The sequence below is a fragment of the Neltuma alba genome, unplaced genomic scaffold (assembly GCF_004799145.2).
Source record: "Neltuma alba isolate B1F8T4 unplaced genomic scaffold, ASM479914v2 tig00013108_pilon, whole genome shotgun sequence".
NCBI classification, from domain to species: Eukaryota; Viridiplantae; Streptophyta; class Magnoliopsida; order Fabales; family Fabaceae; genus Neltuma; species Neltuma alba.
In genome coordinates, this window is record NW_021637432.1 from 2,427 (window position 1) to 290,784 (window position 288,358).

General features: G+C 32.8%; 22 protein-coding genes and 2 pseudogenes across 23 annotated transcripts; 12 read left to right on the plus strand and 12 right to left on the minus strand.

Moving 5' to 3' along the window:
* Window positions 1–8,000: 8,000 nt before the first annotated feature.
* On the minus strand, window positions 8,001–17,182 carry LOC114734534 (very-long-chain aldehyde decarbonylase CER1-like). The gene is made up of 11 exons (XM_028922147.1): window positions 17,158–17,182; window positions 16,215–16,276; window positions 15,012–15,232; window positions 13,251–13,486; window positions 12,178–12,397; window positions 10,993–11,368; window positions 10,063–10,167; window positions 9,782–9,982; window positions 9,192–9,284; window positions 8,379–8,552; window positions 8,001–8,171 (listed from the first exon to the last, which is right to left on the minus strand). Exons 1-11 carry the CDS (start codon window positions 17,180–17,182, stop codon window positions 8,001–8,003), a joined length of 1,884 nt encoding a protein of 627 aa, XP_028777980.1.
* Window positions 17,183–22,742: 5,560 nt separating this feature from the next.
* Window positions 22,743–30,098, minus strand: LOC114734535 (dynamin-related protein 1E). The gene is made up of 15 exons (XM_028922149.1): window positions 29,830–30,098; window positions 29,569–29,632; window positions 29,363–29,470; window positions 28,024–28,125; window positions 26,273–26,323; window positions 26,108–26,169; window positions 25,506–25,596; window positions 25,357–25,421; window positions 25,040–25,234; window positions 24,817–24,936; window positions 24,653–24,723; window positions 24,062–24,287; window positions 23,940–23,990; window positions 23,467–23,844; window positions 22,743–22,935 (listed from the first exon to the last, which is right to left on the minus strand). The coding sequence occupies exons 1-15, from the start codon at window positions 29,968–29,970 to the stop codon at window positions 22,807–22,809; spliced, it is 1,854 nt and encodes a 617-aa protein (XP_028777982.1). The 5' UTR covers window positions 29,971–30,098; the 3' UTR covers window positions 22,743–22,806.
* Window positions 30,099–35,974: 5,876 nt separating this feature from the next.
* On the plus strand, window positions 35,975–36,571 carry LOC114734525 (uncharacterized). Its single transcript, XM_028922139.1, has one exon. It carries the CDS (start codon window positions 35,975–35,977, stop codon window positions 36,569–36,571), a length of 597 nt encoding a protein of 198 aa, XP_028777972.1.
* A 14,009-nt stretch (window positions 36,572–50,580) lies between these two features.
* Window positions 50,581–52,380, plus strand: LOC114734523 (protein ELC-like). The gene has a single exon (XM_028922137.1). It carries the CDS (start codon window positions 50,782–50,784, stop codon window positions 52,018–52,020), a length of 1,239 nt encoding a protein of 412 aa, XP_028777970.1. The 5' UTR covers window positions 50,581–50,781; the 3' UTR covers window positions 52,021–52,380.
* A 7,776-nt stretch (window positions 52,381–60,156) lies between these two features.
* Window positions 60,157–60,842, plus strand: LOC114734526 (putative invertase inhibitor). The gene has a single exon (XM_028922140.1). It carries the CDS (start codon window positions 60,157–60,159, stop codon window positions 60,736–60,738), a length of 582 nt encoding a protein of 193 aa, XP_028777973.1. The 3' UTR covers window positions 60,739–60,842.
* A 21,393-nt stretch (window positions 60,843–82,235) lies between these two features.
* On the plus strand, window positions 82,236–85,155 carry LOC114734519 (endoglucanase 3-like; annotated as a pseudogene).
* A 9,341-nt stretch (window positions 85,156–94,496) lies between these two features.
* LOC114734544 (E3 ubiquitin-protein ligase ATL4) lies at window positions 94,497–95,927 on the minus strand. Its single transcript, XM_028922160.1, has one exon. The coding sequence runs from the start codon at window positions 95,846–95,848 to the stop codon at window positions 94,721–94,723; it is 1,128 nt and encodes a 375-aa protein (XP_028777993.1). The 5' UTR covers window positions 95,849–95,927; the 3' UTR covers window positions 94,497–94,720.
* Window positions 95,928–114,628: 18,701 nt separating this feature from the next.
* Window positions 114,629–119,080, plus strand: LOC114734521 (ATP synthase subunit delta', mitochondrial). Its single transcript, XM_028922136.1, has 2 exons — window positions 114,629–115,010; window positions 118,427–119,080. Exons 1-2 carry the CDS (start codon window positions 114,753–114,755, stop codon window positions 118,769–118,771), a joined length of 603 nt encoding a protein of 200 aa, XP_028777969.1. The 5' UTR covers window positions 114,629–114,752; the 3' UTR covers window positions 118,772–119,080.
* Window positions 119,081–129,523: 10,443 nt separating this feature from the next.
* LOC114734529 (FCS-Like Zinc finger 3) lies at window positions 129,524–130,656 on the plus strand. Its single transcript, XM_028922143.1, has 2 exons — window positions 129,524–129,721; window positions 129,999–130,656. The coding sequence occupies exons 1-2, from the start codon at window positions 129,564–129,566 to the stop codon at window positions 130,168–130,170; spliced, it is 330 nt and encodes a 109-aa protein (XP_028777976.1). The 5' UTR covers window positions 129,524–129,563; the 3' UTR covers window positions 130,171–130,656.
* A 2,773-nt stretch (window positions 130,657–133,429) lies between these two features.
* LOC114734541 (probable glutathione S-transferase) lies at window positions 133,430–134,710 on the minus strand. The gene is made up of 2 exons (XM_028922157.1): window positions 134,294–134,710; window positions 133,430–133,956 (listed from the first exon to the last, which is right to left on the minus strand). The coding sequence occupies exons 1-2, from the start codon at window positions 134,615–134,617 to the stop codon at window positions 133,603–133,605; spliced, it is 678 nt and encodes a 225-aa protein (XP_028777990.1). The 5' UTR covers window positions 134,618–134,710; the 3' UTR covers window positions 133,430–133,602.
* Window positions 134,711–136,038: 1,328 nt separating this feature from the next.
* LOC114734538 (probable serine/threonine-protein kinase PBL19) lies at window positions 136,039–139,642 on the minus strand. The gene is made up of 5 exons (XM_028922153.1): window positions 139,400–139,642; window positions 138,818–139,196; window positions 137,394–137,654; window positions 136,996–137,118; window positions 136,039–136,794 (listed from the first exon to the last, which is right to left on the minus strand). Exons 2-5 carry the CDS (start codon window positions 139,163–139,165, stop codon window positions 136,237–136,239), a joined length of 1,290 nt encoding a protein of 429 aa, XP_028777986.1. The 5' UTR covers window positions 139,166–139,196; window positions 139,400–139,642; the 3' UTR covers window positions 136,039–136,236.
* Window positions 139,643–154,701: 15,059 nt separating this feature from the next.
* LOC114734536 (eukaryotic translation initiation factor 4G-like) lies at window positions 154,702–163,485 on the plus strand (annotated as a pseudogene).
* Window positions 163,486–167,610: 4,125 nt separating this feature from the next.
* Window positions 167,611–176,191, plus strand: LOC114734537 (eukaryotic translation initiation factor 4G). Of its 2 annotated transcripts, none has more exons than XM_028922152.1 (10): window positions 167,611–167,826; window positions 167,954–168,232; window positions 168,488–168,579; window positions 168,810–168,959; window positions 169,140–169,213; window positions 169,322–169,378; window positions 169,549–170,904; window positions 171,005–174,021; window positions 175,273–175,467; window positions 175,555–175,888. In XM_028922152.1, exons 2-10 carry the CDS (start codon window positions 168,057–168,059, stop codon window positions 175,886–175,888), a joined length of 5,451 nt encoding a protein of 1,816 aa, XP_028777985.1. In that variant the 5' UTR covers window positions 167,611–167,826; window positions 167,954–168,056. The 2 variants fall into 2 exon arrangements, with proteins under 2 accessions (XP_028777985.1, XP_028777983.1); XM_028922150.1 differs by having other exon boundaries at window positions 167,612–167,826; window positions 168,449–168,579; window positions 175,555–176,191.
* Window positions 176,192–179,083: 2,892 nt separating this feature from the next.
* LOC114734540 (salicylic acid-binding protein 2) lies at window positions 179,084–182,360 on the plus strand. Its single transcript, XM_028922155.1, has 5 exons — window positions 179,084–179,245; window positions 179,337–179,395; window positions 180,293–180,669; window positions 181,416–181,547; window positions 181,987–182,360. The coding sequence occupies exons 2-5, from the start codon at window positions 179,389–179,391 to the stop codon at window positions 182,272–182,274; spliced, it is 804 nt and encodes a 267-aa protein (XP_028777988.1). The 5' UTR covers window positions 179,084–179,245; window positions 179,337–179,388; the 3' UTR covers window positions 182,275–182,360.
* A 3,584-nt stretch (window positions 182,361–185,944) lies between these two features.
* Window positions 185,945–188,700, plus strand: LOC114734539 (probable esterase PIR7A). Its single transcript, XM_028922154.1, has 3 exons — window positions 185,945–186,584; window positions 187,132–187,263; window positions 188,124–188,700. The coding sequence occupies exons 1-3, from the start codon at window positions 186,117–186,119 to the stop codon at window positions 188,409–188,411; spliced, it is 888 nt and encodes a 295-aa protein (XP_028777987.1). The 5' UTR covers window positions 185,945–186,116; the 3' UTR covers window positions 188,412–188,700.
* Window positions 188,701–201,962: 13,262 nt separating this feature from the next.
* Window positions 201,963–204,656, plus strand: LOC114734524 (salicylate carboxymethyltransferase). Its single transcript, XM_028922138.1, has 4 exons — window positions 201,963–202,037; window positions 202,889–203,308; window positions 203,415–203,669; window positions 204,264–204,656. Exons 1-4 carry the CDS (start codon window positions 201,963–201,965, stop codon window positions 204,654–204,656), a joined length of 1,143 nt encoding a protein of 380 aa, XP_028777971.1.
* Window positions 204,657–207,978: 3,322 nt separating this feature from the next.
* On the plus strand, window positions 207,979–210,387 carry LOC114734542 (60S ribosomal protein L37a-1). The gene is made up of 5 exons (XM_028922158.1): window positions 207,979–208,036; window positions 208,740–208,779; window positions 209,375–209,463; window positions 209,559–209,641; window positions 210,076–210,387. Exons 1-5 carry the CDS (start codon window positions 208,034–208,036, stop codon window positions 210,137–210,139), a joined length of 279 nt encoding a protein of 92 aa, XP_028777991.1. The 5' UTR covers window positions 207,979–208,033; the 3' UTR covers window positions 210,140–210,387.
* Window positions 210,388–211,576: 1,189 nt separating this feature from the next.
* On the minus strand, window positions 211,577–216,967 carry LOC114734543 (uncharacterized). Its single transcript, XM_028922159.1, has 3 exons — window positions 215,730–216,967; window positions 212,469–212,730; window positions 211,577–212,093 (listed from the first exon to the last, which is right to left on the minus strand). The coding sequence occupies exons 1-3, from the start codon at window positions 216,725–216,727 to the stop codon at window positions 211,914–211,916; spliced, it is 1,440 nt and encodes a 479-aa protein (XP_028777992.1). The 5' UTR covers window positions 216,728–216,967; the 3' UTR covers window positions 211,577–211,913.
* A 29,908-nt stretch (window positions 216,968–246,875) lies between these two features.
* Window positions 246,876–247,548, minus strand: LOC114734520 (factor Xa inhibitor BuXI-like). Its single transcript, XM_028922135.1, has one exon. It carries the CDS (start codon window positions 247,546–247,548, stop codon window positions 246,976–246,978), a length of 573 nt encoding a protein of 190 aa, XP_028777968.1. The 3' UTR covers window positions 246,876–246,975.
* A 2,980-nt stretch (window positions 247,549–250,528) lies between these two features.
* On the minus strand, window positions 250,529–251,385 carry LOC114734545 (factor Xa inhibitor BuXI). Its single transcript, XM_028922161.1, has one exon. The coding sequence runs from the start codon at window positions 251,359–251,361 to the stop codon at window positions 250,783–250,785; it is 579 nt and encodes a 192-aa protein (XP_028777994.1). The 5' UTR covers window positions 251,362–251,385; the 3' UTR covers window positions 250,529–250,782.
* An 11,473-nt stretch (window positions 251,386–262,858) lies between these two features.
* On the minus strand, window positions 262,859–263,614 carry LOC114734530 (trypsin inhibitor DE5 alpha chain-like). Its single transcript, XM_028922144.1, has one exon. The coding sequence runs from the start codon at window positions 263,612–263,614 to the stop codon at window positions 263,030–263,032; it is 585 nt and encodes a 194-aa protein (XP_028777977.1). The 3' UTR covers window positions 262,859–263,029.
* Window positions 263,615–268,904: 5,290 nt separating this feature from the next.
* Window positions 268,905–269,708, minus strand: LOC114734532 (trypsin inhibitor DE5 alpha chain-like). Its single transcript, XM_028922145.1, has one exon. The coding sequence runs from the start codon at window positions 269,655–269,657 to the stop codon at window positions 269,076–269,078; it is 582 nt and encodes a 193-aa protein (XP_028777978.1). The 5' UTR covers window positions 269,658–269,708; the 3' UTR covers window positions 268,905–269,075.
* Window positions 269,709–274,271: 4,563 nt separating this feature from the next.
* On the minus strand, window positions 274,272–275,006 carry LOC114734533 (trypsin inhibitor DE5 alpha chain-like). The gene has a single exon (XM_028922146.1). The coding sequence runs from the start codon at window positions 274,959–274,961 to the stop codon at window positions 274,383–274,385; it is 579 nt and encodes a 192-aa protein (XP_028777979.1). The 5' UTR covers window positions 274,962–275,006; the 3' UTR covers window positions 274,272–274,382.
* A 4,642-nt stretch (window positions 275,007–279,648) lies between these two features.
* On the minus strand, window positions 279,649–280,227 carry LOC114734527 (trypsin inhibitor DE5 alpha chain-like). The gene has a single exon (XM_028922141.1). The coding sequence runs from the start codon at window positions 280,225–280,227 to the stop codon at window positions 279,649–279,651; it is 579 nt and encodes a 192-aa protein (XP_028777974.1).
* Window positions 280,228–288,358: the final 8,131 nt, after the last annotated feature.

A 288,358-nucleotide genomic window follows, 5' to 3' on the forward strand; every position in this document is an offset into this window, starting at 1 on the left:
TTATTTCATTATTTGATTTTCTTAATTTCATACTCTTTTTTTACTGTCCATAGTTTTGTTGTTGGGTTTTCCAATAACATTCTTCCGAGCGACTAAAGAAGAAGTCGAAATTCTTCCCATGAATTCAACATGTGACTGCCAGAAATTTTTCTTAGTTGATTTTGGTATTATATTTTTTTAATGTAATAGTAGTCGTAGTAGTAGTAATAATAATGATGAAGATGAGATAGAAAAATAGTCGTCATAATCGCTTGAAAGAGTGTGGAGAGTAATTAACTAGCTATAAATCAACAACAATGCCAACTTATCTGGAAAAGTAAACTTTTTAAACAATTTGATCAAACAAAAACTTTTTAAACTGATTGTAGAACTGACTTAGGGTGTGTTTGGACTAACAGTAGTAAAACTGACTTTTATTCTGTCACATTCCAAAAAAATTTCACCTGGTTATAGGGGATTAAAAATTGGAATGAGGATCAATATAAGAACTAGACGGAGAGATGAAACAACTTTTGATATAAAACCTTGATAAGGGCCGGGCTGATATTTTTGTAATTATAAGTCTAGGAAGGGCAAAACGGGAAAATTTGAGAAAAATTCTAGAAAATTTCTGAAAAATAGAAAAATTATAAATTAAAGGTTTTGAAAATTCAGTCAAGGTCCAAAAGGTGAAATTACGGTGAAAACAAATTGTCATGAAATTTCCTGTAAATAGAGATTTTTCGGAAAAATATTAGAAAATCAGAGGAAATAATTCTTTTAGTTAGTTAGAGGCTTCAATAAACTTGGGGAGAAGATGGATAAAGCATCTAAATATTTTATTGAATTTAAAAAATTGATTTGAGGCTTTGGAAGCTCAGAAATTAATTTTAAAGAATTTATTTTCCTTCAGATTTACTGATAGAGGCCTAATCGAAGAAAATTCAAAATAAATACTTAGAGGTGGCCAAAAATTCTAAAAATTTTCAGATCATATTTTCATATTAAAAGGTGAATTATCATGGAGAGAAATGAATTTTTGGAGGCTTGAAAAATTATAGAATGTTACTGGTGAATAATAACTGATAAAGTCTCAAATTGGTTTGGGATTTTAATTTGGATTGTGGGCAATCTTTCTAGACTAGCCCAAGCCATTTGTGAGGCCCCCATTGAGTCCAATAAGGGTCCAATTTCGTGTAGCTTCCAGGTCCCTCTAATTTTATTAAATAAAATGCAAAATTAAGGGATAATTGTGTGGAAAAATCTAGAGAAAAGCCACTTGGGATGATCTGATTATTTTGACACCTGATGACTGCCACATAACCCTCATGAGGTGTCCTAGCTCGGCCAAATCAGGAGGGAGAAGGGCTGATTGATTTTCTCTATATATATATCCCTTGGAAAATACAAATAAATGTTAGAAAATTGGAAAAACAAGGGGAGAATCTATCATTGTAGCTCCAGTATTATTTGTTCAAAATTTTCAAGTGTTTTAGGCAAGGAATCATACAACTTACACTAAGAAAACATTAAGATATGTCTAAGCATCATTATCTCTAAGTTTTATATTAATTGGATTAGGATTTTAGCTTGGAAAATCATGGGAAAATGCTGTCCAATTTTGATGAATCATGTGGCACTTAGGGAAGGATAGAAACCTTAATACACAAGTGTAATAAGCAAGATTAAATGGTATATAGATTGATTTTTGGAAGAAAATCAAAGTTAGGATTCTCGGGGGGGAGGTTCAACAAGCACTGTTCATGCAGAAGCAAATTGTTTTGCTTGATTTGATGATTCCAATGGCTTTAAAACATGTTTTTGTGTAGTGATCAGTGTTGGAAAGTGTTTAAAATCATTAGCATTAAAAATAGAATTTTTGGAAGTTATAACCTCCTATTCGGCCAAACCAAGTTCATGGGGAAAGAGTGTGAATTTCAAAAATCTGATTGAATATTTGAATTCCTCATGAAAAATTGTGTAAAAATGAGTCATGATGAGTTATGGATTATAAAGGAGGAATTACTTTGTTAAAAATCAAAGAAAAAGAGGAAATTGTTAAGATAAAGTTCAAGAATTGTAATTAAGTTGTTTAGTGATTAATGTGACATATGTTTATACTTGGTTTGATAGGCATTGTGAGGAGGAACCAAGGAGAAGCTTTGTTCCTTGAAGCAATCTAGTGGACAAGTGTTAAAAAGGTAACTTTGAATTATAATTTAATTATTTATCTTGCTTGTTTATTGTGATATGTTGTTTGCTTGGATCAAGAGACTTGTGTTGTGATATTGGTTGGTTGAATGACCTTGGTTTATGCTTTGGCCAAATGCATTGTATTGTGTTAATGTGAAAGTATTGATGTTCCTTTCCTAGCATGAGAATAAGTATGATTTTATGTGACTTGAGGATGTCTTGGAGTTCTATAATATGTCACATTATAACTTGTTTGATTTGCATGATAATTGTAATTCAAATGCTACTGAGATTTCTTTGAAATCTCACTCCTCCTATGTTAATTTATGCACCAAATAGGGGACGGTTCATCTAATGGCAAAGGCAAAGAAATAGTTTTGGGATAAAGGAGCACTATGGCACCCTTGATATTTTGAAATTTTATGTAAATGTTAAACAAACTTGATATTGAATTGCAATGGAATATGAATGATAATATGCTGTAAATCATATTTGTGTAACTTGTTCAAGTGCTAAAATATGGAATGGTGCAATGCCAAAAGGATGTGGAAGAAGGTAGAAAGGAAATAAATTCAAGAAAAATGGGATTAGGGAATAAAAATATCCTAACAGAGGCAAATCTTGTGACACATAAAATAATAAGCAAATGATGGAATTTGGGCCTGATATTGCATAGGTAAATAGATTTCATTTTTATCTTTAAATCAAGTGGTAAACTATTAAATTTGGAGTTGTGTGCTAAGAATTATGCCCTTACAAAGTTGGGCTAAAATACTGAAAATTCAAAAATTTATCATATGAACAATCCGTCTTGTCGAATTTTCTAGTACTGTTCTGGATGGAATTGAGTCTATAAATATTTTTCCTCTATAGAACTCTTAGCAACCTTCATGTGAAAATTGAAATCACCTCGTTTCAATTTTTCTAGAATTAGTTATAAATTTTCAAAGTTGGTCTAAATTCGAGCAAACAGTATACGGACAGAATTAAAGGTGAAATTTTGAAACTAAAATTTTTCATCCGGAAACATTGCAAAACACATTCTAATGGTTCCAATTGACTTATAATGGGGTAATAAATGAGATGTAACATATTCTAACTGACTTTGCAAACTCGAGTTAGGGTAAAAGTCAGTTAATATAACGTGATTTATGTTTAGATTGACGTTTGAAGTTAACTGCCCTTAATTTGTCATTTTGGGGTTACTCCAAAAATTAACCGAATTATTGCAATATAGTGCACAATCTAGGTCGTATTCACTTTGAGGAGCCGAAAACGAAATTAAATCCTAGTAAATAAATACAAGTAACCTAAACTATAAAAAGGATTTTTGATTTTGAAAAACTGCTAATTAAATACTATGAATCAAATTGAAATTAAAATACTTTTTTTGTTTTTATATAAAAATGATTAAAATGAATGGAGATTAAAGAAATAAAAATGAAATATACAAATAACAATGATAACAATCAATCCTCCAATTCAACAACACAGGCAATCCTCACTCCAAAAGATACGAGAGTTAAAACAATGAATTTAGAATTATAATTAAGCTTTTAATCCAACAACTAAGCCACCTAGAATTGCCACAAAATATTTTCCTAAAATCCCAATTTACGAACTGCAACCAGAATAATAAAATGGGATTAAGGATACTAAAAACCAATGCTTAATTAGAACTCTTAAATCCAAAACAACAGAATTAAAGCTAGCTAAAGACAACATGATCCAAAATTCTAAGCCACCTTAAAAAATCACAATATATTAACTCCAAAATCAATACAAATGTCATAACCACAACATTATAATTGAAATTAAAGTTATAAATAGTCCAATGTCAAATGCTAAGCAATAATCCAGTCACAATAATCTCTAAATATAATCAGATTAAGCAATACAATTATTCCAACAATCAGAAAAACTATCCAAAGACTTAGGAATTGTTAAACAATTATTGAGTAAGAGATTAAAGCAACTAAAACTCCCTTTTAAAGATCCAAGCTCCTGCCATTGTTGTTGAATTGGAAGATCATGAAACTCTAGCCACGGTTTGCCATCAAAATTGCTGTAATCAAAGCTCTGTTGCGGTCTGCCATGGAGGAGATGACGGAATAGTGGTCCTCACTGGTTCTGTGCGCCGGCAAGGAGAAGACGGTGGTGATGGTGTATATGGATTGGGTTGATAGAAGAGGAGATGGATGATTTCGAGTTGATGGAAGTGAAGAAATGGAGTCGGACGAATGGGATTGAAGAACACAGTGACTTCTGTTGAGCTCACGCTGTCAACACCTCCGGTCCTCACTCTCTCACTCCTCCCGTCGCTCTACGCTGCCACCAGCAAGAAGATGACGATGATGGTGGTGGTGAACGGAGAGAATGTCGGACTGTGATTCCGCTCGCTCCTCTGTTTCTCCAGCCGCCCAGCTCTGTTCTGTCTTTTATTTCGCCGTCGCGTGCCTCTCTTCGCGTTGCTCCCTGTTCGCCCTTCTTTTTTTCGCCGCCAGCATGTGTGTGTCCGCCTCCTCCTCTTTGGTGACAATAATAGGTTATTAGTTTTTTTAATTATTTTTTTATTATATTTTTTCTTTCTTCTTTTTTTTAATTTTAATTTTAATTTTTTTAAATCTTTTAAAAACCTGCAAACAAAATTCAAGAATAAGGTAGTATTAATTGTCCTCAAAAATTAATTAGTCACAATTAAACCAAAATATGACAATTTTGCCCTTATAAAATAATAATTCAAAATAAAATAAATTAAATCAAAGAACAATCAATTAAGGCAAAAAGAGACCAATTAAGTTGACAAAACCCATATAAAAGATACCAAAATATATAAAAATAATTAAGTTTGTCAACGTTTATAAAATGTCATTTTGAAAAGGTGAAACTTATTTGGATGGATAATAAAAAAGTAAGTTTAGATGTAAAATGACTAAAAATGGCATGAGTTTTTATATAAAACTCAGTTAATTAATTTGAAAAAATTAAGGATATACATAAGTATTTTAAAAAGATCATGTAACATATAATATAATTAAGTAATTTATTTAATTTATTTAATTTGTTTAAATTAGTCTATTGGGGTCTTATATTTAGAAGCAAAGGAAATATATCATATATATACAATTTGATAAACCATAGAAAAATAATTAATTAAATTAATTAAATTTTATTAGTTAATTTTGTTCTTAAAAAAAAAAATCAAATTATTGGGTCCAGATAGGACCCACTTAAATTTTCTTATCTTTCTTCTCATCTTCATTATGAGATTTATTGGAGTAATTTGCTCTTTTTCTGTTGTTATTTTTTTTTTCTATCTGCGTTTTCACCCTTACAAGTTACTCTGATTGGCTTTTGCCTCGGATGAACTTTTTCCCCAAAAGTCAATTGGACAAAAAGTTAACCCAAATAATTGTTCAAGCCCACACTAGCCACGAAAGCACGTTTGCCCTTTTTTAATGCACATTCTCCGTTCCAAACGCGCTGTCAAATTCACGCTCAGAATTTCATCAGTACCATGCTTGCACTATGGGTCAGTAATTTTAACTTAGTCAGTGGTCTTGAGCTCCTGGATATGCAGCCATGATAATTACTCGATGGTAACGAAGTTGCTCTCATTGCGGGCTTGCATTGCCACCAACCGACCTAGCCAGTCAGTTTCTGTTAGCATTCGATATCGATTGAGAAATTCAAAAAATAAACTTTTTTTCACTAGTGTGTTCTTGTTTCACGAGTGTCTTTTTTAAAAAAATAATGTCTCTCGTGTTGAAGCTCCACTTCTATTTACTGAAGTTAATGTTCGATTTGGCCAAAACGGTAACATAGTTTTGGATCCTAAAATTATGATCAGCTTTAGTCAGCTTTTATTACTACCTCCGGTCTTAAATATAAAAGCTAATTTGCAGTTACAAATTAGCTCTTATATTTAAAATAAGAGGTTATGCATCTCATTTCAAACTTTTATTTTATTACCTTGTTGCTGTGTTCTATCAATATTTTATCTGCATGTTTTTGGGACGTGGTCATAGTTTTTTTTTTTTGTCCTCGTCTATCACAAAATGCGAAACAATTTTAGATGTGATCTTGATAATGATGGTTTCTATATCTTATGAGAAGGACGAAGAAACTTCATCGCATCCTTAATTATCACCTTTAATTCCCACCTGATCGTGAAATATCATAATAATAAAGAACAATACTCCCCGGGCTTCTTAACATAGGGGCTAGTTGAGGTGTTAAATTTGACGTCTCAAATCACTTTATCTACTGTATTTGTTATTTTTAATTTTTCAAACTAATTTACCTAACTTAATTATAAAATGATATGTTTCAATACATTGGATTGTTTTTATATATATTATACATTGGTTTCAATAAATTAGTTAATTATAAACTAATTAACTAATTTATCTAATTTTATTAATCTAGTCAGATTAATTAAGTGGTTTTTATATATACATTAAAAATTGGTGTGAGTATATCACATTAGAATCAGCAGCGGCTTCCTATCTAAAAAAAGAATCAGCAGCGGCTGTAAGGAGTGGAACGGATTCCACTTTTCGTGAGTTCAGAGAGTTAGACACTAATTAGACTTCATTATATACGCCTAAATCTAATCTAATATTACCAGATTTTGAATAATTATATATAAAAAACAAATAATCATAATAGAAAGCGTGAACATCTGTAACCAAAATTACTCGACAAATATTGCAATACGCATGACTGTATATTTATACTATCATTTATGCCATCAGTTATGCAACCAGATAAATTAGTTTGAAGGCATGTACATGTTCCTAATATATTAATATTTATAGCAATATAAATTCCAACATTTATTGAATTTTGGATTAAAAACATTAATCTAGTAATTCGAGTGATATCACCTTTCGAATGTCAAAGTTGCGGACGTTGACTATCAACTCCACATATTAAAGAGCATTTTTACATCTAACATATTCATAAATTATATATTCACCACATTTATCCATCTTTATATATGTAGAAGAAGAGAATAATATGAAAAATGTAATCATACTCATGAGGTTCACATCCTTAAAAAGGTTAAGGTATAAATTTGTCTTAAAATTTTTTATTAAGAAACACTGAGCACTGGCAAGTTTTTTGGAGTGCAAATTTGCATTGGAAGTGTAAAAAAATCATAAAAATATTGCCTTTTATTATTAAAAACATTAATAGTTAATGTCACTATTTTAGCATCAATGTTAAATTTCTAACCGTAAAGAGCAATATTAGTACGATTTTAAACTTTCGGGGTAAATTTGTATAAAAAAATTTATGAGTTCTTAATACTCCTGAGTAAAAATTTACAGGACAAATTTGCATATTAACCTTATCCTTAAAATTAGAAAACAAATTAAGAACGCAGACAATGACGTGTGTCCGTGTATAAAAGGGGAGGGAGAGACCAGCCCCTTTTTTTTTTTTTTAATCTTTTAGCCAAAAGAAAGCTGGTTTTATTAAAACAAGAAAGCAGATAGATGAACCCCTACAAATCGACATGACATAGTCAACACAAACAAATCCAACCCATAACAAAAACCCTAAAACCCGAAATGGGGATCCAATTAAATAATAAATAATAGAAAAAAACAAAACCCACAGATTGTCATGGACATCACATACTACTGCCATTTGCCACACCACTAGCAACCAAAGCAATAGTTCATTATACAACTGCATTACATATATGTTAATTAGTACAAGCTTCATAGCTAAGAAACTCATCAAGGTCCTTATAACAATATAAAGCAACTTCAAATTTATTTAATTCATGCATATCTAGATTCATGGGAATGATCAAATTAAAAGGGAATGTCGAATTCCAAAGGTTGGAAACCATGACGAATGGTTGCATGCCATATTTGAGTGATATTGAAAGTGGTAGAACCACACTCATGTACGTTCCATCCTTCCAAGGCATGCACTATTCCTGCTATTCGCCAAGCACTCATTGCTCTCCTGGGCAGCCAGTTCTGTGATTTGGAAGTGAAAGATTAAAGCAATTTGAAATTAAATGATGGCTTTCATGAATGGAATACAATACATTATTTGGGCTTATTTAAATTTTTGCTAACATTATATAGACCTTCCATCTATTTTTAGAACATCCATTCTATTTCAATTTATATTGATCTAATTAAAAATTTGAAAAACCTATGGTAACTATATGTAGTACTAACCTCACAAGAATGCGTATTGGTGAATGAGGAAGGAGCTATCATGGCAGGAGTATAGTGGTAGAAGCAATCTTTTCGCATTTTCTTTGGAGGAAATTGAGAAAATGGTATGAAAATTGATCCTTTTGCTGCTCTCATCTGTTCATTTTCATCCCATCCATCTCCTACCAACCATATCTTCAAAAGACAAAAGTATATATTTAAACACTTAATTGTACACTAAGCTTCAATTCAATCGTTTAATTTTATTAAGGCGGAAGGTCTAATTTTACCTTTATATTTTCACTCAAAAGCAAAGTTGCCCCAAAAGTTTTTTTTTAGATTCAATGTTATCCAAAAAATTGAAAAACATAGCAATATTACTCTAACCCGTTAACAAAGTTAATTTTAACCATTTGTTGTCTTATTTATATTGAGGTGGCCTGCTTAGGTAATTTTAGTGATCAAAAATAACTTTGTTAACGAGTTGAGACAACATTGTCACGTTTTTCAACACAACTATTTCATTAGCTTGCTGCTTTCGCTGCTCCCACCATAATGTTTTTCTGGCAAGGCTTATAAATCGTTTGATGGAACAAAATGAGCTTTTTAAACATGTTTATAGATTGTTAATGGCCTTATATAGCCTAGTGATCTAAAAACTCCTTTAAGAAGCCATAGATTTGATCCTACCTGTAACTTCAAGTTAGCATCACTCATCTCTCTAATAAATAAGTAAAACAAATTCACGGATTTATACAATATAACTGAACAAACGGTCCATTATGAGAGAAATATGGGGATAAAGAAAGTCATTTGATTCTTAACAATATTTACCTTGGCATCAAAGGTAGCGGTGAGAGTAAGATCTACTTTGGCCTTGAGTCTTGAATGTAGCTTCGTCATCTCATCCTTGTTTAATATAGCTACCTGCTTGTAGTTACAAGCAACTTGAAAAAGTAAGTTTTCTTGAAAATTCTATTACTTTCACACACAAAAAATTAAGAAAATTGTTAACTTAAATTTTCCCAGACACTTTTCTCTGTGCTTACAGAATTCTTCCCAAAATTTAAACAGAATCAAACTTGTACCACCCCCGAAATTTGGGTTTGTGACTCAAATTTTGAGTGCTAGTTTAATTTAAAACAGCGGCAGGATTTTTCTTCAAAAACAGCATTTTAATTGTGATTAACGTAATATAAGATAAGCATTAGGGTGTTAGACACACCATAAGTTTAGGATGCTACATGCACCTAGAAAGGAATATCAGGGTGCTAGATGCTACCTCACCCTTTATTATAAAAATGTAGTTTTACAGTAAGCTAAGTATAAATAAAAAGAACAAGATTTTATAAAATCAGTGCATTGAAAACCTTATTTATGCAATTGCATTGCCTTATTCTGCAAAAGTGCATAAAACTAATTACCTGAACATTTCTTTTGGTGAGAGCAATGGATATAGCCAGAGAAACCTTATTAAACTTGCCTCGCAGAAGCACTTGACTTGTGCTCTCGGGAATGCTGTTCACTGCAATTGCTGCAGCTAAACTACTTCCATCTATAACTTTTATCTTCAACTCTGGAAACTTATGGATGTAGAGTTGCCCATTTCCATTCAATTCTTCTTGCTGCCAATTTATATATGTTTTTGCATTATAAAAGACCTATATATGTGAAGGTTTCTGTAATATTTTTTATTTCTAATTACCTGATTAAGAAGCCCAAGACTCAAAACTTTAGCTGCAGATGATTCAGCCTCTAATATTGCCTCTTCAATTAATTTGTTCACTGATGTGCTTTGTCCTTTCAAATACTGCATAACACACAATTAGAACACCAATGATAGGTCCTGGATTCCACATATTATATTCCTTCTTATCCTAAATGTAAGAGTTAAATAGAGAACAAATATGGAAAGATTAAGAAATTATTTAGTTATTTGTAAAAAAATATTTATTGGCTTTTCTAAAGCGCACCTTTTAATCAATTGCATTAGATTTTTTTTTTAATTAATGATTGAAAACTTCTTTACTCACTATGTGAAATCAATAGAGAGAATTTTGAGAAAAAATTATAGATTTGGAAGACAAGATAAATTTAAATCTTATATTTAAAACCAAAACAAATATTTGCATTGGCTTTTATATTTAATATTGGGGGGACTAAAAAATTTCAATTTGTCTAAGATCTTAGTCATCATTTTCATGTAAGTGTGATTGCCTCATTACTTTAGATTCTTTAGAGTTTCTTGAACAAAAGACAATTCTTTCCTTTTTGATAAAAAGTCACAATGCATTCAAAAACAAGGAGTTCAAGTTACAAGGTCAGAAAGTAAAGGACAGGCATTCAGAAAATAAAGATTCCCATAGTCTATTCTAGGAGTTAAGAAAATAAAGAACAGATGGAAGACAATTCAGAACCGCTCAGACTAGATAAATTCTGCAACCCACAGCTATCATAGCTAAATCTATAGTTCTTTAAAATAATAAAAATACCTTTATAATCTGAACCATTCCTAGATTGAGCTACAATTAAGCAATAGATCATAATTAACATGGAAAAGGAAAAATTTAGGGACCTGATTCAAAACTGAAGTAAACTATATGAAAAATTAGTTTTCCATATGAAAAATTCTTACTTGTTTTGTGAATCGTGGAACGACCCATGACTGCAAATTAAGCTTGCTGAAAGTGTTCCTTTCTGAAACAAATGTTCGACCAAAGATCCAACCCGTTGCTATAAAACCAAAAGTGAAGGGCCACATGAAACGAAGATACCATTTTGCCGTTTGAGGGTTGGAGGCTAAGGAAGCGAAGCCTAAAGGAAGATGATAGATAGAGTATGGTGTTGTTAGGTGGGTTAAGTGAACCACATCGGGTGAATCCTTTGGTCTCTTCAAAGACATTTCATAAGTTTCATCTGTGGAGTCATCCACGGTTCCATAAATGTAGTCATATATTGGCATGAAAAGAGAGTAATTTGTCCTGAATTTGGTGTGATGCAGTGAGTGAAACCTGTAGTCCACAAATCGGCCTTGAGTTTCTTATCGTTGATTGAATGACTATTCAATTCTTGATTCACTATGATAATCGCATAATCATAAGTGCCAGTTAAGAAAATTAAATAGTAGAAAAAGGTTCTAAAAAATTCAAATTTATTAGCCAAACCCTTGTATTTACAAGTCAAATTCAACTACTTATGTTTGCAAGTCAAACTTTCATATTTTACTTGGCGGGATACATCATTTTACAAGTTGTACTTATAAGAGTTACTCATCTAATCCTATCTGTAAGGGTTGGTTGGACAGTTGGTTTTGGTCCTAGAATCTTAATCAATTTTATCTCTCATATTTGTTATTTTTTTAAATTAATTTATCTAACTTATAAACTAATGTATAATTTGACTTTATGCGAGAATATTCTAAGAAATCATGCAATATTTACTAGAATTAAATAATTTATTTAGCTTCTCTAATCTACTCATATTAAATAAATAGCTCTTAATTACATTAAGAAATTGGAAGTAATATAACAAATTGAATTCCTTGAGATCTCTTTGTGTTTAATTTTCTCATAGACTTAAAGTATTGAATTGAAGCGCAGTTCCTATTCTTGGTAGGTTGTAGTGATAGTGGGAACGATGATAAATTGTAATTGTAATATTCCCAAAAGAATAGCCCTTCAGGAATTGGGGAAACTGTGGAGGATCCACTGAAAGCCCCATTAAGGAATGTCTACCTCGAACTATATATCATACCTTATGTTTTAATTAGTAGATGTGGGACTTAACATGCTCTAATAATGAACGAATTGAAAAGACTTACGATGGAGTGTAGGCGAGATACTTCAGAAAGGGGAAGAGAGAGAAGAGCTTCTTTGGAAACAACTCAAAGTTGCAGTGACCCAAATTGTTCATGAAATCGATATAAAACAAGTAACCATAAACAGAAGCAATGGAGGCAGTCTTTGTGAACAATGTTGCAAATTGTGGTATTGCGAATAGAGCAACATATGCTAAGACCTCAGCGAATGGATGAGCAACAGCTGTAAAATAATCACAGTAATAACATCAAGGGTATGTAAAAGATGTAAGAAATAAGAAATAAGAAATAAGAAATACAGCGAATGTACACTTATGTCCCGGAAAATTAATTTGATGATGGCAGAGATCTAAGAAAAACTTGTGGAAAGATGAATTGCAAGTATCAATTCATACAACTTTAGATAAACTCAGGTGAAAATAATTAGGAGTGACTTAAGAAAATTAATCATTTGATTTGCAAATGAGACATTTATAATTGTAACTATCTACATATTTGAATATTTTTTCCAGTATTTAATACAGGAGCTACATAACTAATTTATAAGAATTAAGAAAATTAAGCTCATTATTTGTTAAAAAAAAACATGTTGGTTTCTCTAAAGTACTCCTTTTAATTATTTGTATTAAAAATTATTCACAAATAAAAACCCTCTTCATATGTGCAATCAATGAGAGTTGAGGAAAAGGTTATAATTTTTAAAGACAAACTGGATTGGGGTCTTACACTTAGAACTAAAGTAAACTCCTCTACTAACTCTTACGTTTAGGTTAGAGGGAGTGTCATCCTTCAGCAAACTTCTTCAGACTTAACTATTTTTCATTATGTACAATTGAATACATACGCATAAACAAACATGTCAATACTATGCTCAAATTGATGACCTTATTCAAGCATAGCGAGTGGGACTGCCACTAGAGCAACTTGGCATTGACTTAATTATCATTAAATTGATCTTTTGAAATCAATTGTCATTCCCCTGATAAATTGATCAATCTAGAGCAGATATCAGCTCTGCCAACAACACAACATAAATGAAAAAGAAAGAGGAAAACTATGAATGAAGAGTATGATACCAGTAATAGGCTGGGTGACTATGGAAGAATGATGGTGAGAATGGTAGCGAGAATAAAGAAAGTGGTGATGAAGGGCTCTGTGAAACCAATAATAAAGAAACTCCACTGGACCAGCATGTAATAAAGCTACGAGAACCACGCCATCTGCTCTCCATACGGGTAAGTGACTAGCAACCTCGGGAAGCATCGTATATGCTAGGCACATGATATGTCCAGTCAGCAAAATATAGTCATCCCTGCATATATCATACATTGCAAACCAAGGCAAGATCAATATTTTTAACTTGACTATTTGTGGTTTTAGAGATATTATTGGTCCTTAATTCTTAATTATACGGATCCTATTCACACATGAATGCAGAGGGTGCATTTAAAACGGATTAAAAAAAGAGAAAAAAATAATGAATAAATATAACTGCAAAAGCATACTTTTTGTCTTTTGATTTTGTATAAGATTTTAATTTGGTTAATTTTATGATGTGACTTTTCACTCTTTAGACCCTAATACCATTCGTCTCAAATGATGATTTTTTGTGCCCATTATTGTTATTTTTAAATTAAAATTAACACATCAAGATTTGAAAATGTTTTGTCAATATTTAAAGGTTTAATGTCAGTATCTTTTGTTAACAGTGTTAAGGTTATATGACTAAAAAACATTTTATAAAATTAAGGGACCAAAATGAAATATGGTACATGTGAAGTTAAAAAAATAAATGTACACTTTGACCATATAATTACTATAAGTAGATGAATGCACAGCTAAGTTCTTTTTTACATCAGAATTTGGTCATAAATTTGAATCTCACCTCCAATATATAGTTTCAAATATGGAAATCGTTTAAGAGTAGGGGATGATATATACGTGTTAAGTGAATTGGAGATTTGGATTTAAAATTATGGCTCAATATAAAATATAGGTATAATAATTAAATTGTAATGTATGCTCTTCTTAGCTTTGTTAAAACCTAAAATTAAGTGGACCTTTTTATTTATTTATTTATAAACATACGTATGTAGAGCTTTTTCATCTCTTCAGCTTTGGTAAATGACATAAGCTTACCTTTTTAAGAAAAAACACAAGCATTCCTTAAAAATAATAAATTACACAGATCTCTAATAAGTTGTTCTAAAACAACATGGACTTTTTCCCCCCTAAGCTACTTCAAGGGAGAATCGTGTGGTTTAAACTTATGGTAGGTTTGTGGGGTTCAACAGCAGAGGTTTCTGCATGTTTTTGGGGGACCCCCGGGGGGGCGGGGGGTTAGATATGTATAATTCTGAAAAAAATTATGTAATTCTCGAAAAATTAAGGAAGTTATGTTTAAGAATCTCCACAACCAACAAAATAAAATATTAATGTATATAGCAAGATGATGCACTAATTCAAAAATCACAACACAGCTAATTTTATTTTCTAAAACTAGATAAAATGTATTAGAATATATTAGCTCTGGTCTTTAATATAAGAGTTAATTAGAGATTAGATATAGTCATAAATGTAAAACTTCAATCCTCTTTATCTCTCATATTTTTCTAAAATATTCCTATTAATTGCAAGGGTTCCTATTAAGGGATAATTCTAATAACCCAATGTACATAATTGGAGAGGATGGTTTAGGGAGATTAACGTATATTTGTGACAAATTAAATAATTAACTTAACTAATTTTTTTAATATTTATAAATTAGTTTTTTTAGCTCTTATATTAATGACCGAAACAGTATGTCAACTTTATGAGCAGTTTTGAAAGGAACGAACCAGTTGCTTTCTCTGTCAACTTGTGAGAATTCAAGGCCTCTATCAATGATCCTGCTTTTGCCTTGAGCTGATCGATGGCGAGAAACAGATATCCAGATCTGGTTGTGAACCAACCTCGCCATTAACATTGGAAGTATGAGACAGTAAGCGAGGTCTCTCTCATGCGACGCTGTCACACAGTAAATGATGGTCTGAACCACCCATGGGGCCATTAACACGTACTGCAATAATTTCCATCATCGTCCGTCGTCGTCATTATGATGAAACAAGAAAAGGGCAAACTTGTCAGCATATTTTTCATTGTCATTTAACATACTACCTGCTCTAGTTCTCAGTATAAGAGCTAAATAAATAATTTGAGAAGGTTACGTAAATTAATTAAGTTAGTTAATTATAACGACTATGTGTTACCCTTTCTAATCTTGTGCGTTGAAACTATCATTTGGTAAGAACTCCTTATAGGGATGTTTTAGAGAAAATATTATAAATTCCAAAGACAAAATTGATTAAGATTTTATATTTAGAATCAAATTTAATCTCTAACTATTACTTATATTAAAGACTAGAATTAGTATGTTAATTAGCTAGAAGTTTCTTATAATAAGGAGCTGAGAGAGTACATCACGATGGAAAATTTTAGCAAGCTAGGGGGGAAGAAAGAGTTACAGTATCATCAATGCAAAAAGTCGCAACATTGCCAAAAAAAAAAAAAAAGAGCAGCAACAACAACCACAGCGAATACATTCACGTAATTGAAAAGAATGGAGCAACTTTTTCCTTTTTTGAACGCAAATCAAGGCTAAGTGATCAAGTATATTAAGAAAATTAAATACAACTGAAAGGACGAGAAAAAAGGAATAGGCTGAGAAAAAAGAAAGAAAGAAAGAAAGAAACTGCCGAAAATATTCCCATTGCAAAGTTCATTTTTCAAACGCATCTAAAATTTATTTAAAAGCTCAAGTGCAATCTCTATCCTTGGCAGGTATAATTCTTTTTCAATTACGTATAACATAACTTTAACTATGTATACATTTGCACACACATGAAGATTTATTGCACATAAGTGACATAACAAAAGTTATACTCGCTTAAACACCCAAATTTTTGGGCATCTTTGGGTAATGAATTTTGCGGTGAGAGATTTTTCAGCAATTTTTCTGGGGAAAAAACAAAGTTAATAGGAGAGGCATAAGAAAGCAAAACCTTAAAGCTCCCAAGAGGCTTCCATGGCCAATCTGTAAGTATGCCTGGTTGCGAAGCCATATCTTTCAAATCACAATCTCTTATGGCATAGCATGGCCTCCTATATAGCGCTTTAGTCGTCTGCAGATTAACCCTATCATTTAATGCACACAGGTACGGTCAAATTATAGTCCTTATAATTTATTATAATTTTAATTCATTTTTTAAAGAGTTATGTATCATATCCTATGTATATTATCCATTGATTCTACCAACTCATATACTACTTTTGGTCCTCATTATAAAACCTCTCATATGCACACATATTAAGAAAAGAAGTTAAGGTGGCTGCTTGTATTTAATCTATCAAAAATTTGTTATCCTCCTTAAAATACCCCTCTCACTATTGACATTTAAAGGTTGAAACTTTTCAATACACAATGGTAGTTTGGGAAAAAAGAATTACTAATTTTGGTAATAAATATAAGAATTAGATAAGATATTTACTTTGATCTTAAATATAAGATCTTAATCTATTTTATCCACCAAATTTACGAACTTTTATTTGAAGTATACCTATTGATTGTACATATTAAGGGGTTTTTTCCATGAGGTAATTCTAATACACATGATTAGATAGAATATTGAAGGAAAAACAACACACATTTATTATCAATAATTTACTTAACTAATTTTTTTAATATTCTAAAATTAGTTATGTGGCTCTGATATTAAAAATAAGAGGTAATAATATATAAATAAGATATGGATAAAAGAGAACGATGTCTTAATCTTATAAATAGAATTAAAGCAAACTCAATAACTAGTTTCTACAATCAGCGGTAAGTGGAGTAATAATTCTTATAATTTTTCATGTGAAAATTGTATAGCTCTTTATCTAATTGTCAATATAAAATTTAATGTCGATATCTATGGCAAGCTGTGTAGGTCACAGATGAAAAACAATATGTTTCATTACTACAAATCATCACCATGTAGTTAAAAAATATTTTCCTAAATCTTTTTTAACTTTTGTAAATTGGGTTTTCAGCCTTGACTGGTTATCTGGTGTCATGTTGATATTTGGATTAGGATCTCATATGATAAAACTTTAGCACGTAAAATATAGAAATAAACTGACATAGATTTCAACTTATGTTAGAATTTTATGCGTACATAATGATTACACGTTGGTAGACTTAAAGTTCAGGAGGCATACCTCCAAATACATTTGGCAGCACTAGAATATAATACTTCCTTCAATTTTTAATAAAAGAGCTAGATGGTAGTTAGATTTTGTCTTAAATATGAGACTTCAATCCACTTTGTCTCCTTTCTTTTTCCAAATATCCATATTAATAGCAAGCGGTTCTTATCAAGAGATAATTCTAATAATCCAATGTATATGATTGAAGAGGATATTTGTGACAGATAACCAACTTAACTAATTTTCTTAATATTTTTAAATTATTTATTTAACTCTTATACTAAGAGCAAGAGCTAGTATAATAATATTGGTCTTTGGATGTTTAAATGGCTAACGTAATTTCACACTAAACAATTTTTCTTTCTTAGATGTTACTCCCTCCCTCCCTAGCCCCTACCTTTTTTTTTCCTGCCATAACTAGTCCCGACCTATTTATAACAGCCTTTTCAAAGCTTCGGGAAGAACTTAAACATGTTCTTAGACATGCCTCTAATATATTATTATAAAAAGCGTTTAAAGTGCAAGACAAGCATTTTAGGTAATTAAATCTCTTCCTTAAACTCAATAGTAATTCCTCCAAGTTTTAAAGTACAAAAAAGGAAACAAGGCAAACACTGAAAGAAACAAAACGATGAAAGACAGAAGGGTGCATAATTTCAAAATGAATGCTGAAGAAAGCCGTTATTAGAAATAAAGTCAAACTGTGTTTTGCATCATTGTATTTGTAGCTCTCAACATCCTCCATAAATAAAGAAGATGAAAGCGTACCAAACGCCTGACAAAAAATCGGCTGAAATAGGGACTTCCCACCATACACGTTCAGGTGATTGCTCTTATTGGTTGCACAATTTAATGAATGTACTCCTCCCGCCCTATTTATGAGACTGAAAGAGATTTCTTTTTAATCTTATCTACTATTTTGTCATTCATTTATTATAGTATACTCAACTGATCCTATTTATAAGGCACTTCAATTTTTAATATGAGTGTACTATTTAGTCTTTTATTTATTATAGCCAAGATAGTTATTTTCTTGAAGATGTATATATTAAATAAAGATAAATTTGAAAATTTATATTTTAATGAAAAATTAATATGGTTTAAAGTTTTTTTAGTATATGTGAAACATATCAGAAGTGCCTTATAAATAGAAATAAAGGAATAGATATTATAGTTTTTTCAAAAATGTATATATTAAATAGGGATAAAATTAAAAAGTTGTTATATTTTAATAAAAAGTTAATGTAGTTTAAGATTTTTTTTTTAGTTTATGTAAAACATGTTGGAAATGCCTTAACTTATAAATAGAACCTAAAGGGTAGATATGTAGTTTTTTTTTTTTAAGGCATATATATAGTTTTAGGTAGGCATAGGTATCCTTCTATTAGAAACAATCCCATTTGAGGTACTGTCAGACACTGAATGTTGGCATAAAAGTGTATATATATATATTAAATAAAGATAAAATTGAAGAGTTGTATATTTTAATGAAAAGTTAATGTAAGATTTTTCTTAATTTACTTAAAACATGTTGGAAGTGACTAGTAAATAGGAAAAAAAGGAATAATAATTTTTCTATTATTAACCAAAATCAAAAAGATATTTTTTATTTTATGAATTAGTAGTCCCTAGCTAGTTATATATGACCTTCCTTTTTTTTATGGACCAAAGTAAATATGCCCTTCCTATAAATGGGAGCGTTAGTAGCTAGGACGTGGATATATAGTTAGTGTATGGCTCATGAGGCTCTCACTTAATTCTGTCGGTACATTTTGGTATGTTGTCATCTTCGTTATTTATTGAGGATTATATATATTTACAATTGGCTGCCACAGAAATATGAAGCACGTTTTAATCGAAGATTGGCTGAGACATATGCTGCAGAAAACCAAATTGATGAGGCAATAATCTGATAATAAAGAGGGGGGATTGATTAACAAAAATATCTATTCCCTTTTTTTTTTTAATAAGATACAATTAATCAAATCATGTTGTTTGAAATATTGGTTAAAATGAGTTGAACACTATAAATGTAACATCTCTTTTTTTTTTTAATTTAAAGAGTTAATTGTGATATAAGGTATATGTTTAAAGAGTATGTAATAAATTTGTTCTACATATCAATAAGATATTAGAAAGGTTGTAAACGAATATCTAATAAAATAACTCATTGAAATGATTATTTTCAGCTAAAAAAAATGATTATTTTAGAGATATATATATATATATATATATGTGGGTGGATATTATCTTCAGATTGGTTCAAGGAATATTAGGTAAATAATACTTAGAAAAGCTTTTAAGATTTGCAAAGATTGGGAAAAAAATTATTTAGATAATATTTGAATGTAATCAGATTTTTAATATTTGGATGCCTTAAAATAAATACAATTCAATTTTATTTTTAGAAAGTAAATAGGATATGTTTAAAATAAAATAAAACAATTATTTTGAACGATTTAAAGCAAACCTAGAGATATGTGCAAATACATATGCTACCTAAGGTCATGATATAAAAGTTTGTTGACTAATTTGATAATATTAAGAAAGTTTATTAAATTAGTTATTTGTAGCAAATAGATATTGTCCTTCCTAAAATACCCTTGCTAATAATATGTATTGAATAGAACTACCATTTAATAAAATATTTAACATGTGCAACTATTATAAGGATTACTTTGGAAAATATGGATAAATATAAGAAACAAGATGAATTGAGGTCTTACATTTAGGACCAGATTGAAAGTCAAACTAACTCTTATATTAATAACTAAACTAGTATATATCTTTTTCACTTTCCCGCATCAGTACCCCAGCCTTTCCTCTCATTTCCATCTTTGCTTTCTCTCTCTCCTTTTTTCCATCTCCTCTGCTGCTTCTTCTTCCCATCTTCTTCCCATCAACACATGCTCACCCATTAATTTTCCTCTCATCCATTTTCTCCCTCCATCTCCATCAAATAAATATATATAATGCCTTGTCAACCTCAATGAACCAAATCCCTGAGGGCACGTTGTCACATAGGCCATTGGCTGACACGCACAATACATATATTTGTGTGTCACCTGCTTGCACCTTCTTATGCCCTGCCGCATCACTGTCAACGGACATACAGATATATTAAAGTCCTCCTCTTCATCTTTGAACATATATACATAATGTAATTTCTCTGTTCAATTATAATACGATGTCCAAATATATACATAAATTACCACACACAAATATATGTATATATCTTTATATAAGGCCAAATTTTGGAGAATAGCTTTAAAGTTATAAGTAGTTTGGAGTGGTTTTAGGGTAACTCTAGAATAATTTTTGGGATATATATTAATATATGTTATGTGTACGATTTTGGAGTAACTTTGTTGTAATTATTTACAAGAGTAACAAGTAATTTTGGAATTTTTTTTTTTTATATACATGTGAACTGCATGTGATTCTATTATGGTCCTCTTAATTTAATACTCAATAATTATATAAATATATCTTTATATGCATAATCTAATTTAATGCTTGTTTTATTTTATTCACGATTTATAATGTGGATAAACATATTAATTCATATTAACAATAGTTAATGTTCTTAGTAATTATAATAATTAGATCATAATACTATTATAATCGTTTATACTATTAGTTTTGAATTTCTCTACATATGTGAGCTGCATTAAAAAATGTGTGTATGTTAGTTAGAACTCTTTTATGCCTTGGTTTTAAACTTTTCAAACATGCTTTTGTGTAATTTAAATCGTTTATAATTTTCTTGAAGCTTTAATTTGCTGTCAAATATATTTTTAAGAACTCGATCAATTGGTATTCTGGGTAAGTTTGGTTGGTGTTTTTTTTAAATAAAAAAAAAAGGCAGAAGTCTCATGAAAGATGATACTCCCTCCGTTCCTTATTATAAGAGATATTTGATGTTTATGACATGTTCCTATATATAAGAGACACTTACAAGTTGTCTCTACTTTTTTGTGTTGATTTACTATTTTACCCATATTTATTATCTCCAACTCACACTCTCTCTCCCTCTCACTTTTCTTTCTTTTAATAATTTAATTGTTCTCTCTCATGCTCTCTCTCCTTATTAATGAGGGCATTTTTGGAAAAAAATTATACTTTTTACACATTAATTGTTCTTAACTAATTTTAACTATTTTTTTTATCAATGTACTTCGGTTATTTGTTTCTTATAATAAGTAACGGAGGAAGTATACAGTAAAAAAAATAATAATAAACACGTCCCTTCAAACTTGCTAATTGCACTGGAGAGTCCCAAAAGGACTTGAGTGCATTAATGAAAAAGATGAGTTGACACATATGCCCCTGTTAAAATACACACAACACTTGCAGAATTGATTTCTCATGTCTTCTCTCCTGAGTTCCTTCAAGAGAAAGAGAAGCTTGCTGCAAAGGAAGCAAAGTTGCGGAGTATCCTCCCTATCATAATTAGTCAAGTCAAAGCACATTCTTTGTTAAATTTTTGCAACCACAACTCTTTCTTAAATATTTTCAAAACAAAAATTACCCGTTAAACCTGTTATAAATTAAAGATTAGATTTTAAGGGAGTCAAATATATATAAAAAAATGACCTTTACCCCGCTTGTCAAATCACGTGTGATGGATTGGACCTCAAGCAAGTTAAAACTATTAAAACTTAAAAAAAATTTCACAATCATAAATTTAAAAGACAAAAGTGAAATGAAATTGGGAGAATCCATAAAAAAATACTTTTAAATTTCAAAATTCTAAATTAGTCTTGTTCAGTGTACTTTAATAGCAATCTACAACATTTGAAAATCAAATAACAACATATTTTCCGTAATCATTCTTGATTTGAGATTTTAAAAATTTAGAAGTATTTTTTTAGAATTTTTTTCACTAAAATTTTACCTTTGGAATAAAAAATAACTCCTTAATTAGCTCACTTTGGATTAGATTAGCGGAAGTATGACCCTCCCTCCAATACTGCTTATTCTCATTCAGTTAATGTCATTCATCAGGACATTGTTCACCTACTTAGAAGTTTCTCCTTTTATTTCGTCAAAGTTTCTCCTTCCATTGATTTAGTTCTTTAGGTTTTTAAATTCCTGTCCTATTTCCTTTTCCTATGTAACGTTTTAAACTCCACTTTCATTAATGAATTTTGATCACTTATCACTATAGCCTTGTTTATTCATTTAAAAAAATGTATAAAAAAAATCATATACTAAAATCAGAGAAGGTTGAGAGTTTGCATAGATGTACATCCGCCTCCAAACAAACAAGTGATTAATAGTATCCTATGATCAACAGTATAAAAACAAAAATCACTAAATTATCCCAAAAACGCAGAATATGAAGTAATCCTAATCAATCTCTATTAGCTATATAATACAAGGTGATTGAGACAGACACCAAGATCATCGTGCCCATGAGACCGAGTCAATTTCATCTCTAGCTGCTTTGTACAGTTCAAGTCTTTTAGAACATTGGTGTCTCCTCTCCATTAATGCTGGGTCTTCATCTAACAATTGTGAAAGCTGCTTACCCTGGAAAAGAAGAGCGGGGAAAAAAAGAGTAAAAACGGTGAATCCCCGACAAGCATAAAAACCAACTGAATCACATCAATGAAATGCCTTAAATAATTAACAGAGACAGTTAACCAATACAATGCACAGAAGACAGCAAGGAAAATGTCAATCTCATACTTGTAATTCAATCTTCAAGAGTATTTTGCCTATCCATTGGGTTATAAACTTTCATTAATTTTATAAAAAAAATGATAAATCAAAATTTGCGATGGCAACTGGAAATAAGATAGTCAGTGGTTTTAGAGTACTCACTTAACAGCAAGAATCAACGTGTGTGTGTGTGTGTGTTTTTTGCTACCAAGAATCAATATCTCTAAATAATGTTCTGCTCTTGCTCAACCTACTCAACCCTTATTTAGAAATTTCCCACAAGTTCAGCTTTGTATCTTAGTTTCCAATGACGTTAAACAGCACGCAAGATTGACAGACAGGTAAATAAATAGGGTTATAGGGGGGCACGTATGTGTCTGAGAGAGAGAGAGAGAGTACCTCTTTCTTCCCTATTTGTATGTAGAAATGGTTTAGCAAGGAATGTTTCGCTTCTCTGACCTGACAATAAACAACAGCCTTCGGAATGGTGTTCCTGAGGGTATCTGCCACCAAACCTATGTAGGATGACACGTTTGATGCAATCCTCCGGAAGTGGCCCTCTGAGTAACGATCCACAGTTGTTGCAGCAGGAGTATTTCCGCTTCCAGTTTTCTCAATTTCTTGTGGAAGTCTCCGGAAGAAATCTGCAGTCAGGTAAGACGCTTCCATGTCAACAAGCCGAATTGTACACTTCTTACTCTCTTCACGGAATCTTTCTAAAGCCTCATTTGCAGCTGCAGCTATTTCAGCTTGAACAGTTGGAAAACGCTTCAGTTCCTGTTTAGATTATCACAAGTATTAGTATTATTCTAGACTAGATTGCTCTAGCTTGGTAAGAAAAGTAACAAGTAAAAAACATCCCTAATATTTACCTGAGTTTCAGCTATTGATTTTCTCACAAGTTCTTTCAAGACAAAGTGAACCTGCATCAAAGAGAAAGAGTCAATCTTCTATGAATGGTAATGAGAAAAAGATTACAACCAGGAGTACCTACAGCATCAACTGAAGCCTCAGCTGGGCCTCTAAAGTAATTGAGAGACCCCTCAATCAAGCGCCGATAACCTTGCTCCGGGGCAATTAAGTGAGGCTGATAACCATCAGCCTCTGATACCACCCTCCTTACATTCTGAATAGAAAGATGCCGGTCAAATGGGAGCTTCCGTAAAGCAGCAGGCAGCTGATTGTCGAAGACATTATATATCCTATCTCCTCCTGGTCGCCTATGACGATTAAAAGGAGAGGCACATATGATGATTAAAAGGAGAGGCACATCGAGTAACCAATGAGACTGATTAGCTAATTTTCAGTAATAACTACTTGACTTCTAAACATTCGTTTCAGATTGATTAACCACCGGGAAGTACATTACTGTGTGGCATTATACAGTAGTTTTCTAGAATAGAACTATTTCAATGCTAGCCTGCTTATCCCTCAACTAACATGCTCAAATGATTTTACTTGTTAAGGGGACAAAAAATAGGGGTAGAAATGGTTAAATTGCAATCTTCAGATGCTACCCAAAAATTCAAACAATATTAAGGAAGCAATATGAAAGTGTAGTAGAAAATGAAAGTTCATATATTACCCGCCATCTAAATGCTCCTTGAATATCCGGTCAAATGCTCGGCAAAGTTCCAGTATGGTGTATAATTGAGCCTAAAACAGAAGTCATACTTCAACAAAAATTCAAAAGACATCTTTAAAAAGGAATGATACACTTTTCAATCATAATAAAAGAAAACTACTCACCCCAGCATCAAGCGCAATAGGTCTCCCAAGATGATCCATCTCTGACTCAAGTTCGTCAATGCTTTTGTTTATCAGAGATGTTATACTAGGTATCCGTGCCCTGATTGCTGACTCCAATTGCTGCAGAGGAGCTCATGTTAAAATCATACTCCCTTAAAAAAAAAAAAAAAAAGGGAAAGAAACAAGACGAAGAAGAAGAAGAATATTTTCCAGAGAGACCAACCTGTGATAGAAGTTTTGCAAGGTACTCTGAACCCATTTTACTGGCCAAGTGCCCATAGTCAGGACTGGTGGCAAAGTACTCACGCTCCTTGCGTCTAGCAGCAATCATATCAACATTTTTATTGATATCTGCTTGGGATCGATTCACAATACCAACCCAAGGATGTTGCAATCGGTAAGATCTTCCTTCTAGGACCTTGAAGAAATAAATGCAATATAGGAATAAGCAACTATATGACCACATAGGCATGCTTCAAACTAAAACATGTACAGGATATCAATCATAAAGAGAGGAAAGCATCAAGAAAGAGAGATTACTTCCAATGCATTTGTTCCTTTATCCATCAGATCCAATTTTGTCAAGACCCCAAATGTCCGTTCACCTACCAGAGTACCATAAAATTTTCAGCGACAGACAGTGACTCTAGTAAGGCCAGGCCATATATGAACAAGACAAGGAAAAATACCTGTGGGATCCACTTCCCTGGAAAGTTTAATAGCATCAGAAGTTGCTATGTCTTGATTGGCTGGAGATATTGCTAGTATAATGCAATTAGGCTGCCAAAAGCATAAAATTATAATGCAGATGTGAAAAGTTGAAAATCAAGAGTAATACTACCAAACCAATTTATTATTAAAAGATCATCGAACAAAGTAAACATCAACCAGAGGAACATAAAGGGATGTCGTATTATAATTGATAGCATACAATGCTAACCACAACAGGCAACGCGAAATACCGGTAAAAGCTATCAGGCCATCACAAGTAAGCTTCTCCCAAAGTCTTTTGAACAAAAACAAACACGAAAATAAAAAAGTATGCGTTATTATTCAATTAATTAATTAAGTTGCATACATTAGTCGTTCATGTTAACTGTAAAACACTTTGTTCTTTATCTAATTGCTTGAAAGAAGAAAAAAAATTAATTGGAATGGGCTAACTGTAGAAGATCCTATCATGCAAAGTTCTATAATTTATTTGATCCCAATGAGGCAAAGAGAATGCAATTATGGTGTTGTTATCAGATAGGTCATTAATGTTCACAGCATAGGGATATTGTCCTTTTACCTTCTCAACATAAGATCTAACCATCATTTCAATGTCTTCAACAATAGTATCTGGCTGTCCTTCTGAAAATGACAATACAATTGCTAAATACAATGCAAGATAACAAATATCTTTCGTCCAAACAATTAATGTATCATTAGAAATTAAATTAAATTCATAACATACCTACAGCAACTTTGGTCAAACCCGGTAAATCAATCAAGGTTAGGTTGACAACTGTTCAAGTAAATAGGAGAAAGACAAGACATTAGAAGTTTACACTAATAATGCATCGATATATAAATAACATAGAACGACTACTCTTATTTTAAGCCATAAGATATACTTTAAGGAATATAAATTGCCACACGCTTAGAAAATTAGTAAAACGAAAAAAGTTTACATAAAAAAATTAAATTAAAATCATAAACAAAATAAAACCACAGACAACTGCTGTTCTTATAACCTGAAATATAGTGAATTTATAGGGGAAATTACTGTAGATGTGAGTTCAGCTGCAACGAAGATACATGGTGCACCAACCTAAAAAATAGAGGACAACGTCCTAGGGTTGCAAATGCTAATCGATTGAAAAGCAAGCAAACTGCTAGTGAACTAGCATTTGCGTAAGCCGACAAAGGCTTCTAGAGGAAGAGGCAAGAGAACAGAAGCAGAAAAGAAAAGAAACATCAAGGAACATTTGGAAAACTAGTATTGAAACTGGACAAATAATTCTGAGCCAAGTAACAACCAGACCAGGCGTTATGCATTCAGAATAATCATTATATTCATCAATTTAGTTAGGAACTCAGGAATAGGATTCTAAACAAGCAATTAGTTCCACTCACTCTAGTAATAGATAACCCATGAGGGTTTGAATGAGGATCAGTAAACACCTCATGAGTCTGGATATAAAATATTGTGGACTAGTGAAATTTGTTAGTGGAGGCTTTCCCATATTATATTGCATTTACTCTCCGAATTATTCCCCAATCCACAGGTTTTACATTTGTGATGAATTTTGCATATTTCAGGAGTAATATTTATATGAAAAATCAGATTTTTGTGTTGCTTTTGTTTTAACTAGATTCTACTCACTTTACTTTAGATGCAGATCAGAAGATCCACGTAACTGATTATTCTAATTCTTCAAAATGCCTTTCATGATACAAATGATTTGTCATCAGTTATGAATGCCAGGAACTCATAATGCCTTAGCTCCTCATGAGCATCAAATGTCTCGTAAGCTTGGAATCTACTATCTAGCAGGCATTTCTATGTCAGGTAGCTAGATTCATGCGGAGTAGGCCCTTGGGAATTTTCTAAAATCCTAGGGTTTGTTTGAGCAGATTAGGAGGATTTCTTTCAGCACAATGCACAAGGACTCGGCAGAGGAAAGCAGGATAAATGATGTCTTAAGACGGAATGCAATGCCATAATTTTCCCCCCAATTCTCATGCAGAGAATTTGTATCTTTAACTTTGCAAAATGCAAATGTGGGCTTCCATATGAAGTTCAGCAAAAAGTTGCTTTAAGGGCCTTCCAGCTTAGACTGGCAAGAGGATATGTCATAGACTGTACTGAGAAGTTTTTCTAATGATTCTTCCTCCATTTTATTTTGGTCGCGTATAATCTCTGTATTCTGTTGTCACTCCATTTAATAATCATTTTCCTTAGGCCAAAAAAGTCATTTAAAGAAAAAGAGAACATGCATACTAAAATGATGATAAGGTTCTCCTTTATAAAATACTACAACATTGGACACATCAGACAACAACTAGTTGCCTGCCAAGAGAACATGCATACTAAAATGATAATAAGGTTCTCCTTTTTAAAATACTACAACATTGGACACATCAGATAACAACTAGTTGTCTGCAAGAAAATGATAAATATTTATAATCTAGCATTAAGGACCTCAAAGAACCGAAGCTCACCATTTGGAGAATAGATGCTAAGATGAATCGGAATAGGAGATATTTGTTTGTTCTTTCCAGTGACTCTGTCAGTTTCATCCTGAATTTCCTTGCGAACCAGGGCTGCACCAGACCGTAGAATATGCATCAGTATTAGCAACATTTGTATCTTCAGCTACGAGAAAATATGAAAATCAACTGCATAAAATCAACTAAACCAATCAACATCAGATATAATCAATAGTCACCAAAATATATATATAATATAATCAATAGAGACCCACACTATTTAAAAGCTATGAACAAAACAACTTTGCTCAAGTTCCATGCAACCTTTCTTATTCTTTCAATTTTTCTGTACACATTTCCCGAGTATAATCTTTGATAAGCATTGAAGTCGATATTGCTCATGTGCATTGCACAGAAAGCTATCTAGGTACAGGGGAAACATGATGCTCCAGTAAAAATAGTCGGCAGAGTCAATACACGCACATTGTCCAATACACAAGCATAAAAATTTGCAACCAACTAAACGGACATGCAGCTTCATCAGAACCAGAAAGAGGCAGAGGCAGAGGCAGATAATGCAGGTATATAGCTCATTAAAAAACTCAAGAAGGCCAAGCAAGGTAAGGGTGGCCCTCATGTAGAAATCTGATAACCCCAACCGCACATTTCTTTCTTCTTTTTTTTTTTTTTGGGGGGGGGGGGGGACGTGGGGAGTTCCTTGCGAACAATAATCAAATCATAGGAATAAAATGCTTGAGGTCTCTAGATTGCTATTTATCAGCACAAAAAATAAAAATAAACATGTTTAATAAATAAATTTATTAAAATTTTGAACCAGCATACGTGGTCAACCACACCGGCCCAACCTTTATAAGCTCCTAAAAATTTGTTGTTATGAAATACAATGCAATCTGTGACATGATAGAAAGCAAAGGTTCACAAACAAAGTTGCTTAGTGAATTTATGAACAACCTAAGATTGGGATGGACATCCCCAAATTGAAATTTTATAGCAAAGTTCGATTTCACAAAAGCATTGGTATCATAATCATAATCATAAATCATAAATATAATAAAAAAAATAAGGGCATTACGTGTAGCAGTACAGTTAACAGTTAAGTATACGACTACGCTTATTACTAACTGTAAAATCTTCTTACAAAAGAGACGAGATACAATCAAATATATTGTCTGCAGACCCAGAAACACGAACAGGATTACAACTCTGTTAATAGAAACCAAACATTCCCCCCCCCCCCCCAATAAGTTGTGAATATGCATGCACATTACAATACTCCTCATAATTATCATGAATGCGGAAGTGAAAAGAACACAGTATCAAAAACACGTACAAAAGTCGGAGAACTTTCTCCTTGGCAGGTGAAGGAATTCGGCATATTCTTGCGATCCTTCGTCCGTCTTATGAAGCTGCAGCACCAAAGGACGTCTCGTCACAATCCCTGCAATTAACATACAAGCATCGTAAGAAAGAAACGAATTTCCATCAAATTGAGACCAAGAAATGAGGGCTTAAAAGAAAAGAGAGGGAAAACCGAACCTGACCCTCTGGGAAGGAAGTCACGACCAACAATACTCTCCAAAACGGAAGACTTCCCGGAACTCTGTTCGGCGTTTCGAAGAAAACAAAAGAAAAATTAAGAACAAAGCTAGCCAGAAGCAAAATCGGAGGGGAGGGGGACAACAACGGAAATAAAAACAACACATCTTCGATGACTTTGATCATCCTTTTTTCCGACCCAAATTCTTCGCATCATAAACTCCAACTGGTCAAAATTTGAACGATGACAGGATTACACACCTGACCACCAACGACAGCAACGGAAGGAAGAGCTTCCCAGAGAGAAGAAAACGTGTTATCACCACCTCCATAGTCACCGAGCACAGTACAGGCCTTCTGGATACGGTTCACCAACCCAATCAAGCTCTCCATGGTCGTCATCTTGAAGGTTCTATCTAGCTCAAGCTCTCCCTGGGGCTTCAGAGAACCCTATTTCCAAGACCAGTTCAAAGTGGGGGAAGAAGAACCAGGAGAAGAATTATGACCTCAAACGAACGCTAATTCTCGAGAAAAAGAAATATGCGACTTCAAAAATTACCGAAAAGGAAAATTCTGCCGTCGAGAGAAAGACCGTATAGTGGAGGGGTGCACCGTTGTTGTGATGGTTACTGAATTTGGCTTTTGGCTTTGCTTTCTGATTTGTCGTTATGAGGAAAGTTGCTTGGAAATTTCAAATTTTGAAATTCGAAGAAGGGGTATCGCCTTGCGTCAGTGGGACCAGAAGTCCATTACAATACATTTCTGGCGGCTCTGATTCTGACCGGAGAATACCGGTCGGCAAGAAGATATGAAACCGCCCGTTAAGAAGCCGGTCCACACGATGAGCCAAAATCCTCGTCTAGAGAATTCCACGTCTTCTATTTTCGTTCAGTATATTTTCTTAGGGAAGAAGAATATTCATCACAATGTCGCCATATTTTGCATTCACTTCTAGTTTGGTTATTTTATTTTGATATAAAAACTAGTTAAAAATTTGATTTTATTTTAAATATAAAATTTCAATTTAATTTGTGTTTAACATTTGTTTCTTTTGCCTCCTAAATAATCCCCATAATAATTATATATGTTACGAAATTTCTATCAATAGATAATTTATTAATACACTCACATAATTAATAACTAATTTAAATAATTTTATTAATATTTACAAATTAATTATTTAATTTTTATATTGATGATACAAGCTGAAGATAATTCTTGCCTCAACTCTTTCATGAGATGTTGACCATCAATCCCAAATTTTAAAGAAGGACCTTTTTGACCGCTAAAGCATTTATGGAAGGGTAACTAATACGCTAAAGTTCCATAATGCAAAGCAATTAGCACTCCGGAATCCGGATTGTTTCTCCAGGAAAACATGTGGCATTGTATTTAAAGTATTACTCCCTCCGTTCCTTATTATAAGAGACATTTGATGTTTATGCCATGTTCCTATATATAAGAGACACTTAAAAGTTGTCTCTACTTTTTTGTGTTGATTTCCTATTTTACCCATATTTATTGTCTCCAACTCACACTCTCTCTCCCTCTCACTTCTCTTTCTTTCAATAATTTAATTATTCTCTCTCATGCTCTCTCCCCTTATTAATGAGGGCATTTTTGGAAAAAAAAATTATATTGATTGTTCTTAACTAATTTTAACTGTTTTTTTTATCAACGTAATTCGGTTATTCGTCTCTTATAATAAGGAACGGAGGGAGTAATTGCTTGGTCAATTAAATATTTCTTTAATCATATTTATAAGATACTTCTAACATATTTTATACAAATTAAAAAAAATATTAAATTGTATTAATTTTCTATTTAACATATACATCTTTTAAAAGAAATAACTATTTGTAATATAATAAATAAAAGATAAAACAGTATATTCATACTAAAAATTTAATAAAGTGACTTATAAATAGAATCAAGAAAAGCTTTTTTTCTACCTTATAAATAGGATCAGAGGAGTATTTATGAAGGTATCAAGTCTATATTAATCACCAAAACACGATGCACATGTTTTTGATTAAAAAAAATGATGATGAGATGAATGCCGAAACAAAACAAAAAAAGTTAATATATGTCTACATTTTATTAATGAATACCTCTGACAGTGGACAACAGTATGGTTAGTTCATCATTGGTACATACTACATACTAAATAACTAATAGACTTTTATGATAAATACCTGTAATGGCCAAATCATACACTTCTTATAGTTCTTAATATAATAGCTAAATAATTAATTTATAAATATTAAAAAATTGATTAAATTAGTTATTGGTAATAAATGAATGTTCTCTTCCTTAAAATACTCCTATTAATTATATCATTGAAAATAACATTTGATAAAAATTCCTTAACATGTACCATCACTATGGGATTACTTGGCAGCAAAATGGATAAATATTAGAGATAAAATAAACTTGGATCTTATATTTAAGATCAAAATTAAATTTCTAACTAGTTCTTATATTAAAGATAACAGATAGTGTTTGATATTCTAACCATGATGCAAAATGTTTTGATTAGAAAAAAAAAATAATGGTGCAAATTGATGATATCCTAACAACAAAAATGCTCATTGACCTAAAATACATCGAAAGTTAACATATACAGCGTCGATGTCGACAGGCAACATTAACAACTTTAACATTTGTGAGGCAATATTAATCCAATAAATAATTGAGAATAACCAATGCTTCTTGTAAAATAATTTAAAGATAAACATTTTCTTTAACTTGAATTAAATCTTTATAAATGGCCCTCTCAATGTTGCGCAAGTGGCATTAATGATCACTACAAAAAAAACAGGCTTTAGATGACGACTTTTGGAGGCGACAAAAAAAGACTTTTAGCGGCGACACCAAAAGGTCGCCGCTGAAACTAAGACTTTCAGCGGCAACTTTTTCTGTTGCCGCTGAAAGTGGACTTTTAGCGGCGACTTTTTCTATCGCCGCTGAAAGTTCACTGCTGAAACTAAGACTTTCAGCGACGACTTTTTTTGTCGCCACTGAAAGTTTGCTGCTGAAAGTGGACCTTTAGCGGCGACTTTTTTTGTCGCCACTGAAAGTGTAATATAATAATATATATTTTATTTTACAATATTAATAAACAAATTTAATCTGGCTCAGCGGCAAGAAGATTGGACACGAAAGGAGGCGGTCACGAGTTCGAACCTTGAAGAAGACACATTTAAGGTGAAAATATTTGGATGATGACGTGACGAGGAGGAGTGATGTGGCAATGACGTGGAGGTGGCTAGTGATGATGTGGCCACCGATGACGATGACATGCCTACCGACGGTAATGATGTGGCGGCCGGCGACGATGACATGGCAACAGCGGTGATGATGTGGCGGCCAGCGACGATGACGTGGCGTTGGTAAAGCCAATTGTTCTTAGGCATTACTTTCAGCGGCGACTTTTAGTGTCTTTTAGAGGCGACAATAAAGACTTTTCAGTGGCGACAAATGTCGCCACCGAAAGTGTTTTCAGCGGCGATAAATGTTGCCGCTGAAACTTCTAAAAGTCGCCGCTGAAAATATCTTTCAGCGGCAACCTTTTTAGTCGCCACTGAAAGTTTTCAACCACGGCTGCTACGGCAATGACTTAGTCACCGCTGAAAACTTTCAGCAACGACTTTTATAGTCGCCGTTGAAAATCAATTTTTTTGTAGCGGATGTTAAGTAAATGCTGATGTGGCAAAAATTTATCATATGAAAGCTGAGCAATGAATGAGGCATCTCTTAAAAAATCATTTAACTAAGTTCATGTTATGAAGAATGTTATACTATCCTACCTCCTATTCTAAACATAGGAGTTAGATAATGAATATATTTTAATCCTAAATATAAGATCCTAATTATCTCTTGAATTTATAAATTTTCTTAAAATATCTTTATTAATTGCACATAAATAAATATATAGCAAGGGAATTTCAAACAGATGGAGTGTGTATCAACTTGCAGCAGAAATCGGTGGTCGTTTAAATTTCGTTCTTATTATATATAATTGATCATCTTCGTCTAGGCTTCCAACTTGAATCCTCCTATCTTATATTCTTTCTACCTGTCTTAAATATCTCAGTTATATGTCCAGTAGGCAATATCCTCTTCATCTTATGGTCTTATATGTTATTCCCTTTATATTTTACCTACAAAAGTCACATTTTCCCCCTTACATGTATTTAAACACAAATATTTTTTAGCCCCCTGTATTTTCCTGCCTCCTATTCTTAAGATAGAAGCTAGATAATGAGTTTACTTTAGTTCTAAATATAAAAGTTCTATCAACTTTATCTCTCAAATTTATAAATTTTCTCAAAATATTTCTATTAATTACATATATATATAAATATATAATAAGAGAATTTTCATTAAAGAGTAGTTACAAGATAATAGTTTAAGATAACTAATATACTACCTCCGGTCCTAATTATAAGAGCAAGTTGACTAATTTGAGGATATTAAGGAAATAAGTTGAGTTAGTTATTTGTTCTAAATAGGTTTTGTCTTTTCTAAAATATCCTTACTAATCAAGTGTATTAACTAAGACTATCATTGTTAGAATGGCTATTTTGGAAAAAAATGTATAAATATGAGAGACAAAATGGATTGAAGTCTTATATTTAGAATCAAAATAAAAGTCAAACAGTACCTTATATTAAGGACCGGAGGTAGTACATTTTTTATAAATAACTAATTTAACAGTATACTATTAGTTTTGGTCAAACCAACGTAATACCAAAAAGACACTAAAATACGCATGGTTGATTACTTTTAAGTTTTAACTGTTGTTGTGATGCTATGATACGTAGTTACGTATACACATACGTATTCTTTGTTAACTACCCATTCGAGCCAATAGAATTTGTTGATAGGATGAATTTTGCAAATGGCCCATATTGTAAGGTTGGGGAATCTGACCGGAAAACAATGATAGCTACGGGGACAAATTCTTTATTTTTCGATTTCTTACGTTGGTTGAGTTCCTTATTAGCTAAGTTAATTAAAGTCAAGGAAAACTAATGTAGTAAAAACTAGACTAGTTATTGAACCATTCAATACAATAAGTCAAAGATTAATAGGTCAGATTGTCCAGAGTCAAACTGGTAAAAAGTTAAAAAAGTTAGAAAATAATTTAAATTTTTATCATATCATTTAAAAACTATATAAATATCAATTTAATATCTTGAATTACTGATAAAATAAAAATATACTTATAGTTTCTTTTCAATAGAAGTTTTCGATTCACATGATCTTTCGGTCCAACCCAGTCGGTCTGATTTTCAATGCAATGAGGAAAACTAATAGTCAACTATTAATAATTTTTGTGCCACTAACTTTCAATAATTGATGGGTTAAGATGCAAGATGCAACATAAAGTATTTAGAAATGTATCCAATATCTTGAAATATTTTTTTAAATGTGTCTAATATCATAAAGTATTTTTTAAAGCGTTCAGCACCTTAAAATATTTTTTAGGTGCATTTAACATCTCAAAATTTTTTTATGCATTTAACACCAATGCAAAAAATCTTCTAGTACTAATTAATCTCAATGCAAAAAAATATATAAGAATGCTAAATGCATCTTAATCCATAATTTATTTATATGTATTTGATTGTAAATAAATTTTTTTTTTCTTTCTGCTTTATAAATGAGACGAGTAATATTAAGCTGTTAACCATTAGTTGTAATATGAGCTACAATTAAAGACTTTTACTCATTTTTAAAAATAAATTTATTACTCATTTATTAATGACTATAACACCCGTAGTTAGGATGAATTGCTCCAACACGGGGATACAAATCCATCCATTCTAATATGGAATTATATAACCTTTGCCAAAAAAAAAAAATATGAAGACCAAATATACAAATTAAAATTAAAAAAGCTGAAACTGTGAAGATACTCCTCCGGTCCTTAATATAGGACCCAATTGGTGAGTTGGTTTTGATCCTAAATATAAGACCCATTTATCACATTTATCAATTTTCTCTAAATTACCCCTATAGATACTCCCTCAATCATAATCAAGTATAGAAGAGGGAGAGGGGTATTAAGAAAGATGATTATGGTGTTTTAGGAAAAACGTGCCACATTTTTTATAATTAACTAACTTACCTAACTTCCTTAATCTAATCAAATTAGTTAAATAGATCTTATATTAAAGACTGGAGGAGCATTATTTTTAAAAATATAAATATTTGTGAAAGTTAAACCATAATAAACCACCCCCGCGTTTACTGCGTCAAAGTCATCTTCTCTTACTGTCCAAATGCTACCTTGAAAAGTTCCGACGAAAGAAAATAGCCAGAGAGAGAGAGAGGTCCATATTCATCCATCTCTCTCCCATCTTCATATCTTTCTTCTTCTTCTTCCTCCTCATTTTCCATGGGAGATAGAAAAGACGATGTTAGAATCTACATAATCTTCGTCTTCTTCTTCTTCTGCAGCACCGCCGGCGGAATCCTCCTCTGCCTCTACATCTTCGTCCCATCTGCCCACAAGGGTGAATCATGGTTCGCCATTCTCGGCCTCGTCCTCGTTGCAATCCCATGGATCACTTGGTTTCTCATTTATATATACCGCTGCTTCAAACCCATGGTCGATGCTGGCGGTCATCAATTCCGTCGCCGGAACAGTCATGATAATAATAATAATAATAAACCCTCCTCCGGTACGCCAAAATCTGCCGCCGCACCATCAGAGGCCGTTGCTCGGCCTTCTGTCAGCAGCTACGAGTCCGTTGCCACTCATTCCCAAAATAATGGCGGCGGTGGAGGCGGGGAGCGCCATGTGCATTTTGGAGCCGTGGTGGTGGTGGAGAACGGATCATCCCGTGGCAGTAATAGCACCCACAGCCAAAGACAGCATCAGAAGGTTGCCGTGGACCGCCATGAAGAGTTTTCCAGCGAGTTAGAATGTACGGACCGTGAAGAGGCAATGTCAGAGAGTGAAAGACCTTTAACTTCCGTCACTCGATCGTGATCGACGTCGGGCGTGATGCCTTATGGTGTTAAAAGGGTCCGTAATTTGAGAGGCCATGCACGTACGCCTGCATGAGATTAAATCATAGAGAAGCGAGAGAGATCTTAATTAAGTATGTTGTTTAATATCTGTGATTTGAAGGAGAAATTAGTTAAGGTCCAAGGGTGAAGTTCGTACGGGGCATGATCTGGGTTCTGCACAGTTTAGCAGTAACAAGGATGATATATATAGTTCTGAGAAAACGATGAAACTCTTAAAACAGTACTATTTGGTAGGCTTCTTATTTAATACTACCTCCGATCTTTAATATAAGAGCTGGTTAACTAATTTGAGTAAATTAAATAAATTAATTAAGTTAGTTATTTGTAATAAATATATGTTATCTTTTGTAAAATATCCTTACTAATCAAGTGTACTGGCTAAAAGTATCATATTTAGGAAAAAAAATAAATATATATAAAAGACAAAATGGTTTGAAGTCTCATATTTAGGATTAGAATAAAAGTCAAAAGAGCTCTTATATTAAGAACTGGAGGTAGTAATTTCCCATGTCTTTTTCTCTTAGATAGGTTAGGACTTAATTTCTTGGTACGAACAGACAAAGAGGCGTGCGATCACGAATGTAAGAAGAGAGCAAATAGTGATAGAAAGTTATAAGAGCTTTGTTATATGTTTGTTGATCATTTTATTCCTGTTTTGGCATGAAAATCTGCCAATACATTGCGAGAAAACCATATCATATTGAGGTACTACCACTTTGTTACTTAGTATAAGTCACTTGCATCCTAAGCCCGCAAACCAATAAATACATTAAATTAATCAGTTTTTTTAATTTACCCTTATTAAAAGTTGTAAGTGAGAGAGAGAAAAGGAGAAGATGGATTGCATAGGAAATGAAAAGTTGAAAGAGAGATGAAGAGAGAGATTAATTAATTTTTTATTAAATTAATAGGGGTAAAATTGAAAAAAAAATCATTAATTATACTACAAGTGACTTATATTTTGAAACAAACTTTTGGAGTATAAGTGACATATAATAAGGAACAAAGCAGTATGTTATAGTAATTCATTATTCTTAAGTCCTTTCACGTAACTTCAGTCTCTGTGACCCATGCATGCACACGACAGAATTAATTGACTGAAGAGTAAAACTTCTTTGGAAGATAAATGTACATTGATAAGCCAAGAGAAGGGGGTGTTTGGGTAATCCCATAATCACTTTTCAGAAACACTTTTTTGCAAATCGAGGTAAACTCCTCCACATATTTATTTCGTATATCGTAAAAGCATTTTTGAAACCATGAGCTTGTTCTTACCCAAGCATCCCTTGAAGTTTGCTAATTTCCTGGAAGGTGACATAATATCCTGCAGTGGGCATCTTCGTTGGTTGTAGCCACATGGAGAATTAGCATCAATATAGAGTATATGATCAGAATTCATAAATGATCTCCCTGATTTTTTTTTTCATTAGCTTGAATTGGGAAAACTAATGAATTAGTCAATGGCAAACCTAGTATCCTAATCAATAACATCAAAATAGCAGAGTTACATATATGTGTGTATATATACTACCTCTGTTCCTAAATTAAAAATTAGATATTATATTTAGAACGTATAGTACAAGATTAAAATTTACATATATAGCAAGTAATTTTTGCAAAAATGAAGTGAACAATTAGCCTGCAGCTTCATCTGAAAAGTTAGCTAGATGAGTGAGCAAAATCTAATATCACCATATTGCTTTAGCTTGAACCTAGCCTATTTATTAAATAAGGCTTACTTAATACGTTAGGTCATAGGCCTCTAATTTCAGCAGCCCAAAAATACTTTTTTTCCCTCCTTTCCTATGCATAGTTCCTCTGAGGATTCAAATCCTAGTTCATCACGTTGTAAAAGATTAGCTCCTTCTGCTGGACCTAATTTCTGTTGGTGTCCAAAAGTACTTTTGATAAAATATTGTTTGAATTTTACAAGCTTATTATTCATTAAGCCGATTTGTATAAAACAGATCCAAACCATATAACATCCTAAATACTATTAAAAAAAAATAAATTATTATAAAAAATAATAATAATTAAATAATGTAAAATAATATTTTATTATTATTAAATAATAATATTTTATTAATATAAAAAAAAATTTGACCCAGCTTTCCACCGAAAGCTGGGGGTTATTAAGAGGGAGAAGAATATGGGGGAAGACCATTGACGGAAGAAGAATTTGACGCGGGTAATTAAAGAGGGAGGAGGAAAAATGGGGAGGAATAATAAATGAAGGAAGAAAATTGAGGAAGGATGGTTGGCATGTTAAAGGATAAATAGAAGAGTGTGAGTGTTGTGTAGAGTAGAGAAAGAAAGGTGAGAGACGCAGGAAGAAAAACAAAGAACAAGAGAGTGAGTGAAGATTTCTGCAAGGACGTGCTAGCATTTGGGGATCATTTAGGTACATAAAAATACTTCTTTCTATTAGATTTCTTTTATGAATATTTTCTATATATTTAGAGCTTTATATTAGTAGTATTACTACACTGTTTAGAGAAAATTTTGTGAGCTGGGTACAAAGTAAGTAATGATTTTTGACAATATATGACTGTAGAAATTTAAAGATAAATAAGTAGTTAATTTTAACCGGTTTAGATTTGTCTATTTATTATCTATGGTATTTAAAATTAAATTTATTTGTTGAAAAATCTGTCATTTATGAGATATATTATATTTATACCGATTAAAAATAGGTTAAATAATTTATTTGGGTTGTTCGATATATTATTAAAATTTTAATCAGTTTATATTTGTTTATTGATTGTTTTGAGAATTTTAAACTAAGATTTTAGTTGAAAAATGTATTATTCAGGATATATAGAATGTTTTTACCGATTAAATTTAAGTTAAATAGCTTATTTGGGTTACTTAATATATTATTGATATTTTAATCGGTTTAAAATGTAAAATAGGTTAAGACTATATTATTAGAAAAATTTTGAAACTAGAAACTTAAGTTATAAATTGAGATTCTTACAATATTAGATAAAAACCATATTTTATAAATATTTATAATTTAAATTAGTTTTTGAGTAGAGAAAAATTGTTATTTGAAGTAAGAATTTTTGGATAGTAAATATATGTATAAATATTATTAATAATAAATTCTATGTAATTTAAGTTAATTATTTGTATGCATATTAAATTATATCTATATTATTTGTAGATTATCTTGTACTTCGGAGTTTGTAATTTGCGCTCTTATTTCTCAAGCTGTGAGGTTAAGCTTGGAGTAGAGGTAACCGGGGTTAATTTATTTTATATACATGCTTTGGATTGTAAGGTGTTTATTATATTTTTATTTTCTCAAGTTAATTTGTGAAATTATGCCTGTGAATAAAGTGTACATTTTCTTATATGACAAATTTTGGTGAAGTGGGAAGTATGTTGATTTAAGTATGCTTGAGTTGTGCTTTATTGTAAATTTTGTTTTCTTGTGGTGTTGAATTTAATATACTAATATTTTGTTATTGAAAAAAAAAATGATGAAAATGTGTTATACTTTGTTTGAAATTATATCATCTTACTTTGAAGATTGTGATATTTTGATTATATTGTGACTATGCATGGGGTCATATGTGGAGGATGGGATTTTGTTATGTGGAGGATAATTGTTCTTGAAGCCCGCGCGGCATGCCTACACTATTGATCTCAGTGTTTGGCCTTTTTGTTAGACCCCTGTAGTTCCTCCTTTTCCTTGGCCCGGAATTGAGAATGAACTCTTGGGTAGACAGCTTTTGCACCATAGTCTATTCTTGGGCGGTGTAGGTACAGGAGGGGGCCCGTTGCTTGATGTGAGTGGGGTGACCTTTGGCCGGGTTACTCAGCATAAAAAGCCCGGGTCCTTGTCAAGGAGTCATAAGGAGGAGCAAGGTGATGGGAGGGCATATTTCATTGTGTTGTTGCATATATGTACTTTTATATGAATTGTGTTGTGGATGGAGAGATATACTCTTTTTATGTGATTATATCTATTAAAGTATCATTTATTTCTTAAAATATATTTAAGCACTACTTCACCAACTTGCCATCCTACTTGTATATGTCATAAATTAATACTTGGTTACTGGGACTTTACGTCTCACCCCGCTATTCATCAATACTTTTCAGGAGAGCCATCTAGTTTGGCTCAGCGTGAAGGGAAGCAACCAGAGGCATAGGCGAGCATAGCCTAGTAGTCCTCTTTTGGTTTAGGCATGTAATGTTATGTATATTGCCATCTTAGGGCCCACAACTGTGTTAACGTATACTTTCTTTTGTTTGGATGACTGTATTTGATGGAATGCTGTTAAAATGGCTGAAGGCCATAAGACTCTGCTATATGTGATACTCTTATGTGTATCCCTTATGGGCTGGGTTGAGCAACCTATGTTTCTTGTGCCCTAAGTCTTTGTGGGATGAATATTATGTTGGGCTTGTGGGCGGTTACTGTGCCATGAGGCCTTGTTCTACATGTTGTTAAACCCATGGGTGTTTTATGTATCCTAAGCTATTTGGGACGTTTTCGAAATAAGTCAAACTCTTTATAACCATGGTTGTATTTTAACACTCTAACTCAATTCTTTTTCTACCATGGTTATCATTTTAAAAAAAATAGTTTTATAATTATGTATTAAGAAGAGGTCTTTTCAAACCATCTCAAAGCCAATTTTTCCCGTTATGAATCAAATAACAGACACAAACGATTCAAAATTTTAAAATTATGAGAAGGATTCAACCCATAGCTTCCCATTTTTAAAAGGAAGGTCATGCCATCAGATCATACGATCATTGGTATTTCAAAAGTCAGCTTTCAAAAGACTACTCCTCCTCACCTTTGGTTTTTTTGTGGTGAAAAGCAAAATGATATTAAAAAAAAATTGTCTTTAAATACAGATGTGTAAGATTAATATGATAATGGATCGAAAACATACCGATCGGATCTCGGGTCGGGTCGGGTCGGGTCGGTTGGATCTTCTTAGCTCACACTTAAGCTAGACTATAAAAGTCTAAGCTTTTAAGTGCACAGCAGAGCACCTCTTTTGCAAGAAAGAAAATAAGAGAGAGAGAGAGAGAGTAGGAAAGCTCTACTGCTGGAGTGATTTGAACTGATGGGGGGAAGCCTCTATTTATAGCTTTTGTCAGGGATATTTTGGGTAGCATAAAAATATCCACTAAGCCCATCAAATAAAATCTGAGATAATATATAATATATCCTTATCTCATAATATCATGATATTTGAATTTAAATCCAGAATCAATCACAATTAATTCTAAATATATATACTTAATATATATTTAATCTACACAATATAAATTAATTAATTTAATATAAATTAATTAGATTTATATCGTAACCGATTGGATATGATTCAGGGTGTTTCACCAAGTCAAACATATCACAATATCGCTTGGATATTTGACTGATATATTCTCTTTATACCCGGTCAAATAATCTGGCCCATCAAGGGCAAATCCCAAGCCTAAAATCTAACATCTCCCACTCGCACTTGATGGGCTGCCCATCGTGCGATAGCTAAATCTTTCATTGCTTCATACTAGGTGTCTACCGTGACCGCGTGGGCATGACGTCATCTATTCGGGCGCCTGTGCACTAGGAATCCTTTATGCAGGACCAGCACACAAGAACACCCTTGGTTTACCTGCAAATTGTATGCTTGTTGCCTCGAATGCCCTAGTTTTATCCATACACTTTACTTGTGGCATATCTAATCCCTCTTGAGTTATTTTGTTTACTCAGATTGCCTTCTCATACGTATGGTATCCACACTTGCTTAGTTGTTCTGTTCAACCTGCAAGGGACATGTCACAGACACCAACGTAGATGTGTATTTCAGGATAAATCTTCCTTCTGACTATTCATCATTTAGATTTGGCATAGTCGCTTTCTCATTCTTGACCCGTTAGATTGCATCATTCTTGACCATGGGGTTTAGGCTAGAATAGCTACCATTAAACCAAAACCTTGTGATGTCGTCTAAGTCTTAAGGGCGTTATGAAAAGTTTATTTCCTTTCTGGGACTCACACCGTAATGGATCAGGGATTTTCCATCTACGTCCCTTGTTGCGGATTTGAGTGAGCTCATGTAATATGAATTGCATGCTACGGTGCTCAATCCACCAAGTGGAGTATGTCGCTTTTGGTTTTAAGAGCACCGTATAGACTTAAGTTCCAAATGCACTCCAACATTTGAACCAGGAGCTCTTTCATCACAACTATATATGACGTCTTACTAGTGAAGAGTTCCTTGTCTGGCTACAGGTCTCATGGACGACACATTATCCATGACTCGGCCCAAACTTTTATGGGTCTCATCTTAGTCTAGCTGAGGTGACATTTGTGCAGTGATTCTTCTCTACCATCTCATGGTGATCATCTGCTGTCAAACCTTCTATATCCCATGAGAACATAGCGAGGCGGTTGCTCGTGTGAGTGAGCCAACTTTGTGATCTGTACGACATATTTGTATTGCATACCTTGTGCCTATGCATGTATAAATACACAAATGTATATACAAGAAAAATTTCTTTGAACTGGATAAAATGCATTGAATTACTAACTAAGAGGAAACAAAAAGTTCAGTACAACATGCCTTATGCCTGTGTATTTGAACAAAAAAAGGATCAAAAAGAAAAAGGAGTTCAATACATCATGCTCTACGCATGCCCAAGGCCTTTACATGCTTAACGAAAGGATCTCTAGCTATAAGCTTGGTTAGGGGATCTGCCAACATCTTATGAGTGGACAAGTATTGAACTGTCACTTGTTTCTTAGCGATCATATCCCTTACAAAGTGATATTTTATGTCTATATGCTTAGTATGATTGTGGTACTTAGGGTCCTTTGCATAGCTATTGCTGCTTGACTATCGCAGTGAATCAGAGTTGGTCCCTCACTCCCACCATGGATTCCCAATCGTACTAAGAATCTTTTGAGCCATACAACTTCTTGGACAGCTGCAGAACAAGCTACATATTCTGCTTCCATGGATGAAAGAGACACACACGTTTGTTTCTTGCTGCTCCAGGAGATTGCTCTGTTATTCAGTAGGAAAGCATAGCCTGATGTCGAGTGTCGCTCGTCCAGGTCTCCTGCCCAATCAACATCGGAATAACCCTCCGCACGAAGGCCATTTCCTTGATAGCATAGCTCATAGTCCATGGTTCCTTTTAGATATCTCATAATCCTCTTTACAGCTTCCTAGTGTTTGACTCCTGGATTGGATTGGAATCGACTCACAAGTCCGACTGCGAAGCTTATGTCTGGCCTAGTACACAACATGGCGTACATTAGGCTGCCAACGGCACTTGAGTATGGGACTCTCTTCATGCGTTCTATATCGCATTGTTTTGTAGGGTGCATTTCCTCGCGGGGTATCTATAGGCTTGCAGTCTTCATATTAAAACGCTCAAGAATCTTTGCTATGTATGCTTTTGTGACAATGACAGCAATTTTCTAGAACAATCTCTTTTTATCTTAACGCCTAAGATATATTCTGCTTCGCCCATGTCTTTCATCTCGAAGTTCAAGGATAACCACTCTTTGATCATCTTTATTAGTTTTAGATTGGTACCAGCTAGTAGTATGTTATCGACATAGAGGGATAGAATGACAAAGTTGTCTCCAAACCGCTTGATATAAATGCAGTGATCTTCCTCGATCATTTCAAAGTCATAGGAGCTTATAGCTTTGTGGAACCTTAAGTACCACTGCCTAGATGATTGTTTGAGTCCATAAATGGATCTCAAGAGTTTACAAACCTTTTGTTCGTTCCCTTTCTATATGAAGCCCTCAGGCTGTTCCATATAGATTTCTTCATCTAGTTCTCCATTCAAGAAGGCGGTTTTTACATCCATCTGATGTAACTCTAAGTCTAAACTTGCTACTAAAGCCAATATCAGTCGTATCGAGTTGAAACGTACAACAGGTGAGAATGTGTCTGTAATCCACTCCTTCCCGTTGTGTATACCCTTTGGCAACTAACCTTGTTTGGGTTTATCAATTGATCCATCAGCCTTACGTTTGTACTTGAGAACCCACTTGCTCCCAATTGCCTTTCAGCCAGGTGGTAGATCAACTAATTCCCATACTTGGTTGGATTCCATGGAATCCATTTCCTCTTATAAGGCTTTCTGCCATTTTTCCTTAGCAGGTCCCGTTAGTGCTTCTTTAACACTTACGGGGTCTTCTTCATCGTTTTCTGGACTAACGATGAAGGTTGCTCCTTCAATTGAGAAGCGTCTCCTAGGAGTTTTGTCTCTGTTACTTCTCTTAAGTGGGGTTGTTGTAGGACTTTCTTCTTGTGACTGGGTTAAACCTTGTTGTGAAAATGGTTCAACCCTCCCACTCAAATCAGTAGACTGAGGAACACTTTGTTGTACCCATTGCCATCATCCTCATAAAGACGGCTTGTTCGATCAATACTCCCTCTGCTAGGATATTTGGTTTCTATGAATGTTGCGTCCCTTGACTCTATCTCAGTCCTGAGTCGTCATCATTTTCACCAATAAAGACATACCCCTTAGAGTTCTCAGAGTATCTTATGAAGATACACTTTTTGCCCCTCGGTTCTAGCTTGTCATACTTATGGGAAGAATCACGAATGTAGGCCGCTAACCCCCATGGTCTTAGGATGCTTAGATCCGGTTTACGGTTTGTCCATGATTCATAAGGGGTTGTGGTGACTGATTTAAAGGCACTCGGTTAAGTATGAATGTGGCAGTTAAAAGAGCATCTCCCCAATATGAGGTGGAAGCTCAGCTTGTGCCATCATTGATCTAACCATATCGAGGAGAGTTCTATTTCTCCTTTCAGCAACTCCGTTTTGTTGAGGAGTGCCAGGGATTGTTAGTTGCCTAACAATACCCCTTTCTTCACAGAGCTCCTTGAACTGATCAGAGAGGTATTCTCGACCTCGGTCAGTTCTTAAGGCTTTGATTCTTGAACCTAGCTGATTTTCCACTAGATTGAGATATTTTCTAAAGCACTCTAATGCCTCAGATTTGTGGGAAGTCAGGTAAGTATAGCCATATCGGGAAGAATCATCGATGAAGGTAATAAAATACCATGCTCCATGACATGCCCTAACACTCATTGGTCCGCAAATATCAGAGTGTACCAATTCAAGAGGATGGTTAGCCCTGGTTGCCTTTTCGAAAGGCTTCCTTGTGCTCTTGCCAGCAAGGCAATGTTCACACAGAGACATTTCCTTTTTGGACACGTTTCCTAGCAAACCCTCTTTTGCCAGTTTGGTCATGCGTTCTTGACCAATATGTCCTAATCTAGCGTGCCATATATCGTAATTGACATCAGAAGAAAGTGCATAGCAAGAACTAGAAAAATTATCATTGAAATTTTCTAAAACAAAGAAACCATCCGAAACATAACCAGAAACTGAAAAGTTGGTCCCATACGAAATGTCTACTGTGAAATCATGAAAAAAGACTTTGAAATGAAATTTAACTAAGGAAATAACAGACACAAGATTTCGTCGGATTTTCGGAGCGTAGAGGACATTTTGCAGGACTAGGGTCATTCCTCCATGCAGGGTCAGCTCACAAGTACCGATCCCTTTGACTTCTACTCTCGCGTTGTTCCCAACATAAAGCCATCTGCTTCTTGCTGGTAACTGACAAAATTCTGTGAAGTTACCACGATCCTTGCTCACGTGGTCTGTGGCCCCTGAGTCTATAACCCAAACAGGATTAGTTTCAACAATAAACGCAGTGCTAGAAACATAAGAGAAATGTATTGAATCTGAATCCAATACCTTTTTCTGCTCAAGGCAGTCCTTGGCATAATGTCCCTTTTGTTGGCAAGCATAGCATTTGATGGTTGCTATGTTCCGCTTCTTTGCAGGTTTCTTGCCTTTCTTGAAGGAACTCTTTCCCTTCTTTACTTTAGGGCCGCCTTTCTTATTTTGAGAGCCTTTGCTTCTCTTGGACTGGTTTTGGGAGGTTGCCCCTCCCTTTCCTTCAGTTAAATATGCCTTACTGATAGGCTTCACAGTTTCCATCCGATCATCCTCCAGTTGGAGGTGGCGAGCTACATCAGCAAAGGTTTTTATACTCTCGTTATGAGTAATGGTGTGCTTCATGGTATCCCAACTTCCTGGGAGAGATCTCATGATAGCTTGAATCTGTTGCTCATCAGATAAGGCGCCTCCAGCTTCCTTAAACTCCTTGATTAAGTTCTGCATTGCCCTCAGGTGATGCCTTATGGGAGTGTTAGGACCCAGCTTGAAATTGTCAAGTTTCACGGTGAGTCTCCTAAGCCTTGCAGCAGAGGTACCGTCAAATTCGGATTTCAGTGCTGCCCACATGGCAGAGGCTAAAGGGTGTGTTTCGAATTGCACCAAGACATCGTCAGTCATGGCACTCAGCATAGTAATTCTGGCGATAGTGTCCCTTCTTTTCCATGCTGTGTAGCCGTCCTAGTCCCTTCGCGATGCGTTCGCCTCAGGTTCTTGAAGAAAAGTAGTCAACACATCAGTGACTTCTTGTTCTTCGAGGACATATGATATCTTACGACGCCACATGCTGTAATTGTCTCCGTTCAGCTTGTCACCTCCTATGAGGTCAGCTATAATGGACTTGATTCCTCTTTGAGACATCGTGCTATCACATAGACAACAATGCATTTTAGTACGGTATGCAACATACACTTTATTCAAGTAGGTCACAGGTCGTCCGGGTAAGAGTCTCACCATTTTCATGATCAGGAGACAACTAGGTTGGCTCCTATCCCATTACTCCTAGTAAGTCTCTTACCTTTCTTATCTCTGACTTTCCTTGAACATATCTCCAATTTGAGTTTTCCTCATGAAACTCCCACTCAAATAAAGCATTTTAAAATAAAAAGAAAACTTTATTTATTGAAGCATAAATGTTTACAAAAATTTGGATAATCCCAAAAATAAAGTCTCAAGAGTAAACATTAAATGAAAAGGAAAAATAAATGTGAACAAAAACTCATTCGTTCATGATATATTTTATCATGGGTTCTCTCAAACTCTCTTTAACATCTTTTCCAGCATCTACAAAGACTTTGTTTAAAAAATCCTTCACTAAAAATGTGTCCTCTTCTTGCCAGTTCCTCTCTGTATTGGATTGCAATGTTTGAGAAAAAGAGTGCGTCTTGCTCATTGACAATTTGTTTAGCATAATAACTCAATTTTGAAAATAGACACTTTTGATGCTTGTATTCATCAGCATGCTTTTCTGCTATTTGTTCTATTAAATTTATGTCCTTGGGTCTGCAGACTTCTTTCTCTTGTTGGTTAGGAACACATTTCCTTTTACCACTGCTCCCCTCAGGTACATTAGAGTTTACCTGTGATTGAGGCGCTTTTCTTTTATTTGTACTTTCTTCAGCATAATAATTTGAAGATTTTGGAGCATCAGAAAGAGGAGAATAAGTTGGATATTTTCCAAAAGAGTGGTTAGAATTTGAGTTTGAGTTGGCCATTTCCTAAACCCAAAAAGAAGAAGTTAAGAAAAATATAAAAATAAACATTCAAAACATTTATTTGCTATTTTTCGCACCCAAAAAGTCATAAAAAATCGACACATAATATATTAATTTATAGCTCATGATTTTAGAAATATTTCAGATCAAACAGGGCTCAAAAATAGCCCCTCACGTGCCCTCATGCACCCCAATAAACATTCCATTTTTTTTTAAATAACGGGTAGGTTCGCCCACTCTCGGGATATGCTTAACTACTCTTTCTGGCAGACAAAAACTTGTACAAAATAGAGCGATGTGCTGAAACTAATTTAAATCCTGAGAAAGAGTAGTTAATCATATGCTGTTATTTGTCTGCCAGAAAATATGATTATTGGACCTTTAAGAGTTAATCCTAGGCCGAACTGAGAAAATTCCTCAGCAACACAAATGATTTCCATTTGAATCTTTCTATGGATAAATGACATTGCTGTTTTGGGTGGTCCAATCACTAAGGGTTGTAAGTAGACAGTGGAATATGAGGTATGCATCTTGGGTCTGTTCATCTCCGATGCCAAAGAAATTCTTACAGTGGAGATCCAAACAGAAGAGAAATTATACATAGTTTGAGAAGAGGTTGATTTTCCTTTTTTGTGCTTAGCTAAGATGACGCTCCAGACCTCTTAGGTTTCGCTTGTATCTGTGATTTATAAGTTCTTGAGTATTTTTACGTAAATTGAGAAACAAAATTTTTCTCACAAACTTAACTCACATTCCATAAATAATGATTTAGAAGCTACTTTTATGTCACTTCAAATGAGCCTTTAAGGGATGCATATTTTTGGTAGTATGGCCTACAAATACAAACGAAGATTTTGGTACCACTCTAAAAGTACTTGAAAAAGTAATTAATTTCATGTAAGTCGAGATAAACTGCTTTCATATATTTACTTTATACATCATAAAATCATTTTGAAAAAGTTAATTCAAATACCACCTTGATCATGGCGTGCTAAAATTTATAACTGCGTTTTTTCCTATATTTAAACTATGATCAGGAGATGTTTTGTGGGGGGGGGGACAGTCGGAGTCCAATAAATAATTTGTTACAGTTACACTGGGTTACTATAGTACAGCTCTATAATATTTTCCCATCCTTTTTATGCTCCATATGAATTTAAAACTATGTCCGGCCAAAAGAAAGAGAATTTGAAACAATGTCAAATTTGATTATTTGGTTTTTGTGTGAAATTTGATTATTGACGAGCATGATGAGGGAAATACTTGGGTGGAATGCTCCTGCGGGAATAATTGCCACATGCGATTCTGTGATTGGTTCCAAAGTAATGGTTGTCCCATTCTCTATCTCTAGTGCGTTGACAGGCGTTAAGTGGGGTTACGTGTCATATGTTATTTTATATTTTGTTTAATAAAATAATTTGGCCGACCTAGAAATACGCACTCTGTTAATTAATTTGTAAGTATTCAAATGAAGATCGGGAAATATTTAAAATATAAATATAAATATAATATATATATTCATGAAACTATAAATATAAAATACATATTAATGAAAATATTTATTACATAAATGTGTTTATATTATAATTTTTTTATGAATATATATATTGTCAAAAGGGTTGGAATTGGTTGATGAGTAGTAAATATCTCTTTATAAATACTTTTCTAACATTGAACCTTTGGTTTAATTAATTATAAGACCGAATTTAACTATTTATATTGTGTTAAAAAAATATTAGTTTATAAAAATTAATCATATTAAGTCTTGGAAGTTTAATCCATCCAACTCAGGTCTTCAAATTTTAGCCACTTAATCAACCAATCCTTGCACTCAGTCACTCATAGAATCATAGTTAACTCGGAAAGCATATAAACCCACAAATTAAATAGCTAAAACTTAAGAGATTAGGCTAAACTAAATTAAACTTCAAGAACTAAGCGTGATTAGAGAAAAATTATCCTTACAAGATTAAGGTGAATACCTACTTTTTAAATACTCTGTTATTCATGAAAGATCCGACTAGTTGTGATTTGATGAATTCACATTACATTTTAATACTGTTTATAACACTTTAGTAGATCTTACTATCATCATATCTTTAGAGACTAATATGTTATGACAAACTAAATTTTAAAAACTAAAATCATGGATTTGAAATTTGATTAATGAAAAACAAAATAGTCCCAAATTTCATAGACCAAAAATTATACTCCTTTAATCATTAATGTAAGAACCAGTTAATTAATTTGAGTAGATTAAGAATGACAGTTAAATTAGTTCATATGATATATATTTTTTCTTAAAACGCTTTACGCATATTTCTAATTTTCTGTTTTTTTCTCCTAATTGATTATTATTGAGAGAATATCAATAAAATTAATTTTAAAAAATTATAAAAATGAGTATAGTGTTAAAAAATATATATAAAAATCCGCGAGAGCGCGTAATAAAATATAATCTTGCGTACATTTGAGTCAATTATGAAATTTCCGTCCGAGTGAGCATGCTCACGCGTAAACCCAAACCTTGAAGGCTTCCCTTAACGCAGATCCCCAGCGTCTTCCTCTCCTTCTCCTTCTCCCGCTTCCTCAACACCACCGCATCAAATTTGCAAGCCAAACGCATCTTCTGTGTAGTTTTCTTCTCAATTTGATTTGATCGATTTCATTCAATCATCGATACGGCACCAAACCCTATTATCATGGTGCAACCGGCGGCGAATCCCCAATTCACCCAGCAGTTCTTGAGCTCCGTCCTGTCCCAACGTGGCCCATCGGCGCTTCCGTACACCGAAGATACCAAATGGCTCATCCGTCAGCACCTTGTTAATCTCACCACAAACTTCCCTTCTCTTGAACCTAAAACCGCTGCTTTTACTCACAATGATGGACGCTCCGTTAATCTCCTCCAAGCCGAAGGAACTATTCCGATGACCTTTCAAGGCGTCACATACAATATCCCAGTTATCATATGGCTTATGGAGTCCTATCCTCGACACCCACCTTGCGTGTATGTGAACCCGACCCGAGACATGATCATCAAGCGCCCTCATCCCCATGTCAACCCTTCTGGCCTTGTTTCTGTACCTTACTTGCAGAATTGGATATACCCAAGTTCCAATTTGGTTGATCTTGTAAAAAATTTGAGTGTTGTATTTAGTCGCGACCCGCCACTTTATTCCCAGCGTAGAGCACCGCCACCACCTGCGTCACCGAACCCTAATCCGAATTTCGGGGTTAATCCAAGTGGCGGTTCGTCTGCTGTTTCATCAAGTTTGGGGTCTACGGCTGGGTATGCTCACCCCTCAATTCCTCCGGGGACCTATCCGCCTTCTCCTTATGGCAGTGGTGGGGCAGCTGCTCGGGTTCAATCGCAGCCTCACACGGAGGATCCAACTGAGGTTTATAAACGGAATGCCATCAATAAGCTAGTGGGGTTGGTACATCATGATGTTTCTGGGTTAAGGAAGACGAGGGAGGCTGAAATGGAAGGGATGTTCAATTTGCAGGGCGTGTTGAGGCAGAGAGAGGAGCAAATTAATAAGGGCTTGAATGAAATGCAGGGGGAGAAGGAAGCTTTGGAGCAGCAATTACAGATTATTTTGATGAATACAGATGTTCTAGAGGGATGGTTGAGAGATAACCAAGGGAAAAAGTTGGGAAATTTAGAGAACATTGATGATGCTTTTGAGTGCGTCGATGTGCTTTCTAAGCAAATGCTTGAGTGCACAGCAGCTGATATGGCTATTGAAGATACTGTCTATTCTCTGGATAAGGCTGTTCAAACGGGTGCCATACCATTTGATCAATACCTAAGGAGTGTGAGGGTGCTTTCAAGAGAACAGTTCTTCCAACGTGCTACTGCCTCAAAAGTTAGAGCTGCTCAATTGCAGGCTCAGGTTGCCAATATGGCTGCCCGCAATCCCCATTATGGGAGGTAGCTGGGGCCACATGGTTCATGTCTGATGAAGGTATCTCAGTAGACCGGAATCCTTCGTTGTTGGGTTCAGTATCCAAATTGTTTGGTCACGTAAAGTCAGTTCTTCTTGCCAATATTGCATAAATTGGTAAGTACTTCGAGAACGTTGGATTTGAGGTCAAAATTTGTTAAGCAGGACATGACGCAGGCCTCTTGTTCTTATGCAGACTTAAACACGTTTAACAATTTTGGTTTCAGGGGTTGTTAGCGATTGTTCTGAAGTAGACCTATTGTTTGTAGATTTGGCTTTCTTTGTATCTGTTAATTCAAAAAGGGATCGGTATATGATGATATATATAATTTTTGTTCTTTAGAAAATCAATTCTTCCTTCTGCTGGTTCTTTGACTACATCATACAACTTACGCAATAAGTAAATGTCAAGGCTCTGCTTGCTTTGCTGGTGTGATTTTTCTCAGATTTTCTTTTGAGTTTTGTGTTGTTATTTATTGTTTTTTTAAAAAAACTATGGTTTGTTAGGTTGTATGTAGATTTATTGATTCAATAAGCATTCACATTTACATACTTCTTATCATAAAGTCGGATTAGCAAGGGACTATTGACTTTAGACAAATCTTGGGATCAATTGTTATAGATTTATAGTCTTGGACAAATCTATCCATAAGTTTTCCCCCTTTTTAAGTAGGAGTAAGAGTTTATTTAAGAGGCCTGTTATTTGAAATACGCTACTCATGGAATATGATCGTAAGCAACAAAGTGCATTTGCTGAATTTTCAAAACCCAACTTTATACATGCTGCATTTTTTAAAGATTCTTTCAATATATTAAAAGAAATTTGATTGAATAGGAAAGAAATACATAGTGGGATAGATATTCTACTTGACAAAGGCCCCAGTGCAAAAAATGACTGAACTGAAGCACCTCATCAATAAATTAAAGTTTCACTTCCACTCCGTAGTCCAAAGGGGCTCCCTAAAAGGAGCCATGGCCAATTTTGCTGTAGAGAATTTGTTTTATATCTTGTATTCTTGTTATAGAAATGTTCTTTGTCCTCCGTCTCTCTGCTTCTTTTATTTTTTAATAATATGATCTTTGTTCCCCCCCCCCCCCCCAAAGAAAAGAGAAGAAGCCATAATGACACTGGACAGAAGCTTTTCTAATGTATGCAATGTTGTATAGATGTGACTCAGAGTAGTATGTTTAATGAAGCGTAAACGGCAGTAGGTTGTCTAGTAAATTAAGTTTAAATATTATAATTCCTGGGTCTTGGATCCTGCATTATTTAATATTTATGATGATTGGAAGGTAAAGTAGTATGTAATAGCGATAGAATGGCTGGTGAGGAAGGAGACCTTCCTTACATTAATGTAGTTAAAAATGGTTGAGGTTTTGTAGCTGTTTAGACATGGTTCATGAAGAGTAAATTTTGCTTCTGTTAATTAAAAGAGCAGGTAAGGATAACAGGAATGTGTTAATGTTGAGTTTTTAACTTTTTGTTTTGTGGCCTTTACTTTTTAATGCAGTATAATGATCCTTGGTTACAATGTTTCCCTCGTAGAATTTGAGAGGTGTTGATGGCATTGAAATGTTGATAAATTGAGAAATTACAAATAAGGCAGAGGACCTTATTGCACTCTGTTGGTATGGGAAAGTAGTGTTTTGGTTTGATTGCATATTTGTTAGGGACTGGGTAGTATGGGATGCTTAAGTTTCACATCGAGTGATATGAGGTGCTTGGTGTGGTACTTGAGGAGATATTCTTTTCCACTGGCAACGCATTTTTAAGGGTTACTCATGCCTCCTTGGGTCGTATTACTTGGTAGAAGAGTTGGTTGTCCTTAGGACATTGAGGTGGCTACTTGCAGAGGGAGGGTTTTGACCATTGAGAAGGTCAAATGAAGTGACATAGACTTGAGCCACTACGACATTAACTCTTCATTACTGGTGCTATGAGTAGTATGAAATGCTTTAATTCCACATCAGATGACTGTTGTGGTAGCTAAGGAAAGTTGATGCTTCCCCCTGGAGCCCTATTAATATTTTGTTCAATACCAAAGAGGAAAATCAGAGAGCCAGAGTGTTTTGAAATTGAATCAGTTTGGCTTGATTAATGGATGTACTATTGTCTAAAACATTTAACTGGTGAGGGAATTTTTTATGGCTAAATTCAAGTTTAAGAACATCTAAACTGGGAGAAAACGAAAAGGAAGAAATGAACTAAGCTAACAACTCAGTTACATTTTTGCCAATTTCCATCTGAAAATAGGGAGGGAAATCCTGATCAAAGTACAGGATGGCAGCAGGTAGTGGTAATAGCAAACGAGAGGATCAGTCAATGATGCTGCCTCCTTGATGTGTGGAATAACACGGACATGACCAAGAGCTTGATAAGTCTGAACGCACCAGATCAATAAAAGCCTATGAGAAACTTAGAGAATATGACATAGGGAGAGCATGAAGGGCGCTGTAGGATATATGATGTGCTGACTTGAATGAAAAGACTGAGCGGTTGAATAAGATGATCAGACAGCGGAATGGAGTTGGGATATGGAGGTTGTATTGATATAAAGATACATCTAAATTATTTTGATCATTCAACAACAGCAGAATCGACTAATTTGATTTTCTTGCATTTATTACAAGTTCGGCTCTGTTCTTAGCACTCAAAGATGCTTTATGAGGAGCCTTAAAATTAGTTTTTAGAAGATAGCCACCAATTTCGGTTTTACAGGGAGGTTTCAGTTCTTAAACCCCCCCCCCCAAAAAAAAAAGCTTTATTTTCAAATCTTGAAATTATGCTGTTTCTTGCTTTGTTTTTCTTGTGTAACTGAGTGGTCTTTGATTCGTCATATTCTTGGGTATTAATAGAGGTTTTGAAAGAAAAAAAGCCCATGATTTACTGTGCAGCTAAGTTTTGATGAGCAGCAAGTACTGCTGTACTAAAGTTGAAGTTATTCTACATCTCCAAAGTATATATTGGTCAGGAAATCAATGTTTAGAGCTTAAAGAACCTACTGAATACTGATAGTGGTCTTCCCCGCAGCTGCCAAATAGCATTAGAGGCTGATGTTTGACTAATGAACATCATCAAAACCTAGGGTTCATGAACAAGGTGAAAAATGTTGAAACTCTGCTATGAGCAATCCAATCTTACATATCTTCACCCTTTTTCCCCCTTTAGTCTTTCATCTGCCACAGTTGGGTGGTTTTATGCCTTGATAATTCTGTTTCACTGCGGCTCCTTATAGTACCATAAAGATTGAGGCAGAAGTTGACTGAATCTGTCTATGCACGTGTCAAGGGCCAAAGGTGCTTAATTTTCGTTAGACAACTGTTAATTCCTCATAATGTGATAGAATTAAGTTTTTGCTTTTGAAATTTGCATTGAAAGACTAAAAATAAGTTAATTCATTCATTGATTTACATAGATTAGACGTTTATATTCCAGAATTTGTAACAAGTATAGAGAATGATCTGAAAATGATCTTCCAAAAATTTAATATAGAATATCGGAGAAAGAAAAGAATACTTTAATTCTTTCTTAAAGTTAATCTATTCTTTTGGTTCCGAAGTGTCATTCTCCGGTCCTGAAAAGCCGGATTTGGCTCCCCTCCTCCACCCATCTCTTCGCATTCTCCGTTTTGGCCTTATTGGCCACCTGAAGTGAGCAAATGGAAAGAAAAGAAAAATGAAAAAGAAAATGTGAACTCCATAAAAGAAATAAAATAACTAACTTTTTTTTTTGAATGATAGTAATATTCATTTGAAAGATATGGCTCTAATGCCATTTTCCTCTCATTTTTGACAGTTTTTGAAAAAGTATGTGTTATCCCCCAACATCAGATTTGGAGACGGGAAGTTGGGAGAGAACATTCTCTGTTTTGCCTCTAGCCTTTTTTAAAAAAAAAACTTCTCATGTTTTTTGTTTTTTGTTAAGCACAGATATTCTCTTATTTGGATAATTATATTTGAGATATTATTGGACATTAAATGTGAGCATTCTCTTAGTGATGATCTAAATATTGGTTCACCACATTATAAGGAATTAACCCATTTTGTTAGACTTAATTTTTTATGGTATCTTTTCATGTTATCCAAACCGGAAAATATTTTCCCCCCTTAATTTTTCATTACATGCACCTATATTTCTTTCCATCCGAACATACAGCTAGTGATTTTCCTTACAAACTGTGACTTCAAGAAATACAAATTGTATCTTTCTCTGCATCTCTAAGAAACTTCGGCTCCTTTCACTTTCTAAAAGATTGTCTAAACCTCGTTAAGGGAAAATAATCTGCAACTCTACCAAGCCCAATAATGAGCACTTGTGGGCACTTAAGAGCCTATTTAGATACATCTTAGGAGTACCACTGGCCACTAGTCCGAGTAGTATTGGTGTGTGTTGCAGGTTTGAGCCGGCCCTCTTGTAACTCGAAAGATACATCTCGGGAGTTTTTTTTTTGTCAATTCACTTTTACACTTTATAAAAAATAAAATCTCTCTTACATATTTATATTTATTTTATAGAGTGCAAAATTAGTTTTTTATTACTAATCCAATGGTATAAACAATAATATTAATCGTCAAGATATTATATTATAAAAATTATTTATCAGGATATGCATCTAAAATTGTTCAAAGCAAATACGATTTTAAAAATGCACAACTCTGTCTTGCCAACGCCGAGTTCTGCACCTTTATTTTTTTAAAATAATTTTTTTACAGTAATAACCTGTCACCTACTCCCTTTATGGCTTGGCTCGCTCTTTTTCTGCGTCCCATCCCACTCTCCTCAAACATTTTCCTTCCCTCCTCGCTTTTTCCCTCATCCTCCCGCGTACACATATATACACAGAGCAAATTAATATAATATTAATTTATATATAATGTGATATATTTAAAAACTAAAATTAAATTAATTAATTAATACCTATAATTCTTAATATAAGACTCAATTGACTAATTTAGTAAATTACTCTAAACTATTTACATTTATCATTTTTTAAACTAATTTATCCCACTTACAAGATAATATATAACTTAATGATCCACATAAGTATTTTAGAAGCATTATGTAACATATGCTATAGTTAAATAATTTAATAACTTCTTAATCTTTTTAAATTAGTTAGTTGAACTTGGATCTTATATTAAAATTAAGAACGAGAGGTAGTAACAATCTAAAATTTTAAAATTTCACAAAGTTTATAATAAATTTAATTTTCATTATATTTAGTACTAAATTTTTTTCAAACTAATTTATTGTTTTTCTTCAAACTAACTTATATTACTTACAAGTTGATATATAACCTAATGATCCGTATAAGTATTTCAAAAGGATTATATAACATATGTTATAATTATATAACTTGGTAAAACTTTTAATTTTTTTAAAATTAGCCAACAAAATTTTATATTAAAAATATGTGTGTATGACGTAACGGGAGGACCTGGGAAAAAGTAAGCGGGGAAGGAAAATGTTTGAGAAAGAGTGGGATGGGCCGCATAAAAGGTGCAGGCCGAGCCATAGGGGCAGGTGGCGAGCTATTCCTACCACCATTTTTTAAAAAAAATTATTTGAAAAAAAAGGTGCAGAGCTTGCTTTTGCAAAGAAAGAGTTCTATGTATTTTTAAAATGGCACTTGTCTTGAACGATTTTGAATATATTATCTTGATAAATAATTTTTATATTGTAGTATCTTGGTAATTAATATTACTATTTATACCATTCGGCTCAAAAAGTCTCAAAATTAAATCTACTCAATTCTGAAGAAAAATTATAGATTTAAATTGAAGATGGGAGGGAGGCTATTGTGCTATTGTTTGTTCCTTCAGTATTCGATTACTTCTTTGCCTTTGTTAATTTTTTGTTGAAACCAGATTTACAAGCAAAGCAAGCTTGGAGGAAGCATAGTGATCTAGACCAAACTTTTTTGTTCAATGTTATTATTGCAAATTGCAATGATGTTGCAAGTGAAGCCATCAAGTTATTTTAGATCAATAGGAAATACTGCTTTCAGTTTTTGATATGAAAACTAGCTGAATAATTTAAATAGATTAAAAAAATTATTTAAGTTAATTATTTATAATAAATAGATGTTGTATTTCCTTAAATACTGTTACTAATTATGTGTATTAGTTAAAACTATTTAATGAAACTTTTAATATATGCAATTACTGTGAGAATCATATTGAGAAAAATAGATAAATATAAAAGATAAAATGTATTGGAGTTTTATATGTAGAACCAAATTAAATATTAAATTAGTTCTTATATTAAAAATAAACTAGTATATCATCGCATCATAAAGGAACAACAATTTTTTGCGGAGCCATGATAATAATTACAACGACTTTTTATTGTGCAATGTCCACGTGGCGGACCTTTCAAGATATAAATTCCAAACTTTTGATATTCAACCAATGATCTTTCCATTTCATATATAGTTTTAGATTTCATATACTACTTGGAGTGCTACTTATAAAAGCTAGTTGATTAATTTAAAAAGATTAAGAAAATAAGTTAAGTTAGTTATTTGTAATAAATAGGTATTATCTTTCCTAAAATATCCCTGCTAATCAAGTTTATTAGCTAAGACTACTATTATTAGAGAGACTATTTTGAAAAAAATGTATAAATATAGAAGACAAAGTAGATTGAAGTCTTATAATTGTGACCAAAATAAAAATCAAACGAGGTTTTATATTAAAGACCGGAGGTAGTATATTGTTTCAGAACTTTTGTTGTTTTGAAAACTGCGGCTTGACACCCCCCCTTTTTTTATTTCCAGTTATACTCATTTAATAATCACTTCTTGCCTATCATCCTTCTTTCCTATTTATTTCAATTTCTCTTCGCTCTCTCTTAAATGAGTAGTATATTTTAGTCCATGTATATTAATATTCTAGATGAATGAAATATTCCTTAATCTATGTGCTTAAAAAAGGATAGATATAAAATAAAGGAGAACAGCATTGGCTTCGGAGATAAAACAGGCCAGATCAGGAATTTTGATAATCAATGTAGTAGATTCTATTTACATTCGCAGCATCTCAAAAAATTAATTAATTAATCATTTTAAAAATAGTAAAAATTGATAAAATTGTTTATGATTTAAAAAATTAAACAAGTATATTATATTTATAATTTTATATAGTAATTTTGCATACAAAAGTTATATATATGTAGAGGGAAAATTGTTGAAAAATGAAAAATCCGCTATTGAAATTTGTAGGACCTTGAATGGCTGCAACTCTTTTCCAGCCATGTGCAAATGTCTTATGTTTTATACCTGAAATAGGATATGCATAACTTATTTTCAATGGCACAACTTTTCTTCATCTATGTGTAATATATCTTTACTTATATACGTGAAAGAGTCTTCAAAATAAAAAATATGTTCACTTATATAGCTGAAAATATATTATATACAATTGAAGATAGGTTGTATATATTTTCGTTCAAGAGCCTCAGCCCTTAAACAAATTTCAATGGGAGATTTTTTGGCATTTTTTTCTCAATATATATCATATATAACTTAGGAAGTCCCATAGTTTTTTCTCAATATATGACAGATTCAATTTCAAAGGAATTATTGTTATTGTTAGTTGCTAATATCAGCAAATTAGTTAAACATCATGAGCACATTACAAATCAATGCAATAATGTGAAGATGGCTTAGTTGCATTGGAATACATTTTTGCTTAAATGAGTACTAAAGCACCAACTTTTTTTCTTCACCAACAAAAAAAGTTATAACTCGTCTAAAAGGCAAGCATATATATGGGTATACCTCGGCCAGTCATCTATATCTTTTTGCATATACTATAAAATACGTAAAAATAATATACTATTCATAAGTTATGTACAAAATACGATCTCACAAATCACAATATAAATATAATTTAATTTAATAATCAAACCATAATTGAACCAATGTGAATGAGATCTAGCTATAGATCATGCTTAAACCACAATTTTCCCCAAACATTATTGTCTTCTCCTCCAAATTTCAAGAAAGAAGAATCCAGATACTTTATTCCATTAAATTTATATACGTGTATTTTCTTTAACTATATATATGAACCTCGTAAGAAAGTGTAAGAAAATATGATACACCGAAACAAACAAACAAACAAATGGGCTTCTTTTCCTTCTTCTATCCCTTCTCTCTCATATTAATCCTCTTTCTTTATTCTTCCCACTTCATTTCTGCAAATAATAATAATAACCATGTCGATCTCATAGCTCAAACCTGCAAGAATCTCTCAAGAACTGATCCAAATGTAAGCTACAGATTCTGCAGAACTTCTCTTCAAGCAGATCCTCATAGCCGCCGTGTACGAAATCTTCGTGATCTTGGCTTCATCTCTCTGAGACTTCTCAGGCACAACGTTACAGAAACTAGGTTTCATATCAAGAACCTCTTGAAGACGACGAAGAAGAAGAAGATAGACCCATTTATCAGAGAAGGCTTAGATGATTGCCTTGAGGTTTATTCAGATGCCATCCCTACCCTCAGAGACGCCATTAAAGATTACAAGGCCAAGCTGTATGCAGATTGTAATGTTAAAGTAAGTTCAGTCCTTGATGCCTCCGCCACTTGCGAAGATGGATTCAAGGAAAAGGACAGTGTCGTTTCGCCATTAACGAAGAGAAATAGCAATGCCTTTCGGTTGTCTGCTATAGCACTATTTATTATCAATCTGCTTAATAAATAAACATTTAGTTTCCAAGGTGTTGCTGGGTTTTCTCTCGGTTTGGATTTTCTGGTTATTGGGTTAATAATTAGATTTCTTATTTATCATATAATCAGATGATTTCATATTATTTTCGTGTCTGTGTGTGTCTATATGTGTGTGTGTGTGTGTAATATAAGCTTGATTTTGATTTCGATGATTTAAACTGGATTTAATTAACATTTTTCTTTGTTTCTAGTTTGTTTTATGTTTTTACTTTTTTTCATAAAACGAAAAAACATTTATCTATATACAAATATTTAATATATAATTTATAATACAAAAATATTTTTTTGAAAAATATACGATTTATCTATATATAAAATCTTTTATAATTTATCTATATATATAACCTATCGACAAAAAATATTTTTTTATTTCTTTTTTAAAAAAATTATATATATAGACAAATATATACATGTACCCACAAATATATTACTGTTAATTGAGAATGAATGTGCATTTTTTTAAAAATAAATTTCAGATTCATGGCATTATCTCAAAACTCTATTCAATTAAAAGTGATTTTGGGATATATTCCTCTGATCCTAAAATATATGACACATTTTGTACTATAATTTACATTATAAAATGGATCTTTCATTTAGAACCGGTAGAAGTATGGATTATTATTCTGTTTTTTTTTTCTCACTTTTGATTCTCTAATACACGGTATCATCTTTCAATATTTTACCAAAAATAAAAATTATTTTTCCATAAACAAATTGGCAGTAGATTTAAAAGTTTTCACCAACGTGTTTTTATTGTTTTATGTTTTTATTTTGACAATTCAGTTTTTGAAAAATGATTTTATTTGAACCATTAAATATATCTACATAAATATTTATTTGTTTTACAAAAAATAAAAAATGAAAATAAAGAAAAAATGTTGATTAAATTTAGCTGAAATAATTAAAAAGGAAAATTACGAGGTCCCAAGAAAAAAAATTATTGTTAAAAAGAGTCCTAATAACAATTTCAGCGGTCTATAATGACAAGTTGCATAATAGAAAATAATAACTTCTAGGACTTATTTTGTAATTTTTTTTCTTAAGATCTCATTGTAATTCTCCTTCTCCCTAATTAAAACCAAAATCAGGCCTACATTTACCTTTAAGCTTTAACCTTTTCTTGTTAGCTACATAGGGGTATTATAGACTTTTGACAACATTCAAAGATCTCTAATTAAACCTCTTGGCCTAATTAGAGATTTGTTAAAAGTATAGATCAAAATTAGAATTTTGGTATTTCAGTTGGATTTAATTGAAATTCTCCAATTAATTTTGCCGCTGAAATTAATTTCAAAATATACACACACTCTCGTGAATCAAAATTGTATCTCTTTCCAATTCTATCCAGCCAAGCTCATGAGTTCTCTCATTATCATTAAGGCCAATTAAAAGGATCATTACTGTGGGAGCGAGTAGTTATAAAATCAATGGAATTTATTACCCATCTTAGACTTCGAGGACAATGCAAGTTCCACTCAGGGACCATCAAAAACCTAATTAATATACAGCCACGTGGGCAAACCTCCAGTAAGCTTAACAGCCGTTAGGTAATTAAACAGACCTAACAAAAGTTAATTCTAACCACTGTTAGGCCGAGTGCATAACTATAACTCTATAAGGCCCATAATCATAAACCAAATTTTTTTAAGCCGTAGAAAAACCTGGCTTCACTTTAACCTTTCTTCTCAACTACTCTCTCTTATTACAAACACAAATTAGATCTAGTAGAAAAAATTAGTCTCTCACAGTATGATAAATTAAGATTCAAATCTCCGCTGATGTGTCCATATTTAATATCTGATAACACCTGGAATAGAATTGTCTTTAATAAGAAGATATTTATGCTTTAAAAAAAAAACTACTCCTTCCGATTCATAGTATAAGACGTTGGCCATATAAGAAAATTGTGATTCAAAATATAAGACGTTATCAAGATAATTAATGTGATTTTTTCATTTACACCCATGTTAAGTATAGGAGAGAGATGAAAAATAATAAAAATGGAACTTTATCATTTTTAGAGGTGAAACAGGAAAATTTTATCATTTTAGAACACTTAACGATCAGACTTCTATTTTGTTAGTATGTAAAAAAAAAAAAATTAACCAACTTCATATATTATGAACCAAAGGGAGTACTAGCAATCTCCCCCTCCACCCCCCTTCTACCTCTCCCTCATCTTGTTCATAAAAGAATTTTTTTTAATTAGGGAATGATCTACTCATATTCACATCCTTTGGTCCAAAATACTACCTATGATCCTTAATATAGAAGCCAGTTGACTAATTTGAATATATTAAGAAAATTAGTTAAATTAGTTATTTGTAATAAATAGATGTTATCTTTTCTAAAATACTTTTATTAATCATGTGTATTAGTTAAAATCATCATTTGATAAAACATTTAACATATGCAACTATTATAAAGACTATCTTGAAAAAAGTGAATAAATAGAAAATACTAAGTGGATTGAAATCTTATATTTAGAACCAAATTAAATATTTAACTAACTCTTATATTAAGAACCAAAAATAGTATAAGATATTATTAATCAATTCACATAAACCAAAGAATATTAAGAATCGAAAGTAATATATAAATACTCTACATAATTTTGTTATTTGTATCTTATACTTGTGCTCAGTTGCTCAGTTGTTTTTTTCTCCTATGTTTAAGATCAAAATTAAAAGTCAAACTAACTTTTATAACTGCTAGCCTCGACTTAGCAAGAAATTAGACAATGGTTCATAATATTGAATTGAACCATACAATTTGTGCAAGCGGAGATGTCATAAATAATAATGGAAGGTGTAGGTGAAGTGATCCAAGGCAACGGTACTTCATCTACTTCCCCGCCAATGCCACAACACAAATTGCATAGTTGAAGATGCTCACTACCTTCCAAATCCAATGTTCTGAATGGATCCTCAAAAGCAGGCGGCACTTTGTTTTTTTGGGAGAATTATAATGAGGTCCCAAAAAAAATTATAAAATAAGTTCCAGATGTTGTCATTCTCCACTTTAGAACATATCATTACAGACTGTTTATGTTGTTATTGAACTTTTTAGTAATTATTTCTCTTATGTGGGACTTGATTACAATTCTCTTTAGTTTTTTCGGTTCACAATATAAGCCTAATAAAAATTTGAAAAATTGTAAAACTGTTCCAATGTATCCTTGTCAAAAAAGTCAACACTATATTTATTATAATGAATTAATTATTTATAAAAATTAATTATACAAATGGGAAAAATAAAAATAAAAATAAAATATTAAATATACTAAATATTATTAGGCTTACATTTTTAAATCAAATTAAATAAAAAAATGAGTTTTATTAAAAAAGTGACTGTTATTACAAAACAAACATTGGTCCAATTAGTTCAGGAGTTAACTCACTATTGATAAGGTTATTAGAAGTCCCTAATACTTAACTCATCTAAATTTTTTTCTAACAAAATATGGTAAGAAATATTTGGCAACAATAAATGGTAGTAAGAGAGAGAATAGCAAAAAGAAAGGAGTGTGGTTTTTGGTTTACCTAAAAAGTAATTTTAAGAGTATGGTTTGACTCATATTTAGTTGACACAGGAGCTTTTTAATAAGTACAATGCTCGTAATCACAAAATGTACTGTTTTCACTCATAAGATAAATTTTTTTTCATATATTTATTTATATACTGAAAAATCATTTTTAAAATTATAGTTATCCTTTTTGTCTCTCCCTCTCTTGGGTGAAACCCGTTTGTCTGATCTTAGATGACTTGGTTCGTTGGGTACATGGATTTAGTGACAGTGCATTCTTTTAGAAAAAGAATACATTCACCCTGAAAAGCTCGCGCCATCAGCCACCAAAAGCCTGCGGCCGCGTATGCCGAAGCACGAGGGCGAACGACGGACGGAGAGGGCGACAGGCACCGGATTTACCAGCGCAGGCGAGGTGAGTTGGTTTTTCGTTCTCTTCCACTGTGGTGTCTTTTACTTCTTCCTCTGCTTCTTTGTTGATTTCCGTTGTCGCAAATGGTTTCTACCCATATGTTTTATCTTTCCCTCTGAGCGCGCACTTCTTCTCTCTCTCTCTGTTTTCTTTTTTTGCCCTTTTGTTCTTTATGCATGAAAATTTGAGGGAATGTATCAGTGAAAGGAAAATAGTCAAATGAGTGCTTGTGAAAGGGAATGGACGTGATTTGACGGCCATTGATAGATCTTCTGTTTTGTAAAATCACCAAAGCATGCTCATTTATAGAACTCTGTCTCCTTTTGCAATTGTTAAATTTTAGAGTCTTGCTTCAGATAAAAATAAAGTTAGAGACTTGTGAGGTGGAGCGCGTGCAGGACGGAGCACATGGACACTGTATTTTAGTCTAAGGAGGGTAACTCTGTGTGTGTCTAGGGCTCCTCCCCGCCTTAGATAGCTAATAAGAGTATCCTAATGTAATTACTGTGTATAGTGAAATGAAAGTGACACCTTTGGAGACCATTAACATAATAAATTTGTCTGATGAAGACGTAAATTTTATTGATCAGTATAAGTTATATCCTACCATTGCTCTGTATCGTTGTGTTGAATGGTTGCTGCCTCCATGTTTTTATATAGTTATTTAAACGTATATGGGTTGTTAACAGGAGCAGACAATATGGACCAAGATAATGAGGAAGAAGATTTTACATCTAATGCTCGGGTTGCTAATGGTTTTACTTGCTGTTCGAACAGTATTTGTGAATATGATGTGTGCTGTAACTATTTTAAGTATTGACCCTATGTTTGAACAAGATGTTGAGGTGGATCCAAATGAGGATCAGTCATCTGTTTCTTCAACTGAACTGCAGTCCACATCTAGGTAGAGGCATAGAACAAGTCGTGATGCTTTAGAATTGTTGTCTGAAACAGTGAAGGAATCTTCTAAAACTTTGATCAAAGCCTCTGAGGATATGTGCAAATCATTTGTTGAGGCTTGTCGTGATTCTTCTTATGGGAAAGTTGAAGAAGAACTGTACACTGAACTGCTGAAAGTTGAAGGGTTGACAATTGATGAGATCAACAAAGCTTCTGTTAGAGTTGCTGGATCCGGAAACCTAATGATTGCGTTCCCATCCGTCCCAGATGAACACAAGGCTGATTGGGTTCGCACTCTCATCAACTTGCTGGTATAACTATTTTACTTGGGATATTTAAAGGGGCTCTTTTGTGGGGATATGTTTTAATAGGGTCTGAACCTGATGGTTGCATGCTGTTTTTTGGGTTAAATGTACTCCACATTTGATTTTTTTGTGTAGGCATCACAAGTGCCGCATTTATATGATGTATATGCCTTTACAAGACAGCTTTTTTTGGGATTAAAGGACATTAGCAAAGTTATATTTAAAGGTTTGCTTGTACTGTATCTACACGTTGTATTTGCTTCAATGATTCTCTGAGTATTGTTTGTGGTTGCAATAAGGATGGCCTTAAAAAATAGCAGCTTCAAGTAGTAACAAAATCTGTATAGCCTGAAAACAAAATTCTGAAGTTCGAATGATAGTTGTTTGGCAATTCTGAATTTTGTCCTAGTTGGAATAAGAATTTTAGTCACCTGCAAGCTCAGATTAAAATGTACAAGGAAAGATAAGCAATTAAGCAATATCTGGATTATAATTCATCGAAAAGTTAAAACTCTGTCCAAGATTTTTTTGTTGAGAAAACCATTTTTGAGGTACCTATATGTTTTTTTTTCAATTTTTAATTTTGATTCCTATATGTTTTTTCATCTTAAATCTTTAATTTTGTTCTGTTAACGAGACTAAAAATGTTACTAGAACAAAGTTATAAGAGTTAATGTCGCTAAAAAAAAATTAAATTAAATGATTTAATTTAGAGAGAGAAAAACACGTAGATACCAAATTAAAAATTTAGAAAAAATGTAGGAAATTTTAATATGGTTTTTCTTTTTTTATTCCCTTCTATTTGGGGCACCCGATGTTCTTCAGATAGAATGGATAAAAGTTTTTGTCATTGACGTGTTTTGGGCCTCGAAAGGTACTGTATTTCAAAACGCGAAACCTATAGACGTAGTACAAGTCCCAGTGTCTAAGTCCAAGGCCTTATCCTGATAAAGCAATGGCCCAAAGAGCCCAAAAAATGAATAGCGTTTATATTATATGGGCCTTCCTGTCCAAAACTACTCACAGGAGTTTTTGCATGAGAACCAGAACCAGATCCCAAGAATGAAAATACGCAGTATAAATGCTGCACCTTAAAGTTCATTATAGTAGGCACGAAATGCCCACTTTAACTTTTTTTCGAACTTTTGACTTTTTCTTTAAATTTCAATTTTTTTTAAAGTGCAGTATATCATTCAAACAAGTTTGGTCAACTCAATTTTTATAAAAATCATCCAAATATAAATCACATATTTTTACCTCAATTTCTTTTTGCTTTTGCATGAGTGGATTAAGATAAAGTCACTTTTATAAACGATAATTTGAACGAGGCCATAATAGATCATCTGGACACCATTTCTGAGGTAACTCCTTCAGATACAGTAAATACATAATTTTATCAGAAACTACTAGTAACATAGAACCAGTTACAAGATCTAAGTCAATCTGTGCGAAGAAATAAAACCCAAGAACTAAAATAAACCTATTTTCATGATCTTATAACATAACTGTATCTCTGGTAACAAAGTATCTATATCATACAATCGACTAATCCGGATTCAAGCCGAATCAGGCCTTTAATGGGATACAATTTTAATCTTTCATCTAAAAGCTCAAACTCAAGATCTTATATCTCATTCATTCAAGCCAACTATATCAAATTTATGCTGTGTTTACTTGAAAGGAGAAAAATTTAAAGGAAGTAGTCACTAGTCAGTGGTTTCGGTAATCCAAGGGAAACCAACGCTTATGAAAGGAAGACTGATAAGGGATCAAGAAGAGAACCAGAAGAAGCAAGACGGCGACTCCCCACGGTGATCCTCCGGCACGGTGCAGCGAGTGTCTCTCCGACGGAAGCAGATTCAGAAGCGAAGATGGTGAGCCTGAAAGGCAATGAACAAGCAGCAACAAGAACAATGGAACAAAGAAGAGGCAGATCTTCGCCTTTATCATCATGTCTTCGAACGCCGACTCGTAGTTTATGTACCATGAAAGCCCTAACATGAACAAGAAGACGATGAAGAAGAAGCAGAAGTGGATCGGGAAAGACAAGTACTCCAGCAAAGACTGGTTATCGTATCTGGCCATTAGGGTTGAGCTTGAAACTCAATTATATATATGAGTGTTGATCAGTGAATTCAAGAGCTGAAGAAGAAGCTGGTTTGGGCTTTAAGAAGGATCTTGAAGAAGAAGAAGAAGCAGCTTCAGATGTTTCAGAGCAAATTCCTGGGATTCGTTTTGCAGAGAGGTGACTGTGTTTTGTCGAATATGCTTTGTGTATGTGTGAGTAGGAAAATGCGGAGTCGGTTTTAAATTCCACTCACCATCACATCAGGCTTTTAAGTCTAATTTGTAATCACCTTTGCTAATTATTTATAGCCTTTGATTGCCCATTAAGTTATTTGTCTTTTCTTTTCTTTTTTTTTTGCCATCCATAAAGCTAATTACTTGTCTTGGACACGTTCATTTTTTTTTCCCCCTAGTTAATTCCCTTTCTTTTTATAATCTTCCTTTTTCATGAGCTTTCTACCATTATTTAAAAGATTAAATTCTGCTTACCTGTTTAATTTAACTTAATATTACTTTTTTCAAAATAGCATCTAATTTCCTAATTAACTTAATACTACCTGTTTAATCTAACTTAATACTACTTTTTTCAAAATAGCATCTAATTTTCTAATTAACTTAATACCAAACTTTTTTGTTCTGATCTACCCGTTTACTACAAAATGATGTTAAATCAGCAATGAATTACTATAATTCTCATGTTATAATTTACTATATTTTTTATATCAAATTATTTGACTGTTTTTAGTACTAGATCAGCAATGAATTACTATAATTCTCATGTTATAATTTACTATATTTTTTATATCAAATTATTTGACTGTTTTTAGTACTAGATCAGCAATGAATTACTATAATTCTCATGTTAAAATTTGATATTACAAATATACGATGAATACATAAAAATAATAAATACAGCGAACAAATAAGAAAAATAACAATAATTTGGAAACGACAGAGGAAACAAGTTCTTTCATATTTAAGTAATTTGAAAATGACAACAGCGAGGAGTTCTTCCGTATTAATTAATTAAAATAATGAAGAACAATAATTTGAAAATGATAGAAAGACCTGATCACTATGTGCAGAATATAAAAAAACTACTATTTCATTCAAATTTTATTTATAAATGATCGAAGAGATTTTTGTATCAAAGGAACTAAATAAGAAATAATTAGTTTCAATCAAAAAGACGTTGTAATTAAGTGGGCCAAAAATTCAAAGCGTGTTGATAACGCACAGCTAAAGAAAATCTGATTCTCTCTGGAATTTACTTTTCTTGAATTATTCGACTTTAAAGTGTGGACCTTCACATCAGTTCAGAATTAATTATTTATTTATCTTGTGGCGGAGATTAACTTGAAATGGTTCTCTGAACCAATCAGTAATCTCCATTTGTAGCCGACCATAGATCAATAACTTATGAAGACGAGGAAAACAAGGAATTGGTCAAGACAGGACAATGTGTGTGAGTGTGTGTGGTGTTTGTTTTCCATTTATGCCACCTGGGCAGAGTTAATTTAACATTTATTCATCCTATTTATCCTATTTGTCAAAACTTCTAATATATTTCATATATATATATATATATATATCAACAAAAATCTCAAACTTTATTAATTCTTATTTAAAATTTAATAACTTTTCAACTCTATCCTTATTTAATATACATTATATCTCATATAAATAAAATCAACACAATAATAAATAAAAGGAAAAATTGTACATCTATATAAAAAACTTCTCTCAATACCTTCTAAATAAAACTAAAAAATATCTTCTCTTTATGTCTTATAAATAGGACCAGAGAAGTAATTTAATTCTAAATACAAATTTCAGTCAACTTTATCTTATATATTTATTTATTTTTTTAAGATAATTGTTGTAGTAGTACATGTTAAAGTTTCATCAAGTTCTAGCTAAGATGCATAATTATCAAGGATATTTTAAGAAAAACAATACATATTCATTACAAATTATTAGCTTAATTAATTTTTTTAGTCTATTTAAATTAGTTAATTAGTTCTTATACGAAAAACTGGGAGTAATACTTTTTTTTTTTTTACTTTACAGTAAAATAATGTCTAGTCAAGTTGATTTCTAAAAGTATATTAGTGTTAGGCAAATGTTGTGACTCAAAATTTGCTTACCAACATGGTCTTGCATCACCGCTAATCAAATCATAATGTGAAAGCCTAACATATGGCGGTTTGCTATGTCAGTGAACCAGTGCCCTGGTCTATTTGATCCATAGTTTGAACAAGTTAATCGGATTGGATTTTATATTTATTTTCTTTTCATAATTTTGAGTTCTAAAAACATAGCAGTCAATCATATTTATATTCTAGTAACTCTATTTTATTATATTATATATGATTTTTATATAAATATTTTATTTACTTATGAACTAATGTCTTTTTAATTTAAATATTATTTTTTAGTATTTAGTATATGAATATTTTTATATATTTTAAATTATATTATATTATTTTAATCATGTCCTATTCAACTTTAAGATTGAAACATTGGCCCTCAAACTATTACTTCAATCGATTTAATAACTTTTGTTTGGTAGCTTTTTGTATTTTACCCAAGTTCCGTCGTGGAAAGAACCTTACTTTCTTGGTAAGAAAGATATGCACGGCGATAATATTCTTATTGAAATTCGCCTTTATTCTATATTCTTTCTGTGCTATAAATAAATAAAAGGCCACTTTGTTATCTTTTGGATTGATGCCCATAATGAATTATTTGGAGATTGAAAGGCATAACTCGATGATTCTTGAATTATATAATAAATTATTAAGACAATTTGTACAGTCAAGTCAGGTCAATGAACCTTGTCTATTCATGTATAAACAATTATTTAGGTTGTGTTTGATATGAAAAAAGAATAAAGGAGATGAGAGAAAAAAATTGAATGAAATCGATTTAAAAAAATTAAAAAAAAATACATTTAAAAGTTTTAATTAATTTTATTTTATATCTTTTTTATTAAATTTTTAAAACTCCATGTCTCTAATTTTAAAATCAAACTCATTAAAATATTTTTTCTCCCAATTTTTTTTATATCAAACAGAGCTAGCCTAAAATTGACCACTTTTGATATTTTCTTAGCCTAAAATTGACCACTTCTGATATTTTCTTTTTCTGGGGTTGTGCTTGTTGTGTGAAAAAGAGTAGTTCTCAACCTTGATCAGTATTTTTTTGCTTGTTTTTATTAATTTCCTGTTCAAAATAAAATAATTTCTTTATGAAATGTTGTGATTAGATGTTTTATTAAATTCATGCCAAGGGGGAACATTGAAACTGACTAACCCACGCTCTTGTTCTAAACCCTTGCTATCAGGTTCTCTTTAGAAGGCTAAAAGATATTTGGATTAACTTTTTATAAGTAATTTTATGAAGTATAAGAAGAGTATGTAAAAAGAGTTTTATCTTAACTAACATTAAAATACTTTTTTTAAATCCCTAAATTAAAATAATTTTAAACGTGCTAGTCAATGTAAAATTTATTATAACTTGTAAGAGCCAGATGGTGTCCAAATATAAATTTTAATGGCAAGAAAAGAAAGTTGTATAAATAAAGAATTCTTTTTTCCCCCAATAATTGATACACCCATTATTTTTAATAAGGAATTTGAACTCACAACCTCAAGTTTGAATGAAGGTTTATATTTCTACTGGGAGAAGTATTTATGTTTAATGTCTAATAGTACATTAAACAGAATTGTTTCTAACCAAAAAAATACATGCGCCTAATAAAAAAATATGTAATAAATGCACTTGGTGTCATTTGATTTGCAAGATGTTGATAAGTAGAGAACTCTGTAAATGTTCAACAAATAAATGAATGATTGATCGGGATCACTTGTATGTTGTCTAAATAATTGTTCATTGTTTGTTTCTACTCAGGTCTTTGGCCCACAAGCAAAACATGCAACTTTTCTCTTATAAAAAAATTTTCATATCACTAGGTTTTTTTAATATAGATAGGTAATCTTTTATTGGAAACAATCATATCCAAGACACTATCGGAACACTAAACGTAGCCACCTCTCTCAGTAAGGATTCAAATTTTAATTTATCATGTTATGAAAAACTAGTCCATTCTACTAAATCCAACTCTTATTAATTCATATTATTAAGTTACAAGGTCATTTGTAAGAGCAAAGTATTTGTATATATGGTGGGCCTCTAAATTGAAAATACGTAGGCAGGCCTTCTTTTTTTATTTGAGGTGAGCCCATTAGTGTTTTTACAGGGTCATTTGGGGGTGTTTGGATGAAACCAAACCATGGTTTGGAGAATAGCTTCTAGAGAATAGATTTTGTGAAGAATAGATTTTGTGAAAAAGTAATTCTGAGAAGTGAGAGTGTTTGGATAGTTGTTATCAGAAGTACTTTTTATATATACAAATTACTAAAAAAAGACATAAGTTAATATGATAATTATATAAAAGATAGAGTTTATGATATATTTTAATTTGAAGGAATAAAATTGTTAATAATATAATTTTTTGCCAACATAATTAATAATACATAAGATAATATAATTAATGAATAATTAATATGTGTATATATATTTATAAGATATAAGATTAATATGTTTATAAAAAATTAATTGAAGGATGTTAAAGTCATATTATTGTTGAGATTTCCTCTGACAGATACAATCATACTTCTCCTGAAACTATGGTTTTGGGTTCCAAAACCATGGTTTCGGCCCAAACCATGGTTTCGGATAAATTTAAAAAAAACTAATTACATTAGTTATTTTTAATAAATAAATGTTGTCTTTCCAGAGTGGATTGGGATCTTATATTTAGGATCAAAATAAAAATCAAACGAACTCTTATATTAAAGATAAGAAGTAGTATTTAATAATTATTTTATTTCTTTCTATCTCCCTAATTGATGGACAATTTAAGAGGATCGTTTTTGTTTTCGGACAATACAAAGGGTTGCAATTGAATCAAGCCTTATCTTTATGCGAAAACAAAAAGATAATAATATTCTCAAACTTGTAAAGGGGAAATAATTTACAGTCTCTGTAAATTTTCTATGAAAATATTATCTAAGCATATAATCACTAATCTATAAAAAAATCGTATTATTTTGGAAGTCAAATAAATGTAAGGTTTTTCCCATTCAAAAGAGGTCATCTGAAAAAAAAATGAAATAAAACTTATATGAAGAAATAGAGAAGAATCATACAGAGAAAAAAAGGATCAATAAGAGAGAGTATTTCTCATTCCATTCAAAAGTGCTCAATACATTATACATGACGTCTATTTATAGGCATAGTTTTACACCTTTGATAGAATCTACAGATTACATAATAATAGGAGATAATTGTGAGATATAAAGATAATGGGAGATATTAAAAATTATAGAAAATATAGGAGATAATGGGAGATATATGGACATCCACAAAGATATTATTATATTCATAACACTCCTCCTTGGATGTCCGATATATATGAATGTGTCTCGTTAAAAAAACTTCAACTAGAAAAAACCTTGTGGGATAAAAACCTAGCTAAAGAAAAAGAGTACATCATTCATTGATACACTATGCAATGCTGCCTCATTAAAAAGCTTGCTAGGAAAACCCAGTGGGCCAAAACCATAGACAAAGAAAAAAGAGTACAGCGTGTATCAACTCGGCCTCTTGGCAACATCAGTTGACATCTTGGAGTCTGCAAAGTCTAATATAATGAACAACCCTTCCAAATATTGTAATGAGATAAAAACGTCAAATATGAATTTCATAATCTTCTGAAAATTATGAGACAAATAGTCCTTTTATGGTTTACCCACACGTAGATCATACTATGATCTCTTGACATGAGGATCAAATAAAAATACTTTATCTATATAGCTATTAAGATTAGTCTTGGGTACCTTCAAATAAAATAATACTAACTCCATGGCACCCTTAAAGTAACGAAGAATATTTTTAATTCCATTCCAACATCTTCATGTTGATAAAAAACTATATCATGCTAATCAGCAAACGATATATCAAATTTTGTACGGCTAGATATATAAATGCTTTAGTGATACTAAGATATGGTACTTTTGGACCAAGTGTTTATTTATTACGTTCTGGAGGTCTAAATCGGTCTTTAGTCCATATCTAAAGATCTTGCAACTAATGAAACATATAATAAATGTTGCTCATCCACATAATAGATGTGACTTATCTATATGCATTCTTCTGAAAGGTTTCATTTCAAATTTTTTCCTTTAAGTAATTCACAACTATTGAAAACTCATCAAGAGTTCTGATATTATCATTATAAATAATATTGATAACAGACTCATTTTGAATCTTTTCACAAACAGACAAGTAGGAATAAATTTACATCATTCCTTCAGTTGATATTAACCACATATATCTTGTGTAGAGACTTAATTCAATAGTGTTCTTGAGAACATAATTGTATGCTTCTAGAAACTTAAATCCTTCAAGGATTTTCATATATTATGGTCCATATCTATTCATGTATTGGATCGTTTATATTTATACAAGGATTTGAATCCTTCTGGGGTTCACATATAATTTCACTACATAGTGAGTAACTGTATTTTCTAGACGCATATGAGATATTTTTATAAATTATCAAACTGCCAGATTGATAAGATACATAAAAATTTTAATTCACCACAAGATTGTATTTCTCTTTTCTTGTACAAATGCCCATTACACTTCAGGTGCTTGGGTTAGAAATACACAAATCTCCTGTTATAATGTTGTGTCTTTTTTTTTTTTTTCTGTTGACCAACCATTTTTTTGTCTGTATCTCATAACAGGTTTATATATAAGATCCTCACTTGATCATGTGATATCATCAATCAAATTATTGTCGACAATTTTATTCCTTTATCGGTCCTATTTTCTTTTATGACATGATATATCGAGATCTCTTTATTGTTTTCAGACACTTAAACCTCTTCAGGGGTCAAAGAGTTATGTCTTAATCTCTTTTGCAATTCATGCCTCCTTAGTATGATCATTATGACCATTAGCTCCTTTTTCTTTTCTTTTGGAACCGATCATAATCTCATGCTTTTAGCATGTCTTCAAGAATGGGAGCATTTTTAGCTGGAATATAAGAATTAAAAATTCTCATTTTGGTCAGTAATTGCATCTGACAGACATTAGTAATGTTTTATAAATGCAATACTTTATGAACTTCTAGTTCATACTACTATATTTGAGGATCTACATTTGATAATGAAAGTGCATTCTATGTGCTCTCTTTTCCAGCTATACATTTTCTCCCCCTCATATTGGAAATATGCAATGTAGGTCTCCCGAATCCATAAATCTCCTTTAAAAACATTATTTTGTTTCATTTAGAGACAAACAAGAATAAGGAGGTTCTTATCCAACATTGATCCTAACTTACTTTTAATATCTATCTATGTGCATTATTACAGTGGAATAATAAATATTGCACATTCTAAGATGAAAAATGTATGGCTCCTGACCAAAAGCCAATTATAATGGGAGAATTTACAATACATTGTTGGCTTGATGTATTTATGTGCAAAAATATATAAAATCAATCATCCTAATATTCAAATGGGAATTATGTTCTCATAAACTCTGATCTAGCTACTTATGGAGGCTTTTACCAAGCAGATAATCATCAGCAACGTGAGGAACAATCACTAGCAATCTCAACAAGAATTATATTGATTTCATAATCAAGAACTTATGTACTTAATGTAATTATCTGAACATATTTGCAAACTTCAGATTGCAAGTTGATCATAAATACTTGTGACCATTTTATAGATGCATCTTTTACTTATAGAGTATTACTTTGGTCCACATGGTGTCTAAATGGGCCCATATATAAAGTTGATACATTATAAATCTGTACGGATCCGATTTTGAGCATAGCTAGTGATGTTCTCTTTGAAAACAAACAACACATAAAAATTCTTGAATCATATATCATTTTTAAAGAATCTTCCGGTTCTTTAATAAATGATAATACACATTTTTCATGATATTTTGTATCATTATGATCCGGGATGATCTGACCGGTCATGCCAAACTATGAATGCATAAACTTCTGGTTTATTGTAAAATTATTTTCAATTATTGGTAAACTTCTTGTTACTGTGTTATATTATTTATTCTTCGCCTTAATATTCCATAAGGAATATGTTATCAATTATGAATTTTATCTTCAGGATAATAAATTATGATATAGTTCTTCAAGAGCATTAGTTTTTATCTTTTACCCAAATGGTAGAAACCTATACAAAAGGAACATTAGCTAATAACATGAGATAGCTCACTCATGGAAGATTGAGCGCCACTGGCTCTTCTGGAGCTTTTTTCCCCCCAAAAGGAACATGAGATATAAGGAATAACATTAATATTAATAATAACAAATTCCATTCAACTTGATTCACACTTGTATTTCAACAATCTCCCCCTTAAGTGTGAGTCATATAAATATATTTTTCTTATTTCTGTATTTCAAATACAGTGAATAATATATAGTAAGCTAATAACGTATCTTTAACTTGGAAATCCAAATGCTTCCTGATTTATATATAATAGTTATTACCTTAAAACCCTTTGATAAGCAAATATTCTAATATAAATGTTTGTGGGTCATAATTTTTCATTATCAATTTCTTTTCTGCCCACAAAAATAATGGAAGGAACTACATTAGTTATTCAAGAACTATATCGATTTTGTTACTAGTTCTTCAGAAACTATATCAACATTTTGCTATTAATTCTTCTGGAACTATATCAATCTTTTGTTATTAGTCCTTCTAGAACTATATCAATTTTTTGATTACGTATAGTTCTTAAAAAAAAATGCTATATATAGTTCTTCAGGAACTAAAATATATCATTATTTCATTATATGATATACTTCACTTTTTGTTATACTTTTTTTTTTCAAAATATGAAGTATTTTTTTTGAACAAAATATATATATTTTCTCAATATTTCGTTATTCAAAAACTTTATTTCTTTGTATATATTATGTAATGCTTCAAAACTTATTCATAAATTTATAAATTCAACAAAAAAATCTATAAGGACTAAAATCAAACTATATAGTTAGTAAGATTTAAATCATAGGCCTTCAGGGCTATTTATAAGTCATTAGCCTTCAAGACTCTATATTGGAAATTATATATATTTTTAAAGATCATTTATGTCACTTCATATTTAAACCATAAGCCGTCAGAGCTTTAAAAACATCATAAGTTATTATTTTCATGTCATTCAATAACATCAGTGTAATGGCTGCTGGCCATTTAGTAATAAGAAAATTATAATATTAATAAATATCAAATTGAATGTCAAAAATATATGAGAATAAGATAAAAATAAAACTTGAATTTCAAATTAATTAAATGTAACATGAAATAAAGAGAAAAGATAAACTCTTTTACCAATACATCTTTCACTATATAGTCATTATTTTTCTGGGCTACATTATTTATAATTCTAATTTTTATAATTTTTCTTTTATAAACAAACCATATAATGATCCTTCTCATAATCAAAACTATATGGCTTCAGGCCATTTAATAAAGAAAATAAAGATACATGGCATTTAGCTATTTAATTTCAAAATAAAAAAAATTAAAGATATATAGTTTTTGACCATAAGATAAAACTTTGATGTTATATGGCTTCAAGCCAATTAATAAAATAACAAAATTAAATATTTATGACTTCTAGTCATAAGATAGAAAACCAAAATTATATTAATGCGAACCATTTAATAAGATAAAAGAAAAATTAAATATATATAAATGGCTTCGAGCTATAAAATAGAAAATTCAACATGATATATATAAATAAAAAAATTAAATATATATGGTTTCTGGCCATAAAATAGAAAATACAAATTATATGGCTTCTAGCCTTTTAATGAGATAAAAAAGAAATTCAAATATCTATGGCTTCTAGCCGTAAGATAAAAAATCAAATTTATATGACAACTAGCCATTTAATAAGATAAAACAAAATTATATATATATGGCTTCTGGTCATAAAATAGAAAATTCAAATTACATGACTTCTAGCCATTTAATAAGATAACAGTAATCAAATATATATGGCTTCTAGCCATAAGATAGAAAATTTATATCTAAATACTTCTAGTTATTTAATAAGATAAAATATCAAATATATGGCTTCAAGTCATTTAAAAAAATAGAGAATTAACCCCATATATATATATGGCTTCTAGCTATAAGATAAGAACTCAAAATTGTATAGCTTCTGGCTATAATATAGAAAATCAAAATCATATGGCTTTTAGCCATTTAATTTGAAAAGAATGAAAAATTCGAGTTATATGGCTTCTGGCCATTTAATTACAATGAGATGAAAACTTAGAATTATATGGCTTTTGGACATTTAACTTTAGATGGTAAATCTTTACGGATACTGCTAGTATCTATTGGAACTTCAGGTTCTATCGAAATAGTGACGTCAGGTCAATAAGAAATAGAGGGGGAAAAAATCTCCAATCATAGCCATGGAACTCGATGTTTAAAACAACAGTAGATAATTCTTTTAATTCCATATAATGGTTTAGATTATCCTAGATAAATTGAATAGGAATACGGATATTTTGAAACACCATATATATTATGCTCGAGGTATTTTTATTTGAACAGAGAAAATGATACTCTAGAAAAATAATAAAGATGATGCTCTAAAATTATGATGGGGTAGAAAAGTATATCATACGCACCTTGGTTAAAACTTCGTGCTGATAACGTGTTATGAATAAAGAAGAAATAGAGAAGAATCATACAGAGGAAGAGAGGATCAATAAGAGAGAGTATTTCTCATTCCATTCAAGAGTACTCAATATTATACATGGCCTCTATTTATAGGCACATCTTTACACCTTTGATAGAATCTATAAATTACATAATAATAGGAGATAATTGTGAGATATAAAGATAATGAGAGATATTAAAGATTATAGGAAATATAGGAGATAATGAGAGATATATGGACATCCACAAAGATATTATTATATTCATAACAGATAATATATTTTTAAAATTTTATCCAATCTGCTCAATACGACTATTATCCAATTATTGATTTGGCGGGAATACTTGGACAGGTGGAAAGATCAAAGGGCGTTAAGAGTGCGCAAAGCAACCTTGGTCTCAATGATTAGCAAGTAATACTCGCAAATCACGCATTTTCTAGTATTATGAAATTAAAACTTAATTATTAGTAAACTAGTAGTAATAATAATAATAATAATAATTCTCACCTAGTTAAATTAAAACTTATACTCCTTCATAAAATTTAGATGAGCCGGCAAAAAAAATAAAATTTAGATGAATTGTGTTTCAAAAATACTAGTTTCAAAATTGATTTTACAAGTCAAGGAATGCTTATAAATTAAACATGTCTGCGTTAATATAATTAATTGATAAAAAGATTTCAGTTTTTTTTTAAAAATATCATTGTCAAATTGAATCTTACTAAGAACACAAACTAATTCCAATTAAAATTACATTATAATTTTGGAAAGTGTAAAATTTAAGAGAGTTGGTTTTGAAAATTCACAACAATGGCAACTTCAAAAAAAATTCTCCTAAAAAATTGATTAATATTGTTACTCATGCTTATAGTTTAATCGAATTTTGTTTTTATCTCTATAAACTATTGTTTTTGAATCGTACTTTTTTGTCCCATAGTTTAATGAGGACTTGGTCTAAGTTTAATGACGATGACTTTCATGAAGTATAAGAAATTAAAACTCGTCAAAAATATGTGAAATAAAATCCAAACTGATTAAAATTATATATGGACCAAATGGCTTGGGAAATAGGACGGAAAGAGTATAAATTTTGAGGAAAACCAAGCGGAAGAGAATTCCTGTCCAAGCAAATGATCTTTAAAAGCCTTTCCTCGTGGTACCCAAATTATTTGTGTCGACTATTAATATGATTTGCCGCTCTTGATGTACTACTTCCGGTTATTAACATAAAAATTAATTAACTAATTTGAGTAGATTAAGAAAATTAGTTAAATTAATTATTTATAATAAACATGTGTTATCTTTCTTAAAATACTCTTGATAACCATGTGTATTAGTTAAAATTAGCATCTGATGACATTTTTAATATATACAACTATTACGAGAACTACCTTGAGCAAAAAAAATAGATAAATATGATAAACAAAATTGATTAAAGTATTATATTTAAGATCAAATTGAAAATCAAACTACATATTATATTAAGTACGAGATGTATAGTATAAAGTTATAAACAACAAATTTATGCATGAAAAGTAGAAATAATTGATAAAATATTACTAAATACTAACATATTAAATTCAATTTTTAAAACAACTATGATTGTTTCAAAAAATCATCATTTAAGACTAATAATTTTAAAATTAATGAACTAAAAGTATGCTTTTTAAAGTTAAGAAATCAAACTGAAACTTTATATAAAGTTAAAGGACCAAATGAGTACTTTAACCTAATGAATATTGTTATTCGATAAATAAAAACCTATAATAAGAAATATTGCGTAAAAATATAATATTGTATTTGTGATCATACTACAAATGAAAACGAGTTTATCCCTCGATTACAAATGGTCACATAAATTAATTAAGCTACTATCTCCGGTCATTAATATAAGAATTAGTTTGATTTTTGATTTGATCTTAATTAAACATAAGATCTCAATCCATTTTGTCTCTCATATTTAACTATTTTTTTAAAAGTAGTTCTCGTAATAGTTGCACATATTAAAAAATTTATCAAATAGTAGTTTTAGTTAATACACATGATTAACCAAGGTATTTTATAAAAAAAATACCTATTTATTATAAATAACTAACTTAAAAGACTTTTTTGATCTACTCAAATTGATTAACTAGCTCTTATATTAAGGAATTGAGATAGTATTAATGTAACTAAAATTTTTATGCTGATTTAAGTTTTTAATAACTTTTTTAATTCTCGGAAAGCACTCCAAGAAATATTTGTAACTGGTAAGAACAAAACAAGAAAATAAATTTCAAAATCAAATATAATCTTAAAGAATGGAGATGCATTAACTTCACATTGTAAATCTGAATCGGAGAAAGTGAATTCAAAGTCTTAGTCCTAAAGCATAGGAAGAGATTTTATGAGAGATACGATCCGTTTCATCAATTAACCATCCATAACCATCGTATAAAATTTCAATGAAAAAAGTCATCTTTAGTCATATATATTTATATAAAATGAACTTTCAATCTTGAATTTTTGGAAAACAATTCTCTCGAAAAATTATTGTCTCAATATTTTTTTTAAAATTATACGTTTGTGATGAAAACAAACAAACATATTTTCTTAGAAAAATACATATAGGTTAATAATACTCCTCTAGTTTTATTTATAAGGCCTAGTAGAAGGTTTTTTTAATCTTATTTATAAGTCATATCATCAAAGTTTTATATAAATAGAGAATTTTATTCTTTAGTTATTATTGTGTAGACTTATAATCATAGGTTATAACATTTATTAAACTTCAAGACAAATTTAATAAAATTTAAGGTTTTTCTTGACTTTATTGACTTTAGTGAAATATATTTAAAACAACTTATAAACAAAATCAAGTGAGTATCTTCTCCTATATTTGAACATATATAATTCTAATTAGAAAGGGTTAATATGCACTGGGCACCCCAAAAGTTTTTTTAATATTACTATGATTTTAAAGTATTATCCTTATAGTTAAAAAGTTAATATTGACAATTAAAATAGTAATATTAACCATTAACATTTTAAAAACTATGAACAAAATTACTATGATTTTAAATTTTTGGATAATTTTATACCCAAAGGAACCTAAAAGAAACTTTCAGGTGCCTTGTGATTCTGAGTGAAAACTTTTTTGACAAATTTTCATCCTAATTTTATTTAAAGAAAAGTCTCCTATAATTGACATGACAAATGAAATCAATCCCAATTCAATGGATAAGATTAGAAAATAAAATATTATGAATTTTAGATATCTTAGGTAGTAAAAGCCAAATTTTGCGCCGTGCATGCGTGTATGCTTGTGATTGAGATGAAGAATTCATCTGCTTTAAAGCTTATAAATATGGAAGTTGGCATTCACAACAATCAATATAACATCGAAAAAGACAGAAAGTAGAACATGGGAACTTCCTGGCCGTTCTTTAATTTGTTATTTACAATAACATTATTATTACTTTTTGTGTTAGAAAATCAAAGTGTAGAATGTTATCAAAATTACAGAGAAGCTCTTGCAAAGTCCTAAGTGTTCTTTCAAGGTCAAAGGTCAGGCAAGATTCCTTCAAACCAGAGGATCACCTGGAGGTCCTCTTCTGCACTTTCTGATGGTCTCGTGGCCAAGGTACCAAATCCATATCCCTCCGCTTAGTATTAGCAAATTATTTCTTCTGGTCCTAAATATAAAAACTAATTGGTAGTGAGATTTGATTTAGTTTAAAATGCAAAACTTTAATCCATTTTTTCTATTAAATTTATAATTCTTTTCAGAAACTCATAATAATTACACATGTTAAAAAAATTTATATTAAAAACTAACGAATATCTTTTTCACAAAAAAACTAATTCAAATAATTTTTCAATCTTCATAAATTGGATATGGAACTATAATATTGAAGAGTGGAGGTTTGATTGACCAAGCATTAACTTTTGTTGGGTGCTATTTGTGATAGGTGGATTTAACAGGAGGCTATTATGATGCTGGGGACAATGTCAAATTCAATTTTCCCATGGCCTTTACCACCACCATGCTTTCATGGGCATCACTTGAGTATGCCAAGAAAATGGGACCTCAGCTCCATGAAGCTAGGGTTTCCATCCGCTGGGCTACAGACTATCTATTAAAATGTGCCAATTCCAAGCCCGGTATCCTTTATGTCGGAGTTGGGGACCCGAATGCTTGATCACAAATGTTGGGAAGACCCGAGGACATGGACACAGCTCGAACTGTGTATTCCATCTCACCCATCTCACCCGGGGCAGATGTGGCAGCCGAAACCGCCGCTGCCATGGCTGCCGCCTCTTTAGTGTTCCGTAAGGTTGATCCAACATACTCAAAATTATTGGTGAAAACAGCTCGAAAGGTCTTTCACTTTGCTATGAAATATCAAGGTGCCTATAGTGATTCACTGGGACATGCGGTTTGCCCATTTTATTGCTCATATTCTGGTTACAAGGTATCATATATTTTTCCCCCCCTAACTCATGAATCTGATCTTAAATATTATTAAAAAAATATTGAATTATGTTGCTATATATAGTACTCAAAGTCATGTTCAAAACTGAAACACGTCTGTTGACATTTTAAATAATTTTTTAATGAAATTTATATAAATTAATCTGTAGGATGAGCTATTGTGGGGAGCTGCATGGCTATATAGAGCAACGAACCAAGTTTATTACTATAATTTAGTCAAATCTTGGGGCACAAATGATCAACCTGATACCTTTAGCTGGGATAACAAATACGCTGGTGCACACGTCCTTCTTTCTAGGGTAAATGTTCATCTTTTAATTTATTTTCTAATTTTGTTTATTTATTAAGATTGATATATAAATGAACTCGTATCACTTGCAAAACTGTAGAAAAAAGATCACTCAAATATCAATAGGACAACTTTATTGATCTTCATAATAAGAAATTATTCATAACTCAAATTGCACTTTGTTAATGCAGCAAGCATTGGTGAAAAATGATAAGAATTTTATTGAATATAAGCAAGCAGCTGAGAACTTTGTGTGCAAGATCTTGCCTAAGTCCCCGTCTACAACTACCCAATATACACCAGGTAACAAATCACACTATTCATGTCTGATACTACCTCCAATCCTCTCTCTCTCTCTCTCTCTCTATATATATATATATAAGATTCTTTTTTTTTTATTTAGAAAGCTATTGCTTGCCGGCATGGATCCAAATCCGTGAGAAGTGCCAACATAAGGCACCATTCATGCCATCGCACTATAAAAGTGCTAGCAAATATAAGATCTATTTTGTGGCGTAATTGTTACTGGAAAGTGAAACTTATATTTAGAATCGGAAGTAGTATTTCATATAATGCATGAGACTTATATATATGCTAATTATTATTGATGCGTAGGGGGACTAATGTACAAGCTTCCAGGAAGCAACTTGCAATATGTGACAGCAATAACATTCTTGCTTACAACATATTCTAAATACATGTCTGCCACAAAGCACTCATTTTACTGTGGCAGCCTCCATGTAAAACCCAGTATCATAAAAGGCCTTGCAAAGAGACAGGCAAGTCACAAAGTTCCAGATCAGTAGTGCTGTTTATAATGTTCATGACTTGCCAATAAAACAGCTCTTGCATATATATTTTTTATGATGATATTAATGGTTACTTTTTTTTTTTTTTCAAAATCTTCATAGATTCTTTCCACTTGAATTTAGGGAAAATTAACCTGCAGACCTTTGTGATTTTTACATCATCCCCTTACCATTTCACCTGATTAGTTAATCACGTCTTCATAGTTTTTGTCTTTTTTGAGGTTCTTATGGTTCCAGATCTCTATAGTTTTAGGTAAACGATCAAAAAAAAAACCAGATGAAATAATAAGGACCTAATAAACAAGGGGGGAAATTAATAACCTAATTAAATCACGTGAAACTATAAGAATACCAAAAAAAAAAACTACACAATGACCTAATTAAAAATTAAGTGAAACTATAGGAACTTACATATTAGTCTTCTATTTATTTGAATTTCTTCAATATTTTCTTCTTCATTTGTTAACAAACATTGGTTTGTAAATCCCAGATAGACTACATACTAAGAGACAACCCAATGAAGATGTCATACATGGTAGGGTATGGCACAAACTTTCCCAGGAAAATTCATCACAGAGGATCATCCTTGCCTTCTGTAGCAGTTCATCCACAAGCAATAGGCTGCAACGAAGGGATTCAACAGTTCTTCAGCTCACCAAACCCTAACCCTAACATATTGGTGGGCGCCATTGTCGGAGGTCCAAACCAGAACGATGAGTACTCCGATGATCGAGCCGATTATGCTCGCTCCGAGCCTGCCACTTACATTAATGGAGCCATTGTTGGAGCTTTAGCATACTTTTCTGGTGTTCGTTAAAATGAATTATCACATTCTCTCAATTGTGAGTGTTTGTGTGTAATTCATATATCTATTGTTTATTGTATTTAGCTTACAAAAGGGGTGGCTGCCAGTGAAACCATGGTAGAGCCTATGTTAATTTGTAGTGTTCTTTCACTTACAGCCTTACATGAATTGATAGTGTAAGAACCAAATTAGTAATTAACCTGATGTATCCAGAAAAAAAAAAAAATCAAAGTAACCTTAGCTTGCAACTACAGTTGCAGCGAATATAGGTGCATGTGTTTATGATTTTTTCTTTTATAAAATGTTTGCTTGGTAAACTATAATGATGAATTGACGATAACTCTTTTTTGTGTGTGTAATAATTCACAGTATTTCCAAGTTACTTTCAACTTGAAACTAATTTTTGTTGAGTCAAAAACATTAACATTAAAGTAGTGCTAATAGGTATGCTTTCTGAAATTCAAACTTATGTTTTTCTTCTTTCAAGATTGAGACAAAAATTCAACAGAAATAAAACAATTAACTCTTTCTTCTTGGAAGATAATGAACAAATCTCAAGAACTCCTTAGGGTAATATGGCGAATGAGGAACTTTTATAAACATAAACCATACAATAAGACTCCTATATATGGACTTTTAGGATTAATACTCATAACTAATTTATCACCTAACACTAATTCAATCTTCTAACATATGCAACCATCTGGCATCCAGACAACTAAATTGGATTCAAATATTGTCTAACCTAATTATATGTAACTCTCCGTACGATATTTTTAATCTACAGTACTGCTCTTTCTCTCAATGTTACTTGAAGAGGAATTAACTTACTTTAGGTAATCGATCATAGTTAGTTTCTCTTAAAACTTTTGTATATAATGCTTAAGGTTCTAAATTTAAGAGGAAAAACCAATACTATTTTTACGCAAGAGCAACTCACCTTTGAGAAGGTCATTGTGTACTTAAAATAGGAAAAAAAAATAAAGTTTATAAAGGTGAAATTTTGTTTGTCAAGTTACTTAAAAGTCTTTTTGCTAAAAAATACAAAAGTTACTCATAAGTCTCATTTGCCAAGAAAAGGTGTGTTATCTGTTGCTTAAGAAAAAAGTCAGCGTATACAGTATGAAAGAATTATAATTTGGATTATTTTTTCTTGTAATGTTTATTATATCTGTCTAATAATGGTTCAATAATTTATAGGTTTCATTATTTTATAAATAAAGGCATCATATATAATTATTTTTATAACTCACGAGAAGTGAATTTTAGCATATTTGAACAACATATTGAATTATGGCAATTTGATTGTAATTTTTTCAATTTCTGTTTTTTCGTAGATTGCGTGATGCCCCTTTTTATGCGTCGTTTTGATTAAGTAAATTTCATGTTTTTCATGTCAATTTCAGCATCATATTAGTCGGAAAAAAAACTTCTAATATTTTTCCTCTCAACAACAGTATGGATTTCTGAGATTAGTATTTGTATTTTTTTTATGAATATAATTTCTTATCATGCTAGCTTTCTTTTTATTTTTAGCTGTAATTTTTGGGCCGTTCTGTATTTCAATACGCAACACCTAGAGTGGTAGTACAAGGCCCAGAGTTTAAGTGGGCTTCCTCCTTATAGAGTAATGGCCCAGAAAGCCCAATTATATGAATATTGTTGATAACATATGGGCCCTCTTATCCAAAATTAGTCTCGCCAACCAGAACCCAGTGAGCAAAATGTGCAGTGTCAATGTACCCCAAAAAAATGTGCAGTGTAAATGCGTCCTCGAGTATGTTAATGTTTTTGTTTTTTATTAGTGATATACTATTTATTAATTTGAAAATTATTTTTTGCAAATATTTGGCAGCAATCAATCTTAAGTGAACTTAATGGTGAAATCAACGATACATTTGATTTCGTTCAAAATCAAATAATTAAATTATAACAATAATCAAAATTATAAAATATGTGTCTCATATCCTAGTACTTCATCGGTCAAACGGTGCTAGTTGTCAGCACCTTTTTCCCGAGTTTTAATTTAATTTTTACAATTATTTAACGATTCTATTACTAATTATCATTTGTTACAAATAACGACATGTGCATATAAATTTATTTTTAAAAAATAATTTTAATATGATTTAAATATTAGAAAAAATTGTAAAAAAAGACCACCGAAAGAGAAAAATTGTACATGGAAACCGGTTCACAAAAATTAATGCCAAAATCTATACTATTGTTGTCAAAACCTGTATTAATATTGTCATGGGTTCTTATTTGCGATTTTCTATTTGACGGTCTTTTTGATCATTTTTCCTAAATATATTATGCTAGCGGGGGTATGACAAAATTAAACCAAAATAAAGTCAAACGAAACCAAATTGAATAGTGTCAATTAAATAACAATTAAATTTTTTTTCAGTTTTGGTATGTTCAGTTGGGCTTCGTCATTAGCATAATAAGCACCATAAAATAACTGAAATGAACCAAAAACAATTGGTTGGAAAAAAAGAAATGGGCTTTTAATTTGCAAAACTAAAGTGAAATTTTTTTGTTATATTCAGTTGGGTTTCATCGATAACAACATTTTGTTAGGAATGACTGACTGCCTAAAACTAAAAAAAAGAAAAAAAAGAAGCGACAGCCGTGCCTAATGAATTTGCAAAAAGTTGTTAAAATTTTTAAGATATCCAATTAACAATGTAAAACAAAATGGGCTTTTAATTTGCAAAACTAAAGTGAAACCCTAGATTAATTTGCTTAATATGAAACCAAAAGATTGAATGTTCATGAACTCAGTTGATAGGTAGATAATATAATAAAGTTCTGAAGCAAAAGTTTAGTTGATTCAACAGTTTGGCACTTATTATCATACCTTCTAAACTTGTAAGAAAGTTATTTTCCCTTGCACATTTATGCAGTTTATAGTCGTTAATTTGATAGAAAAAGTAGTGATTGTTCTAAGAAACTAGTTGACGGATTATGGCATTAAATGGTCGTTGTAAAAAGTTGGTCAAATTATAAGTAAGCCAATTCAATTCAAACAGTTCAAGTTATGGTTAGGTTAACAACAAGCTTATGATTGGAATTGGATTGGAGTATGTAAATGTTGAATCTAATTTTGAAAGAAACATTGAAAATTTAATGGCATGATTGGTTTGATCATGTGAAAAGGAATTATATGTGATCCTGATATAACAAACCAATTAAAACGTTTGATTGCGTTTATATAATGTAAAAAAATTGTAATGTTGATCACTTCAAGTAAATACATTGTGATTACATTTGCTGGAACATATCAATGAAAATTACAACGTGTGAAAGTTTGAAAAAGATATTATTTGCTCTTACCTTCTCCGTAGTCCTTTTCCACTTGACCACCCATCCATCATTGATGTCCAACCTCCGATGGTGATAGCTCCTCCAACGGCACCAAGTCGTGGTCTTCTTTCTCAGAATGTATTACCTCCGGCCCTTAATATAAGAATTCGTTTGACTTTTATTCTGATTCTAAATATAAAATCCAAATCTACTTTGTCTCTAATATTGATATATTTTTTCTCTCAAATTAGTCTTTATAATAATGATAATTCTAACAATACACTTGATTTATAAGGATATTTTAGGAAAAATAACACCTATTTATTGCAAATAACTAATTTAACTAGTTTTCTTATTCTACTCAAATTAGTCAATTAGCTCTTATATTAAGAATTGAAGGTAGTATTTGAGATCTCTCTAACAACAACATAGTGTCATATTAGATTCTTCCTCTCCCCCATCTTCCTTAGGCTCCATGAAGCAAAGCCTAACATTTTGCTCTTCTCTCTATTGGCACACCGTGAAGTAGTGCCCTTTCCATCCTAAATCTCCATGGTCCAAAGCCTAATCATAAGTCGCCTCCTTCGCAACACCTACAACATACTTAAATCATACTCTCTTTTTTTCCCTGAAATGTGAATCTTGAATAGAGATGATAAAATAGGATCGGCCAATGGGCCAGCCAACCCCACATAAGGAGACAGGTTTAATTGGTATTTTACTAATCTGTCCAAGTACAAGCTACTCTAACTCATATCATGTAACCTGCAGGCTGGCCTATATTACCAACTCTAATATTACAGGAGGTAGAGAACAACATATAATAATGTTTCTTCTTCTTTTTTGGAAATCTAAATCAAGAAGGAGGTAGAAGGCGACGAAAAAAAAAAAAAAAGAAGAAGGGTGAGTTGAACTTTTCTTATTTGAGAAGGGTATTTTGGTCATTTACATTTAATTATATACAACAAAAAGTACATATATTTAAAGTCATACGAAACATCCTCACTATAACCACCATTACATCACACCAAACATACTCACTATAATCACCATCACATCATACCAAACATGCTCACTATAGTCACCATTACATTACATTTCATTCCCATTCATTGCATTCCTATCGATTCTATGAATCAAACAGGCCATACAATAGCATTAAGTCGAATATAAATATTTAACTATAAGTAATTCAACCTTGAAGACAATATTATTTGACCTAATTAATATAAGTATTTTTAGAAGCATAATCTGGTCCAAGCTAACAAGCCGAACCAAATCATCAGTTGATTTGATTATTTGTTCTACTATATTTAGTTGATTGGTTGGTTATGTGTGTTTTCCAACTGAACCAATCCACTGATCAATCCAAATTGGTCATAGATTTGATTTGATTATTTGTTCTACTGTAAATTTAGTTGATTCTGTTTTAGTATTTTCCAATCGAATCGAATCAAACTAATCATTGTGCACTACTTGTACTATATATTGTACTATATATAGCCTTTTGTATATACTAGAAAAAATAAATCTTTTGGTTATTATAGCTTTGATTTGATTATAACTCAATTTTTAATTTTTGACTCAATGCGTAACTTAATTCTTATAATTTGGATTCATTTACAACTCAATATAAACTTTAACTCAATGCAAATAAATCCCTATAGTTTCAACAATTTAAAATGTTAGTACCTAAACTTCATAAGATATATTCCTCCGATTCTTAATATAAGGCCTATTTAACTAATTTGATTAGATTAAAAAATTTAGGTCAGTTAGTTAATTATAAGAAATATGACATGTTTTTTCTAAAACATCATAATCATCTTTCTTAATATCCTCTCTTCCTCTTTTACTTAATTTTGGTTGAGAGAGTAGGGATAAAGAAAAAACTGATAAATATAATAAATAGGTCTTATATTTAGGATCAAAATTAACTCAACAATTAGGTCTTATATTAAGGACCGGAGGAGCATAATTTTATGTTCTAAAATATAGAAACTAATATTTTAAATGGTTACACTATGGAGAATGAGTTGTATTGAGTTAAAGTTGAGATATTGAATCATAAATGAGTCAAAACTATAAGATTGGGGGGAATTAATCTTTTGCCCCCAATAGTCTTGACTTGATTGTAATTTAATTCTTAAACCGTAACTTGGTACAATTTAGTTTATATAGCTTTGACTTAGTTACTGTTCCTAAATTTTAACTTGTTACAGCTCAATTTTTTATAGTTTTAACCATTTAAAACTAAGTTTTAAAGCTCACGAAACATATAATTTTATTTTCTAAAATATACACACCAATTCAAAACTATAAAAATAAAAAGACTAATTTTCTCCCAAGCGCATCCTTGTAGAAATTTCATGACTGGATTAGTTTGAGGGAAAAAACCAGTGTTTTAGGGGACCTACCCACACAAAACTATTCCAAAGATAAGGTTCAAATCTAAATTACAGCATATTAAATTTAGAAGACTCAAACAGGAAGCAAAACATATTTAATTTTCTGCCGCACAGTACAAATTTGTCTCCACCACCAAACCTAACTCAATTGTGGAAACTACTACTGAAATTAAATATATTAAAAAAAATTTAAGTATATTAAAATATTTAACTTATCTAAATATGGCAATTGGAAAATATTGGTCGGCTATGCACGTGCCCACTTTAAGTGACTTGCATGCAATTTTAATATCAAAACTGATGTTTGGCATAACTTCTGTTTCTTTTCTTGTCGCAATTTATTATCTTAATTAATTAACTATTAACATTGATGGGTTAAGTTAAAGAGCCAACAAATTGACGAATGATCTCGAAAGTAAATCCGTTAGGTAATCAAATGGATATAATTAAGTCAACCACTAATCTGAATTTAATAAAACTGTTATCCATTTGACCACTTTTTTGAGTTACTTGTTCACCACACCAAATAAAAGAATATTATAATTACATAAAGTAAATTAAAAAATTAATAAAAGATGGACGATGACTTCCTTTTTCGTTACATGTCAGCTTCATTCACTTTGCCCTTAATTGACGTTCCCATGGTATATTCCAAGAAATTGTCATTGGGAAGCTTTTGACAAGAATTAAGAAAATTATTAAATAATATCCATAGTATTTTGCTATTAAAATATTCTTGACTTAGATACGCTCTCAACTAAACTACTTAAATTTTAATGGGAAAAATTATTTAAGTTTCATTGTATATTTTATTTTTGGTATCAATCATTTTTATTTTTAAAATTAATAATTTATTATGTGTTCTGATTCCTTGAATGAAAATGCAAATATCGAAAAGTTAAATTTAAACTTATTATGTTAGAATTACAAGATATACATAAGGTTCTGTTTTAACATGTTTTATTAGCTCTATCTCAAAATCTAATAACTTCAAAATTTACCCTTATTTAATTTAATAGTAGTATGTACTCTATGGTTTGTTCCCATGAATAATAGATAAAAAGTAACACAATGCACTCCTGTGAAAATTTTAATATGTGCTTATAAATAGAACAGAAAGCACCCATCCTCTCTATCTAATAAGTATGGCCAAATGAGAAATACTGAATACTAATTGTGTCAATAATTCATGCAAAAATCATGTTAGAGCTACTTCTATTTGGGTCAAACAGTGATTAAATTTGACCCAGTAATATTGAATACTAGATAATCATATAAAAAAAATAGCCAAAAATTGTGTTTTTTCGGTAGTAAAATTGCATTCAAAAAGTCCATATAAAAAAACTCTTCACACTACTCCTTATGTTCCTTTTTACATTATACAATTTTTAGGTATAGCTTGTTTCTGTTTAGAAGAGATATTTAGAAGTTGTCTTTATTTTTGTTGTTAATTTATTATTTTCTCCCTTGCTCTATATCTTTATAATTTTTTCTTTATACTATACTTTATAATACTTTATTCTATATAATAATAAAAAATAATAATATATTTACTCATATTAATATCATTGTAATTATTATCAAGATAAATTATTCTGATGGTAATTTTCTCTCTTATGCGCTCTCTCTCACTTCATAAAATAATTTTTGAAAAAAATTACATTTTTATATATTTGTTATTTTGAACTCTTTTTAATTAATATACTTGAAGGAAATATTCTTTTTTTTAATTAAAGAAGCAGATATTAACAAGATTATAAATGAGAGCAAACCTGCAAACTCTCATTTTTAGGAAAGGCATTAGTATTATTAGGTTATAAGGTTTTTGCCGGGAATATTCTTTTTAAGTCATAAATAGTACAGCTGAATTGTGACTAGGTAAAAACTCATAATAATATGCATGACCGACAGTGATAGCGTGACACTAGTTAGATGGCTGAATTGAAATTGAAAGGAATGGGAAGAATGACAAAGATAAATATAAATACAGAGAGAGAGAGACTGAGAAGAACTGACAATTGTGTATCTGAGCTTTAATGGGGGAATTAAAGAGAGAGAGGGGAAGGTTGGTGAGCGAGAAAAGGTGGTATTTATTCCTTAGTACTCAAATGGATCAGCCTCCCTCTTCTTTTGAGCTTAGGTTACCAAAGTTTGTCCCTTCATTTTTTTTTTTGTTCCCCAACACATTCCACGCATTCCTCTTTTCATTGCTCTTTCCTCAAGCAAGCCTGATTCCCCCCACACATTCCCTTCCAATCATGACAATATCCCAGAAACAAACCAAATTAATCTCAACAAATTACATAAGAAATATTTGATTTAACCGAATATATATATAATCATTCTCTTCTGTATATATTCTGTAATTAATGTTTAATTTGGGGAAAGTAATTAAGTGTTTCATGTTCTCTGTGTTCTTGCATTTATATATTTATTTATTACTATTAGCTTTCAAGGAATACTTTATTTTTATTTTCCTTGTATTGGATTTGGGTGCTTTTTGAGCTTGAAACAATTGACCAAATTTACTTTGAGTGATAAATAATATGAGATGACTCCCAAGCTGAGAAAAGGTATATACTACATGATAAGATAGGAGGAAAAAGCAATAGATCTCATACACTCTTATTATTCAAGCTTCACATCATTTTCTTTTCCACTTATAAACTGTATTTTATTATTTTTCTTCATTTATTTCATTAAGAAAAAATTTACATTAAAATGAAATACTAGCACTTTGGATTCTTTCAGATACCAACGTCCATCTCATGAGAGAGAGAGAGTGTCATTGATTGAATCTATATGTGCGAACCACTCTCACTCAATTGCTCCCCCCCCCCCCACCTCATTCTTTAATGGCCACAGTCTAAACCAGTTACAAACACTCCCACCATCAACAGCAACAATACGCATTATCTCACTAATTAGGCTGGGTTATATGAATCACTCTGTTCAAAATGCAAAAGTTGTTCACCAAATAATCTTCCTCAATAATTTCATCAAATGTTGTCTTTGACTCAATGAAAAAGAATGTTTTATTTTAAAAAAAGTCTAATAATTGATCAAATTATAATTTTCTAATTAACAACTTTAACTTTTGAAATGTTAAATTACTAATTTAACTTACATTTTTTTTAGAGAAAAATTCCATCGACAAGTCATTCATTATGTCTTGATAAGTTTTCTACTTTTCCTGAACTCATCCACCAACATTAAAAGCACATATAGCACTACATGTTATACTTATAAAAAAATAAATAAAAAAATAGGAGTACTATTACTAAAATTAATAACTTGGTCACAGAAATAGGACCTCCTTTTGCATTAAAATGGTTGGTAATGCATCATAAATGACCTCTCTCACATAAAATTAAATAGTTCGTCGGTCACTCACCCACATGAAAACCACCACCTTTGCAATATATACCTCTTATTATTTATGTCTACTTAATTTCCCAACAAAAGCATTGTCCTCTCTCTCATCTTTCCTTCCTTTTCCTCTTTCTCCCTCAAACAATAAAGAATTTCACCATGATTCCCTCAATCCCTTACCAACCATTACCAAAAAAACAAAGTATGAGAAAGACAATTTTAAAAAATAAAAGCATATAATAATTCTCTGATCCAGATGAAACTTTATATGGAGTAGGATCTAATTTTTGCACTCTTAAATGGCATTATCGAAATATGGGAAAAATTTAATGTCACGCAGGGTATTATCTACAGGCTATATAGTAGAGGGATTAATTAATTACTGCTACTATATGCGTCTAATAGTGCTATTTTCCAAATGAGTTTTGAGAATTGAAAAATATATCAAAATTTAGAATTTGGGTCTAACTAATTCGCTTATTTACCGGTCATACCCCTGAGAGCCATCGAAATGTCTCGCTAATTTCTTCGCCTAATCTAATTGCCTCCACGTCGCAGTCCTCGGCCGAGAAGGCGGCGGCGTCGCTTCGGTGGCTAGCACCTCCGCTGTTAAAGAACCTTCCAGAGCCTCGAAAAGATACTGTTCGGGATGATATAGAAGATGAGAGCCTGTCGACGTATTCCTTCAGCCAGCTCCTCCCGCTGCCGGCTACATCGGCGGCTAAGCTCGCCTCGTGGATCGACTGAGCCGCCGCCGCAGCTTGAGATTCTATAACTACCGATTCGTCCTTATTATCCGACACGCTCCTCCGATGCGCGTGGCTGATAGGAATCTCGTAATCCTCCTCTACAAAATACTCGAACGAGCCAACAGAATACGACCTCGACCCCGACCTCGCACTCGCGTCTGCAACGACGTCCGGTGGTGCCGTTCCACGCCGGCTAATGTTTCCAATTTCGAGCCGGAAACTATCGCTGCCTCCACCGCCGCCGGAGGACGATCGGAGAACCTTCATTAGGTCCGAATCAGAGGCAAAAATCGCAGATCGGCATAGCGGACAGGTCAAATTCGACTGAAGCCAAGTGTCGATGCATTCCACATGAAAGGCGTGACAACACAATGGAAGAAGGCGGAGGAGGTCTCTCTGCTCAAATTTCGAGAGGCAGACTGCACAGTCTCCGCCGGTAGTATCAGAAGCCGAAGAGCGACGAGCAATAGAAGAAAACGTGAAGATCGGCAGCGAGTCAATAACGGAAGCCGAGGGAATCTCCGGCGAGACACGACGGCTGGAGGAGAAAACAGGCGTAGTAGTAGCAGTCGCAGTCGTGTGCGTGGCATTCCTCCTGAATGAAGACGACAAAGACGAGGGAGACAGCCAACGGAGGCACCGGAGATTGAGGTGACGAAGGAGCAAGCAGAGAGAGAGCGACACAATGACAGTAACGGCGAGAACGATAACAATAATGAGAACGCTGGTGTTGAGATTCTGAAACGCCGAAGGGAAGTGTTGAGAAGAAGCACGATCCTCAGAAGTAGAAGTCGTCTCGGTGAAGGGATTATTGGAGTCTGATCCGACGACGTTTAGAGTGTAAGGTGGTGGAGAAGCGGCAGCCATGGTTGAACGCGAGACACAGAGAGAGAGACAGAGAAGAGGAGAGAAAAGGAAAGAGGGAAGGAGGGTGTATATAAATGGAGGGAGGGGGAGAGCACGTGAGGAGCACGTGAGGGGGAGAGCGAAGAAGATGAAGATGGTGCTGGTGGGACGGCAATGGAAATGAATGTGGGAGGAAGTGGGAGGCCTTGCTCGTATTTGTCTCTGTGTCATGACACACACGGCAACAGGGGAATTTCATGGCCACCTATTTTTCCTTTTCCTCCTCGGATTTCATGGGCCCACATTTTCTGTTTTCCATTTTTCTTTAAATATCTTTTATTCATTTTTTCCGCTTTTATTACGTTTTTCATATTCGGCCTAGTTTTTGTATTTCCCTTTTCTCAAATAGGTCAAGTGCATCCTTCGCATTGTGTGCTTGTTTACCTATGAGGATAAATATCTCTGTTTTGTTTGCATGGATGAATTTAAGGTAAGGAATGTGTGCCACTGCCAGGTCAAGCATATCAAAGTGTTTTCCGGTGACTTTTAAATTATACTAATTTCTTAAGAAAATATAGTACGTTTCAAATCTGATTGTAAGTCACTTGTAAGAAAAAATTTTTTATACATAATAGAAGTCACTTATAAAATATTTAATAATTGTTTTATAATTTTTATTTTTATTTAATTTTTATTAAAAATAGAGGAAAAAAGATTAGTTGTGGGAATGATTTATAAATGGTAAGAGAGAAATTTTAATAAGGGTAAATTTAGAAAATTTTATAAATGTAATGTGTTCCTTCGCGTGTGAAAATGGATTACGGGAGTGACTTAATAATAAAAACCAAAGTGGTACTCCTCCGGTCCTAAATATAAGATCCTTATATAACTGTATATAAAGGTCTTATATTTAAGACCAAAAGAGTATTATAAAAAATTGAATTCTTATGATTTTCATATGATTATTTGATTGAGCTACATTTGAGTACTATCGAGTCAATTGGAAGAAGTTCCTCCCAAAATCAAACTCAAAATCTCATGTCTAAGTGAGCTTCTTATAAATTTAATCGTATATACTATATATATGTGGTGTGTGTAATATATTGCCAGTATATATTTACAAATAATTTAAAGGAAGACAGACTATTTATAAGCTATGAAAACTCATCTCCATACTACATATAGATGAAAACCAGCTGTGGTCAATATCAATATATAATATAAATATATAATAAATAAATAACAATATTCATAAATTGCATATAAAATAGCTCATTTCTCAAATTAAATTATGCGACAAATGCATGAAGAGTTTTAGTTAAATGAACTAAATTATAATGCATATTTTTAATGTAATTATTTCCATTTAAGTTATTAACCAGAAAATTATTTTTTCACATTTTACTGTTATAGATAAATATAAATTTAAAAAAAAAAAGAGATACTGTTAGATGTTCATAGAATCTAAATTTGATTCATACACTTATGGAGCAATGAATGTATAATAGGTATTAAATAAATATACTAACTTTGACCAAAAATTAAATAAATAAATACAGATGAATATGAAATATGGATACATATATTATTTTGTTCTCTCCATTTGCATTTTCTAACTTTTGTTCAGAATTTATGTCCCACCAAATCCACAGTTTATGTTAATTATCCAGCTTTAATATTTTCAGCAGAATAGAATTTTTTTCTATTTATAAAATCAACAGCATGTTTGCAATTGCATATATTGATAGGAACGTAATTTATTTGTAGATAATATTTGTAATTATTATTAAGTGTATTTTTTTAAAAAAGATAAGGATTCAATTATTGTTTCTAACTTTGAAGTACATTTTAATTTTTCTCTTCAAAATATGTTTTATTAGGTGAATATAAATAATAACAATAAAACAATTTTTTGCTCAGAAATTCATGATACAGCTTTAATTTGACTCAAAAGGAAAGTTTATAAACACTAAAGATATTACTGCAAAATCAAGAAATCATTAAAAAAACACAATTTCTCTCTCTTTTTCCCACACATATAAATACATATATTGAACGTGAATATATATATTTAAAAATAAAAAACAATAAACTACAAAAACATCGTGTTAAATTAATTTGTAGCTTTTTTTTCCAATAATTGAAATTGTAGTCAAGAAAGTGAGATTGTCTAGCTGGCTCGTGCAGATAGAGTGTGGAATGATTATGTGAATAATATTGTTTGAGTTATAAATAATATAATTTTTATAGATTTTTGTGTGGGTAGTTTTTCCAAATATAAAATTCAATAAACTAATCAATTTCATGGATTAAGTATTAAAACAGATCAAATGGGCGTCCAGTGCAGTGGGTCATTTGGATAAAGAGAGAGAGAGGGAAAAATAAGAAAATATGATACAATTATTAGTTCCATGCGTACTCTTTATTGATCAACAAGGGAGGAATCTACAATATTAAAGAATTAAAAAAAAGTCAAAATAAATAAAGATTATATTAAAAAAAGTCAAATCAAACTTTATTTCTGGCAATGGAATAATTGCATGATCATATCATGATCTGCATGTACCTAGTTTTCTTGGCAAGGTTTGCTCATTTTAATAATTCAATAGATTATTATTAATGTCTCAAAAATACTGGCTCAGATTCCTATTAATACTACCTTTGGTCCTAAACATGTGATCTTTGTAATACTAATAATAAAAATTACACTACAAACTAAATTTTATATTTAAGATCAGAGATAATATGTATGATTCAGTTATCTGCATCTAGAAAAGGTAGATTATAAATTATTTGATGGGTTATTAATTAATTTTTTATGATATAACCACTATTTAAAGTTATTAGCAATGAGAAATATTATAATAGAAACATGGAAATTTTATATTTAAATGTGGATAGAATAAAAAATTATTTCATTTTCAGATAAAATTAATCACTTAATCACCTTTCTTTAATTCTAAGGGGATAGTTAGAGTTGCCTTGTATCACAAATCAAAGGAAGTTTAAAATATTAATAACTACATTCTCTAATCCATAATCTCTTTAATTCTATGAGCCCACAACAACTTTATGGACTCTTATATTATGTCTCCACGTGATGCCCCAATATTAAATTGCGTTAAGTTCAATTTTAGACGCTTCTTTTAATTTTTGATAAATTTTCTGGCGAACTATAAATTGTTAGTTAACCGGAAAATAAACTACTCCTATAATTAGTTGAAAAAAATGAATTATCTGTTTTTTCATTCATACCACAATTTTGAGATCATTATCAAATGTCATAATTACCCAAAAAGTGAAGCTGTGGTAAACCTTTTTTTTCCCCCTAAATTTCCTTTTTTTCCCTGTATATATTCATAATTTTTGTGTGGAAATTTAATCTGGCTTTAAATTTTTGGTCCAAAAAAAAAACCTTCCTTTCAAGGTTTACTAAAATTGAATTTTTTATTTTAATAAATTTTATTTCTTACTTTTTATGTATGTGCGTATTTAATTATTTTGAAATTAATTAAAGTCTGGATAAGAACACGAGATATTAAATGTATACATCTCATTTTGGATAATTGGAATTTTTTAATATTTTTAATTCTTGATAGTCATTTTTAATTATTTTTTGCCAACATGTTTTCATAATTCTGGGCTTAGCTGGGAAGCTATTTTTTATTTTTACTTAAAAAAAATTGTGATAAAAAATAAAATTTAAATGATCTATATCTGTTGTAATTATTCGTATCGGTTGCTTTTGCTTTGCCAGACAACCAAGGATCCAATTTGAGATGGAACTCACATGATAGGATCCGTTTTCTTGTCTCTCTCCCCATCTTGTATCAAGGATTTTATCCATCAATTATGTAATTAAAAAAAATACTCATTTTGGTCCTTAATAAATATAAAAAGTAAGAACTAGATTACTAATTTACAAATATAAAAAATTAGTTAAGTTATTTATTTATGATAAACACATATTAGTTTTCTTATAATACTCCTCTGGTATTTAATATAGGACCCAATTGTTGAGTTAGTTTTTGTTTTAAATATAAGATCTATTTATCATATTTATCAATTTTCTCTAAATTACCCTTATGGATACTCCCTCAATTATAGTAAAAAAGGAAGATGAGATATTAAGAAAGATGATTATGATATTTTAGAAAAAAAACGTCACATTTTTATAATTCACTAACTTATTTAACTTTCTTAATATACTCAAATTAGTTAAATAGGTCTTATATTAAGGACCGGAAGAGTATCATTTATAATCATGTACTGTACATTATAACTATACACTACTTTTAAGTTATTACGTGTAATTTTCTTGAAGAGAAAATTTTAAATTGAAGGAACTAGAAATTAATACTCCTCCGATCCTTATTATAAGACCCCATTTGACTTTTTATTTGGTCCTAATTATAAGACCCCAATCCATTTTGTCTCTTATATTTATGTATTTTTTTCCAAGATAATCCTTCTAATAATGATAGTTTTAGCCAATATACTTAATTAGCAAGGATATTTTAGGAATGACAACACTTATTTATTATAAATAACTAACTTAACTTACTTCCTTAATCTCCTCAAATAAGTCAATTGGGTCTTATAATTAGGACGGGAGGAGTATTTTATATTTAGAATCAAAATCATTCAATTCTACTTAGGAATAAAAGGAAAAGGGAATTCGTCATTCCAATAAAACATCAACACTTAGTCACATATCCGATAAACAAGGATCGAACAAAATTATTGAATAAAAAAATTACTATCAATTCCAATCATCAATAAAATATTAAAAGAAATTCGAAAAACTGAGACAAAGAAAACACATTTATGATTCCAAATTAGTTAAATAATGGGAGCATAACTTGTCACTACGCGTAACACATGGTATATAATAATTATAGAAAATATGAGGAAGCAATGATAAGACATGTTTGGGGTCGTACAATAAGTAAATTATTATAATTAATTAAAAATAATCAAGTTGTCTTGAGTTGAACAGATATGATGATGAGCGCGTGCACGTTTTCCCCTGGCTTTGCTTCGCTCACAATCTTGGCATGCATTCTCTTCTCTGATCTCTGCATATTATGTCTCTATTTTATATATATATATATACATATATATATAATTATAAAACTACATATGTGGATTTTTAATATATCATTCTCTCTTTCTTTCCTGCAACTCCAACATAACTACTTTGTTTTTAGTTTTTTAATTATTATTATTATAGTAAACGGCTCAATTATTGGAAAAAGCTTTTTCAGTGCAACTACTCTTCAAAATTTTTGTTTAAAATCTTGTGCCCCCCGTAGAGAATCACTTTTGATCATAAATGTTATTCCTTTAATTCTATTTATAAGTCACTCTTAACAAAAAAAAATTTAAGCTTCATTAATTCTGCCTTAAAATTTAATAATTTTTTATTTTATCCCTATTTAATATACATTATACTTCATGAAAATAAATACAAGACAATAATAAATTAAGCATAAAATTGTATATTCATATGAAAAAAAATTTCTCTATCCTATAAATAAGATCAAAAAATTTCTTCACTCTCTATCTTATAAATAGGATCAGATTGGTAAAACATTGATCCATTTTTTTCCAAACTAATTTAGTTAAACTTATAAATTGACATATAATCTAATGTTACATAAGAGTATGTATTTCAGAAAGATTATGTCACATTTATTAAAATTAAGTTATTTACTTTTTTTTTTATATCTTCATATTAATTAAATAGTTTTTATATTAAGGACCAGGAAAAAAAAGTGATAAATATACTCTATTACCTTCTCTCCTCATCACAGGTACCTGTGCCTATAACAACTTTATATGAATTAATGGAGTTAGTTAAAATAGTCACCTCTAGTAAAGTATCAAAATTTCTCTCAATAAAAGTGAATAATTAAATGAGTTTAATTAATTAACTAAGAAATTTTAAATTATTTAAAGATATCAAGTGAAAAAAAATTCTAATACTTTAGATTACAAAATTATATTATGAGATATGTCAGAAGTTGCCGAGGGACTATAAAGAGTTATGTATAGAGGTTAAGTAGGACATCTATTGATTGGACTAGTCCTCATTAATTCATTGACTCTATTGATATGATCCTTCAGTTTGTAATTGCAACTTTTAGTTCTGATAAACACACATGAAAATAAAACATTAAAAAAGGTTCATTAAATAATAATGGAGGATAATGGGTTAGGAAGTTATTTAGAAGGTTGTTTAGTTAAGAGGGTTACTTGATGACAAAAAGAAAAAAGAAAAAAGAAAAAGAGGTTAAGATAAGGGTTAATTGTTTAGTTTGGAAATAGTATCAAATTAAGTGGGCATTTAGGGGAAAAAATAAATTAATGATTTGGAAGATCTTATAGTAAGGACTATGAAAAATGTCTTGTAATAAAAATCAGAAGCGACAAATTAGAATGTATTGGATTGAGTTTGGTGTGACAAGAACCAAATCTAAATCATTCATATTAAAATCAAACAGTTTAATCAGTTTATTCTTTAAATTTAATTAGAAAACAATCAATTCATCAGATAATATACACACACATAACAAAATGGTTTTACAGGAAATTGATGCTGGCAAACGTTATCATTCCGTGGCAAGGTGCATTGTCCAGTAACCATAAATATTGTGTGATTTATTCTTTAAAATCTGTGTCATTAATTTAATCAAAATATTTTATGCCCACGAGTATATGATATAAATAATTATCTTTTTCAAATGAAATAAATAATTATCTTTTGATTACAGAAAAATGAATTTTAAAAATTATTTCAATAAATATAATTTTTAAAAAAGAACTTATACAAATTTGGCATATTAAACAAGAGAATGATAGCGAGAGAGTGTGAAATTGGCCAGAAGTGCATGGAAACATCATTATCTTATATGCTCTCAATTCACATTGCTGTTAGAAAAATTGCCAGTTACAATGAAAGAGGATATGGGAGCGCAGGGCAATGTGGGGCCACCAAAACTCAAAATAAAATTAAAGTGAAAAATCATTTTGCAAATATTTTTTTCTCAATTTTTAATTTGGTATGTAGATATATATATTTTAAATTAAATTTTTTAATTTTATTCTATTGACACCATTAGCATTTTATAATTTTGATCTATCCGTAGGCCTGTCAATCCGAACAAAGTAAATTAAAGATAATTAAGAGAGAAAATATGTATATAGGTACCAAATTAAAATTTTTTTAAAAGTATAGGTACCTTTAAAATAATTTTTCCTAAAAATAAAATAATCATTTCAATCCTAATATAAAATTTAGTAGAACTCAAATTATTTTATTTTCTAAATTTATAATTTTTCTTCTAAACTCTCCTCACAGGTTGTACCTATTAAAAGGGTTTTAGATTAAGAAGATAGGAACCTAAATGTAATGTGAATAGGGCAGAGGTAAAATTTTTTAATATAAATGATTAAAAGATGTATTTTTTAAAAAATAAATATATTTTTATAAATAAATAATTTAACTAAAATTTTTAATCTCTTTAAATTAGTTATCTGCTTATAGATAATGTATATATGATTTTCATTAAAAAAAATAGTGTATACCAATTACTACATCCAATCTTTAACATAAAAATTAGTCAAAAAAATATGATTTTAAATTCAAGATCTCAATCTCATTTGTTTTTTAAATTTATAATTTTTTTCTTTAAAATATCATTATTAATTGGGAGAAATTCTCTTTGAAAAAAATGAACAGGAATTTGTTGTAAATAAATAATATAACTATTTTTTAATTTTATTAAATTAATTATTTAGCTTTTATATTACAAACAAATCGAGGTAACATGACACGAGAGAGTAAAATGAAATAAAGGGAAAGGTGGCCGAAAAAAGAAATAAAGGGAAAATAAATAGGATGATTCTCATGATGGGGGTGACGGTGACTTACTCCGTCCTCCGACGAACAAAATGGACAACTCGGAGGTAGTTACGCCTGGCTCCATTCGGGAATTGTCCTTTTCTTTTCTTTTTCTTCTTTCTTTACTGCTTGGTTTGTTACTGTCCCTCTATTCCTAACACCCTTTTCCCCTCTATGCATCATCGAGGACAAACTCTTCTCTTTTTTCTCTTTTCTAACACTCACTCTCACCAATGTTTTCTAGGTCCCGGCCAAAAAAAAAAACATTTTCTAGGGAGCAGCTTCTCTTCACTGCCCCGTTCCGTCCGCTGCATCTTTTTTACCCAAAATGATGCCGTTTTGTAGAGGTGTTCAAAAACCCCATAGTCCGGTCCAGTCCTGTTCAACCCAAATTGGTCCAATCCTGTCCAATTTAATCCAAATAAAATATATAATAAAATTAGACTAGACTGGACCAGACTGGTTAGTAGGGTTGGACTGGTTTCGGACGAAGTGATCAGATCACCTGGACTGGTCCAGTCCAGTCTAGTCTTGGTGAATTTTTTATTTTTTTAATAATTTGTAATTTAGATGTTACCTTTAATTTTTTTTAATGTTTTTAGAGATTTTTATGTATTTATGATGAAGTCTTAATATTTTAGGATGACATTTATATGACTATAGGTATTTTTTATTGTCTTAAATTGTATTTATCATGTTGAAATCTTGCTTCCCATAAAGAAAAGAATTTTTTTAAAAATGAAAACCTGGAGCAGTCCACCAATTTAATGGACCAAGTCCAATCCAATCCGATCTTAGGTCACCATTAAATCGGACCAGACCACGGACAACCAAACCCAACCCAACCAAAAATCATACCAGTTGAGCTCTGGTCTGGTTTGGTTTGTCTGTTGTGTAGTCCTACCGTAAAATGAGAGGCCTTGAGGTTTTTTTTTTTTTAACAGCATTCAGTGTTCTAAAATAAGTATTTTGAAATATTTTTTTTAGTAATATTTAGTATGTTAAAATAATTTTTAATACACTTAGCACCTTAAAATAGTTCATAATATTGGGTGTTCTAAAAAATATTTTACAGTATTAAGTGTCTTAAAATTTGTTTTAGAATATTGAGTGTTACTAAAAAAAATTAGTGCCATTATAAATAGATAAAAAAAAAAGCGCTAAAATCCCCTCATTTTATAAAATTAGATGAAACCTAACACTTGGTTTTTTTGGGGGTAAAAGCAAAGATTTGTTTGATAATTAAAATTAGATGAGCCTGATTTTTATAACGAGAATTTTGGGGTTAGGTCCTCCATCTTGTACATGACATGGTACATTATGAATGGGACCGCCCTATTACTCTCCTTTTAACTCATCTACTTTTTGTTTGGTGAAGGTAGGCTTCCTATGTTAATGATCATTGAAGAGGAATCCTCCTTCTCGTTATGCCTCCGTGTGAATCATACCATCCCATATCATTCCATTTTTTCTTTTTTCTTTTTTTACCAGCCATTCCATATTTTCTTATCTTCAAAGAAGCTTCACATGTAATATATATATGTGTGTGTGTGTGTAACAACTCAATGAGTTAATTATGGTGAAATTTACCATATGAGGTTATTTGATGCTAACTCCGGTATCAAGGATAGACATGCACTAGGCTCAAACCTTCATAATATGTTAAATCACAAGGTCTTGTTGTTCTCTATTTTTATGTTTTAAAGAACAATTTTGCAGAGTAATTTTTTAGAATAAAAGTTTTGAAAATAAAAAATAAAAAAATCTATCTGAAGCATTATTTTGAAAAAAAAAAACATATCCAAAATTAGGAAGTTAATGGTGAGAGAATAATTTGTTTTATTAGCATGATTGTTATTAATAAAAATACTATGCAATGTCTTCCCATTTTTCTCTCATTTTATAGAATAAAAAGTAACAAAACAACAAAACGATGTTCTTTTTTTTTTAATGAAAAGTTTCAAATTTTTATTTTTCAGAATGCTTGATTAAAATTTGAACTCTCAAGATTTAGTTTCATAGTATTATATGTTTATATTTTATTTTGGGATTAACATTATTTTTATAATTCTAGAAAGTTGGACTTATTTTGATGTTAGTCCTTAAAATTTTTAGTTAGTGATTTTGATTGTTGAAATTTGACTTTATTTTAGTCCGCCTTAATCTTTGTTGTCCCCAAAATAAGGACCAAAACAAAAATTAAATTAAATTTCAAATATTAAAAATCAAAATAAGGTTAAATTTCAAAAACCAAAATTACCCGCTTCATTTGCCAATTCTTACAAAATAAAATTGGATTTTTATAAATTATAGTTTAAAAAATTTAAGTTTGAAATTTTAAAGTTATATTACGGATGATGTAGGTTTTTGTTTTTTTTCCCCGGATAGAAAGATGATGGAGATTTTATCATAGTAATATTGAAGAACCCCTTTCTCTGTGATCCCATGATAGGCTAATGAGTACATGAGTATGTAAGAAAATGTAGACTAAACTTTCCCAACTTCAATAAACAAGCTCACAAATGCACTCCCTATATGTTCTTTGCAATCATTTATACTTGATAATTGAAACTCAAGCTGAGGAAGGAACTTGATAGTTGGAATTAGGGAGATTTATAGGGTTGACCAGATTGTAGACTTTGTCGTTGACCAAAAATGTTTTTGAACTTGCCCAGGTTGATTTATACCTTTTTAATTTGGTTTGAATTCATTTCACTCATCTTAATTGTTTTCCAAAATAAAAAGGGAATTGTAATACGGACTCACTAAGGAGAATGATATTTTGAGGACTAAAAGATTGAATTAATTCAATATTAGGATCAAAGGATTTGAAAAAAAGGAAAATAAGGACTATAGGTCCTTCTATAATTTTAGTGAGTTGGCACGATCATTACAATTTTATGCATATATTGTAAACTGGAGGAGATATAACAAATATAACATGATCTTCATAAAATATCATTATATTACCTCTAGTCCTTAATATAAGATCTTGTTTGGTTTTTATCTTGGTCCTAAATATAAGATCCAAATCCACTTTGTCTCTCATATTTATATATTTTTTCCAAGATAGTCCTTCTAATAATAGTAGTTCTAGCAAATGCACTTGATTAGCATAGATATTTTAGGAAAAACAACGCATATTTATTACAAATAACTAATTTAACTTCTTTCTTTAATCTCCTCAAATTAATTAACTAGCTCTTATAATTAGAACCGGAGGTAGTATAATATTATATTATATATTAATTTATAACTTAGATAAATTAATTTGGAAAAATAGTAGGTACTAGCATACGAGAAAGATTGAGTATCTTTAAGACCGCATTTAATCGTCGGACTAACTTCTATAGTATGGACCAAGGGAGTATTAACTATGATGCAGTAACTATGCATTAATTGGAAGGGGAGAATGGAATCTAATTATTACGTTTTCTTTTAAATGTTTTGTAAGTTTGTCACATCAATCTCTTCTGACTAGAATTTTGGGCTTAGGTCCACTGTCAATGGAATTGGGTCGCATACGACATGGGTCCTTGTGCGTTGGGCATGCCCTATCAATTAGTCTGCCGAGGCCTAACACATTGGCCTCCCATAATTGTCACCGAATATAACTATCTACTTTATTACTAAAATCCTGCAATAGCCATAAAAAAGAATTGGATCCTGCAGAAATCATAAAGTGATAAATCAAGGTTTGAATCTCTATTTAGAGAAATAATCACATTTAATATCCGATAATATATCAAATATGATTGCTCCTAATAAAAAGATACATATGCCTATATATATATAATGTAAAATACATACTCTCTTTGGTTCAAAATATAAACATCAAATTTTTGAAAGATTTTGATTTTTTATAAGATACAATTTGAATTTATCCAATCCTTTAATGAGTTTTTTCCCTATTTTTTACGGTTAATTAATTTTAAGTTTCTCTTATATTTTTTTTATTTATTCTCTCTCTTTTTTCATTCATTCTCTCTTCCACTTATCGTCTCCATAAATAAGAGTTTTTCAGAAAAATAAGTTACATTTTTTATATATTTTTATTATCTTTAATTAACTTTAACTAACTTTTTGAGTTTTCTGATTTAGTTATTTGATACTGATATTTTGAACCATAATAGGTAAAAAGTTGTAGTATTTATAAATTATGAATAATATAATTTATTTTAGAAAAATGTTGGTGTATTGTTTTCAAATGAACTCAGGCCCAAAATCTTTATGTCCGTCCTTGTTTCTGGGCATAAAATATAACTTTTTCTTAGGTTTTATATTTAAGAAAGAAGTCATTACAATTACTTATGAGGATTGAGTCTAATAGGACGGACTAATTTTTCACAATATGACGAATCAAGATTCTAATTTTTCTAAAAGGAGTACCTATATTTATTGTCTTAAATATGATTGTCTATAATAGAAAGATAGATGTACTTAGGAAAAGAAAGTCATTATAATTAGGAATCATCAAAACTGAACCAAAAACAATGACTAGCCAAATTCAATTCTGTTGTTTTATTTGAGTTTATTCAATTTTTTAAGTACTATTGATTTTTATTGTTTGGTTTCGTTACTATAAAAAATTTTGATCAATTGAAAAACTAAAATTACTGTGTATAACACATAGGTCACGCTACTTTGTGTTCGTCTCCTTTTTTTTTTTTTCAAAAGAAATATCATGACAAGTTTATATTTGCAAAACAAAACAATGATCTAGGGCATGTATGACAAGTCTGTGATATAGGACATTGGTCTATAATGCATTGCACAATTAAAAAGGAGAATGGGGAACTTGAATTGAAGCAGCATGTGGGAAAATATTTCAAAATTTACTCAGTTTTTCAGCCCTTGATTGTTCAAGGTCACAGAAGTAGTACGCAATTCTACCTTTCTGGCAGGCGTTCCAATTATCATAGGTGTGGTTTATGTAAACCTACGTCTTGCAGTATTATTGGGTGCTCATAAAGTTTTAATGTGTCTTCAAATATTGTGATACATTTTTTTTATAAATTTGTTTCACTCTCCTCCTTCTAGTACTTTAAGGCAATGATAAACCTCTTGGTTTCTATGTAGCTCTAATTGGAGTTGGAACTTGTTTGTTGTATAGAGCTTACTATCAAAGTAATTCTAGTTTCCATTACTAGCATCTTTGTTTTTAGTTTGACAAGGTTCTCTTTTTAAGAAGAAAAGAATGATTTGAGAATATTAGTGAGTTCCTTAAGTTGCCCCTCTCACTTCTCGGGTTTTTTATTTTTTATATTCCTCACCGCTGGTTAGGCATTCCTCTCCTTTACAGTTGATGATTTGCCCTTTCTGGTTGATTCCCCTGCTCTAGTTGATGATCCACCCTATAGTTGATTCCCTTCCCTCTGGTAGTTGATTTAGTTAATCCCCTCTACTTCCTTTTGGTGGCTATCAATTAGTCTCTTGTTTTTATTTTTAGAATCCTCATTTTCATCATCATTATCTACAAATGGGGGGAGAAAGTTCATTATTATTATAGTAAAAATGAACTTCCTCTAGATAACGATTCTTAACTTGATCAGGACTTCTTTTTACCCTTTTGGTATCAGAGCTAGGTTTCGATCACAAGACCTATGGGTTATAGACCCACATATTGGTTATAAATCTTAGGATGTTTGATATAATTACAAAGTCACACAGGGAAAGCATGATGAGTTCATAACTCACAAGTCTCAGGATTAAAACTTGGCTCTGATACCAAAATGTAACAACTCTCTGTATGACTAAATCATTTTAGAGTAATTTCAAAAAAATAATATTTTATAATCAACACATTGTAACAACAAAATCATCTAGATAGCCTAAGACTATCATTGTTATATAAATTAACCTACTAAATAATACACTATCACTGAGATCTATCAATGTGCGGAGGGGTTGAGTAATTCAGGCAGAAAGCTAAGCAATGAACGGGGATTGGTTTTAAAGATGAGGATATTATTCCAATGGTAAAAAAGGTGTCTGCCTGTCTCTTTTATTAGTTTGTGCACCCCGCTCAAATTCAAGTCCAACAATTATAATTTTTTCAAAAAGAAAAGAGGTTAAAAATGTTTTTTTTATAAGTTAAAAAAATGTTCTACATATTATAATTATTTTTTTTTTGTTTTGGATTGACATTAATGTATAGCTTGCAATAAAAAAAGGGTTACAAGTAGACTCAAAAACTAGACAAACCAAATACCCAAACTAAAAGAATTTGATTCTATATATTTTCGTACACTTGTAAAGATTTGACAATTAGACTTAAACTCAACTTTAAAAGTTATGAGCCAACTTCTTATCAACTGGATTAAACTTCGTCAACTCTTTTTATTCAGTTTTAGTTTACTGTGAAAAATATGTATAATTTAGCATTTCAGTTACCACCAAAAACTGTATGAGCTCCTCATCACTGACAAAACCCACCAATATCAAAGGGACAAGATCAAAGTGAGTACTATAGACCAAAAGCTTTTAAAAAACATACATGTGTGTATCTATATACGCTTCATGTCATTAATTGACGAATTGTGGTCATACTTTTTAATTTTAGATTAACAATGCGCATTATATTTTAAATAACTCATTCTGTAGCAAATGAATGTCAAAATACTAATTACAATGCTAATCATAAATACTCTTTTCAGTTTAAAATACAAGTCACATTCTATAAGATTTTTTTGGCATACAATATAAGTCATTTCAAAAAATAATTAATAATTATTTGTTAATTTTGCTCCGTAATCAATACTTTCAAAACCTCATTTGATAAAGATCAAGTTAAAATTTTTTACAACAAATTTAATGAGTTAACTATTTTTTCTTAGTTCTAATAAGATGGTTGGAAGTAACTTATATTTTGAACCGAAGATAGCTTACATATAAGAATAGCTAACAAAATATACTTATAAATGCCAAGGGAAGCATAGGCCAAAATACACAAACTTATTATATATCATTGTCACAACTGGGAGAATAGAACATGCCTAGCTAGCCATATGAGGCCAACTGTATGAATCAAAACTTGCTTGTGTTTTAATAACGACCCAATACGCAATCACATAGTCATACATACTAAGTCATCAGAAGGTCAACATAAATAATGAAAAAAAACTGAGCAAATATTAAAGATCAGCATTTATTGTAGGGATTAATTAGTAATTGCAGTCCCTCATGATATTACAGTAGTATTGCCAAAACATACTTCAAATCAAACCAAAGGATATTGGGTAGTGACCATCCCACGTGGCTTCTTCTTCTTGTTATTATTAGCACCCCGACCTCCATGATGAGGTTTGGTAGTACCACGAGGTTTATTCTTCGTACGATGTTGTCGCCGTTTATCCGATGAAGGTTTTCTTTTTTTTGGTGGGAAATCTCGTGGCCAATTAAACGGTCGACTTGGAAGGGGTGCTTTTAAATTGGGTAGCCTGTAATTACTTGCTGCTTCTTCCACTGGCTTCGCCATTATTATTTGGTTTTCAGTTGAATTAAGCTCATCATAACCATAATAATCTGCAAAACAAGAAGTGGTGAGAAATAATAACACTCCAAAAAGGAAAATTAGCAAGCGTTTAGCCGACATTGGTGAGTATGCATGAGTATGTGTGGAAAATTGGGAATACCTCTTTGTGTTTTATATATTAAATTTTTTTAATATTATATTGCCTTTTTTTTTTTTTAAGCTTACTTGTAATCTTGGAAGACTTAATTATTGCTTTTATGTGGCCATCGATTAGATCATATTTAAGCATTGTCAAAATCAATAGGGAGTAGCTTTCTCTGAGGTCTTTTCTACATTCTCACAAACTCAAAAACCTAAAACCCCGTATTTAAGCAATGAAAATCTCTTTTATTAGGACTAATACGTGTTGGTGTAATAGAAATGACATTGTGTTATATGTTGGCCCCAAAAATAGTATGAAGAGCTATATTCTTTTAATTAATTCCCTCGAATCATATCATTGGTGATTAGAATATATAATGAATATATAATATTCAGCTTTATCTTAAATTGAAAGAGATCGAAGAATAAATTCATTTTTGTCGGTTTCTTCCAACATATTTACGTCCATATTTAATAACTTCTTTAACCTCTTCAAATAATTAATCTTATATTAAGAAAGAACTGAAGGTGGTAGTTTCCTGTAAGAAAATTAGTATCGATCAAGTCCCCAAAATTACAAATAAATTCTAAAAAACAGATGCTTCTCATCTATGTAAAAGGTCAAAATATCATTTAAACCAATCGCTTTTATCTGTTACCAGATGATCGATGATTAGAATAATTATTGTTAGTCACAATATTGATATGTAATTTCAAAATTATTTATTAAAGAGATTCAAATCATGACTGTTTGTGTAATCACACCCACATAGTATTATTTTTTTTTTGGCTGTTCCTTTTGTTGATGTCGAGTGATTAACTTATTATCATTACATGCATTTCAAAGGAAAGTCACTAATAAAGTTACAATTTACGGAATAGGGACTGCATTTTTTAAGCCATACTTTGTACTTGTTTAAAAATTACTCCTCCGGTCCTTAATATAGAACCCAATTATTGAGTTAGTTTTAGTTCTAAATATAAGACCCATTTCTCATATTTATTAATTTTCTCTAAATTATCCTTATGGATACTCCCTCAACCATAATCAAGTAGAAGAAGGAGATGGGGTATTAAAAAGATGATTATGATGTTTTAGGAAAAACGTGTCACATTTATTATAATTAACTAACTTACTTAACTTTCTTAATCTAATCGAATTAGTTAAATGGATCTTATATTAAAGACCGAATGAGTATATTTATTTTTTATTTTTATTTCAATCAGTTACATATCTCTCTTATTTCCCACTTATTCTCCCTTATATCATTCTTTCTCTCATTTACTCTCTTCATAAATGAGGGTGTATTTGAGGGAAAAATATTTTTTATACATTTGTTATCTTTAACCAATTTTTTTTATCTACATAGTTCAATTGTTTCTCACTTATATATAGGATTGAAGGGAGTAATAATTTGCTGCCAATTTTATACTAGAGGCTCCATCAACTATATATATTTAAATATCTCTTATCTTTAAAATGAACTTTAATCATTGGCAACGAAAGAGAGATAATATTATTAGTACTTTTAGTATTAATACTTTCATTCAGTTAAAGCAACATTTTCTTGCTTTTAACTTGACTTTTGGCTTTTATTTTATATTTAAATTTTCTGAAACTCACTTTTAAATATATCTTCTATATTAAGTTGTAAAACTTAATATAAGTATAAATTATACTCTTCTGGTCTTTAATATAGGACCCAATTATTGAGTTAGTTTTAGTCCTAAATATAAGACCTATCTATCATATTTATCAATTTTCTTTAAATTACTCTTATAGATACTCCCTCAACCATAAGCAAATAGAAGCGGAAGATGGGATATTAAGAAATATGATTATGGTATTTTAGAAAAATGTGTTATATTTTTTATAATTAACTAACTTACCTAACTTCCTTAATCTAGTCAAATTAGTTAAATGGGTCTTATATTAAGGATATGAGGAGTAGTAGTATTATGCTAATTAACTTTTACTTTGATTTCGGTTTATAAAAATTAGTTAAAGTAAAAATTACTTTGACCAAAGTTAATCCAAACAAATCCATTCTTCCAGCCTTTAAGATTATGTAAAGGCTAGTTTTACAACTCTCTAATAAAATACTACTTTGGATTCTTAATATAAGATCTTGTTTGACTTTTATTTTGGTCATAAATATAAGACTCTAATTTATTTTTTCTATTGTATTTATCTATTTTTTCAAGGTAATGTTTGTACTAATGGTAATTTTAGTTAATAAACTTGATTAGTAAGGATTATTTTAAAAGACGACACCTATTTACCACAAATAACTAACTTAACTAATTTTTTTAATTTACTTAAAGTAGTCAACTAGCTCTTATATTTAGAATTGGAGGTAGTATAAGATTTAGTTTGACTTTCAATTTGGTCTTAAATATAAGATCCCAATCTACTTTGTCTTTCATATTTATTCATTTTTTTTAAAGTAATCATTGTAGTAATTGCACATGTTAAAAGTTCAATCAAATGGTAGTTTTAGCTAACTCACATGATTAGCAATGGTATTTTAAAAAAAAACAACACCTAATTATTACAAATAACTAATTTAACAAACTTCTTTAACTTATTTAGATTAGTCAATTAACTCTTATATTAAGGACGGGATGTAGTATAGTTTTATCTTGGTAGATGTATAATGGTGGGTCCCATGTGTCAAAGATGAAGTTAGCCATCATGTGAATAATTTTTTTGTCTTGCTCTGAAAAATAAACTCTGACCCTTCAGACCATCAACAGTGCGAGCAATTTTAGAAGTGGTTTATTGTTGGTGCTTAGTCTATGTGCGCCTCGTGCACATAGAAATGGTTTATCAAGATAGAAAACAAATGGGTGATTTACCAATTTCATAAGAACTCATCATTTCATATAATGTAACCTTTTTTTTAAAAAAAAATAAGAATAAGAATATATACACATATGTATGTATGGATATGGATATGCTTGTGTATGTGTGCGTAAGAATAACAACTTTCATCTTTTAAACATTTTCAAAAAAATGAAAATGTTAAATAATATTAAATAATATTAAACTTATTATATACCAATTGAAACAGGCTGCGAATAATATTAAAAAAATGAATCTCCTAACTTTTTTTTTTGGGGGGGGGAGCACCAACATAATTTTAACATTTTCAAATAAAATGAGCCGCCAAAAATACGTTGTCTAAAAATTTGTTTGGGCTAAAGGCCCATAATGGTGAACCCTGATTTGTGGTTATACAGAGATCCAGCGAGTGGAGTACGGTATCTACCATTACCTCGGAAGGACCAAACATCCAATTTCACCGTCCAAACTCAAAACCTTCTTCTCTCTTCTTCTCCAGCCGATCGCTTTCTTTCTCTCTCTCCGACTCTGCGAGACCCGAGCGATCCGATTTCACATCATGTTCCGCCGTGCCACTACTTTGCTGGGTCGCCCCCTTCTCAATGCCAGGTCCCGCCGTTTCTCAACGGATCTCCCCGCCACTCCCGCTGCTGATTCCCAGTTCGTTGAAGCATGGAAGAAGGTCGCTCCTAACATGGAACCACCCAAGACTCCTCTTGCGTTCATGACTCCTCGCCCTCCTACTCCCTCCTCGATCCCATCCAAGCTCACTGTCAATTTCGTGCTTCCTTACTCTTCGGAATTGTCCGCGAAAGAGGTTGGCTTTGGTTGATTCTGATTTGATTTAGTTTTTGTTTTGTGTTTTTATAATCAAGATTGCTCTTTGGTTTTTTATGTTTAGCGTCTTTTACACCTGAAAACGATTAATTTGGAACTAGGACTAACCCTAGATTACCCCTCCTGTTCTCTGGCCTACATTGATGAAAACATGCTATTCAGGTTTGGGTTGTCGAAAATTGTGAGTAACAAAATCTGGATTTATGAATGTCCCCTTCTTTTTGGGCCAAAGATTAGCGAATGCCGTTCGATTTTAAGGGTGATGGGAGTTTGGTCTCAGGTCACCCAAAATGATTGTATCCATAAGGCTAGCAATATGGTTGAGTATCGGTCAGGAAAGCATAAGCAATTAAGCTTCTCTTTTCTTCCTTTTTGTTGGTTTTTTTAAAAAAAAAAAAAAATTTCCCGCACTCCTGTTCAATTTTAAAATGAAAACTATATCAACATTTACTGTATGTTTTTAACAGTTGATTGGTGCTTTAATGCAAGATTGAAGCATTCTTTCGCTTTTTCTCTCTCGTTAAATTATCACCTCATTGTCGTACCTGCTAACCACCAGCGTCCTTTTTTTTTTTCATTCCACTTGCTACTTTTCAAGCATAGGTTGTCTTGTTCACTGGGCAGTTTGATCAATAGGCTTCCCAAATTACCTTGGTCACTTGTACAAAGCGCATTTGTTTTCAAGCATATTTGTGTTTTTGCCCCCTATTTCCACAGGTCTGTTGCCAAGTAGTTCTTTATTGGTTTCAACTTATCCTGCACCTTTCAAGAAACAAGAGACAATTAACGAACTTTTCCATTTTCAATGACAAGTACGGTTCTTTGAAGTTTGCACCGAATTTATAATGGTATGGTGAAGGATGGGTTTCTAGATTATTTGAATTTCATCTATTTTTTACCTCTCTGTACTCCGGTCTACCAAAATTGTCTAGTGACTAGTCATTGTGATGCCTGTAATGGCAGTATTTCTTTTTTTTGGTAAGCAATTAATCTCAAGAGTTCATGTACGTTTCAAAGAATCTGAATATTTTCCGTATTTTTCTTGTTTTTTCCCCCATTATCACCTGCCCCTTTTAATGTCAATTCAGAGGTCAAAACTCATGACTAAGTACTGATTTTAGCTGGGATATAGAGAGCAGCTGATAGGCATAACGGAAAAGGTTTCCTTGTTTGAGTATTGAAACCTTAGGCTTTCAAGTTTTCTTCCCAATTTTCATGTGCATTAGCCATTGTTTAATAAAGAATTATCATTTCCTCTTGATCCTCTGTTTACATGAGGAGCTTTTGATAGGCTATGTGGATTATGTTTAACTTCTATATTCATTACTGACTGTGTTATTCTTTCGACATTGAATTAACTAGTTAAGATCCTGGATCATGTATGACCTAGTTGTTGGTTTTATGATGTAATGCGATATGTGATATACCTGTTCCCTCCTCTAGTTTATGATCAACCGAGCAACCTGCCCCATCGCCTTTTGTGGAAATCTACTCTATGTTATTAAATAATTAATATATTTATCAATCCTGCATGAGTCTAGCAATACCCATAATGAACATTTACAATCCTCGGGGCATAGTATTGGTTTGTAAGAAAATGAATCCTGGCTTTATAACTATCAGATTTTAATTTTATTAAAGTAAGGAGATGAGTTGCAAGGTCATTACGCAAGGAAGAAAAGATCCTCTCCTATTCAACCTGTCAATCTCCTCAGTTATAAGAGAGGAAGAGTGAGTGGGCCTTGTGCAGTTTGTCTTATTCTTTCTCTCTTGGAACTGATGGGGCAAGAGTTGAGAGGGTCCTTTTGGTTTAGTTGGAAGAATTTTTTATCCATCCTTGTCCAAGTAAACATAATTGTAGCTGAGAAGGAGGAACGTAAGCCTAGGCATCGTGCCTAGTGTTTGATAACACTACTCAACCATATGGATGTTATTGGATGGAAACGCTTGATGAAACTGAATAGGGTCTGAAAGAAATTACTTTAATAGTTTAGATGGGCCTATCGACTATCATTGTTATTTAATTCATGACTTCAAGTAATCTTGTGAGAGGATGTTCAACTGTTAATAAGCAATTGACCTTGATAAATATGGCTTTTAATCCACACGCATGCACACACAAATGATTAGAAAACTTAAAATGAATCATAAAATGTGTGAAATTTGAAAAAAAAAAAAAAAGGGAAAGGAAAGATACATGTCATACTATGTTAACCAATATCCAAAGACAAGTAACTACTGAAGAGTATTGTATAATAAAAGGAAAATTCTTAATAAATAACCATAACAAAGATCTTCAAATATGAGTGGGTCAAAATAATTATTGCTGTGGATCTGCATCCTCAAGGGTTGATTCGTTCTGAGTTTTGACTGGTTGCTGTAAAGACAAATGCAGCATTTGACTAATTGGTGGATAAACTTTGTGCCAAAATCAGATTGTAGATTCAAAAATAGATTATGAAAGATAAAAGAAGCCAAATTTCGTTTGTTTCTTGGACTTGCAAAATTGGTCAGTAAACTGTTCAGATTATAAATGCAAGTTGACACTTTTTTTTTTTAACCGAAAATTCTTCTAGCTGACAATCTTAGTTCCTATAACTTCTCATTCAGTGGCAGGTGCTGCTGTCCTGATCCTGGAAGAAATCAAGCATTCAAGCTACGTAACTAAATAAGAAACACATAAAAATTAAAAGCTCTAAAACTGAAATTATAGAAATCCTAGTTGAGGAACAGGACGAGGCTTGATATGCACAAAAGTAAAACAATGACAAAATTACCTAAATGCTACTTAACAGATATTCAAGCACCCTTTTGATCATGGAGGTTTTGAGAGGGTTCCCCATTATTAAGTATGTTCCAAACCGGGCTTGAGAGCTGTGATTGGTTTTGCATGACTGACCTGAATTCTTCAAAATCTGCTGCCGGCGCCCCAAATTAACTAACTAGGAGATGTTGAAATCGCAACTGCTTGTACTTGATAAAAATAGTGAAGACACGTAGTTCTATATTATTGGAGACTTTGCACCTAGTTTTCCGTTTGAACTAATGTGTTAACTGTTCAATGGAAACCACAGATATTGCATTGCTGTGAAGAATATTTGCCCTTACAGACGTAATGTAAAATAAAGAAAAGGCCTGGAATGGAGGATTGGTTTTTAGTGTAGATGTATGCTTCAATTCTTCTAGTATTAGATTGGTCTTTTTATCCTGAGGTGAAGGCATATAAACCTATAAATTTGCAGTTCAAATAAACTATTTTGCTGCCATGAAAGAATGTTGATTAATGTATGTAGGCAATTCCTCCAAGAAGTTAATTACACTGAAGTTATGTAGATTGTTGGTGTGAGTCTTCCTTTGAAACATGATATAGCTTATGCCTAATTTTCCTGTTAACAGGTTGACATGGTCATAGTACCAGCAACAACTGGACAAATGGGTGTTCTTCCTGGACATGTAGCTACAATTGCAGAGTTGAAACCTGGGGTTCTTTCTGTGCATGAAGGGAATGACGTAACCAAGTACTTTGTGAGTAGCGGATTTGCTTTCGTCCATGCAAACTCTGTTGCTGACATAATAGCTGTTGAGGCAGTGCCAGTTGATCAAATTGACGGCAGCCTAGTCCAAAAGGGTCTCCAGGAATTCACTCAGAAGCTGAGCTCTGCCACGACTGATTTGGAGAAAGCCGAAGCTCAGATTGGGATTGATGTCCATAGTGCACTTAATGCAGCCTTTTCAGGCTGAGTTCTGTGGGGTTTTTCTGCAGAATAGGTTATTCTCACCTCCGTCGTTTGTCCTTGATTTTTTGTTTGTGTATCAAGAAGTCGCTGATGAACATTTGAATCTTGTATTACCATGTTGAAAGTGGAATTTGGTGAAAATAATCTTTCAATAGATCCTATCTAGCTCAAGGAAGTTGTGCAAGAGCTTGGAGCTTGAAGCTCGAAACGAAAGCTTAATTTCCGTTCTTTACAAGGAAATAAGAGACCCCTCTCAAAGAGGATTTTGCTTTTTGTAATTAGAGATGGGTGAAGCTGCCCCTAAAATTCCCCACTTTTTGAACATTCTAATTTCACAATTAATTGTGCCCATAATTACTTTTTTTCTTGTGGATCCATGCTTCTTATGGGTGTGTATTGTGCACATGGACCACTATGTGAATCACTGGGGATTTTGTTTTTGATTCTGCTAGCTTAAATCTTTATCAGTCCAAGTATGCTACAGTAGCTACTATCCTATTTTTGCACTCGTGCTGAAGATTTTTACCTGAATTAGTTAAGAAATCTGAGCAGTTTCTAAGGCGGGGGAAAAGGAAAATGACAAAAATGTGATGTAATTTTTTCCTTTTGGCTGGAGGTAAAAGCAAGATATGAAAGGGATATAAATATTATATTGAATAAGACAATCATAAGATTTCTAACTTGGCGTTAGGTGATCTACTATCCCGGATTTTGATCCCTAGGGTGTAGAGTTCAAAACATACCTGAGGAGCCTCCAACCTTTACAGGATTTTAGAAAAAAATACAAAATTTGGATAAAATTTATGCAGTTTAATTTTTTTAAACTATAAATAAGTAAAACAAGTGTATATGTTTTAAAATGTGTCCTTATTTATAAGGACAAGTGAGAGTGATAAAAGAATTAGGAAAAAAGATGAAAGGAAATATAATGAGAGAAGTGGCAAAATTTTTAAACAAAAACGTATTAAATGTTGAGATAGATTCAATTTAAAGCTTATAATAGCACTGAAAGAGACAAAAACATTGCAAATATTGATTTTTTAAAAAATTGTAAATTTAGAAGTATCAATTAAATATAAGGTGTTTTAAGTTGCTAGTGCAATTCTCAATTAGTAACTGATATACCTTTTGGAATCGGCATTTGAAACTCCACTTTTTTTTTTTGGTCAATAGAAAAGTTATGTGAAACCTAACTATTATTAAAAGTTTTGGGACTGAAAAGTCATTTCCCCCATAAATTTTGCAAGTTGCAACCAAACCAGTCTGGACCATTTGGAATTGGACCTACCTCCACAACGTTGTTTGCTTTTGCTGCTCTTCCTTCAACAACTACTTCAATCTTGTGGACCCTCTATCTCTTCCTTCATTAATAGGTCAGTTCGTTCTTATTATTTCTTTTTTCTCTTTTTTATTACATCTTTATCTCCTTTTACTACTCAATGATTATTTTTGGCTCATATATATTTTTTATTTTTTAATTTTATTTTAAAAAATAAAATTATTCTTATTAGACCATACTTGAAGGTGTCATATTCGTTAGGGTGGTTGCTGCAAGCATATATTCCAAGCGAACGAAAAAAACAAAACTTTTGAAAAGGACAATAAATATTAAAAAAATAAAAAACACAGAGGAAAATAGCAGTTGCTATTGGGCCTGAAGGCCCACGTGTATGGACTCTTCTAGTAATGGCATGTGTGAGCCAACACATCTCCAATTATGTGTTTTTGATCGCAATATTTATGATATGTGAAAATAATTTGTTTCTAAGTCGCAATATTTATGATATGTGAAAATAATTTGTTTCTAAGTTTTAGAATTCTAATATTATATATAATCATATATTTTAGAATTCATGAATTCATGCTTCACATGAATTTGAGCCAAATCACAATGTTTTGAGAGACTTAAGTTTCAAAATTTATACTACCTCCGGTCTTTAATAGAAGACCTTATTTGACTTTTATTTTGGTTCTAAATATAAGAACCTAATGCACTTTGTCTCTCATATTTATATTTTTTTTCAAGATAGTCCTTCTAATAATGGTAGTTCTAGCAAATACACTTGATTAGCAAGGATATTTTACAAAAGACAACACTTAGTTATTACAAATAACTAACTTAACTTATTTTCTTAATCTCTTCAAATCAATCAATTAGCTCTTATAATTAGGACCAAGAGTAGTACTTACTAAAAGTAAAAGAATTTTTAATAAATTTTATATTATATACGGGTGGATATTATTTCTATCTTGTTATATAGGTTGATATTATTTTTATTTATTTATTTATTTATTTTATAAATTCATCCCTCACTACAAGAAGGAAGGATTAGGATAGGATAGGATTGAGGGAGGAAAAGAAGGAAAATTAATTTTTTTGAATTATCATGGCACAATTTTTTAATGGAAAAATTAGTAAAAAATTCTTGTTTGAAATTTTAATTGGTCCAGAAGGACCTGAAATTGTGCAAATAAAAGTATGATCCGTGAGTGCAACATATCATCCATGAGTACCACACATTTTTTACCAATTTTCTCATTTTTAATTGATATAACACTTTTCACAAAAAAAAAAAAAGAGTAAAAAGTGCAATTAGTAATAATTGACCTAGTTGTTTGATGTTACTTCTAACCAATTGACAAAAGACAATACACACAACAATTTCCACATCCAACATCACTTTATAAATGTTTCCACTATCTAAAATGCATGTGATGGAACTTTTATATTCATGATAAGCATTGCAAATATTTATTTGCATCAGCGTATATCCATAACTACAATATTTATTTCTTTTTTTCTTCTATTATATGTACTAAAAAATTTACATTTTTTGGAATACAGTGTATCGAATTTTTTTAACTAAAAATTTTGGGAAAAATTAAAAAAAAGTTAAAAAATGACAGAAAAATACCAGTTAAATTTTAAAAAGATAAATAGGTCATGCTAACTATTTTTATAATGGTTTTGACATGTTAAAATCTATTAAAATCTCTTATATATCAATTTAAAATTTAGTAAGTATTTTTTGTCATTTTAAAAAAAAAGTAGTCACCTTGTTTTTTTTTTTTCATTGGGATAATGAAATGGTTAAGATTGTCATTTTTCTTTAATAGAAATGCGTTAAATTACGTATGAGTGTGAAATCAAAACACTTGTTTTTTTCCCATGATTGATAAAATTGACTTATTAGCCTAATCAAATCAAAGTCTTGGACAAATATTTTAACGTTGTTCATACAACAAGGACACATATTTTAACAATAATGCGTACTTTTTGTTATTTGCAAATTATGTTTTCAAAGTAAAATTTTTTGTTATTTGCAAATTAGCTTTTCATTTTATTCCATTTAGTTACTCATTACTTGTATCATCACATTCCTTTAGTCCTAAAAGTATTTCATTTTCAATTTTTCACATATTATCTTTCCTCCATATAAAAGCTTAGCAAAAAAAATTTATATTTTTATATATTTATTGTTTTCAATTAATTTCAACTAGCATTTTATTGTTTCTTATGAAAAGAACCAGGAGAGTAATTACCAAAAATCTCTGCATATAATTTTATGCCACTAATTTCTCTCCTTTTAAATAGAAGGAGGGGGAGGACAAGTCCTAGGTAAAAAATTAAGGAAAGCAGGTGTGGGGAACGGGAAGATGGGGGTGGCACGTGTAATGATTAGATGCAACGTATGGTTTTGGAACGGGCAGCGGAATTGTAACGGGCAGGAAAGAGAGCAGGGCTGACCGCAACCCGCGGGCAGACAGAGAAGGACGGCTGAATAGTAGCGCCAGCGAGGCCATGCATCAGGCGGGTCCCACGCCACACCCTATTGATGCTATTTGTCGTTTTCTCCTTCTCTTGTGGGTCCCACTCCTAGTCAGCTCCGACTTAGCCTTTACCCCCTTCTATCATTCGCTGGGCCCACCTTTGTCTTCTTCTGTTATTCTTTTCTTTTTTTAATAAATTGAAATATTTATTTCTTCGTCTTAAAATTAGATTCATTTTGTGATGGGCTACTATTCCCTCACCGATGTGACATGCGTTCGTATGAAAAGTTCTAATTTTAATTTGATTGCATTTTAATTTAATTGTACTTCAATCTTCCGTTCTTCAATCGATCAATCAATTATTTTTTTAAAAATCAATTTCCCAAGGTTTGTTGGCCAAAAACATATAATGATTATTTTTGAAATATTTCTTACGTTAAATTTTAAGTTAACAAATAAATCCTAAAATTCCAGGCACATATTCTTTTGTAATAAATTATTAATTTTATATTGTTTTAGTTTCCAAAATAATTTTTTAATAAACAAAAACTTTTTATTTGCATAAGTCAATTTTATTGGTAAGATACATTGAACTACGTCTCACTCGGTTAAATTATGGATTATAAAATTTATTCTTTTGGCATATTGTTATGTTATCATTTTTTAATTAAAACATGTTGAAATTACAATTGTTAATGATACTAAACTAAATATGTAATTTCCATTTACAAATATAATAATTTTGCATAAAATCCCTAAACTATATCAAGAGTCAAGGCTTTTTTGTATTATATAAAAATAAATTATTTTTAGGTTTAAAGTAACCATCCCTTGCTAATATATACCTATGCATTAAATGGATTCCGTGCTTAGTCATAAACATCCTTTGAATAGCTCAACAAAGTGAATTGCTTAATAAGATTTCTTTAAAGAATACATAATTTATACGAAAACAATATTATTCAATAAATTATAAAATAATAGGAGCTTACGTGGATGAATGTCAGAAGTTAAAATCAGTTATATTCTTTCCAAGGCTCCCATTTGTGTAAAGCAATTTGGAATACTCTATTTCACCGGTCGAACCTACAAGCCATTAGTATTTAAGTCATTAAATGCTTTTCTTGAAATGCGCCTCACTAATCAAAGCATGAGGGAGAAATAACGGATTAATGAGGAGGAATATTCAACTATTAATTAAAGGTAAATAAGAAGATATTATGTTTTCTTATAAGTTTAACACAACAAAAGTGTATACTTACGTCAAGTTTTTAAATTTATGATGTCATGTTCTCCCATCAAATATGACTGTGTATTCTGAAATATTAGTATTTAATAGCATTTGATTTTAAATTTGCATGAAACAAAAAAAGACACATGATACTATGTAATTAAAAAACTTGACATAATAAATATAAAAAAAACTTAACCTAAGTTTTATCTTTTTATCTTTTTAACTTCTTGTAGGCTTTTAGTTTAATCTTTTGACTTTAGTAAAATACTCAAAAAAAGAACAGAAAACTCCTCCTCATAATAAAAATAGAAAGAATATATAATAGAAAGATACAAAAATCAGAAAATTGTTAAATTTTAAAGCAGAGTCTATAAATTGTAATATTTTTTTAATTTTAGTAAAATATATTAAGAATAATTTATAAATAGAATGAGAGGGAAAGATGAATAGAAGGAATATATAATAAGATTTTTTTAGCAAAATAAATTCTTTTGGTCACTAAAAAAAAAAAATTCTTTTGGTGAAACATTGACATCAGAGCGAAGAAGGAAAAAGAGATGAGTAAGTGATGAGTTGGAGCCGAAAAGGGATGGTGGCAGTCTCTCTTGAATTCATAATCTGATGCGATGGCCGCTGTACCTTTCCTTGTCCCTCCATTAAAGCCCCCCTGACGTGGCCTTTACCTTTTGCCACCAACTACCCTCATTCTCTCTTTTTATTTTTTGGCCAAGTCCCTATACTTTCTCTTAATTAACTTCTTGCCCCCATATGATACACTTTTTATCATCATCATTACAAATAGCTAGGAGGGTTAAATGACTAAAAAGGTTTGTCACAAATTATATATATAACACTTATGTAACCGATGATAATGTGGTATATATAACTTGTGATAATAATATTAGTTTATTAATTAGGAAGTTATCATTGACATTATTATTATATGACTAATTAAGGGTAGTTTTGGAATTTTAATATAATTTTTTAGAAAAAGAAATCTAGTTGCTCTCACATGAGAGTATTAGGTGTTTGCTACATTGCAATGTTTTTTACAATTAAAATATAATATTATACACTTAATAATTTAGGATATTCAACGTTCCTATGAGAATAATTTAAGAGCAAATGTGTCAACGGCTTTTGAGAATTTAAATAGTGTGAGAAGTAATAGCAAATTCCAATATGCACATTGTAAAATAATTATGAGAAAACATGCCCTTAAAATGTAAACATATGTATGGAAGATATAATATATATATATGCATATATTTATAGTTGGTTAATTGAACTTAACTAAACTTAATTTTTTATAATTGAATTTGAAATATGCAAAAAACATAAATCGTCATTGTCAGTAAGATTAAAAACTAAGAATGTAGTATTCAAAATAAAGAAGCAATGTATGATTAACTACAAAATAGGCCTAATCACATGGAAGCTAGCTTAGGTGTCCTAAGAAAAGATGGCAATCAAAAGAAAAAGATTCTTATGTAAATGATTATTATTATGAAGTTTACGGGCACTTTGTCCCAATCAAGACGAACAAACCTTAGCACCTATAATTCTCTCTTCTCTTTTAATATATATTAACAGCTAACAATTCAAACATCTCATTAAGAACATGAGGCAACCAAAATGGACACCTAATTAATGAAGCCTACAAACATTGACAGCATCAAACATCAATATTTAAGATAGAAAATAAACTATACAAGTCAAGCTTACAAAAATCCAACTCAGACATGTTTTTTATTTATTTGTATTTTCAATATAATAAATTAAATATTATGAGATGCCTTTCACATTCTTTTTCTTCATCTACTCTATGGAGACTTAACATAACTTTCATTCAAAAATTATGCTACGAAGGTGTTTACTATAAATTTTTCTTTTTATTTTATACAATTTAAATACATGCATACAAACATGTCAATGCCAGATTTGAGTTTGGGATTTCATCCGAACATAACGGGTAGCTAGCGTTGTCAATGGGACAACTTGCTGTATGGTTAACAATTTACTAATACATGTTCATGTTATGTCTTCCAATTGCACCAAATGCAATAGTGACATATTTCGAAGCATGGATTGGATGATGTGAAACTGATCAATGACATAAGGTGGACCAAAGCGTAGAAAAGATAAATTCTTGTTCTTGGCATTATGATTATATTGAAAACTACTGGACTGCGATTTAGGTGGCGTTATTGCATTGAGTGCAGCAAACAATGAGCCGTGACGACAAGTAATGGATTAAGAAGTATTACCTTAGCTTGATGTGATATTATGATTGTATTGAAAACCCCCACGAATTGTCCTTAATCCAAGTTCATTGGCTATTATATATTTTATATATAATGTATGATTTTAAAGGAAGTATCATTCGAGTGTTGAATGAAGATGCTTTTATAATTATGAAGACTAAGTTTAATAGTTTTATCTTGAGGTTGTTACTTGTAATTAATGACAATTTTAGGAAGTAACTAATAAATTTGAATGAACTTAAGCATAACATTCACTTTGAGTTAAGCCGCAAATTGTGTTCTTGCTTCCATTTTTTTTTTTTTTTTTGCTTTTCTGTCAAAACGATATCTTATTTTTCAACTAAATAGTATTTGTCTAATCCTTTACTTAAAATCGTGCTTCTAGAAAACCCCATAAAGACATTTACTTTATTCATTTACATATCAAGCTTGTTGGAAATTAAAATTTGAATGACACAAAGTTTTGAGTTCTCTTATGCTTATTATTCATCCACCATTATTCTTTTAGGCTTGTTTAAGAGTATCTGTACTGTTTACTTGATTAGCAGCATTTGTTTATTGGTGTGTTATTTATTCTGACAAGTGCATTTAATACTTCACCGAATGGCTACTTTTGATCAGTAGTAACGACTAAATCTTGTATCAATGACTCAGAATACTATAAATAAAAAAATATGGCTCAAGTATAAGACCATAAATTTTTGATCGGTTGAAACTTGGTTACTTTGTCTATTCCATTAACTAATACTATCTCTGGTCCTTAATATAAGACTTTATTTTATTTTTATTTTGATCATAATTATAAGACCTCAATCCATTTTGTCCTCATATTTATATTTTTTCTATAAAGTAGTTCTTCTAATAATGATAGTTCTAATCAATAAACTTGATTAGTAAAGATATTTTAGGAAAGACAACACATATTTATTATAAATAATTAATTTAACTTACTTTTTTAATCTCCTCAAATTACTCTCCCAAACTACCATAGCTCAAGCTTCATCGTGCACATTGTAAACCTAGCATGGTACATTCTAAACATTGTGAGGTTTCTTATTCTTAAGAAATTACAGAGAATCTTAAGGAGATTAAATTGCTCCAAGCATGAAAGTAACCAAGTGTTGATTAAGCTCTTGCTTCTTTTTTTTTTTTTTGCCAAAAATTAAGCTTATGTATTGAGATCTTGTTGTAACCTAGTTGAATTGAATCTAGCTGTTAGCAAATTGAAGATAGTGAAAAGCCTATGTGAGAAATTTGAGGACTAAACATAAACTAAAGTTGTCCATCCACTTGTAATAGAATAAATAGAAGAGCTAGATAACTAATTTTAAAATATTAAAAAAATTAGTTATTTGTAATAAATAGATGTTTTTTTTTAAAATGTCTATATTAATCATATGGCTTAGAATAAAAACTTTTCAACACGTGTAACTGATAACCATGAGAATTGTTTTGAAAAAAAGATAAATATGGGAAGAAAAGAAGATTAAAATCTTATATTTAGAATCAAATTAAACTTCAATTAGTTCTTATATTTAGAATTAACGAGATGTACTATTTGATTTCTCTAACTCTCAATTCTTTCAATACTCAGTTTCTACACATTTTACAATCTGTTTTCATCGCTTTTTATTGTTCTATCAATCTACTAGTCCCAAAAGAAAACCATCATGAAAAGTCTTGCCCCTACAATTTCATGACTTCATTAAAAATTAGATAAATTTTTTCACATTATACACACACACACTACATTCATAGAGATCAATATATGAGAAATGAGCCAGCCAAAAAAAAATATAGTTCCAAAATATGGTTTTTTTAAAGATTTGATTGACACTTGCTTGCGTCGGAAGGCCATGTGGTGTTCATTTTCAAGAAGCGATCGACACGTACGAGTCCTACGACTCAGCGGAGTGAATGATTAAACAGAGCCATGATTGTGATAAGGAAATATAAAGAAAGCCGAAGATTAAGGGGCAGATTACAAATATTAAAATGGGAAAGGGCCAGATGTCAAAAAGAGAATCACAAAAAAGCAGGGACCTTTTGGCAAAAAGAAAAAAAGAAGAAGCGAAGGGGCAATGAACTGAAAGTGTGCGACGAACTGTGTGTGAGATTCGAGAGAGTACCCGCTTTTGTATTTTTAATGAGGCCCCCATCATTTGCACGGCAGCTATCACCTGCGTCGCCAACCATTCATGCTTTCCATGCTCCCAACCAATCACCTCCGCATACCATTTCCATGCAAGACTTTTGTCTCATACAATTATAAATTTAGTACTCTCTCCCTCCTTATTTTAAATAGAGGTATTTTTTTAATATGAATTATTTTTATTCATCAAAATTATTTTTAATTTTTTGTTTCTATTTAAGTATTCATATGAATATCATTATATTTATCATTTGTTCATTCGGGCTCTTATCCTCTTTATATTTACTATTTAGTAATTTGCTAATAATGGTATTTTTAGGGGAAAAAAGGTCACATTTTTTAATATTTTTATTGTTTCTAATTAGTTTTCACCAATTCTTTTAATAATATGACTCATTTAATTTCCTCTTATAAAAAAACAGAGTACTAAGTTGTTTATTGAGATGGTAAGCAATCTCACCCCGTAAAGAAGAGAACACAAATTTAATTTTGAGAAGTGTATTTGTTGAAAATGTTTTAACCTTTACACTCTCGACTAGATAGAGATTAATCACGAACCCAAAATGATTTAAGAACATTTTGACTTATAAAAAAACATATTGAGTATATAAAATCAGTGTACTACCTCCGATCCTTAATATGAGATTCCGTTTGACTTTTATATTGGTCCTAAATATAAGACCCCAATCCATTTTGTCTTTCATATTTACTCAATTTTTTTCAAGATAGTCCTTCTAATAATTATATTTTAACCAACACACTTGATTAGTAAGATATTTTAGGAAAGAACACCTATTCATTAAAATAATTAACTCAACTAAGTTCCTTAATCTCCCCAAATTAGTCAACGGGATCTTATAATTAGGATCGGAGGTAGTATCAAATTTATTAATTAAATATCCATATAATATAAATTTTGAGGAGATCACATTATTCATAATTCATTTACGTAAAACATGAAACCAACAATCTAGTTTATTTAAAAATAGTATTAGAAATTTCATAGTATTTTAAATAATGATTATAATATAACTATTATAAAATTTTAACAAATTCACTCATAGTAATAAGTTTGGTAAAACTTTGATTTTAAAAACAATGTTATTTTTTAAGATTTAACTTATGTTTATTGAAATTTGGGTTTATGTATATAACTCTAGCACATACTACTTAGAAAATATGCAATTTTAAATTATCTCCTAAGTAGCAACCGTCGATTGGGGTGGAGCAGTTATATGGGGATGTGCCTGCATTGCAGTAGATGATAACTTCTCAAGTCCCATCGTGCGTGCGGCCTTTAAATAACTGCCAGCTGCCTCTCTTTTTCCTCCCCGAACTTTCTTGTGCTTGCCCTCCCTCTCTCTTGCCCGCTCCAATGGCAGCCTCTCCCTCATCATCTTCCTCCTCCTCCTCAAGATCCACCATGTTCTACTATGGCGGCTTCGAAGATCACTACGACGAGCCCCACTTTCTCGAAGCTTGCTTCCTCTGCCGGAAACCCCTCGGTTTTAACAGAGACATCTTCATGTACAGGTTTGTTTCTTATCCTCCTCCTGTTTCTGTATTCAGTTTCAGTCCCAACCCAGAAATCTCTGGTATACGGAGACGCAGATTTCTCCTTGTTTGATGTGACTGATTTGATGAATTCTGTAGATTTAGCCTGCAACATGTGGCTTTCGAGAAATTAGTTCTCTGGCTTTTCACATCTGGGTGTATTGATTAGTCTGGAATTTTTCTTTTTTTTTTCACCGATTTGGATGTGTTTGGGATTAAATCTGATGAATATATCTGTGATTTTGGTGATTTACAGGGGGAACACACCGTTTTGTAGCAAAGAGTGCAGACAAGAACAGATAGAAATCGACGAGTCGAAGGAGAAAAGCTGGAAGGTTTCGTCGAAAAGAAGTGTGAGACAATCTGAGTCGAATCAGAACTCCACACCCAGTAAGAGTGTAAGAACTGGAACTGTCGCTGTGGCCTGATTAATTTTCACGGGACGATTGTTAAAAAATAATCCAATTTTGAGGACCAAACCACACAAAAGATGTGTGAAATCTCACGAGGGAGGAGGAAGAGGAAGAAGAAGGAGAACATTAACAATATGATTGTAGAGTCTGAGTAATTGGGCGAATCTTCTTTTGTCTGATCCCTTTTCTCTATGAAGGTTGGGATTCTGAGATAAACATGATGAATCCCAGCAAGGAATTTTGCCTCTTTTGTTTTAATTTTCTGCCTTTTGGTTTCACAGTTTTAAGAAGAAAGGCTGATGATGATGATTGTGTAATTCTTGTATAAGGTCTTTAAGATGTTGCTTTGTTCTGTGAAAAAACTCAAGTGCATGCAATGGAAGTATCAAAGATACTACTATATGTTTGCATCTTCTAAAGCTAAAGATCTGCTTATTCAGTTGTTTACAAGTTAGCTTATTTTCAAGATTTAATGCGAGAAACCAAATTATTCAATCATTATGATTTTGGTGGTTTGTGATGTGAAATCTCTTCAGGCTGTTGTGGTTATATGGCTTCTGGTTGTAAATTTTGTTTTCTAGAACTCAACTATGGGAAGAAAATAGTCAGAATAAAGAGGAAAATAGATCTGAAAGCCGAATTGAAGTTGAAGCTCTTGGTTTTCAGGGAAGACTTCATTGACTTGTGAATCGGATGAGAATGAGTCAATTTTTAAGTTCTTCAATATTAAAGGGTAAAAGTATGATTTATGCCTAAAGTATATGCTTAACCATCTAAGTTCTGATTAAGAATAATCAATTTAGTCTTTTTTAGTTTATAAGGTGTATTTTTAATTCTTTTATTTTAACACGGTTAATCTTGTTAATAGAAAATAATATCTCAACAAATTTAACATGGTGCATTTGTAATTAAATATTGATAAAACATGTTTAAGTTTTAATCATTTAATATAATATTTATTTATATTTTGAAATTAAAATAAACACAAAACCATACTTAAAAGGGTCCCACGTTTAAACCTGAACAGAGTAGTAAAAGTTAGTTGAGTAGTTGTTATTCATTCTAGTACTACTTATAAGTCAGTTTTAAAATTTTTTTTAATTACAATTAAAAAAATCTTAAAACTAATTAACTGTGTATAAAAATTAAATAAATTTTTTTACTTTGTCTATATTAAATACATCCTTAAAAAAAGGTGTTCTACTTTCCAATGTTAACATTAAAAAGGAGTAAAAAAAAAACAATAATTAATACTCTTCCGGTCCTAAATATAAGATCCTTATTCATTATCCTAAATATAAGACCCTTATTCACTATCCTAAATATAAGACCCTTATACACTAGTGTAAGACCCTTATACATTATATTAGTGTATAAGGGTCTTATATTTAGCACCAGAAGAGTATAGTACTTCATAAAGAGAATCACAACACTTCTCTTTTGAATGCCTTTTAGAAGTTGATGTTAATTATTTTTAGTTATCTTCTTCATCACTTCTTATTATAAGATCATTTTATTTAAACCAGTCAAATAAAAAAATAGTTAAAAATAATTAGAAGGATGAAATTTTTTTAGTGAAAATGATAAACAAAATACTTATTGAATTTCAAAATGATAAATTGTTGATTTTGACTTGTCAAAATCATTATAAAAGTAGTTAAAATTATTATAAGAGTAGTCAAAACCATTACAAAAATAGTTAGCATGACTTATTTATTTTTTTAAAATTTAATAAGTATTTTGTATACATTTTCCCGAATATTTAAACAGCATCTCATAGAGAAAGGAGAGTTTAACTTTTCAACTTTGTTTCTTCTGTTTAAGTGGAATTAATGGGGTGTTTGATTAATACAAAAAGTATTTTTAAAAAGTGCGTTCAGGTAACTCGAGATATCTCAGATATAAATTGGCATTGTATTGGCATGGACATACACAGTGGTTGACATTTACTTTGGAAATTTCGACGCAATGTGAAAAGTAAAAATAATAATTATATGAATTTTTTTGAAAAAAATAACTTATATACAATTCTTAGATGAACTTGTTCAAATAACTCTTGATGTTCAATAATAATAATAAAAATTTATTTAGATGGAGTACCACAAATATTATTTTCTCCATTCCTAAATGAAGAAATTAAATAACTAATTTGAAAGTATTAATAGAATTTATTAAATTGGTTAATTATAAAAAAATATGTATTAATTTTTCTAAAATACTCCTTTAATCATTTATATTAGAAATTACCCATATTGATAGAATTTTTATTTGGTATGTGTAATAAAGTCAATAGGAATATTTCAAAAAAAAATTATAAATTTAGAAGACATGTAGAGTTTTTTTATCTAGAAATAAAATAAATCTCACAATTAATTCTTACATTTAGGTCTACATGAAGTATTAATTATTAAAACATTTTTTTATCATGCACAGATATTTTTTTATCAGAGATAATCTTACTCGAAAAGCTCTTAAATACTAAATATAGATATTTCTTCAAATAGAAATTCAAATCTTAGTTTAAGACACATGTATTTCGCTAGTAGCACATTTTCACCTAAGCTATCCATGTGGTTGACATGATGGGTCATGGACGACGACTAGGCCCAGTGAGCATCTTTTAACATTAGTGGGCCCAATCAGAATGTGGGTTTATAAGCCCAATCTTCCATTTATTTCAGCTATTTTTAAATAAAAATACTCTTTATTACATATATAAAAGAATATTTAAGAAATTGTAGGATGTTTTCCTAAGTTTTTAAATATTGTCGTAATAAAAAGTCAGATCTTTTATTATTTCAAGAAACTACTCTGAGTAGGTTGTGATTATTTTAAGAAGCGGTTTCATTTTTTTTTTTCAAAAATGTTTTTAATGATTATAACCCAACGCAAAACAACACATATACTTTTCTACCATCTATAAGTAAAAAATCATTTTAAGATGATCTGAAAATTAATTTTTTTAATTCAAAAAAATGAGTCCTAATTTTTTTTATAAATTTGCAGATTGAAAACTCAAAAGTTTTAAAAATGAAATATAAGAAAGGATGACAAGCAATAAAATTTTATTATGGTATGATAAACCAAACACATAATAAGATATTGCTTTGCAGAAGCAAAGCCCTGCCATGCATATATTATATTTTGGTGCAACAATTGAATATTTAGTAACATTATCATATTGAATTAACAATAAATCTCTTAAATGATTTGTATTTTTACTCGAGTCAACCACCATTGTTTACTATAACAAACAACACTTCATAATTAAGTGACTCAAATTGGATTGTAGATTTTTTTTTTATTCTATACAACTCAAACACGCATACACACAAACATATCAATGCCAAGCTCAAATTTAGGATTTAATCCAAACGTGACAGGTGATATTGTCATTGGAATAACTTATTATTGATAAGTTGGAACGCAAATGACTCCTCTAGTAATCTAGTTTGAAGCAGCAATGCTTTGAAATTGTGCTCTGGCATAGCCAAGAAGATCATCTCTAGGAGGTAAAGCCAGCTTAATAGTTGGGTGATTCAAAATTGCATGACTCCATTTCTGAAGCTTGGGAAATTTCTCACCATTGAACCAATCAAGCCCACCAGCTTCTTGAACTACGGGCAACCAATAAGCCACAAACAAACCAGCAATATCCACAAGCCCAACTGAATCTCCACCGAAGAACTTGCCTTTCAGCTCCTTTTCTAGAACCTCCAAAGCATCCAATGATTCTTCAACACCCTTCTCTCTTTCTTTCTCATTAGGGTTCCAGGCTGCTTTAAATACTCCAGGCATAACCTATACTTACAATGAAATTCGTGTTTAGTGATGTACAATCCTATTATTTACAATTCTAGCATGGTATTGTGCAGAGAGAGATAGACGCATGAAGGTTCATGAATCTGCCATACCTGATAATATATCTATCTTTATTCTCAAATGGCCCTTGCATTATGAGTTATTTATTAGTGTGTTTAAATTGAATGATATATGCATTCCAACATCAGTGGGGACACTTTGAAAAATATTTCAGTATAAACCTTAATCCTATTATAATTGAGACGTAGAATGAAGTAATTCATATTCAGATGAATTTTTTTGAAACAGATATGCTTCAAAGATGATGTAAAATTACCTTGTCATCGATGAACTTAGCCCAGAAACGAGCCAAGGCTCTGTGATGAGGATCAGAAGGCAAGAAGGGATCATGACCTTTATTCCAAGTCTCATCGATGTATTCAACAATCACAAGCGACTCACACACAGATTTCTCATTGTGAATAAGCACAGGAACCAACTTGTGAACTGGGTTGTACTTAAGAAGAAGATCGCTTTTCTTGCCCACAGATTCATGAACATATTCAAATTCCACTCCCTTCAGTTTCAGAGCAATCTCTGCTCGACTCACAAATGGGCTTCCTACGATTCCCAACAGCTTCACCTCTTCCTTTCCAGCCATGGCGGCGTCGACGCTCCTTTCACCGACCGGAGACTTGAAGGTATATATGAAGATATGTGTGTGATGACTTTTGGTCTTTGAATTTGTGGTTCGGTTTCTTCTATAGACACACAAGGGAAGTGATATATATATCTGTGGGTGGATGAACCAGACAACAAGTTGTATGTTTTTTAAGGATACGAGGAATTTAAAATCATTATCTTTTCTTGATGGGGAAGGACAGATGCAAGAGATGACATCTCCAATAAGTTAATTTAAGTGTGTTGGTCAACTCTCTGTCTTTCTTCTTTTTTTTTGGGGGGAAGTACAAGAAAATACAAACAAACTAACTTAGACTGACTCTCCGAATGCTTCCCTGTTCAATACTATCCTGATGCAGGGTCTCAAGGGCTTCTATTGGGGGATTTGTCCATATTATTCTTCGTTGTTCCTGGTTCAATCCCATTTTTGCTAATCGATCCGCCACTCCATTAGCTTCTCTGAAGACATGCTTGATTTTTACTGTCCATTCTCTCTTGAGTAGTTCCTGTGTCTCTGATATCAGTTCAGGTTGCACCTCATTCAGTGAAACTTTGAGGATTTCATCCGCCACTGCTTTCGCGTCACTCTCTACCTGTACTTGTCTGAACCCCATATCCCAACATAGTGTAAGTCCTTCATAGATTCCCCATCTTTCAGCCTCGCTTGCAAGGCAATTGCTTGGGCATATGGAAAAACCTCTAAGCCATTCACCCGTGTCCCCCTGAATTGCTCCACCACAGGTTGCCCTTCCATCATTCTGTTGGGCTCCATCGGTGTTTAGTTTACCCCAGCCCCTTTCAGGCAGTATCCAATTAACCTCTATCAACTCTTTTCTTTCATTTTCACGCCATATTGTTTGTTCCTTTGCATTATAATGGCGTTAAGTACTCCTTTAGAATGTCTTTTGCATTCCATGACATTTGGAGATTCTCATCATGTAGAAGACGCTTCCTCCATCTCCATATATGCCAGCAAACTACTGCAAATTGATCTTTCCATTGTGTCTCATCGTCTAGCGTCCATGGTTCATGTAAGTTCTGTTCCATCCAGTCTTCCTTGTTGCTTCCAAAAAATTCCATTCTTTTTACAGCAGGAATTATGCATCTCCAGATTATTGGCGCATAAGGACAATCTCTCAGTGCGTGTAGTTGCATGTGTTGGTCAACTCTTCATATGTGTTTGGCAAACTTTGTTTAAAAGGTATCAAATCCGGTCAATCTAACTACCACTAATCGAACCCATGTTTCTTTGTTTGTTCTTTCATTCCTTTTTCAAATCGATTTGTGTTATGAGTCCTGTATCGAAGAGACTCTCTCTCCTAGCAAATTAGTCTTTTAGAATTGGGATTTTCCTTTGGATTCGTGTTAATACTAATTTGTTAAGGTAAAAGGTGAGTTGGATATTACAACGATGGTATTCCTGCCTAATATTGAGTAGAATGCTGCAAAATACAGAACATGCCATGTGACAGGTAAAGCAGTACTGTACATAGTGCTGATACATAATTTGTTGATTTGTTTCAAAATTGAGATATTATTATCTAATAACAAATATCATATAGATACAGTTTTTGTGCTTGGTTCATAATATTGATAGAACTAAGAACCAGCTTTGGCCTTTTGTAGGATCAAAAATCTTCGTCCTATAGCAGTCTCCACATGCTCACCAAGTTTTGCAAGATGATCCATCCTCCTTTGCCACAACTTTGAAGGGTTTGGTTGATTTAGCTTTTTTTCTTTATCAGGAAAATCGTCATTTTCCAACAGGTTAATATCTTTCTCATCAGGATTACCTTCATCTGAATTTATGATGATTATTTGCTTCAACCTCTCCACCACCTGACTCATCTTTGGTCGATCTTTAGCACTTTTACTCAGACAATCATCTGCAAGCTTGGCGATATTTCGCGCTCCGTTTATGGAATATTGGCCTTCAACTCTTGGATCAATTATCAAGCTGAAGCTTCTTCTGTTAGTAGGGTGCTGTTTCACCCACTCCAAAAGCTTCTGTTCCGTCTTTGGCCGGTTTCGATCCAGTGATCGCCTGCCAGTAAGAATTTCATAGAGAACCACACCAAAACTCCATACATCACTCTTTGTAGTGAGATGCCCTGTCTCAATGTAATCTGGAGCAGCATAGCCATATGTTCCCATCACCTGATACATACACGAAAGTAAGTAACTGATTTTCCCATGTTGGTTATGAACAATGACACATCAAACATAGAAATTGTTGATTGTTCTTCCATTTTACAAACATCCAATAAAATGGCTTCATCTAAAGATAAGTAATTTACGAGATAAATTACAAAGTATAATTTTCCCTCTCAAAGCAAATATAAAGCACATAACACTTACTGCAGTTGAAACATGAGTATGCCCAGCTATTGGCCCCTCCCTAGCAAGTCCAAAATCAGAAAGTTTTGGCCTAAAATTTTCGTCCAGTAACACATTTGAGGTTTTAAAATCTCTATATATCACCTGCAGAATATGCGCACAAAATGTCAAGAGGGATAGCTAAAATGCAGAGCTTGGAATAATAAGTAAGAACCAATGAATAAGTAGGACGGTATCATTCATATTATGTGTCATCTGAATTATTGTAATAGCAATACTAAATTTTTTATCTTGATGGACCCCACAGGATTAAGGATATTCTAGAAGAAATAAGCATTGGTTAGAGTGCTTCCACAGGTTTAGTTAGGTAAGGGTCACTAGAGTTACTTTATTTATGACGATATAGCTATAATATGAACCTGAACTTCTAATTCTTCATGGAGATATGCCAACCCTCGAGCTGCTCCAAGTGCTATTTCAAGTCTTGTTTTCCAAGGAAGAGGATCATATGCCTTGTGGAAAAGATGATATTCCAAGCTTTTATTCGGCATGTATTCATATACAAGTAGTCTCTGGATCCCTCTTTCAGTATCCACAGCACAATATCCAATTAGTTTGACAAGATTTGGGTGCTCCACAACGCCGAGAAACTGAACTTCAGCTAACCATTGCTTATGACCCTACATAACAAAACAAAATCCTGACATATCCATAAAAGGAAAAAGGAGAAGTTCATAATGGACACTATATCTCTCTCTTGTGCTTTTATCTATCCCAACAAAATATAAGAGCTATGCAAATTTAGTGTTGACAGAAATTTTGGATTTCACAGCAAAACAGATTGGCGAAAGAACAGTTCCATTGCATTCTTGTGAAGGCTGATATCAAGGGTATTTTGAAGAACGATACTGACATTGTAGATGAGTGATGACTGCTAGCTCATGTCTGATCATTGAGCCAAAAATTGCAGGAAATTATTACAGAGAAATTTAACGCAGTTGAGATTTCAAGAGAGTATGCTTATATCCATGGATGTGCTGTCTATTACATAATTAAATCAAACTTGATAGGTATACATTCAGTAGAAGACAAAGTAAATCCTATAAGACAGTATTATAATTCTCACATTTTGGACAACAAAAGCGAGCAGTTTCTACTATCAAGCAAAACTAAGTTAAAAATCTATCCGACTTTGGTAAAGCCTTCGAGACGCCTGTATGTCATCTCCTTACAACAGAACATTCAGTTAAAGCTAAATAAGCCAGTAAGAAACATAGGCTATAAATGCAGCAGGACAAAGGGTGAAAATAGAGTGCCTAGATGCCTACTGTCATTTTAATCTAAAGTCACCTAAAATCAGACTAAGATGAGGTAGCATCAACCATTGCTTCTGAACCTAATACTTAAGGCAAAATTATACAGTCAAACTTCGGCAAGAATGAAATTTTCTTCTAACGAGAATGACCACCAGACAATAATCCTTTCAGTTTACATGCAGGCCCCACGTGATCAATTCCAGTGAGAAGAGAGATCCGGATAAGATCTGACTCATTGGGACCACTAGGACAAGAGAACCCAAGATCTAGATCCCTCCATTGTTCAAGTGAAAAGAGAGACGCAAATTTGATGGGAAAGACCCACAATCATTGATAGGGGGACTCCGCCACTATTTCTATCTCTCTTTTCTTAATTCTTAATCTCTGTTGAACAATTGAGAGAATCCAAATCTGTTGAAACCTTACCTCTATCTCTTTCCTCACTGTAACATTTCAGAGGATAAACTCCTTGAAGCATTCTCTAACAGGAAGCTTCAGAGGGGCTTTCCAGATCTAAAGTGTCGTACCTGGAATCCATCAGGTTCGAGCCTTTTGATGGCAACCGAAATAAACTCCTTATTATTCCCACCAGGGGCCTGGATTGAACCTTTAAATACACTCCCAAACCCACCCTGACCAATCTTCAAAAGCCTACTGAAATTATTTGTAGCTCGCTGGAGTTCAGCGAAGGAGAAAACACGCAAATTGTGAGCCTTCTCTTCATACAATTCTGGAATCCCGCGTGGTGAGGGTGATGCGGACAAAGATTCGGTAATTCTATTGACCTCGGAGTTTCGGGACTTCAATTCTTCTTTGAGCTCAGGTTTTGATGACCTTCGTCTTATGCGTCTGGTGAAGCAGTGAAAGCAATACATTGCAATAATCAGCTACAAAGCCCTGATCAACCTGCAAATAATATAAAGAAAAATCGCCAGAACAGTGAGAATACAGAAACAGCCTCGGTCGCTTCTCCCTGAATAAAGGAAAAAGACATTTCATCCCTTTCCTATTCTGAAATTTTGTTTCGTGTTAATCCATACAGCACGAGCTTTTGCAATTTTCAAACATTGACATGATACAAAACATCTCCGCAGAGATCAGAGTGTTACCTGAAGAAAATGAAGACCAACATGACAAGTTTGATAACTAGGAAACAACGAAGCAAAGAAACCCAGATGAATAAAAGAAGCAAAAGAGTTGAAGAAGGCAAAGCAGAGAGAAGATTGAGTGTAAAACGTAAAGTGAACAAAGATTTTGGCCAAGCACAAAAAACACGGAAGGAAAAGCAACAGGGGTAAAGAGATGCAGTTGGAGAACTCAACGACACGCAAATAGAGGCAGGTGATAAAGAAGGTCACGGATTTTGTATTTCTGTATTTTCAGTTTGACTTGGCCTCTCATTGTCGGTTTCTCCATAATAAATGCAAATAAATACTTTGTCATCATTTCGTCAACAATAATATAAAAATTCTTTGTATAAAAAAATATATACTCCTCCTGTCTTTAATATAAGACTCATTTAACTAATTTGATTAGATTAAAGAAGTTAGATAAGTTGGTTAATTTTAAAAAAAGTGACATTTTTCTTAAAACACCATAATCATCTTTCTTAATACCCTATATCTCTCTTCTATTTGATTATGGTTGAGGGAGTATCCATAGGGGTAATTTAGAGAAATTTGATAAATATGAGAAATGGGTCTTATATTTAAGACCAAAACTAACTCAACAATTGGGTCCTATATTAAGGACCGGAGGAGTATATAAATTCTAAAATAAATGCTAATTAACATGTTTTGAAAAAAAAAATGAAGACTCTGTTTTCTTTTGCTAGGAATAACTACAATTGAGACCTTTTTCTCTTGCATTTTATCGTGCATCTGTTATTTTATTATATGGATAGATGTTGTGACGTTTTGGTCCAATAGCACTAAGTATCTTCTTAAACTTTTTCTAAAATATGATGTTGCAAGATCAGTTGTCTATGAATATGAAAAGTGTAAGTTTCAGTCTATTAATTGATAGACATTTTTATTAAATAATCTACGTCTTTTTATTAATTAAAAGAAGAGATGTACAAAACATTCATCCTACTAAGCTAAAACTAGGTTTTGCACCCATGCAGTAAACAAAATGTTCCTTAATAAGCTATTAGGGTAAATAGATATTGCTATATTGTATGATGTTGCAATATTTAGAGAAATCGAAATTGATTGATTTAAATAAATCAACAAGTAACATGGATGGTATAGGTATGCATATTTGAGTGTTTTTGCCAAAATATATGCATTATCTATCATATATAGCTACTATTTTGAGTATTCTGGTGAAATGAGTACTCCTTTTGATATATAATATAGGAAGTTTTCTAGAAAAAAAATTATGATCCAAAATATAAGAAATTATCAGAATAATTAATGATATTTTTCACTTTTGCTCTTGCTAATTAGAAAAGGGAGTTTTAAACGGAGGAGATAGGAGAAATTACAAAATAATTTTATTGCTTTCCAATCACATTTTTCAAGGATAAAATAGAAAAAATTTATTATTGTAAAATATATTAAATGACTAAGTACTTAACTACTATTCATTTATGCGTGAAAAATTTAATCAATTCCTTATTTTATGAATTAGAAAGAATATTCAATGAAGGAAACATAATAGGTGAGGTTTTTATATAAAGGGAAAAAAAATGCTCAAAAGAGTCTTGTAATCCAGATTGAAGGGAATAGTAGGGGCCCATAGGGAATCCTTTGACTTTGAAATTAAGACTTTGACTTTGATACTTTAGCATTTATTTCGTTTGATGTTGGTAAGGCCAAATAAATGCGGCTTACGCTGACTTTACTTTAGTGGCTACCCGTTTCATCATTTCAAGCAGTTAACCAAATCCAATCTATTACTCCCTTTGTCTCGGGATATAAAAACATCCAGGTCAAAATGTTAATTAAATTTAATTAAAAATAATAAAATGTACAATATATATTTTAAATTATACCATTATTTATAAAGAGAGTGTATGAGAGATTATGAGTAAAAATTTGTTAAAAAAATGATAGATGACATATATTTAATGGAAGGAACAGTAGAAAGACAAGTTTAAAATTTCAAAGAAAGAGAATTTATTTATTATATTTAGGAGAAAGCTTATTTCTTATAAAAAGAAACTTGAGGGAGTACTTCTTATAAAAAGAAACGGTTACTTGATCATCCTTTTTCACAAGAAGCATTTGACGGATCAAAAAATTGGTTAAAAATAATAAATATGTAAATAGTGCCCTTATTTAAGGAGAAGAAAGAAAGAGAGAACAAGGAAATGAATGAACAGTGCGTCAGGAAATGAGATAATCCATATATTGAGTATCAAAATAAATAATTAATGTGGGCAAAATAAAAAACTATTCAGAAAAATTTAAGATATCTTATAAATAGGAATAAGATAAAGATAGTAATTGTTTAATACAAAAGGCACAGAAGGAGTAATAAGGTAATTGACTTACTTCCTACATTTTTTTAATAAGAGAGATTTGATCAACTTGCGCTAGTAAAAAAGTTGATTAAAATTTGTTAAAAATAAAAAATATATAAACAAACTAAAAGATGTAATTTTTTCTGAAAAATGCTATTTTTTTATGGGACATTAAGAGTATAAAATAGAAAATAAGAAAATTATTAGAATAAAAAATGGTGAAAAAAAGGGAATATGCCATGGACAGAGAGTATGAGTAAAGAAGGGAATTATACTTCGAGAGTTGTGTGATAATAAATATATTAATATTAAAATAAGTAATTAAATAAGAATAAAATAAAAAATTTGAGGCATGTTCTAAATATCTCTTATAAATAGCAACAAATCATAACTAATATTTTTTTTGCCAACATATGTAATACTTATTTTCTTATAAAAAAACGAAAGGAGGGAGCATTATATAGTTAATATGAACAAATTACCTATAAGTTTCTGGTATGAAAATTAAATATAAGTACATTTCCCAAATTTCATTTAATACTCTACTAATAATTGTCAAAAATTGTCAAAAGATTTAATACTTACAATCAAACTTTTATATTTACAAGTCGAATTATGTCATTTATAATTTAAACTTGAAAATATTTAATTCTTTGAGACCTGTTAGTATTAACAAAATTTGAAAGACCTATATGCACTTAATTTTTTTTTTCACCTAGAATGTATGGTTAATTTTCCCCATTAATTTTTTGAATGTAGGGAAAATCATGAATAAGTCCACAAATAAGTCCATATGAATTTGTGAAGGCATACTCTTAAATCCCTTTAGATTAGTCGTAATTAATCTTTCTTATGAAATGATACAAATACCCTTATTAGATCCACACTTTTGACGAGCGTTGAATTGAGGGGAAAAAAAATTTAAGGAACCATTTAATTTTTATGGAAAAAAATTAATGGAAAAAAAATTGACATATTGTTCATAAGATTAAAGAAAGCGACTTGAGTGAACCTAAAAAAAAAACCAGGAAAAAAAAAAGAATATCATGTTAGACGAGTCAACGTTTCACATGTCATATTCTGAAATATTTTTTCTGTCCGTTTTCATGTTTGGCAGTTTATTATACTATCTATATATATATATATATTCATTATTATTATTTTTATTATTAACTTAAGAATTCTGGTTTGATTGTCTCATTTTGAATTATGCCTTTGTTTTTACATGCAAAAGAAGGGTAAACTTATCCAATTTTGTTTTACTAAATTAGAATATCATGTGGCTGATCCGCTTAGAATTTTGGGGCCCTAGCTAAGTCACTTTGTCCCAAATGGAAGATAAGGAAGTGGAGGATTCAAATGGGTCATGCCTAACTTATTTCAAAGAATTAGTAATTAGATAAGACTCTTTATATATCTAGTCTTATTTATAAGATATTTTTAACATGTTTTATGGAAATTAAAAAAATATTAAACTCTATTAATTTTATATTAAAATTTATTAAATTTCAACTCTTTTACTGGTTAATAAATTATATATATTAAGAAAATAACAATAAATTAATGACAAAATTATATACTCATGTAATAAATAAATTTAATGAAAATTAGATAAGTAGTCATATGATCACATGAAGTCAACCAAATTACATATATATATATATATATATATTAATTGTCACGGATTTGGTTTGACAATATATTTATTTGAGATTCTGTTTTAGGTGGTTGCGGCTACGCTCATCCTATATTAAAGTTAAATCGACAAAGACATTCTAGAAGTTCAATACGTAAACATGGAATTTAATAAATGATTATCATTGACGACGGAATAAAATTTAAGCATTATCAATATTAACATTAAAAAAACCTTTAATCTCAAACATAATTAGGAGGAATAACTTTTTTGCGAACAATAATTAAGAGGAATAACTGATTCTATTAAATTTTGTAAAACAATCATTTGTTTATGTACATGAGGTTAGAGGGAGTATTCCTTCCATTTTATACTCCCTCTGTTCCTTATTATAAGAGACAAATAACCGATTTACGTTAATAAAAAAAACAGTTAAAATTAGTTAAGAACAATCAATGTATAAAAAGTATAATTTTTTTTCCAAAACTGTCCTCATTAATAAGGAGAGAGAGCATGAGAGAGAACAATTAAATTATTAAAAGAAAGAGAAGTGGAAGGGAGAGAGAGTGTGAGTTGGAGACAATAAATATGGGTAAAATAGGAAATCAACAAAAAAAAGTAGAGACAACTTTTAAGTGTCTTTTATATATAGGAACATGCCATAAGCATCAAATGTCTCTTATAATAAGGAACGGAGGGAGTATTATTTATTCCTCTGGCCATATTTATAAGTCATTTATAATATATTTCATACAGATCAAGAAAAGCCTTAAGCTTTATTAACTCATATTTAAAATCAAACAACTTTCTAATTTTATCCGTATTTAATATATGTTGTATCTCATGTAAACAAAGTCAACACAATAATAAATAAATAATAAAATTGTATATCTATACAAAAAGTTCTTTCAGTAGCATATAAATAGGATCAAAAAAATATTTTTTCTATTTGCCTTATAAATAGGACAAGAAGAATATTATAGAAACAATTTTACAAAGATCAAGAAAATCACTGAATAACACCAGATTTTGTAAAATTAATCGACTACTTTCCTAATGTGTCTTTAGTTTTTTTTAAAAAAAAGATAAATATTATTCCTAATTTAATGCACTCTTGAAATCTAAAATTAACATGAACAAGGTAAAATAAAAAATAAAAATTTTAACATATTTTTGGAACCGAAGACTGACAAACATTATACATAAAAAACAGCAATTTTATCACAGATAATATGAAATGAGGAGGGAGAACATGGGTGATGACGTAGCAACATTTAATGATGAAACATTTAAATAATTCATCTAACATTTTATGATCAATTGTGTATATATATAGAATCACTCAATAAAATTTGGAGAATCAGATGTTCAACTATATTCAAGGTCAAGCATATTCCTCCTCGTACCATAGATATTTGTGAAACACATAACATATAATATTAAGGAAGATTTCAAAAAATAATAATAATAATACGGATGAATTTTTTCGATATACATTGATTTTTTTTTTAAAAAAAAGATATTTTTCTGCTAAAAACAATCTTATTCGAGATTATGTAGATACACACAAACCTTTAATTAGAACTTCGAGTTCTAGGTGCTTGTTAATTGGCATATTCAGTTAAAAGATTGACCAATTTCAAATTTTCAATAAAGGAATTATGATTAACGGGGAAATTAATACATGAAATTTTTTAGTTTTTTAAAAAATCCAACACTCTTCTTTGTTTTTTTTTTTTTGTTTTTACCGACCAACATTCATTAATTTTATTGAAAGAAGCCATATGACCTTTTAAGGATGAAGTCCTTTGGGTTTGCATCCATATAATTACAACTGTCTCTGCAAGATATATTTCTGAAAAATAATGATTAGAATGTTGAATGTTTTTTAACTCAACCCAATCTAACTTCAGGTACCAAATGGTAATTTGATGGAAAAAACAAAGAAAACAAAAAGAAAGAAAACAATAAAAAATAATCTTGTCCTAAGCCGCGAGGTGCATTCTTTAGTATTCCTAGAGAAAACGCTTGCTCCCCTTCTCAAGTTCACCCAACACATTACAAAGCAAAAAGCCTCCGTATGGTTTTTCATGGCCGATCTATTTCGTTTATCTCATAGTTTCCGCAAACAAAACTAAGTATCAGTTTGAATCAGTTCATTCTAAATAAATACATGAAAATAATTTTGTCTTATAAAATATGAAAGTAATTATTGTAATAAAATCAAACAGGCACTAATCATCTGGAATATATATATATATTCCTCCGGTTATTAATATACAACCTGATTAACTAATTTGATTAGATTAAGGAAGTTAGATAAGTTAATTAATTATAAGAAATATGACATATTTTTCTGAAAAAACTATAATTATCTTCTTTAATATCCTTCCTCCCTCTTTTACTTGATTATGGTTGAGAGAGTATCAATAGATGTAATTTAGGAAGAACTGATAAATATGAGAAATATATCTTATATTTAGGATCAAAATCAACTCAGTAATTGGGACTGGAGGGGTTTATAATATAATGCATTGGAGAAGGACCAGTTCTAGGGAAGCTCGAGTAGGTTTCCAAACATGGCTAACTTACTACACAACATCAATTTTTATGTAATGGCTATATATAAATCTTTTTGAGCTAAGACATCATTGATAAAAATCAAACGGGCACTAAACCCCCTTTGATATCAAGTTTTTCCCTTCTTAGTATGCATTTTTTTTAAGTTAAACCATTGGTATCTAGCGTAATCTAGATACTCCTCCGGTCCTTAATATAAGACCCATTTAACTAATTTGATTAGATTAAGAAAGTTAGGTAAGTTAGTTAATTATAAGAAATATGACACGTTTTTCCTAAAATACCATAATCATATTTCTTAATACCTCATCTTTCTCTTCTACTTGATTATGATTGAAAGGGTATTCATAGGGGTAATTTAGAGATAATTGATAAATATGAGAAATGGGTCTTATATTTAGAACCAAAACCAACTCACCAATTGAGTCCTATATTAAGGACCGGAGGAGTACTAGGTTTCTGTGACCCAGTATTTTTATTTGCACAACTGACTAGTCCAGTCGGGATGCGAGCGCAATGCATAGTCAAACTTCTCTTAATAAGTATGGTTTTTAAAATTTAAACGTGTCTTCTCTTCCTTACAGATTGACGTTGCTACCTTCTCAGCTAACCACTTGTTGGTTCTTAGTATATATTTTGAGTGTGTATGGTTATGTAGATGTATAGATAACCTTTTTTTTTTTTTTAGCACTGAGATATATAGATAAATTAATAAGAGGAGAGAAATGAACATAGTCAAGATATTGGACCGTTTTCTTGACCTGCGTCTAATTTCTTTGAGACTTTCAAGAGATTTTTCCACTGTAATCAACAAAGTATAATTCTCGTAAGTTTACATCATATCATAGAATTATTATAAAATAGCTTAATCTCGTTTAACTAAGTTGCAAATTTAGAAGTTTCAATTATTATTAACAGGGTTTGGCAAAAAAATTTTTTTATTATTAACGGGTCCTCATTTTATATTAATTTTTGTATTGAGTCTTTAATTTTCATTCTCCCAAAGAAATATATTTCAGTAAATAGTTTTTGCATAGAAATTTTAATTTAAAAAATTTAAAAACAGTAAGGATATCCCAAGAAAAATACTACTTCAGTCTTAAAATCCCAAATCAACAATTATTACAAAAATATATTGTCATTTGCTTTTCAAATGTAGATACACATAAACCTTTAATTAGAATTTCGAGTTCTGGGTGCTTGTTAATTGGCATATTCAGTTCAAAGATTCACCAATTTCAATAAAGGAATTATGGTTAACGGGGAAATTAATACATGAAATTTTTTATTTTTTTAAAAAATCCAACACTCTTCTCTGTTTTTTTTTTTTTTACCGACCAACATTCATTAATTTTATTGAAAGAAGCCATATGACCTTTTAAGGATGAAGTCCTTTGGGTTTGCATCCATATAATTACAGGTCTCTCTGCAAGATATATTTCTGAAAAATAATTATTAGAATGTTGAATGTTCTTTTACTCAACCCAAATCAAGAATTATTACAAAAATATAGTCATTTGCTTTTCAAATGTAGTTAATTACTATGAAGATATAGGAAATAAGACTGATTTGAGATTTTAAAATTTTCAGAGGTATTTTTTTTAGAATTTTACCAAAAAAATTAATATAAAATGACAACCTAATTATGGAGATTACGGTAATAGGAGAAAGATTGATAGATAATAGTAATTGTTAGGGAAAAAAGTATACCGATAGTAATATATGAAAACTGCAAACCCAACAATTTCTTGTAACACTGGGCAAGGCCCAAACTCCTTTTGGCGGACGGGCCGAATAGTTAAAAAAAGCTCCAAGCTCATCCAATCATACGATTATGAGTCGCCATTTAATTGCATAAAGTTTAAGGAATAATATGTGTTATTCTAAATATAAAATCTATTTTTTAGTATAATTTATACTATAAAACAAGTCTTATATTTAGAATAAAAAGAATCCTATTAATAATTTGTAAACAGTGTTGCATGATATATATTGTATTACATATATATTAATTTAAATTATTATTCTTCTTTATTATGTCAACAAAAAAAACCTATATTGTTAGGAGTAACTCATTCCGTCATATAACTATCACTTTTTAGATTACCAATGAGCAAGGATAAATGGGTGTTTGGAAACACCAAAAGTGCTTTTAAATTTTTTTTTTTGATAAATTGAGACAAATTCTTTCACATGCTTACTTCGTACACCATAAATTTATATTTTAAAACCATGGTTTGGTTTTTACTTAAGCACCCCTTAACTATAGAAAATCTTTCCTTTTTCTTCCAAGTTTATGCTAAACATTTTCATCTCTGTCATTTTTATTATGCATTTCACCACTCAAGACAATTTTGGGGATTTATTATGACTTAGCTTATTAGGCATATCAGATACAGCTGCGACCTTATCAAAAGTAAAGTTTTCTACCGGGAATTTGGGGGACATTTGGCTAGAAATCAAATCATGATTTTAAAAATAATTTTAAGATATACAAAGTAAGTATGTGAGAGGAGCTTTATTTCAAATTATGTAAAAATACTTTTTAAAAGTGTTATTGGGAGTAATCAAACACCCCCTTGTTAGAAAACACTCTCTTCGCTGGATTTTTTATAGGTTTATTTGGCGGTTGGCTTGTCAAAACTCTTTTAATGGGGTCATATCCTTCTCGATGCTGGTAGGAATGCTGCAGACAATGGTTAAATTAGATGTGTTATTTTTGTTTTCAAGTATTAGCAAGGAAAAAAAAACCGGACCGGACCGGCCGGTTCGACCGGAAAACCGGTGAACCGGTCTGCAGTCCGGTCTGGTTCGATAAATGGACCGGGAGCTAAGCAAACCGGTAAAAAACCAGTTGAACCGGTTAAACCCGTGCATAACCGGGCAAAGCCGGTTGGTCGGTTCTTTTGTTTTTGTCTGGCAAAACCGCAAAAACGATGTTGAGTTTAAAAAAAAAAAACCCTCTTGTGAATCTGACTCCTCGTTCCTCCAGCTCGCGCCTCGCCTCCCTCCCTAAAACAATAAAACCAAATCGCCTCCTCAAAAATCTAAAACCTTGACCAGAAATCGCTGCAACGAACATTGAAGGTCACAATGTACATAAACCTAAATGTTCTCATATGCAGGATTTCTGGCCGGCCATTCAGGAGAACAAATTTTCTCCCTCCTCTGGTGATTTCAACAGCAAATTGAACCAAAAAAGAAAAAAAAAAATCACAGCTCAACTCTGTTTCCTTGTATGCACAGAGAAACATGGAGATTGAAGGAGGAAGGACATTAATGGAATAAAAAATAAAAAAAATTGCGAACAAGAAGTTGAGGAAACTAGAGCATGAATGATTTGGAATGGGGAAGGTACGTTGGTGAGAGAGAGAGAGAGAGAGAAAGAGAGAGGGAGGGAAGGAAGTTTCAACGCCTCTGAGAATTGCGAAACACCAAGCATTGTAGAGATTTGACAGAGTGGTGCTTATCCTGTCTCTATGTGCAATTCTTCCACGTATTGATCACTTTTGCCTTTTTCCCTTTTCATTTCTATTCCCAACAGATAGTTATCTGCGAGTTTAAATTCAAATCGCATAAGAAGAGTTCAAATTATGAATGTTTGCTTATTACTATTAAATATTTAAATTATTTTTGTTGCTTCTTATATTTTTTTTAGTGATTATTATTCATGAATTTTGTTTTATTTTAATATTATGAATTAAATTATATTATTTTAATATGACCGGTCCGACCCCGGTTCAACCTCGGTTCGACCAGTAACCCTTGACCCACTGTCTCAACCGGTTTAATGTCCGGTCCGGTTTTTTGTTCCTTGAGTATTAGACCTTTGACGTGGTATGATGTTTTGCGGAATGAGTGTTTTATTTGCTGGCCGAAAAAGGTTTGAGATTGGAGAGATATAAATAATAATCCAGTTTAAATGCACAAGGTCCAAAATAAATAAGTTTCAACCCATTTTAACCCACATATTCCTTTTGACATCTGAATTATTATTTTATTTTATATTTATTATTTAATAAAGGAGCAATTGGTACTATGCTCTGGTCTATGCGAAGATTGTGAATTCGAAGAGTATGCTAAATTTCATTTTTAATGATGAATATATTTAAATATGGGGACATCATCAACTAATCTTGGAGTTGGAAGAATGTTACTTCCTCCGATCCTAATTATAAGAGCCAGTTGACTGATTTGGGAAGGTTAAGAAAATAAGTTGAGTTAGTTATCTGTCTTAAATAGGTGTTGTCTTTCCTAAAATATTCTTGCTAATCAAATGTATTGACTAGAACTATCATTGTTAGAAGGGCTACTTTGGAAAAAAATATATAAATATGAGAGACAAAGTGGATTGGAGTCTTATATTTAGGATCAAAATAAAAGTCAAATAGGGTTTTTTATTAAGGATTGGAGGTAGTAATTTCTAAAGCTTCAACACTTGCAACTCACCGATCTTCCCGCACTTCAAGTTTTTGAACAATAACCTCCATTTGACGATGCATATATGTTTTAGGTTTTTTTTTAACAATTATATTTTCTTATTCAGTAAGTTTTTACTTTAATTTTTTTTAGTTTTATAAATTACATGACCATAATGCATGATTATCAAGATATTCATGTGATTATAGATAATTTTTTACAAACAAGTATGAACTAAAAATTATTTGAAAGACGCAATACTTAAGCCTAATAATTAGAAAGATTTAAATATCATAAACCAGTAAAAAAACAATGAATATCAATTTCCAATTCTTTCCAAGATGGCAATTGATATTTTTAGGCTTTTAACATTTTAATAACCATAGTAACTTGTGAATTAGCCTTTAGCATATTCAATTCTTTCCCGTCGTAACAAAGTATAAAGGTCCCCATTCTAAATTAATGTTCAAGCTATCATGTATGAAGGTAAGTAGTTGCATGATTTTGCATAAAATGTTATTTATGCTTTATGCCGTATTGTGATTTCATAATTTTGGTTTATTATTTGTTGGCAAAAAATGAAGAAGAAAATTTTGATATTTTTGTCACTGAAAGAAAGTTTACTCAAAGCGAAGTACAATCAAATATTCTTGATGTTGATTATAACGATGAAGATGAAAATGATAATCATATTACTAATGGTGTTGTTAATGTTTAGTTGTTTGGTTCGTCTCATTTATTTAATTTTGAACAATAATTCATCAGGGTTTGGGATAAAAATTTAATTTGATTTGGTTTAGCTTTGAATATTTAGCCAATAATTAGACACTTTATTTTATAAATATTTTATTATTTAAATTATAAATTTCATGAGATCTTTTTTTTTTGCCAATTTGAAAATAAGTAAAAAAAATGTCGAAAATTTTTAAAAGCATCCAAAGCTTGCAAGTTTGCCTTGGGCCGGTGCTCACAGAGTTCATATAGTGATTAGGTCATTTCGAGATGTAAATTGGAATTTGTAAATTTGGATATTTTAATATTTTTGCGTCTTCCTCCCCATTTTAGATCTCCTCATTGAGAATTAAAAAGCAGTTAATTATTGTAAACTCTGGATCAAACTCTTTGAAAAAATGACTTGGCTAAAAGCACACAAGAAATTACTATTACTCTCCCCACTCCAAGTTATAAGTTGTTTCTAATTATTTTGTGTTAAATTTGCAAAAAGAAAAGCCCACAATTTTATATTTATTCTCATTAATTAAATAAGGGTAAACGATATAAAATATTCATTCCTCTCCATGAGACAATTTACAAGACTTGTCACTAAAGTTTGGGGGTAAAAATGAAAAACCATTAGATGATGTTGCATACCTTATATGATAGGCCAAGAAATTTTTCTAAATGAGAACTTAAAACAAGGATTTGATGGAGTGCAAGGTGTCTTATACCTTGTCCAATGAAAGTGAGAGGATGTTTTATGATGTTATATTTCTTTAATAAATAAGGGTATGGATGAAATTTTGAACTTTTGTTCTTGGGAAAAATTCAATAATGTAGGGTGCTTTTCATAAAGGACAATAATTATATAAAGTTTATTATATCTATTATGTCAAATTTTTTAATTACACAATATCATATGTCCTATTTTTTGAAATATTAGCATCTCATAGTACTTTATTATAAGGCAATTCTAGTATTATCACTTGAACTAAGAGGAGACGTGGAATTTACAATATCTTGAGGGTGTAAAATGAGAAAAGCAAACTTCTTTTGTTAAGAAAAGATTGGCGTGCGACTATTGATAGAAGAATATAATGGAACGAATAAAGGAAGAGCGCACACATATGTAAAAGTATGCATGAAACAAGGGATGGTAGATTAAACAGATGAGAAATGATTCGGCAACAAGCGTGTTGTGGGGAAAAAGGTTTTTTTATTAGAAGAATACTTGCATTAGGATTTGTATATCTAAGGGAGTGATTCTTTGTTTCTTGAATTTATAACTAATGATATTCCATCCTTCTTTACTTGGTAAGTTATACTATCTCTGGTTCTTAATATAAGACCTGGTTTGATTTTTATTTTAATCTTAAATATAAGATCCCAATCCACTTTGTCTCTAATATTTATACGTTTTTTCTTAAGATAGTCCTTCTAATAATGGTAGTTTTAGCCGACACACTTGATTAGCAATGATATTTTGGAAAAGATGACACATATTTATTATAAATAACTAATTTAATTTATTTTCTTAATTTCCTCAAATTAGTCAATTAATTCTTATAATTAGGACTGGAGGTTGTACATCAAAACAGGTTGTCCAGGTTGTTGATGATTATTAATATCAGAGTGAGAAGAAAAGGCTAATTGAAAGAAAGGATGTGTGCCTTGTATCTCTTTTATAGTTGGAAGATCATATTTTGCTTTTGCCAAATAGCATCTAAAGTACAAATGATTTTGCAGGTATCAGTAACATATCCATCCTTGATTAGAATAAGGAGAGTATTTTTTAACCAAGCAGTAAGCTGTTAAAAGCTATCATAATGATATAAATAACTTGATCTAAGTTGTTTGCTTTTTATTTTAATCTTACTTAAGCTTGTATGAAAAATTGGGTGGAAGTGCTTATTTGGGATTTATTCTGGTATCTTAATATTATAAAATATCATTTCAATCCTCAAACTTCAACACCATTAATAAAATATATTGACCTTGAAATTTTAAATGTTGTTGACCTATTTTTAAATAGTGATATATTCCCTTCCATTATATTTATAAGCACCTATTAATACTTTTACGTAAATTAAGAAATTAGTTAAAATTAGGTTTTTTTGGGTAAAATATTAAAATTATTTTCGATAAAAATTATTCGTTAGAAGAATTTATTTAGTTAGTTAAGAACATTTTTGTAGTTTGTTAGACATACTAGATGGAAAAAATCATCGTTACCAATTTAGACAAAACATATTATACTAACAGACATTTTAGAAGCTTTTATAATAAGAACCTGAAATAGTATCAAATTTAATTACTTCATATAAAATTAGACGACGAAAGGCGCACACTCGCCATAAAGGTGACGGGAGGGACTCAAGAACGGATTATTAAATGTCGTTTTTTAAACAAATGAGTTGCGGCGCTTGGAGGGACACGTGGCAGGTGAACGACAGGGAGTTTTGAGTGGGCATTAAGCAAGTGGGAATCCGAAACAAGAAGACGGTGACGTGTCAGTCACTCACTAAAAAAGGCCTCACAACAACTTATCTGGCAGCTCATTCCATGCGACACATAAGCAAGCCATGCTATGAGTATTAATTAATCTCCTCACATTAACAATTAGATTAATTAAGATAATAAATTACAATTGAACAGCTTAAATATTAGATGCAAAAAAAAAAAAGATTTTGCTTCTTATATCAGAAACATCATTATAAGAAAAACTGTTTCTTATTTAAAAAAAAAAAGACGAAGTATTATTACTCCTTTAAATTTACATAAATCAATATCACGATATCATATCTTGTATTCAATTTATATTGATATTAATATTTAATATTTACACATTATTATTACATAAAATTTCCCCTAACATTTCATTAAAATCTCAGGAAAGTTTATATCATTTATCATTTATTTTAGTAAAAGATTTGGAAAGTTTTGTAGGTAACAAGACTTAAGTTTTAAAATATAAAGAGGTGTCTATGCTGTAGGGTTACAAAAAATTTTAAAATATTTAAGTTAGTTTGGAAAATAAAAAAAAATTTAAGACAAATTCCTGTAATTAATTCTAGTCAAAAGAAAAATTTATTTAAATTCAATTCAATTATCACTAAATAATATGAAGAGGCCACAAAATCCAACCACTGGATTCATAAAAATAACTTATACTTTGTTATTTTGACTCAAATTAAATAAAATTTTGATAATGTTATCAGATATTGTTTTTTCCACTAAATCCATAAACAATTTTTACATTCTATTGAAATTTCAAATATATATATCTACGTATAGTAGTACATCTACATTATTCAAATATGAGTGAAGAAGTAATATATATTCAATATCAGTATTTATTTCAATTTGGAAATATATATGAATATAAATTTTTGAAAGTAATTTTTTTGATTTCGATAATTGTTTAAGAAAATACTGGTAATTTTTCAATTTTTGATTTTGATTAAAAATAAATAAAAAAATTGGAAATAAACCGAGCGAAGAGGTCTCTCACTGAAAACGCCCACTATTCGATTACTGATCTCCTAAAAAACCTACCTTCTTGTTTTGACCACTCTTTTGAGCCCTTGTAGCATGCTCTGTTTTGTTCCCCTGACGCTCTAATTTCTCTCTCCTACGAAATCATCTGATTTGGCTTTGCTTTCTCTTTCTTCCCCCCTCTTCTCTTTTCTTCATTCTGCTCTTCTTTCGTTTCCATTTTTCCCTTGCCCTTTTGTCTGTCAATCCCCTTTCGTCTCTCGCACTGTCATGACCACCCAATAAAACCCTAAATCCACCACACTTCACTGTACAGGTGCTTCCTTCTATAACTCCTTTTTATCTTATTGTGTGTTTGTTTATCGGTTGATGATAATTGTCGGGTTTGAGCTGTTGAGGGTTTGTTTTTCATAATATTGTGGATCTGTTTGTTTGGCTGCAGGAAAGAGGAGTTTGTTTCTTTCTTTTCTCTTTAAATTTTTGGGTTTTCTGATTGTGTCTGTTGAAGCAATTAAGAATTGGGATATATGTCCTTCAATCAATCAAGGTCCGATAAGAGCGAGAATCAGTACCGTAAATCCGGGCGACCAGGGAGCTTGAGTCATCAGCGAGGTTCCTCAGGCACGTACGTTAAGGGCGGCGGCGGCGGGCCCGCGCCTTCTCCCGTGACCACTTCGGGTTCCTTACAGTCCTCTCGGAGGTAGGTTAGGGTCTGTGAGTTTTATTTTCTTGCCTTTCTTGTTGGATTGTGGGAATGTGAGGGATGTAATTTTAACTTTTCTATGTAGAATTGTCTTTTCTGACTGTGAGGAATGTGTGAGATTGGGAAACTGGGGTTCTGTGATTTGAGGAGAAAACTATTTGTTTTACTATCGTCTTAATCAGTGTACCTTTTCCTGTTTTATTAACTCTCCTTCTTGCTTCTCCCAGTTTTAAGAGGTCTAATAATCCACATGGTGGGCAATCTAGGGTAAACCCTCCCCCTGCTAATTCAGCCGATTCTAATGGTGGTTCTACAGGCCGGACGATACCAAATGGTGCCCATACACAACAATCACACGGTATGTGTGACATTTTCTTGTAATTTCTTTTGGCTGGGGAAACGTTGGTTTGGTTTTGCCTTGCGTTTATTTTTTGGTTATGGTATCTGGTGGAATTACGTGCGTGAATGCATGTGTTGGCCTTACGATAAAAGATCCTTCTGAGGTTCAAAAGCCACTGAATAATTTGACATCAGCGAGTGATTTGTATATTATGATTGTGAATACTCTTTATCGAATCATGTGGTGTAACAGGGGCATCTGATTCGCCATTTACAAATGCAACTGCCAAGTCATCTGAACCCGCATCTGTACAGAAGAGCACAAGAGTTGTTCCGAAAGCTCCAACTCCTCGACCTACCGCCATGAATTCTGATACAGCAGGTCCTACGACCCCTGCCAAGGGTACATTAGTGCTACATGCTTTGTACTCGGTGCATAAGACGAGAAAGAAATCCTAATATGAACAAATCGTAGCTTGAAAGATTAAAATTCATTTACTTTTCTCACTTATGCCTTCTAAGTCTTAACTGATTGAATTTTGATGTTTTTTTAATTATTATTAATGCAGCCCCTGAAGATTCATCCAAGCCATTTGCTTTCCAATTTGGGTCCATCAGTCCCGGTTTCATGAATGGGCTCTCCGTAGGTTTCATGTCCTTAGATCCTCGAAGTGTTTGAATATTTGTATTTGCACACTAAATGTTGCTTAGAATTCTTTGTTCGGCATATTTAATTGTGTTCATTTTATTGTAACTAGATTCCTGCTCGTACAAGCTCAGCTCCTCCGAATTTGGACGAACAGAAAAGAGATCAGGTATGTATGTTTATTCTCTTCCCATGCAATGCCTTGCATGTTTGTGCTACAATATGGGATTTACTGCCACTGCAAACTCCTTGAGAAGGAAAAATAATGTAGTTTCAGAAGATGAATCATGAATGGTAGATACATTTTGTGTCCTTTATCTTAATTGGTTCATCAGAAGATGGCTTTTGCGAATCAAATCTGAAGAAAAGAACTTGCATCTTTGCATATTCATTCATGCTCTTCATATTCTATACCAAGTAAGCAATAATTTGTTGTCTGATCTTTTTAATTTTCAGGCTCGGCATGATTCTTTTATGCCTGTGCCTTCAGTGCCAACACCTCCAAAGCAGCTACCATCAAGGAATGATGGTGCTGTTACTGACCAATCTAATGCTGGGGAAGCTCATTCAGGGAGCAAGGTGAAAAAGGAGGAGCAGTTGTCAGCTTTGCCCCCAGCCAGCCAGGTTCAGAAGCCTTCTGTTGCCATGACTGGGATTTCAATGCCTATGTCATATCATCATCAATCACAGGCACCTGTACAGTTTGGCGGACCCAATCCACAGATTCAATCTCAGGGAATGCCAGCAGCATCTCTTCAGATGCCTATGCCAATGCCTTTACCAATGGGAAATGTTGCACAACAGCAGGTTTTTGTTCCAGGTCTTCAACCACTTCCCATCCATCCCCAGGGAATTATGCATCAAGGCCAAAACTTGAGTTTCACTCCTCAAATGGGTCCTCAGATGCCTCATCAGTTAGGTAATATGGGTATTAACATAAACCCACCATATTCCCAGCAGCAAGGTGGGAATTTGCTGGTCCCCGCAAACTACGACTGTCAAGATTACTCATCCTGAGACACATGAAGAGCTGAGGCTGGTCTTTGACAAAAAGGCAGATTCACATTCAGATGGCATGGCCGCAGGTGCTAGGTCTTATCCTAATGTTCCTTCTCACTCTCAACCTGTTCAATCATTCGCTGCTTCTCATCCCCTCCACTATTTTCCATCTAGCACTTACGGTAGCAGCTCTGTTTATTTTCCAACTAGTTCAGTTACCTTATCAAGCAGCCATATAACTCCTAATTCTCAGCAACCACCAGATTTAATTATCCGGTGAATCAGGCCCCCCAAAATGCAGGTTTTAACAATCAATTATCCATTGGTTCCTTGCCTGTTAATAAAAGTGGTGCTTCTGTTCATGACCTTGGTGAAACACCAAATCTGGAACATTCTCGTGATGTGCAGAAGGTGATGCCATCAGGTGCATCTGGAGTAACTCATGCTAGTATCAAACCAAGTGGCGGCTCTTGTATCTCAGACTCAACAATTGCTAATTCTGGCATTTCTGTTGTTAAAACAAGTGAATCTCCCAGCTATTTAGGGTCATCTGTTGATGTTGGCTCCGCTGTGTCTCATAAAGGGTCTGATAATTTTTCTCAGACCTCTTCACAGCAGTCTACGTCATCCATTGATTCTTTTGCTTCAAGGTCAGGGCCAAAACAACCTGCTGCAGGATCTGCTGAGAAGCTCGTATCTACTCCCTTAATTCCTTCTTCAGCTGCTGCGAGTGAGAACTTTGTCTCAATTGTGCCCAACAATGAAGGCAGAAGGAAGGAATCTCTTAGCAGGTCAAACTCTTTGAAAGATAATCAGAAGAAAACGGGGAAGAGAGGCCAAGCACAGCAGCAGGTACTTGAATGCTTTAATACTGTACTTACCTTTTTCTATTTCTATCTTTATTTACTTGAATAGTGTATTTTCTTTTTGGTTATTCCCACAGGTTCCTGTACAATCTACTACAGTGGTTGGTGTACCTTCGCAATCTGTTGATAGTGCTATACCTGATAGTGAAGTATCTGATACTGTGCAAAACAAAATGAAGGCTTGTGTAGCGATAAGCGGTGAAGAAAACCCTAGCACACCAGATGCATTATCAGCTACAGTTAGCACTATTGTTCCTAATGCCAATGAAATAAACGTTGACCCTTCTGTGGAAGGTTCTGTCTGCATTTCAGCTGAAGAAGTTGGTCCTTCAGCTGTTGATAGTTTCGACAACCATGAGCATGATAAACTAGAGGAATCATCACAACAGGATAGGCTTTCAAAGATGAATATGCTTGAGGCGGGTGATAGAAATGAAAGATCTTCTGAATTATTTAAACAAAGAAGTGAAGACATTGGAACTAAGTTTAAACAAACTGAACAAGATGTGGCTAAGGAATTGCAAGATGTGCAACAACGACTGGAATCACAGGATGAATCTACAAATTGTACATCAGAATGTGACAGGAAGGGTGATAATTTAGTTGTGCCTACCTCAAATGATTTTGAATCTAGAGATATTTCTTTAAATAGAAATGATAGTACAGTTAGTAATGAATCTATCTGTGCAATTTCTGCCATATCTGATAAGAACTTTAGTGATCTCCCAGAAGCCACTTCAAAACACAGCCAGGATTGTCCAGAGACTGCGGACAGTGGCTCAGTGTCCCTTTCAACGTCAGTTAACAAAGATAGACCTATTTCGGAGCCAAATAAGGTGAGACCTACAGCTAAAGGAAAGAAGAAAAGAAGGGAGATTCTTCAGAAAGCAGATGCTGCTGGGTCAACTTCTGATCTCTATAATGCGTACAAGGGACCTGAGGAAAAGAAAGAAGTTGTTGTAAGTACAGAGAGCAAAGAAAGTACTTCACCTGGCAGCTTAAAGCAGTTGCCTAAAGAGGCTGCTCAAACAGATGCTATGGCAACTGAGAAAGATGGACATGATAAAGCTGAGCCTGATGATTGGGAGGATGCTGCTGACATGTCTTCCCCAAAGTTGGAAGTTGTGGATAAAACTCAACAGGTCAGTGATGGAAGTGAACTTACAGCAAAAAAGTACTCCAGAGATTTCCTTTTGAAATTTGAAGAGCAATGTGTTGATCTTCCTGAGGGCTTTGAAATTACAGCAGACATTGCCGAGGCTTTGATGAATTCTAATGTTACTGGTTCTCATGTTGAACGTGACTCACATCTTAGTCCAGGAAGAATTATGGATAGGTCTGGTGGGATGTCTCGAATGGACCGCCGTGGGTCTGGGCGTTTTGAAGAGGACCGGTGGAGTAAAGTCCCTGGACCTTTTAAATTCGGGACGTGACATCGTATGGATGGTTTTGGAGGTAATACTGGATTTCGACATGGTCAAGGAGGCAATTTTGGTGTTTTGAGGAACCCACGTGTGCAGACACCTCTGCAATATGCTGGAGGGATCCTTTCTGGACCAATGCAATCCATGGGTAATGGAGGAGTTATGCAAAAGAATAGCCCTGATGGTGAGAGGTGGCAACGAGCAACTAACTTCCAGCAGAGGGGTTTAATTCCGTCTCCTCAAACCCCACTTCAGGTGATGCACAAGGCTGAGAGAAAGTATGAGGTGGGTAAGGTGACAGATGAGGAGCAAGCAAAACAGAGGCAGTTGAAGGCCATTTTGAACAAGTTAACTCCTCAGAATTTTGAGAGACTTTTTGAGCAGGTGAAAGCAGTTAATATTGACAATGCTACCACTCTTACTGGTGTAATCTCTCAAATATTTGAGAAAGCTCTAATGGAGCCTACCTTCTGTGAAATGTATGCCAATTTCTGCCTACATCTGGCTGGTGAGTTGCCGGATTTCAGTGAAGACAATGAAAAGATAACTTTTAAGAGAATGTTATTAAACAAGTGCCAAGAGGAATTCGAGAGGGGTGAAAGAGAGCAAGAAGAAGCTAATAAAGATGATGAGGGTGAAGTCAAGCAATCAGCTGAAGAGAGGAAAGAAACGAGTTAAGGCAAGAAGGCGCATGTTAGGTAATATAAGATTGATTGGAGAATTATATAAGAAAAAAATGTTGACAGAGAGGATAATGCATGAGTGCATCAAGAAGTTACTGGGATCGTATGAGGACCCTGATGAGGAAGATATTGAGGCTTTGTGCAAGCTGATGAGTACTATTGGGGAGATAATTGATCATCCCAAAGCCAAGGAACACATGGATGCATATTTTGAAAGGATGATATTGTTATCAAAGAACATGAATTTATCTTCTCGAGTGAGATTCATGTTGAAGGATGCTATTGATTTGAGAAAGAATAGATGGCAACAGAAGCGGAAAGTTGAGGGTCCGAAAAAGATTGAGGAGGTGCACAGGGATGCTGCCCAAGAGAGGCAGGCCCAAACTGGCAGGCTAGGACGTGGTCCAGGCAATGCTGCATCATCAAGAAGGATGCCTATGGATTTTAGTCCCCGAGGGTCATCCATGTTGTCTCCTCCTAATACCCCTATGGGGTTGCGGGGGCCACAGGTTCGTGGTGGTGGTTCTCAGGATGTCCGTCAAGACAATAGACTGTCATATGAGGCTAGAAATTTGTCAGTTCCTTTGTCTCAAAGACCTTTAGGTGATGATTCTATAACCCTGGGACCACAAGGTGGTCTTGCAAGAGGAATGTCCTTTAGAGGGCCAGCTGTAATTCCAGGTTCTCCTGTACCTGATGTGCACCCAGGTGCAGATTCTCGGAGAATGATGTCTGGCTTTAATGGTTATAGCAATTCATCAGAGCGTGCTTTGTCCAGCAGTAGAGAAGATCAAATGCCAAGATATGCTACAGATAGATTTGCTGGCCCAACTGCTCATGACCAATCAGCTGTTCAGGAGTGTAATATTAATTTTGGTAATCGGGAGTTGAGGAATGCTGACCGAAATCTTGAGAGACCTTTTGCAACTTTACCTCCTGGAGTGCAAGGATCTGCAGTCTCTAATAATGATTCGTCAGAGAAGGTTTGGCCAGAAGAACAACTGCGGGACATGTCCATGGCAGCAATTAAAGAATACTACAGGTATCTTTTCTTTTATCTGTCTTGTTTTATCTTCTCTTGTATTTTGATGAAGAAGGCATATCATTTCCCTTGAGAATAGAAGCTTTTGAGCACTTTCTTGGTCGCAAGGAACTGCCCTTGTTCTGTGTCAATGTTTATGTTTGATTCGTAAAGCTTATCTTGTTTTTACGCATCCCTATAAATTATTGAACTTCATCTTCTTACAAGTAGAGATATATTTTTAGGAATTATAATGATGTTTGATGGGCAGAAATTAGTTCTTAGTTAAGTTACATTGTAACTTGTTGAGGACCAAATATGTGTTTTGTATAGAGCCATAGTTATTTCAATTGTTGTATTTGCTGCCAAAACTAGATGACTTTGACATTTGGCAAAATACTTGGCATGAACTATGTTTTAAAATGTTCATATAGGTACAAAACTATCAGCAATGGTACACGCCTTGGAACCAAGAACCTGCTGATAGTGTTCTGCTTTCCATTTGTAATTATGGTTGTTGCCAATAACTGTTTAAATACCTGGTCGAGCAATTTGTCTATGCCACAAGTAATTATGGTTGCGAATAACTGCTTGCTTCAATTATTCTGAAGAAGATTGCGGAAGTTACTGCTGTTACCAAATGCAGATTTATTATATCTTTTCATCTTATGTAATCTCATTTAGATATGTAGTTACAGTGTTTGGACTCGTGAAAAAAAAAGAAAGAAAAGAAATACAGGCTTATATTGCTGACATGAAAAACTAAACCTTTTATAATTTGGCTAAAGTATACATTTGGTCCTTTAATTTTGCACAATCTTTCAATTTGGTCCCTTAACTTTCAAAAGCATACATTTGGTCCTTTAATCCTAAATCTGTTAGACTTAAATGATGATTTTTTGCAACAATCATGGTTATTTTGAAAATTAAACTTAAAATATTAGCATTTGAGAATGTTTTATCAACATTTAAGATTTCAATGTCATTCTGTTTTGTAAACAATTTTAGGTTAAAGGACTAAAAGTATATTTTTTAAAGGTAAAGGACCAAATTGAAAATCTCTGTAAAGTTAAGGGATTAAATATATACTTTAGCCTTATAATTTTATGTCTTATGCCATTCTTTGTAGCGTCTGTGCATTTGGCATGCACACAACTGCTTTTTGGTAGTGTTTGGATTCAGGGTTGTTATATGATCAAAGTTCAAGTTCATGCTTTAAGCTTTTGATTATTTAAAGTAGCCAAATTTTTTTGTGTGCGCAGCAAAATATATTGTTTTCTTAGTCTGGTAATGTTACAGTGATCAAGTTGTCTTCCATCCATCAAATTTGTTGTATGTTTTTCTGACAGAATGCTTTGGTTTCCAGTGCTAGAGATGTAAAAGAAGTTGCGCTATGTGTCAAAGATCTAAAGTCTCCAAGCTATCACCCTTCAATGATTTCTCTATGGGTCACAGACTCCTTTGAGAGAAAGGACACGGAAAGAGACCTTTTGGCCAAATTACTAGTGAGCCTTACAAGGTCTCAGGATGCCACCTTGAGTCAGACTCTGCTTATCCAAGGGTGAGAATTAGTGAAAGTCTTCTGATTACTAGCGGAAAACTGTTATTGCATAGAATCTCACCGTGTTATGTTTCTCCCCCCTGCTAGGTTTGAATATGTTCTAAATGGTCTGGAAGATGCCGTCAATGATGCCCCCAAAGCGCCAGAATTTCTAGGCCGACTTTTTGCCAGAGTTGTGACAGAAAATGTTGTCTCTTTGAAAGATATTGGCCAACTATTACTAAAAGGGGGAGAGGAGCCAGGGCGACTCTTAAAAATTGGACTTGCAGCTGATGTTCTGGGAAGCACCTTGGAGGCAATACAAATGGAAAAAGGGGATGCTGTTCTGACTGAGATACGCTCAACTTCCAACTGGAGACTGGAGACTCTCCGGCCACCCGATCCCATTGTATCAAGGAAGTTAGAAAAATTTATTTAGAGTATGGTGATGCTCATTGTATCTTTTGTTGTGGGTTAGAGGGGCGGGGAAATTATTTTTTCGCTAGTATTACTAGTGTTTAAATATGCAGAAATTTTCTTCTCTGTGGGGTGGTTGGGTAGCCATATTTTATATAACACTGATTTTTCCTTTGTTTTAATGGTAACACTCTCCAACATCTTAATTACTATTATGAAAGGTTCAATTGGGCATCTCAAATCTTTGGCTGCTGAGTCCTTTTGCCTACCTCATGGGGTGGTTTTAATTCGCATCATTGCCTCGCATGAATTTATCTATCCATGAAAATGTATGTACCAGCAAATTGATATTCACGAATCGCCATATGCATGTGTAATATAGCTTACTTCAAGTTCAGCCCCGGTGAATGTGATATTGTATTTGTGCAGTGTGGTTTCAATATGAACAAAGCTGGCAAGTGAGACACACTGAAGTGGGCATGTGGTCCACTTAATTATTATGGAAATGCAACTTATATGTTCATTTGTCCATGAAAAGGGTACGTTAACAAAAGTAAGTAAATAATTGAGCTGTAAATTTTTGGAGGGTGCCTGTTGTGAATCTTGGAGGTGGGTTTACATTTATTTTATCTACAATTCGATTAGTGCGTTTAATTATAGATTTTGGATATGCTACTAGAATAGTAAATTGTGAGGATGATTTTTTTACGCATAATTTACGAGTCCAGTTATTAAATATTAATCAAGTATTAATATTTTAACAAAATGCTATTTAAAAGATAATATTTTTAGGAAAATTGCTTGAAATCTCGGCTAAGAAAAATAAATGCATATAAATTTTTTGACTCTCATTTAATACTAACAGGTTTCCAAGAATTTAATACTTATATGCTTGACTATAAGCATCGAATAGAATTTGGGGTTGGCCAAAAAAAAAAAAAAGAGAAGGAAAAGGGAACCTAATTGTATTTAATCTTTTTAACTTTCTTTGTCCGCATTTAATCTTCTTATCTAGGACTTACGAATAATTATTTTAATTACCTCAAGTAGTTTTTTTTCCTATTTCTACAAATTAATCATTTTTTTCCTAAGCAAATTAAATATTTATAGAAACTTTTATTAATACAAAAATTCATAGTCAACATTTTTTTTTCGGGGACCGAAATTCATAGTCAACATTGGTACTTTAGAAAGTTTAGCTTCTGCATTAAGTAAAGGCATAACTTTGGACCAAAAAAAAAAAAGTAAGGCATAACCAATGTAAAATCTTTTTCCCCCATATCAAATTAAATGCTCATATATAAAGTGTATCTTTTTACTCTATTGCTTTCGCACCGACAACACAAAGTGTTAAAAAGTACGTTGTTGTAATGTTGCAAGTAATGACATGTTCTTATAATACCATAGCAATATATATTCCTGTATAGATTCCTGGTTCTGGTCTGTTTTCTTTTTCCAAATGTTATAGTCTAGCCCTCTTCATTTAAGATAATGAAAGAGGGTATGAGCTTTTAATCTCCTAAGTGACAGTTTAAAGGAGATCAGTTTGCCCCATGGACAATGTAGTAAGGCCATCCTCATGTAGTTGGCACAAAGTTCTCTTTAACCATGATTGAAATCCAGAGAAATCATAGGAATTTTAATATGATGAGAACCAAACCAAATGGATTTTGTGCAAGGACAGTGACAAAAAATTGCTGTAAAGACCTCGCTTGTTGGAATCCAAATAAGCAAAGTCTTGTGACATCAAAGTTGGCGGTGCTTGATTCAAAAGTTTCCATATCACAATCAAATACTACCTCCCATCTTTAACATAAAAGCTAGTTGATTAATTTGAATATATTAAGAAAAATAGTTAAATTAGTTATTTGTGATATATATATATGTGTGTTGTTTTTTTTTCTAAAATATCTTGTTAATTAGTTAGAATTATCATTATTAGAACTACTTTGGAAAAAAAATTAGATAAGTATGAGAGATAAAGTAGATTGGGGTTTTATATTTAGGACCAAATAAAAATCAAACAAAATTTTATATTAAGCATTGAGGGTAGTATTTGAAATATAGAGAAATTGATCACAGAAATTTTCAGAAAAGAAAAGATCTTTCTTTATGTACTAGAGTTAGGACTCTGAGAAATTTTATTTGAATCCTTTTCACTAGATAGAAATTTATTTTGAATCCTTCTTTCACTAGATGCAACCCAATAAGAAAAGTGGGGTGTTGAGAATGGCTTCAGCATTGACAAGTGAATATAGTCTTCGTATTAATGGAGCATTCCATTTTATTGAATCAATTTGCTAATAGAAGCAACATGCAATAATATGTCAGCAACATTATGTTGGTCCATAAATGGTGGTTTAGAGCAACTGTGTGACTTTTTAATGATAGAGAATTGCAATAAATCAATATATTTAACTTTCAAAAGTTGTTGCCAATGGAGAAGGAGATGCTAGAAAAAATAGGGGTGTGCAAAAACCCAGTAGTCTGGTCCAGTCTCTCCAACTTGAAGTGGTTCGTCCTATCAGTCTAGTCCAAATAAACTATACAATAAAATTAGACTAGATTGAACCAGATTGGTTGGTTGAGTTGTACTAGGTTTTTTACCAAGTAATCAACCACTTGGACTGGTCCAATCCTGTTTAGGTGAATTTTTTTATTTTTAATAATTTATAATTTAGATGTTACCTTTAATTTTTTAAAAATATTTTTAGAGATTTTTATGTATCTATGATGAAGTCTTAATATTTAAGGATGAGTTTTATATGATTATAAGTATTTTTTATTATCTTAAATTGTATTTATCATGTTAAAATCTTGCTTCCCATAAAAAAAAAAAAAAAAAATGAAACCTGGACTGCCTGGACTAGTCCACTAGTTTGATGGACCAAGTTTAGTGCAACCTGACATCAGATCACTATTAGACTGGAACAAACTATAGACTGTCAAACCCAACTTGACCAAAAATCAGACCAAACTTCGGGTTGAACTCTGGTTTGGTTCGGCTGTCCATTACTCCAGAAAAAACTTCTTATCCATACCTCTTTAGCCAAAAAAACCTAATTAACAATTTTTAGTGGATAAATGCAAGACAACCTCTCTTAACAGGAGAAAAAGCATTTCTACATATAGATTTAGGCAGCTTAATGCATGATAGCCCATGAATATTAGCAGCTAAGAGAATATTTTTAATGACTGTAAGTTGAGAAGCTTGGGAAAGGAATTTGGCTTGCCAAACACTCATTTTTTCCCACTAAACTGATTACTTGTTGATAAATTGGGTTTGTTTCTCCTCGAATCAATTCAATTTCCAAGATATCTATCAAACCTTGCAGAGATTTCGATTCCAATGAAGTTTGATACTTGCATCTTGACATTACATAAAACATTTGGACTAACAAAGAATCCATTCAAAACATAAGTCTACTTATTTATATAACTAATTCTACAATCGAATTTCTCTTTGTTTAATTCTTTTTGGGGTCAGAATTCTGCAATCAAATCTCAGTGTTTAGATTTTTATGGTAAACATAATTATAACTCATCATGTTCAAGCAAATGATGAAGTGTAAAAAAGTCCAAATATTAAAAATTGGTTAGATTATTGGTTGTAATATATATAAGTCTGTTAGACAAATTGTTTTGTAACAGTATCACCTGTCATGTTTGGATAGAATTTTAGAGTTAAGTTTGACATGACATATTGTGTGCATGAAACATTGCTGAGTTTGTATAATTTATCTTTAGTTATGTGCAATCTGTATTAGATTATATGTAAAAATTTTCAAAGCTAAAGATATCTTTATATAACTAAAATTACAATCAATAGGATATATTCTTTACCAATTTCTTCTTTTTATTACATAGAGGGCAAATTAGCACACAACAATCCAATCTTATTTCTTAGATGTATCCAACATTTTAATCTTTCTAGTGAGTTAGTTTTATCCATAAAATTTTAAATACAGTGCAATCTCATTCTTTTTTTAGTTGAAATCATCGTTTCCTTTTTCATTTAAACATTGCAATTAAAAATTTTGATTCCTTTTATCAAATTATTAACAACTTTTATATAAAGTAACCATGCTATAATTACATTATAAAATTAAAAAGGGGTGAGATTTGCACAAAATTAAATAGCTCAAGACTAAATTGTAATACTAAAGAGACTAGCGCGGCGGGCATACTTTTACCAAAGACAGAATGTTGAAGAATTTGGGGGGGAAAAATGAAAGAGGATGAGAAGTAAATAAACCGGGCGAACAGGTCTCACTGAAAACGCCCGCTATTCGATTACTGGTGATCTCCCGAAAAACCTACCTCCTTTTGACCACTCTTATAAGCCCTTACAGTGTTCTGTTTTGTTACCTCATGTTCTCTTTCTCTCTCTAATTTCTCTCTCCTACGAAATCATCCTGCTTGCCTGTTTGGCTTCGTTTTCTCTTTCTTCCTCCCCCTCTCTTCTCTTTTTCTTTTTTTCTTTTTTCTTTTTCCTCCCTGCTCTTTTTATCTATCAGCCCCTTCGTCTTGCACTGCCATTACGACCCAATAAAACCCTAATCCACCACGCTTCACTGTGCAGGTGCTTCCTTCTACAACCCCCTTTCTGTTTCACTGTGTTTGTGTTTACGGGTTGATGGTAATTGATGTGTTTGAATTGTTGAAGGTTTGATTTTTACAATATTGTGGATCTGTTTGGTTGGTTGCAGGGAAATTTTGAGAGAGAGGAGTTTGTTTCTTTCTTTTCCTTTTCTTTTATTATTTTTTCCGGTTTTCTGATTGTGTCTGTTGAGCAAGTACGAATTGGGATATATGTCCGTCAATCAATCAAGGTCCGATAAGAGCGACAATCATTACCGTAAATCCGGGCGATCAGGGAGCTTCCATCAGCAGCGAGGTTCCTCAGGCACGTACGTTAAGGGCGGTGGCGGCGGGCCCGCGCCTTCTCCCGGGATCACTTCGGGTTCCTCACAGCCCTCTAATCGGAGGTAGGTTGGGGTCCGCGAGTTTTATTTTCTTGCATTTTTTGTTGGATTGTGTGAATGCGAGGGGCGTAATTTCTCTGTTTCTATGTAGAATTGTGTTTTCTTGACTGGGAGGATTGTGTCAGATTGGGAAACTGGAGTTCTGTGACTAGTGTTTTTCTATCGTCCTCAACCGGTGTACTCCTCTGTTTTATTAACTTTGCTTCTTGCTTGTCCTAGTTTTAAGAGGTCTAATAATCCACATGGTGGGCAATCTAGGGTAAACCCTCCCCCTGTGAATTCAGCCGAGTCTAATAGTGCTTCTACAGGCCGGACGATACCAAATGGCGCTCATTTACAACAATCACCTGGTATGCTTGATATTTTCTCTTCTTTTTTTTCTTTTTGTTTTGGTTATCTGTTTTAGGGGGTGGGGGACGTTGGTTTTGTTCTGCTTTGCATTTATTGTTTGATTATGTTATCCGGTGGAATTACGCGCATGAGTGCATGCCTCGGCCTTATTGTAATTTTATGTCAGCGAGTGTATGGTATATGATGATTGCGAATATTCTTTATGACCTTCATTCATGTGGTGTGGCAGGAGCCTCTGATGCGCCAGGTACAAATGCAGCTGCCAAGTCATCTGAAGCCTCATCTGTACAGAAGAGCTTCAGAGTTGTTCCAAAGGCTCCAGCTCCTCGACCTACCACCATAAATTCTGATACAGCAGCTCCTACAACCCCTACCAAGGGTATGTGACCGCGCATGCTTTGTACTCAGTACATGGACGAGCAAGAAATCCTCATACGCTCACATTGCATTTTTTTTTTTAAATTAGAATTTATTTACTTTTCTCACCTATGCCCTGTAAGACTGAACTGTTTGAATTTTCATGTCTATTTTTTTTTAATTATGATTATAATTTATGCAGCCCCTGGAGATTCATCCAAGCCATTTGCTTTTCAATTTGGGTCCATTAGCCCCGGTTTCATGAATGGGATTTCAGTATGTTTCTTATCGGTTATTTTTTATGTGCCTGAAGTATTTGTACACTGCCTTTTGCTTAGATTTTTCAGTCAGCATAATTGATTGTGTTCATTTTATGATAACTAGGTTCCTGCACGCACAAGCTCAGCTCCTCCAAATTTGGATGAGCAGAAAAGAGGCCAGGTAGGCAGGTTTATTCTTTATTCATGCAATCTCTTGTATTTTTGTGTCACAATATGGATTTATTGCCACTGCAGACTCCTTGAGTTTCAGAAGCTGAATCGTAAATGGTAGCTACATTTTGTCTTCTGTACGTTGGAAATAATAGTTTGTTGTCTGATCTTATTTTTCAGGCTCGTCATGATTCTTTTAGATCTGCACCTTCAGCGCCAACACCTCCACAACAGCTACCACCACGGAATGATGGTGGTGTTACTGACCAATGTAATGCTGGGGAAGCTCATTCAGTGAACAAGGTGAAAAAGGAGGAGCAGGCATCAGCTTTGCCCCCATCAAGCCAGGTGCAAAAGCCATCTGTTGCCATGACTGGGATTTCAACAGCAATGCCATATCATCACCAATCACAGGCACCTGTACAGTTTGGTGGTCCTAACCCACAGATTCTATCTCAGGGAATGTCAGCAGCATCTCTTCAGATGCCTATACCAATGCATTTACCTATGGGAAATGTTGCACAAGTACAACAACAGGTTTTTGTTCCAGGTCTTCAACCTCTGCCTATTCATCCACAGGGAATTATGCATCAAGGCCAAAACTTAAGTTTCAGTTCTCAAATGAGTCCTCAATTGCCCCATCAGTTAGGTAGCATGGGTGTTAACCTGAACCCACAATATCCCATGCAGCAAGGTGGAAAATTTGCTGGTCCCCGCAAAACTACCACTGTCAAGATTACTCATCCTGAGACACATGAAGAGCTGAGGCTGGATTTTGAGAAAAAGGAAGATTCACATTCAGATGGCACCTCATCAAGTGTCAGGTCTTATCCTAGTATTCCTTCTCAGCCTCAACCTGTTCAGTCATTTGCCACTTCTCATCCCTTAAACTATTATCCATCTAGCACTTACAGTAGCAGCTCTCTTTATTTTCCACCTACTTCTGTTCCTTTACCAAGCAGCCATATAACTCCTAATTCTCAGCAACCAAGATTTAATTATCCAGTCAATCCAGGCCCCCAAAATGCAGGTTTTAACAATCAATTATCTATTGGTTCCTTTCCTGTTAATAAAACTGGTGCTTCTGTTCATGGCCTCGGGGAAACACCAAATCTGGAACATTCTCGTGGCGTGCAGAAAGGGATTTCATCAACTATATCTGGACTAACTCATGCTGGCATCAAACCAAGTGGGACCTCTGGTGTTAAAGCAAGTGAATCTCCTAGCTCTTTAGGGGCATCTATTGATGTTGGCTTGACTCAGAAAGGGTCTGATAATTGTTCTGAGACATTGTTACATCAGTCTAAATCATCTAGCGATTCTTTTGCTGCAAGGTCATTGCCAAAACAACCTGCTGCAGGGCCTGCTGAGAAGCTGGCATCTACTCCCTTGATGCCTTCTCCAGCTTCTTTGAGTGACAATTCTGCCTCAGATTTGTCCAACAATGAAGGAAGAAGGAATGAATCTCTTAGCAGGTCAAACTCTATGAAAGATAATCAAAAGAAAACAGGGAGGAGAGGGGAATCTTCGCATCAGGTACTTGAATGCTTTAATAGTCAACTTGCTTTTTTATTTATTTTTAATCTTATCTTAATTTACATGAAGTGCCATATTCTCTTTTTGGTTATTCCCACAGGTTCCTGTGCTATCTCCTGCTGTGGTTAGTGTACCTTCTCAATCTGTTGATAGTGCTATGCCTGATCGTGAAATTTCTGATACTGTGGGAAATAAAACAAAGCCTTGTGCAGCAATAACCACTGAAGATATCTCTAGCACACCAGAGGCGTTATCAGTTACAGCTAACAGTGGTATTGTTCCTGATGCCAATGAAATGAACATTGACCCTTCTGCTGAAAATTTTGTTTGCATTCCAGCTGAAGGAGTTGGTGCTTCAGCTGTTGATGGCTTGGAAAATCATGAGCATGAGAAGCTAGAGGAATCATCACAGCAGGATAAACCGGAAAAGATGGATGTTTTTGAAATGGGTAATAAAAATGATGGATCTGAAGTATTTAAACAAAAAGGTGATGGTGATGGGATGAAATTTGAAGAAAGAAAACAAGGCGCAGCAAAGGAATTGCAAGATGTACAACAGAGACCGGAATTGCAGGATGAATCTACAGATTGTAGATCAGCATGTGAGATGACAAGCGATAGTTTAGGTGTGTCTACCGCAGATGATTTGGATTCTAGAGATATCTCTTTAAATAGAAATGATAGTACAGTTAGTAATGAATCTATTTCTGCATCTGATAACAAGGATTGTTCAGAGAATGCTGAGAGTGGCTCAGTTTCCCTTCCAACATCATTTAACAAGGATAGACCTATTTTGGAGCCAAACAAGGTGAAAACTATAGCCAAAGGAAAGAAGAAAAGAAAGGAGACCCTTCAGAAAGCAGATGCTGCTGGGTCAACTTCTGATCTTTATAATGCATACAAGAGACCTGAGGAAAAGAAAGAAGTTGTGAGTACAGAGAGCAAAGAAATTACTTCTCCGAGAAGGTTAAAGCAGTTGCCTAATGAGGCTGCTCAATCAGATGCTATTGCAACTGTGAAAGATGGACATGACAATGCTGAGCCTGATGACTGGGAGGATGCTGCTGACATGTCTTCCCCAAAATTAGAAGTTGTGGGTACAACTCAACAGGTCAGTGATGGGAGTGAACTTACAGCGAAAAAATACTCCAGAGATTTCCTTTTGAAATTTGAAGAGCAATATGTTGATCTTCCTGAGGGCTTTGAAATTACAGCAGACATTGCTGAGGCTCTGATGAATTCAAATGTTACTGGTTCTCATGTTGAACGTGACTCACATCTTAGTCCAGGAAGAATTATGGATAGGTCTGGTGGGATGTCTCGAATGGACCGACACGGGTCTGGGCGTTTTGAAGAAGACCGGTGGGGTAAAATCCCTGGACCTTTTAATTCAGGACGTGACATTCGTATGGATGGCTTTGGAGGTAATGCTGGATTTCGACCTGGTCAAGGAGGCAATTTTGGTGTTTTGAGGAACCCCCGTGCGCAGGCACCTCTGCAGTATGCTGGAGGAATCCTTTCTGGACCGATGCAGTCAATGGGAAATCAGGGAGTTACGCAAAAGAATAGCCCTGATGGTGAGAGGTGGCAACGAGCAACTAACTTCCAGCAGAGGGGTTTAATTCCGTCTCCTCAAACCCCACTTCAGGTGATGCACAAGGCTGAGAGAAAGTATGAGGTGGGTAAGGTGACAGATGAGGAACAAGCAAAGCAGAGGCAGTTGAAGGCCATTCTGAACAAGTTAACTCCTCAGAATTTTGATAGACTTTTTGAGCAGGTTAAAGCGGTGAATATTGACAATACTGACACGCTTAATGGTGTAATCTCTCAAATATTTGAGAAAGCTCTAATGGAGCCAACCTTCTGTGAAATGTATGCCAATTTCTGCCTACATCTAGCTGCTGTGTTGCCAGATTTTGGTGAAGACAATGAAAAGATAACTTTTAAGAGATTATTGTTAAACAAGTGCCAAGAGGAATTTGAGAGGGGTGAAAGAGAGCAAGAAGAAGCTAATAAGAATGATGAGGGTGAGGTCAAGCAGTCTGCTGAAGAGAGGGAAGAGAAACGAATTAAGGCAAGAAGGCGCATGTTAGGTAATATAAGATTGATTGGAGAATTATATAAGAAAAAAATGTTGACAGAGAGGATAATGCATGAGTGCATCAAGAAGTTACTGGGATCGTATGAGGACCCTGATGAGGAAGATATTGAGGCTTTGTGCAAGCTGATGAGTACTATTGGGGAGATAATTGATCATCCCAAAGCCAAGGAACACATGGATGCATATTTTGAAAGGATGATATTGTTATCAAAGAACATGAATTTATCTTCTCGAGTGAGATTCATGTTGAAGGATGCTATTGATTTGAGAAAGAATAGATGGCAACAGAAACGGAAAGTTGAGGGTCCGAAAAAGATTGAGGAGGTTCACAGGGATGCTGCCCAAGAGAGGCAGGCCCAAACTGGTAGGCTAGGACGCGGTCCAGGCAATGCTGCATCATCAAGAAGGATGCCTATGGATTTTAGTCCAAGAGGGTCGTCTATGTTTTCTCCTACTAACACCCCTATGGGGCTGCGTGCGCCACAGGTTCGCAGTGGTGGTTCTCAGGATGTTCGTCAAGACAATAGACTATCATATGAGGCTAGAAATTTGTCTGTTACTTTGCCTCAAAGACCTTTAGGTGATGATTCAATAACCTTGGGACCACAAGGTGGTCTTGCAAGAGGAATGTCCTTTAGAGGGCCAGCTGTGATTCCAAGTTCTGTTCCTGATTTGCACCCAGGTGCAGATTCTCGAAGAATGACATCTGTTCTGAATGGTCATGGCAATTCATCAGAGCGTACTCTGTATAGCAGTAGAGAAGATCAAATGACAAGACATGGACCAGATAGATTTGCTGGTCCAACTGCTCATGACCAATCAGCTGTTCAGGAGCGTAATATTAATTATGGTAATAGGGAGTCGAGAAATGCAGACCGGAGTCAAGAGAGACCAGTTGCAACTTTAACTCCTGGAGTTCAAGGATCTGCTGTCTCTGAGAATGTGTCGTTGGAGAAGGTTTTGCCAGCAGAACGATTGCAGGACATGTCCATGGCGGCAATTAAAGAATACTACAGGTATTGTTTTCTTTCATCTAGCCTGTTCTATCTTTCGTTGCCATTGTATGCCTTTCCTCGCTCTGCTGTATGCTGGCTTGGTGCAACGTTTTCCCCATTTTTCTTTATTTCTTGGATTTTAACGAGGGCATGTTATTCCCCTATGAGAGAAGGTTTTGAGCACTCTCTCTCAGCGTTTTCTCGGTGACAAGGAATTGCCCTCATTCTGTGTCATTGTATTTGTTGGATTCATAAACCTTATCTTGAATTACTTATCCTTATCAATTATCAGACTTCATCTTATTGCAAGGGCAGATAGATATTGTGCAGGTATGGTTATGACGTTTAATGGGAAAAATGGTTCTTAGTTAAGTTGAATTGTAACTTATTGTGAACAAAATGCGTGTTTAATGTGGAGCCATAGCTATTTGATTTGTTACGTCTGCTGCCACAAGCAGATGACTTGCACATGTTACGTAATACTTTGCATTGACTCTGTTTAAAATGTTCATATTGATATAAAACTGCCAGTAATGTGTTCTGGTTAAGGGAACGAGGACCTGATGCAGATGCCACAGTTTATGAGGCATCTTCCATTTCAGCGGATGCCTGGCTCATGAAATCCAGCATTTTATACTTCATGTTGCTATTTTGAACTATATCATTATGTTTGCTACGCATTGATGTTTCAATCTGCAATGGTGCATACCATGGAACAAAGAACCTGCTAAAAGTATTCTCCCTTCCATTGAAATTATGGTTGCAAACGCTGTTTAAATAACTATATAGTTAATTTTAATATTGAATAGTAAGCAATTTGTCTGTGCCACAATTTATTGTTGATATCTGGATGCTAACTTGTCAGTCGTGTGCTTCGTACTGTCTGTACTCTGTACTGGTTTTAGTTGCTTAGTCGGGACTGCTCTACTTTCATTTTTCTTAAGAAGGTTGCAGAAATTACTGCTGCTTATGATTTTCCAACTAGTGTAATGTCATTTATATGTGAGTTACAATGTTTGTAGTGAACAAAAGGGACAAAATACAGGCACAAACTTCTAACGAACACCACTGCTTTTTGGTGGTTTTTTAATTGTGTTGTTATGTGATTTGAGTTCAATGTTACGCTCTCAGCTTTTATTACCTTTTTTTTTTTTTTGAGTGTGTTGAACAACATATACGGTTCTCCTAGTCCGTTAATGTTGTAGTGATCAAGTTGTTTTCCATCCATTGAGTTTGTTACATGTCTTTCTGACTGAAAGCTATGATTTCCAGTGCTAGAGATGTAAAAGAAGTTGCGCAGTGTGTCAAAGATTTAAAGTCTCCCAGCTATCATCCTTCGATGATTTCTTTATGGGTCACGGACTCCTTTGAGAGAAAGGACACGGAAAGAGATCTTTTGGCCAAATTACTAGTGAGCCTTACAAAGTCTCAGGATGGCACCTTGAGTCAGGCTCAGCTTATCCAAGGGTGGGAATTAGTTCAAAGTCTTCTGGTTATCAAAGAAAAATGGTTATTGCATATAATCTCACCATGTCATTATTTTTCCCTTTCTAGATTCGAATCTGTTCTAAGTGATCTGGAAGATGCCGTTAATGATGCCCCGAGAGCCCCTGAATTTCTAGGCCGAATTTTTGCCAGAGTTGTGATGGAAAACGTTGTCTCTTTGAAAGAGATCGGCCAACTACTATCACGTGAAGGCGGAGAGGAGCAAGGCCAGCTCTTAGAAATTCAACTCGCAGCCGATGTTCTTGGAAGCACATTGGAAGCAATAAAAGTGGAGAAGGGAGACGCTGTCTTGAGTGAGATTCGGTCAAACTCTAACTTGAGGCTGGAGACTTTCCGGCCACCCCATCCCATTATATCAAGGAAGTTGGAAAGTTTTATTTAGGGTATAGTGATTGTCATTGTATCTTTTGTTGTAGGCTAGAGTTTTTTTCTTCTTTTCTTTGGGGGGATTATTTTGTGCTAGTACTACTAGGGTGTTAATTTGCAGTAATTATTTTCTTTATGGGGTGGTTGGGTAGCCATAATTAATACATACTGATCTTTCCATTGTCTTAATTTGTAACACCGTCCAATATCATGACTATTATGAAAGGTTTAATTGGGCATCTCAAATCCGAGGCTGCTGAATTCTCTTGCCTGCCTCATGGAGAGGTTTTAATTGTTATTATTGCCTTGTATGATTTAATCTGCCCATGAAAAATGGTGTGCCAGGAAATTGATATTCCCTAATCATCAATTGCTATGCAAGTGGAATATGGTTCATTCAAGTTCATCCTGGTGAATGTGATATTGTAATTCAGGTGTGTTGTTGGGCTTTAGAGGGTCTTTAATACGAAGAAGTAGTTGGAGGTTGAATTTTATCGTAAATATAAAATTTCAATTTATTTTGTCTTTTATTTTCTCAAAATATTCATATTAATTTTAAGGGATTTTATTAAAGACTAATTCTGATGATCAAATGCATGAGATTAAAGGTGATAATTTAGGAAAACTAATTCACGATTGTGACAAATAAATAATTATTTTCAAATTTGTTATTTAGTTTTTATATTAAAGATTGGAGATGGATATGGTATATATAAACAAAGCTGATTACTACAGTGAGTATGCCATCATAAATTTGGCACGTCACTCAACTTTTTAATCTTTTGTGCTATTTCCCTTGCGAAGGATATATCCGTTTTTCATTTCATTTTTGACAAGAGGACACAGAAACTATTACAATTGATGCGGGCAAGCTATATATCCATTTCCCATTAGAAAAACGCAAAAGTTGATATTTTTTTTTACTTTGTTTAATTACTTCTTATCTACTTAATTATTTATTTAATATTTTGGTCCAACCTTTTTTTGTGTGGCTAATTTACATTAAGGAAAAGTTGTGATGGAGCTAGTTTAATTAAAGTTTTAATTGACTGTGAGATCTTGAAAGTATAAAAATCCCATTTGAAATTCTACTTTAATCTGTAACTAGATTGTTGATGTTGATCTCATGTTTCATATTATCTGAGAAGGCTTGAAAGTGAACGTACATATTAGCATCAACGATGAATTTCAGAATACCTATCATCATTATTATAAGAATGAATCAGAGGGGGAGTTTGGCAACCCCATAATAATTTAAAAGAAGTCTTTTTATTCAATTTGGATAAAGTTTTTCTCACATATTTATTTTGTATATCATAAGATTACTTCTAAAAAGCTAGTCCAAATACTTCTTAACACCCTGCTTGCCACCACGATTAAAAGTACGTTTCATGTAAGTTGAGAAAAAAACTCTTCTGACATATTTATCTCGTATTTTGTAAATTAAAATTAAAAAGTTTTTCCGATTAGGCCTAAATCCCATTCCCGTATCAATGTTTTCAAGGTAAAACACATCAGGGATGAGCGAGGATTTCACCAAGGATGATACATTTTGGCTCAATCAATCTGGAAACTTCTATAGAAACGTTAACCCTTAAAAGTGGCCGACTTGACCCCAAAAGTATATTAAATAATAATATTCTTTTTATTCCTTTACCAACACAATTAGCTGTTCAGCTGTCTCAACAGCCATTGTATTATCTTAAATTAAGTCAACCGGATATATTTGAGTTAAGGTGCATGAGTGCATCTAGTACTTTGAAATATTTTTTCAGGTATATTTAGTACCATGAAGTATTTTGTGTGCATTTAACACCATGAAATTTTTTTTTAAAGTGCATCTAGCATCTAAAGTATTTTTTGGTATATCTAGTATCTCAAAATATTTTTTTGAATATGTTCAACATCGAAAAAATATTTTTTGGTGCATCCAGCACCAAAATTAAAAAAATACTAATGATGCTGGATGCACAAAATAATATTTTTTTGGTGGCTAGAAACATTCAAAGTATTTCTTCACAAAAAGGCCAAACAGAAAAAAAAAAAATCCTATACTAATTTTCAATTTGAACCTAATCCTTATGAGTCTCCCTCTCAAGTGCATGCACTAAGTCAAGAACCTTCTAATGATGGATGCACTCTAACCCCTTTTTTTTGCCATGTAAAAGGAATGTTAAATAAATAAATAATGGTTAACATTAATCAAACACCTTGAAAATTCAGTTACATTCAATGTTTTAAAATATTTTGTGGTTTATCTAGCATTCTCAATTATTTTTTCAAGTATGTCTAACTTTCTAAAATATTTTACAGTGCATTCAATACTTTGAAATAATTTTTCCGGCATGTCTAGAACCTTAAAAAATAAAAAAAATTACTTTAGGGTACTTATTATACATTCTTCTAACGGATTTTTTTGAGGTGTTAATGACGGGATTAAAATTACTCTGAAAAAAATTACTTCTTAAAGGCATAATTGCTCCAAAAAAAAAGTAATATTTTAAGGGCAAAATTATAGTACAAAATATTTAGGGTGTTGAATTCACAAAAAAAGTGATTGATGAATCACAAAATATTCTAAAATACGAAATGCACTTAGAAAGATACTTCAAAGTGCTACTTTTAGTAAATCAAGCACAAATTGTTTTAATATCGTATTAATGATGAGCATCGCACTTAAAATCAAATTGACCCAAAAAAATCGATAACTCAATATTTAACCAGTTCGGGCAAATTGCTAATCTGATGGAAATCTAACTCGTTTTAGGCTTGTTTAGAGTTGCTTATATTAAATGTTCACAAGTATATTTATATAAATTAAGACAGAACTCTCAATACTTACTTTGTATTTTATACTATTAAAAAATAAGGAGAATTACAATCAAGTTCTACAGAAGAGAAATAATTACTAAAAGATCTTAATAACAACTTGAGTAGCCTGTATCCTGTAATGATAAGTCCTGCAGCGGAGAATAATAACCTCTAAGATTTATTTTGTAATTTTTTTCCTTTTTGACTATAATTCTCTCCAAAAAGAATGCCATTCCATGTAAGCACATAATTGGGTTGCTCCAGGTAACCAGTTAGGCTAGACAGATCAAAATGTCCACATGGGTAAAACTAAAAAATGTTGACAACCCTTAAAAATACTTTTTGAAAATATTTTTAGAGAGGAGAGTCTCTGATTCAGACAATAATCAAATGCTGGCTTCTTCCTTAGGCCCCCGGTTTCGGATACGAACCTCTCCAGGCTCATAGGCCTTCGCGTCGAACTTCGCTGCTGTTCGTGACCTCGTCTCATCGCCCTTCCTGTCGCTCTCCTCAGTCTGTCATGACTCACCGTCGTTGTTCGCTGCTAGCCTAATATATTCTGGTAAGTTCTGCGATTTGGCCGTTTAGGATTCTTTTTTTTCTTGGGGCGGGGTTTTTAATCGGTCTCATTCGAATTGATTTCTTTGCTGTAGGAAGCTATACTTTTACTTACGTGGGTTGCTCCGTTCAAGGAAGAACTTGCTGATGGAAGGTAAAACTTTGAATTTCTCCTCAGTCTCTAGACTCAATCTGTTTGTTTGTTTGTTTTCTTTCGTAGCAATCTCAATCAGTTGAGGCATAGTTGATACCCATTTAAGCCCCTTCAAAATATCAGACTCAGAGAGTCCATTTTTCTGAATTTTACCGTTGATCATTGTCGAACTATTACTCTTGGTTTGGTATGAGGAAAAAGCTTAACTATTTTTGAAGGCAAAGATGCACATGTTGATGGAATCTTTTGTCTATGATTATTTTAAAAATCTAATTTTCTAATTCTTCAGAGTTGCAGAGAAAGAACCTCAGTCAGAAAATTACATATTGAGCTTTAAAAAAATTATAGTCTTTCTTATTTAAATATTACCTTTTTTTCATAGTCAGCTATACATATTTTTAATTGAATTTTAATTATTACTGGTCTGGTTCCCATTTGATCATGATCTGACTCACTGTTTCCAACGATTTATTGACTGATCCTCCTTGCAGTAACTTGATGATGAGTGTGGATATAAAGCTTGTGTATTAACAGCCAACGTTAAGTCAACGAGATATATTTTCTCAGATTACGTTTAACCAAAATAAATAAATAAATAAACCACAACTTGTATTAACATCAACATGAACATTATATTAATAATGGATATGAACCACAAACAATGAGAATCAAGTCAAAGGTTTATTAACAATTTGTCTCATACAATCTATTCTTCTTTTCTAATATAAACCCATTTCGGATCTCTCCACTTTCTGATAATGCACCACCAAAAGATCTATCAAAGAAAGAGACAAAAGGGTAGGACTGAGGATCAAGCAATGGAAAGGAAGAATAACTCTCTGCTGATTCTTCCTCTTCTTCTTCTTGTTCTTCTCACAAGTTTGCCTTCTTTCTCAGCGTCTGGTGATTATGGAAAGAAGACGAAGCACTTTGTATTAATCCATGGAGCAAGTCACGGTGCGTGGTGCTGGTACAAGGTGGCCACTCTGTTGAGATCAAAGGGTCATAATGTGACAACGCTTGACTTGGGGGCTTCTGGAATAAACCCCAAGCAAGTGAATCAGATACGTTCCATTTCTGATTACTATGAGCCATTGATGGTCTTCATGGAGTCGGTTCCGGCAAAGGAGAAAGTGATCCTGGTCGGACATAGTTTAGGAGGGGTGTCTACTTCTGTTGCCATGGAGAAGTTTCCTCATAAAATATCAGTTGCAGTTTTTGCTACCGCTTATGTTCTTAGCCAAAACCTCTCCTATCCTGCTGTTCTCTCTGAGGTAATTCTTAGTATCATAACTAAAAAGTTGACCCACCTCGTCCTCTAATTGGGCTGGAATTTTGATTGAATCAGTAATTGAACGAACCAGTGCAACTCAGTTAACTCGGCTGGTTGGTGTTAATTGACCACTCTGGTTTTGAGTACCTTGCTTAACATAACTACATCTTAATCCTCTGTATTGCATAAGGCTACCTTGACTTATTTCTATAAAGCATGACGTTTTGCTATATATGATGGTTTGTCTGTTGGTGCTGTTGTTTGATTCTAATTCCTTGCTATTGCTGTCCCTTCTTTTATTAAGTTCATATTACTGCATACATTTAATCAATTTCCTTATGATTAAAAAATACCATGCATCTAGTTTTATCTGAAACAAATTGAACTAATCCACGGATTTGAATGTGCTGAACATGTGTGCTAAAAAGAATGTGAAATATGCATAGGCTATCATTTATACGTCATATGCAAATTGTATTGTTTTGTGAGTCATATATAGTATGACTTATGTATTGTACAAGATTATTTTTCATCTCTGTCCAAAAGAAAATTGGATTGTGGATTTTGAATGGGCATGTATGAGGATGTGAAGTACTCCTTCGGTCCTAAATATAAGACCCTTATACTAGTGTGTATAAGGGTCTTATATTTAGGATCGGAGGAGTATTATAATTGTACCATATTTTATTGAAAATATTTTGGTTTATGAATTTTGCATCGATTAAAAGAATAATTATATTGTTGCAGCTGAGCAGAAGAAACATTTCATTGATGGACACGCAATTTTTCTTTGAAGATGGGCCCACTAACCCTCCCACTGCAAGACTTGTTGGGCCCAAATTCATGGCAACCCGTATGTATCAATTATCCTCACCAGAGGTAATCTCTCTCTCTCTCTCTCTCCCTCCAAAGTTAGAGATTGACCAGAACATTTGATCAGATTTGATAGAATTATAATTAATATGATCTCCGATTCTTAATATCAAATCAGTTGGTAATTAGAGATCTTATATGAAGAATCAAAAGTAGTAGTATGACATTTAAAATAAGAAAATGATGATATATAAGCTTATATAATACATTATCTGCATCATCAAACAAGTCCTAAACTCATAATTAATTTTGTTAGCAATTATATGGTCATGTGTTTTATCAAACAAACAAAATATAAAAATTATATGATCATGTCTAGAGCATATCAAATGGACCATTAGAAATGGACATAGTTAATCTCTCCTTTGTTAATAACAACACATGGTATTATTCCAAGGACAAAGCATTTTTGTGTAAGTGAAATTAATCAATGCCCAAATGATAGGATTTGACACTTGCATTGTCACTGGTGAGGCCTGTGCCAATCTATAATGATGCTGAATTATTGAGGAAGGAAACAGCTGTCACAAGTAGCAGAAATGGAAGAGTACCAAAAATATTTATCAAATGTGAGAATGACGACTTGATCACAGAGGACCTCCAAAATTGGATGATTCAGAGATCTCTTCCATTTGATGATGTCAAAGTGATTGAAGGCTCAGATCATATGCCTATGTTTTCTCAACCACTCAAGCTAACCTCTCACCTTCTGCAGATTGCCAACATGTATTAGTTGGATTCAAAAACTCAGCACATTATAATGATATTATGAGTATTTGAAGGTCTATTTTATTGATTTTATCTGAAATTTACCCAGAACTTTGTCATGGAGTACATCTGCTTGCTTTTAATGGCATCATAATAAGATTGATTGCAGGGGAGTTCTTGACATTTCCTGCAACGACTTGTGGAAAATCATGCTGAATTACTGTTTTAAGGATAACAAAACTAGAAGAAAAATTGTATGGTATTGTAGGGCTTATTGCAAATTACAAGGACCAAATTTAAGGGATACTAGAAAGGACCTTCAATGCTAGTATTTTAACCTTTTCAAGTCTTGACATTTTTTCATGAAAGTCTTAAGAGAGTTTATTTCTTATGTGAAAAATTGATTTTCAATTAAACAAGGGAAGTTAACACAATTTAATTTTGCAAAGCATTCAAAAACAGTTTTTATTACTCTAGTTAGTATTCTACTTAATGCGTTAACCTCATAGCCTTATCGAAAACGTGATTTCATTCTTCAATGTTTAGCCTCGGCAAAACTTTGGTTCTCCCAGCTCCAGCATCAACTGAACAGCTTTAGCATTTTTTTCAATCAAAAAACTGTTTTAGCATTACTAAAACTTAAAAAACAAAATAGAAAAATATATTCAAATGCCTTCATACTTAATACATTAGAAATTATGGATTTAGAGTCATGTTTTGGAAATTAAATATTAAAAATGTGTTTAGAAATAAACTAATTATAAATACAGACATATGAATTTAGGATGGAACACCCCCTCTCGATATGGATTTTGTCTCATCCCATATTTGTCGAGTCTCGAAAATTTTCAGGAGGGGATGGATATGGGATACCATGAACTTCTTCAAAATAACGTCTCTTTAGGTGGTTCCGATTTTTTATAATCTCAGGTACTAAGTACCTATTTAATTCCTAATTATTTGCATTTTAAATAATCTATCTCATTCAAATTTCACACTGAACTTTTGATATATGATGAATCCTGCGATGTATTGATGATGAGTATATAATGCAGCTTGAATAGTAAAGTCTTGCTCTTGCACTATGAATGCAAAAATAGGTGAAAAGTACATGTGTTGAGCTATTAAGAATATAACGTAATAACCCCTGAAGAGGCTAAAAGAAGGCCTAATTGAAAATAAATTGAATTATTAATTGTGTCATAAAGACCCTTATGTCCACGGTGCAATTACTACAGTATTATTTCTAAAAGATATGTTTTCGTTTTAAAATAACACGCACCAATCATTTTAAAACAAGGTAGTTTCATTTTGGATCGTTCTTCACTTTTTTTATGCTACTTCCAATTCTTATCATAAAATCTAGTTTGATATTTAATTTAATTTTAAATATAATATTTTAATTATTTTGTCTGCTGTATTTATCTATTTTTTCAAGTTAGTTATTGTAGTAGTTACATATGTTAAATGATTCATCAAATAGTAATTATTAGCAAGGGTATTTTGAATAAGACGATATTTATTTATTACAAATAAATAACTTGATTAGTTTTCTTAATATATTTAAATTAGTTAACTAACTCTCACATTAATAATAATCTTTTGCATTATAATCTTTTGTACTGTTTTGATTTCTTTGCAAAAGAAAAAACAGAAGTTGATTATTTTAGAGATAAGGTGTTGAAACACCTTGAAAGTATTCATGAAGGAGCACCTAGCATCTGAATTTTTTTGGCCCTTATATGCCCTAAAATTTATCTTTATAGCAAAAATACCGTGGTTGTTATTTATCATTAAGTTTGATAGTTAATTATGTAGTCTTACTGAAAACTTTACCAGTCAAACTTAATAACAGATAATGGTTAAAGGCAAAAATGATATGAAATAAAATTTTTAGGACATATAAGAGCCCAAAAAACTTTCAAGTACTAAGTGCTTCTTGATAGATACTTTGGAGATATTTAAATACCTTATCGTATTGTATTTCATTTACTTGGCTCAATCACTTTTTATCTACTTATTTACTTATTTACCATTTTGGGTTAGTTTTACATGAAGGAAAAGTTGTAATCGACCTTGCTTAATTAAAATGCCAATTACCTGTCAGATCTTGGGGATGTAGAAATCCCATATGAAGCTAAATATCTTTATAACTTATTACTGAGATTAACTTGTGTTTTTATATATTTCTATTGTTTATTCTTTTAGAAGGGGTGAGTGTGAACGGAGATATTAACACTAACATGAACTTCAGAGGTTAAGGATTCTAATTTCCATTCTTGTATCAATAATTTCACTGTAAAATTCCACGCGAGGGTTGAGCAAAACTCTCCTCTTTAATATAAGAACTACTTAGAAATTAAATTTTATTCTAAATATAAAACTTTAATCCATTTTATCTTCCAAGTTTTTAATTTATTGTCTAAAATATTCTTATTAATTATACACATTAAAAATTTCTAAGGGTAGAAAAATTTATATCTAAGAGTAGTCATAATTGAAATGAGTACTTTAAGAAAATCAACTTATATTTATTACAAATAATTGATTTAACTAATTTTTTAAATTTATTTAAATTAGTTAAATAAAATAGCTGTTATACACTTAAGCTAATTAGGGATCTTATACTAAGGAGGAGAGGGTTACATTCAGGTGCAATCAATCTGGAATTCTTTAAGGATTCGTTCACCAAACGAGAATAAATAAATAGAATAATCAGTTAAGCTTTCTCGTCAGCCATTGTAGCGCCAGATATATTTAATATTTTCTTCCTCCTATAAGAAACGTTAAATAAATAAGGGTTAAAATTAATGTTGGATTGAACTTTACTTACAGTTTTGTAAGGATTTGGTCCCTCTGATTTTAAATTTTATTTTTATTTTGATCATAAATATAATACCATAATTTTTTTATCTTTTATATTTATCTATTTTTTAAAGTAGTCCTTGTAATAATGATAGTTCTAATCAATATACTTGATTAGTAAAGATATTTTTAGAAAGAAAGTATCTATTCATTATAAATAACTAATTTAATTAGTTTTTTTAATTTATTCAAATTAGTCAACTAATTTTTATATTAAGGAGATAAGGTGATATTAATAAACAGTATTTTCTATTTCCATGTTTTTGGCGAGCCCACATGAATGATTATTATATTTAATTAAAATATATTAAAATTGTAGAATCATTGTACATGGCTGGTCAAAAAGAAAAAAAGAATCATTGTACATGAAATAATAATTTTTTTATGAAACTTGATGCCCATTTAAAGATAAATAGTATTCTTTTTTTATTCAAGACTTTTCAAAAGCTATGTAGAAATAAGTAACTATCTGTCAACCTTTCCTAATCAGCTCCTGTATTAATAGCCCTTGTTAAGTCAACGATACGTAATTTCTCACACACAAAATATAAAGCTTCACCAAAATAAATAATAAATAAATAAAACATCAACATGAATAGTTATAGTCATGATGGATATATATGAACTACAAATAATGAAAATCAAATCAAAGGATTACCACTTGCACTTCAGTCGCTATTAAGCGAAACATTTCAATGTCATGTAATTAATAAAGAGAATTTTGCATTTCTTGTTTTCAATTAGAAAGACGGACCAAAGAGATTCAAATTAAATAATCAGAAAAAATCGGGATCTCTGCACTATTCGAATCACTTTGTCTTGTGCAGTTTCTTACTTTCTTCATCTTCTTTAATATACATTAGAAAATTCCTCACACAACCGATCCACAATTCATCAATATAAACCCCTTTCAGATATCCCTCCACTTAATTTGTGATATTCACAACCAGAAGATCCATCAAAGAGAGAAAAGGTCGAACTAATTTTAAGGATCAGGAATTAATGGAGGTGGCGAAGAAAAGGAAGAATAATAACTCAGTACTGATTCTTCCTCTTCTACTTCTTCTTCTCATAAGCTTGCCTTCTCTCTCATCAGCGTCTGGTTATTATGGGAAGAAGAAGCACTTTGTACTAATCCATGGCGCCGGTCACGGCGGGTGGTGCTGGTACAAGGTGGCGACTCTGCTGAGATCAAAGGGCCATAACGTGACGACGCTTGACTTGGGTGCTTCTGGGATAAACCCTAAGCAAGTGAACCAGATAGGTTCCATTTCAGATTACTATGAGCCGTTGATGGCGTTCATGGCGTCGGTTCCGGCGAAGGAGAAGGTCATATTGGTGGCACATAGCTTAGGAGGAGTGTCTACTTCTGTTGCCATGGAGAAGTTTCCTCATAAAATATCAGTTGCAGTTTTTGCTTCTGCTAATGTTCTTAGCCAAAACCTCTCCTATCCTGCTCTTCTCTCTGAGGTAATTCTTTATATATAACTAAGAATTCTTATTTTCAGAGGTTGTTGGCTATCTTCACGTATATATATATGCTTTCATTAGTGAAAAAGAAAAGTTAATGAAAAAGTGTTATCTACAAGGTTAATTTTTTTTTGGAAACGCAAAAGTCCTCGTTTTGCTTCAAGTGGTAGGATAGTTCCCCCCCCCCCCTTATTTGGTCTACAATAAACCCCAGGTATGACATGCATATTTGTGTCTCATACCCAGTACCTACCAGGATAAATTCATAAAATTATTGGGTTTTATTTAATGCTAGGTTTAAAATGGAAATCTCATGGAAAGAATATTACTGGGGCCACATGATTTTTTTCTCAAAGTATTCTAATTCAATTTGGATAATATCTATGGCTTAGCCTTGCTCTGGGGTATATGGATTAAATGATTTGAGGGGAGTTTTTTTTTTCCCCCGACTGGCTTAAGTAGTTTATCCTATTGTTTACTTTGGGGGGGGGGGTTTATTATAAATGGATTTTGCATCAATTAAAAGAATAATCATATTATATTACAGGTGAACAGAAGAAACATGTCATTGATGGATTCACAATATTTCTTTGAAGATGGGCGCACCAACCGTTCCGCTGCTATACTTTTTGGGCCCAAATTCCTGGCAACCCGTATGTATCAATTATCCCCACCGCAGGTGATCTCTCTCAGTCTTTGCAAATTGAAGTTAGAGATCATTACTGATTGGCACATTTGATGATCAGATTAAATAGAATAATAATAATAATCAATGGTATAACATTGGATTGTAGATTTTGTTTTGATACATAAAAAGATCATGATGTATATGTAAGCTTATATACTACTTCCGATTCTTAGTATAAGAATTAGTTGACTAATTTGAGTAAACTTAGAAAATTAGTTATATTAGTTATTTATAATAAATATATGTTATATTTTTTAAAATATCTTTACTAATTAAAGATATTGGTTAGAACTACCATTATTACAAGGACTATCTTGGAAAAAATAGATAAATATGATAGACAAAATGGATTGGAGTCTTATATTTAATACCAAAATAAAAGTCAAATGAGCTATTATATCAAGGACCGGAGGTAGTAATTAATACATTATTATCCTAGCTAGTTTGGCTTTTTTCAAAGAAAAGATTATGATACGTTGTTTGCATCACGGATCAAACAAGTCATAACCTCGAAATAAATTGTATGAGCTTATATAATATTACCTCAAGTCCTTAATATGAGACTTAATTAATTAATTAGGAGAAATTAAGAAAGTTAAATAAATTACTTTAAAGTATTATATATTAGTCAAGTCAGTCTTATATTAAATACTGGAGGCAGTAGCATATCAAATGTAGCATTAGAAATGAACATAGCTAATCTTTCCTTAGTTAATAACATATGATATTATTCTAAGGGATAACCGGATGACTAACTAAAGAGCATGTGTTTCTGTGTGTCTGTATGTCTATATATATGTGTATGTATGTAAATGAATTAATGAGCAAAGCCTCAATATATATAATGTTAGGATTTGACACTTGCACTGTCGCTGGTGAGGCCTCTACGGAGCTTCAATGATGGAGAAGTAGTGAGAAAAGAAACAGCAGTGACAAGTAGCAGAAATGGAAGGGTGCCAAAAATATTCATCATCTCTAAGAATGACAAAGTGATTCCAGAGGACCTCCAGATTTGGATGATTCAGAGATCTCTTCCATTTGATGATATCAAAGTCATCAAAGATTCAGATCATATGCTCATGCTTTCTCAGCCACTCAAGCTAACCTCCCACCTTTTGCAAATCGCCAACAAGTATTAGCTGGATTCAATGTGATACTTGATTTCTTAGTCTCATTAAAAGATTATTATCTATTTTGATTTTGATTTGTCCCCTATTATCATTATTGGACTTTGGATCCAATTCTATTCTTGATAAGCCAAATTATTTGACTAAGGAGCAGATAGTTCTTGATAAGCCGAACTATTTGACTAGGGAGTAGACAATCTCCCTAATTAATTAGAAAGTCCAATTGCAAGGCAATCAAGAAAATAAACTGCATTAATTCTTATGGGAAAATTAAGGAACAAGAAAAATGACTCACTAGAAAATTAATCAGGCATTAAGTTGTTGATTTTGAATTGAAATTGTGAATTAAGACAATAAAAAATTCATCTTGTAATAAATGGAAGAGATCACATTTTCATAAACTGTGACCACCCTGACTCAATAAATGAGGTGTCTCCCCCCCCCCCTTTTCATCCCAGCTATTGAGCTTTTTAGTTATCTCTTCTTTTCTTTCATTTTTTTGTGCATCTATTGTGCTATTTTTATTTATACTCTTATATTCTAGGTATAACTCAATATGATCTCTTCTCTACTTATTTTATTTTTTCTACAATCATACTATTGTATTTGATACATATTCTCAAAACAGGAAGAAACGTCTCCACTAACTTTACCTTTCCTTTACCCTCCATTCAATGTTTTTATTATTAGATCAAGTTTCAACAGCTGAGATTTATTTTGTAAAAATGTTATTATAATATTAAATATTAAATAATCAAACGTAGGTACGTAAGTTTATACTATTAAAATTTGATGTGAATAGTTTACAATTGTAAATTTTTATTATATTTAATATTATAATAATATTTTTTACATATTTTTGAATCTCAACCATCAAAGGTTAATCCAATAGTAGAGATACTAAGCAGAGGGAAAGCGAAGAGGCAAGTTAGTGGAGACATTCTTTTTTCTCATTTAGATTGATATAACAAATGATATGACATGATATTACGTAACATATCAAAATGAATGATAAAAATCTGTTTGACAAAATCTCACACACTGTAAAGATATTTATATATAAATTAAGAAAAGGAAAAACTATAGAGCTATGGGACAATAGAATATGGAAATTTAAAGAGAAATAATAACCAATCAACCACTGTGTTGCAAGATAAAGAAAAGAGGAGGCATCCATAATCCGAAAGATTATGGCCAGATGGAGAAGAAAAGAGGCCAACTCACTAAGGTGGGAGAAAGAAGATCCCTAAGAAAAGTTTCAAGACAATTTCTTTTTTTTTTTTTTTCACGACCCTTCTTTTTTTTTTGTGCAAAAATTTTAGGTAGGGATTCATGCTCAACTCAAGTCAAGGGCGAGTTGCTCAATCTAGCTTCCCCAAAGTCATATCTTATTAGTTATGGTGAATCTACAACAAGCCCTAGGCATTCATCTAAGTACCTGAGATCTAGGATGCATTCCCAAGCGCTATGATGGGGAATTGAATCCTCTCTTTTTTTGGTGATAGGGTGCTTCATCCATATGCTCAAACCTCTTTCATGTGAGCCCTATATCCCTAAGCCTAATAATCTCATGCCCAATAATATTATGTCAATAGGGGTTAGGTGTACCGAAGGAGTTAGTCTTTCATAACAAGGTGAATTAAAGTATGAATTCCTATTAGAAGAGGTGTCCACATCGAATTTCTACTAAAAAAGATGTTTACATTTAGTGCCCAGTAGTACTCGAACAAAATTGCCTCCAATAAGAAGATATATGTGCCTAGCAAGAATTTATTATAAATCATTAACCCCATTTATTTCACTTACGTATGAAACCAAGTTTGGGATTTGAAAAGAACTTTACTTTATATTCTCCACAAGGAACTTTATGGTATATTAACCTCACAAGATAGAAGCACCTACTAGGAAAATAAATTCATGTTTATTTAAATTTACGTGTTGCTTTAGTTAGTTATGCTTTATTTTACTTGGTTGTTTGCTTACTGAGTTGGGTCTTAGGCTTGTTGGGCCCAATAGCCTTATATAAATATTTTCATTTTGAAATTTTTCCTTTGTACAGTCTAGTTTCTCATAGATGGAATATTAGAAAGTTTTATTCCCATTTTTCGCTGAGTTGTGCTTATCATGGCATTAAGAGCCTAGGTTCTTGTGGATTCAAGATTGTGCCACAAGGCCTAAGATTAGAGGCCCAAGATTTCTGCTAGGGTTTCCAAGGTGAAACCATTCAAAAGCAATTCAGAGCTTTCTCCTCGTCTTCAGCTAAATAACTTCTCAACAATGTTGATGAATCCTCCATCGCCAACTCAGCTTTACCCACCCTCTTTAACTACACCTATCCAACATCCAGGGATTTACAATAATCCAACATATTCTCACTGGCAGTGAGAATTATATGGTTTGGAGTAAGGCAATGTGCATTGTGCTGAAAGGAAAACAAAAGCTTAGATTTATAGATGGTTCTTGTATGAAGTAGACTCAAGAAAAACACCTCAATGGTTAGTGAGAGAGGTGCAACGCTGTAGTCTTAACATGGATATTGAATTCGATTTCGACATATTTAGCAAGAGATATGGTTTACTTTCAAGACGCTTATGAGGTTTGGGTAGACTTGAAAGTGCATTTTGATAAAGTGATGGGATCACAAATCTTCAGCCTTCATCAAGAGATAAGCTCACTGAAACAAGGTGCCCTCATTGCAATTATGGGAGGAACAATCTGACTCATTGCAATACCCTCCTATGAATGCGAAACTTTGAGGGCCTACGCATAGATGATTCAGCAACAGAAGTTACTACAACTTCTCATGGGATTGAATGATTCTTTTAGCACGGCAAGTGTCAGATTTTGCTGATGACCCCTCTTCCTACTGTAAATCAGGCCTATGCAATGATTCTTAAAGATAAGGCATAGAAAAATATAGCAAACACCATTGCAGCACAACCAGTTGAAGGAATTGCAACGGTTGGTAGAGGAAAAGGCCATAGTAGGGGAACAGGAGGACTACCTGTGAAATGTATTTATTGCCACAAGAAAGGTCACACAAAGGAGAATTGCTTCCAATTGGTGGGATATTGTAACACTTATCCCTTATACACCAGTAGAGTTATTCTATTTAAGCTCGAACTATTCAAAGCCAGGTTTCATCCTGGGAAAAGACAATTTTTTATACTATTCCCAAACACAAGGTTTGATCCTGTTTAAGGAATGGGATTTTCTGAAAAACTTTAAACTTTTCAAAAACTAACTTTCAAAGTAATCTGTCTAGTAGTTCAAGTATTTGATTTAACCTTTTTTACAAAAATGGTAAAAACAGTTTAAGACCCATGGCTTGCATTCAACCATCTAACCCATTCTTTTTCCATCCATCCATTTGAATCCTGTATTAAGTCAACTATAACCAGTAGGGTTTAACATTCAATACCTTGGCCATTGGCTCATACAATGGGGTACATATATAGATACACACAATTCTAGGCATAATAATAACTATATATCAAAATATTGGCCATTTCCTTCAATAGCAGTTAGGGGAAATCACAAATAAAGACCCTTGAATTAGCAAAATCACTCTATGGTCACCTGAATATGCCAAATTACCATGAGGGACCCGGTCTCAAATTGTAATTATGAAATTATGGCCAAATTACCAAAATACCCCTCTTTACTTTTCTTTTTTTTATAAAAAGAAAGCCACTGCCTCACCAGAATCCGGCCATCGGCGCCGGAGCTCCGGCGGCCGCTTCCGACCACTGTCGGCGGCTGGACCCCGGCGTCCGGCCGCCGGAGCTCCGGCACCGGCGGCCTTCCTTTGTTTTTTTTTTTGTAACTGTTTTTTTAAAAAAGTTGCAAAAAAAAAACAAAGGAAGCCGCCGGAAGCGGCCGCTGGTGCCGGAGCTCCGGCGGCCGGACCTCGGCATCCGGCCGTCAACAGTGGCCGGAAGCAGCCGCCGGAGCTCCGGCACCGGTGGCCGGATTCCGGTGAGGCAGTGGCTTTCTTTTTAAAAAAATAAAATAAAGAGGGGTATTTTGGTAATTTGGCCATGATTTCATAATTACAATTTGAGACTGGGTCCCTCATGGTAATTTGGCATATTCAGGTGACCATAGAGTGATTTTGCTAATTCAAGGGTCTTTATTTGTGATTCTCCCTAGCAGTTATTATAGTTTATCCGCCCTTAGCCACCTCCTTATGAAGGAATATTTACATATCAAAATAGATATGCATTATATCTTCACTCCAAAATAAGATGCATTTTAAGCAAAATATATATATAAAAGATCTTCAGTTTCCTTCACCTCCAAGCTCTGCCAATTACTATTCCCTTGCCCTTAGAAGTACTTACTCTTGCTATATTACGTAGAAGACGGGGTGAGATTCTAAAGAATTCTAATAGTAACAAATTTCCTTCATGTAATCATATAAGATCACAAACAACATGCTACAAAGGCCAAAGAGAACAACACCTTGCATCCAAATATAATCAATGATGCACATAGACCATACACCCAAATAGCCGGTCGCTAACTATGGCGCCCACATTCCAAAGTAAATGGAAACCAACGCATATTGTCATGACAAATAATATCATGCAAAGGAAACTTACATGTTCTCATGCACAATTAGCATAATGGCACATCCAAGCATGTGGCAATCAATGCACAATCACATTAAAGGAAAAGAGTTACTACCTTTTGCTCTTTCTTCCAATCTACCTTCCTCTTGTTTCTTTCTTGGCTTCCTTCTTAATGAACTCAAACAAATATCAAATCCTATAAATTATATAGGTATAAGTATATATTTATATGTAAGTGTACAAATACTTAACTATTGTGTTGAAGTAACACATTCATTATAGCTTAAACTTCTTATAATCAATTATATAGACTTATCTATTTCCCTTATACTTCACAACTTGTTTTGTTTATCTTTCCTTTTGGACTTGAAGAATCGATTTTTAGGCTCCAAATTACAAAATCGCACCACCTTTCCCAATTTCCTAGATAGGTCGAGACACACAAAGAGAGAGAGAGAGATATATATATATATATATATATATATAACACTACACAAATTTATAAGCAAATTATCATACGTTAGTCTTTCCAAATAGTTCCCCCACAATTCCAGCTTTACAAACACAATTCTATTGCCTATTTTAATGTCCACAAATCTTGATTTAGTCTTCTCAAATCAATATTCAAATTCTACGCTAATTTCAACAGCCTTGCTAATCTGTGAAATTTTTTAGATTTCAATATCTATCTTCACACTTTAATCAATTTTGGACAGCACCCCATGCTTCCAAAAATATTCTTATATCTCTACACTGAGGTTTAATCGTCTTTCTTCTCTTCCTATGTTTCATGCCACATTCATAAACAAATTTGGAAATTTTTTTTTTCCAAATTCCAAACGTACTCCCAAATTTCAAACAGCCCCCTTTACATTAGTTCTGAAAATTCTCCAGCCTTAAAACTGTTTTCTTGCCATCACAATAGAGCTTTTAAATCTAATCTAATAACTTAACATGCCAATAATAATTGTAGAGCATTAACCCATAATAATTCTTCAATATTTCAGTTTGAGATCTTGCCACTAAAATTCCAGATTTGACACGCAACAACACCCACACACATACATACATAGATTACATCTCCTACAGCCCCAAGGTTCTTAAACTACCATTGAACAAAATGAACACCCCTGTTTCGGTAACTAAAAACTAGAGCAATCAACCATACAAGCAAGTGGAAAAATCCTAACCACAAACTCCATCCTAACCATTAAACATGATTTCTATAGCTTGGCTCTTGTGCTCTTCACTTTCTCTCTCATAACCAGATTTTATCTCTATCATCACCTTGTAATACATGCCCAAATAATAGAAAATAGAGATGGAAGAAGATTTAGGAGACTCACCTTGTTTGAGCTCTACCTTTGGATGAACTGATTCCCTCCTCTGATTGCCTTTCCCCTTCTTGATCTCTCTCGAACTCTCTCAGCTCTCTCTCTCTTTGTTTTCGCTTCAAACAGCAGAGGAAAAATGAGAAGAGAGAAGGTGTTAGGTCATATTAAATGGGTGAAGTATATGAAATGACCATTATGCCCTTTGGTCTTCAGTTTCCCTTTAATTCGATCCTTCTCTATTTTTCTAGGATAATCAAATAATTCTAGAAATCAAACCTGGATATCTTATATGACTTTTCTTCTTCTCTTAGCTTCTTTAGTCCATAAAATAATTATCCTAAAAATCTCAGCTCAAAAATAATCCTCTAACTATTTTTCCTTGAATTTTTCAAGAAACTAGGTCCTAAATTCCTGAAATTAACTTTATAATTATTTAGACCATATTTTAAGGGTCTTAATCTCAATAATTTCTCTGAAAATTTTCTGTGTCATCATGCTTTACTTAAATATATAAAATTTAGGGTATTACAAATATCCAGCTGATTTCAAAGGGAACAAGAGCAAAAGAAGCCAAGAGGCAAATGCTAATAAATCAAGCACTGATTCTTGGCAAGAAGCAAAGGCATTGACCAACAGTACCTCACCAAGTTTTACATTGGAGCAACATGAAAAGTTGCTTGAGCTACTTAAGAAAGACTCAAAGACCATAGTATACACCTTGACCAGTACAGGTTTGACTAGTTCTGTTTTGCTTAAAACTGCCTGTAATCATTGGGTAATTGATTTAGGGGCAACCACTCATGTGGTAGGAAATTTGAGTCTTTTTAGATAATATCAAGGTTTATATTGGCCCATAAGAATCATCAAAATTCCTAATAGGGATAGGGTACCCGTAACTCACTAAGGGGAAGTTAGATTCCCTAATAAAATTCACATAACAAAAGTATTTTATGCTGCTAAATTAAAATTTAACCTAATATTAGTTTCTAGATTAGCTAAAAAAGCACACTACATGGTTGCTTTCTTCCCTGATTATTGTGTTACACCGGGCCTTTAGGGTGGCAAACTGATGGGGATTGGTAAACTTGTGGATGAATTATACTTGTTGAAAACTAATAGAGAACATGAAATCCTAAGTTCTGTTAATAATGCTGAAAAGCATGAGGAATCAACTGATATTTGGCTTCTTCATACTCCATTTTCTGTTTTGAAGCATTTTAAATCTTGTGAAGGACACAAATATTATAATCAATAAAGTTAGTGATGTTTGCATCTAAGCAAAGCAAACAAAGCTCTCTTTTTTCCCTAGTTGTATCAAAACTAATCATTGGTTTCAATTGCTTCATACGGATGTTTGGGGTCCATATAAGACTCCTACTCATACTGGACATCAATACTTTCTTACCATTGTTGATGATTACTCTAGATCTACTTGGATATACTTAATGATATCTAAATCTAAAACTATTATTCAGATCAATAATTTTATTGCTTATGTTTCAAATCAGTTTTCTGTTAACGTTAAAAGGGTAAGGAGTGACAATGGTACTAAACTTGTGAACAATGACCTTGAAAAATATTTCAGGGATAAGGGAATTGTTCATGAGATAACTTGCCCTATACTCAATAACAAAATTGGATTGTTGAAACAAAACACAGAACCTTGATGCAAATAGCTAGGGGGTTGATAATATAGTCCGGAGCACCTATTAAGTACTGGGAAAATGTATTAAAATGGTTGCTTATTTAGTAAACAGAGCCCCCCCAAGATTCTGAATTTTAAAACTCCCTATAAGATAGTATATGGAAAGATCTCAAATTATGGAGACTTAAAAGTCTTTGGATCCCTAGCCTATGCTACTGATTTGAACAATACTGATAAATTTAAGCCAAAATCAATACCTTAGATTTTCTTAGGCTATCCTAGCAATCAAAAAGGATTTCTTTTCATAAATTTGAAAACCAATACCATATCTTCAAGTAGACATGTGAAATTTATTGAAGATAGATTTCCCTTTTAAGACACAACTAAAAATGAACAAAGGAGAATTAATAATGATGTTAGAGAGATATTTATCTTTGATAATGATGATATGCCCATTAGTTTGAATTTGGAAAGAGTAGAGGTACCTTAGAATGTAGGACATGACCAAAATCTGGTTGGAGGACATGAAGAGGAAGGAGCTACCAGGATCAATAATGAACTCTCACAACAGATAACTTGTTGGCCAGTAAGAGAAAAAAGGCCACCTATCTAGGCAAAGGATTACTTGTGCAACATGATAAGCTTGAAATAGGAGCCAAAGAACAATGAGGGAGGTAAATATAAATATCCCATAGAAAGTTACATTTCATTTGAAAATATGTCCTTATCTTACATGTGCTACTTATGTTCTATTCACTCTATTAAAGAACACATAACTATGAAGATGCTGTAAGGGGTAAAAACTGGGTGGAGGCAATGAACGAAGAGATAAATGCTTTAGAGGGTAATAAAACTTGGGACATCATGTCTTTGCCTAAAGGAAGAAGAGCAATAGGATATAAGTGGGTATACAAGGTAAAATATAAACTTGATGGAAGTATAGATAAATATAATGCTAGACTGGCAGCCAAAGGATATAATCAAAAAAAGGGATCGATCATCATGAGACTTTTTCGTCTGTTTTTAAAATGATAACTGTGAGAATTATCCTTAAAATGGCTACAATTAATGGTTGGAATTTATATCAAATAGACGTCCATAATGCCTTTTTGCAGGGTGACTTAGATAAAGAAATCTATATGACCATACTCTAAGGTTTCAAGAGTAAGGGGGGAATATAGTTTGTAAACTAAAGAAGTCCCTTTATGGGTTCAAACAAGCTTTTAGATAGTGGAATCAAAAGCTATTTAGAGCCTTGATATGTGGTAGTTTTAATCAACGCAAATATGATTACTCTGTATATTAAGAATTACAATGATGGATTTGTTTTGGTCCTAGTTTATGTGGATGATCTTTTGATCATAGGAAGTGCAAAAAATAAAATCCAAGAAGTGAAGGAATTCCTTCATAATAACTTCAAAGTCAAAGACCTAGGTGTCATGAAATATTTTTTGGGTATTGAGGCTACTAAGTCCAAAAAGGGAATTATTCTTAATCAATGAAAACATGTTTTAGATCTACTTGCAGAAACTAGAACGAGTGGATGTAAACCACTCATTCTACCCATGCTATAGAACTTGAGACTGAATGCTTATGAAAAAGGAAGGAACGAACTAGACGAGTTGTTAAAGGATCCCGAAAGATATCACAGGTTGGTAGGTAAGCGAATATATTTTACTATAACTTAGCCTGACATTTTGTTTCCTGTGCAAGTTTTGAGCTAGTTTATGCAAACTTCTATGAAGTCACACATGGCTGCAGCTCTTAGAGTTGTAAGGTATCTCAAGCAATCTCTAGGAGTGGAAATACTACTTAGTTCAAATGGGAAACTGGATCAGGATTGTTATTGTGATGCAGACTGGGGTGCGTGTGGAATAATAAGGTGTTCAGTCACAGGATACCTTTTTAAGCTAGGAGGGTCACCGGTTGCTTAGAAGATCAAGAAATAGCATGCAGTGCCTAAGTCTTCTGCTAAGGCCAAATATAGAGTATTGGCAGTTGTTGCTTCAGAGGTGTATGGGTTGTTGGTTGCTGAGGGACCTAGGAATCAGACATTCAAATCTTGTAAATATGCACTGTGACAGGAAGGCAGTAATCCATATAGCTACCAACCCTGTGTTCCATGAAACACTACAAAAAAACATGCTTTAGCGCGACGGAATTTGTTCCGTCGCTAATTCCTTTGTCGCTAATTGATTAGCGATGGAATTGAAATTCGGTCGCTAATTAGTGATGGAAAATTCCATCGCTAATTACTGACGGAAATTTCCCATCGCTAATCCATCGCTAATTCTTGACAGAAATTTTTGTCACAAATTAGCGACAGAATTTTTTCATCGCTAATCCGTCGCTAACCTGATTTTTTTAAAAATAAAATAAAATGTCATGTGGCACCTCTACCAATTGCCACGTCATCACTGGGGACCACCTCCACGTGTCTCTACTACCTCACCTCTACCTGCCACGTGTGCTGCCACCTCACCTCTACTACCACATCACATGTCACCTTTGCCTGCCACGTGTCGCCACCACATAATTCCCTCTTCAAAGCGACTTCTCCGTGGCACGAACCCAGAACCTTCTCTGTGCGAGCGTGCGGCTTTACTAGTTGAGCTGCAATGAATCTGTTGACTTATTATGTAAAATTAAATATATATAATATTATTTTACACAAACAATTATATATATTATTAAAAACTAAAAGTATACTATATGATAATTTTAATCATAACTATTTTAATGAAAAAATAATTTTGCAATATTTGTTTTATAATTTTTTATTTTTTTAAAAAATATTTTTAATATAATTTTAATTTCTAACCGCACTAATCTTGAATTTTAAATCATAAATAATTTTTTTATAAATATTTTTTAAATTTATTTTTTAATTAACATTGATAAGATATACAATTTGATGATATATGTATTATATTACATTATATTATATTATCTATATGTGTTTTATATATTTAAATAAAATCATTTATAATTAGTCAAAAAATCTTGTTATTCAAAAAATAACTACTATAATAAAATCTAATAAATTATTCTATATAAAAAATTAAATGATTTGAATAGATTATGATAAACAGTATTCTCCTGCTTGTATATATATCCTATGTAATTTATTTTCTTAAAATTTTTTATATATACCATTTATTTTTGTATTAAGACCAAAATCAATCTATTATGGGTATTAATTATATCGTGATTAAATTTTATTGTTTAATTATTGAAATTCAAAATTCACTTCAATATTAATTTGCATTCATATAAATTTATTAAATCGTTTTGAATTTCTATCATATATTATATATTTCAATATATTTTACATATGATAAAATTATTTGTTTCTTATATCAGTTTGTATAAAAAAGTTATTAATATTCTTATTGTATTTTTAATTATTATTAATAATCAAGAGGAATTTATTTTAACAAAATATAAATAAGTTTTCTAAGAAATTATCTTTCTATTTTCAGTATATACATAATGATGATATGAATGATGACGATATCTTCATTAACACCAACTCCATAAATATATCAATTTATTTTATAATTAAAATTTTTTTAAAATCATTATATTCTTAATTGTTATAATATAATTTTTGTAAGATTATAATTTAAAATAACGAAATTTAAAATTAATGACGGATTAGCGACGAAATTGAATTAGCTACAGAATTAGTGACAAAACTTCTATGACAAACAATTTAGCGACGGAATTAGCGACGGAAATTTTTTACGGAAAAAATTCTGTCGCTAATTCCGTTGCTAAATATTTACTGACGGATTTTCCGACAGATTAGCAATGGACAGAAATTTCGTCGCTAATACGGAATTTCCGTCGCAATTAGGTCAGAAATTAGTGACGGAATTTGTTTCCGTCGGTAATTAGCGACGGAATTTGTTTCCGTCGGTAATCAGCTGTTTTTTTATAGTGAAAGGACCAAACATATTGAAGTCGACTGCCATTTTGTGATGGAGAAGGTTATGAGTGGCTTGATACCCTTGAAGCATGTGAGGTCCAAGGATCAAGAAGATGATATGCTAACAAAAGTAGTAAGCAAAGATACTCAAGCAAGACTTCTTAACAAGTTAGGAACTGTGGATCTTTTCAGTCCTAAACTTGAAGGGGTGTGTTAGGAAAATTAATTCTTGTTTATTTAAGTTTAGGTGTTGTTAGGTGTTGTTTTAGTTAGTTATGCTTTATTTTACCTTGTTGTTTGCTTACTGAGTTGGGCCTTAGGCCTATTGGGCCCAATAGTCTTGTATAAATATTTTCATTTTAGAGCCTTTTGCTTTGTACAATCTATTTTCTCACAGACGGAAATTAGAAAGTTTTATTCCTATTTTTCACTGAGTTGTGCTTATTAGCATCTAAAAGCAATTGAGTTTGCATCTTCTCAAGTAAATTTAGTAAAAAGAAGAACACATAAATGACTTTGAAGGAGTTATTACGGGGGGAAAAAACTTCAAAACAAAGCAATGCTTTGAAAAATCTAACATGACCGGCGTTTGGAGCCTTTAAAATAACACGCACCAGTCATTCTAAAATAAGGCAGTTTGGGTTTTTGACTTTTTGGCCGTTTAAATTGGAAAAAAAAAAAAAAACGAAAACAAAACTTACTTTCCATTACTTGTTCTATTTGCCCACAAGCTGCACCCCTCATTACGCCTCCCAATATTAGGCAAGATGAGATCTAAATCAGTTGCCCTCCTTTTTTTGTTCAAAATTTATATTTTTTAATTCTAAGTCATGTTCTTATTTTTACTTCTAAGTAATTATTATTAACCTAAAAATATTTAGATATTAATTTAATCTCAATCGGTTCAATTATGATCCAGTCATTGAACCTTGAATCTCGTTTAATTCAATGTCTACTCCAGTTCTAAAAATATTAAGGTAAATTTATTATATGTGTATGTATGTTGGAGATATAATGTGGATGTGTCACACATTGCTCAAGAATATGGAAACAGAAGTCCATAAATACTAGCTTGTGTTCCTAGGCTAATGAATGGGCTTAGAGGACAATGAGGATCTCATGTGCACAACCATGGGCCATCAGAGGCAAACACAATAGAAATATAATGTTCCCCCCTTCTTGTGCAGGAATTAAACATGAACATGGTACCTTTTTAATTAGAGGTTTTTATAAAAATCTGAAATTAATTTGTAATAAAGAGTTTACCTGAAAACGTGGTTTAGGGTTTATTACCATTGATTTTTTGAAATCCTTAAAAACATAAAGACTTCAATGTTACCTGAACGGATTATCTTTGAATTGTAGCAACAAATTTTGTTTTAAACTGATATTAATGTGCCTTAATTACCCAATGTTTAGTAACCGTCACATTAAGCACTTTTATTGCTGCAACTTTCAAAGCGGTGATATTAATCACATTTAAATGTGATTAATTTGTGTTCAACAGTGCAGTGGCTTGGGGCCTATATAAGGTGCTTTGAGACAAAGGCTCATGTATCCCGCACTTGAGCTTTCGTGCATGCTTCCTCTCTTCTCTGAAATTTTTGCTGCCTAGTTGGGTTTATTTTTTACCTTCTACTGTTTTGTTCACTCTTGTCTTGTCGTAAGAGCCTATTTAATACTAGAGAGTGCTGCTTCCTCATCTGTTAATGGTTGCGGAATAGTTCTTAAGGACAACACCTATAGCATGTGACTTGGATTAATCGTTTTTCTGCAGGTGATACTGTGAACAATATATTTACATGCGTGTGTATGTCTCATGCTCCTTATCATGTACCATACATTATTGTTCATTTTGGTCTTTTGCCTGCAACTTTTCCAACACAAGCAATAATTGTGAGCAAATAGGAGATAATATATTTTAAATTTTTTAAATTATAAAGGAAAAAGCTAGGCCACAAGATATTTGGCTCATTCTCATCTATAAAGATACTCCACGAAACACACAAAACATACACGCAAGTGAGATATTCATAAGAAATCAAAGAGAGTAGAGAGAAAGAAGAGACACAATTGGAAATGGAGGTAAGTCAAGTGCTCCACATGAATGGTGGTGTGGGAGAAACAAGCTATGCAAACAATTCTTTGCTCCAGGTATTATTAATTACACATAAGCACCAATATAATTAATGACTGCATCTTTTCTTTTTCTTTTTTTTTTACTTTTTAAAGTTTTGATGTTTCATTCGGTCATAAATGTAATGTCTTATTAACTAATTCGTAGAATTTTTTTTTTAAAAAAAAACAGTTGGTAAGTTGCGTGTTTGTAATTACTTATTGATATGTAAAAAATTTATAACAATTTTTCAAAGCTAACCCTATGCATATCATTTAAGGATTAAAATTTAATATGCAGTGATAAAAAAAATACTCTAATAATGTAGGGGTATTATGGGGAAGAAAAATTTAATGTGGAAAATGAGACTTTATATTTAAAATCAAATTAAAAATCTTAAATAGATCCTATATTTAAAATCCAAGGGAGTATTTGTAGTACCAACTAATTATATTTATATTCAAAGCATTTTTTGATCCAATAATTTAAAGGGTAGTTTTTCCAATCCACAATGTTCAAATTCTTGACCTTACTTTGTTTAAATGGAAAAAGAAAATGGAAGAATTATGCCCATATGGAAAAGATCTTCATATATGGGCCCCAAGCCTCTTTTGCTCCTCACTTTTGAACCAGTTTTATAGAAAACGTATTTTCAATCGAAATTATCTTTATCTTCGAAGAGAAAACTTTGGAGAGTAACATATTGGTTCTATACAATTCTCTTTCTCCTCCAGGACCTCCACTTTTCTTTCCCTTAAATTTTTTTCCCCTCATCATGCAAAATGGAAAATCTACTTTTTTTCCCTCTTATTTCTCTCTTCTTTTGACTTTTTTCTCCATCAAAACATAATCACAGGATAACATTAACTATTTTTCTTATGGAAAATAGCAAAAAGTGCTGACATTGACAAAGCCAATTCGAGAGGAAGCCATAACCAAAATGTACCAGCAAAGCATGCTCCCAACCACCAGAGGCCTAGGGATTGCAGACTTGGGTTGCTCTTGTGGTCCAAACACTTTGTCTGTGGTTTTCGAAGTTATCAAAACAGTGGAGAAGCTTTGCCAAGAACTACACCATGAATCTCCAGAATACCAAGTCTTCTTGAATGATCTTCCAAGGAATGACTTCAACAGCATCTTCAGATCTCTTGACAACTTCAAAGAGAAACTCAATAAAGAAATGGCTTGTAGCGTTAATGGTCCTTGCTTCTTCTTAGCAGGCGTCCCTGGTTCCTTTTATGGCAGATTGTTTCCTTCAAAAAGTCTCCATTTTGTGCATTCCTCTTACAGCCTTCAATGGCTTTCTCAGGTTTCACTAAATACCTACAATATATTAATTTAGATCATTTTTTTAGATTTTTCCCTCCTTCATGCTATACCTATAGTTCAATTTTGTTTCTTGATTAATTGATTAGGTTCCGGAGGGATTGGAGAAGAATAAGGGAAACATTTATATGGCAAGCACAAGCCCCTCAAACGTGTTGAAGGCTTATTATAAACAATTTCAAAGAGATTTCTCATTGTTTCTTGAGTGTCGTGCCAAAGAAGTGGTGGAGGGAGGAAGCATGGTCCTCACATTTTTGGGAAGAAGAAGTGACAACCCCTCTAGCAAAGAATGTTGCCTTATTTGGGAACTCATGGCCAAAGCCCTCAATTACCTTGCCTCCAAGGTACTCATATACTCCTTTGATCATATTTATAAGTTACTTTCAACATATTTCACGTAGATCAAGAAAACCTTAAACTTCATTAACTCTCATTTAAAATTTAACACATTTTTAACCTTATCCTTATTTAATATATATTATACCTCATGTAAATAAAGTCAATATAATAATAAATGAAAGGTAAAATTATACATCCATATAAAAAAAAATTTTCAGTGTCCTATAAATAGAACAAAAAAAAAATTTCTTTCTGCCTAATAAATAGGACCAGGGGATCATCTCAATTCATGATTTTCAGCCCACAATCAATTATCTGATATCTGACAGTGTCAAATTATATTCAAATATTCTCTGACTCAATTGATAGTAATCTTTGAATGTGATTAACTTTTTTCATTCACTATGTTCAAACTCTAAACCTTGCTTAAAAGACAGTACCCTTCAACTTAACTGAACTACTATTGGTTATTGCCTTATTGGTCTAATTTATAACCTTTGAGATATATATGCCTCATATGATGAATGAGGTTCCATGCATGGTCCCATCATCCCCATCATTCTGACAATATTTTATCATATTGTGTTATATATATATAGGGAATCATAAAAGAAGAGGAAGTGGATTCATTCAACATTCCTCAATACACACCATCCCCATCTGAAGTTGAAGAGGAGGTATTAAAAGAAGGGTCATTTGAAATCAATCGCATTGCGGTATCTGCAGTGAGTTGGGACGCTACTTACCATAATGACTGGAACACAATGGAAAATGATGAGTTCAGTGCATCTGAAATATTGGCAAGTGATTGTGGACATAACGTAGCAAAGTGTATGAGAGCTGTGGCTGAGCCCTTATTGATCAACCACTTTGGATCAGAGGCTATAATTGAAGATGTCTTCAAGGAGTACCAAGAAATCTTAACTCATTACATGTCCAAAAAGAAAACTGAATTCATCAATGTCACCTTGTGGATGAGTAGAAAAGTATGATCACAATATTGTAGTATGAGCTTGACGTGGGCCCCTAATTTTCATTTTGAATATTGATGATTTCTATATGTTATTTGTGGTTGTATTGGACAAACTTCACCTTTAATTGGAGAGTTGGAGATGTGTGCTTGCTAGAATATTTATCGATGGTGTTTTGGAGAATACACTATCAATTCTGGGTTTTCTTTTGGACCCCCCTACCCTTTAGAAGTATCCTGGATTATCTTTCTTGGTGGGCAAATTTTGATAACATTTAATATTTTGATCATTCCAGTCATTTTAAAATCATGCGAAAAATAACCGGACAATATATGCATCGCAAATTACAAGGATCAAATGATAAAATGCCTAGTAATGAAATTGCATTCAATGCCCGGCCATCCATCAAATCCAATGCATTCATAATACTATCTAAGGCTGATCGTGTATTTAGCCACTAAGAAGACTAATTTGACTAAATAGAAAATAGAACAGAATCTGATAACCTCGCTAATGCTTTCATCTTTAAGAGAGTTCTGAGTTTGAGGGGAAGTGTATTCTTCCACATGGAATTCCAACATAAAAATCATTAAAAATTATATTTTATTTAAAGTAATACGTCATAAAATTAATTTAAAATAAAATATACACCAGTAGTGATAGCAGGTTTAGTTCCATATCTAGCTCTTGTGTCCATAACAATTATAGTTGAGAGAGATCTCTCTTTCACCTCACTATCTTGAAAGAGATCATTAGCTTTTTTGCCCTTATAATATATTACTTTTGGTTCTAAATATCATATCAACTTTTTAGTATAATTGGCACTACAATGTTGATACTACCTCCGGTCTTAATTATAAGAGCTAGTCAACTAATTTGAGGAGATTAAGGAAACAAGTTAAGTTAATTATTTGTAATAAATAAGTGTTGTTTTTCCTAAAATATTCTTGCTAATCAAGTGTGTTGGCTAAAACTATAATTATTAGAAGGACTATCTTGAAAAAAATTATATAAATATAAAAGACAAAGTAAATTATGATCTTATATTTAGAACCAAACAAAAGTCAAACGAGATCTTATATTAAGGATCGGAGGTAATATTATATTTGGGACTGGAAGTATTAGTATGCTTCTTTTTCTATATAAACTCTTATCCTACTTAGAGTCAGATACATAAATGTCACGGTGTCATTGATCTTTATGTATCAATATCCAAATTTTTTTGATAAATTGTTAAGCGAAAGATTTCCCTCAATAAATAAGGTTTTAAATTTGAGTCATACATATATATAAAAGCTCAAGAGTCCTGTATTCTACTATAAGTCACACGCACACACGCATATAAAAGCTTTAGAGTCCTGTATTCTAATCTGAATCCATTGGGATATGCAACACGTGGGGACTGATGCCGCAGTGGTTTGGTAGAGATTCCTTGGAATGTTATGTTTGGAAGACACATGTTGGACCATACTGGTGATCATTATTGCACTTATTCTGTTGTCCCCAATGAGCTAAGGTGCATGTGTAGCAGCACAGCACGATCTCACAGCCCCATGCCTTATTTAGAATATGAATGAGTAGTGAGTTTTATTATTCAATATTCGTAACTTACAAAAGTAAATGATTAAAAGAGAGAGAGGGGCAGAGAGATGGAAGTTCATGCAAATATGGAATATAATGGAAGCATAAATAATGAGTTTTGTGTCAGTGATTTATTTGGTACCCAATAATGGAACGTAGGAGAGTTGCTCACGACTATTTTATTTTCCTGTCTTTTTGCAATTTTTATAGTTTAAATTTGAATTTTGAGCATCCCAATTATTATTATTTTTTCAAATCTATATATTGTTCGGTCAGAAAAATTTATTAAACCGGTAGGTAATGCATGAAATTTTCTGTCCCATTTTTAAATCAATAGTAGAATAGTCATTCTTTTATTAAACCATCTAAAATCTAAAAGCTGTATATAAAAGTGTTGTCCATACTAATAGTCATTGATTCAAGTAGCTAGAAGGAGTTTTGACCGCTTAAACACAAGGTCTTGAATCTGAATTTGGAAGAGGCACTCTCAGTTGGATCCACCAATATAATGTTAGACTTTGATTTCGGGGTGCTTGGTGTTAAAAAAAAGTACTTTTTTTTTTGTAAATCGAGACAACTCATTCATATATTTATTTTGTATACCGTAAAATTATTTTTGAAATCATAATTTGTTTTCTATCCAAATACTTTTTTAGTCAGGTGCTCAAAAAATAAAAAGTTGCACCTATCTAATAAGAAGTCTTGTGTTTAAATTACTTGATGATAGAGCTTCCCATTTGAAACGAACTCGACTTAGGGGGTGTTTGGAAATGCTCTTAGAAGTACTTTTCAGCAAAACGAGACAAAATTCTCCATATATTTATTTTGTAAACTGTAAAAACATTTTTGAAATCATGATTTGGTTTCTATCTAAACATCCTTTTAAATTAGTTTGGATTCTTCATAAATCCTCCACGCATATCCATGTTATGAGGTTTGAGACTTTGTGTAGTATTATTGCAAATAGGTCATCTTTCATCGGAAAAGCAATACTTCTTTTTTTTTTTTGCCAACATTAACAAAACGCTAATCCAAGAGATCAAATTTCATAACAAAAGGAATAAATATGCATTACATATTCACTGGGTGCAAAGAAGAGGGGTTTCGGGTGAGAACAAGGAAGAATTTGGAAATGTTTGTGAGTAGAGAATTACGATGAGGAAGCGTGAAGGATCAAAATTTATTGGAAGAAATGGAAATAAATTTCAAAGTCAAAGGATAATATATTTGAAACTATAAATATTGTTAAATTTTTTTGTCATTCATCATACTCCCTCCTGTTCTGAATATAGGATTCAATTTGTCATGTAATTTACACTACAAAATGGATCCTACATTTAGGATCGGAAGAGTACTTTTTAAGTTTAGGTGAAAATCACAAGATTTTAAATCAGAAATTCTCATAAAAATGTATTATTATTTGTAAATCAATTATTTTCAACATCTGACGAATCCTTGTCTTTATATATCATTTTCCCTTTTATTTTTGGATTTTGCAATTTTGTACGGAGGAAAAAAAAGCGTAGTAGTATTTCTTTAAGTTTTTGTTTGGGCTAACCACTGGGCCTTGTTTCTTATTCTGAATGTGTTCTTTCGGCCTCAATAGGGTTAATCGACAATCATAGGCTTATGCTTTGGTTGGTTTTTAGCTGACCCAAAATGGTACCGTTGCGAGACGATCCAGTCCAGGACAGCACTTTAGGGTTTTAGCCTCATAAATAGATTTCTGCACTTCAAGCCTCGAACGGCGGCAACAGGCTTTACTCGAGCGGCTAGGTTCTTCCAATTGCTCTCAACCTCATCGGAAGCCGACGAAAATGGTACTCCATCTCTCCCTCATTCTGTGTTTTTCTTTGTAATTGATGGAATATTTAAATTATATTGAGTTCATCTGAATTAGTTTTATTGGTTATTGATGTCTTGGAGAGTGTTGAGAGCGAAAGCAATATATAAACTGCTCGATTCCTGTTTAGATGTTGTTTGCTGCATTGGCCTGCAGCTTGCGTTTCTTCGGTATTTGTAGGAAGACGGTTTTGAGAAAGAGTATAAACATTTTTACAATGTTGCCTGCTGATTTAAAGCTATAATACCATAGTTTGTATCTGGGGATTAATTTGATTTTAGTCAAGACAATCCTTGGTGGTTAACATGTTTCTGCATTTGTTCTTGCTCTTTTTGGATTGTTTTTATTTTAATTTGTGATTTGTAATTGATGCATTTGGTAATAATACTCTACGCATTGCATAGAAATGGGTGGAAATGGGTAGGGGAAAATCTGCATAGCAGGCTAAGAAAACCTGCGAAACTAAAGATAATGTGGCAACTCAACACGTTTTCTTTCAATTATGAGTTAATATCCTGCCACCCAAAAAAAAAAAATTGCATCGAATGTGTGATTACGTGTTTTTTTTTTTCCTGTTATCTTGCTACTTTCTCATTTTTAAGAGGCATTGTTGCATTCTATTATTTTCGGATATGATGTTGTTTTGCACTTTTGATCATTGGTTTCCTTATCTCATGTAGACCAAGAGAACCAAGAAGGCCGGTATTGTTGGGAAATATGGTATGTTAACGCCCCTCTTGTTTCAATATTAATGAATTTTGTGGAGAGGCTTTGCCTTTTGAAGTAGGATTTATCTAGAGCTAGTATAAATATTATTTTGAGATAATGATTTTAGGGACCCAGGATCCATTTAATAACAGCTAAGGAGGTTGAGATAAAATTCTTCACCCCAGCTACAGAAATAAGTTACCATTGACATTCGTTAAATTTACAATTTGCTCTTCTTGATGTTACGAAGATGTTTTGAATTTGCTGCTGCCTTGTGGATGAATATAGCTGAGAGACTAGGTTATAATTTTAGAGAGCATGAATGCTTTAAAAAGCACTATTCTATTATTTTTCATCCTCTAGTGTCTGCATTGTCGCTATTTTGGAAAAAATGAAATTATTCTATTATGAGAATTATTTAAATGAAGCATATAATTTTCACTACGTTTTACTTTTGTTAGATCTTGTTTTATAACTTGACATGCATGCCCATTATAGTCTTTGGTATTTGTATTTTCTTGCATGATCCTTTTTCACTTGGCACATATACGTTGTCATGCAACTAAATTTTGGCAGGTGTTTTTATTCCTTTTCTCTTAAATTTCAGGCACCCGATATGGTGCTAGTCTTAGGAAGCAAATTAAGAAGATGGAAGTGAGTCAGCACAGCAAGTACTTCTGTGAGTTCTGCGGGAAGGTACTTAATTATGATTTTTTTCATCACTATCATTCATAGGCTGTGATAGCTAATTATGTTTAGTCGTTCAACTTCTAATGTCTCTGCCCATACAGTATGCTGTTAAGAGGAAGGCCGTGGGTATATGGGGCTGCAAGGATTGTGGAAAAGTGAAGGCTGGAGGTGCTTACACGTTGAAGTAAGAGTCTTCGATAGTATTTTCTTATTGGGATAATAAAACTTTTAACCCCTCAACTTTGTCTTTATTATCAATTTGGTCCCTAAAGTTTAATTTTGACCAATCAAGTTGCTGAAGTTTCATACTTAATTTTATACTCTCATCGAATCAACAATTTTTCTCCAATCCATGAAGATGTTGTCGTTCATGAGTTAAATGTTTAGAACACATGCTTGTTTAGGATTATATGTCTTCAAACCATAAAGACTAATTATGTATAGCTGTGAAATTTTAGGGACTTTCTTGGTAAAAATTAAACGTCAAGAACCAAAGCGATAATTGAGGCAAACTTGAAAGATCAAAAGTTCATGATCTCTTTCTTAGTTTCAAGTCATTTATATTCTTGGAATTACAGGGCCATGACTCTGACCTGCTTAATATTTGTTGTGTTACAGCACTGCTAGTGCGGTGACAGTCCGAAGCACCATAAGGAGGTTGAGAGAGCAGACTGAGGGTTAATATCACAAGTTGTGTTTTATTTTCATTGCTTTCAAATCTGAGCTAAATTTTGACGCGTGTTTAATATTTCTTCTGTAACCATGCTTGGTTTAGATGTCAAGAAAGATTCCTCTGTTGGCTCTTGTTTATTTAAGTACATCTCCAGTTCAACTCTAGGTTCGGGTAATTGTGAGTGTGTCCTCTTGGACTATTAGTGGTACTGTCCTTGATTGAAGTCATACTATTTGTTTTTTTTTTTTTTTTGAGTGAGTAATTTAACACCACCTTGACACCTCTCATTGACAACGTTATTGATTTTGTGGTATTATCCTCAATCGTGTTAACACATTTTCTTTTAAAAGGAAGTTAGCTGTTTTTGGGTGTCGAGCAAACAATAACCCAAGCGTTCGATGTAATGGATGAATGGATTTAAATTAAAATACGTCTAAAGTGCTTAGAGTATTTGACAGTTTGAAGCTGCGATTAAATAACAAATACTAACGGGTGGTTCATACGCTCGAGAATTATGTTTTTCCCCTGAAACGTCGAATGTTTGAAAGTCCCTTGTACCAAGGAAAATATGCTTGAAAGTGCTTTTTTCAACTTATCATATTTATCCTTGACGAATTCATATCAAGACAAGTCGTACGTTACATGGGCATCAAGGTTGTGACAATTTTTTTTCCTTTTGCTTTTCTTTTTTACTTACCCAGTATGATTTTACTCGTGGAGAACCAAGTGCAAGTCATCCATACCAACTATCATTGTGCTTTTACTAGTAGTGGGTTTAGGACCTTTGTGAGGCTGACATGCTAAAGTTTGATGTTTCTGTAATTACTTCTCAATTACGAAATCCATGTGCAAGAGGATCATTTGATTGAAAATAATCTATGGCTGCTGAACCCAACAAGCTGTCAAATTCAATTGAAATAAAGTATCTTGGACATTGAATAGATGGGTATTCTGACGTAAATGTACATCTCTGCAGTTTCTAAGTGATCTTATCTACAATTATCTCACCTAAACATTCATTTTTTAAAAATGTTCATTGCAACAAAATAAGCCACAAATCTCCAATTCATGAATGAATAACTTTTTTTTAATACCATCTCATATTTTGATCTTTATTTGTTTATTTATTTATTTTGTTCACCTGCATTTCGAACGACACCAACCACTGTCAAATTTTATTTTATTTTCCTTCACATGCATTTCAATGAAACAGGAAGAAACGTTTCGAGTTAGGTTTCCCTTTTGGGTTCTGTCATTTTCATATGTACCTAAAATAATCCTACTTTATATTGTATTTGGTTGGAGATGATAAGATCATGGGACCACTAGACTTGGAGACAACCCCAATCCCAATGTTTCGAATGCTAAACTTCACTGAGCAACGGAAAACTCGAGAGTAAAGCTAAGCATGAATTCTCAATCATAGAACTGGCGGACGCAAACAACTTGGGAAAATGGAACTTTATTGAGACGTTTTCTCCTATTATTACAGGCACACCATCATTACAACAGAAGCTAAGTAAATATTTCACCAGTTCACCAGCACTTGCATCTACATTAGTATATACAAAAATGAAGTAAACATAGTAAAGGAAAGAGGGGGGAGAAAAAAGCAAAGAAAATAGATTTAATCAAATGGTCGCGATCAGCCTCCCTCTATACATGCAAGTGACCGGATTTCAAGGAAAGCAAAATGCCAATGAGATTATGACAGTGCAGTAAAACTTGAGTAGCCACCATCCTCTCCCATAATCTCAAAGCTTCTTGGCTGATACTGACAGTCTCACCTGACGGGAATTTGAAGGCTCTCATTGTCAACGTTATGATGCATTTGGTTTTGCACAGCCTTAACAGCAGCTACTCTAGCGGCATTGGCTGCTCGATTAGCTGCTGCCACAGCTCTATTCACTCTTTCATCTACTTTGGCCACATCATAGGCTTTTTCTGCCGCTCGTCGTGCCTCCTGTTTGTTCAACAGAACCACAAAATCAGTTGTGAAAGTCAATAATAACTCATATTAACGAGTAACAGTTCATTCCATGTATCAATGTACCATATAAAATCTATAGCAAGCTACACCACCATGCACAAGTTAATAATGATGCAACTCGTTCTACAGAAGTAAAATCACCCAGACTAATGACTCAATCTATAGCATTACCGAGCATATTCACAGAATCACAGCAGCCAGCAACCAAATCACCTAGACTGATAAATCTGGGCCATGTAGATGCGACAAATTATTTTAAATCATCTTTCTTTTTAAATTTAATTGTAACTGATTGAGGAACAGCTAACAATGATTAAAAAGAAAATAAATCATTAACAAAATTATGACCTGAACAGCATTGAGCACTTTGGAATGATTTACACCAACGGGAGACACAGGATAGGTGGGGTTCTGTGTACTTGGAACGTCAAGAACTCCATTTTGCCAGTACCCAGATTGGGTTTCTCCAGTTCGAAATGTATACATTCCAAGCCCTTGCCTCCTACCCTCATGCCAGGCTCCTTCGTACCGATGCCCATTTGCAAAACGATATACCCCAAATCCATGCATCTTGTCAGCAAAGTATTCACCAGCATATGTATCCCCATTTCTAAAAAAAAAAAAATAAATAAATTCCAACCAAATATTAGATAGATGTATGATTCAATTAAAAAAACAAAGCACTTGTGTATTGCTTAAAAGAGAAGCAATCCATATATCTATGAGAAACGAGAATGATATATTCTAGTGCAACTTGATGGAGCACTAATACCTAACCAGGTGAATGTACAGGATCCAACTCACTCATATTGACCAGAAGGAGTGAGTAGCACTATCTTTTCACAAGAAAAAAGAAATTGACTTGCATATGTTCAGTCACGTATCTAAAAAGTAAAATAATTACTCATTCTGTTTTCCGCATACTAGGGCTTTCAATAGAGGTAGACTACAAGGAGAGGGGAAAAACAAAAAACATTACTTAACCCAGTAAATACGTTTAATCACATAACATATTGCAAAAGACAGAAAATCCATCTAATGCACATAGGGCTATATCGGTGGAGTACAAGGCTGAAGAGTTGTCTGTCAGAGATATACCAGATCATAATCACAAATATAACAAGTCCATAGGATAGCCATGGGTCATTGCAATTAGAGCTCAGTACATTAATAGAAATCCTTTCAACCAGTTGGATTAAGTGATGATATATTGACTAATACAGAAATCACATTCAGGTTTTGGATTATACGCAATGACCTCTGAAACTGAACTAGAACAACGCATGACTAGTTGTGCCAGAGCTAATCTTTTTCAAATTTCCTGAAATCTTCGTGCATCCAAAATTAAACCTTAATCAAGTGCAGTGCCAACTTTAGCTATCACTAGAACACAGAATGTTATCAGTAAGTATGGATGGTAAGGATGGGAATGGTAGAAATGTAAACCCAGTGACGAGATCATTTGATGTGCCACTCAGAAGCATAATTATAAGGACACAGAGTAGCCTTGCATTTCCTCAATCTCTGCTTTCAGTAAGTATGGATGGTAAGGATGGGAATGGTAGAAATGTAAACCCAGTGACGAGATCACTTGATGTGCTATTCAGAAGCATAATTATAAGGACACAGAATAGCCTTTCCTTTCCTCAATCTCTGCTTTCCTCTATTTCCACTAAAAGTAGACTAACAGAACAGGCATAGCATTAACCCCATTAGCAGTTGACCTGCTTTATTTTTCATCCATCATTCTTTTCATCTCCCTTTCTCTCTAGATCTCAAACTTCATCTATATCCCCTCCCCACTGGAAAACCCCTGCCACACCCCCTTTCTTTTTGCCATATGATTGCCACTGAGTCAAAAGAAGATTCCCTTTTTCTTTCTTTCTACATCTTGTTTCAGTGTGCCAATATATAATTCCCCCTCGCTGACCACTATCCATGCTTAGGTGAAATTGCTTGTAAAATAGAACTTCATTTTTACTGCCTGCTTTATCAAACATTTTGCCGAAGCATTACGAATTTCATATTCAAGTTCATTCATCCCTAAATGATGTCCTTTAGACTGAATAGCTTGCAGGGTTTCATTGTTTGCATGGGTATAAGTATTACCAGGCATTTGATTAAAGAGTCAGTTGAATTGCTCTTCCCTAATGGCAATATGTATTTATTTTCACAATAAATATTTACTGGGTGTCTCTGACAGTCTCTGCCTTTCTTCCTCATACATCAATATTTGAAATAATCTATGATAGAAGTATCATAGATTATTCCCATTCCTTTATTCAGTTCTCCAACAGACAACCACTTTGTTTTTGTCAAATAAAGTACTAGCGTTCACCATTTTCTTCCCTTTTAAAACATCCTTCGCTATATCTTTTCATCTTTGTTATCTTCCAGGGGAGAATGGTTTCTGAGTCTACAAAAGGGGGAGAAATGAAATCTACCGTGTGACTGGTGATGGTTCAATCTAACCAGTTTCCCAAAGGCCATCCATTGCACTTGAGGAGGGTAAAGAGAAAGAAAACAAGAGACTGGTGGACAGAAAGCAAGAACCAAAGGCAGGGCAAAGGGGAAAAAAATGTGGACTGATGATTGAGAGAACCAGATAGATTTTTTTTTTTTTTGGGAGGGGGGGGGGGGGGGGGGAGGAGACTATTAAAAGTCAAGTGAAGAAACCATTACTGTCAAAGTTAGATTATATACCACATAAGCACTGCTAGTCAACTCTGAAAACATTCGAGTTAACAATTTAGGTTAAATGTGCAGCAATTTGAGCGTTGAGGGACCAATTTGGGAAAAAAAGTTGATAAGAAACCAAATTGCAACGGATAATTAACTGAAAGGACTAAATCAATTGAGCCTATAACACTTTATTCAACTGTCTCTTCACTTGTCTAGTGTCTTCTCACATAACAATGTCCCATTGATTTATCTATTTATCCCAGTCACGTAAAGTGAGAATCAAAATAGTGGAATAACAACTATCTTCTGTGCATTCGACTTAATCCTGAATTAATACTACGACGCTGTTCCTTTCATTTGATTCTAGTTCTACTTAACCCAATAAGTCGTGAAGCAGATAGTTTTCTTCCATTTAATTAAGGTTCTACCTATCACAGGTTCTGAAACAATGTTCTAAAGGTGCCTTCTGTGATCAGACATGCTTGTTACTCGTAGATTCAACATGTGGGATAATCATGCGCTTCCCATGAGCAAGGATTTCTCAACCAACCATACCCATATGCCCACATGTTTTATCTAAATAAGCAGGAATCACGCCATTTATTGGAACTTGTAAGACAATAAGACATGATGCAATAAACATGTGTTTCTGTAAATTAGTTCAGTAGTTTCAGACTTGACATAGTAGGCCACAAGCTCTTCATTTCTTCATCCGTTGTCTTCTTTCAAAAGAAACAGCAGCAATCATACTACCTCTGGGCCTATTTATAAGAAACAAAGTTATAGTTAAATTGTTTCTTATAAATAGGCACAGAGGTAGTAATACAATCATGCTAAAAAAGCAGCAAGAAACTAAATATTTAACAGTCTATAAGAACTCTACGTATCATAATTAGAAGTACATATAATCCCTTGTTCGAATTTTACCTGAAATGGTAGTGGCCAAGCCCATGCTTCACGCCCCATTTGAATTCCCCAACATATCGGCTCCCATCCTCACAGGTGTGAACTCCACAGCCATGACTCTGTCCATTGGACCATTCCCCAGCATAGACATCCCCTGTATAAAACCTGTACACTCCAAAACCTTGTCTAAGGCCTTGCCTATACTGCCCACGATAGCGACTACCCCTTGCCCATGTTTCTACTCCATATCCATCATACTGACCATCAACCCAGTCCCCTTCATACCTCCCACTCATATTATAGTAATACACCCCACTTCCAGAACACTTCCCCTTATGAAACTCCCCCTCATAGACGTCGCCGTTGCTGTACACCTGAACCCAACATCCCGAACTCGCTCTTTTCTCCGACTTTTGACGCGACCCAATCGTCCAAAACACAGGCAAAGGCGACCTCGATTTGGCTGAAGATGATTTCAATTTAATTGGGAACGAACGGGAAAGAAACAGGCGAATAGATGGTAGACGAGGAAGAGCAAGATTGAGCGAGAATAAGAGCGCACAGGAGAAGGCAAACGCCGAGAGGAAATCGAGAATGAAAGAATGACTAGGGTGAGAGAGAAGGAAGTAAAAGAACGGAAGAGACAACAACAAGACAACACGTAGATGAACTCGCAGGCGGCGAACGTGCTTAAGGCGGCGGAGGAGTCGAAACGCAGCGCTTCGAGCGGCAACTGAGATAGAAACTAAAGACGACTGGGGCAACTTGAATTGAGGGTTTGTGGCTGCCGGGAATCGGTACAAGCTAGGAGATTTTGAAAGAGACGACGAGGCTTGGGTCAAAAGGGGTCTTTTGTAGGGCGCAGTAGAAGATTGAATTTGAGGATTCTCGTTGAGGAATTGAGCGAAAAGTTGGTGGGGTTGATGATGGTGTTTCTGGTGAACCAAGGAAGGATTGAAATCGAAAGAAATGCCGATGCTTTCTTTACCGATCTGAACTTCAGATTTCTTCTGATGCATTACATCACAAAAATGATCCAATTCGCTGCTGCTTCTGTGAAATCCAAATTGCAATCTTTCTCCCTCAAGTTTCAACGAACTCGAGTTTCTTTCCTGATGTATGGTAGGAATAGCGAGTGTGTGTCGGGAAATCAATGGAGTGTGCGTGAGAGAAGTTTATGGAAAGCAAAGCAATTGCGAAACAAAAGAGACCAAGTTGAAGGAAGAGAGAAGCGAGCGAGTGGGGAGATAGAGAAAGCGTCAAAGCGCAACCGGCTCTCTCTCGCGAGGGATCGATTAATATGAATTTACAATTTGAAATTATTGAAACTAAATACCTCTTGACGTTAACTACAAAGTGCCTTGACTATCAAGAAAAATTAATTATTAAATTAAATTAGTAATTAATAAATTGATAAAGAAATCAATTTGTCATTCTTTATCATTTGGATTTTTCTTATTCTGTTGCCATCATTCTCGGGCAGAGAGGCCAAGTCTCAATCTTGTGTCATTATAAAAATAATTTCATGTAATATAGTTAAAATGTTCAGATAAAAAATTACAGGATGATTTTTGTAGTTTTATTCGATATTAATTGATATTTATCGTTTGTAAAGATATATAACAATTTTCAAATTTTTTATTTTAATTCCTATTGATAAAATGTTTTGAGAATTTATCAAATTTATTCCACATCAGCTCCCTGATCTTACTTTGATGTTATTTTTTAGTTACATTCAGCACCATTATCTTTAATTCTTTATGCTATTGGATACACTATAGATAAAATAAAAATACTAGATACACCAACAAACTAAAATCAGGGTATTAGATACACCATAAATAAGATCAATATGCTTGATACTCGTGAGAAATAAAATCAAGATAATGAATGTACCTTAACACTAATATTAATTATGTTTAAACTATGGATGTATATGGTTTATTTCTTTTTGATAATAAGATATAGATAACAAGATTAAATGATTTCATAGTTATGTAAAATATTAATAAATTAACCCACATAGACTACATTAGTAATTAAAAAACCTAAAAAAATATCTCTTGAATTTCAAAATTCTAAATCAAGAATTATTATTTGTTTTTTAGGTGTAATTAATTGCTATTAAAATAATAAAGTGGAGTAAAAAGGATTGATTCGAAACTTTGAGAGTTTTTTTTTTTTTTGGATTTGCCCATTAAAAATTTGGTTGAAAAATAAATTGCAACGATAAATATGAAAATCTCAATTATGAGACTTCATTATTAGTAAGTCTTAATTGTTATAATTAATATGAAGTTTATACTTTTCAAGTAAGATTTCTTAAAAACATACTTAGATAACTTAAATTTTTTTTTCAATTGCTGAATTTATCAAAGTTCTATTCAAATCACGTGAGCTAAAGAAAAATTTTAAAATTTTATAGAATCACTCTAACACCTTTTTTATTAAAAACCCAAAGAGATGAGGTTTTTCTATCATTTCGCATTCTATAAGAGCTCTGAACAAGAGAACTTAGCACATACTATTACGAAGTCAGACAATCAATCAAGAAGGCAACAATAAGTTAGTTTTTATATTAAATCTTCCTTCCTTAATACTAGTTTTAACCTAACAAAAAATTATTGATTTAGAATTGAAAAGTGTTAACCACAAAATAGAATATGTTACTCCTCTAGTCCTTAATATAGGAGCTAATCTTTGAGTTAGTTTTGGTCCTAAATATAAAACTCATTTCTCATATTTATCAATTTTATCTAAATTATCCCTATGCATACTCCCCCAACTATAATTAAGTAGAAGAGAGAGAGGGGGTATTAAAAAAGATAATTATGGTGTTTTAGGAAAAATGTGTCACTTTTTTTATAATTAACTAATTTACCTAACTTCTTTAATCTAATCAAATTAGTTAAATAGTTCTTATATTAAGGACCAGATAAGTAATTTTTTAGGTTGTATTTTGATAAAGTTTTACAAAAAAATTTATTACAAGTATGTTATGAAAACAAAAAGTTATTAATCTAGAATTAAAATGTGTTTAATTGTAAAATAAAACATGTTACTTTTTAAGATTGTATTGTGATCAAGTTTTATTCAAATTAAATACTTATTACAAGTATGTTGTGATGACAACAAGTTGTGCATTTATTCTACCAACAAAAAAAGTTGTGCATTTAAAATTGAAACATGTTAACTGTGGGATAAAACATGTTAATTTTAAGGTTGTATTGTAATTAAATTTTGTTCAAAGATTTTTTGCAACAGTGTTTTAGAGACATAAAGCTGTTAGTTTAGAATTGAAACTCGTTAAATGCATAATTGAATTTTCAATGTTGTATTGTGATCAAGTTTTGTTCAGAAATTTATGCAAGCATGTTATAAAGATAGAAAGTTGTTAGTTTAAAATTAAAATATCCTAATTGCAAAATGAAACACGCTAGTTTAGAATTATTCTCTTGTTGTTTCTAATGAAAGGGACATTATATTCATCTTATAAAATTTTAAAATCTTTCTTTGGATCATGTGTCTTGATTAGGAGTTTGATTAATTTAATAACCCAAATAAGAATTTGGATTATTTAAGTGTCTTTTTAAAGGATGTTCCCTATTTTTAATTTATTTCTTAATAAAATTTTAGTGACCTAGTTGTCATTAAATTAAAATTTTTATGCCTAATTGTCAATCTCCCAAAATTATTTCAATTAATAAAATCAACTCATGAACTTCTAAGTACAAAAATGAAATTAAATTCTTTCCGGTGCATCAAAAACAAAAATGAAATTAAAAATCAAGTAAAATTATACGAACTGCATGTTACTAAAGAACTATAAGGACTTTTTTTTTTTTTTAAAATAAAGATATGAGTAATTATTTGCTCTCCTGTTGTTTTAATTTTTCCTCTATCAAGACAACATCTTCATGCCAGGAAAGATCACCCCGTTGTTGTTGTTACTATTTTACTTGTGCATACTTTTTTAAATATGAAAAAAAATTTTAGTAAAAATTTGATGCTGATTAGTCAATTATTATTATTATTATTATTATTATTTGTTGGGATAGACCTCAATATATTTTTTTTTGGGAGCCTCAGCCTCCATGAATTATTTATTACAGGATGTTCAATTTTGAATTCTTCCCTAGCGTTGACAAGCCGTCCGTTGCTTATGAGTGCTTGACATAACCAACAACTGCTTTCGCCTAACAGCATATCATAAGAGGAATTATAAATAAAAAGAACTCCATTAAAATTAAATAATTTCTCTAATCCTAAATATAGGGACTAGATAATTAATTTATATATATTATAAAAATTAGTTAAGTTGATTATTTTTAATAAATATGTGTTAATTTTTTTTAAATACACTTTGATCATTATTTTATTCATGAAAACTCCTTTTTATTTATATAATTAATATGAATAGTTTGCCAATTGAGCCACAAGCTGAAACATTCAAGTCTGGCCCAAAAAATAATTGAAACATTCAAGGAAATTAAACTGAATTGGAAGCATGAACAAAGACCATTCAAGAATAAAAATTAATTTGCTTCAGAACAAAGCAAGATTTCTATAAATTGGTTTTAAGATATTCAACCAGTTGTCTTGATTTTGAGATGTCACTAGGCACGGGTGTTATAAAAATTCGTGAAATTAAATTCATTTTCCCATGAAATAAGTCAATTATTGATTACAACAAATTTAAATTTTAAATAAGGGTTAATATAATTTTTGAAGCATGAAATTTGGGATAATTTTGATCTTGGTCCTTCAAATTTTAAGCACACAGTTTCAGTCCCTGGATAGTCCTTGGAAGTGTAATGGTATTACAATCTACTGAAGTGTTTTAAGTAGTGTGAAAATGATGCTGTGGACTCACCAAATGACACATAACTGGGTCTTATATGGATAACAGAAAAAAAGGCTAGGTCCTCAAAATGCAATGCAGAGAATAATTCTACAGAGGGGAATGAGTTCTGAAAAATTACAGCGTATTGGACAATTCCTTAAACAAATAGCAAGAAAAAAAAGGGGATAAATAGTTGCATTTTGAGAACATGTTTTTTTTCTCCCTCTATTATCTACACAAGATCCAGTTAAGTGCTATTTGGTGAGTCCATATTACATTTTAACGCTGTTTACAACACTTTAGCAAATTATAACACTATTATATTTCTAGGGATTAATATTTTAAGAAGGATTAAATTCCAAAGACTAAAACTATGAATTTGAAATTTGAAGAACCAAAACTAAAATGGGCCCAAATTTCAAGATAAAAAATTATATTAACCCTCTAAATATGGTTAAAACTAATTACTGATAAAATCATGAATTGTTGATAAATTAAATTTATTTTGGGCTTGTAATGTCTACTGAGCTTATTAAGAAAAATCTGAATGGACTTGCATGATTGAATCCTCTTACCCTAGGATGTGGATCAAAACTCTTACGCCAGTGAGGCTCACCGGTCAGGTGGGTTTCAATTGGGTCAATTTTTGATCCAAAAACATGGGGCGTTTTTCGGCCCAGAAATATTGAGCTCCATTGAATGATGGCCCAGGTGCAGCGCCGGAGGAGGAAGGAGGAAGCAAAGTGGGTCACAAGCGTTTGATTCATCAATGCCCTCTTTCTCTTTAAACACCCATCCCTCAATTTTCATACTCTCATAATCATACATTGTCATGTCTGTTTCTTCAATATTTCTATAATGGAGGAAACTCACATCAAAGTTATGGAGTGATTTTGGTCAAGTTTAAAAGAGTAAATAAACAAATAAAGTAGCCATTTCAAATAAAAAAACTTAAAGAGAAGGAGGCACTTGTAAGTTGAAACAAAGATGTTATGAGACCTCTCCTTATAAGTGGGAGGTTACAGATTCAATCCTGCTTGTAATTTTACTCCCTATTTAAATTAGCGGTAAATAATTGTGATTTTAGATAATAATAGATTTTATAAGCGATACTAAAACTATCAATGATGTTGGTTAATCTTGATTTTTGTTTGGATAATTTTTTTATATTAGAAGTGACTTCAAAAATTGTGATTATGTTTGGTTTTCATTTATTAAAATTACTTATGAGTGCATAATTACAGAAAAGGGTATGAATTTCATAAAGCTGTTTACATTTTCATAATCATTATATTTAATAATAAAGGTTATATAATATAATTTAAAGTAAAATACATCAACATTCCTTCTATCCAACTTAAATTATAGAGACTTCCCTCTTATTTTGAAAGCCTCTATGGACCTCCCTTAAAATCAACATGTATATTGCACAAACATTTCTTTTAATTTTGATATTCAATTTTTATCCACCCAACCGTTAGTTGACCATTAAATCATAGGGTTGACCATTATTTTAACCAAAATACCCCTCCTAAATGCAAATATTACTTAATAATTATCATTTCATAACATATGACATATCTTTATTTGAAATTAAAAAAATAATTTTAATACATATTTTAATATTTTTTGTTATACTATTAAATCGATTACCATATTATAAATTAAATTAATTTTATAAATATAAATTTTTATTTTACAATAAATTTAAATTTTTAATCTAATTTATTTATTAAAACTTATTTGTGATATAACTTTTTAAATATATTAGCTCAGTTTTTTTTGTCATTGTGTATATATATTTTCAATTAAATTATAAAGTTATGTCTTAATACAGTAAAAATAATAAATAGATCATTAATAAATATTAATATTAAAAGATAAACTAGAGATTTAATATAATGAGTGGTAAAGTAGTAAACAAGATTTATTCTAATATGTTTTTTAATTAAAAAATATCCTTAAAGAATCTTTTTAGAGTATTGTTTAGCTGCGTTAATGGTTTGGATTAAAATGTATGTTATCAAAATAGAGAGAATATCCACATAACTAAGACTAGGGGTACACATGGACAGGGTTGGGCCCCTACCCGATGTCCTACCCGAAGCATGTGCGGGCTGCACTTCTCGGCCTTGTCTTTAGAAGCCCTAACCATTTTAGGCTAGGCAGGGTGGGCTTCGTTACCCAAAAAGTGATTGCTCATATCATGGAAAAAATTCCATCCATACATGACAATTACATTTCATAATTCTACATCTTAGCATATTGAAATCATCCAGAAATAATCCAAAACAAGTCTTAACAAATACTCAATTAAATAGCATTAATAATCCATTTAAAGCAAGACAACTCTCAATATTGTAATTGAAGCCTTGAAATTTGAATGGTTTGCATCAATCTCCACAATTTTCAGAAAAGGATGGAACACTTGAAAAAATACAAATAAAAATAAGTATAAGTTTAACATATTAGAAAGTAAACAATAAAAAAGAAATGTGCTTCTAGATTTTAAAGGAGGTACCAATTCACCTTGCCAACTTAGTCATGCTTATAAAATGGCCCTTCAATCACCAATAGTCATCAAATTCTCCCCTCTAGGTGTAGTAGAATCTAGGGGGGGAAAATCAAAGAACAATTACATTACAAATTATGAAGTAATATATATATATGAGTGATTGAGGTTTATGGGGGGAAAAGATTACTAGCACGTTGAAGGACATTTTCTGTCTCATCAAAATTATCAAACTCGCAAAGCTTGTCAACAAATTTAGACATGATTGCCTAGGTTGTAGCCAAAACTGGCTACAACTTAGTATTTCTTTCATTTTAGGAGATAAAGAGCTCCTATAATGATCAACCACACATCCTCTAGTGCTAAAAGAAGACTTAGAAGCTGAAACATCCTTCCTTTAACCTCTCAAAGTACACGTTTGGAAACGTTATGGTTCAAGTGATTCACAAAACAATCCTGTAGATTGAAAATTTGCGGCCAAATTGAAGTTTTCCCCCAAAATTTCAGTCCAGGTCATGAGCTCAACTTCCTAGGTTGCGACCTGAAGTCACAAAGAGCTTTCGGGTACTGTTCACTAAGTATTTTTCAGAATACAGGTCCAACTTTAGGAGGGCATAACTCTTAGCACACACATCCATTTTAAGTGATCCACTACTTGTTTTAAAGCTTAAGATGTGTACTTTAATCACATCAAATTTCATGCCTTAACCCATTCATTTGGTAGGTCAAACTGAAGCTAGAAACTGACTACTCTAGGACCTATGTTTTATCCATTAAACAATTCTTACTTTAATTCTCCCTTCATTTGAACATACGATAACTAGCCTTATGAATTCCTATTCATTCATATACTTTGAGTTGCATGCCATTACATTATAAATCAAACATTACATCACATTTCATGCTTGACATATCTACAATTAATTACATAATTAGCGATGTCAATCATTACATTGAAACGCTTGTAAATTTTCCACTTTCTTTGCTTCCATCTTCTTGCCCTTCTTCATGCATGCTTTCTCTTTATCATTTGACCTACTATGATTGGTTAAGAGAGGGTGAGATTTGGGAGAATCTCAGTAGCAAACAATAACCACCCAAACATACATGGCAAGCTTGGCATTTATAACATGCTTGCAACTTAACATCTTTATAACATAATGACATGTTTGGAAATCATCATGCATTTATCATAAAACACATAGGCTTGTGGCATATCTCAAACACATTCACAATCACAACACATGAGTTCATAAAATTATATAACATAGAAACATGTCATACATGCAAGCAAATACCAAGCACATAAGAGTAAGGTTAAGTTTGCTATCTTGTGTCCTTAAGCTTTCTTCTTACTCCTTTTTGCTTCCAACCATTAAGGTTACTTGCTCAACCACATCCAAACCTTCTCTTGGATGCCTCAAGGTTCTAATCACAGCCACAAGGGTCACATTACTCATTAGGACCAAGAATTACACAACATGCAAGGCTTATGTCCTTAAACTTAATCCATTTTTCCTTAAATTATAATGTAGTGTTCTAGCTTTGTAAAAATTATTCCCTTAGGTCAATCCTACACAATTTTACCCAAGGAATCCGAATATGAGTTTATATTCATCAAAATCTAATTCCTCCCCCTGGTTTTAGGCCAAAACCAAAATCTGCTCCTTAATTTCCAGTTTTGATTCCAATGCTTCCAACTTCATTCTTTCATCTTATCCCTACACAATTTTCATTTTAAACACATTGGAAGCATCAAAATCATCAAAATCACATCCTAGGCACAAGAATCAGGTCTGGCCGAAACATTTCCTCAAGTTACATAATCATGAAATTCAACCAATTTCAGCATAAAACCACTTGATTCGTATTCCTTTCAAGCCTTTGAACATTATTCTAACATCAATTTCATTTTCTCCTATCCTTACCAATTTCGTGCAGTATTCCCCCCCAAGGTTTCAAGCTTCCAAAAATTATTAAAATCCATAACCAAGCTCAACAACAACAAGGGTAGTGGAAACTATATCAGAAACTGTGAACATATCTTGTTTTAGAGCTTGATCTTGCATGGGACCACTTGGCCTTTCTTTCTCCCTCTTCTCTCTCTCTAGAAACCATTTTTCTAGAGCTTCCTCAAGGTTTCCATGAGGTTAGAATGAAAATGAAGGAGGGATGGGGTATTTATAGAAAACAAGACTGAATTTGGGCTGTTGATCTTAAAAATACGTGGCTTGATCTGCACCGTCCATTTTCTCTTTTTATCTTGTGGTGACAAGTGTCCTATGATATCATACTTACCTCATCATGATGACATCATGCTTACATCATCAATCCACATGCTTTTAATCCAACCATACACGTGTTTTGCATCCGACTATACATGTGTCTTGCATCTAGCCGTACACGTAATACCTTCTTTTCCCATCTAACCGTACACTTGTCTCTTCCATATCCTTTCATCATTAAGGCATTAAAATAGGGAGGAAATTAATATAAAATTCGTGCAAAATACAATCCTTAGGTATTCCTCCACCTATCTTGCCATTCTACACCGCATATGGTACTTTTTCGGGTTCTGACTTTCCCAGGACCACTGGGATATGTTCTGGTACCTTTTTTTCACCGCAAATAAATTCACATGGCATTATATAACATGCCCAAAGAGGGAGTGATGCTCTTCCCTTGTTCTTCTATTAAAATAATTAAAATAATTAATAATATTTATTTCGGAGTGATCTTGACGGAATTCTTTCTACCGGTCCACAACTCTAAGAATCTATCTCCAGGTACCAATACTATTTATTCATCACAGGGAATTCTTCTAATTTTTCTTAAGTCAAAAGTCAATCTCTAGACATTTGACTTTGACTTTCTTTGGATAATACGTAAATAGGTTTTAAATTCCATTAAAGCCAACCTCTTCACTTTCTAAGGACGAAATTATTTTCAAAACCTATGATAATTCCTCCAGTATTTTCTTCCATTTTATTCCAATTATCTGAAGCCTCCCTATACTTTAAATAATTCATTTTTAATAATATTCCAAATTATTCAAAACCCTAGGAATTCCACTTATCCCTTCTAGGGGGCATTTTTGTCATTTTTAGGCTCATACAGGCTTCTGAACCTTATCCCAATTTTTCTGGAATTTTTCTGAAGTGTTTAGGCCTTAACATATCATTTCTCATTTTCTGGGATTTTTTGGTATAATTTCTATTTTTGCCCTTACCAGCCCAAAACTTTACAAAACTACAATTTTGCCCCTGGTTTGGCTTAACTTGAAATTCATCTCATTGAGGCTTCCAACATAACCTTTTGCCTACATTTATCTCTATTTCTCATTCTTAGGCCTCGAGACTTCATCCAAGTCTCTAACTTCTTTTCTCAGTCCCAGAAAACTTTCTTTTTGTGATTAAGTCATTGGGAATCCTTCTATCCTTTTAGGGAATCTCTGGGACCTCTACCAAGAAAGGATCTAATAGTCTACCTATTTCAGGCTAATTCTAGTACTTCTATGCCCAAAATTCGGGATGTGACAGAAGCCACTAGAGAAACTGGCATAGCCAATACATCTCGTACCATGTGAGAGAGAATTTTACATTTTTCTAAATTTCCACCATAACAATATGTCAAACTCAGATGCAGAAGGGATTTCATCTCTCGAGTTAGTTGATATATATCTATCTAACTTAGTTTGAGGATCTATTGAGGTCTTTTGTTTCATAGATTCTAATCACTTATGACTTGGATCCTCTTCACTATTGTCATCATCATCATCAAAAGAAGGTAATGAAGTTGCACCTGCTGTACTTGAGGAGATAGTCCCTAATTCAATAGAAACCCCAGTAGAGTACTCATTAAACAACCAATACAAACAATCTTTGACCCCTCTCCTTCATAATTAAACATACTTCAGGATCAACATAAAGAAAATCAAACATATGATTCAAATATGCTAGTTTATATCAAGGGTCCAAAATGACAGCCACAAAAAGTAATGGATTCATATTGTCTGCTTGACCCCAATACTTGTCATAGTTCACCTGCATGCTAGCGCTCATTTCTCTCAAAAATTTATTAGCATTATTCATGATATTCTTTTGCAGCATTTTCTACACACGAGTAATCTAGTGGAAACATTCATTTGATGATATAGAAAGGGAGCTTGAAAATTTTAGTGTTATGTCATAGAAGACCTTCAAGAATTTGATGAAGATTTGAGTATTATTCCAATCATCAACAGTAGGACCAAAAAAGTTATCTTGGTCACGTCTAATACCATCACACTCACGCCTAGCAGAACTAGCTGCATTACGCCTAGAGCTTGAAGTGTTTGAGCTGAACTATGAAATATAGTCATCATCTTTATCATGCATTTGCTCAAATACTTTTTGAAACTTCATTACAGCTTCTAACATTAAGTATGTTGAATTCCATCGAGTGGATACATTAAGGTAAACAAGGCTTTTGGAGTCTATTTTTTCAGCTTCAACCCAAGTTTTGAATCTTAGAAAGCATGAAGGAGAAGAACGATCATATCTAACAGCACTTCAAATGGCTTCAAAGCTGTCTTTCATTTCATTAATACCTTTATTGACCACCAAATTTAGGATGTGTTCACAACACCTTAATTGTAGATAATCACCATCACAAAGTAACCCCTTCTAACTCCTCAAATGCCTTTTAAGATATCCCAAAGTTGAGTCATTGGCTGAGGCATTATCCATAGTTATGGTGAACAGTTTCTCAATCTTCCAATCCAACAAGCATTGCTCAATGGTCCTCCCTATAGTGTCACCTCTATGATTTTCAATCATAACAAAATTTAGAATCCTTTTGTGAAGCTTCCATTCATCATCAATAAAATGTGTTGTCAAACACAGGTAGTTGAAATTCTGATTTGATATCTAGCAATTTGTGGTGAGATAGACACATTTAGCACTTTGCTTAAAAAATTTCTTCACTCTAAGATATAATTGCACATATCCCTTCCAATTGTTGTTCTTCAAGGGATTGGAAAGCGAGGTTCAAACTCATTTAATAATTTCTTAAATACAGGTTTCTCCATAATTCTGAATGGTTGCTCATCACAGATAATAAATTTAGCTAAAGCTCTTCTACATCGCTTCTCATCATATACATGTGTAACTAAAGATCTTCCTTGTCCATTGGTCTTGCCCAACAAAACAGTTAACATATATTATTTTTTTTATTTGTAGTGGTTTTATGTGGGTTATTTGAACACTTTAGGATATGCCTTAACAAAGCATTTGTCTCATGGCAGTTTGGATCAGCTTTATAAGTTGTATGACAATACTTGCAAGCTGCTAAGTGAACTCCATTAGTAGGTGGTCCAGTCGAAGGATCTCGTGCTTCCACTTTGGAGTATTTTGAAGCATATCAATCATCATTTGAATCCAGTCCTCTAGGTCCAGGTAAGGGTTGTTCTGACTGTGTGCCTAGTATAGTAATCTCACCTGCTGAAGATAATCCAAGTAGGTAATCATGTCTTGGTTAACATCCTTCTTGATATGCCGACTCAAGTACCTAAGCTTCTCTCTTATCGGTCACAGTTTCAGATCTCTGGCTCAGGTGGAGCTCGAGAAGGTACTGCTAGCACAGGGGGTACCAGTGGTAACACACTAGGTCCTGATATATTAATCTGGTGTGGTCCTGGAGTAATAAGCTGACTGGGCTCTAGCCCCACTAGCCAGGCCGGTCCTGGAGAGTCATATCTACTGGGTTTAAGGAAGTCAAACCTACTAGCTCTCTTTGGATCAATTAGACTAGTCATTGGGTCTACTAAGGAACTAAGTCTATGTAGGTTAACTAACACTTCCTAGGTACATCTTGTAAGATGTGCCTAATGCTCATGAACCACATTAGAGCCCACTGAAGAAAGCCCTGGACTAGCATCCCCAAACACCCAGTCCTTTGGGTCCTCCTCTAATGGCTCATGCAGGTCGGGTATGTCCCTTTGGTTCACCAAAGGCTTAGAGCTAACATTAGAGTCTATGAGGCTTCCTACAAAACCTAACTAACATGTCAATTCCTCCTCAGTTGACATATTAAACTAATAGGCTAAATTGAGCAGAGCATTCTTTTCTATGCCAGAATTTTTATTCTGATACCAAAAATGTTACACCTTAGTTCTAGACTACCTTAAAGTTCATTTTATATCAATGGGGACTACTTTAGATGGTTTCAGATTTAAGGAAATCAAATCTGGAATTTTTGCTCCTCGAGGACTGTTCATTTGGTATTTTTAGAATTTTTACTCAACTTTAAAAATTCGTAATAAATTCTAAAAAAATCAAAATTGGGTGGTTCTAAGTCCTATTGATAGCTCCTTAAGTGTTTTTTTTTTAAAAAAATAGTTTCAGGAACCAATTCGGTATGGAACAGTGTTAAAACTATATGAAATTTTCTACTTTTCTATTAGTCAAAAACTGTTTCTATATTTTAAACCCTCACTTTGAAAAATTACTATAATTTGTACACATATCTAAATTAAGTGTTCTACCTATGGATTTAAAGCTTAGGGTGTGTATTTTAATTGTGCCCAATTGCAAATCAAATATGAATAGAAACTTAATCAAAATACAGCTCCAAAGTCGCAGCTTTTAGGGTCTACAATACCCAAGCACATACTAATTACATTGCTAAAGTTAAGGAGGTTTAACAAATACATATCATTCTTTCACCATTTTCCTCCTTCTTCTAGATGGTTCAACCCTTAAGAAATGGTTTGCATTTGGAAGAAGTGAGATTTCATTGAAATCCCAATAGCAAGATAGAATCAATAATAATTTCAAGCATGCATTATCATCAAGCATTTCAACATTTGCTATTATTAAAGAACCAATTCTACCTCATATTTGAAGCAACTCTAACATGCAATAGTGAAGGCATTTCAAAGCAAGGAGTAGCCACATGTCCAACATAATCAATCATCTTAGTTCAACCAAATAATAGCAATCAATCATGCATAACAATCAATGCAGCATTAACATTAAAGTTAATTAAATCTTGCTACCTTGATCAAAGTGAACCTTTGCTCAGGTGGGACTGGGGAATACTCAGTTAAGGAAGGCTATAGAAGAATCAGGGGAAACAAGCTTGGGGTAAAGGAGAGCTTTTGGAACCTAATTTGGAAATGGAGTGGACCAGAAAGAGTACGTTGTTTTCTCTGGCTCTTGCTCCTAGACAGATTACATACTAATGCACTTCGGTTAAGTAGATGGCGTGCTAAGGGCTCGTGTGAGAACTGTGGTAGATTGGAAACCTCCTTACATGCTATTAGGGATTGTCCATGGGCAAGGAAGGTGTGGTTAGAGATTCTTTGTAACAGCAATTACCAAAAAGGATTCTTTTCAGCAACACAAACTAATTGGGTAGTAAATAATCTTAAAGTCAAGCAGAAGGTTCAGGGTATACCTTGGTGTGTGATCTTTGGAACCACCTGTTGGAGCCTTTGGAGGCAACGGAATGAAAAAATATTCAAAGCTTCGAACCCTTGTAGCTCTTCGTTGGTTCGAAAAGTCTGGTCTTTAGCATTTGAATTTGCTAACGCGAAGGGAGTAATTGATAAATTGACAGAAGCTTCTTCTTGGAGTCCTGGGAGTTGGGTGCCACCGGAGCAAGGTTGGGTTAAGCTGAACTCAGATGGCTCATGCATGGGTGATCCTGGGCCGGCGAGTTGTGGGGGAGTGTTGAGAAATGCAAAAGGAGATTGGATCTGTAGTTTTGCTCAAAGTCTTGGAATTTGTAACGCTCTTGACGCGGAGAGTTGGGGTATCCTTAAAGGATTGGAGATTGCCTGGAATAAAGGTTTTAGGCAGATATGCGTGGAGACAGATTCGGCCATTTTGGCGAGGAAACTGAAAGGGAAGGAAGTGGGTTTGTCTACTGGGATACAAAGCAGAATTTTGAACCTGTTAGACAGGAACTGGAAAATTCAGATCTGCCATATTGATAGAGGTTTGAATGTTTGCGCTGATATATTGGCAAAAATGGGGAGAAACATGACAGGAGGTTGTCGAGTTTGGGATGATATCCCACTTGAAGTGAAAAGTCAGGTTGAACAAGATAAGGTGTCAGGATGTTGCAGAGAAGATATGAGTTCGGTGGCAGAGCGTGATGATATGAGGAATATGGACCCGGGTTGATTTTTATTATTTTGGTTTTCTGGGCCTGAGGCCTCTTTGTATTACCAAAAAAAAAAAAAAAGTGAACCTTTGCTCTTTGGTCTTGATCCTTTCCACAACAAATGTCAAGCTCTAACATCACATTACAAAGGGGCAACCATATTACAACTCAAGTTACAACAAGACTTATTGATAATTTCTCAAGTAAACCCTAACCCTTAAATCTTGAATTTTGGAGTTTTGTTTCCATTAACCTAAAAATTATCCTTTTTGGTCAATCTTACATAAATTTTCATATAGAATCCAAATATGAGCTTGGATTTATGAAAATAAAATCACTTTCCTTCCAAACTGTTAAGGCTGAGAGGTACCCCAACTTTCCATATCATGAACTTTTTCCAATTTTAATGTAACACCACTAAGATCAAGCCATAACTAATGATTTTAATCTAGGTTTAACATCAAAATCACCCTCGTTTATGTATGGAGGATTTCTTTCCATTAAGGGAGACCAAGAATTTCCAACCATAAAACTTAAAGAAAACATAGTACAAGATAAAGTAGAACCTTAAACTAATTTGTATCCAAGCTTGTGCACTCAAAGTAGCTACCTTTTCTTACTTGAACTTTAAGAATTTTTTTTGCAAGAGGTCCCCCTCCTAAAGCCGAAATAGGTGTGTGTGGGTGGGAAGATGGCTATTTATAGACTATGTGTTATTTGCTTACCCTTCAAGCTCAAGCAAATTACAAGGCTTAGATGTCAATTTCCTATGGCTTCTTGCACTAATTAGGGGTGTTTAATTTGTCCCGTTCCAATCCCGATGAGTTCATGATGGGACAGGACAAAGGAAATTTTATGACAGGATAAATACGGGATAAGACGGGATGCAGGATGGGTTTGTCCCGTCTTGGGGTATTTTTCTTAAAATTATTTATTAATAATTATTATTAGATTATTTAATTTACTTATTAATAATAATTATTATTTTAATAGTGATTTTTACCTCTTAAGTTATAGTATTATCTCAAAAAAATCTACTTTCTCAATAAAATAATTCATAAAGGCATTATATAGAGTTTCTTTTATGGTTTTTTTTTACAGTATTGTTTTTACACTTTTTTTATACTATATAATTGATTTTTCTACATAATACTTTTTATAATGTTTTTATCTTTAGAAACCCAATAAAAAATAAGTGTTATAACATTTAAAAAATTCATACAAAAAAATTATAGAATTTTTATTAAAAAAGGGGAAACAGGATGAGACAGAACACAGGACAAAAATCCTGTCTCGTCCTTATTCCCTAGGATGGGATTGGGACAAGTTTGTCCCGGTCTTGTCCCGTCCCATAAACACCCATAGCACTACTTTCTTGATTAAATTAATTCCAATTGAAATTAAAATGCAAATCAAAATCCTTCCTTTCCTAGCTTGCCAAGTAGCGCAATGTTAGCCAAGTAAAGGAGAAGAGTGTTCTTGTGTTTTATCAATATACTTTGGATCGAAATAAATTCCTATTCCACAATTCCAGTATCCTGAGCACCTTAATTATTTTTTAGTTAGATCCATAATACATTCCTATCTTTTTCTCTTCCCAAAATAGTTCTCCTTTGTTAGTATCACAATTTTATTAATAGTAAGGAAGAAAACCAATTTAATTACTATAAATAAATTTTTTACTCGGGAAGAAATTTCTAGAGTTTTTGAACTCATAAAAAACTTTTGTCTACTTCATAATCTCTTATTAATTCTAGAGAAACCCTATAAATTTTCTTTGGATTTAATTACCCTCAAAGATATTTATTTGGAATTTTTCACATAAAAACCCCAATTAGCTTAATTAGACCTTAAATTCCTTTAAAATTTTACTAGAGGTATTTTGGGAATAAAACCACTTGTAAAATATCATATAATTCCCAAAGTGCACTATCACTATTTTTCTCAATTTTTGAGGTTCTAAAATATTTTTAATAATTAATTTTTAACCAATTTTTCTTGATTAGTCAATCCTCCATAATTACTGAACATTCAACAATAATTATTTCCTATGATATTTCTAGCTTTTGAGCCTAGCATACTGTCCAAGGGACTTTTCTCTATTTTCTATAATTGTCTAATAATTTTTGGAAATTTTTAATGTATTTCCAAAATTACATAAACTTGCCCGTAACTTTTGAAAATCACATTTTTGCTCCAATACTGATTTAACTTTAGAAGTTATGTCATCTCATTTTTTCATACTATTTTGGCCCTTAAGTATTTGGGAGACGTCCCTACTCTTATTTACCAAATTACTGGATGTGACAATTCACACACATGTTGAAACTTTTGAAATGCCTCTTTTTAAATTTATGAATCATAAATCCTTACATGTTCCATCATAGTCTAGCTTTGCATACTTTCTGGAATAGTTGATGAGGGCAATTCCAAGTCTATTTTGATGATGAGTTTGTCATCCTAGTCGTTTTTTAGTTTGTTGTTTTACTCGAGAACGAACAAAAGCTTAAGTTTGGAGGTATGATAACCTCCCAAAATTCTTACCAATTCAACTTGTTTTAACACTTTTTTATGGATTTTGGAAGCTAATTGTGTAGGGTTATTCTCTTAAAACTAGAATATATAACTTTAAAATGTGAAGCTTGATTCGTGCTAACATTGGGGAATTCTTTGTGCAATGCTTCTAAGATTCTTGGTGTAGGAAGTAGAGAGAGCTGGAAGATGAACGACAAGGAGAAATATTTAATCTATTTTGATTAATCAGAAGAAGATCAGGGATGTAGAGTGAGCAAGGATAGAAAAACCAAGCGAAGGATGCTAAAAATGCATCATCCTCCGTGACGCCTAAGGCAATCCGCTGCGACCTCTGAAACATAAAAGAAGGAGAGGCATTCTATATAAGGTGTTGTAGGGCCTAATCCTTTCCAAGGAGCTTCCCTTTCTGTATAATCTGCTGCGGCGTCTGTCTCTACATAACTATGCGTTTTGCATTTTAACTTAAAATTTATGGCATATAAAAAGGAAAACTTGTTATTTTTGCCAGACTTTGACTTGGGACCTATTTGGAGGAGTTCTCTATTAGGGTTTGGAGATTTTGAGGCTTAGGAGCTTTGAGCTTGAAGTTTTCAAGAGATTTGGACCTTTTTTCCCCTCATTTTTCTTGGTTTTCTTCTTCTCTTCTCCTTTGTTTCTATAATGACTATGAAATACCTTTGTATTTGTGGCTCTTTACTGAACATGTGTAGCTAGTATAGTCATTTTAGGATTATTTTGATCTATTGTGTGGATTAAGATTTGTTTTAACTCTCTCTTTAGTGTTAATGATAATGTTATGTTGATTTTACCTTGAGCTTAGTGCTTCCTTATAATTGGCCACCACTTGGAGTGATTTGTTTGATTGGTTGAAACTTGAGAAAGTTTAATCAATCTTTAAACTTGAGTAAGAACATGCTAGACCAAAAGGTTATGCTATTAAATGGATGGTTTGTTAATATAATGGAGATATATTTGTTGACCTAGCATTGTCCAAAAAGGTTTTGGTTTTCAAAGTATAATCTTTTCAAGAAAAGCAAGAGATTGTGAAGTTTTATTAAGACTACAAAATTTGTTTTTGACTCGAGAAAGCTTAATCAATATTTGTGAACCCTGAATTGACTTAATTTATCATTAAAACACTAAATGAGAAGTTTCTAATTAAGTTTTATGAAGTACAATAGTGAGAAATAATCCTATATCCTTATTTGTTTTAAAGCCAAGTTTATTTTACTTCAATTTTTACCTTTGCTTTTAAAGTACCTTAAACAACTTCATTTACACATTAATTTCACTTAACCTAATCATGAACACAATTACGATTTTTAACTCGTCTGGCATTAGTTCTCCGAGGAAATGATACTTTTTATACTACTTGCAACCCGTGCGCTTGCAGTTAAGCTAAACAACGAACAGACATAACTTAAAGAGATCAAAAAGAAAAATTTCCCAGTGTTGTTTTGGATGACTCTCCTTGGCTTCTAGGAGGTTACTGTTCAAGAAACCATGCGAAACGAGGCTGAAATTACAAAAAAAGTCTGAAGTGTTCACAGCAATGGCAATGCGTGGAGCCATGTGTAGAGGCTTCTAACTGCGCGTGGCGGCGCATACAGTAGTCGTTGGTTGTGAAATTTTGAGGTTTGGCTATATTCTTTAAGGCGTACGAGAAAAAGGTAGTTTTGTGTTGAATGAACATCTTTTTTTTTTTTTTTTTTTTTTTTCGAGTGGAAAGGCAAGCATAAGCTTGGGTTACAAAAAGATGAGGTTAGTCAGCATTTCTAAAACTAACATCTACCAATTCTTGGTCTCTCGCGATTGCGCTCTGCATGATATTGGCACCTGAGATAATACTTCCAAGTCGTCTCCCATTCTCTGAGCTGATGCACGGTAAATTATAAAGCACTTCCCTAGTTTCCTCCACCTCAGCGCGAAAAGGATGGTTGAATGAACATCTTAATCGATAGGAATGATACCTAAAAGTGATGGTGGGCCTAGTTCTAGACTTGAGTCTAACTTATTTATTATGGATGAGTAAATGAGATACGCTTCAGACATACGTGCATTGTCCCACAAAAAAGGCTTCACAATCATTGCTCCTCCAATAGGGAGAGCCCATGACTCATATGCGACCCATTTAGGCGGGACTACCTATTAAGTTTAAGCATATTAATAAGTGGAAGAAAAGAAATTAACAAGAATTTTCCTAGTAACAACGAGTGAATTGAGAATAGCTCACTATAAGAATCAATTGCTCTCGACATTCGAATTGTAGTATGAAAAAGTGTCCTCAGTGACGAACAAACCCAAGTCCCCTCTAGGGATATTGAAGAGGGTGAGAGCCTTGTCGTACTTGGATCTTGTCACACCGTGAGGCACTGTTGACGAGTCGGTTAGGCTAGACTAAAAAGTAGGTTAGATCATATGTTACTAACAAGGGTCTAACCTACTTCAACCCTATTTATAAAGAATTCCCCCACATGTGTATTTTTATTAAAGTGCATTTGTTTCTTTCAATAATTCTTACATTAAAACTAGTTATGTAGTCCTTCATTACTTTTTCTTTTTTATAAAAAACAATCTATTTTATACAAAAAAATTTAAAACTACCTTTTCATTTTTCTCCCATTAAATGTATGTTACTTATTATCTCAGGAAAATTAGAACGGAGGACCTGAAAAATATGTATTTATTATAGAGGATTTTAAAAATTATAACTTTTTAGAGGGAACAAATATTAAAATATAATCTAAAAAATTATTACCCTCCGAAGTCCTTGTTTCTTCAAAACCGGCGCCTTCATCTTCCACCGGGTCGTTGCCATTTTCACAGATAGCAAGGGAGGCTTTTCGAGTGAGGTCATCTTTCACTGGCACGATTCTATCCACGACAGGTCAATTATTAGAGGGAATCGATTGTTACATCATCATCGAAGCAATTTTATTTGCCATAATTTTCCCAAAATCCAAACCTATCCAGCATTACTGGACGGACGGTGGGAGAGCGTTCTCATAATGGATTATAGTGCTACAGTAGCTCTATTGGGATTGGGGATGGTTAACGGTGAGGCAGAATTGTGACGACGGCGATGTTTGGAGGACGATGGACTGAGGGTGACGGTGGGTCATTCTTCGAGAGTAGGATGAGGATGAGAGGGAAAAAATTCCACATGATGATGGTAGGAAGTGATCTCTAAGAGTTCTTGGGAAAATCACAATTCCTCGAAAAGAAATAAAATGTGTTTCAAGTGAATTAAATATGGGAAATTACCGATTCCTTTTCCTCTTTTTTTTTGGGGTGCTCATTTTCAACGAAGCAAATGGGGCTTGGGGCTTTTTGGACATCACGTTTCCTTTCTATTTTACGAGCCTTCAGACTTCATTTTGCTGCGTTATTCTCAAACATTTAGAGGGTATTTAGATCATTAGATGTGTACAAAAGTATTTTTTAAAAACATTTTTTTATAAATCGAGACAAGCTACTGTTGTGAAACAATGCAATGTGTGTGTCAAATAAAGTCCCGCGTGGGAAAGATGAGAAAAAGTCTAAGTGTATAAATGAGATCAAGCATTCTTGGGGGGCTAAATGGGCCAAGAGGGAAGTGGGCCTCACGCACCCAACAACGGGCCACCAGGAGGGAAATGCAGTTGTAAACCGGCGATTTCCCCCCTGCGCGTGAATTAGACGTGGCAAAGCCTCATTTTACGAAAATTATTTTAAAACTTTGTTGAATATTTTTTAATAAAATTTTGCTTACCAAAAAAGCCTTATTTTGGACCTGTTAAAAGTCAAGAGGCTTGCCGTCTCGTTTTGTGGCCGACCGGATGCGTCTCGTGGGGTGTAAACGAACGTTGTGTGCACCAACGTTCGTGTTGTTCCGTCTCCAACGGAACCTTGCGTTGCTTCGGTCGTACCCGCTCGGCGAAACAGAAAAATAAGAAGCCTGATTACAAACCAAGGGCACTAACTCCAAATTCAAGAAAAAGGGCAATTGTTTTGTTTGTGGCAAACCTGGACATCATGCAGCACAGTGCAGGAAGAGGGCTAAGGGAAGCTTTCAAAAGGATGAAAATCCTCCCAAGCCAAATGTGAATTTGGTTGAAGGAGATGACAGCGACAATGATGAAGTAATTGCTGCAATGCTTTCTCAGGCCCTCCTCATCTCTGATGTGAGAAAATGGGTGGTAGACTCTGGGGCTACCAGGCACATATGTGCGAACAGGGAAATGTATACCTCCTTCGAAGAAGGGGAAGATCAAATTTATCTCGCTGACTCCCGAACTGCAAAGGTTCAGGGAAAGGGAAAAGTGGTGCTGAAACTCACATCTGGAAAGTCTCTAGTGCTAAATGATGTTCTGTATGTGCCCGATATGAGAGCAAATTTAATTTCTGTGGCTCTCTTGGGAAAGGCTGGGATGAAAGTGTCATTTGAGTCTAATAAAATTGTGATGACAAAGAGCAATGTTCTTGTGGGGAAGGGTTACTGTAATCAAGGTCTCTTTGTACTGAGTGTTGATATGAATGATAATGCATCTTCTTCTGTTTACTTGGTCGATTCTTATGATCTGTGGCATGCTAGATTAGGGCATATTAATAGAAAATATATCAAAAGGTTGCAACACCTTAAATTAATTTCTGAAACTAAAATTAATAATATTGGTAAATGCGAGGTTTGTGTAGAAACCAAAATGACTAAAAGATCACACTTCCCCACACAAAGAGAGACTGAGTTATTGTCATTAATACACACTGATTTAGGTTATTTGAAACAAACAGAGACTAGAGGTGGTAAAAGATACTATATTACTTTCATTGATGATTTTTCTAGATACACTAAGGTATACCTGTTAAGAAATAAAGATGAAGCTTTTGAAAAATTTATCTTATATAAGGCAAAGGTAGAAAATCAACTAAGTAGGAAAATTAAAAGAGTTAGATCTGATAGAGGAGGAGAATATTTATTACTAAATGACTTTTGTGAAAAAGAGGGAATAATACATGAAGTAACACCTCCTTACTCACCTGAATCTAATGGAGTTGCAGAAAGGAAAAATAGAACTTTAAAAGAGATGATGAATGCTTTGCTTGTGAGTTCTGGTGCACCTGATAATTTATGGGGTGAAGCTTTGTTATCTGCTTGCTTTTTACAAAATAGAATCCCTCATAGGAAAACTAACAAAACACCTTATGAGTTGTGGAAAGGTTTTGCACCTAATCTTAAATATTTGAGAGTGTGGGGGTGCCTTGCAAAAGTTTTATTGCCTGATTTTAAGAAAAGGAAAATTGGTTCTAAAACTGTTGACTGTATGTTTATTGGTTATGCTCAACAAAGTGCTGCTTATCGTTTTTTAGTTTTGAATCAAAACACAATTACTGAAACAAAAGATGCTGAATTTTTCGAAAACATTTTTCCATTAAAAGTTGAGCATATTCCCAAAGGTGTTGAAAATCCTTCTGCCTCTTTCCAAGAAAAAACAAATCAAGTTTTGACTGAAGAATTACGGAGAAGTAAAAGACAGAGAAAGGAAACATCTTTTGGAGATGATTTTTACACTTTTTTAGTACAAAATGAACCTAGAAGCTTTTATGAAGCAATCTCTTCTCCGGATGCAGAGCTTTGGAAAGAAGCAATTAAAGATGAAATAGACTCCTTAAATAAAAATAAAACTTGGGTTTTGGTAGACTTGCCTTCAGGAGCAAAACCTATAGGTTGCAAATGGGTCTTTAGGAAAAAATATTTTCCTGATGGAACCATAGATAAATACAAAGCGCGGCTTGTAGCTAAGGGTTTTACCCAAAAAGAAAATGTTGATTATTTTGATACATTCTCTCCTGTTACAAGGATATCATCTGTTAGAATCCTTATTGCTTTGGCATCAATTCATAAGCTTTTCATTCATCAAATGGATGTTAAAACAACATTTCTAAATGGTGATTTAGAAGAGGAAATTTATATGGTACAACCTGAAGGGTGTGCTGTTCCTGGGCAAGAAAATAAAGTATGTAAGTTAGTAAAATCTCTATATGGCTTAAAACAAGCACCCAAACAATGGCATGAGAAGTTAGATCAAGTTTTAATGAGTGGTGGTTTCTCTACTATCGAAGTAGAAAGATGTGTTTATACTAAAGTTGTGAATGATGATTGTGTGATTATTTGTTTATGTGGATGATATGCTTATTTTTGGAACTAGTATGAATGTTGTGCTTGAAACAAAAATGTTTCTTAATTCAAATTTTGATATGAAAGATTTGGGTGAAGCAAAAATAATCTTAGGTGTTAAAATCACAAGAAATGAAAATGGCATCTTACTTTCTCAGGAACATTATGTTGAGAAAATACTGAGAAAGTTTGAACATTATGATGAAACTCCTTTGAGTACCCCTTATGATGCTAGTGTGCATCTAAAGAAGCATAAAGGAGATCCGATTGCTCAATCTATGTATGCACAGATTATTGGGAGTCTGTTGCATTTGATGAATTATACCAGGCCAGACACAGCATATGCTATGTGCAGATTGAGCAGATATACTCATTGTCCAGGCAGTGAACATTAGGAAGCTCTGAAGAGATTATTACGATATCTGAAGGGTACCATGAATTATGGTATACTATATAGTGGATTTCCCGCTGTATTAGAAGGATACAGTGATGCTAATTGGATCTCAGATTCAGACGAGACAAAGTCCACTAGCGGTTATGTTTTTACATTTGGTGGTGGAGCTGTCACTTGGAAGTTAGCCAAACAAAGCATCATAACTCGATCCTCAAGGGATTCTGAGTTAGTTGCTATGGAATTCGCTGGTACAGAGGCTGAGTGGTTGAAAAACTTCTTAGCAAATATCCCATTGGGAGACAAGCCAACGCCATCAATATCATTACACTATGATAACTAGGCAGCAATAGCCACAGCCAAAAATAAAACATTTAATGGCAAAAGCAGACACATTCGATTAAGACACAATATTTTAAGGCAGTTGCTAAAGGACGAGGTGATCTCAATCGATTTTGTGAGGTCAGAAATGAACCTAGCAGATCCATTAACAAAACCCCTAGGGAGGAAACAAATTATTGAAACATCGAGGGGAATGGGACTAAAGCCAGTATGATTACGACAGCGATGGCAACCCAACCTTTGTGATTGGTGATCCCATGAAGAAGGTTCAATGGGTAAAAACAAGTCGCTCGTTAGTACTGCTAGCACTAAACCAAAATTACTAGTCCCTTCCTATGATGTGCGAGAAAGTGCTAGATTGCATATTGGAGGGTTGAGCAAAGCTCTTAATGATTTCAAATCCTACGGGATGGTGTATTCAGTGCAGGTACACTTAAATGAAATCACCTTTACGAATGTGGAGTGGGGCCGCTCCTATGAGATCATGGCAAAATCTCTAGAGCATTCGTTATGCACCAGGCACGCACACAGCCGTTATAACGCGCAAAACCGTCGTTAACAGCGGAAATGTGGGGGTATAATCTGACTTTTGATGCCTCTGGTACATGCCGAAGAGATGACAGTTCATAGAAGCAGGCTTCATGGCATCTCTGTGTACTAAGTGTTATCGGTCTAGGTCTAGTTCATAGTCGCAAGAACCACTAGATACAATGATTATACCCATGTGTGTAACTCTGGCTCTTTATTTGACACATGTGGGGGATTGTTGTGAAACAATGCAATGTGTGTGTCAAATAAAGTCCCACATGGGAAAGATGAGAAGAAGTCTAAGTGTATAAATGAGATCAAGCATCCTTGGGGGGATAAATGGGCCAAGAGGGAAGTGGGCCTCGCGCATACAACAATGGGCCACCAGGAGGGAAACGCAGTTGTAAACCGGCGATTCCCCCCCTGCGCGTGAATTAGACATGGCAAAGCCTCATTTTACGAAAATTATTTTAAAACTTTGTTGAATATTTTTTTAATAAAATTTTGCTTACCAGAAAAGCCTTATTTTGGACCTGTTAAAAGTCAAGAGGCTTGCCGTCTCGTTTTGTGGCCGACCGGACGCGTCTCGTGGGGTGTAAACGAACGTTGTGTGCACCAACGTTCGTGTTGTTCCATCTCCAACGGAACCTTGCATTGCTTCGGTCGTACCCGCTCGGCGAAACAAAGGGATGCGTCTTCCGGTGATGTGGCCATTCGCCCTATATAAGGGACTGTCCAGACAGCGTGAAAGATACACTGTTCCGTCCTCTTCCTCTTCTCTCCCGCTGTGTTTCTTGTTACAGTCGCTTTCGCTGTTCTGCTACCTTGCTTCGCAGGAAGGGTTCGTTTGATCCTGGGGAGTGCCGCTGCCTGTTACACTGAGGGGTTGCGGAATATCTCTCAAGGACAGCGTCCTTGTGACATGACTCGAACTGGATTTGCTGTTCCTCCTTTGCTGCCGCCAACAGCTACTCCACATATTTACTTCGTATATCGTAAAATTACTTTTAAAACCATGATTTTGTTTTCATCCAAACACCTGTTATAATATTAGCATAGTTAGAATTGAACTCAACTGATAAGCTTCATCTTCAATTATGCAAGCTTATTATTCTCGTGGCTTTTGGGTGGATTCTAAATGTTTGTATCTGGATTTGCGAAATCCACTACCCTTTATGAACAAAACCGTAGAACAAAGAGTATTTGAAACTACAAACAAAAGTATACTACTGCGTTATAATTAGAAGAAAAATAATGCCAGCATCCCACAATAACAACATTGCCTTCTACCATTGATGATGCGCCTTCTTCACCCTATTTCCGGAGCAGTTTAGTATTTTTAAATTCATGTTTTATATTTAGTCCTCTTGAATAATTACAATTTTTAAGATCCTTTCTAATAAACATTATCTTTTTTAGGTCCTTGTTTTTAAATTTTCCCTCTTATCTCTCTTCTACAATAAATGTTTACTCAGTGTATATTCATTTATCAGTTTAAACTAAATTTTACTAATAAGCTTTCCCTCTAACGTGTCGGGATACTAAAAGCGATAGAAAAACATTTCAAAAAAAATATTTCTATTACTTTTTTTTGTATCTACAATTAATTGTCGAATGAAGAAAAAGATCAAACAAAATGTACATACCTCCTTCACTTATGTATTCGCAAGAAAAAAATATCATGGCGATAAACGGACTATAATATATATATATATATATATATATTTCTTCTTATGGAACTTATTTTTTAACAATAAAAAATTTTCGAATTTTTTAGTCCCAAGATTCCAAGAAGAAATTTCAGTGTTAAACAATTCAAAATTCATTTAAATTCACAGTTTTTTTAGAATTATTAAATTCAGAAATATCTTATCAATAATAATTTCAAAATGGCGTCATATTTAACTTGATGGTGACCATTTAAGCACAAAATCTTGCGGTCCAGCCCTATGAATATGAAAAACATTTTTAAAAGAGTTACTCCCAATTCAACCTCCCAACACTTAATAAATCAAGAGAGAAAAATGTAAATTAAGAAAGCAAAATTTTCCAAGCCAAATTGAGAGAGAGAGAGAGAAGTGCAATAGAGCCATAATTTTAAATGTCATAAATTATTAGAAGGAATTATCCTTCATTAATTAAGCAACAAGTGACCCAGCAGCTTTCACGGACACAATACAACAGTGAAAGAGGGAGGAGATACTCTTATAATTTTTTTTCCTCCTTTTCTTATCAGAATCTTATTTCTTCCGTTAGATCAAAAATGAAAGATTCGGATTTCATATTTTATAAAACTATTACTATAATATAATATGAACTATTCAAAGGATTTTGAGATAATAACCAAATGCCTATTTCCATGACTGTCCCTCGAAATGCCAACATCTTCAGAAGAATCAGAATTGTTAGGACAGAACACAATCTTATACGCACAGTTACTATATATAATTCTGAATCTTGAACCAGCCCTCCAAACTAGAGGACGAAATGTTATATTTTTGGCTATGTGCATTTTAGTTCTTGTCTTTTCAACGAAATCTTCTTGCCACAGGCCACAGCTGTGTGGTTGTAATAGATTTGCATGGTGGTAGATGGAAACGACGGAGACACGTCCATGAAAAAAGACAAAACATCAGCGATCAAGCTATTAATGTTTTGTCCTATCCTTAGTAACTAATAAATCATATACTATCTTCAGTTGCTAATATAAGATTTACTTAACTAATTTGAGTAGATTAAAAAAATAGTTAAACTAGTTATTTGTCAAAAATATATGTTAGTTTTCCTAAAATACTCTTTTAAATCATTTCTATTGAAATTATCTTATGATGAAAATTTTCTTAACACATGCAATTAATAGGCCTAGTTTGAATAAACAAAGGAGACAAAATAGATGAAAGTATTATATTTATGATTAAATTTAACTCTCTATTAGTTCTTATATTAAGAACCAAAGGAAGCATAATAAAATGAAAGAACTCTTAAAATTGAATCTTAAAGTTTTAAGTTAAGATCTTATGTTTTTCCAAATTATTCATTCGTTATCTCCATTTGTTTTCAGGATTCGCTCCCTTTTTCTATCTTGTCCTGATCAGCGACAGCCAAATGCTTATTTCAAGTGTTATCATTTAAAATTCCAAGATCTTTTTCACTAAAAAAAAAATTCACTCAAAAAAAAATTCCATGATCTTCATAAATTTTTAATTAAAGTTCTTAACGTGCTCTCTCTCTCTCTATATATATATAATACAGAATGGTTCAAACACATGCTCATTACTTCCAGAAAAACGCGCGAAAGTTTACTGTTCGTTAGCTCATACAGTTTTTTTTATTTTTTATTTTGCTATAACTTTAAAAATTCATAACTTGTTACATGTACGTTCAATTTTGGCAAACTAGGACTTCTTTTGAAGCTTGAGATACTTATTATTTACTCCCAAGATTTCGTGATCAAGCTAATTCAGCTGCCCACAAATTTTCGTCCTAATTAGTGCTTCTTCATCCTTCAAATTCATTTTTGGGTTGATCTTATTAGACCCCATTTTCCTTACGCATGCTTATACTTTTAACATGCTTGATCATATTTGACATACTCAAGTGATCATCCACATATCAAACAAAACACTATAAGTCACATAATATAATACTACTTCTTGTCATCAATATAAGAGCTAGATAACAAATTTTTGAATATTGAGAAAATTAGTTAAATTAGTTTTTCTAATAAATGGGTATTGTCTTTCCTAAAATATCTTTGTTAATCTTGTATATTATAATAGAAAGTATTTAACATGTGTAATCATCATAGAGACTACTTTATGAAAAAAAGGCTAAATATGGGAGATAAAGTAGGTTGGAGTCTTATATTTGTAGTCAAATTTAATATCTAACTAGCTCTTATATTTAAGACTGGAGGTAGTACATAGCCTTCGTATCTTAGGCACGTGACTTTCCCTTACAAAAATAAAAACAAGTATGGAATATTAAATCTTTCCTTCTTCATTTCCACCTCTTTGCCCTTGCTCTTGGATGAGCTTCCTCCTAGATTAGTACAATGTAAAAGAGGAGTGAGAATTCAAAAGAAATATCATTAGCAAAATCACCAACAATAATATTAACAACCGTGATCCTTAAACTTCAAGTCAATAATATGCCATGAAATGGGAACATGCATAACGCCAAGACGCATACACGTCGCAAAGATTTACATGTTCAACCATCAACTTTAACTCAAAAATCATGGCAAACAACCAAAACAGCATTAACATTAAGTAAGTTAACTTTTTCTACCTTTTTCACTTAATACTTTGTTCTTTTCTCCTTTTGTATGTTGTATTCTTATAGGTCATTTGCAAATGTCAAAGCCTAGATATCAACATGGCAACCCTTCATAAAATATACATCAGGACGCTTGGAGAGTTAATCCTCCCTACTTTTTTTTATCCTCTCTACTTTAACCCTTGTTGAACTCCTAATTTTTGAACTTTATATATACTTTGTTGCAAAATTAATTCCACATGCTATTTGCCCTAATTTTTGCATTTAGAATCCATATTTAAACTCCAATTCAACAAACTCACACTCCTCCTGCAGATTGCCTGGGGTGAAGTATAGGGGATTTTTTGCAGAATTTTGCAATTTAAATTCTAATGATTCCGAAATCATTTTCTCACTTTTACTTTTTGCATCAAAATTAACAAATGCCCTCTCCTTCATGTTGCCCTGTTCAGCAGTGGGTATCTAAGGGGAAAGAAAAATTGAGTTTTCAACATTCCATTTTATGCGCTACCATATAATTCAATCCCTAATTATCATTTCCTTAATTAATCATGATTTAGCCTTAAATCAAACTTTCTATGTTTCTTGAAAATTTTGACCGCATCACCGGCCTCCCCTAACCCTCGAACCTCAACTTTCTCCCATGCTAATCATATCATCAAGATCAGAGGTTTAGAGACAATAAAGCCTTCAAAAACAAGTACTATAAATCCTTCAGCGTCGACAAATACATTTTTTCCTCAGAAATTGAGCTTGAGTTTAAAGTGTTAAGTCACATGATGCTTAACAATTTTGATTATAATTAATTATAATTACGATTTACGAGCTCAACAGTCATCACTATCTTTTACTGGCTATGGAGTCAATATTCGGCAAAGAAAATTATTGTCAAACAAGTTTCTAAGGACCGCAATATAATTAGCTTATGTCGCGAGACTTGTATATCAATATCTTATTTTAGTGGTCCTCATATTCTTTTTTTTTTAAAGGAAAGTTACTGATCGTATAGATTAATGTCACGTGGATATATATTGAAGAAATAGTAGTAGTAGTAATAATAATAATACACAATTTTAAAACTTTGTCCCCTTGCCAATGAAAAAGACAAAAGGAATCTGTATAAATATCAACCGATAAGTCTAAAATTTGTCACTTGCAGATTAAAAATAAGAAAGAAATTCATTACTTTAATTTCAAAAAAAAAAAATTGTGTCAGATTTAAATTGACGGTGACAACTGAAGCGCGAAATCTTGTGTTGGACTTCGTGTTAACGTCGAAAACAATTTTAGGAGAGTTACTTCCAATTCCACCCAGCAGTACTTAACAAATTAAGAAACCAAAATGTAAAAAGAACCATAGTACAAGCAAATTACTCAATAAATTAATAAAGCAAAATGTCCTAAACAACAAAAAATTTACAAGCGGAAGGGGGGGCCAGTTTGAAGCATAATTTTATTTAATCGTCGTAACTTAGCACAAGGAAACATCATTCAGATGATCTTATTGGTAGACTATTTGATACTTCTATAGACTCATCAAGCTTCAAGTGATGGAGATTTCACGAACACAACAGCGAAAGGGTTGCCATTAGAGATAACCAAACCCCTATTTCCATAATCATCACTTGAAATCCCAACATCTTCACAAGAACCAGCATCGGTGGGACAGAACACAATCTTATACGCCAAGCTATTGTAATTCTGAATCCTGAACCAACCCTTCAAAGTGTTATCGTACCCAGTGATTTTCACAGACTTTGTGCCTTCCTCTCCCACAACAACGGTCCACTTGGACGGTGCAGGAGAACATGCTGGCACAGCAATGAAGGAGACATCCACACCCATGTCTGTTTTGATGACTGCAATTTTTGCTTGTGACAAAATTCTCAGAGGCAAGCCGTTTTGGACTTCCGATGGTAATTGCACGACGGTTAGAGGGCAAGTTTCGTTGTCCGTGCTGGCTTGAGCTAAGCCTCCACCTTTTGCAAAAATATCCGGAAGGATGTAGTAGGCAGCGCCGCCGTTAGCAACCGCGTCGCCGTTTGTGTCAAGAACAACACCGGCTGTGGCCGAAGAGGCCAAGGCAAGGAGAAGGAAGAGGACAGACATGGTGTCTTCATTGCTCCCGGGGTGTAAAAATGAGAGGATGAAGGGTTATATTTATAGAACTTACACGGTATGAGAAGGAGGGGTAGTTTAGATATTACCGGCCGCCAGTTGACACCAAAAATTTTGGGGGGGGGGGGAGAAAGAAAAAGATGATTAAATCTTTGAATTCAATTATGATTGTGACTTTTTGTCGTCAATAAATTAAGTGTAAGAATTTCAGTGGCGGCTTCAAAAAGTCTCCCATAACATATACTACTCCTGGCTTAATTATAAGACTTTATTTATAGACTATAAACGGGATTTTATAATTAGGGCCTGAGGTAGTAGTTCTTTAAATTCAATGACTTTTAAATATCACTGAAAAAAAAACAAAGAACTTCTAAGAGTGAAATCAAATATGCAAGTTGACAGAAAAAAACAAAAGAAAGATTATCACATCTTGAAATTCAATTCAATTATGACTCTTTTTTTTGTATTTTCTAATCATGTAATATTTTTAGTGAGGGAATTAAAATGTCGCCATATTAATAGTTACATTTTAGCTCAACCTCACCCACATGGATTTGATTAAATTAAGTAACAAACAATCTCTCATACTAAACGTGTTTTAATAGGTTTTTTAATTTTAATCCTTATTTCTTATTCTTAATATTTCATACTAAATGGGACTAAATGTCACTGTTAAAAAAAAAAAAAACTCTCAGCATTAAAATTAATCAAATATCGCGGTGGACAACTTTTAAAATTAATCTTTATTCAGAAGATTTATCTATGAAATTGGTGTGTGTGTGAAACTAGAGGACAAAATGTTCTATTTGGGGTACGTGCATTTTAACTTTTGTCTTTCAAGCAAACCTTGTCACCACAGGCCACCGTTGTGTGGCTGTGATGCTGTACGGTTCTGATAGATCGACCAACGACGAGAAGACGTCAATTAAAAAAGACTGGTTTAATTAAAAAAGACTGGTTTAGAGAATAGCTTCTGAAGAATAGATTCTGGAGAGAATAGATTTTGAAAAAAGAGATTTTCTGAAAAAGTGATTCTAATAAAATGAGAGTGTTTGGATAATTATTGTCAGAAGGAGGAATTCTCAGGACCTCTTCTCTCTAATCCCTTTCCCTCAGCGTAATTTAAAAGAAATGAGCCAGCTCATATAATTTAAACTCTGCCCAATAGAAATGAGCCAGCTCATATAATTTTAATCTACATGTCATCCTAGTCATTTTCATTATTTCTTGTTTTTAAAAGAAAAACAACTTGGTTTTCATTACTGCCCCCTTCTCTCTAATCCCTTTCCCTTGGTTTCCTCTCAAACTCTCTCCCTTCCTCCTCTCATTTCTCGTCGGACCACGCTGCCGCAGGTGATTCTCCACCAGCGATGACGACAACGTTACATATTTGAACCCATCGATAGATTTTTCTTTTCTTGCTTCCATGTTCATTCTTCAATAGTGCAAGGCAAGATATGGCATTGAGCAAAACCCATCTCCTTTCATTCTTTAAGAAATAGAACAGGTTCTCAGGCATGGCAGGGAGAAACAGTATATGAATAGGGTAGTAGTAATACAAAAGGAATCACAGTCTGGATTTCCCAAGTTAGAACTTCTTTAGTCTCATCTCCACAACTCCATCTTCGAGAAGTTCGTCGTCAACGGCAGCGACACTGTCGACGAGGGCGAGTTCAAGTCGAGATGAAGAAGATTTTGCTTGCCATCGCTAATGGTATGTGCTCTTTTCCCATCCAGATGGTTCTCAAAGACGATAGCCAAAGTTTCACAGCTGCAGATCTTGAATCTTCCTAGACAGATCAAACTCGAACTTGATGATGTTCCAACCCTTCGTCCTTGCTCTCCTCAGTTTCGGATTCTCCACCGGCGATATCTGCAGAAAGGGGGTGATGGGAGGAGGGACGGTTTGAGAAAGAGAAAGAGGGCAGTAGCGGCAATCAACATTCCAAAGGAGAAAGATAGAGGGCAGTAGCGGAAATCAACAATCCTAAGGCAATTTTACTTTTTAAAACGACAAATTAATAAAAATGAGTAAGCTGATATGTAGATTAAAATTATATGAGCTGGAATGTTTCTATTGGGCAGTGTTTAGATAGTTGGTACTCTCAGAGTACCCCAAGAATTCCTTTTGTCAGAAGTACTTTTTTATATGTAGAAATTACTAAAAGGACATAAATTTAAATGATAATTACATATAAGATATATTTCATAATATATGTTTATTTGAAGTAATAAATTTGTTAATAATATATATTTTGGTAACATAATAAAAAGATATAAATAATACAAATAATAAAAATTAATGTGTGTATATATTAATAAAATAATTAAATATGTTTTTAGGAAAATGATTTATTTTGCCAATAAAAAAACTATTATTATTTCACTGTTGGAGAAGAGGCAGAATGGGAGAAGAGGCACTGGTTTCAAATGGCACTTTGGAGCCTCTGACACAAATAATAATGAGCCCAACAACCATATTCATTCTTCAGAAGTGAAAATGGGGATGCTTATAGGAAAACCATGGTTTGGCTGGCCAAAACCATGATTTTCTCTAAAACCTGGGTTTTTAAAAAAATGGGTCGTTTGGCAATCAGTTTTCCCAAATCATGGTTTGGGGCCAAGAAGTGCTTTTGGACTGATTGCCAAACACCCCTAAATCTTATTAAGTTTCAAATTGTATAGTACTGATCGTATAGTTTAATGTCACGTGGATATATATGAAGAAATAGTAGTAACGATAATACACAATTTTATACATTGTCCCCTTGTCAATGAAAAAGACAAACGGAATATATATAAATATCAACCAATAAGTCTAAAATTTGTCACTGCAGATTAAAATAAGAAAGAGGCCCGTTACTTTAATTTCAAAAAAAAAAATTGTGTCAGATTTAAACTTGACGGTGACCCCTAAGCGCGAAATCTTGTGTTGGAATTCGTGTTAACGTAGAAAAAAATTTAGGAGAGTTACTTCCAATTCCCCCAACAATACTTGATAAATTAAGAAACCAAAATGTAGAAAGAACCATCATACAAGCAAAGCACTCAATAAATTAATAAAGCAAAATGTCCTAACAACACAAAAAAATTACAAGCAGAGAGGGGAAGAGAGAGCCAGTTTGAAGCATCATTTATATTTAATCGCCATAACTTATCACAGGAAGCATCATTCAGATGATCTTATTGATAGACGATTTGATACTTCTATAGACTCATCAAGCTTCAAGTGATGAGGAGATTGACGAACACAACAGCGAAAGGGTTGCCATTAGAGAGAACAAAACGCCTATTTCCATTATAATCCGTTGAAATCCCAACATCTTCACAAGAATCAGCATCACTCGGACAGAACACAATCTTATACGCCAAGCTACTGTAACTCTGAATCTTGAACCAACCCTTCAAAGTGTTCTCGTACCCTGTGATTTTCACAGACTTTGTGCCTTCCTCTCCCTCAACAACGGTCCACTTGGACGGTGCAGGAGCACATATTGGTACAGCAATGAAGGAGAAATCCACACTCAAGTCTGTTTTGATGACTGTAATTCTTGCTTGTGACGAAATTCTCAGAGGCAAGCCGTTTTGGACTTCCGATGATAATTGCACGACGGTTAGAGGGCAAGTTTCGTTGCCGGTGCTGGCTTGGGCTAAGCCTCCACCTTTTGCAAAAATATCCGGAAGGATGTAGTAGGCGGCGCCGCCATTATTAACCGCGTCGCCGTTTGTGTCAAGAACAACACCGGCTGTGGCCGAAGAGGCGAAGGCAAAGAGAAGGAAGAGGGCAAACATGGTGGTCTTCATTGCTCTTGGTGTGTAGAGATGAGAGGATGAAGGGTTATATTTATAGAACTTACACGGCATGAGAAGTAGGGGCAGTTTAGATATTACCCGACGCCAGTTGACACCAAAAATTGAGGGGGAAAAACAGAGAGAAAAGATGATTACATCTTTGAATCCAATTATGATTGTAACGTTTTGTTGTCACTAAATTAAGTGTAAGAATTTTAGTGACGACTTTAAAAAGTCCCCCATAATATATAGTTCTTTAAATTCGATGACTTTTAAATGTCACTGGAAAAAAAAAAAACTTTTACGAGCGAAATCAAATACTGCAGCTTAAAATGTGACTTTCAGTTTCAGGGATAACTTTCAAGATTGCTCTTGAACATTCTAGCTGATTTTATTTTTTTTTCAAGGATGAAATTTAGTATATTCATCTATGAAATTGGTGGTGAGCGAAACTAGAGAACGAAGTGTTCTGTTTATGGGCACGTGGGCATTTTAATTCTTATCTTTAAATGAAACCTTATCATCACTGGCCATAACTGTGTGGTACGAAAAGTTTAGACATTACACGATGCAAGTTGACACAAAAAACAAAAGAAGGATTATCACATCTTGAAATTCAATTCAATTATGACTGATTTTTTTTTTGTAGTTCTAATATTTTTGGTGAGGGGATTAAAATGTCGCCATATTAATACTCACATTTTAGGTTAACCCTGCATGGTATTTCCCAAACTCATTCACATGAGTTTGTTTAATCTTAAATAATAAGCAATCTTTCATATTAAACATATTTTTAATAGTTTTTTTTTAATTTCAATTCTTATATCTCATTCTTAATATTTCATACTAAACGGGATTATATGTCACTGTTAAAAAAAATAAAAATAACTCTCGGTAGTAAAATTAATCAAATACCGCGGTCAACAACTTTTAAAATTAATCTTTATTCAGAAATTCGTGGGGTGTGAAACTAGAGGACAAAATGTTCTATTTATGGGCACGTGCATTTTAACTTTCGTCTTTCAAGCAAATCTTATCGCCACACGCCCCCGTTGTGTGGTAACGACGGAGACACGTCAATTGGCGTTTAATAAGGTTTTGAGAATATTCTCTCACTCATCGTTTATCTTCTCTGAGCAATCGTCTGAAATTTGACCTCGAAAGTTGTTTATAATATCTGCTTCATTAGTTGCAAAAAGTAGACGTATGTGTGTATAATTAAACCTGTCTTTTGTTCAGGTTATTAAAAAAAAAAACAAGAAACCTATCTTTTGAGCAATCTCTAGTGAGCTTAGAAAATCTAGACTTGAATTTCTAGTTCACGTTTATGGTTTTGCACATGAATTAGAAAACATTAATCAATATGACGTATTATTTCATATAGTATGAATATACTAATTTAAGCTTCGCTTAAGAGAGACTGGATGGATATTTTTTGGCCATTCAGAGATTGGATGTATATAATTGTACGTGTGGTTGAATTATGATTCGTACATGTATAGTTTGTCCTTTAATTTCATCTTTTGTAACTTGCATGCTACCTTTCCCTTTTAATATGAGATTTAATTTGTAATTCAGATTGAACTATAATTATATTATAAGAAAATATTCTCTCTGATCCTTAATATAATTTCAAATAACTAATTCAAGTATAACAAACAATTAGTTAAAATTAGTTAAAAATAATAAATATGATAAAAATATACTTTTGTTTTTAAACATGTCCTTATAATAAATGAAAAAAATGATGAAAGAGAATGTGTGAAAGAATATGATAAGAAAGAGTATAAAAAAGAAAGAGAATAAATAATTAAGAGCAAAATTTAAAAAAAAAAATTAATCTTATGCTCCTATTTATTAAATACTTTCAGCATGTTTCACATAAACTAAGAAGAATCTTAAACTATATTAACTCTCTATTAAAATATAACAACTTTTTGATTTTATCCCTATTTTTTTAATACAAAGGAAAGAAACTAAGCGCCTAGTTTACGCTAGAGTTCTAAAAAAAATGGAGATATAGTGTCCGCTCGTAAGATATGCGACTCAGGAGGCAAACCTAACGGCCTTTTTGCCTGCTAGTCTACACGAAAGTTGAGTTCCCTGTTAATGTAGTGCATCTTCAGTGTCTAGCCTCTATCGACTAGTCGTCTTACTTCACATATTAGGTCCCAGTGAATATGGATATCACTACCCCTTGCCTTTATCAGCTCTAACGCTTCAAGAGAGTCGCTCCTCAGTACACTTTGCGATAACCACCATCCCATGCGCATCGAAGCCCCATGATACACGGCCAGAGTTCAGCACCCAAGGGGTCACTGTTTGGCATATTCAACATGAAAGCTTCAACTATATTCCCATCACTTGCTTTAATGAGGCCCCCACTGCCTGCTTTGTTGTTGGTAATCGAATAAGCTCCATCCACAAATATCTCAACCCACCCTTTAGGAAGAGCATAAATGGGTTCCTTTGGCCGGTGGGTTCGTCCTCTCATGGAGATACCATTTAGGTTTGTCTTAGCTGAGTTAAAACTCCCCATAATTGCTTTTATTTTATAAACAATACTGGTCACTTCCGCTTGAGTATTCTCAAAAACTTTCTCGTTTCTCCGTTTCCATAACAGCCAGTAGATAGCAACAAAAAAAAAACTCCCGCCAATGGTCTTGCTTTGCACCAATGTCATCGCGGAGGTTTAAAGTGCACCAATCCCAGAGGTTGGTATTAAAAAATCCAGTCGCAAATTTAAAAAGATTCTGCCATAAGTGTCGGATGTCAAGACAATCACGCAAAATGTGTAGGCTATCTTCTGTGTGATGGCCACACCAGCAGCACTCACTTGTTTGGCATATACCCCTTCATTTTTGTTCCTCGTTTGTTAAAAGCCTGTCATGCATGGTTAACCAGCAGAAAGTCTTACAACGCTGAGGGAGCTTGAGTTTCCACACTGTATTCCATATGGTATTCGTGTTCAAGGTCCCACCTTGTAGTGGGCGGAAAGCTAATCTTGTCGAGAAGGTCCCAGTATTTTCAAGCTTCCATGAACTGTCTCTTCCCCATTGCTTCTCATAACACGCTCTGTCCCCTGGACCAAATAATCCCAGTTCTCCTTTATCCCCTTCCAGAAATTTGAGCCGGGTCGTGATCTGTCAATCTTAGGCAAGCAAGTCCTCACCACATTTATATTTACTGCGGGTAACTTTAGCCCATAAGGCATTTCGATCCTGAATCAACCCCCAGCCCGCTTTTATCATGAAAGCTTTATTTTGGAGCCTTCTGTGTCATAATTCGGGGCCCCCTTGCCGTTTTTACTTACAAACTTGATAACCTCTCAAAATTCCTACTGAATTAAGCTGATTTAACATTCTTTTATTGGGTTTATAAGTCAATTTTGCAAGAAACAAAGCCTGAGGAAAGTAAAGAATGAAGAAGGAGCTGAAAAGAAGTATCCGCCGCGGCCTATGGAAGAATCCGCCGCGGCGGATCACACAGAGAGGGAAGACTGAGCCTCTGTGAAATCTGCCGCAGCGCCCTGCTGCATCCGCCGCGGCGCCCGAGCTACATAGGAAGCAACCCGTTCGGTGAAATCCGCCGCGGCCCATTATCACGTGCGCTGCGGCGCCTGAGTGAGAATCCATTCTGTAATAGGCGCCGCGGCGCCTGGACCCTCGCAGCTGTGCGTTTTACTTCCTAACTTAAAAAATTAGGGCTTATAGGGTGAGAGAAGGGGGTTTTCAGAGGAGTTCGACTTTTTGAGCAATTTTGGAGGCTGGCTCTGCTAGGGTTTGGAGTTTTGAAGGCTTGAAACTTTTGGGCTTGAAGCTAGAAGAGATTCAAAGCTTGTATCTTAAATTTTCTGGGTTTCCTTCTTCTTCCCTTCTTGTTTCTACTATGACTACTAGATATTCCTATAGTTGTAGTTCTTTACTTGCCATGTATAGCTAAATCCGTTTTTCTAGGGTTATTTTGATCTATTGTATGGATTGAGATTTGGGTTTTACTATCTCTTTAGTGTTAATGATAATATTCAGTTGTTTTTACTTTGAGCTTAATGCTTCCTTTTGTCTGGCCATCATTTGGATTGATTGGTTGATTAGTTTAACTTGAGAAAGTTAGACTAATTCGTGAACTTAGGTAAAAACATGCTAGTCCAAAAATTTATTTGAGTGAATAGATGGTTTGTCGATTGATCAGAGATGTACTTGTTGACCTAGCATAGACTAAATGGGTTTTGGTTTTTAAAGAGAAACCTTTTCAAACAAAAGCAAGAGATTGCTGTGTTTTAATGGTGTTTGCAACATTTGGTTTTGACTTAAGAAAGCTTAATCAATTCTAATAACCCAGGCTAACTGAATTTATTGTGAAACACTATTTGAGAGGTAATTAATCCAGTTTCATGAAGTACTTTAGTGAAGAATAACCCTAGTCTATTAATTGTTTCAAGGTCGATTCGATTTTATACTGCTTTAAACCATTGCTTTCTTAACTTTCATTTCACAAACTCTTTTTATTTCACTTAACCTAATCAAATACACAATTATGCAACAATTATTTCACTTAACCTAATCAAATACACAATTATGATTTTTCAACTCATCTAGCCTTAGTCTCTGAGGGAACGATACTTTTTATATTACTTGCGATCCGTCCACTTGCGGTCAAGTTATTTTGTGAACAAAACTTCGGACCAAGAGACGAGATGGACCCGTTTCCTCTCTCTTGTTGTGAACTATAGGAAGCCTCTTTTATCTAAGTCCTCACAAATAGCCGCAGGCAAGATGCTTGTTTGCATTGGGTACAAGGGCATGGCTTGCATCACTGAGTTAGCTAAGCGTATTTATCTTCCAGCTGCTGAGCCTCTGCTTCACTTTATCAACTAAATAGCCGTAGGTGTCTTTTTTAACTTGCTCATGATGTAACGGGACTCCCAAGTATTTGTCCAGATCAGCTGTTGGAGTAGGCCTAGCTCTTCACTAAGTTGGCTTCTTCGGCTATGGTTCATATCTGGGGAGAAGAAGACACGCGTTTTACTCTGGCTCATCTTCTGCCTTGAGAGCTTATAAAACTTCTCCAGAAAATAATTAATGATTTCAACCTGTTCGAGAGAAGCTTCTGCAAAGAGGATAAGATCATCGGCAAAGAATAGATGAGATATAGGGGTCCACTCTTATGCAGTTTAATCGGTCTCGACCTCTTTCGCTGTACTTCTTCCTGTATCAAATGAGTAAGTTTTTCGATACAAATAATGAAGAGATAAGGTGAGATAGGGTAACCTTGTCGTAAACCATGAGAGGGTGATATCTCCTGGGTCATGCTTCCTTCCCACAGTATTCGCATTGCTGGGGACATAATACATTGCTGAATCATATTCTTAATATAATGGGGTACATTCAGCTCTTCCAAGAGCTTCATAACAAAGCTCCATCGACAATGATCATAGGCTTTTTCAATGTCAATTTTGATGGCCATAAAACCCTTCTTTCCCCTCATATTCCTCAACAAGGGAATAACCTCTTGAGCAATTATAATATTGTCAGACCCATGTCTACTAGGTACAAATCCATATTGATTAGGAGAAATAACCGATGGCAAGATGGTCTTGATTTTATTAGCAATGATTTTGGTGATTGCCTTGTAAATAACATTACAAAGACTAATAGGGCGAAAATCTCATATGGTCTCTGGTTGCTCTTTCTTCGGAATCAGTGCAATTAAAGTTTTATTTATTTCTCCAACTAACGAGGGGTTTCGAAATGCTCTCTAGATAAGATTAACAACTGAGGCCTCGACCTGCTGCCATTAGTGTTGATAGAAAAGGGCATTTTAACCATTAGGGCCTGGAGCCTTAAGAGCCCCCACAGAAAAGATAGCTTGTTTTATTTCGTCAGTAGAGACTTCATTGCCCATCATTCGAACCATCTCATCTAGAATAGGAGGATAAGAAAGATTACCAGCTGATTCAGAGGTGTCACATTCATCCTCGGTAAAAAGGTTCTGGTAGAAATTCAAAGCAACATCCTTTATAGCGGCTTCTTCATAAATCCGCACTCCGCAATCATCTTGCAAGGTAGTAATTTTATTGCGTTTCCATCGACTATTGGCCTGAGTATGGAAATATTTAGAGTTCTTGTCACCTAATGAATACTAATCGGATGAAGTTTTTTATGCCCATAGCAGGTCCTCTTGGAGGATCACTTCTTCCAAGTCCCTCCAAACTTTTTGAATAAGGAGCTCCAAGGAATATTTATTAAAACATGTATTTGTTCTGTTTGTCAGTCCCTCAAATGTGTTCATCAAATGTCTTTTCTTTCGACCCAAGCGCCTACAAACATTGTGGCTCCATTTTATGATTTCGGACTGAAAATTTTTCATATTATTCTGCCATTCCCAGTCCGTATGCCCAATTATGTCTCACGAAGTCCCCAAAATTCTGGCGCAGCACCCACGATGCCGCAAATCTAAAAGGTATTTCTCTCCGTCCTTGTTGCGTCTCTTCCTTCGTTAAGCTTAGAAGGAGGGGCCTATGATCTGACTTAAAGAAAGGTAAATGTAGAATAGAAGCTTCTAGATAAACACTAAGAAACTTAGAATTCCCCAGAACTAGTACTTTGTCTATCCTACTCTCGCTTCCAAGTATAAAAGGGACCATTACAGCCCAGGTCATTGAGTTTTATTTCCTCTACCCACAAACTAAAGTCTCTATCTGTGTTACTTCCTGAATTAGAAGTAGAACGCTGTTCATGTGTTCTTATAGTCCCATTAAAGTCCCCTCTAATGCACCATGCTCCATGGACTACGTTGAACGATCTTCAGGTCTCTCCATGCATTACGTTGTTTTACAGGATTTGGGCTGGCGTAGATAGCCGTGACAAAAGATTGACACTGGCTATCATTAGCTCGGACATGCACAAATTGCTCGTGGGTTTCTAGAACTTAAAAGCTCTACTTATCATTATTCTTCAAGACCCAAATGGCCCCACTAAACCCCTATGCACCAACAATCCGATAATAAGAAAATCCCAACCGCCGTACTCTTCTTCTGGCTTTATCACCACTTATTTGAGTCTTTAGAATAGCAAGAAAATCCACTTTGTGCTTTCTAACCAATTCTCGGACCAAGCCTGGGAAGGAGGGAGCCCCCGTCCCTCTTGCATTCCAAAAAAGTAGCTTCATTAATTAACAATTTCTAAAGAAAGGGCTATAGCAACCACTGTCATCTCCATATTTGTCAGTTGGAATTCTCTATTTACATTAGCCCCACGACTCACTTTCCTGCATCAACCGCTGTTCTTGAAATCCAGGGTACTGTGGTTTTATATCGTGGGCTCCGTTCCCTTCTGCGCCCTGATTATATCCTCTGCCTAATCTATAGTGTCTAGTGTTGAAAATGGGTTATTAGAGACTAGCACGTGTTGGGCCTGTAGCAGCCTCACAGGTTTGATAGGTTCATCGGTTTTTATTGGACCGCTTCTATTTTCTTTGCCTGTTCCCCCCTCTCGAGCTTTTGATGCTATTCTTTGGGCCCACTTGCACCCAAGTTTTATTAGGGATATTCCTGCCAACTCTCCCAGCTTGTTCTCTCTCCATTGTATCCATGCCTCCTTTGAGGAACTATTCTCTCCCTGTTATCCTATTTAAGACTTCCGCCTTATCAGGCATATATACTTCTTAACCCTATCCTCCATCTATCCTCATTTGGTCTTAGTTCCGGAGAGAATCATTGACTTTTATTTCCTTTTATACCCATGAGATTTCGAGAATCATGTTGATTCCGATCCTTGCCTGTACCCTCCCGATCTCCATAATTGTTAGTGCCAACCATTGATTTTCCCCATGAATTTCATCTGAATTTTGTCGTTTATGTATGATTATCTTTATCTTTCAGCGAGACCTTGTCGCCACAGCTGTGCGGTTGTCATAAAGGGAAAGGACCCTGCGACGTCAATAAAGAAGATTTACTCAATCTTGTTTTAGTATGTTCAAGGTAACTAGTTTATAGAAATTAAAAAAAAACTAATTAAATTAGTAATTTGAAAAATATATGTTAATTTTCTTGAAGTGTCCTCTCCGGTAATTTACATTGAAAACTACCACATCGATGAAAAATTCTTTAATATGTAAAATTAATTAATAGAGATACTTTAAAAAGAAATTAGAAATGGAAGAGATAAAGTAAGTTGAAATATTACATTTAGGACCAAAATAAAATTTTTGATAAATTTCCACGTTTAAGATTGGAGGGAGTCCAAAAGAATCATGGTGTTATTGTTTTGTCCTACACTTAATAAATGAGAGCTGATAAAGCTAAGTTTAAAATTCTGTTGACAAAAAAAAACACTAGTTTAAAATTTTGAGATTCTCTCACTCATGTTTATAAGCACTCCTGTCAAATTGTTTACCATCTTTTTTACTCTCAAAGTTTTTAATATAAAGAAGCTAGATAACTAATTTATAAAAAGTAAAATAATTACTCAAGGTGTTTATTTGTAAAAGATGTGTGTTAATTTTCATGAAGTACTCTCTTTAATCATTTACACTTGAACTCCTCTTTGATAGAAACTATGTATTATGTGCAATCAATCGAGATAGTTTTAAAAAAAAAAAATTTAAAAAACAAAGCGGATTGAAGTCTTGTATTCAATTATAACTAAATTAAACCACCTAACTACTATATCTGAGGAGTATAGTTTTGCCACGCTATAAATAATTTAGAGCAAAAAATTATACATATAAAAAAGGAAATAAAGTCGCTTATCAGTGAGCAATATCTAGTAAGTTTAAACGTCGTTATATAAATAGACTTAAATTTATTGAGTTTGAAATTGTAAAGGGCCCCAGAGTTAAAGCCATCACTGATTGCGATTGTTTTGAAGCTTCAAGACCAAATTGACGGTCGCAATAATTGGAACAAGGAAAAAAAATGATATGACTGAAAACTGTAGCTTCTTCATTATTATTGTGGAAAACTAAGACAAAAGTTGGCAAACAAATTAAAGAAAATTGTTTTGGATCTTGAATCGTACATATATTAGGAACATTTCGGGGTGGATGTAGGGATGGATGATAAGGATAATCAGGGGTTGGTTATTATGCGACGTGTATGTTTGGTTAGCCTTCTTAAGCAAAATACAAAAGTCACTGCATAATTAATCTGTAAAAATTAAATAAATAGTTAAGTTAGTTATTCTTGTAATTATTTGCATTAAAAATTATCCCTTAATTAAGATCTTATAACGATCACTTATATTTAGAATTGGAAACAGTTTATGTGGAGTCAGTTGCAGTGTTCAGATTTAAAATTTTTAATCAATTGTTTTTAAGTAACAAATTTTCTTTTAACGAATAATAGTTAAGAGATTATCTCTATTTTAGATTGTATTCATATTAAAATAATCATATAAAAATATAAAAAAAATCAAATCTAGACCATCCAAATAAGATATGGATCATCAAGATCTAATGAGCCTAAAGTACTCATCAGAGTGATGAGCACAGAAACTGATTCCTAATAGTGCAATTATGATCTATGGGAAGAGGAGAGCTGTGAAAGATGATTACAATCGCCCAAGCTATTCATGAATGGACTGCTTTGTCCTCAGCTTATAATGTGAAATGACACCAATTATCCTCCTACGTACATTTCATCAAATTCAGGAACCTACCATGCGAGCTAAAGGACTGACAGTGATTTGAGTTGATTATGCTATGATTAAAGGGAAATGTTCTTTAATTTGGGCTAAACTCATTGATTGCAATCTCTATTTGTTCCTCAACTCTTCACAATTCCATTGTATTAATGTTGTATGGTAAAATTGTACATTTACCCTATAATAAAATAAAAGGTATTGAGTTTTAAGATTTTACTAGCAACATTTCCGAGAAAAAATTACTCTTTTGGTCTTTAATATAAGACAAATTTAACTAGTTTGATTAGATTAAAGAAGTTAGGTAACTTAATTATAAGAAATATGACATATTTTTCCTAAAACACTATAATCATCTTTTTTAATATCATTCCTCCCTTACTTACTTGATTATGATTGAGAAAGTATTCATAGGGGTAGTTTAGCACAAATTGATAAATATAAGAAATAGATCTTATATTTAGGACCAAAATTAATTTAACAGTTAGGTCATATATTCAGGACCGAATTAGAAGTACTGTTTTCTTTGTATGAATAGTTAAGTTTGGGTCCCTCACATGTAAATGCAAACAAGCTAAAGAGATCAAATGTCCTACAACAGAAAATCACACAAACTAAACATAACCACATAAATAATCCTCATAAATGATTTTACTACCCTCTATGCTTATTTATCATTAATTATGTCCAATTAATTAACAGTGAGTGCGAAGATGATATGCGTGTAAATGTATAGAAATAATAAACATTGGCAATGTCCTTCTTGATAGGGGTGCTCACGGGACGGGACGGGACCGGGACAGGCCCGTCCCGGTCCCGTCCCGGTGAACAGGGACGGGACAGGGTTTTAGTCCCGTGTCCCGTTGCCCTCCCCCTTTTTTTTAAAAAAAAAACTATAATTTTTTATATGAAATTTTTTTATGTTATAATGCTTATTTTTTGTTAGGCTTCTAAAGATAAAAAAATTATAAAAAATATTATATAGAAAACTCAATTATATAGTATAAAAAAGGTGTAAAAACAATACTGTAAAAAAAAATACGATAAAAAAAACACTATATAATGGCCTTATGAATTATTTTATTGAGGAAGGAAATATTGTTGAGATAATATTACAACTTAAGAGTTAAAAATCACTATAAAAATAATTATTATTATTAATAAGTAAATTGAATAATCTAATAATAATTATTAATAAATAATTTTTTTTAAAAAAAATATCCCGGGACGGGACGGGACGGGACGGGACAACCCTGTCCCGCGTCCCGTCCCGTCCCGTCCCGAACTCACCGGAACCGGGACGGGACGACCGGGACGGGACAAATTGAACACCCCTACTTCTTGAGACACATTTTTAGAATATTCCACTACATTCTTCGACCGATCTTAGAGGATATATGGCCATTATTCCAGTTATATCTAGTACTCCCTCCCACTGCTAACACACACGCACGCACGCACGCACAACCTCTGACCCCTTTCATAAATCCTGCTAACAACTTTGATGATCTGAATAAAATTAGTTAAAAGTTGTTAAATATAGCAAATTTTAACAATTCCAAACAACCACTGGTATAGTTAATTGGATAGACAAAGATGAGAAGGATGAAAGAGATAAACAAGAGTAAAAAAGACAAAAGCGTATTTTGAAATTGCGTCATAGGTGCTTCATTAAATTTCATAACGAATTTTGCATTAAGGACTAATTAATCGATTTGGAGGGGTATATATATTATACTTGAAATTTTGGCGTCAATAGCAGTAAAAAGCTAGGAGTAGTTTAAGTTGTACAAATTTAAACGTAATATATATATATATATATATATATATATATGGTAGATATAGTAGAGAAAGGGCTAGAAAAGAGAGAAAAGGAAGCCACTTGGAACATAATTTTATTTATTTTAGGCTTCAGATACAGAGGTAGGAAAGGAAAGCATATGAAGCATTATTTTATTTATTATTCCGTGCAAGGAGTTATGTAAACTACTTGCAACATGCAGTGGCTTCATCAGCATTTCCGCAGCACAGTCCACCCTTTATGCACAAGATGATTCAGCCTTACGAAACACAACAACGAAAGGATTCTCATCGTTAACAGACAAAATTCTGTGTCCTTTGTTGTCGTTGGAAAGCCCAAGAGCCCTGCAAGACTCTTCACCACTCTCACAGAACACAATCTTGTAAGTCGAACCACGATGTGTCTGAATTCTAAACGAACCGCGTACGGTGTCTGGCTGTCCCGCAAGTTTCACTTGCCTATTCTCCTCTTCTTGGCCGACGATCGTCCATCTCGCCGGTTTCGCGGCGCACTGTGGTGGTGCAACGGCGGTGAGGTCCACTTCAAGGTTTGTGCAGAGATAACGGACTCTGTAAGGAGAAGAAAGTCTGGTGGGCGAACCGTTGGATTGTTCTGACAAGGCTTGAACAACGGTAACAGCGCAAGATTCGCCACCAGTGGCAGCAAGGTCGAGGCCGCCACCGTTTCCAGACCGTGCTGGGAGGATGTTGTATGAGCCACCATTTCTGACGGGGTTGCCTTCAGTGTCAACAACCAAAACACCAGCTTTGGCTGATGTGAAGGCAAAGACAAGGAAGAAGAGGGCAAGCAAGGCAGCCTTCATTGTGAGCAGATCAGAGGGTTTCTGTATGCCTTTGTCTGATGGAGTTGTGTGGAAACGAGAGTATGAAGCTTCTATTTATAGGCCCACTCGATACTTGGCAGGGGTCGTTTAGGTATTTCGTTATGAATGCAAAAGATTTGGCAAAACTTAAAAAGAAGAATCATTAGAGTCTTTAACCATTTTCTGTGAACCTACCCTTGTCGGCCCAGCTGTGCGGTTGCGGTGAATGAATAGATATATCACCCAACTCCAATGACCTAGTGTGAAAACAACTTATAAGTAGTTTTTTATTTACAGAATATAAGGTAAGTATATAAGAAAAATTTTATCCCAACTTACATAACATGTGTTTATAAGCACTTATTTAAGCCCACCCAAATAAGCATGTGATAATGGGAGAGAGTTAAACTCATAAAGCTTCCCCATCTTGGCATGTTAATTATCCAAAACTCACATAGTCATAATCATTAATTAAACTAACACAGCCCTCTCACAGATTTAAGTAAATTAAAAATCTAAGTTATAAAATAACACATGCGTCACAATTTTGAGTTGTATATTTAATGTAGCCAAAATAAACATATATAATTCCTTGGTTTGAAAATATAAGCATAAAACCTTTAAAGATGTTTGATTTTTTTACAAGTTTTAATTTGAATTTGCCCTATCATTTAATGCATTTTTTTTATTAACTAATTATAGATTTCTCTCATCTTTTTTTCATTCATTCTCACTAATATCTTTTCTTACCCATTCTTTATCCTACTCACTCACTCCATAAATAAGGATGTTTTAGGAAAATAAGTTATATTTTTACATGTCTTTTATTTTTAACTAATTTTTTGAATTGAATGATTTAATTATTTGATACTTATATTTTAAATCGGAGAAAATATTATTAAGGCTCCATCTTAGTTCATAATTTATAAAAATGGGACTCAACTGTATATGTGATGTGGTGGCATGAAAACGAGAGGATGCATGAAATGTTATATTTGATGCTCATAGCGATCATGCTACTTAATTATGGGAGTTAAATTTCATCTAAAATTTGTCGTTTATGTATGATTATCTGTATCTTTCAGCGAGACCTTGTCGCCACAGCTGTGCGGTTGTCATAAAGGGAAAGGACCCTGCGACGTCAATAAAGAAGATTTACTCAATCTTGTTTTAGTATGTTAAAGGTAACTAGTTTATAGAAATTAAAAAAATTGATTAAATTAATAATTTAAAAAATCTATGTTAATTTTCTTGAAGTATCCTCTCTAATAATTTACGTTGAGAACTACTACATTGATGAAAATTTATTTAATATGTGAAAGTAATTAATAAGGATAGTTTAAAAAGAAATTATAAATGCTGGCAAAAAAAAATTATAAAAGGAAGAGACAAAGGGAGTCTAAAAGAATCATTGTACTATTGTTTTATCCCACCCTTAATAAATGAGAGATGATAATGCCAAGTTTAAAATTTTGAGATTCCCTCACTCATATTTATAAGCACTCCTATCAACTTGTTTACCATATTTTTTACTCTCTTTAAGTCCTTAATATAGAGGAGTTAGATAGATAATTTATAAAGCGTAAGATAATTAATTAAGTTGTTTATTTGTAAAAGATGTGTGTGAATTAATACTTTCTCTAATCATTTGTATTTGAACTCCTTTTTAATAGAAATTTTGTATTATGTGCAATCAATCGAGATAGTTTAGAGAAAATATAATAAATTTAAAAAATAAAACAGATTGAAGTCTTATATTCAATTATAACCAAATTAAACCACCTAACTACAATATTTGAGGATTGTATTTCTGTTACCTTATAAATAATTTAGAGCAAAAAATTATACATATAACAAAAAGGAAATAACGTCGCTTATCAGTGAGTAATATCTAGTAAGTTTAAACGACGTTATATGTAGAGACTTAACTTTATTGAGAGTTTGAAATTGTAAAGGGCCCCAAAGTTAAAGCCATCACGGATTGCGATTGTTTTGAAGCTTCAAGACCAAATTAACGGTCGCAATAATTGGAGCAAGAAACCCCAAAAAAAAAAAAGCAAAATGATATGACTGAAAACTGTAGTTTCTTCATTATTATTGCGGAAAACTAAGACAAAGTTGGCAAACAAATTAAATAAAATTGTTTGGGATCTTGAATCGTACATTTATTAGTACCATATCGGAGTGGAGGTAGGGAGGGATGATAAGGATAATCAGAGGTTCATTACTATGCGGCATCTATGTTTGGTTAGCCTTCTTGAGCAAAATATAGAAGTTACTGCATAATTAATCTGTAAAAATAAAAAAAATAGTTAAGTTAGTTATTCTTGTAATTATTTGCATTAAAAATTATCACTTAATTAACATCTTATAACGAACACTTATATTTAGAATTGGAAACAGTACGTTTTTGGTGCAATTAAGATCTGTGGGAAGAGGAGAGCTGTGAAAGATGATTACAATCGCACAAGCTAGCTATTAATGAATGGACTGTTTTGTCCTCAGCTTATAATGTGAAATGACAGCAATTATCCTCCTACGTACATTTCATCAAATTCAGGAACCTACCATGCGAGCTAGAGAACTGACAGTAATTTGAGTTGATTATGCTATGATTAAAGGGATAAGTTCTTTAATTTGAGCTAAACTCATTGTTTGCAATCTCTATTAGTTCATCAACTCTTCGCAATTCCAGTGTATTAATGTTGCATGGTAAAATTGTGCATTTACCCGATAATAAAATAAAAGGTACTGAGTTTTAAGATTTTAGTAGCAAACGTTTCCGGAAAAAAAATTACTGTTTTCTTCGTGTGAATAGTTAAGTCTGGATTCCTCACATGTAAATGCAAACAAGCTAAAGAGATCAAATGCCCTACAACAGAAAATCACGCAAAAACTAAAATAAGCACATAAATAATCCTCATAAATGATTTTACTACCCTTATGCTTATTTATCATTAATTTTGTCCAATTAATTAATCATGAGTACGAAGAAACCTAGGATTATATATGTGCAAATGTATAGAAATAATAAGCATTGTCAATGTCCTTCTTGAGACACATTTTTACAATATTCCACTACTTTCTTCGACCGATCTTAGAGGATATATGGCCATTATTCCAGTTATATCTAGTACTCCCTCCCACTGCTAATACACACACACGCCCTCTGATCCCTTTCATAAATCCTATTAACAACTTTGATGATGTGAATAAAATTAGTTAAAAGTTGTTAAATATAGCAAATTTTAACAATTCCAAAACAACCACTGGTATAATTAATTGAGTAGACAAAGATGGGGGAGAAATTCTTAGGTGCACTAGGAGCACCAGCTCATTTGTAGTCTGTCCAATAAGAATACTCTAACTCAGGTAATTTTAATCCCACATGTCACTCTATTCATTTCTATTAATTTATTGTTTTAAAAAAATAAAAATATCAGGGTTTAATGATTTCCTTTACTACCCCTTACCTTTTCTCGATAGCTTCCTTGTCTCTCAGTCTCAAATTCTCCCTCCCTCCCTTCATCTCTCTATTTACTTCTTAGATCCCAACGGCGGTGGCATCCTACACCAGTGATGGCAAAAATCCTTCATTAGCAACCGTGGTGATTCTAGTCTTGAACCTAGAACACATGCAATAGGTTGTAGATCCAGTTCCACTGTGCATTTTTTCCCCTTCCACTTTGCGGATCTGAATCAACAAAGCTTCTTCTCCCTCTTCTTGCTTTAATCTTAGAAATAAGAATAACGGTAACAAAAAGCATTCCCCTCAAACTTTCTCTCTCTTAAATCGCTATTTTCAAGCTCCTTTCTCTAGCTACTTACTCTATCTCTAGCTATATGTATTAGTATCAACACATTGTGGATTTGAGATCTGGTGTTGGGATCTTTTGAAGTTGGAGCATTTGGATGCGAGTGTGAGAATGGTGACAGCGTTGGTAAGATCAGCTATGGCGGATATTTCTGGCGAAGAGGGAGGGGTGGCGCCGGATGAGGTGGAGGCGAAGGCTGAGGTTCTGGAAGGAAGGTCGTCAATGAAGGGAGGGAGTGAGGAAGAGAGGGGTTGAGAAAGAGAAAAGGGAGGGCAACCTGAGGAATTTATCAAAGACATTTTTAATTTTTAAAACAATAAAACAATTAAAAGTAGCTGGCTGACATGTGAGATTAAGAATGTCTGAGTTGGAGCCTTCTCATTGGATAGAGCACAGATGAGTTGGTGCTGCTGGAGCGCCTAAGAATTTCTCCTAATGGATATGATCTCATGTATAGGATTGGAGGGGTGTATATATTATCCTTGTAATTTTAGTGTCAATAACAGTAAGAAGGTAGGAGTAGTTTAAGTTGTACACCTTCGCTACTATAAAAAAGAGCTTTCACGACACTAATTTACGACGATCATTAGAAAAAACACTGTAAAAAACATGACGGTGGTATTTTTGTAATTATAGGGAAGTGAATTTTACTTTTCATGGCGATTATTTAAAAAACCGCTGTTAAAAGTATTTCTTTTAACAGCGATGTTAAGAAATACTTTTAACAGCGGTTTTTTAAATAACCACTTTAAAAAGTCTATCAAAATTTTAAAACCCTATCCATCATGCGATAGTTTTTACTTTTCAGAGTCAGAGCTCATAATCCCCCATTACCTCCTCACTCGATTTTCTGCCTCCTCCTACCTTTGCTTCTATCATCTCCGCCATGTTCTTCCATCACCGTTGCTGTCGTTGTTACCGTCACTATTGCCATTTCACCCTTTCTCCTCCATTCTTTCCATGGTTTTCATAGTTTTTGTGGTTTGACAGCCTGAAATTCATGAATTTTATCAAATCTGAGTTTTTGATTTTACTTTTATTAAATCTTAATAACTTCGATCTGGTGGTAGAAAGCGAAGCGAAAGGACGCTATTATGATGGAAAAGAATTTACATTTGTTTCATCAAAATGCTTTTAACTAGTAAGAGGTTATTAGTTAATTAATTCTCAAACCCCTTCCTTTGGGGCTTTGTTATTCCCATCCTAATCAATAGGATGAAAGTAACCTAAAAAAAAGAAAATTTCCACGGCGGTTATTTATATAAACGCCGTGAAAAATCACATACCATGCCGGTTCTTCAACCATCGTGAAATCTTTTATATTTTATGTCGATAGCATAGACGTCGCTCTTAAAACCGTCATGAAAAACTCATTTTAACCGTTGTTAAATATATTTTTTGTAATAGTGCTTCAAACGTAATATTTATATATATATATATATATATATATATAGTAGTGAAAGAGCTAGAAATTAAAAGAGAAAAGGAAGCCACTTGGAACATGATTTTATTTATGTTAGGCTTCAGATACAGAGGTAGAAGAGGAAAACACATGAACCATTATTCTATTATTACGTGCAAGGAGTTATGTAAAGTCTTGCAACATGCAGTGGCTTCCTCAGCATTAACGCAGTGCAGTCCACCCTTTATGCGGCAGATGATTGAGCCTTACGAAACACGACAACGAAAGGATTTTCATCGTTAATAGACAAAATTCTGTGTCCTTTGTCATCGTTGGAAAGCCCAAGAGCCCTGCAAGACTCTTCACCACTCTCACAGAACACAATCTTGTAGGTCAGGCCACGATGTGTCTGAATTCTAAACGAACCACGTACGGTGTCTTGCTGTCCCGCTAGTTTCACTTGCCTATTCTCTTCTTTTCGGCCGACGATCGTCCATTTCGCCGGTTGGGCTGCGCACTTTGGTGGTGCAACGACGGTGAAGTCCAAATCAAAGTTTGTGGGCAGATAAAGGATTTTGTAAGGAGAAGAAAGTCTGGTGGGCAAACCGTTGGATTGTTCGGACAAAGTTTGAACAACGGTAAGAGGGCAAGATTCGCCGCCGATGGCCGCAAGGCTGAGGCCGCCGCCGTTTCCCCGGCGTGCTGGAAGGATGTAGTATGAGCCACCATTTCTGACGGCGTTGCCTTCGGTGTCAACCAAAATACTTGCTTTGGCTGATGTGAAGGCAAAGACAAGGAAGAACAGGGCAAGCAAGGCAGCCTTCATTGCTTGAGATCAGAAGGTTTCTGTATGTGTTTGTCTGATGGAGTTGTGTGGAAATGAGAGGATGAAGCTTCTATTTATAGGCACACTCGATTCTTGGCAGGGATCGTTTAGGTATTTCCTTATGAATGCAAAAAGATATAGCAAAACTTTGGCGTCCGATGAGAACTTTATCCGATCCGTTGGATTAAAAATAATAACATTTTCAAACTTTTAATTAGGTTCGTACAATGATGTTAAAATTTTGTGGATGTGAGGTCATTTGTGGACCCCATATTTATTTGAGGTTTAAATCAAGAATCCTTGGCAGAATTTCGTTAACTATTTTCTCTGAACGTACCCTTGTCGGACCAGCTGTGCGGTTGCGGTGAATGAAAAGATATATTACCCAACCCCACTATCCTAGCATTTGTTGGGGATACCATTTTTTTTAATTTGTTGGGGATATCATTTTTTTTTTAATTATGATTTACGTAATACAAAATAAATATATATAAAAAATTTTATTTTGATTTATGTAAAATATATTTATAAATACTTATTTAAGCAAACTCAAAAAAGCACCTGATAATAGAAGAGAGTTGAACTCAAATGCTTCCCCATTTTGGCATGTCAATTTATTATCCAAATCCCATATTCATAATCATTAATTAAACTAACACAGCCCTCTCACATATTTAAGTAAATTAAGAAAACTAAGTTATAAACTAACACATGCATCACCATTTTGAGTAGTATATTTAATGTATAGCTAAAATGAACATATATAATCCCTTCGTTTGAGAATATAAGTATTAAATCTTGGTAGACGTTTCATTTCTTACAAGTTTTACTTCAAATTTATCCCATCATTTAATGCATTTTTTTATTTGTATCCCTAATTAATTATATATATCTCATCCTTTTTTCTTCATTCATTCTCTCTAATATCTTTTTTCACTCACTCTTTATCCTACTCATCCACTCCATAGATAAGGATGTTTTAGAAAAAGAAAAAGTTATATTGGTACGTGTCTTTTATTTTTATCTTTAAACTAATATTTTGAATTGAGTGATTTAATTATTTGATACTTATATTTTAAACCCGAGAGGCCTCCATCTTAGTTCATAATTTATAAAAATCGGACTCAACTGTATGTGCGATGTACGTGGTGGCATGAAAACGAGAGGATGCATGAAATGAAATGTTACACTTGTCGTTTATGTATGATGGGAGTTAAATTTTGTCCTTTATGTATGATTATCTTTCGACGAAACGTGGCCGCCACAGCTGTGCGGTTGTCATAAAGGGAAAGGACCCTGCCACGTCAATCAAAAAGATTTACTCAATCTTGTTTTAGAATGTTAAAGGTAACTAATTAATAGAAATTTAAAAAATTGATTAAATTAATAATTTTAAAAATATGTGTTAATTTCCTCGAAGAATCCCCTCTAATAATTTACACTGCAAAGTAACACATTAAAGAAAATTTATTTAACAGGTAAAATTAATTAATAGGGATAATTTGAAAAGAAATTATAAATGGGAGAAAAAAAATAAGTTGAAATATTACATTTAGAGGCGAAATAAAATTTTTAATTAACTTTTATATTTAAAATTGGAGGGTTCCAAAAGAATCATGGTATTATTGTTTTGTCCTACACTAAATAAATGAGAGGTAATAAGGCTAAGTTTAAAATTCTGTTGCCAAAAAAAAAGGTTTAAAAGTTTGAGATTCTCTCGCTCATGTTGACAAGCACTCCTCTCAACTTTACCATCTTATTTTTTTTACTCTAAGTCTTTAACAGAGAAGAGCTAAATAATTAATTTGTAAAATATAAGATAATTAGTCAAGCTATTTATTTGTAAAAGATGTGTGTTAATTTTCATGAAATACTCTCTTTAATCATTTGCATTTGAACTCCTATTTGATAGAAACTCTGTATTATGTGCAATCAATAGTAGTTTAAAAAAATATAACAAATTTAAAAAATAAAACGGATTCAAGCCTTATATTCAATTATAACCAAATTAAACCACCTAACGAGCAAAAAATTATACATGTAAAAAAAAAGGAAATAAAGTTGCTTATCAGTGAGTGTTATCTCGTAAGTTTAAAACGTCGTTATATATAGAGACTTGAATTTACCGAGGTTAAAATTGTAAAGGGCCCCAAAGTTAAAGCCATCATTGATCGCGATTGTTTTGAAGCTTCAAGACGAAATTAATGCTCGCCATAATTGGAGCAAGAAACCACTAAAAAAGGGGAAAAAAAAGTAAAATGAAATGACTGAAAACTGTACCTTCTTCATTATTATTGTGGAAAACTAAGACAAAAGTTGGCAAACAAATTAAATAAAATATAGAAGTTACTACATAATTAATCTGTAAAAATTAATAACATTAGTTATGTTAATTATTTTTTGTAATTGTTTGTGTTGAAATTATCGTTTAATTAAGATCCTATGACGAACACTTATATTTAGAATTGGAAGCAATATATTTTTGGCGCAATTATGATCCGTGGGAAGAGGAGAGCTGTGAAATATTGTTGCAATTGCACAAGTTATAATGTAAAATGACACCAGTTACCCTCCTACGTGCATTTCATTAAATTCAGAAACCCTACCATGCGAGCTGGAGGACTGACAGTAATTTGAGTTGATTATGCTATGATTAAAGGGATATGTTCTTTAATTTGAGCTCAACTCATTGTTTGCAATCTGTATTAATTCCTTAACTCTTCACAAGTCCAGTGTATTAATTTTGCAGGGTAAAATTAATAAAAGGTATTGAGTTTTAAGATTTTGAGCTAAGATTTGATGTCTTCAAACACTTCCCTTCAATGTTATTATGAATCATAAAGTTTATTTATTTTTATTGGCTTATTTAGTTGAAAATACATAAATTAGCTTTGTGGACATGATCTTTGAAATACCAAGATCTTCACGAGAATAGCTAGAGAGGGTTTGAATAACTTATCTTTGTTGTGGCTATATGAACACTTTGTCTGTGGAATTTTTTGTAAATTCTATAATGATGAATGAACTTTTTCCCTGAGAAATATAATTAGAAAATTATAGTTAAAGGAAGAATATTTTAGGAAAACCAAAAGCGTTACAACTTTTTTTTTTAGTTAACGGAGGAATAACGGTTGAATTGATGTGAACAGAATTTTAAAAATAGGAGAGATATTTTTTAAAAAATAACTTTTAATTTTGAGAGAGGTTTGTGTATAAAAAATAGGCAAAATTGCAATCAGGTCCTAAGGAAGAAATTTAATTGCCTAAAGTCTATTGACAATAAAGAGCAAGTAATGACAAATTCCAAAATAGATAATGACAACAGGTTTAGACTGATTATTTGTCATTAAGATTTTTTAGTAATTAAATTTCTTTCTTGGTACTTCTTGGTAATTCTCCCTGAAAAATAACTTTTAATTTTCAGTGGGTCAGGAAATTTAAGGGGATCACAATTCACAACTTTAAGTTTATTTGGTCATCCCCGTATTGGGTCATCAACTCCCCCTTCTTCTCTTTGGGTAATCGATCGCTTCAAGTCTTGGCCTCTATCAAATAATTTGCTCAACTTAACAACTGCAGAGACAGCAGTACAAATGAGATTATCTCGAAGGACATAATCTTTCTTTGTCAATTGTTTTCTCATTTAGATGTAGTAGTTCACGCGTTGCATCTTGGATTATCTAAATTTTCTCATTTTTATTCGACTTCAGTTCTGTACTTGTGAGGAGACTATCTTTTCTTTTCAGTGTTATTTGTGTATTTATATTTAATTAAGATATTTTTGTATTTACATCGCCTGATTAATTAGTTGGCATTTCAGTTTAATTAAAATAAAAGATAAAAGGAAAAAAATATTTCCCAATAAAAATTCAGGGATTTTACTAGCAAATGCTTCCGGAAAAAATTTTTTTACTGTTTCCTTCGCATGAATACACACCAATTAATACAGTACGATGCTCCCATCTCCAACAAGCCAAGTCTGGATCCCTCACATGTAAATGCAGACATCTTAAAGAGATCAAATGTCTTACAACAGAAAATCACAGGAAAACTAAAAATAAGCACATAAATAATCCTCATAAATGATTTCACTACCCTCTATGCTTATTTATCATTAGTTACGTCCAGTTAGTTAATAACGAGTACGAAGAAATTTAAGATTATATACCTGTAAGCGTATAGAAATAATAAACTTTGTAACTGTCCTTCTTGAGACATGTTTTTAGAATATTCCCCTACTTTCTTGGACCGATCTTAGAGTATATATGGCCTTCATTCCAGTTCTACCCATTAACAACTTTGATGATGTGAATAAAATTAGTTAAAAATTGTTAAATATAGCAAATTTCAACAATTCCAAAACAACCACTGGTATAGTTCACTTCCTTTTGTATTAAGAACTAATCAATATGGGGGGGTATATATATTATACTTGAAATTTTGCTGTCAACAACAGTAAAAAGCTAGTTGTAGTTAAACGTAATATATATATATATTTATATATAGAGAGAGAGAGAGAGTAGATATAGTAGAGAAAGGGCTAGAAAAGAGAAAAGGAAGCCACTTGGAACATAATTTTATTTATTGTAGGCTTCAGATACAGAGTTGGAAAAGGAAAGCACACGAAGCATTATATATTTTATTTATTATTACGTGCAAGGAGTTATATAAACTGCCTGCAACACGCAGTGGCTTCATCGGCATTTCCACAGTACAGCCCACCCTTCATGCGGCGGATGATTGAGCCCTGCGAAACACGACAACTAAAGGATTCTCATCGTTAATAGACAAAATTCTGTGTCCTTTCTTGTCGTTGGAAAGCCCAAGAGCACTGCAAGACTCTTCACCGCTCTCACAGAACACAATCTTATAAGTCAAACCACGATGGGTCTGAATTCTAAACGAACCACGTACGGTGTCTGGCTGTCCCGCAAGTTTCACTTGCCTATTCTCTTCTTGTTGGCCGACGATCGTCCATCTCGCCGGTTGCGCCGCGCACTTTGGTGGTGCTACGGCTGTGAGGTCCACATCAAGGTTTGGGGAGAGATAAGCGACTCTGTAAGGAGAAGAAAGCCTGGTAGGCGCACCGTTGGATTGTTCTGACAAGGCTTGAACGACGGTAACAGCGCAAGATTCGCCGCCAGTGGCAGCAAGGTCGAGGCCGCCGCCGTTTCCATGCCGTGCTGGGAGGATGTTGTATGAGCCACCGTTTCTGATGGGGTTGCCTTCAGTGTCACGCAAGTAATCACCGTTGGCTGATGCTAAGGCGAAGAAAAGGAAGAGAGTAAGCAAGGCGGCCTTCATTGCTAGAGAGTATTGCGAGCAGATCAGAAGGTTCTTGTATGCGTCTGTTTGATGGTGGAGTGAGGAGTCCAGAGGATGAAGCTTCTATTTATAGGCGCCCTCGACACTTGGAAGGGGTAGTTTAGGTATTTTATTATGAATGCGAAGGATCTAGCAAAACTTTGTCGTCGCATGATTATTTTATCGGTTGGATTAAAGATAGTAAGATTATTTTATAAGAAAAGCGCGATAATATGATTGTTGAAAACTTTAATTAGGATCGTACAATGATGTGAAAATTTTGTGGATGTGAACTCGGTTGTGGACCCCGTATTTATTTGAGGTTTGAATCAAGAATCCTCGACAGAATTTCTCTCCCGTCCAAAATAGAATATTTAATCGACATATTTGATTTTAAATATAAAAATTTTCAATTTATTTTTTTTTTAAAATTTATTATTTTTTAATTATCTATATTAATTGTGCATGTTAAGGAGTTTTTTTAATCAAAAAATAGTTTTAATATAAATTATTGAAAGGGGTATTTTAGAACAATTAGTACATATTTTTAACAAATAAACAATTTAAATAATTTTTTTAACCTTTGCAAATAGTCTAACTTTTACTTTTAGGGCAGAACGATATAGGAAGTATATTTAATAGCGGACACTAATGATATTAAAGAATCTAGAGAATGAAAAGTTCTAAACACCAAACTAAAACACATCCAAATTAAGTTCTCATTTTGCATTCAACGCTTTGTTAAAGACCATCTTCTTTAGTGTTTCAATCATGCCTTCTTGCATAATTGCTCATCATTCCAAAATCTAATCCTCTCGAAGCATTAAAATGTGGGAAAATTGCAACACAAGACCCCTAAGCACTCTCATCTCATTTGTCGATTAGAAAGTCAGGCTTCATTAATTCCCACATGAGGCTCTTATCTTCGAGGAAACCAGAAGACATAAGAAATCTCTGGAATAATAAAGTCATGATAAGAAATTGTGCAGCTACAAGCATATCGTTTCTAATCAAGGTACTAAAAACCAAACTAGTTAGTTAATGAACTGGTCAAGAAAATGGTTTAAGGAGTCAATAGTTCGAATTGGGGCCAATTTAAAGTTAGACCAATTATTTAAAATAATATAATTTAATTAAAGTGACAAAAATATTCAAACACAGACTCCTCTGATCCTATTTATAAGTCACTTTTAACATGTTTTATAGAGACCAAGAAATATCTTAAACTTCATTAATTCTCATTTAAAATTTAACAACTTTCCAACTTTATCCTTATTCAATGTACATTATACATCATGTAAACAAAGTCAACATAATAACTGAAGGATAGAATTGTACATCAATAAAAAAAAATTCTCTCAATGCATTATAAATAGGATTAAAAAATGAGATAAATATGTGAGAAAAATTTTATCTCAACTTATGTAAAACGTACTTATAAATATTTATTTAAGCCAACCAAACAAGCACGTAATAATGGGACAGAGTTAGACTCATAAATGCATCCCCATTTTGGCAAGTCAATTATCAAAAACTCATATATTCATAATCATTAATTAAACTATCACAGCCCTCTCCCAGATTTAAGTAAATTAAAAAAAACTAAGTTCTAAACTAACACACGCATCCCCATTCTGAGCTGTATATTTAATGTAGCTAAAATAAACATGTATAATCCCTTGGTTTGAAAATATAAGCATCAAATCTTTAAAGATGTTTGATTTTTTTAACAAGTTTTAATTTGAATCTGTCCCATCAATTAATGCATTTTTTTCATTTTTATTATTAATTAATTATATATTCTCTCATCTCTTTTTTTATTCATTCTCACTAATATCTTTGCTCACCCATTCTTTATCCTACTCACTCACTCCAAATATAAGGATGTTTTAGAAAAATAAGTTAAATTTCTACATGTCTTTTATTTTAACTAATTTTAACCAATTTTTTGAATCCAATGATTTAATTATTTAATACTTATATTTTAAATCGGAGAAAATATTATTAAGGCTCCATCTTAGTTCATAATTTATAAAAATGGGACTCAACTGTATATGCGATGTGGTGGCATGAAAACGAGAGGATGCATGAAATGTTATATTTGATGCTTTTAGTCACGGGAGTTAAACTTTATCTGAATTTTGTCGTTTACGTATGGTAATCTTTATCTTTCAACGAGTCCTTATCGCCACTCGCCACAGCTGTGCGGTTGTCGTAAAGGGAAAGGACCGCAACGTCAATAAAGAAGATTTACTCAATCTTGTTTTAGTATGTTAGAGGCAACTAGCTTATAGAAATTAAAAAAAATTGATTATATTAATAATTTTAAAATATATGTTAATTTATTTAATACGTAAAATTAATTAATAGGGATAGTTTTAAAAAAAAATTATAAATTGAAGGAACAAAGTAAGTTGAAATATTGCATTTAAGACCAAAATAACATTTATAATAAATTTCCATATTTAAGATTGGTGGGAGTCCAAAAGAATCATGGTACTCCTCCGGTCCTAAATATATAAGAGTTTTATATTTAGGACTAGAAGAGTATTATTGTTTTGTCCTACCCTTAATAAATGAGAGTTGATAAGGCTAAGTTTAAAATTTTGTTGACCAAAAAAAAAAAGTTTAAAATTGATATTCTCTCACTCAGGTTCATAAGCCCTCCTGTGAAATTGTTTACCATTTTTTTTTACTCTCGAAGTCTTTTATATAAAGAAACTAGATAACTGATTTGTAAAAAATAAGATAATTAGTCAAGATATTTATTTGTAAAAGATGTGTGTTAATTTTTATGAAACACTCTCTTTAATCATTTGTATTGGAACTCCTCTTTAATAGAAACTTTATTATGTGCAATTAATAGAGATAGTAGTTTAAAAAAATATAACAAATTTAAAGAACAAAGTAGATTGAATTCTTATATTCAATTATAACAAAATTAAACCACCTAACTACAATATTTGAGGGGTATATTTTTGTTACGTTGCAAATAATTTAGAGCAAAAAATTATACATATAAAAAAAGGAAATAAAGTTGCTTATCAGTGGGTAATCTCTAGTAAGTTTAAACGTCGTTATATATAGAGACTTCAATTTATTGAGGTTGAAATTGTAAAGGGCCCCAAGGTTAAAGCCATCACTGATCGCGATTGTTTTGAAACTTCAAGACCAAATTAACGGTCGCCATAATTGGAGCAAGAAACCCAAAAAAAAAAAAAGTAAAAGTAAAATGATATGACTGAAAAACTGTAGCTTCTTCATTATTATTGTGAAAAACTAAGACAAAAGTTGGCAAACAAATTAAATAAAATATAGAAGTTACTACATCATTAATCTGTAAAAATTAATAATATTAGTTATGTTAAGTGTTTTTGTAATTGTTTGTGTTGAAATTATCCTTTAATTAAGATCTTATAACGAACACTTATATTTAAAATTGTAAGAAGTATGTTTTTGGTGCAATTATGATCCGTGGGAAGGGGAGAGCCGTGAAAGATTGCTGTAGTTGCACAAGCTATTCGTGACTGGACTGTTTTGTCCTCAGCTTATAATATGAAATGACACCACTTACCCTCCTACGTACATTTCATCAATATGACGAACACTTATATTTAGAACACTTATATCATATTAGCTATCAGCTTATTTGGTCATCCTTGTATTGGGTCATCAACGCCCCCTTCTTCTCTTTGGGTAATCGATCGCTTTGAGTCTTCGCCTCTATCAAATAATCCGCTCAACTTAACAACTGCAGAGACAGTACAAATGAGATTATCTACATTTAATTGAGATATTTTTGTATTTACATCGCCTGATCAATTCGTTGGCCTATCAGTGTAATTAAAATAAAAGATGAAAGGAAAAAAGAAATATTTCCCAATAAAAATTCAGGGATTTACAATTCCCATCTCCAAGAAGCTAAGTCTGGATCCCTCACGTGTAAATGCAAACATCTTAAAGAGATTAAATGTCTTACAATAGAAAATCACACAAAGACTAAAAATAAGCACATAAATAATCCTCATTAATGATTTTAGTACCCTCTATGCTTATTTATCATTAATTATGTCCAGTTAATTAACAATGACTACGAAGAAATTTAAGATTATATACCTGTAAATGTGTAAAAATAATAAGCTTTGTAATTGTCCTTGAGACATATTATCAGAATATTCCACTCCTTTCATCGACCGATATTAGACTATATATGGCCTTTATTCCAGTTATATCTATTAACAACTTTGATGATGTGAACAAAATTAGTTAAAAGTTGTTAAATATAGCAAATTTTAACAATTCCAAAACAACCACTGGCATAGTTAACTTCCTTTTGTATTTGCTGGTGAAAAAAAAAAATTCCTTTTGTATTAAGAACTAAACAATATGGAGGGGTATATATATTATACTTGAAATTTTGGCGTCAACAGCCGTGAAAAGCTAGGAGTAGTTTAAGTTTTATAATTTTGAAGGTAATATATATATATTTATATATAAATAGAGTGTAGATATAGTAGAGAAAGGGCTTGGAACATAATTTTATTTATGTTAGGCTTCAGATACAGAGGTGGAAAAGGAAAGCACACGAAGCATTATATATTTTATTTATTATTACGTGCAAGGAGTTATGTAAACTGCCTGCAACACGCAGTGGCTTCATCGGCATTTCCACAGTACAGCCCACCCTTTAGGCGGCAGATGATTGAGCCCTGCGAAACACGACAACTAAAGGATTCTCATCGTTAATAGACAAAATTCTGTGTCCTTTCTTGTCGTTGGAAAGCCCAAGAGCACTGCAAGACTCTTCACCACTCTCACAGAACACAATCTTATAAGTCAAACCACGATGGGTCTGAATTCTAAACGAACCACGTACGGTGTCTGGCTGTCCCGCAAGTTTCACTTGCCTATTCTCTTCTTCTCGGCCGACGATCGTCCATCTCGCCGGTTGCGCCGCGCACTTTGGTGGTGCTACGGCGGTGAGGTCCACATTAAGGTTTGGGGAGAGATAAGCTACTCTGTAAGGAGAAGAAAGTCTGGTAGGCGCACCGTTGGATTGTTCTGACAAGGCTTGAACGACGGTAACAGCGCAAGATTCGCCGCCAGTGGCAGCAAGGTCGAGGCCGCCGCCGTTTCCATGCCGTGCTGGGAGGATGTTGTATGAGCCACCGTTTCTGATGGGGTTGCCTTCAGTGTCACGCAAGTCATCACAGTTGGCTGATGCTAAGGCGAAGAAAAGGAAGAGAGTAAGCAAGGCAGCCTTCATTGCTAGAGGGTATTGCGAGCAGATCAGAAGCTTCTTGTATGTGTTTGTTTGATGGTGGAGTGAGGAAGCCAGAGGATGAAGCTTCTATTTATAGGCGCACTCGACAATGGGGAGGGGTAGTTTAGGGTATTTTATTATGAATGCGACGGATCTAGCAAAACTTTGTCTTCGCATGATTATTTTATCAGTTGGATGAAAGATGGTAAGATTTTTTTTTTAAGAGAAAATTGCAATTAGATCCCACCTAAGAAAATTAAATAAAAAAAATCTCTTGAAATGAAATTTCTGAAGTCCCAAAGAATTTTTTTACAATAAATTTTATTTGTTTAATTATCAAATTACCCGTCTTCTTTTTTAAAGTTTGCATTGACAACTAAAGGAGCAGTAATTGACAATTTAGGGCGCAAAGATTGACAACTATCGTAGTTGGTTTAACAACTTAGGTGTGATATGCTGAGGAAATGTGTTGTCAAACCAGCCGCGATAGTTGTCAATCCTTACATCCTAAGTTGTCAATAACTGTTTTTCCAGTTGTCAATATAAACTTTTTTTAAAAAAAAAAGAAGAGTAATTTGGTAATTAAACAAATAAAATTTATTGCAAAAAGATCCCTTAAGACTTCAGAATAATTTTATAATTTTAAGAGATCTTTTTGTATTTAATCTAAGGATCTAATTGCAATTCTCTTTTTTTTTTTTTATAAGAAAAATGAGATGATATGATTGTTGAAAACTTTAATTAGGATCGTACAATGATGTGAAAATTTTGTGGATGTGAGCTCGGTTGTGGACCCCGTATTTATTTGAGGTTTAAATCAAGAATCCTTAACAGAATTTCTCTCCCGTCCAAAATAGAATATTTAGTTAATTTATTTTATTTTTTAATTATCTATATTAGTTGTGCATGTTAATGAGTTTTTTTAATCAAAAAATATTTTTAATATAAATTATTAAAGATGGTATTTTAGAAAAATTAATACATATTTTTAACAAATAAATAATTTAAATAATTTTTCTAATCTTTGCAAATAGTCTAACTTTTACTTCAGGGACAGAAAGATATACGAAATATATTTAATGGCGGATACTAATAATATTAAAGAATCTAGAGAATGAAAAGTTTTAAACACCAAATTAAAACACATCCAAATTAAGTTCTCATTTTGCATTCAACGCTCTGTTAAAGACCATCTTCTTTAATGTTTCAATCATGCCTTCTTGCATAATTGCTCATCATTCCAAAATCTCATCTCCTCAGAGCATTAAAATGTGGGAAAATTGCAACACAAACCCCTAAGAGTTTTTGTTGATTAGAAAGTCAGGCTTCATTAATTCCCATACGAGGCTCTTATCTTTGAACAAACCGAAAGACATAAGGAATCTTTGGAATAACAAAGTCATGATAGGAAATTGTGCAGCCACAAACATATTGTTAAAAACCAAACTAGTCAATGAACCCGTTAAGAAAATGGTTCAAAGAGTAAATGGTTCGAGTCGGGATCAACTTGAAATCAGACTAATCATTTAAAATAATATAATTTAATTAAAGTTACAAAGATATTTTACACTTTTAACATATTTTACATAAAAAAAATATTAAATTTCATTAACTCTCATTTAAAATTCAATAACTTTTCAACTTTATTCTTATTCAATATTCATTATATATTATGTAAACAAAGTCAATATAATAATAAATAAAAGATAAAATTGTATATCCATATAAAAAAATTTTCTCAGTGTCCTATAAATAGAATTAAAAAATATTTTCTTTCTTTGCCTTATAAATAGGACTAGAGGAGTATATATATAACTTTGAAAAGATTAATATTTAAATAAAAGAGGCATTAATTCATACATAAGTAGTATATTTATATATAAATCATGCACAATGCAATAAAAAAGCGTTAGTCAAGCACAAATATGATGGACTGGTTTGTTTTTAAAATTCAAAGTAATATCTTTTTAAGCTCAACAATAGAAGAAAATATATACTATTTCTAGCCCTTAATATAGGACCTAGTTAACTAATTTGGAAAAATTAATAAAACTAAAAAATTACTTTAAAGTATTTATATATTATCTTTATAAAATAATATATAATCTAATGATACAAATAATTATTTGAGAAAGATCATGTAACGTATGCTGTAATTAAGTAACTTTTAATTTTGTTAATTTTTTTAAATTAGTTAATTGAATCTTATATTAAGTACTATGCTTTGTCTGTGTGTGTATATAAGCTAAGCCAATCAAATGGGTCTAAAATTTTTAACCAGACCGATCAGAAAACTGATTCACGGGTTCCACCAAATCAAACTGAGATTTCATACTACGCTGTAAATCTGATCACAAAAGTTCTTTAATAAGGAAGCATCATTAGCGTCTTTAACTATTTTCTATAAACGTACCCTTGTCGGCCCAGCTGTGCGGTTGCGGTGAATGAAAAGATATATCACCCAACCCCACTGACCTAATAATGGGAGAGAGTTAAAACTCATACATGCTTCCCCATTTTGGCATGTCAATTAATTATCCAAATCTCAAATTCATAATCATTAATCATCCGACTCAACTATGTGATGTGGTGGTATGAAAACGATAGGAGGCATGAAGTGTCCTATTTGATGCTCATAATATGTAGCGATGCTGTTAAATTACCCGAGTTAAATTTTACTTGAATTTTTGTCGTTTATGCATGATTATCTTTCAATGAACCCGTGTGGCCATAGGCACAGCTGTGCGGTTGTGATAAATGAAAAGGACTCACACCCATCAATGAAAAAGATTTACTCGTTATGGCAAATATAAAAGATAGTTAATTAATTATAAAAAAATAAAAAATTAGTTAAGTCAATTATATAAAAAACGAAATAAAGTACACTATTAAAAATAAAAAAGTACTTTTCTGGTCCTATTTATAGGATATTGAGAGAAATTTTTTGTATAGATGTATAATTTTACTCCTCATTTATTATTGTATTGACTTTGTTATATGAGGTATAATATATATTAAATAGGGATAAAGTTAGAAAGTCATTAAATTTTAAATGAGTTAATGACATTTAAGATTTTTTTTAACCTGTGTAAAAACATGCTGTAAGTGTGTTATAAATAGGATCAGGAGAGTAATTTGTTATTTGAGTTGTATATTCGATGAAGCTAAAATAAACGTACATATTATTAGGGCTCCATCTAGTTCATTATTTGTAAAAGTCCTGCTCAACCAACGATGTGATGTGGTGGTGCGAAAACGAGGGGATGAAAAGTCGTATTTGACGCTCATAATTTATTTGAACACGTACATTTGAGTTTTTGTCATTTATGCATGATTATCTTTCAGTGCGGTTGTCCCAAAGGAAAAGGACCCAGCCATGTCCATTTAAAAGATTTAATTATCTCAGTTTAGAATGTTATAGAGATTAAAAAGATTGATTAAATTAATATTTTGAAAAAATATACTACTTCGTCCCTTATTATAAAATCTTTTAAACTAAATTACGTGGTTTAAAAAAACTGTTAAAATTAGTTAAAAGCAATTAATATGTAGCAAATGTAATTTTTTCCAAATATGCCCCTATATATAAATAGATAAATGTGAGAGAATAATAGTGAGATAAATAAAAAAGAGAATGTATTAAATACATTAAATTAAGGGTAAAATAAGTAATATTGCATTAAATGCTTAGACAAACTCAAAGAGGATCTTATAAAAAGGGACAAACTCATTCAAAAAATTGGATCTTATGATAAGGACGGAGGGAGTATATGTTGGTCTTTTTAAAGTATCTTATATAATAATTTTCATTGAAAACTACTACATCAACAAAAATTTATTTAATATTTGAAATTAATATAGATAATTAGATAGTCTGAAAAGAGATTATAAATTGGAGAGACAAAATAAATTGAGATATCACATTTAACATTAAAACAATTTTTTCATTTAACTTCTATATTTAAAATTGGAGGGAGTATAAAAAAGAGCACAGTACTACTTTTGATCCTTACCATAAGAGCTAAATTATTAATAAAAAAATTAGTTCAATTGGTTGTTTATAACAAATGTATATTGATTTTTTTAAATTATTTTATTTAATCATGTATGTTGTAACTACTCTTTGGTAGAAATCTTTTACAATTAATAAGAATATTTTAAAAAAAATTATAAATTTAGAAGACAAAATAAATTGAGATCAACCTCCAACTAACTCCTATGTTTAGAATAGGAGGTAATGTTATTGATTTATTTTGTCCTACACTTAATAAATGAGAGTTGATAAGGCTAAGTTTAAAATTTTGAGATTTTCCCAGCTATCTTTATATCATTATAACTACTCCTCTCAACTTGTTAACTATCTTTTTTTTTTTCTCCTTTTAAGTTATTGGTAGACAAGCTAAATAATTAACTTATAGAGAGATCAATATGATTAATTATGTTGATTATTTTAAAATATGTGTCTGTTAATTTTTTTATAAAATTCTCTCTTTAATTATTTGCATTTAAACTGCCTTTTGATAAAAATTCTCTATTATTATATGCAATCAATAAAGATAATATGAAGAAAATATAACAATTTAAGGACCAAAGTGAATTAGAATCTTATAATTAATCAAAATCAAAGTGAATCACCTAACCAACTCTCATATTTGAGGCAATATATTTTTGTTAATTTATGAATAATTTACACCAAAACAAAATATATATATCTGCAAAAGAGAAGAAATATAAATTTATCAGTGAGCAATACCTAGTAAGTTCGCTGTCATATATCAAGAGACAAGTTTATTATATTGAGACAGGCAATTTAGAAATGATCGTCTGAAATCATAAAGGAGGGTCCCAAAGTTAAAGCCATCAGTGATTGCGATTTTTTGGAAGTTTCAAGACAAAATTTACGGTTGCAATAATTTGAGCAACATTATATTTTCTAAATGATATGACTAGGAAAAACTGTAGCTTCTTCATTATCATTATGATAAACTAAGACAAAAGCAGGTGGGCAAATTAAATAATGATAATCAAAGCTTTTTCTATGTTAATGTATGCTTCGTTAACCTTCTTGAGCAAAATATAGAAATTATATAATATTATTTCTGGTATTTAATATAAGACTTAATTAAGTAGTCTAGAAAGATTAAGAAAACTAAATAATGATTTAATTATAACATATATATGTTATATAATCTTTTTGAAATATGTATATGTGTATCATTAAAGAAAATTAGTTTGAAAAATAATAAATATAAATATTTAAAGTAATATATTTAGCCACCTTAATCTCCTCCAAATATTGTTAATTGGATCTTGTATTAAGAATCAGAGATAGTAACTAATTTTTAAAGATTAAAAAATATAATCTGTTTCTTCAAATACCTTTATAATCATTTGTAAAAGTTATTTCTTAATTAAAATCTTATAATTATGTCTTATATTTAGAATTGGAAAAAATATTTTTTCGGTGCAATTATGATCCTCGGGGAGGAGAGCTGTAAACGGTGATTGGAGCTGCACCAGCTATTCATGAATGGACTGTTTTGTCCCCAGCGCATCATGTGAAATGACACCAAATGTCCTCCTATATTTCATTAAATTCAAAAGCCCATACATCATGCGACCTGCGGGGCGTTCGCCACCTCCCCCATCTTCTTCAATGCTAGAAACGAAATAAAATATTAAGAGTCCTATGATTCTAAGTGAAAAATTTCGTGGAAGGATTTAGTTTGATCCTAATCTTAAAAGATTCTAATTTATTTTATCTCATAAATTTATAACTTGTTTTGTAATTATCTTTGTTAATTGTACTTATTAAAAAGGCAATTTTCAATACAAATGATTTAGAAAAAAATCAACCCACGTTATTTACAAATAAATACTTTAAATAATTTTTTACTCTCTATAAAATAATTATCAAACTCCTATATTTAAAAGCAGAGAAGTAAACAGATAAAAATTTAAATGAAAGAAGGTAAGCTAAAAATTCAAACTTCAGTGATTAGAAAAATTCCCTCCCAACAAATTAAAGAAAGTATGAATTTCCCCTTCGCTAATGTGATAGTTATACAAGCCTTTAATTTTGTGTCAACTGGCTGTTTCAAGAATTCATCCATTTGCTCATAAACTTTCTTGATCAAAAGATCATTAACTCATTTGAGATCTATAATTGGTGTTTCTAACCCAATTTGAGCCTCCACCAATTACTCCTTTGAACATATAAAGTTTTTGGGCAGGTCAAGCTTTTTCCCATCCTCTGGTGGATCAAACACAACTTCGCCTTTGTGCTTATCATCACATACACAAATGAGACTCTATCAATAAGCTTCTTATTATTAGAAAGGTTATTGGGTCGTTTAGTTGTTTAGGTGTATTGGGCCTAGGCTTAATTGCTGAGCCCATTTTCGGTTTTTGTTCGGTGGCTAGCTCTATTTAGGTGCTAGTGTTATTGTGTTTTGTATGGACTCATGTTTACACAATTCAGTGGTATTATTCAGTTGTGCAATTCTTTGATTCTTATTATGGTATCAGAGTGGGCTGATCCACGCTCACCATCCATTGTTTGAGTCCATCAAATTCAGCCCAATCGACCCAATCGGAAACGCAAGAATTGAAGTGGACCTCCATCGTGCAATCAGCCAGTGCAAACCCCTGCTCCTCTCGTCAAATCAAGAAACCCTAAGTCCCACCAAGAACATCACCGATTAGCGACGGTGACCGCTGCCATAGGCGAAGACAAGGATTCCACGCCGTCGGCCATCGACTTCACAAGTCCCCTTTTCCTTCATCCCTCAGACACGCAAGGGACATCCATTATTGGAGTGATTTTGATGGGCAGTGACAACTACACCGTGTGGAGCAAAGCTATGATGATAGCTTTGCGAGGCAAAAATAAGACTGGATTTATCGACGGGTCATGCAAGAAGACCGATCAAGATCCTAAATTTTACGATCACTGGGAACGGTGTAACGCCGTAGTCTTGTAGTGGATATTAAGCTCGGTGTCTAAAGAACTTGCGAGCAGCCTAGTATATTTTGAGGACGCATCATCGGCATGGGGAGACTTGAAGGAAAGATTCGACAAGATTTCTGGGTCACGGATTTTCTATCTCCATCGTGAAATCCACTCTCTGTGCCAAGGTGATGTCTCCATTTCTGCCTATTTTTCTCGACTAAAAGAGTTGTGGGAAGAACAAGGAAATTTAATGGCTATCCCGTCTTGCAAGTGTCCCACTTCTCAAGCATATCATGAGGCCACTTAGAGACAGAGGTTATTGCAGTTTCTAATGGGACTGAATGAGGCATACACGAGTGCTAGGAGCCAAATACTCCTAATGCAACCTCTTCCAACAGTCAACCAGGCGTATGCGATGATCCTGGAAGATGAAGCACAGAGAAACATTGCAAGTCTGGAGAAAATAGTTCCTAATGAAGGGATGGTGATGACTGCGAAGGGAAGAGGAAGAGGAAGAGGTAGAGGGGGAGGTGCTCCCTTACCTGAGTGTGACCACTGCCATAAGAAGGGTCACACCAGAGATAGTTGCTGGCAAATAGTAGGGTACCTTGCAGACTTTAAAGGGAATAAAAGTAGACAGAATCAAGAGAACAAAGGAAATCAAAGTGGAGGATATCGAGAGGCAGAGGCTCTCACCAACACTTCAGGGGTTGTATCTCCGAGCTTTACCTTTGAGCAATATGAACGGTTATTGGAAATACTGAAGAAAGATTTAGAAACCAACGCACATGCACTCACTGGTACAAGTTTGCATAATTCTCCTATCACTAATTTGAATCATAGTAAATGGGTTATCGATTCAAGAGCTACCACTCATATGGTTAGTGATTTAGGTCTATTAGATAATTATCAAACTTATAATGGACCTATTAAAAGCATAAGAATTCCTAATGGTGATCGTTTTTTGGTAACCCACATAGGAAATGTTAAATTTCCTAATGGAATAGAATTAAGAGGAATTTTGTATGCTGCTGAACTACAATTTAATTTGATATCTGTTTCACGCATAACAAAGGAAAATCTATGTGTTGTTTCTTTCTATCCTAATAAGTGCACCTTGTAGGGCCTTCTGATGGGAAGATGAGGGGGATTGGTAGAGTAGATCATGGTTTATACCTGTTG

Bases quoted from the DNA above. Each gene is read 5' to 3' on its own strand.
- LOC114734534 (XM_028922147.1), bottom strand. From the start codon at position 17,182: ATGATTTGTAGTAATGAAACATATT. The intron at 16,277-17,157 runs GTTTTTCATCTG...GTGATTTGAAAG, and splicing joins TTGTAGTAATGAAACATATT to ATATGGCTTCGCAACCAGGC. The intron at 10,168-10,992 runs GTAAGAATTTTT...TGTGTTATGCAG, and splicing joins TTCCACGATTCACAAAACAA to TATTTGAAAGGACAAAGCAC.
- LOC114734535 (XM_028922149.1), bottom strand. From the start codon at position 29,970: ATGACGACCATGGAGAGCTTGATTGGGTTGGTGAACCGTATCCAGAAG. The intron at 26,170-26,272 runs GTATGTTATGAA...TGTCATTTTCAG, and splicing joins TTTGACCAAAGTTGCTGTAG to AAGGACAGCCAGATACTATT. The intron at 25,235-25,356 runs GTAATCTCTCTT...TATTTCTTCAAG, and splicing joins AAGGAACAAATGCATTGGAA to GTCCTAGAAGGAAGATCTTA.
- LOC114734525 (XM_028922139.1), top strand. From the start codon at position 35,975: ATGGGAGATAGAAAAGACGATGTTAGAATCTACATAATCTTCGTCTTC.
- LOC114734523 (XM_028922137.1), top strand. From the start codon at position 50,782: ATGGTGCAACCGGCGGCGAATCCCCAATTCACCCAGCAGTTCTTGAGC.
- LOC114734526 (XM_028922140.1), top strand. From the start codon at position 60,157: ATGGGCTTCTTTTCCTTCTTCTATCCCTTCTCTCTCATATTAATCCTC.
- LOC114734544 (XM_028922160.1), bottom strand. From the start codon at position 95,848: ATGGCTGCCGCTTCTCCACCACCTTACACTCTAAACGTCGTCGGATCA.
- LOC114734521 (XM_028922136.1), top strand. From the start codon at position 114,753: ATGTTCCGCCGTGCCACTACTTTGCTGGGTCGCCCCCTTCTCAATGCC. The intron at 115,011-118,426 runs GTTGGCTTTGGT...TCCTGTTAACAG, and splicing joins CGGAATTGTCCGCGAAAGAG to GTTGACATGGTCATAGTACC.
- LOC114734529 (XM_028922143.1), top strand. From the start codon at position 129,564: ATGGCAGCCTCTCCCTCATCATCTTCCTCCTCCTCCTCAAGATCCACC. The intron at 129,722-129,998 runs GTTTGTTTCTTA...GGTGATTTACAG, and splicing joins AGAGACATCTTCATGTACAG to GGGGAACACACCGTTTTGTA.
- LOC114734541 (XM_028922157.1), bottom strand. From the start codon at position 134,617: ATGGCTGGAAAGGAAGAGGTGAAGCTGTTGGGAATCGTAGGAAGCCCA. The intron at 133,957-134,293 runs GTAATTTTACAT...TTGTAAGTATAG, and splicing joins CTAAGTTCATCGATGACAAG to GTTATGCCTGGAGTATTTAA.
- LOC114734538 (XM_028922153.1), bottom strand. From the start codon at position 139,165: ATGTATTGCTTTCACTGCTTCACCAGACGCATAAGACGAAGGTCATCA. The intron at 137,655-138,817 runs GTACGACACTTT...TTTGTTATGTAG, and splicing joins TCGAACCTGATGGATTCCAG to GGTCATAAGCAATGGTTAGC. The intron at 136,795-136,995 runs GTAAGTGTTATG...TGTATGTATCAG, and splicing joins ATACTCATGTTTCAACTGCA to GTGATGGGAACATATGGCTA.
- LOC114734537 (XM_028922150.1), top strand. From the start codon at position 168,057: ATGTCCGTCAATCAATCAAGGTCCGATAAGAGCGACAATCATTACCGT. The intron at 170,905-171,004 runs GTACTTGAATGC...TTATTCCCACAG, and splicing joins GAGGGGAATCTTCGCATCAG to GTTCCTGTGCTATCTCCTGC. The intron at 175,468-175,554 runs GTGGGAATTAGT...TTCCCTTTCTAG, and splicing joins CAGGCTCAGCTTATCCAAGG to ATTCGAATCTGTTCTAAGTG.
- LOC114734540 (XM_028922155.1), top strand. The intron at 180,670-181,415 runs GTAATTCTTAGT...ATATTGTTGCAG, and splicing joins ATCCTGCTGTTCTCTCTGAG to CTGAGCAGAAGAAACATTTC. The intron at 181,548-181,986 runs GTAATCTCTCTC...CCCAAATGATAG, and splicing joins ATCAATTATCCTCACCAGAG to GATTTGACACTTGCATTGTC.
- LOC114734539 (XM_028922154.1), top strand. From the start codon at position 186,117: ATGGAGGTGGCGAAGAAAAGGAAGAATAATAACTCAGTACTGATTCTT. The intron at 186,585-187,131 runs GTAATTCTTTAT...ATTATATTACAG, and splicing joins ATCCTGCTCTTCTCTCTGAG to GTGAACAGAAGAAACATGTC. The intron at 187,264-188,123 runs GTGATCTCTCTC...ATATAATGTTAG, and splicing joins ATCAATTATCCCCACCGCAG to GATTTGACACTTGCACTGTC.
- LOC114734524 (XM_028922138.1), top strand. From the start codon at position 201,963: ATGGAGGTAAGTCAAGTGCTCCACATGAATGGTGGTGTGGGAGAAACA. The intron at 203,309-203,414 runs GTTTCACTAAAT...TTAATTGATTAG, and splicing joins GCCTTCAATGGCTTTCTCAG to GTTCCGGAGGGATTGGAGAA. The intron at 203,670-204,263 runs GTACTCATATAC...ATATATATATAG, and splicing joins TCAATTACCTTGCCTCCAAG to GGAATCATAAAAGAAGAGGA.
- LOC114734542 (XM_028922158.1), top strand. The intron at 209,464-209,558 runs GTACTTAATTAT...CTGCCCATACAG, and splicing joins TCTGTGAGTTCTGCGGGAAG to TATGCTGTTAAGAGGAAGGC. The intron at 209,642-210,075 runs GTAAGAGTCTTC...GTTGTGTTACAG, and splicing joins GGAGGTGCTTACACGTTGAA to CACTGCTAGTGCGGTGACAG.
- LOC114734543 (XM_028922159.1), bottom strand. From the start codon at position 216,727: ATGCATCAGAAGAAATCTGAAGTTCAGATCGGTAAAGAAAGCATCGGC. The intron at 212,731-215,729 runs GTAAAATTCGAA...TTTTTTTTTTAG, and splicing joins CTTGGCCACTACCATTTCAG to AAATGGGGATACATATGCTG. The intron at 212,094-212,468 runs GTCATAATTTTG...TTGAACAAACAG, and splicing joins AAGTGCTCAATGCTGTTCAG to GAGGCACGACGAGCGGCAGA.
- LOC114734520 (XM_028922135.1), bottom strand. From the start codon at position 247,548: ATGTCTGTCCTCTTCCTTCTCCTTGCCTTGGCCTCTTCGGCCACAGCC.
- LOC114734545 (XM_028922161.1), bottom strand. From the start codon at position 251,361: ATGAAGACCACCATGTTTGCCCTCTTCCTTCTCTTTGCCTTCGCCTCT.
- LOC114734530 (XM_028922144.1), bottom strand. From the start codon at position 263,614: ATGAAGGCTGCCTTGCTTGCCCTCTTCTTCCTTGTCTTTGCCTTCACA.
- LOC114734532 (XM_028922145.1), bottom strand. From the start codon at position 269,657: ATGAAGGCTGCCTTGCTTGCCCTGTTCTTCCTTGTCTTTGCCTTCACA.
- LOC114734533 (XM_028922146.1), bottom strand. From the start codon at position 274,961: ATGAAGGCCGCCTTGCTTACTCTCTTCCTTTTCTTCGCCTTAGCATCA.
- LOC114734527 (XM_028922141.1), bottom strand. From the start codon at position 280,227: ATGAAGGCTGCCTTGCTTACTCTCTTCCTTTTCTTCGCCTTAGCATCA.